The sequence below is a fragment of the Heptranchias perlo genome, chromosome 8, assembly GCF_035084215.1.
Source record: "Heptranchias perlo isolate sHepPer1 chromosome 8, sHepPer1.hap1, whole genome shotgun sequence".
In the NCBI taxonomy this organism is placed as follows: domain Eukaryota; kingdom Metazoa; phylum Chordata; class Chondrichthyes; order Hexanchiformes; family Hexanchidae; genus Heptranchias; species Heptranchias perlo.
In genome coordinates, this window is record NC_090332.1 from 10,285,631 (window position 1) to 10,547,274 (window position 261,644).

At 43.0% G+C, this 261,644-nt stretch overlaps 4 protein-coding genes across 5 annotated transcripts; all 4 read right to left on the reverse strand.

Moving 5' to 3' along the window:
• Nucleotides 1–928: 928 nt before the first annotated feature.
• Nucleotides 929–48,708, reverse strand: kif28 (kinesin family member 28). Its single transcript, XM_067988440.1, has 23 exons — nucleotides 48,655–48,708; nucleotides 44,425–44,616; nucleotides 43,090–43,296; nucleotides 38,950–38,985; nucleotides 36,170–36,394; nucleotides 34,307–34,461; nucleotides 29,409–29,520; nucleotides 27,388–27,455; nucleotides 26,433–26,575; nucleotides 25,281–25,402; nucleotides 24,488–24,578; nucleotides 21,004–21,064; nucleotides 20,618–20,741; nucleotides 19,038–19,182; nucleotides 17,958–18,076; nucleotides 15,609–15,716; nucleotides 13,523–13,797; nucleotides 12,436–12,570; nucleotides 9,612–9,778; nucleotides 7,756–7,955; nucleotides 6,514–6,658; nucleotides 4,344–4,516; nucleotides 929–1,107 (listed from the first exon to the last, which is right to left on the reverse strand). The coding sequence occupies exons 1-23, from the start codon at nucleotides 48,706–48,708 to the stop codon at nucleotides 940–942; spliced, it is 3,225 nt and encodes a 1,074-aa protein (XP_067844541.1). The 3' UTR covers nucleotides 929–939.
• A 4,731-nt stretch (nucleotides 48,709–53,439) lies between these two features.
• ahctf1 (AT hook containing transcription factor 1) lies at nucleotides 53,440–140,291 on the reverse strand. 2 transcript variants are annotated; one of them, XM_067988634.1, is made up of 36 exons: nucleotides 140,063–140,291; nucleotides 128,324–128,452; nucleotides 121,192–121,445; nucleotides 117,619–117,799; nucleotides 115,189–115,396; nucleotides 112,992–113,108; nucleotides 112,190–112,274; nucleotides 111,304–111,454; nucleotides 109,926–110,058; nucleotides 107,580–107,761; nucleotides 105,087–105,148; nucleotides 103,364–103,492; nucleotides 100,567–100,657; nucleotides 96,371–96,460; nucleotides 94,744–94,884; nucleotides 94,279–94,383; nucleotides 94,064–94,163; nucleotides 93,694–93,817; nucleotides 93,552–93,608; nucleotides 92,495–92,641; nucleotides 90,423–90,613; nucleotides 88,661–88,805; nucleotides 87,811–87,939; nucleotides 85,763–85,907; nucleotides 84,875–85,025; nucleotides 82,560–82,667; nucleotides 78,213–78,408; nucleotides 76,968–77,165; nucleotides 74,915–75,428; nucleotides 74,368–74,491; nucleotides 72,668–72,783; nucleotides 69,948–70,126; nucleotides 65,776–67,357; nucleotides 55,604–55,725; nucleotides 55,022–55,155; nucleotides 53,440–54,806 (listed from the first exon to the last, which is right to left on the reverse strand). In XM_067988634.1, exons 2-36 carry the CDS (start codon nucleotides 128,442–128,444, stop codon nucleotides 54,593–54,595), a joined length of 6,726 nt encoding a protein of 2,241 aa, XP_067844735.1. In that variant the 5' UTR covers nucleotides 128,445–128,452; nucleotides 140,063–140,291; the 3' UTR covers nucleotides 53,440–54,592. The 2 variants fall into 2 exon arrangements, with proteins under 2 accessions (XP_067844735.1, XP_067844737.1); XM_067988636.1 differs by having other exon boundaries at nucleotides 140,059–140,291.
• A 30,977-nt stretch (nucleotides 140,292–171,268) lies between these two features.
• Nucleotides 171,269–203,782, reverse strand: LOC137324403 (3-oxo-5-alpha-steroid 4-dehydrogenase 2-like). Its single transcript, XM_067988637.1, has 5 exons — nucleotides 203,251–203,782; nucleotides 192,295–192,458; nucleotides 189,122–189,223; nucleotides 185,182–185,332; nucleotides 171,269–173,506 (listed from the first exon to the last, which is right to left on the reverse strand). Exons 1-5 carry the CDS (start codon nucleotides 203,526–203,528, stop codon nucleotides 173,440–173,442), a joined length of 762 nt encoding a protein of 253 aa, XP_067844738.1. The 5' UTR covers nucleotides 203,529–203,782; the 3' UTR covers nucleotides 171,269–173,439.
• Nucleotides 203,783–234,538: 30,756 nt separating this feature from the next.
• Nucleotides 234,539–247,251, reverse strand: LOC137324299 (3-oxo-5-alpha-steroid 4-dehydrogenase 2-like). Its single transcript, XM_067988441.1, has 5 exons — nucleotides 247,166–247,251; nucleotides 242,552–242,715; nucleotides 240,369–240,470; nucleotides 237,302–237,451; nucleotides 234,539–234,606 (listed from the first exon to the last, which is right to left on the reverse strand). Exons 1-5 carry the CDS (start codon nucleotides 247,249–247,251, stop codon nucleotides 234,539–234,541), a joined length of 570 nt encoding a protein of 189 aa, XP_067844542.1.
• Between the last annotated feature and the right edge of the window lie 14,393 nt (nucleotides 247,252–261,644).

Here is a 261,644-nt window from a genome sequence, read left to right on the forward strand (position 1 = left end):
ATTTGGGTTAAATTTGATCTCCTATGGCATTGCTCAAGCATGGTAGAGATTTTTAGCTGCTAACTGGTCTGTCCCTTTTTAAGGCTGCTGCTCAGATACTTCCTGTGGGGAAGTTGTCTACATAAGTCCTGAGGTCATTTAGAAGCCAAGTATTGTTGGAAGTTTCTTTTGGATTGGCAGCTTCTTGGCTGTATTTTACCTCACTAGTGAACGATCTCTGACCAGCACTGGACACAGAAAGGAAGGGTAAATAGAGAGGGAAGGAAGGCTTCAGAAAATGTAATTAACAAATGTGTGTACATCACCTGACAAATCTTTGTGTACCTCCTAGAGTTTGGGATTTTGCTTGTCGTTCTAAGAACACAAGGGTGAGTTTATGATACTGCACTGCAGGTGAATAGGACTCCCTTGCCAGACACTTAAAATTACCCCCTTTACTACAACAACAACAAAACTACTTGCATTTATATAGCACCTTTAACATAGTGAAACATCCCAAGGCACTTTACAGGAGCTGAATCAGAAAAAATTGACAGAGCCAAAAAAGGAGACATTTAGAACAAGTGGCCAAAAGCTTGGTCAAAGAGGTAGGTTTTAAGGAGTGTCTTAAAGGAGGAGGAGAGAGGTGTAGAGGTTTACGGAGGGGAATTCCAGAGCTTTTCAGCTTAGATAGCTGAAAGCACACCCGCCAATGGTGAGGCGAAGGAAGTTGGAGATGCTAAGAGGCCAGAATTGGAGGAACGCAGAGTTACAGAGATAGGGAGGGGGCCAGGCTCCCTTTACATAGAAAGAAGTGAATATGTAGTTGTTATCATTGAACAGAGAGCTGGACTTTTCCTACCCAGTAAAAGGAAAAACAACTTTGTTTTGGAAAGAGGAGTCAGTTGCTGCCTTGTTCATTTCCCCTAGAGAGGATTCACTGTAGGATAGGTCCTGGATTCACTTAGTCTCAGAGTCCCACAGTGTGTGCTCCTTCTTTTTCTTAACAATGAGGCTGACGTCATTCTTCAGGCTGTTAATGCATGATTCAAGACTATCTCCAAAATCTTTTATCACCTGAGTTTGCTTGCCTAGGTATATTCGCAGTACTTCAACATCATCATCATCCTGCAACATATGTGTTAAAATCTTTGAACTGGAATTGTTGCAGATATGGAAAAATACATGCACTTTGACATGATAATATTGTCCACAGCTCAAGCTAAGCTTAAATAATGAATTCCTTAATAAATGTTAATTGCTGGTAGGAGTACCCCATGTTTGTTCAGCTACAATTAATGCATTCTTTGTAGTAATTACAACATTAAGATCTTTAACTTATAAATGATTTACAAACTGAGAAATGCCAATGCTCAGCAATCTAGTTAAAGGTTATTACCCCATCAGTAGGGTTGCCAACTCTGGTTGGACGTATTCCTGGTGGTTTCATTATACGACCTCCTGTCTCACCCAGTCGAACAGCCTACCCCTACCCCACCCCCTAATATTTTTATAACTAGTAAATAAAAGTGTTCAAAGCAAATGGGAAAAAAAATGTAATGCCCCAATGTTTTTTCTCGCAGCACTGTCAAGGAGATTATAATTCCTGGAGCCTCCGGGACAATCCTGGAGAGTTGGCAACCCATCACCTTGTAATCTTTGATTTCTCCATCCCAATTTCCCGTACTCATTGCCTTTAGACACTAACTCCTGTGTGGGCACAGTTCTTTGCATGCCAGACAACCCTTCACTAAAGCCATTCTACAGGTGTGACCCTGGACAGTAATTGACCATTAGTGCAGTACAGCTGAGCTTAATGCTGCCCTCACTTGATAGCTGTACATTCCAGCAGTGGTCAATGGATAGTGATCAGGAGCAGGATGTATCTGAAATCACTGACTTGAATACTAGCATTTCCATTAACATGGCTTCTGTCCTCCATCAGAAAATTAAAATGGAGTCTTCCTGAAATTTTTTTTTTCTTGGTGATTTAACATTTTAAAAGTTGCTCCAAAGCATTGTTTTACAAAATGGTGCATTAGTGACAAAGTGTACAATAAAGGGAATAGAATTAGCAAAGGGAGTCCCCCAAACAGAGCTGGGAATGACATGATGTGGAGAACCAAATAAAATGTTGGGATGCATAGACAGAAGTCTATGATCAGTTAAATCTACGAAGGCTATACAATGAGGCTTCACAGTGTATTAGGTCAGGCCACATGTGGAGAACTATGTACAAATTTGAGCAACAATGCTTCAAAGGGGATAAGCACTGGAGAGGGTGCTGTGGAGAGCAGTGCAATGATCCCAAGTGGAAAGGGGATGTATTTATCCAAAGAAATATTGGACAAAGATTGAGAGGTATTATTGGCAGGTAGTGAGAATTTAGTGATGATGAAGCTACCATGCAGAAGGGATGTTGGAAAAACGCACTTCCACTCCCGCAACAATTGGTGATGTGCCTTGGGACGTTTCACTACGTTAAAGGCACTCCTATAAATGCAAGTTGTTGTTCCTATGGCTGTAGTGATTATGATAAAAGTAATACAACATTTTTAGGGTAGGTTTTGGAAAGAACTGTGGTGAACAAATGCTAATATTGTTACCAATGTTGCTATGGAAACAAAGGGAAGCACTCCCTTTACTCCCCATCATTTTTTAAGTTTCATACCTTTCAATAGCAACAAAGGAAGTAAATGGGAGCCTGGGGCAGTAGGGAGGGAGACAAAGGGGAACAATTTTCACTGCTCCAGCCAGGCGGGGTCAATTGACTTCAATGGAAAGGTAAATCAGGCAAGGCGGAAAACTTGCTCCTGTCCATTTCCTGCCTGGCGGGAGCAGTGAAAATCGGCCCCCAAAGTAATGGGAGAGCAAAATATTAAATTTTAACATGGAAAAAGGAATTATTCACTTGACTGGAAAAGAGGAAAAAAACACATGGAATTAGGAGTGTTCAAAATGCAGTTAGATGCTGGTAGGACAAGTTGGACTATGAGAGGCGAGTGCCAATTTGCCAAATGGCCTTTTGTTGTCTTTGAATTTTTTTCTGATGATTTTAAGCTGGCTTCCAGCGGTTGGGGATTTGTTTTGGATGTAAAATTTACCAAATCAGCATGGTGCCTTAACTTTTAAAATTGCTCAAAATTGGGAACTGTAAGGTGATAAACTGTGAGGTGATCTTTGACTTGTTCATAGCAAAATTTAAACATGAGGCATTTGTGATCACACTACAAATAGCAAATTATAGGGGGTGGGGGCAATACTCTGTGGCAGCTGTGCCCAACACAAGTGTCAGAATGTGTCAGCCTAGGAGCTATACCACTCAGGCCAAATATTGCGGGTTCAGGGGGAAGACCCTTAATTACCATGCGAATGGCAGGTGCCTACAACACTAGGGGTACGTCTAGGGTGCTCACTTACTCCCAGAGGCTACATACTGCAGTGAGAGTTGTTGGGTCCAATGGGGGGGGGTTGCTTGGTTCATTTCCCCCCCCCCCCCCCCCCCCCATCTCCAGAAAGAAGAGACAAGAGTCTTCTCAGCCTTCTTTGTATGGGAGCTTTTTTTAAAAAAAAATCACCCCTCAGACTTGGAGGGGGGTGGTTCGCAATCCAGCCCTAAACCCCCAGTTGGTCCCCATAATCCTGGTTTCACTTGGCGTACTGGCTGTCGAGGATCTGCTAAGTCTTTCAGAGACTCCCAATGTTGTGGAGTCCCCACCCCCTCTTGTGCTGCCGGCCTCCTTTGGGGCAGGTGAAAACCCTGCAGAATCTCCGGAATAAGGCTAGGACCCTGCATATCTAGGTCTCGGCCTAAATTTGTGGCCCTTCTGATGCAATCCCAACAGACTTACAACAGGAATGTGCTGGAAGAGCTGGAGATTATTGGCCCCAGGAACTCTTTCCTCTCTCTCTCTCACCCCTCCGTCCCTCCCCTCCCCTCCTCCACACCCTCTTTAGGTCTAAATAAATATCCAAGATTATTTGCCCTTTTTTTAACAAAAAATGTCCCTGTTGTTTTGGTCTCCCTGTTCCAGACACAATTATCTGGCCAAGTGGACTGTTCTCCTCGCTCTCTGCCAATGGCATTCTTGAGCAGGCCTCCAATAGTTGTCCCAGTGCTAGTGCCATGTGCCTCCTGTAGGGAGGTGCTTGATGTCTGCTTATCACCTCCCACCACAGCACAGCTAAGATCGGGAACTTGCAACATTGGGCTTGGCAGCCAGCCGCAAACACTCGCACTGTGTCACTGAGCAAAAGGACAATGGTGAATCAAAATGTCCTGCACCACCCACCTCTCATTTACACTCTGCTTCAGTTGATGCAGCCAGATAGGTTTAAGAATTGAACATTGCACCAAAACATACCGGTGGTCGATGCCGTCTCAATCCCAGGAGTTGGCTTTGCACCCTGTTCATCCTTTGGTAAAATGTTTTAAGAGCCTTAGCAAATTCAACTTCATAGCTGGCCTTGGGTGTACCCCTGCAGCCAAAGTCTTGTATGTTTGTTTGGTGGGAGGACTTCTCATCAGGCCTTGAGGCTAGAGAAAAACAAAATGAGACCAAGAAGTAAGACCCCTGGGGAGGGGGCACGATTTTCATGCCACTACTGCTCCGTTTGCACTTAGAAAAGGGACAGTAAGTAGCGCAGTCAAAATCAAGCAGCGGGTGGTCGCGCCAACTTACTGCTGCGTTGATGTCCATCCCAATTTTCTGGGCGAACCTTCATTCTAGCGGCTGAAGCTCCCGTCGGAAACAGGTGGAAGCTTCATACATATATGCAAGTGGGGGAGGGTCAAGGGACAAGAATGAGAGTACCAACCATGCACAGTGCGAGTTAGGGGGCGGTAATTAAGCTGCAATCAGGTGATGCTGGATGGGGCTTTTGGAGACATTTTTCTGGCGGCCGTGTGTGGGTTTTGTACCTAAACGCCTGTGCAATGTTACGCAGTTGCTGCTGCAGGTCCTGTACCCCTTGTTGCCTGCTGCTCCTCAGTACTTGCATTTTTTATTTCTTTTGACGCTAAACACACCTCCCCTTCAAGCTGCCGGCTGTAGACCCTTTACAACCCGCCCGATCTCCTGCTCCAAATTAGCCAGCTGCCTTTTGCGGAGCGTGATTCGCACTGGCAGTTTGCCACCTGCACTATAATAAGGTCCCACTGTGAAAATCAAATGGGTCCCATGCTGACTCCTCTGGATGGTCACCACCCGCCCAATTATTCGCACATGCACCAAAATTGCCCCCACCGTCTTAAGGGTGTATGTTTTTTTTCCCCCGACTCATTAACTTTTTGTTGCCAAGGCCAAAAATATCTCTTCTTTTCGTCCTCTGTGCAGCTCTTGCCAGGTCATGTCCTGAAGCTGAGAGGGTGGGTGAACAAATGCCTTGGTCTCATGAGACCAGCAATGAAGTTGACCATTAGTGGCTACCGACCGTGACAGGTTTATTTCTTATTGAAAAACCGAGGTGAAGGGCCAAGCATTGGATACCAAAGTTTCTATGGCAGGGCGAGCTTCATGAGTAAAATGGCCACTTGGATCTTTACTTATCTTGGTGGAAAAGGTAGGAAATAATGTAATGTAAATTATTAAGTAGTGATTACCAATTACCAAGCTTGTATTTTATGGGCCTCTGGATTGTGGGAGGAAAAAGTGTGAAGTTCTATGGTTTAAAGGTGCTGGGAATGAATCCATTGGATTCTTTTTCTCTCCCTTATGGAAAGATGCTAGACTTTGGTTTGTTTGGTTGGAATTCAAAAGTGAGGAAGTGATTCTTCTGTTGTACAGAGCCTTGGTCACACCCCATCTGGAGTGCTGCGTTCAGTTTTGGGCATCGCACCTCAGGAAAGATATATTGGCCTTGGAAAGGGTACATTGCAGATTCATCAGAATTAGACCATGGCTTAAAGGGTTAAATTGTGAGGACAGATTGCACAAACTTGGCTTGTATTCCCTTGAGTTTAGAAACTTGAGGGGTGATCTAATCGGCGTGTTTAAAATGATAGTGATTCAATAGGGTAGATGCGGAGAACTATTCCCTCTGATGGGGGAAATCCAGAACAAGAGGGCACAGTCTAAATTTAGAGCTCGGCCATTTAGGAGTGAAATCAGGCAGCAATTTTGTCCACACAGTGGAAATCAGGAACCCAGTCCCCCCAAATGGCTGCTGGGTCAATTGAAATTTTCAAGACTGAGATCGATAGACTTTTGTTGGGTAAGGGTATTAAGGGTTATGGAACAAAGGCAGATGAATGGAGATGAGGCACAGATCAGCCATGATCTAATAGAATGGCTGAATAGGCTTGAGAGGCTGAATGGCATAATTCAGTTCATATGTTCCTGCAGATTATTGTGTATGAGAAGGAAACTGCGAAATTGGATTTTAGTCACCATGGTTTATGTTAGGCAGGTCTTGATCTTATGCTTGGTGATGTACATTGTGGTGAATGGAATATCAATACAGGGGGAGTGTCTGCTCTTCAGCCTGAGCTAATTTGCAGCAGGCACCACAATACACCTGGAGTGTTCTTCATACCATCGCTCATCGTTTTCCTTAAGATGCCCTTTAGGGTGACATTATCTTTTCTTAAGGTTCTGTTGACATCTCTCAGAAGTTCAATCTCTTGCTCCAATTTCGATAACTTGATGTAAAGTCCAGAGAGCTGGTCATCGCCCATCTCCTGCAATTGGACAAGAAACTTGATCATGAAATGTTGCACAGAATGTACTATATTTGTATTAGTTTTCCAACCTTTATTAAGTGTCCTGCACCCCACACAAAGTAATGCATGTTACAAACATAATCTGGTCAGACAGCAATTCTTTTCGTAATTTTAATAAAATGTGTAGATTGTCAAAAATAAAATACGGAGATCCAAACCGTCTTTTTTTTGGATGTTTGGCAACAACAGATCAATTTAATCGAATTACAATGTTGTTGAGTTTTAATTGTACAAAGCACTAGAAAATCATTTCTAAGCTGTACCATTATGTGTGGGCCAGCATTTAGAAACACCACCAAAGTCAAACAAGTAGCTGCTTTGGTTCCAAGATGGGCTCTTCTACCTACAGTTGCTACTTGGCTACAAAGCATTTTCCTATCTGTTTAAGATGATAAAAGGATTTGTTAGGGTAGATAGAGTGAAACTATTTCCTCTGGTGGGAGTGTCTAGAACAAGGGGGCAGTAGGGACAATGGATGCATATTCCTTGGACGACCCTCGACTGCAATCTTGAAAATTCCTTTAATGGGGATAAAGAATTAATACAAGATACAGTCCGCTTAATATACATTTTCTCCAGATTTCAAACGCCGTTGCTTTGAGCGAGGACATCGTGTTGGATGACGCTGCATCACAAGCAGATTTAAAGTGTGCCGAGGAATAGAAACACTTCAAATAACAGCAACTGCTGGAGTAAAATGGTGGCAGTTACAGTGGTGAAGACACTACTGGTATTTAACACCATCCTCTGGGTTGACAACAGTGGAAGCACTTTCCACGTTTATTTGCTGCTTTCGCACAATGCTTCCCTTAAGTGACATAGGGTCATGAGCTACTCTAGTTTTCTGAGTTTAAAAACCTTATAAAGTAACTATGCTTGAACCCTGATAAATAGAATGCTCAATACTTCAGTACAAAGTTCTTTTCCCTCCCACCAGCCACTTATGAGGCCACTTTCTAACCTTTTGTTCATGAGTTATGTGGTCAGCTTCAGTCACATTGCAACAGGGATATGTACCTTAGCAAAAAGATATGGAGCAAGTAAGGTGTACTTACCACACTACCGCTGCTGGGCAGTCGTGGTCTCAGATAGTCAATAATGATGCTGCCTTCGTCAGTGACCTCAACATCACCCGAAGAGGATCCCATCTCTGCGCAACCCTCTTTGTAACATGAGAAAAAAAATCTCAGGGTACAGATCAGCATTACGTTATTGACACTCATTTGCAGTCTATCAAAATGCTGACCATACTGCACTGGAGTTAACAATAAAAGAAAAAACAAACTGTTGAATTATTTTGCCGAATTAAATGGATAGGCCTAGCAAGGGGAAGGTGGTCGCCAGTGTTGTTCAACTATATGCACCTGTGTGTTTTGAAATTACTCTGTAACAAACTTAAACAGGTTAAGACCTATATAAGACCCCGATTGCCATTTTAGGACAGTACTTTGTGGAGAGTGCGTCGGGTTCACTCCGCCCATAATCAGCTAGCGATCCAGCCGAAGGGGAACCCAAAGGGTAAGTTTTAATTTTAGAATAACCTGGGGGCCGCTGTCACACTGGGTCTCCTTCCTCCCACCGTGACCTACCTTTCTCCCACATCAATTTCCTACGAACTAACCCTTCACTCCTGTAAAGTGGGACGACTGAGTCTCGCACCTGACCGAATGTTCGTAGCTCGGTATAACACAACAGTCCTCACGGCCTACCTATTTCCGGGCCAAGAGGCAGGCTGGGAAGCCCGATACTACAGCAGGCCGGAGCCGGCGGGCTCTCCCGGGAGGCTTATTTTCCGCCCGCAGCCTGCCGGCCCCACGCTAACGAGGCCAGGCCCTCAAAAAATAGACCTGGCCTCCCATCAGAACTATCAGGTAACTAGTGGGCGCACTCAGAGAAAATCTACCCCAATGTTCGAACACAGCCCTCCCCCCCCACCCGAGTCTTCACTATTGGAAAAGTTCCACTGTTTTATTCCCCAAATGAATCTTCCCTCCACTTTTTGAAGTTGTAATTTTAATTCTCCATCTCTTTTTAACTCTCCCTGGGCAGGGGCACCATACACCAATTGAAAAGGGTTGATAGGATCACCTGCTTCAGCCACTGCTGATGTTGAACCTCGATCATTGGTTTTGGATTCCTGATTAAGTGGGCACCTTAGTAGTTGGTTTTGGCCGAGATTGGAAACTTGGTGTGTGAGGAGTCGCAGGTACAAACCCACTTCCTCCTGTTCCCTGACACTGAAGCACTGTATTACAGTTAAGCTAACGCTCTAGTTGCCAGAGGGGCTGAGCCGCTAATTAATGCTGTTTCTGGCATTTTCTGTTTTTGTTTCTGATTTCCAACATCTGCAATTATTTTTGCAGCTGCTTAACCAGCTGTTTGACGTGCCGGTGAACGCGGAGAGAGTTCAGCAGTACAGAACGCACTGCCGATTCCTACCTTCCGGTATACTGACCGGTCAGTTATACTGACCATTTGGCCAAATCGGACTGTCCTATCTGGGCTCAGACTGATCTGTGTAGGAAGGAGATGAATGTAACTCTGGGCGGGCAGGGAGGGACGGGATACAGCAGTACCATGGTGTGACTTGTACTGTCAATACTGTGGAAGCCTTTTTAGCAAGATGCAAATAAGTGGGATATCTGCCTTATTGAGTCTACCCATCCATAGGAAGCGATTTCCCACAATTTCCTATGGATTAACCCTTCAATCCTACATTACAACGAAGAATGTTAGTGCTTTTGTTCGATTCATTGCTCTTGACCCAAGACCAGCATTCTGAGGGGCGAGGTTTCCGATTTTAACTAGTTCGTTCCCAGGACGTCAAACTGTGCAATGACTCCCCTCCCTCAGTCTTCCCTTTCTCCTATGATATAAGTGTGTCAAATATGTGCAGGTTCTTTATTATTACCTTGTAGACCCCAAAGGTCCAGAACCAGGGCATGGTTTTGTAGATAGTTCAGTAACTCCTGTGACACACTTGTGACGGTGAACTGCGTTACTTGATCTATTCTTGCATTTACAGCGTTCCAGACGGGCTTTGTGTGGAAAGGATGCGGATGGTTCAATACATGATACCTGAAGGGATTAACACACAGTTAAGTATTTTTCATTCCCTTGGGCTACAAGTTCTTCAGTTGTATTTTTCACAGACACTGGTGCATCAACTGTGAAAATATGTTTAGAAACTGGCACTGCCAGTAACAGAATATTTCAGTAATCATACAACAGACTTCATTTTTAAACAGTGTGGCAGCGTACAGTTAGGATAAAGGTTACTCTCAGATAAAGTCTTTGGTGCCCATGTTACACGAGAAAGAGTTTCAGAATTATGGTCAAACTCGTTCAGTACAGGATCATTTATTACAGCCCGAGCTTATTCTGCACAGTTATCCCATAGGCCTCTTTGTTGTAACACTTCTACCCATTCAGTTACACTTCTAATTTCATACTGATTGTCAGAGAAGCTATATTTAGTTAGAGAAGCTATATTATTTTATTCTATATTAAGTGAGGTGGCATTCAGGTTCCATCTTGCGCTGAGGACTCCATTTTGTGATTAAAAGACAATGTCTTCAGAAAACTGCTGAAACAGGCAGTATCCAAGCTTTGGAATTCCCTCCCAAAACCTCTCTACCTCTCTCCTCCTTAAAACCTACCTCTTTGGCCAAGCTTTTGGTCATCTGACCTAATATCTCCTTATGTGGCTCGGTGTCAAATTTTGTTTGATAATGTTGTTTGATAACAACAATAACTTGCATTTCTATAGCACCTTGGGACATTTTACTATATTAAAGGTGCTATAGAAATGCAAGTTATTGTTGTTGTATCTGGAGCATTTCCAGATCAGCTGAGAACCTCACAGTCCCTTCGTGGGTGGTACAAGCTGGTGTCAAAGATAGTTTGTTCTTTGTGTAATTCTGACCTTCTGGTAGATAAGGAGATGCTTTCAACCATTTCCCTAGATGTAATTAGCCAGGCAGCGTATGAGCGAAGGCCATGGACCCCTACTGTTGAGACAGCAAGTCTCTGGAATGCTGAGCTACTGGAAGATAATGAAAACTAAGGGTAAAGGTCATGGACAGTGTAGAATGTAATGGCCTGTAGCTGAGGGTATAGTGACCATACCATTGTAATGCAAAGTTGGGAAGATTGAGAGTTGGCCACCCTACTATGAGTTCAGGAACTGTAACATGAGTTTGCCTGTAGACTTCACATTATCGTGTGTTGTCTGTGAGTGCCATTTCCACCAATAAATCTAGAAGCGAAAGAATCTGCATCTAGAACTTTCATTCCCTGCACAGAGACAATGACACTAAGCTTCTGTCTCCAGCATTTCTAACACTGATTACAATTTTTCCCATGGGTGCCAGTAGTCCTGCAGTACCTCACTCAAATAGCTACTATTTATGGTATGAGCCTTTACAGTGAGTGTCAGACTATTATGAGGGACACGGTGGTGTCCTGGTTATGTCACTTGAAGTAGTATTCCAGAGGCCTGGACTAATAATCCAGAGAACATGAATTCAAATCCAAAGTGATGTTTGAGAATTTGAATTCAGTTTAAAAAAATTGAAAGTTGTATCAGTAAAAGTGACCATGAAGCTGTGGAATTGTCGTAAAAACCCAACTGATTCACTAATGTCCATTAGGGAAGGAAACCTGCTGTCCTTACCCAGTCTAGCCTATATGTGACTCCAGTCCCACACCTACATGGTTGATTCTTAACTGACCTTTGAAGTGGCCTAGCAAGCCACTCAGTTGTATCAAACCACTACATTGTAGCGGTTCAAGAAGAAGGCCCATCACCACCTTCTCAAGGCAACTAGTGATAGGCAATAAATGCCGGCCTTGCCAGCAACGCCTACCATCCTGAGAATGAATTTTTTAAAATGCTACCGTAGAGGGCATCACAGTGGAATTTCAATCTGCCCACATTTCATGTCCTCATATGCACTTTCCAGCAGGGGATCAATGGAAAGCAATCAGGAACAGAAACCCTAGCTGTTTAGTTTCCCTTCTTAGCCTGGAGCACTGAGGCCAATTGTGCCACTCCCACTGGCTCATTGTCTGAGATCAACCAACTCATCGTAGATCAGTGATTGAACATGGGATCTTCCCAGCAGAAACTACAAATGGTGGAAATTTGAAACAGAAATTGAAAATGCCGGTCGCTCAGCAGCTAAGAGCAAAAGATAGTTTAATGTTTCAGGTGGGACTCATCATCGGAATAGGGGATCTTCTAGGCCAGAGGGCAAGGGTCATTGCTGAGTGGAGGGGAGACACTTCCGCAACGGAAGGAGGGAGAATGGGAGGAAATGCATCCAGATCACTCTCCTAGACCTCGTAGCAGCCAGTGAACCCTTATGTCCTGCCTACATTTTTGGCTGTGATATGGTCAGAGGGATCAGAGAATCATAGAAATTTACGGCACAGAAGGAGGCCATTCAGCCCATCGTGTCTGTGCTGGCTGAGAAAGAGCTATCCAGCCTAATCCCACTTTCCAGCACTTGGTCCATAGCCCTGTAGGTTATGGCACTTCAAGTACATATCCAAGTAACGTGCATAACCAAGTAATGGATATAACGTGTCTCAGGAAGTCATAATCACTTCGTACAAGGCACTGGTTCAGCCCCATCTGGAGTACTATGTACAGTTCTGGTCACAATACCCCAGTATGGACATCCTGACATCAGAGAGGGTGCAGTGAAGGTGCTAATAAAGGAGATTCTCACCGAATCTGAATTCCTCGCTTGCTGTTCTGTTTCAACCATTTGATTCCCAGGCACTGAGTGATTTGAACTTGAAAATCCAGCCTCTGGCCCACCAACTCTGTGGGATCGATGAGGATCTCATCTTCTCTCAGAGGTCTGGAGAAAAAGTACAAAATTAATATTCTAAAAACACATTTAATAAGGGCACCGCTATACTACAGCTACCAGTTAGCGATAGGTATCTGCTCACAGCAATGTAGAGCGGCCAGACCTGAGTTATACCACTAGCTTCACAATGCACTCTGGCCAGGCACAGTGCAGTGCTACGCATTCAAAATGTTGATTCCATCTTAATATTGAAAAGTTATTGGGACAATAAACTCATCTTTAACATTAAAAAGGTTCAAAATTAAGTTTGGGATCGCTAAGGAATTTTTAAAAAAAAGATTACTCTGGTCCGGTTGTAGTTATACTGTAGGCAGCGCGAGTGAGGCTAACTCAAGGTGATCTCACCATTTTCTTAAATTCAATTCAAGCAACTTCATATTTGAGTTGTATTAGGCATTTCATGTTGATACAAAGCTGAGGCTACTTTGCATCAATACAAAATGTGTAGTGTAACTGGCCTATAACATCAGTATGCCTCTTAGTTGTTTTAATTTTGGTCCAATATGATCTACACCTGCAGAGGGTTGTTGGAGCATGGAATGCTTTGCCACAGGGAGGCAGAAGTCGTTCTTTCAAGGGAAAAGTGGATAAATATTTGACGTAGAGTGAGATACAGGGCTATGGGAAGAGAGCGGAGCAGTGGGATTAATTTTGAATTGCTCTACCAAAGAGCCGGCACAGCCACGATGGGACGAAAAGCCTCATTTTGTGCTATAAATCTCTTAGGTTCTGTGGTATATATATATATATATATATACTGTAATGGAGTTATTTTATTGTTGGCTATCTTATAGCCTTTCACTTCAGCCTCATTGGTATGGCCCTCCAGACACACTCAAAGTGGATGTGCAAAATATCAGTGCAACTTTTCCAATATATTTTGGTTCTAGATGACATTTTGAAAAGAAAAAACAAACTAAAGGTCCATTCTGAAACTTACTGTCCAGTTGGGGTGCACGGTACCAGCTTCATCTGTAAAATGGCCTCTTCTTTGCCCTGGGAATTGTGAAACTCCACATGTTCCTCCAGTACAATACAGTAGTTAAGAGACTGAAGCCAGATATACGCGGTACCTAAATGTACTGCCTCAACGGGGTCCCAGAACGGATCACTCTCTCTGTCCACAGAAATGTTCTCCCCATCGACAAAATGCTGATACATGTCTTCCATGATGAACTTCCTGTTCACAAACTTGGCCCTTGACCATAGCCACACCTGTTATAAAGGAGAATCACTTGGATCAGACCTTCTAATTCTCTGCTCTAATCTTCGGAAGCTCCTTTGTACAAACGGTGAGTGTGAAAAAGAGTCAAGGAGGTACATTCTTCATATTATACAGCTTTTCTTTAAGGATTTGTACCTTCCCATGTGAGCACATATTCTTCTTTCTCCCTTTGCTGGCTCCCTCCTCCCCTCAGCACACACACACACACACACCTCCTGCATCCAAGAGAGTGGATGGGCGAACCCAACACCAGGGCTGAGCACCTGATCTGAGCTGACACTCTAATGCAGTTTTGAGGGAGCCCTGCATTGTCGGAGGTGCTGCACTTCAGATGAGATGTTGAATCAGGTGGTGGTTAAAGCTGTAATGGGAAGACAGTAGGATTGGTGTCTTGAAAGACTGAGATCAAATCGACCACAAGAGCTTCATTATCCAAACCTAACATAACAAAAATGGAGTATTGTTGCCTCTGGTTTCTTTATGGTATTTCTGAGGCTAAGATAGATTCTCTTAAAAAATATCACACAGGGTCTAGAATCTGAACATTCATTAAGCCAATTCATTTATCTCTAATATCAAATCAACTACAGTCTGCTGCAATAGACAGAGGCTAATATTTTATTTGTGACCTTGTTTGCCTGCTTTGCAATATGAAAATTCACCTGTAGTTCTCTTCAAGAGTGTCTGCTGAAAATTACCCAAAGGGAGCAACTCTGAGATCAAAGCTCCTGGATGGCTGGAGGCAGGATCTGGGATGCCAGCCTTATATCTTTGAACCCCACTATGACTGACAACTTTGTTTAGTCGTGAAAGATATTTTTTGATTTGATTCTCTAAGGGAAGCACTGACAGCTCCTTGCCCAGACAGTTTATTCCTGTGAAGGATTCAAACTCACGTAAATTGTTACGTTTGGAAAGCTGGTCCAGGTTCAGGGTTATTAGGAGAATTAGTGAAATATCCTGCCTTTTATTATTGTGTGTACTGAGGAGCTGTACATTAAATATAACGTAATCAAATCTACCCTGTTGATTTTTTTTTTGCTACTGTTAATTTTTAGATTTGTTCATGGGTTAGAGCCACATGATCTGATATAGTGATTATTCTTCTGATAACTGAAGAACACGAGAGTATGTGTAATTTCCAGTGAGCACATTACAGTAACAAGGGTGCTCTGTTCAAACCTGGGCAACGCTGCAACACCAGATATTGCGCATATAAGGTCGCACTTTGTAACGAGTGAGAATTTGCTTAAAGGGATGGTAGCTCACACAGACGGATATTTGGTGCAGTCCAAAAATCACTTATCTTGTGATGATGAGTAATCTGCTTGCAGGTTTCTGGCTATGCTTCTCTTGCCTAGTCGCTAGAAGATCCACAGAAGTAACTCAGTGAAGATTTGCACCTGATTTTCACTCCGAATGACTGTTTTAGTCCAAATTTTACCCCAGATTTGTATCACATTGAAGCATTTCTGTGCGGTGTACTGGGAACTACTCAAACTCATTTGACCCTTGCAGCCAGACATAAGAGAGGAAACTTTGATCATATTGACTGCACTGGGAACTTATTTCAGAATTCTCTTTTGGGGTAATTTCTGCCACTGCCTTTTCCAATTTAATCTTTCTTTAACCTTACCTACAAAGTACCTGAATCCCTTTAATATCCAGTGGTTCCCAAGGAGGAAAGACATGTTTTAAAATTGGGAGAGGTGGGGAAAAAAGAGGAAAAGGACATAGACAGAATTATTTTCTTATAATGCGACATAACTGGTGCCAAAGACATGAATGCATTCCTTCCTACCTTTTGACTCACTTTGTTTGTCACCTTCACCAACACCTCCTTTGCCAGGTCTTGGCCCCTGGAGTCTGTTAATGCCAAGTTCTTCACTTCCAATTCAAACTTGAGATCCTGTTGTTGTAAAATTAAAATAGTTGTTAAAACATTAGAAAAAAACACTCAAACTTTTCAAAAACTCCAAGACTAACTTTTTAAAAAATTGTTTCTCGGGATGTGAGCATCTCTAGCAAGGCCAAGATTTATTGCCCATTCTTATACAATAACAACAACTTGCATTTATAAAGCGCCTTTAATGTAGTAAAACGTCCCAAGGCACTTCACAGGAACGTTATCAAACAAAAGTTGACACCGATCCACATAAGGAGATATTAGGACAGGTGATCAAAAGCTTGGTCAATGAGGTAGGTTTTAAGGACCATCTTAAAGGAGGAGAGGTAGAGAGGGGGAAGAGGTTTAGGGAGGGAATTCCAGAGCTTAGGGCCTAGGCAGCTGAAGGCACGGCCGCCAATGGTGGTGCAATTAAAATCGGGGATGCGCAAGAGGCAAGAATTGGAGGAGCGTAGAGATCTCGGAGGATTGTAGGGCTGGAGGAGGTTACAGAGATAGGGAGGGGCGAGGCCATGGAGGGATTTGAAAACAAGGATGAGAATTTTAAAATTGAGGCGTTCCCGGACTGGGAGCCAATGTAGGTCAGTGAGCACAGGGGTGATGGGTGAACGGGACTTGGTGCGAGTTAAGATATGGGCAGCAGAGTTTTGGATGGGCTCAAATTTATGGAAGGTGGATGTTGGGACGCAGGCCTGGAGAGCATTGGAAGCAACACAGGCATGGATGAGGGTTTCAGCAGATGAGCTGAGGCAGGGGTGGAGACTGGCAGTGTTACGGTGGTGGATGTAGGCAGTCTTGGTGATGGAGCAGATATGTGGTCGGAAGCTAGCCTCAGGGTCAAATAGGACACCAAGGTTGCGAACGATACATACATATAACTGCTAGACCATTTCAGAAGGCAGTTAAGACTCAGCCACATTGGTGTGGGATTTGAGTCACATATAGGCCAGACCAGGATGGCAAGTTTCCTTCCCTAAAAGACATTAGTGAACCAGCTGGGTTTTTATGACAATCCGACAGATTCATGGTCACTTTTATTGACAGCCAGCTTTTTATTTCCAGACTTCTTAAACTGAATTCAAATTCTCAAACTACCATGTAAGTAAATCCTGTAAATACCCATGTGAACACCATGTACAGAGACCAGACATGTGTTAATGCCTGCAAAAGCTGTGTCTTTTATTTTCTATGTTCTTTTCCATTGTCTGTAATCGCTTTAATTTGGAAAACAATCTAGAAACACACTCAGGGGAATTTTAACAGAACCGTGCAGGCAAACTGTCGATGAGATGCAACAGGAGCTCAGGTCCATGGTAATGGCCAGACCTCATTTAAATGGAGCCGGTAAGCTGCCCGCCCCCAAATGGGCGTCCAGAGGGAGCTCACTGGGTTTGGGCAGGTGCCAATATCGGTTAGTTAAATTACAAAGTGGGGGGCATGGAAATCTGGCAACCATCTCCTGTTACGTGCCCAATCAATTTAACTGCACATTCTTTGTTATGTTCTCGTGTACCTGGTCCCCTTTTCCCAATGCCGCTCTCCCCTGCTCTATTTAAGTACATCTTTAAGAAGAAAGAAACAGTGAGCAAAGGCACTCAACTACAGGGGACCCAACCTTTAAGCAAAAAGAACGATTTTAACCCCCATAACGCCCGGTTTCCGCCAGGTGGAGGGAGTTAAAATTCCCACTATTATGTATCAATTTGACTCAGTTGGTATCACTCTTGCATCTGAGTCAGAAGATCATGGCTTCACACCCAACTGTGAACTTGAGCACATAACCTCAGCTGTCACTTCAATGCAATACTGAGGGAGCGCTTCATTGTTGGAGATGCCGTCTTTTGAATGAGACATTAAACTGAGATGCCACCTGCCTGGTCAGGTGGACATAAAAGATCCCTTGGTACTAATAGAAGAAGAGCAGGCAATTATCCCGGTGGCCTGGACAATATTCCTCCCTTGAGCAACACCATCAAAAACAGATGATCATTCATTGATTTGCTGCTTGTGGGGCCTTGCGATGTGGAAATTGGTTGCTACGAGTCTGCCTTCAAAACAACAGTGACTGCACGTCAAACGTAAGCCATTGGTTGTCAAGTGCATTGGGACGTCCTGAGGACGTGAAAGGTGTTGCAAGCAAATGTAAGTTCTTTCTTCTAGTTTTGCAGTGATGTGTGAGGCACTGCTTGCCTGCCTGGAGGAGGATGATGGGGTACCTGCAAGGGAGAGAAATGGAGAGATTACCTTATTTAACTCTTCGCTGATCTGGTTTGCTTCCGCCACCATAGGCTTCACCCTGATGTAATCATGAAACACAGCAAGCACACTTGGGTCTACTTTCCTGTTATTCCTACATGCAGGACCTGGTCAACAGATGATCAGAAAGTCATTAAAGCCGCAACACTCCTTTTCTAATAATCTTCTTACTGGTGGCCAGGAGTCACTTTCACCAGCCCTAAATCAATGACTTATGTACCCACAAAAAACAATCTATGACCACAGTGCTACCACAAGGAAATGTAAATGTCTAATTCAGTGTTATCCACTAACTTTTAGTCAAGGGCCACATTTCCATCACAGTTTGTACTAAATGTATTAGAAAATGATCAGGAATTACCGTACAGTTACTGATGTTTACATGGATAGGGCAAGTGATTTGGCAGAACATCACATGACAAATCCCTTGAATTTATACACTTACCTTACATATAGGGTTGCCAACTCTCCAGGATTGCCCTGGAGTCTCCAGGAATTCAAGATCTGAAGTTTCTGCACAACCACCAACATCAACACTTCATGTTATTTTTAATCCGAGATTTCATGACATTTTTTTAAAAAAGGAATGTACTTCACTCAATGCCGTCAGCACTTGGCTGCTTTCATTTTCTTTTATTTGCTCGTGGGTGGGTGACTGTGACCAGGGCTGCGTTTATTACACATCCTCAATTACCTGAGAAAGTGTCTTGAGCTAGTAGTGATTGTCTTTACAACTAAGAGGCCACTTCAGAGGGCATTAAGAGTCAGCCACATAGTTTGGGACTGGAGTCATGTGTAGGCCAAATCAGGTAGGTGTGGGAGGTTCCCATCCCTGAGGAACATTAGTGAATTGGTTAGATTTTTATGGCAATCCAACATTCAATGATCATTTTACTGGTGCTAGCCCACAAATTACCAGATTTATTGAATTCAGTTTCACAACTTGCCATGGTGGGATTTGAACTCATGACTTTTGGGTTACTAGTCCAGTACCATATGAAGTTGCCACATATTAGACTCTAATTTAACAAAGATGAATAGACATATATTTCTCCCTTTATTGTTTACCAAGAGCATCTCTGTCAAAACCTTCTACTGCTGCCAGCTCTGACTGGAAGAAATCATAGTCGTATCTGCTCAAGTCCTCACTGTTGCGCTCGCACGGATTTCCCACATAAAGGTAAGTACTGTTGGATCCCAGAATAATTCGGTCCTGAGGCACACAATTACAAAAATTAAAACGACTTGCCATTCCTTAATTGTAAATGTTTTCTGATAACATAAAAATACTCTGAGCAAAATCCAACAATTCACCACTGTCTGGTACTGTGCAGAAAATCCTGTACGTGTACACTCGACATGGATAGGGCAAGTGATTTGGCGGAACATCACATCACAAATCCCTTGAATTTATACACTTACCATACATATAGGGTCGCCAACCCTCCAGGATTGCCCTGGAGTCTCCAGGAATTCAAGATTAATCTCCTGGACACTGCTACGAGCAACTTGGGAGAAAAAATCATTGGGGCGTTAAAAAAATGTTTTTTTCCTCATTTTCTTTGAACACTTTCGTTTATTAGTTACAAAAATATTGGAGATGGGGGAAAAAGGCTCTTTGACCAGGTGGGGGAGGCGGAAGGTCACGCGATGGAACCTCCAGGAATATGTCCAACCAGAGTTGGCAACTCTGTTCAATTTTCCACCTGAGTACTGTAATTTTGTATAAGAAATCCCAAAGCCTGTGAAATTGTCAGTTTGTGAGTACATTTGAGTGATAACAAATCCATTGCTGTAACTAAACACTTGCCCTAACCATGGATTAATTATATTCCTCCCATAGTACTGGAACTGATGTTTGACAGCTGGACTGGCTTTGATGTTGCTGAAGGGGCCAATATTAATTTAACCTCTCTTTGATACATCCATGCCACAGCAACATTCTGGCTCTGCAATTCTCGGTCTCAAGCTTTTGATTCCTATTTATTAAAGAATACACTAAAATTATTTAATTTAAACATTTCCATGCTCGCTGAGAATGTAGCTTTTTCCTAGGGCTAATATCAAGCACTCCCAAGGTCAGGTATACCACATTTAAATGCAGATAAACTCCGGCTATTCTCCAACATTTGCCTTAATTTCAGTGGATTACCTTGTACTTCGCTGTGACATTTCTCTTTCTCACAATGGCCATTCTTGTGTCCCTTCTTGTCAATTTAATGCAATTAGTGCCTAGTTATACTGAGAGCTCGTGCCTATAAGAACTGGGTTGAGCGAGGCCAACATACATTTTACGTAGGACCCATGCAGCCAACAGTCAAAGAAACCTATCATCCTTTCAGTCTGGGCTGATTTTGAACCCAGGTCCCAGGAGTGAAAGGAGGCCTGAAATGGCAGAAGTCTCCGGAAATGGTGTATCTTTGCTGAGCAGGGAATTTGCCTTTTTTCTTCTTTTTAAGCTTTTATTTGAAATGGTCGACTCACTCAATTTAGAAGAAGGGTAACAAATATTTTTACAATACATTTTAACATAAATACTGGCGAAGTACTTTCAACAGAAAGCACTTCCTGTAGACTCCCTTCAGAATGTAACACATCAGTCCGCATGAAGAGCTACATTTTTTTAAAAAAAAGAGCAACAGACTTACCAAATGTCTAAGCTGAACTTTAGTAAGAACGAGGACCCCGTTTAAAGTCACCTTGGCTTGTCCATGTGGCTCCAGAATTACTTTGTTGTCTCGGTATGTGATGGTGGCATGTTTATCAATGATACTATAGAAGAGAAATAACATTCAGTGTGTAAAGTCAGCCACGTTTATTCAAGGAATAAAGACTTCAAGATTTATATGCTACTATATTACAGTTTAACAGACCACAGGACTATAGAACTGTACAGCACGGAAGGAGGCCATATATTGCAACTTCCAATAAACTAATACCCATATTGTAATCACACATAACTTTGTTGAAATTTCCAGTTGAATATCCCACAGCCTGCATGTATTTTTAAAAATTCTGTGAGGTTTCCACATACCCCAAACCTTTAATAACAATGGCCTGTGGGAAACTTGCGGATTGTCCCACGACAGACTCTCCTGAAACAAAACACACACATTCTAAAATATTCACCACATTTGACATATCAATGAAGGCATATCATTCTTTAAAATTGGGCAGACAAATAGCAGGCATAGTGTACATTTGAGTGGAGGGGTCACCCTGCATTCAACCTACCTAATTGTGAAAACCGAATACAACTATTGTATTGAGAGACACTAAAATCTGGATTTTATTGGTTCTGATGAATTGCTTTGCCTGCAATGTTAACCTATCAACCTGATGACTGACAGACTGTGCAACTCCACCATTTTGCTGTTTTTATTTTAGATTGCCAGCAGTTACGGTCTTTGCTTTTAAAATCTAGGCTTCATGGAACCGACTTGCCTCTTCAGTGTCTCTGTGTAGGAGCTTGGTGAGATGGTAGTGGTTTATGACAAAAATCAGACACAAGCCACTCACGATTTTCTGTTTATTCATTTTAATGGGACGGAAAAGGAGCAGCTTGTGTGCAAATTTTGATAAGTGCTTCCTCCCCACCAAGCTCTTACACCTGGGGTGTTAAAGAGGAAAATCTCTCCCTATCTATCTAAAGGAATGAGTTAACCACCTTTTACCAAGTCCAGGGGATGAGCTAGGGTCAGGCAGGGGTAGGGGAGGATTGGTGCTGTGCTGGGATCTTGGCTTGAGTTCTGAGAATTGCTTTACTGACGATGAAATTTCATCAAAAATCTTAATAACCTCAATCACTAACGCCTCCAACTATAACATCGCGAGGCTGAAGTGGGAAAAAAAATGGACTTTTATTTTAAGATAGACCTTTTGGGCTCGATTTTAGGGTCGGGTTACCTGCGGGTTTCCAGCGGGGGGGCCCCGAAAATCCCGATCTCCGATCACGTGACCGGATTCGGACGAAATCCCGGCCACTTCCGGGTACCGCGCTGACGTGCGGGGCTGCGCGCGCAAGCCCCGCTGGTGGGAATCCCGCAGGCAATTAAAGCCAGCGGGGTTCCACTTGAGAGCACTTAACTTGCTCGTTGTGGTCAGTTAATGAGCTGAAGCAGCTGTCAAAAGAGGAAGTGTGGGATTTTACGTTCAAAGCAGTCAGTTTCCCACACTGGGGGAAACAGGACCCTTCAAACCAGGCGTGTTGCAGCCAGCAGCCTGTGGCAGGTGCCAAGGCGCGCTCCACGGGGGAGCGCCCTCACCCATGCAGGAGGCCACCATGTCACATAGGGCAACCCCTGCCCCCCACCACCCCCCGGCCAAGCCAGAGGACAGACCGACACGAAACCGCAGCCCCAGTCCGAGGACCCACACACCTACCCTGCACAACCCCTCAGATCAACACCTGCCAGTTGGGTGGTGTGTGGACACCCTCGGAGGACGAAGAGCATGACCACCACCAGCAGCCTCGCAGTCCACGCCGTCCGCCGCAGAGACGTGGATCCCCCCAACACGGTGTGGTTGCACGCCCACCTGCACAGCAGGAGGGAGGGCTACCGCAGAGAGAGACGCGTCGCAGAGGGCACTACCCTCGCCACAGGGTCCACAGACCGAGGCGCAGCTCCCCGGACCTCTCCGAGCAGCAGTGCACAGGGAGGCGCAGATTCGCTCGACATGTAGTCGTGGAGATCTGCAGCCTCTTTCATGCCGAGCTGCTCCTGGCTGGCCCCAGCACCAACTGCTTACCTGTCGCTGGCAAAGTCACCACTGTCCTCCACACCTTCTCCTCCGCATCCTTCCAGGGTGCAGCCGGCAACACCGCTGATGTCTCTCAGTTGTCTGCGCGGACGAGCCCTGCAAATACACCTGCACCTACTCTGCAGTAACATGATGGGTGGCATCAGTGGTGGATCCTCATAGTCATACCCAGGAGCGGGCATTATTGGACACAATGGACAGGATTCGCGGAGACATGGCAGTGGTGGTGTCAATATAATGTGTGCTGTTTGTGGCTCTGAAATTCAATATGGGTAACACCCATGACAAACCCTCAGACACCCTTGTGCACCCCCTTCATGCTGACGAGACGTTTGCCTTACCCTGCCTACTGCACATATGTGATGCATGCCCTGTGGCTGCAGCACAGGTGGTGGCAGGTTGAGTGAGGCTGGCCGTGAGGGAGATGCACGAGAGGGTGAGTATGGGATGGAGCCATGAGATTGTATGAGGATTGGGTCGCGTGTTAGTGGCAGGATGAGTACTGGCGAGGTGAGTAGGTGGAGGTAAGATGAGGATGGGGTGTGAGTGGTCATGAAGGGTGATGTGACAGAATAGTGTTGGCGGTGCCGAAGGAGATTTGGGGTGGGGGCAGTGTTGTGGCAGACGGAGTGTAGGGGAAAGACTTCGTGTTCTCACTGTGGCTGACCTACTGCGGTCATTGCAGCGCCTCCTGCACTGTATGCAGGTGGGCGATATGTTGGTGGCGCAGGTGACCCCCTCTGCCACCTCGAGCCAGGCCTTCTTGGTGGCAGAGGCAGGCCGCTTCCTCCCGCCCGCCGGGGGGAAGATCTGTGTCCTCCCCCTCCTCCTCACCCCATCTGATGATACCTGGGGTGAGGCATCATTAAACTGGGAGCAGCCTTCCCCCTGGGCTGCTCCATGCTGCAATTTGTCCCATTGGTTGCAGCATCTGTCAGTGGAGGACTGCCCCTTTAACTAGAGAGCCTCCAGCTGACAGATCGTACTGCGCATGCGCAGCCCGCCCGACGCGCAGGCCAGCGCCGTGGACCCCGGAGGAGCAGGTAATTGGATCCTATTAGTGGATTGCCTGCTACGATCGCGTGGGCAACCCACTAATTTCGCCGTTCGCGTTTTCGACGCTCCCGGAGGACCACCCGCTGGGAACCCGCAGGCCTGCTAAATTCGAGCCCTTGGTGTCTGGTTTACTTTTTAGAACTTACTGGACACCTCACTCAAAAATTGAAATAAAAACAGGAAATACAGGAAACACTCAGCAGGTCAAGCAGCACCCGTGGAGAGAGAAACACAGTTACCGTTTCAGGCCGATGGCCTTTCATCAGAGCTGGAAGATGTTAAGGGATGAACAGCTTTTAAGCAAGTGCAGAGCCAGGGAAAAGGGGCAGCAGGAAAAGAACAAAAGGGAGAGGTCTACGATAGGTTGGAGGACAGGAAATGATTAAATGACAGAAGCGATGACAATGCAAGGCAAAGGGAGGTGATTTTAGGAAAGGTGGAACCCAAGGAAAGAGGACTGCTCGTCTGTATAATTCTTAAAGAACGGGACCATAACACCACTTAGAACTGCCCTCCAAATAAAATAGGTTCTCCTTAAGACGAGACAATGTTTCTTTCCAATTCTAAAACACATAGGTGATTTAATTTGAAAAGTGAATTGATTCCAGTCCAGGTGAAGATCCAAAGAACAATCAGAAAGAGCATCAGGGAAAACCTATACTGGGATCTGCGCACAGCAACACAGCGTTAGAGGCTAATACCATCTTTAATGAAGAGCTTGACAAAGGCAGAGAGCTGTGGGTCCACATTGACATTCGATAGATAGGGGAATAACTCAATCATGTGCCGTTCCTAGAAAACAGATTTAAGAAAGATCAGTCAGGTTTTCCATTACACAAGTTATACAAACCAGCTGGGTTAAATTGGCAGCAACAAGTACACTCTTCTGATCAAAATGTCTATAAAAGTAATAAAATGACTACTGAAATGAATACAGATGTTCCATATTATGAGCATTTCTCTTATACTTGGGCTGTCATTTCAGACTTCAGCCTTCTCAGTGTACAGGTAACCTTGGACACAAAGCTCCCACAAATAGCAGAAGCTATTTTATTGATCCGTTGCTCCTTTGGACTTTCGTCACTTGTTCCCCACTAAGCTCTGAGTATCCCGTCTTCCTCCAACCTGCGTCATCTTATTTGTTAAGTGCTCATTTTCATGTCTGGGCCCTAGCAGACTACTTCCCATGGGAGGCAACGCAAAACAACCAGCTTTTTATTGATGAAAGTATATGTATTTTTATGGAAACACTGGAAACATTTTTATGAAGGCACAGCCTCTGACTAATCAAATACTTTAGGTTCCAAATAAAAAGTATGTTGCAATATTTTTTTTAAATGACCACGGGTGTTTTCAGTTAAAACTTTCAGCATCAGTTTGGAAAAAACAGTTGTGCTGGTGACAAATTTGGCCAGGTGGCAGTCCTACCCATATATCGTACACACTGCTGATTGAAGGTGAACACATCGAAGGCAGGAACTGATTCATTCTTACCTGCGTTATGGCTAGGTATTGTTGCTCCCATTCTTTCCTTGCTATCTCTAGTCGTTGCTCCCAAGAAGTCTGGATCTCCTGCATCTGGAGCTCGTTCTCAGCCAGTAAACGTCGTAACTCCTCTAGTGAAGAAAAAAAGAGCAGCATGATTTGAAAATAAATCTTCTAAATGTGGGCTGGAAGCACGAGGCGTACGCAGTGGAGATAGAGGTGTCAGGGATTGGTGGGAGGGTGGAAGAGGAGATTCTTAAGAAGGCCGGGGATGAGAAGAACTAAAGGCTGGCGGTGTGATGAAGCTTACCGAGCATGCAGCAGAGAGGGAATTGGGGGAAGGCGGCTAGCCATCATGTGATCCTGGATTATTTTGACTCTCGTAGTTGACCATTCTCATAGGTTAGTGCCAGCTCCCCAAATCTTCAAAAATGTCTATCCTTGTCTTGAGATCTAGGTATCATGCCAGGGAAATAAACAGCAAACCCTGTCTGGTAGTTGCTTTTAGCTAATGAACTCATGCATCCATAAGATCTCATTTCAGTCTTCAAAAGTGGTATAGAATGGTTACAGAACAGAAGGAGGCCATTCAGCCCATCGAGCCCATGCCTGCTCTCTGCAAGTGCAATCCAGTTAGTCCCACTCCCCCGCTCTTTCCCCATAGCCCTGCAAATTTTTTCCCTTCAAGTACTTATCCAATTCCCTTTTGAAGGCCACGATTGAATCTGCCTCCACCACCCATTCAGGCAGTGCATTCCAGATCCTAACCACTCGCTGCGTAAAAAAGTTTCTCCTCATGTCGTCTTTGGTTCTTTTGCCAATCACCTTAAATCTGTTTCCTCTTGTTCTTGACCCTGCCGCCAATGGGAACAGTTTCTCTCTATCTACTCTGTCCAGATCCCTCATGATTTTGAACAGCTCTATCAAATCTCCTCTCAAACTTCTCTGCGCTAAGGAGAACAACCCCAGCTTCTCCAGTCTATACACGTAACTGAAGCCCCTCATCCCTGGAACCATTGTGGTAAATCTCTTCTGCACACCCTCTAAGGCCTTCACATCCTTCCTAAAGTGCGGTGCGGTAGAGCAATGCATCAGACCTCATTTTAAAATGAATTAAAATTAAAACAATTACATTCTGCTGAACCAGCCACAGACACGTACGTGTTTCTTCCTCGACCCTTTGTCCAGAGTTTCTAATTTTGGTGATCTTTGATCGCAGCTTGGCGTTCTCTGCCTTCAGCTCCCGTATGAGCCGCTCTGTTGGATCTTCATTTATCACCGCCTTGTTCTGGATATTCTTAGTCCTTTAGCCGAGAAGGTGGTAGAGGGGGATGAACGGGAATTACTGTACAGTAATTACAAATCAAAGTTATGCTTACAAATTCCTAATGCACAGATTAAAGCAACAAACAAACACCTGGAAGCAGACTGTGCCCACCACTACCCCCATCCTCCCAGCCAGGAGGGAGTGAGGAAGGAATGGAGGGGGGAAAAAAAGTTACATGGGAAAAGGAAATACGTTTAACCAGAAAAGTATCCTTGGAAAAGTTTTTTTTACTAAAATGACCTGATATTGAGGCACTTTGTGTCGCATTTATATACAAACCACTGATTTATACAAGTGTCAGTCGTGGCTCAGTTGGTAGCAATCTCGCATCTGAGTCAGAAGGTTGTGGGTTCAAGTCCCACTCCAAAGACTTTTCCACAAAATCTAGACTTACACTCCAGTACGGTACGGAGAGAGCGCCGCACTGTCGGAGGTGCCATCTTTCGGGTGAGATGTTAAACCGAGGCCCCGTCTGCCCTCTCAGGTGGGTGTAAAAAATCCCATGAAAATGGAGCAGGGGAGTTCTCCCTGGTGTCCTAGCCAATTTTTACCCCTCAATCTACATCACTAAAAAACAGATGATCTGGTCATTATCACATTGCTGTTTGTGGGACCTTGCTGTGTGCAAATTGGCTGCCGTGTTTCCTACATTACAACAGTGACTACATTTCAAAAGTACTTCAGTGGCTGTAAAGCGCTTTAGGACGGCTTGAGGTCATGAAAGGCGCTAATATAAATGTAAGTGAATTTCCTTTTTTGTCCCCCAAATAAAATACACCTTATTTTTACCTTTCAGCATAACGTAACGTTGATAGCGTTTCCTCGTAGCAGATGTCAGCTGGACTGACTGTTGCAATCTGTAAAACAATTCTTGATTCATTTAGAAAGCTGCATTCTGGCAATTGCACTTACCAAGTTGAGGGATGGCAGTGCTGAGAATGGATCACTATTCAAACATAGTGTCGGCATCAACCACTCCCACGTCTCCTGTCATGGGCTGGATACAGAGTAAAGCTCTCTCTACTCAACAATGGTGGAAGATTTCCACTGTTCACTACTTATAACGTTCCTTATACAGACATTTACAATTTTGCTTTAAATAGCAAATAGCAGAAATTGTTCCCCAATGCATCTTATTCCCAACCTCAGAAGAGCGGCCCACAACGCACCAGTGTGACATTCCCGTTCTTCACATCAGCCATGTTCCTGGTCTCTCTGAATGAGATTGTTAATTTAGTACCTGTTCATCCCAAATTAGAGGTAGTTTTGTGCTATAAGATCATACCTACTTGGCACTAGGTTGAAAGTGCCCATATTCATTTTGTAGCCAGGAGAAAGTGACCTTCGACCCCTCAGACTGACCTGGATTCAAACTCTCAGATCCCAGAGGTGACCCATTGCATCATCCAGTCCCTTCAACACTATTCGTTCTTAATCCAGGTCAAAAGGAGGAAACCTTATTGCCAGTATCATTCAGGCACAGTAATACCACAAAACATTACTCAATTACTGCTCTTTTAGAGGGTCTTGTTTGCCCCCCTTAAGTCACTTCCCCTGTTGCCATCTGATCAAGCAGTAACATCTGTGCCCTCATTCTGGCTGATAAAGTGGTGTTAAGGATGGATGAAAACAGGCAGAAATACATCTTTAAAAAAAATGTAAACAGCCACAAACAGAAATAATGGTGAATTATGATGCAGATTCCCCCATGCACTGAGAGTGCAGTAATTTTGATTGCTGATTGCTGATTGCATACCTAATGACAGTCACTGCATTTCAAACATAATTCATTGCCTGAAGCACTTTGAGTTGTTTTGATGTGATAAGATGCTGTATGAATGTAAGTATCATCATAATAAAAGGAAAATAAAGCATTCTGAAGTACAGGACATAAACTTAAAACAGCAGAAAAGTACTGTTGTAATTAATAAAAGAAAGAATTTCCTTACCCAAAGTAGATGCTTAGAATAATTTGCCTGGCAGTGTAGTGGAGGCAAAAATATTCAGGATGTTTAAACACAATTGGATAATATAATGGTTAGGGTACTAAAATGAAGGTGAGCCGAAAGGTTTCTTCATGTCCTTGATTTTTCTCATGCATTGTGCCTCCTCTTCTATAAGGAGCCTACTGCATTTGATTTTTTTTTCTGTAAGTTAATTGATGATCCCAACTGTTTGTTTTTGCCCCACCTTGAATTTTTGGGATTACTGGAAGCAAAGACGGCCGCCAAGGATCCAAACTGAAGGAATGCCCAACGTGATTATTGACACAGTGTAAATGTGCCATCAGCAGCCTCACCTCCCTGTGTGGACAACTTTATTATATGGTGATCAGTTATTGAGGTGCAACTGGTCAATTGAATAATGATTGATTTTGAAAGCTGACATCTCCTTGACTTTTCCGTCCATCACAGTTTTTGTTGAATTTTTTTTTTGCTTAAATGTGAATACTGATGATATCATTAGAGGGACATGACTTGGTCCTGATTGCACAAAAGACCCAAATCAATAAATATAAAACTGAAATGATACAATCGCTGAAATAGTCTTGATTAATGGCAGCTACCTGGATAATCCTGCCTGGGGGTAATCTTACCATGTGGTTACCAGTAATTGCAGTGCATTACTGCACAAATGAAAGGCACAGTGATGTCAGTGTGACCTACTGTATTAGAAAGTCTAACACAAAATGTAAGGCATAGCCTGGAAGCTGAGAAAAGAGAAAAGACACAGTTAAGGTGGAGAACGAAACTGGAATTAGCCCTTTCAGACTTGCTCGCTAAATAGGTCAGTGCTATTTGAGCAATTACCATCATAGTCTTACTGTTTCCTCCCAGAGCTGACTGTAGTAGTTTGGTGAGCGTGGAGTTTCTATAAGGCACGTGCATCACCTTCTTCCCCATGGCTATTTCTGCTAAGGCACTAGGGAGAAATACAGATTAAATAAAGACGTGGTTAGTTTGGTAAAACATGCTATCGGTACTGATCCATACAAACTAGGAAAAGACATGGCAGCATAGTGGTTATGGTACTGAACTCAGGCCTAGACTAATAATCCAAAGAATGTGACTTGGAGAGTTCAAATCCCACCATAGCAGTTTGAGAATTAGAATTCAGTTAAAAAATGTTGGAAATAAAAAGCTGGTGTCAGGAAAAGTTGCCATGAAGTTGTCAGATTGTTGTAAAAACCCAACTGGTTCACTAATGCCCTTTAGGGAAGGAAACTTGCCGTCCTTATCCGGTCTGGCCTATATATGACTGCAGCCCCATACCAATGTGGTTGACTCTTGACAGTTCTCTGAAGTAGTCCAGCAAGCCACTCAGTTTAGGGATGGGCAATAAATGCTGGCCTTTCTGGCAACACCCACATCCCAAGAATGAACAAAATAAAGGACAGGCCCTCGGTTCGATCCCTGGTCTGGGTTAATTTAGCTCATTTCATGTGTGGCAGTTATAAGGAAGAAGCCCCAAAAATGAAGTTTTCAACAATCCTGCTGAACTCTGGAAGTTAATACTGAGGACCATGGGTATTTCAAGACAGCACTGAGAGAAAAAGAACCTTTCGCTCCCAGAGCTGATAGACCTAGATTGTCAAGGCCACAACGTGTGATACACTTGAACTGCCTTTGTAACTTTAAGTTTATTAATTCCTTCAGTTAGTAACATCTGCTTAAGTATGTCACATATTTCAATATTTAGCATTAAAATGCTGCAAACTGTATAATCATAAGTGTTAATAAAAAAAATGTCTGACTTCATAATTTTTTGAGAAGAAGAGGTTAACTTATTCACTGATTAGTGCGGTGGTCCTCTGAAGGGTTGGCTGGTTGTGTAAAAGTTAATATAATTTGGAGCAGTTAATGTAAAACAGTTATCGTGAGTCAAATTTAGGCATCTAATAATCCCCTCGATGTGGGTGGTATACTCCCAGATGGTTCCCAGCTCCTGTAACATTCCAGTTTAAATGTACCATGGTATTAGAGTAGGCATAGCGTAGGATGAGGCCATTCGGCCCATCGTGCCTGTGCCGCCTCTTTGAAAGAGCTATCCAATTAGTCCCACTCCCCTGCTCTTTCCCCATAGCCCTGTAAATTTTTTCCCTTCAAGTATTTATCCAATTTCCTTTTGAAAGTTACTATTGAATCTGCTTCCACCACCATTTCAGGCAGTGCATTCCAGATCATAACAACTCGCTGCATAAAAAAATGTTTCCCCATGCCACCTCTGTCTCTCTTGCTGATCACCTTAAATTTGTGTCCTCTGGTTACCGACCCTTCTACTACTGGAAACAGTTTCTCCTTATTTACTCTATCAAAACCGTTCATGATCTTGAACACCTCTATCAAATCTCCCCTTAACCTTCTCTGTTCCAAGGAGAACAATCCCAGCTTCTCCAGTCTCTCCACATAACTGAAGTCCCTCATCTTTGATACCATTCTAGTAAATCTCTTCTGCACCCTCTCTAAGGCCTTGACATCCTTCCTAAAGTGTGGTGCCCAGAATTGAACACCATACTCCAGCTGAGGCCTAACCAGTGTTTTATAAAAGTTTAGCATAACTTCCTTGCTTTTGTACTCTATGCCTCTTTTAATATGTATGCTAACTTACTTATTCATTCATACTTACAAACTAACTCAATCCAGTTTTAAATATCCAGATGTGAATAAGATACATACAGATCCAGGGATGTAGTAACAAAAAAAAAATGGACATTTGTTAAATTAAAGCAATGGTTTGTTTTTAACTGTGGGCCTAATAATTACTCTCAAAAGCTGTCTGACTCATCCTGCTTCTATTCTTTTCCATGTCTTTAGTCTTTACTCTAGTGCCTGAGTACTGATGACCTTTGCCTAATATACATGACTTTATCCCTCTTTCTAGCATTTTGAAACATATTACCAGGCTATGAAAAATATTAGCCGCCACATTGTCAAAATTGTCAGCATATTTTAACTCTCCGCCTTTACTTGTTATCTTCCCTCCCTCTTTGCCTTTCCCAATTCGACGGCCCGCACCTGAAATGTTATCTCATCTCTTCTCCCTCCACTGACGCTGGCTGACCTGCTGAGTGTTTCCAGCACTTTCTGTTTTTCTTTCCTATAAAAGGAATTCTCCAGCCTGTCTGTGCCAGTATGGATGGAATCGCACCAGATACATTACCATATCTTCCTCTTTCAGATGTTGACCGACCTGTTATCTTTTTTTTGTTTTTTGCCTGATTTTATCCAGTTGTTGTACTGGAATCCTAATTAATTTACTTAGAGCTACATAGCACCAGAAACAAAGTACAGATCTCATTTTAGCTTTGAACTCTCATTATTGAGAGAGATTTGGTTACCGTTTTATGTCGCAGGAATCACAAGTGACAATGGCTTCCATCTGTTAACTATAGTAGAGATACACTTTGCAGGAAACTCAGAAATAATTAATGCACTGCTGAAGAGTAACAATATACCTGTATAAACATTTAACCGAACAGTGTTTTCCGGAGAGCTCCAGAAAGTGCTCTTCAGAGAAGGCAATGATGAACAAAATTGTGGAATTCCATCAGTCCAGGATTAACGGAGAACACATAATCCATGTGATCTCCTGAGGGGGTTCAGAGATGAGTTTTCCTGTTATTTTTCCCTTATTGGCCCTAGGGTTTTCTCTTTTTTTTGCCTCTCCCAGGAGGAACATAGGACCAGGAGTAGGCCATTCAGCCCCTCGTGCCTGCTCCGCCATTTGATAAGATCATGGCTGATCTGTGATCTAGCTCCATATACCTGCCTTTGGCCCATATCCCTTAATACCTTTGGTTGCCAAAAAGCTATCCATCTCACATTTAAATTTAGCAATTGAGCTAGTATCAATTGCCGTTTGCGGAAGAGAGTTCCAAACTTCTACCACCCTTTGTGTGTAGAAATGTTTTCTAATCTCGCTCCTGAAAGGTCTGGCTCTAATTTTTAGACTGTGCCCCCTACTCCTAGAATCCCCAACCAGCGGAAATAGTTTCTCTCTATCCACCCTATCTGTTCCCCTTAATATCTTATAAACTTCGATCAGATCACCCCTTAACCTTCGAAACTCTAGAGAATACAACCCCAAGATTATATGACTGCTGGAGTTGGTGGGGGTAGTGGGGGGGAAAGAGAATGGGAGAGTTAGGAAATGTCTAGTCATGATGCTCTGGCCATCATGAGGTCTGGGGCAGGCTTGATGGACCAGCTGGTCTTTTCCTGCCCGTCATTTCTGCATGGCGTTTTACAGATTACTAACAGCAAATGTTGACTCATTCATATACCCCGGCAGTGAATTTAGTCGGGATGAGAGAAGCACTTCAAGGAGATGACCACCAACTGTGCAGAACAATTTGCATGAAGAGCTGAAAGAAATTTAAAAATAGACTCCCCCACACCCTCCCGACAGCCATGATGGTAAATGCACCCCCTGGTGTAGTACTGAGACTTATAGACCAGAGATTCCCAGGTTTGATTCTTGGGCTATACTGAGTTAGCTGATTAGTCTCCATACCCCTTGCGCTGGGAAAGGAAGTCAGTGTTCCTGCTCCTCATTTCTATCCATTGACCTGAGTGGAAAATGTGGATGCTGAGTCAGGGTATCATTGAGCTCATGGAGCCATATCCCTACAAGTAGCAGTGCTTTCAGAAGAGGGGAACAAAATGGCACAAACAAAACAAAATTAATCAGTGGTCCATAAGGGCCCTTCATCATCACAACTGGGTCAATAATTGACCTCATTACCTTGGAGTAGAGAGTGGGAAACAAAACAGTCAGGGCTTCTACTCTTGATCGCTTATCGAGCATACAAAATTGACAGGCAGGAAAAGACCAGCTGGTCCATCGAGCCTGCCCCACACTCATGATGTCTGGAGCATCATGACTAAACATTTCCTCCCTCCTTCCCTCCCCCATCTTATCCAGTGATCTCTGCTGGGATTGAGCATGTGTAAGCATCCTGTAAAGGATTGGGCTAAGGTACGATGCCTCCAAAGGTCAAATAGCCTGCTAACACTCATATGAAGAATGGCCAAAGTATTAGTGGGCTTTTGTAGTCAGTGGAACTGTACTGTAGCACACGTCAGCACCTTGAGGTGAAGACGACAGAACAATGGAAAAATTATATTAAGAACACACGATCAGGTTACTGATCCTTTTCAATAATTGAAATGTTAGTTATTTTCAAATAACCTGGAATTCCCCTGTATTTAATGAACTCCAAAAAAATTCAACCATAGTATCCAGCCATTGCTACCTTCATTTTGTTAAGTATTATTGGATGCATTCCATTTGGTCCTCTTATTTAAAATTGAAATAGTGTAGTCATTTCATTACTAATCTGCATTTTCTGCACACACTTGGATGCACCAAGTACAATTCACCCAACGAGCATTTTCTGCAGTGAAATTTTCATTGTATTTTTTTTTATTTTGCCACTCTCTCCGCTGTCTTATCTTTAAGTTGTTCCATTCTATCCATGGCTTTCAACAGAAAGAGAAAATGAGGGAGGCCCCAGACCAGATGGAGAGATAGTCAACAGATATACAAAGAGATGGATATTGAATTCACCGTGACATTTCCAGAAGATGTTTTTTGGAAGCCCAAAACCAACATTTTTGAAGGAGAGAGAAAATTGAACTGGAGATTTAAATTCATCGTATCCTCGACTTTACCCGGTTCTCCACATTCACTTCCCGTGTCGCCTCACCTGATGACATTGCCCAGAGTAGTTAAGCTGAGATTGATGGCTGTTCCCTCTCTCAGACGGTCGCCCTCAGCACCAGAGGACTTCTGCCGCTCGCTGCCGGCCAGATCCACCAGGTTTATGTCAGATTGTTTGGTGAGATGCTCTTTTAAAAATACCTGTGTGAAAGCACATCAAGCAGAAGTAACCATTTGTGTTCCAAAATCTGCATTACTAACCTATCAACTATGCCATTGACTTTTTATTAATAAAAGGACATTGTTCTTCTCCTTAAATTGGCATGAAGTGCAATTTAATGTTTCAGTAAATATGCAATAATGTATTAATGTCATTGGCGATGAGCTCCTCCTCTTCCTTGTGTTGTTATTTTAAAACAGCCCTAATTGAACTAAAATGTTTGACAATCATTTGGAATACAGCAGCTAGAGAATCTATTGGATTGGCCGCTTTCCCAAAAGTTACACTGTAGCTTTGGACAAAAATATCCCTCCCCAGATGACAATATCCAGTTAACATCTATCAACAGTTCTGTCCTGTTTTAAAAAATAATTTCCTTCCCCTCACCACCCACCAGCCTCTGTCATAAAGGAAAGGCAGTCAACCTGTTCCCAGGGCCTTTGCCAATGAAACTTAGCCTTGCACAGCAACAGGCTGGGGTGACTTGGCCACTGATTTTCCCTTTCTCTCTGTGGCAAACACCTGAGTCCCTGATGTAAAGGCTGGTGACTCACCTTGTAGGGAATCGTGGGACTTATACGATGTAAGCTGTCAGCCGTGGCACGGTGGGTACCATTCTCGCCTCTGAGTCAGAAAATTGTTTCAAGACCCACTCCACAGACTTGACCACGTAATCCAGGCTGGCACTCCTGTGCAGGACTGAGGGAGTGCTGCACTGTTGTAGATGCCACCTTTCAGATGAGACGTTAAACCGAACCCCCGTCTGCCCTCTCAGGTGGACGTAAAAGATCCCATGACACTATTTCGAAGAAGAGTCCTGGCCAAGATTTATCCCTCAACCAACATCACTAATACAGATTATCTGGTCATTATCACATTGCTGTTTGTGGGACCTTGCTGTGTGCAAATTGGCTGCTGTGTTTCCTACATTACAACAGTGACTACACTTCAAAAGTACTTTATTGGCTTTGGAACGTCCTGAGGTCATGAAAGGTGCTTTATAAATACAAGTTCTTTCTTTCTTTCCCATTCTACTGCTAGGTGACACAATGCAGCAAGGCACTTCATATGGATTTTTTTTTTACATAAGGAAACAAAAGATACAGGAAACTATTAACTATAACTGGTCACAAAAATAAAGACAATTACCAATAACGACTGCAGTTTGTCGGAAAGATGAACAATGGGTGACTGCATCTGTCCACCACATGTACATCTGCACTAAACTAAAGCAAAGGATCTAACATAATGGCTACGTTTATGGTCAGATTCACAGAGGAGTAAAGATCTGAGGTTGCACACGTAATAGAGTGAAAACAGCAGGTAAAAATAATCCCAGGTAAAGGCATCTTTAACGTTTGATGATGTCCCTAACTTTAAAATAGAAATGGCAGGTGCTCCAATATTCACTGCTACAAGAATGGAGGGGAGATAGAAAACATAATTTGTGCAGTATCGGCAGCCTCTAGACTGGTGGCCCCCACTTATGCTTCCCAAGAGTCAGCACTCTAATTTTTTCTTGAGCTGCATTAGTGTCAAAAGCAGTCCTGAAGTGCATCAGAAATTATAGTAACAATATTAAACTTTGCTCAAGTTATTTCAACGGACAGTGGTTAATGACTAAGAAAACTGCCTGAATTGGTGTCTACACATTCGTTGCCTTGGCCCACTGGCCCGATAGGCTTGTACCTGTTTGAATCGGATGGTGATGATCATGTGTGAACGGCTGCTGGATGTGTTGATATTGGTGGATGCTGTGCTCCTCTTCTTATTTCCTTCCTTCATCAACTGTTCAATCTGCTCGTAGCTTTCACAAGGCACTGACTTTAGATGCTCCACATAGAAACCCCTTTGGGGGCTTTCTCGCACCTTTAGGCCCCCAGGCTGTTTATTCTTAGATAGCAAGTCTATCACCTAGGAAACAGACAGGTTTTAGAGGCAGCAAAAATAACCAGTCCGTACTTCTTTCATTTAACCCTTAGACTGCTGGCGAGTCAGCCAGGTTTTTCTTTTAGTTTTCAGCTCAAACAGTGTGAGACTGAAATGAACCATAAAATTACAGTAATAAAGCTGCACAATTATCAGGGTTACCTTTAATATTGTTATTATGTTATCACAACCAGCTTGTATCATTTTGAAATTGGGGAATGCAGAGCTTCACCCAAGGGTAGTCAAACCATATGAATGAAGCTCTCTGTTCATCAGCCTCCCACTTTCAGTCCATTCTTTAATGGTTGCAAAGAATTGAGGAGTTAGTTAGCTTTGCAAAGATTAGCTCTTTTTGATATGTAAACTGTGAATGGTTGCACAGCCACCAAAGTTTGTTTTTAGCCTCAGATGCTCAAGTTTAGGAACACAAGAAAGTATCAGGCCAGAAGAGACTAGACAGTCCAACTTGCCAATCCCAAAAACAAAAGATCCATTGGCTACGATTGGAAAGGTAACAGTGGAGACAAGTGATGACAGTCCCACTGAGCTGGACAACAGAGGAAAGGTGTTGGAGATGGATTGAGTGGTCGACCCTGTCAAAGTCGGCAGAGAAGTCGAGGAGAACAAGGAGGGAAAATTCACTATGGCCACACTCATAGGATGATTAGGGCAGTTTCAGTGCTGTGGCAGGGGTATAGTCCCGATGGGAGAGATTCAAACATGGTGTTACGAGAAAGGTGGGAACAGATTTGGGAGGTGACAACACATTCAAAGTCATTGGAGAGGAAAGGGAGGTAGGGGATGGGGTGGTAGTTTCCAAGGACAGAGGTTGGGTTTTTTGGGGAGTAAGTTTATGATGGTGGTTTTGAAGGGAGGGGGAACAGTATGTGAGGAGAGGGAACCATTTACAATGTCAGCTAGCATGGGAGCCAGGAAAGGAAGTTGGATGGTCAGCAGTTGAATGGGAATGAAGCTAAGGGAGCAGGACATGGACCTGGACATGGGTGACATGGACCTGGACATGGGTCTCATGGACAACAGGATCTCGGAGAGTGCATGTGGGGAGATAGGAAAGAAACTAGACAAAGATGCAGAATGGGGATAGGGCAGGGGGGAGCTTAGCAGGAAATTTGGCTTGTTAGGCAAGGGTAAGGATGGGAAGCAGCAGTGACAGCTGAACAGATGTTCTCAATCTTAGTTGAAGGTAGCCATGATGTGGAGATGCCGGTGATGGACTGGGGTTGACAAATGTAAGGAATCTTACAACACCAGGTTATAGTCCAACTGTTTTAAACAGTTGGACTATAACCTGGTGTTGTAAGATTCCTTACATTAGTTGAAGGTGACGGTGAAGGGTACAGGGAAGAGGGGTTTAAAGAGACAGTCAGTCGTGGAGAAAAGAAGTCAGGGGTTATCTTTGCTCTCCTAGATTATCCTGGAGTAATGGAAGGTTTGGGCAGAGGAAAGTGAGTCCCAATGGCGCCTGATGTGGTCCAGCCGGATCTGGTGATGGCTATGTCTATAATATATTGAAAATCTTGTGTCTGCATACACTTCCTGTCTACAAGACCTTACTTCAAGTTGTCACATTTTTGTCCGCGATAAATTCTTGCGTCTGTATTTGGAATGGAAACTGTCACCATGTAATTACACCCCCCTGCTTGTGATGGCGCTGTAGCACTTCAGTTTGTATCTCCCAGCTGCTCGACCGCACAGGAACTCCTGTGCTGCAATCACCAAAATTGCTGTAAGTTTTGCAATTTAATAATAAATAATAAAATGTCAAAGTAACTCCATTCTCGACTAGAATAGCAAAGAAATGTAAACCCTTCATCTGCGATCAGTCCTATAGCTTCTTTTCCTCTTATTCTCTCAATCCCCTTTTTTTCTATTTGATTTAGCTTTATGCTTTTCCATCTATTCTAATCTTTTTTTTGCCGGTTATTTTAACTTTAAATCTTTTATTTACTTTTCTTCTTCTGCTTCCCTGCTCCCACCTTCTGTTTTGGTGTTCAGAGCAATATTTGTCTCAAAAAAAGTGTCTATTTGTTGAAAACCACATCTAAAGGCTGGTTTTTCAGCCAATGCAAAACTTAGGTTGTGAAGATTCATATGATCACATCTATGAGGAGTTCAGTCTTCACATATAAGCGTCTATGTGAGCATCTCCAGCCCACCACCACCCTAGATAATGCCGTGTTATGTGTGGGAATCGGAAACTCCCCTTTATAATTAACTGGACTGTTTGTTGACGTGTAATATATTATTTCCTTATTCATTTCACTGGAACCGACTTGATAGGCCGATCTGTACTTATAATGCAAAAATTCTTAGTATAGTAGAATCAAGTTAATAAAATGTGCACTTGTCCAAAAACCATTGGCTCCAACACACTGGAAAGATTTCTGAGCTTATTCCGTTACAACTCGCATCTATCTTATGCCAGTATATCACCTACTTAATGTATACGTTCACTCTGTGACAAGAGTTGTACAATATTGAGATATTTCATGCATATGCCAGTAAAGAGGAAGAATTACCTTTTCATTGTAAATTTCCAACATGCTGAAATAAATCTGTGAAAGTAAAGAAATTCATCTGGAACTTTAGTGCATGTTACTCTCAACAAAATCATCCTACATTCGTAACACTGACATCTCTCTCTTATATCATTAACCTCTCCAAGCAGTCCAGTCATTTCATTGTCTAACACCATTCAGTTAATAACCCATACTCTACCATCAATACAAATAGATAATAATAGGGTGACTCAAACCAATTGCAATCAAAAATCCAACCATGAGAGCAATGAATAAGCAGTTTATGAATGATCCCTGAATCCCAACACTGAATTAATGCCTTGAATTCATTCAGAGATATAGGGTATAGTTCATCATTTATACAAGCTAGTGAATTTCCTCTTAAATTAGTTTTTCTGCTCTTATGGTGCAGTTTGATAAGAATGGTTCCCGATACGATTTATATGTGAAAATAATGGTGTGTGATAGTGGACGTAGGTTTGTACTGATATGTTGAATTTATGAATTGGGTCCTAAAGGCTTACATGACCTGCAAGTTATTTCAGTCACAGAGTAAAGGAAGATTACAATCTATAAATGCTCACAGTTATCAAGCCAGAGTAAAAGAAGAATATATATAATATATACTAACAGATCTCATGGTGTTGCACGCAGTCAGTTGGAGGATACACTCTCTTTCTCTCAACTGTCATATCGCAGCGAATGAACACCTTCAATTTTATCTCTTTCTCTTGTATTCCTCTCCTTTTTTGGTTTTCTATGTGTACGCTGTTCTGTTTTTCGCTCTTTATTTCCACTCCTGTTGTTGTCTCCCTTTCCCACCTTTTTGTTTTGTCGTCTCTGGTTCTGTCCTTTTCTGTCTCGGCTTTGTTTTGGTTGTCTCCTTTTGTGCTTATCTCTCTCTTTGTCTTCTTTCACTCAGCCTCTTATTCCTATTGTCCCCTGTATTGTTCCCAGTCCATCACTCCCTTGTCCGTTTTGCTCCTCCTCATTCCAGATTATCTTCCTGTCTCTCTTGCTTCTCACAAAATGGCTTTGTTTCCTCTATCCCTTCCCACCACCTCACTGCTCCTTTTGACTCCATACAGCTTTTCTGTAATGTCTTACCCCCATATCATCTTGTCACCTTCACTGCCCTGTTGCCTTCCTTCTCCCTCATCCCTTTCCTATTGCTATTCCAATCATGTTGTCCTCATGTTCTCCCCCTCAACCCTATCTGTCCCATCACATTTGCCTCCTATACTAGCACCCTCCGTATCACTTCCTCCATCATACCCTCACACCTATCCCCCTCTCTGATATTGTTGACCCCTACTGCCTCACTGTCTTATCTGTCTTTTTCCCATCCTTGTCTCCCTTATCATTCTCATATGCTTTATCCCCCAATCCCTATTGCCCTCTGACTCACCCATCCCCATTGTTCTCTGTTTCCCTCTCAACTTTCCCTCACCCCTGGCTACAATTATTAGCCTTACATCCCCTATTTCCATCTTTGCCCTCCAATCTGACTCATTCTGCTAATCTCCTTGTCATCCCTTCCCATCACCCTAGCAGAGTGTCCACAGCATCGCTTTGCTGACAAATGCTTATTTTTAATTTAGCCTGGTGAGGGAAGGCTGGGACCTCGCAGCCAGAAAGAAACAATGGGGACAACTTTGCAAGGCAGCTGGAGGGAAGGCCAGGCAGGGTGGCTCAGGTTAATGCTGGGGGCAGCTCGTAGGAAGACCAGGAGAGGCGAGGGGAGCAGACCGGGCTCCACTGAGAAGCCCCAGAGGGAAATGATGGGAGCAGCTTTTCAGGACACTCAAAGAAATGGTGGGGGTGCTCAAGTGAAAGATTGGGTGTCTTTGAGCATGCATTGCAGGTGCTTTAAAAATGCTGCATAAAAATTGTGGCAAATATTAATTTAGAATTTAGCAGGTCACCTGGGAAATTAAATTGCAAGGGAAGAAAACCTACAGGACTGATGCAAGGTGTACAACAGCACCACCTAATGCTAGGAGGACTGAAAAGGTAGTATAAATGAAGGTAATTTAAGCAAGGCATTACCTAGCCATGATAGAGGCACAAGAAAGAGTGATAAAGAAATAACACATACCTGAAAGAAGTATCAGTGTGACGACAGGAAGTAAAAGTGCATGCACTTGTAATGCTGTTTATATATCTACATAATATTAAAAATCTTACTTCCCATTGTCATGATCTTTGGTCACACTTTACTGTCAACATTTCCCATTATAAATTTCCATGACAACATTTCCCATTCAAATCTGCTATGTCAACTGTCACACTGTAGTTGCAGGCTTTCACCACTAGATGGTTCTGTGGAATGAGTTTGTGAAGTCTTTCACCCATCACCATTGTGTGCAAAAATAAAACTTTTATTCATCAACTGACTGTGGGCAACAATGTAGGCCAGTTACTAGTTACAGATAATGTAAACATATATATGTTTGTGGGTGTGTGTATGACATTTTGCATATCGCATACACTTCCTATCCAATTCACACTTAACTTCCTTGGCCACGATTTTATGTTGCACCTACTTCTGTTACAGCTCTTTGCCATGTTTTGAAATGCTTGTTCTCACCATTTTTGATAGCTTCTAAATAGCTTTTTTTTCTATGCCTGTTTCCGATTTGCAGAGTCTGCCCTTATGACTAAAACTGTCTCTCAGTCAGTTCTTCTGCCACCAACTGTAAGTTATTTTGCAATATTTTAAATATTAATCTTTTAATTTTGATCTCTTAAAGATGAATTAATTCACAGCAAAACCCGTTCCGGCTCAAGAGGCTTTCATTTTTTCCACATCGTTCACCTGAGGAAGGAGGTAGCCTCCGAAAGCTTGTGAATTTAAAATAAAATTGCTGGACTATAACTTGGTGTTGTAAAATTGTTTACAAATTCATTTTAATTAACTAATTTGTAGCAAACTTCTTTTTTAAATTAATCTAACTTTGAATTTCTTCTTTCTTTTTGGACCTCCATGAATTTATTTAATTAATCCACTGCAGGATCAATCCTGTTGAAGTCTCATTTATATTTATATAATCAATTTGGGGAAACCCTGTTCTCTGAGGCCAAAGACTGATTTAATGTAATTTATTTATTTGAAAGATGCCTACCAGCTTAATGTGAGAGAAAGCCCTTTGTTTTAATATGAGCCCGCTGAAGCCTGATTTAATTAAATTAATTAACTCGGGGGATGCCTGCTGATTGTATTTAATTAATTTGAAGAATGCCCATTCTCAGGCTGAAGGCTGATTTTATTTAGTTAATTTGGGGAAGCCCCTTCTCTCAGCCTTTCTTCTTAAATTCCCAACCTGCCAACGGCACGTTTTATTTATTTAATTTGGAGACAGGCTGCACCTGAGCTCTTGGTTGTAAATTGATGACTCACCAAAAGCTGTCACTTAATTAATTAACTTGTGTGAAGCCCTTTCTCCAAGACTGAAGATAGCTTTCTACTTCCCTGCCAGTCTGGCTCTGCTTCCCCTCAGCTCCGTCTGTCCACTTCAGCCCCACTACCTCTTCGCATCTCCACATCCTCACGTCCATTTATTTATTTCCATCTGGTTCCCTTTCTTTCTTCTTTTCTTATTTATTTCTGCTTGGCACCATTTATCCCATGTATGTATTTATTTATTTATTTTTGTTCATTCTTGGGACGTTGGCATTGCTGGCAAGACCGGCATTTATTGCCCATCCCTAGTTGCCCTGAGAAGGTGGTGATGGGCTTTCTTCTTGAACCCCTGGTAGCAGTTTGATACGGCTTCAGCCCTGCCCTCTCACCATTCCTCCATGGCCACCTGTGTCCGCTTTGGTCTCACTATTCCTCGGTAGCTCCCTACACTTAGGTCCTGCTCTCTCTGGTCCTCCACATCAATTCCTCCATCTAACTCCACTCCTCTCCATTTATACTTATTTGAAATTGCAGCACCTCCCTGTGTCCCATCTTACAATCTGCCTCTATCAACTCTCCCATTACCCACCAATGCCTACTACCCATCTCTATAGTATCTACTGTGCATCTCAAAACTATTATTTTCCACCAACTACCCACTAAACCTCAATACCCACTAAACCCCAATACCCACTACCCACCTCCAAACATATCACTTGAAGGTAGCTAATACTTACCTGGTACTGTTTATCGTGTTCCTGATTTTGTTTAATTGCTTTGAATAACTCATCACAAGTTAATGGAATAATCCCTCTGTTTGGACCATAACCAATCATGGAGTAGCTCTTTCCTGAGCTGGTCTGACCATAAGCTAACAGTGTAGCGTTGTACCCCTTCCACGCATTATTCAACACTCCTTGTCCAAGGTCACCGAACACCCTTCTCTAAGAAAACAAATTTTAAACAAAATTCAGTGTTTTTCTTTTCTTTTTCCCTCCATTTTCTCCCCCTTCTTTCCTGAGAACAACAGCTGGTGTTAGAATTCCACCGGTGCCCAAAGCCCTTGGGTGCCTTGCCAAAGTGGCCGTTCTTCATGCCAAGGTGAGTGCTGCCAGGTTACTTGACCACGGAGGGCATCACAGCTAAGGCCAATTTTGTTTTCACCCATTGTCCCCTCACACATGCAATTGCAGCAGACGTTACTGTAGTATAACAATCAGGTGTGAGAACCCTACCCAATACTTTCCCCTTTCCTAGCTCAGGTGCACTGAGGCTAATGGCAGTACCTCCTACTGCTGTCCTGGCTGATATCAGGTAACTCCGTAGAGATGAGAGATCAAGTACCACACTGAGCAACACTTCTGCCGATGAGTCATCAGGCAAGCTTCAAGTTCAGCCTTGTGGCATTCCAAATCATCAGAATGGCTCTGGGACAGGATCCTCACCATAAATCTTTAATGCCCCATTCAGCCTGGCCCTTGAAAGTGTTCTTGTTGATGGTGCATTGACTGGGGAGAATAGAGAAAAGAGGAGATACAGCTTGAAAGGGGGATATGTAGTCTTCCAAAAAACACCCCAAAGGCAACAAGGCCAATGTCCTTAAATAGAGAGAGGGGCCAGACCATTTGCTAGTGGTTGTAATGTTGGAAATCACAGGTCCCACTAGTGAAGAGGGAACCTCAGTTTGTTAGACTATCACACCTCATATTTTAATTATATGTCTGTGTCCTATTCTAGCATAAACTATAAAGGAAAAGAAAAAGCCATTCAGCTGAACAACATTATAAGAGAAACCTGTTACTAGAATGTCCTACAGGTTAACCTTGTCCCAAACCTACTATGATAAAATGTCACAAGGGGAATGTATCCTGTCTGGAAGAAAATACTGTCACTTGAAATTGACTTTTCTGTGGCTTTTGTGTCTCATCTGTAGCATGGCACTTGCAGCAACGCAATACTCTTTCAGTACTGATCTGAAGAGTCAGCCTAGATTATGCGCATAAGGTTAGTGTCAACACTAGACTGTATAATAAATGTCTGGTCCTGACCATGGAACAGTGATACCATCCTACCTGGTCTGCGTATCTGCTAGTAGGTCCATCTGGAATAAGAATTCCCTCCTCATTTTTAATAAATCCACTGTGTGACCAGTAGGACAGGTCAAATGTAAAGGTTTTCGTGTTGTTCCGATTTCTGGGATCGTAAATTGTGATGTCGTTTAAAGCCACGGAGATAATGCAACTACTTCCTGCATCCTTCTCCGTCTGTTAAAATTAAAAACAAAGATATGTGGGGTTATGTTATATAAAAAAATTGTTAATCAAACGTAAGTTGACGTGGAAATATTTGGAACAGTGCGTGAGGAACATCCAGGACAACTTTAGGTTAAGGAGATTGAAGATTATTCTCTATATCCAGCTGATGGAAGGTAAGTCTAGATCTCTCATTACACCACCAATGGAGGCCTAATGTACCATAAGCTAAGGAGAGACTAGTGTAGGCAGTAACAATTGGCAGGCTTTGTGGTGGTGGGGGACATCACAGAACATGCTGTGTACAGGAGCCCAAAAGACAGTGAGAAAATGAAGTATATTAAAATAGCAAGGCTGGAAAAAAATTAATAGCACACTCACTAGATCAGTAGAATGAATATCATTGATTCAATGCAGGTGACAGGACAAGAAAGGACAAGAGAATTAGAATAATTATATTCACTGCCAAATAACCTAAATAAGTGAAATAATTTGAATAGTGCGGTACCTTTTATTAGAAAGAAAAGAAAGAACTTATATTTATATAGCACCTTTCACGACCTCCGAATGCCCCAAAGCGCTTTACAGCCAATGAGGTACTTTTGAAATGTAATCATTGTTGTAATGTAGGAAACGTGGCAGCCAATTTGCACACAGCAAGATCCCACAAACAGCAATGTGATAATGGCCAGATCATCTATTTTAGTGATGTTGGTTGAGGAATAAATGTTAGCCAGGACACCGGGGAGAACTCCCCTGCTTTTCTTCAAAATATTGCCATGGGATTTTTTACGTCCACCTGAGGGGTAGGCTTGGTTTAACATCTCATAGGTATTACCAATACTAGAGCTTAATGTGCATGGGATTACATCAGTCAATTAATCGGGCGAAAATGGCAACAAATTATACTTCCTTCTTCACGTTCTTCGGCTGCTGTTTCTCACCCGAAGACACTTTTACATTTTCCTCTGTCCGCTAATGTAAGTGAAAAGGTTGGCAGGAGTGTAAAGTGACTGATGGACTAAATGTGGGGTTTAAAGCTCATATCAAGTTGAACAGATGGCCATTAACAAAACACTAGTTTCCAACTGATAATTTTACAGCTGTAATTTAAAGGCGACATCTTATAATATTTTAATGTTGACTAGGGATTTTTCTTTCCTAAATCAATGCTTATGACTGGGAGTTATAAGAACAAGGCAAAGCTGCTGTTCACTAAATGGACTGGTTCCTAACAAATAGGCAAACCCTCCTATCCAGGATATACCATTGCCCTGGGAACATGGGCCAGCTAACAAGGATATGGCCAGCCTATCAGTGAAAGCACTGGCTTGTAAGCAACAAAGATTTCAGACGAGTGTCATCCTGAAATCCCTGCTTTTGCTGGGTGGATGGATTATGTTTTGAAAATATTTCCAGACAGGGTTAGTTCTTGATAGAAGATTGGGTTGAATAGTGGTGCCAAGCTCCTCTTGGCTGTAACTGGGTTAAAGATGATTTTGGATGTCCTTGAGAGGTACCCTTGTAGAGATCTTGGTGCCAACTCCATTGTTCGATGAAGTCATCTGGCATCAGTACCTCAAATAATTTGATTTTAGATCTAGCTTAAATGGGGGAAGGAAACTTGTACACGCAATACAAAGTCTTTAATCATGAGCATGGGTGATACATGCATTCATGTGCGTGCAGTATTGGCCACTTCCATGACATGTCTCAGAGATCACTCCATCAGGCAACTGTGAAGGTTCCTCTCAAAGGTCTGGCCCTTCTTTCACCACCTGGAATACCAACTTCTTACCTGGTGGTAAGAAGCCCAATGTTTCATTCCTCAGGAATGGATTTGTGTCCTTGCCCTATAGAAAATATGTTGAATAGTCAATTAATGATGCCTCAGGTTCCATGGTTACCAAGTTGTTGAAGGGCTTATGGAGTCAAACAGGGCCTGGGCATGGCTTTGATCACTAACCAGAACCTACTTGCACTGGATCCTGGGGTGTACTTGATTAACTTTATAAGAGCAAAGATACTTTTTGTGAGGTCTATACCTTGGCTTGTGGTATCAATGTACTTTTTCTGCACGGTGCTGAGTGCCAAAGGACTCTCACGATTGCAGATACATCTCTCGATGACTGTCCAGTGCTCCTTATGGTTCATTGTAATATGTCAGGCCTGGATATTCAAAGGTGGCACAAATCCCACCTGCAGTTATGCCCTTTGCTACTTTTCCATGGTTCACCAATTATGCAACACTGCCATGGTTCAGAACAGGGCAGCAATTACTCACCTAGTTGTTAATCGCTTGGCATGTCCTTTGCTTTCCAATTAAATGGCTTGACGTTGCAGGGAAACTTTGGACCATCTTTAGTTACCTTCTTCATCAAGCAGGTAACTGTCTTGGGCAAGAAGCCGGCTTTGCGAAAAAGGGCCACTGCCAGGTCAGAGTGGCTAATGGGCCCGGTATTACGAGTAATCGGGCGAGGGTGCACGGCCATAAGAAGGATATTGCTGACCATGAAGCTGATAGAGCACACGTGAAGACACATGATGAAGCTAATGATCTCCTTGCCTCTGCAACCAAATTCATAAACAAACCAGCCTTCTAGATACACATCCGCTAAACAAGATCCTGTCAAGATAACTGCAAAAGGAAGGATAGCCGTTAGGTGAAAGCAGATGAACTTTAAAGCAGTACTGGAAGCCTCTTCAGAGTAGTGAAGTGCTACTGCAAAGGTAGATTATGATTCTTGAGTCCAGGAGGATCATTGCAGATATTGAGCAGGATCTGTAAGAGTGTACAACTACACAAAAACTCATCCTAAATTGTTTTTCTGATGGTTAAAACTCATTCATGGTTAAAAGGCTCCCCTGGGCTAGTGCCAATGATGGGCAAGTCTGATGCTCTTCAACAAACCCATTGAGGACATCCTTGGTGTCTGGAGAGAGCACTGTACTAAGTTGGCGCCTGGCCCGAGAGATCGTAGTTAGGAATCATTTACGTGGCGGTTGGAAAAACCAGTGATATGTGCTGCTTAGGTGAAAGACCTAAATAAGGTGGAGAGGGGAAGGAATGGACTGCACACTCCATTACCTAACTAACAATAGGCTGACAGGCGTGGACGGTACTCATGTTGAGTTCCCAAAAGGTTGGAGAAGGTGGGGAATGGCCATGCCCATGGCAAACCCTGAGGCAGCCCACTGAGGCGGTGACCAGGGTTCTGTCTGAGATGTGTGTACTCTTGGTGTTCCAGGGTGCAGCTGTGCACAAGAAATAGGATCATAGTGAGACCAAAAACCATCAAGGAATCTTGCGGAAATCAATGTTTCTAAGGTGGTTCTTTGGGCTGTTGGATGCTTTGGAGGTCCGCAGAGAAATCAGCAAGGACAGGCTGGATTTTATTCTTGAGGAATGTGTAGGGCACTCCATGTGAGAGCCTAGACAATGAGCCTCAGAGCGCTATTTAACCATGGAGATCATCACCACCAAGCCCTATCTTGTTCCTAGCTGAGGTCTACACACATGTACTTTCCAGCAGGGGTAACAGCCAGAGAGACTATAACCTGGTTGAGTTTCCCTTTCCCTAATTAAAAAAAATACATATCCGCAGTGGTGTACTCACTGGATCAGTGAGTGCATTACTGATTTAGTTAAGGGTTACAGGACAAGAAAAGACAAGAGAGTTGGTACAATCATATTCAAGGACAAAGAAATTGGGGAAATAATTCAAATAGCGTGGCACCTTTCATTGGACCAATACAAGAGCTAATGTGCATGGGATTACATCAGTCATTTCATTATGGGAAAGCAGCATCAAATTATATTTCTTCATGTTCTTCAGTCACCTGATGAATCGGTCTCATCTGACCGTGTGCATTTAAACTCTTATGCTGCCTGTCTGTAGTGTAAATACAAAATACCTACAGCGATAAAATACACAACTACTATCCACCCAACCTTAGTTTCATTGCTGCCGATGTGTACAGTTTCTTGCATTAATTATTTTACTGTTAATTACTTGAAATATTTAAGATGTATCTATAACTCTCACTCACCTGGTTAAAGGCCCGAACACGGACTGCCACTTTCACGCTGTCTGCACTTGACATTTTTCATCCTTTCTTCATTTCCCTCGCTGGGAAAAAAAAAGATAAATTAATAATTATGTGAGTGGAGCGTCAGCTGCCTTGTTGGGCCTGGCGTTTATTAAATGCTGGTCGTCGCTTTTTAACTGGAAAGCTGTTCACTCGGTGCTCCTTCTACATTACTTTCTCCTCTGAGCTGTGTTGTTATGGGTGGCTGTGCACAGATGGAACAGTATCTGGATGCCAGACTGGTATCAAGTGCAGTAGCTGCACAGGGAGGGGGGAGAGTTACCTGAAATCCTGTTGCCCAGCCAACAATCAGAAAGCGAAGTATCTTCTGTGACATGGTATACACTGAAACCTGCCCCCATAGGTCTCCGTGCTTAAATGGCATCTGTTCAGGGTTTGGGGAAAGAGAAAATGTAAATGGGAAATTTGGTTTTGAGGCAAGTTACTGAATTTAACAAAGCATTTTGAAATGGGTAAAGCACATAATAAAACAGTAAACTTGAATCTGATCTATCACATAAAGAAAAAATAGACAGCATCAGTGGTGGCTAATGCATAGTTGTATGGGATTCTGAAGCTAGTTTAGAGCCAACTCATACATTTTAATATTAAGTGAAATAAAGTGCAATATAAAAAAACAATCTTATTCCTGCCTTGGTCTGTTTGCCTTTAGGAGGTGGTGTTACTCTATTTGTACAAACTCAAGACAACATTTTAAACCATTGTCCCCTTTTAAAAATGACTCATAGTAAAAGATCGAACCTGCAAGATTTTATTTTTGTTTGGATAACCCTGAACTTAATGGAACCTCTATTTTTAATGATTGATTGGCAATCAGCTATACAACAGAAAAACTGTTAAATTTTTGGGGAAATTCTTAAAACTGAGTTTTGATTTAACAAAACATACATACAATTAGATCTGCAGATGAACTTACACCTACAAATAAACTTGTATATCCTTGGTACATTTAACATGGTATTTCCAAACCATTATGTGTGTAAGAGATAACAAAATCAAGTTAAAGGAAAAACTAAACAAAAAAATCCCTCTTTTTCCTTTATATCAAACAAGTATCAGACCAGTCAATGTAATAATACAACTATAACACCCAGTATCTCCCTCCTCTAGGTACCCAGCCCTGCTCACTTAACTCTCGAGTCTCTTGCCTTCTGTGAATTTCTCCCACCCCATGCCGACCTGTCCCGTCCAGTCAGTGGCCCAGCCACCTTGCCCACACATCCTAGAATGGTTTTCCCAAACCCTTGCTGCGTGACTTCAACGCCTCTTGAAAACCCAGCCCTTCGACTGTGCCTTTGCCCACCCCACCCCCCTAATGTTGCTTCCTACTGGTGCTGAGGTCTAACTCCCACCCACTTTGTGAAGCAATTTGGGGATCATGTTAAAGGTATCCCGGAAGTGCAAGTTATAATCAGCTCAGGTGTTAAATGAAACCTCTTAGCCTCTAGCTTTAAGTGACGTCTGTAAAGTCGTTCCCCAACTATTTTGACCCCTCTAACGTTGACAGAACACTCTGATCTTGCTGGCCTATCTTGGGATGCCCTGAATTTCTATGCATCCCTAGATAAGGGTATATCCAGCCTGACTGTCATTTTTGAGGAGTAACATCGGAACATCAACCTTTCCTTCTCTTTCAAATGTTGAGCAATCTGCTGTACTTTCCATTATTTTCTGTTTTTATTGGTGGTATCCTTAATATCTGGTAGAGATAGGCAAAAATCTACTGGGGCCATGCAAGGGGAGAGGTTAAAATAATTAGTCAGGGGTATTTCTAAAGCGGTGAGTTCATTTAGTTTAAAAGAAATACTGTAAATGGATACATAGAGGACTAATTGGTGTGTAAATTTGGTGGAAATAGAGAGGGATTAAGATGGAGACTATTGTTTAAAAAAAAACTTTTTTACTAGAGGGGTGAATGTTCCCTTATTTACCGTTACCATAGCACTGACCTCCCCCATTTATTTGTAAGGATGTAATAGTAATGGCCATGAACTGTTTTAAGGCATCTGATTAACCATCGTTAATTGATGATTGGATGTATTGTCATCCCCTACTTTTGTGTTGTCAGGTAATTCAAGAATGTGCTTCTTATGCCCAAGTCCAAATTATATATTTGAGAAAAGTGGACCCCAGCACTGACTCGAGGTACATCACTTCCAACTCTTCTCCAATGCAAGTTGGGCACACTTCCTCTAAACCTTTGTTTTCAGTCCATCAGCCAACCTTCTATATATATGCCGCTACATTTCCTCTTGTATCATATGCTTGAATTTTCCTACTCATTGGAAATGTGTTGCCCCTGGATACATTGAGAATCAATCAATGATGGCCCACATATTGCAATCTACACACATCATGAAGGTTTGCTGCACTTCCATTCCTGTGTCTAACTTAGCAATGTAGATGTTAGCCTGAATTCCCATTAGCACCAAACTTGCAAGAATCAAACTCCGCTTACACCCTTCTCACAATTATTAGTTATATTAAAAAAAAGTCCTGCCCAACTGCACCTCAAGACTGAACCCACACTGAGGCTGCACTCCACACTCTACTGACCTCTTGCAGCTCAAAACATATGGAGAACAAGTCTCAAATTCAGACACTGGGGGATATTTTAACTTCCTCTGCCCTGTGGAAAGGGGGCGGTAAAGGAGCTAAAAAGGTAGTCGACCTACCCTCCATCGCCATTTTTCCTGTCATCTGTTGACGGCCGAGATGCCCGCATTAATCTTTGCGAATCTGGGCCCTCTTAGGTACATAGGATCCCGATACCATTTTAACTGCCTACTGGGTGGACGCTCAGTAAAACTTGGCGGACACTCAGTAAAACTTGGCGGAACAGCAGACGAGGCTTGAAAAGGTGTTGAAATAAATTTTGTGGGGCCTGGAATAGCAGGAACATCTGTCCAGGCTTCACAAAAATAGGCCGGCTGCAGCCATCGTCCCAGGACCCCCTCCGCAATCGCAACCCCACCCCTCCCCAAACCTACCTTTTTCCTCGGCTAGATTGGCTTCCAGGCTGCCCGATATTGCAGCGGCCCATAGCCAACAAACTGCATCGGACTGTGCCTCTTGCCGGCACTATTGGGCAGTTGGTCGGCGCACTAAGCCAGTCGGCCGCCTGATAGTTAAAATCTACCCCACTGTTTTGATGTAACCCTTGAGCCCAGCAACACAATGTTCAAGTGTCTATATATAGCTTGAGTTAAGATGCAATATTGAGTGCCATAGCAGAAGGCTTTGAAACCCAACATCAATGTTGTTTGGTCAGGACTATGTGGGGAGTTTGTATATCTTGGCAAAGTAATTAGGCAGCTTTGAGCGTTGTTCCAGTTTTGGTCCCCTCCAACTAAGGAAGGACATTGCAATTCTGGCGAAGATGCAGAGAAGGGTTATAAGGATGATCCCCAGCCCAAGATCGTTGATAGACTTGATGACTTGGGTTTCTATTCACTGTTGAGATGGTAATTTAAAGGTGGTCTGATCCAGGTATTTAAGATTATTAAAGTCATGGACATCATGCAAGTAGATAGTGTGTTTAAGGTAATGGGGTCAGGTAGAATTAGGTATCACACAGAAAAATTGAGGAAGCTATGGATGAAGTTGTTTTACTTTACCCAGAATTGTAAACAATTTTACAACACCAAGTTATAGTCCAGCAATTTTATTTTAAATTCACAAGCTTTCGGAGATTTTCTCCTTCCTCAGGCAAATGTTCCATGTGCCTCCTCTGGAATCCTGTTCCATGTGTTAATCCCCTTCTGGGGATTAACACATGGAACAGGATTCCAGAGGAGGCACTGATTCCTTATAATCCTTCCAGAAAATGTTAAATGGATTTCTGGAAGATGAGAATAAATTATTCTGGAAAGTAACTACTGGCTTTGGGATCTCCTTAAACTTGTTTGATTGTCCATGAGAGAGGGATTTTTTAAACTCGACCCCTGAATTGGCCATAGGTCAATTTTTTTCTTGTCCCTCCCAGGAGATAGGAGAAGGGATTTGGCTCTTGCAGGGGGATGAAAGCGGCTGAAGGATGAGGGCGAGCCCGTTTGGCCTGGTTCACCCTTTCTCATCCTAGATACACAAACATGAAGGTTGCTGCACAGTGGAAATGGTCAAAGTTATGTCTGAGATCGAGAGAAAAGCACAAGAAGATGTGCAATATTCACAGTTAATTGGGAGGCACCATGTTTTGAGAAGGACTAGAATCTCATCGCAGAGGTAGCCATTCTGTGTGAATCTATAAAGGATCAACTTGAATTACATAGAGTCAAGCCTAGTGTTTAAATTGAAGTGTGGCTAAACATGTTTTAGGCACTTCAATGGTCTTCTTTGGCTCAGACTGGAGCTTACAGCAGTAAAAGAAAAATTGATCAGGGTAATTATGAAGCTACACGGCAGAGTTTGTTTATTTGTAACATGTATGAGAGTGATACAGCTGGTACAAGTCTTTAAAAAATATTTTCCCAGTCTCTAGTTGCATAAATGAGGAAGTGGTTCAATAATTATAAGCAGATGATGTGTGAAAATAGAGGTGCAAAATTACAATGGAGATTGTAATTTGGAAAAGGGAAGAGCAGATGGAGCCCTTCTTATGTATAAAATTAAAATAGGGTGCAAAATTGAAAGGGAAAATTCAGTTAAAACAAATGGGAATCTACTATACGGAACTGGTGATTATATCGGTGACAATAAACAAACACAAAGAATAAAAGGAATCCGTTGTGTAGAGAAATTTCGGCAATCTTTTTATTTTTAAAATTTGCCTGACTTACCAGTATTTGCTGAGCTGTCTCAGTTTGTTGTGTGATTTGTAGCAGCACGCCAAGCATATCTTGATGAAAACCAAAAACATGATACAAGCATTGTGACAAAAGTAAATAACGTGATGCAGCATCACGTGACATAAAATTAGTATGTTACAAGGTTCAGTGAGATACCTGGGCTAGATTTCAAAATCGGTGCTTGGCTGTCTTAAAGAAGCAGAAAAGGCTGGGTTGCAGGGGGAAAGGGAGAAAGTATTTTCAGTACAAAATATTTCCCACCCCTCATTTAAAATAATTGAAGATGGAATCTCCTGATTCTTCTCCCATGGAGACCGCACTTTTCTGAATCCAACTGAAACGAGTAGAGTTTCCAATAGATGAATATTGTAAACCCTATAATACATTCCACATGAATAGCATTGGATGTGAGCAAAGACATGAAATGACAAGTATCCATGGAATGAGAAAATAGCTTACTAAATTGGAGGCATTTCCTGACAAAGAGGAAACACTGCCTTCATATATTTAGTAGAGAGGTGGGATACAAGTACTATACACCAATTATAACCTATTCTCCTTTAACCAAAACTGAATGATGTATGATAGCTTAAGATAGCTAAGCACCACTCTGAACTGTGCCTCAGATTGCTGACAATCTTATCATGTCTCTAAAATGACCATAAAAACAAACTTTAGAGATGTACAACTGCATATACTGTACCATTTACCCCATTGGCAAAATGTTCCATCACAAAAATGCAAAAAACATATCAAACTGCCAAGTATACATTTTATTTATAACTTCCCTAAAATGTCAAAAATATTTACATTTAATCATTTTATATACGTTAATAAAATGTATGAAGATTCATTACAAAATTAAAATGAGAAACATTTGCCTAAAAACAAAAAAAAGCAGTTACAATACTCCATATGGAGCTACAGTTCCCCTTACAGACCATTTGTTCATGAAATGTTAAAATAATTTATATAAATTATTTTCCGAAAATTAGATGAACTTCAGAAATTCGCTCAGTTCTGTATACTGTATAACTCTTATATATAAACTGCATCCAAGTATTAAATTGATAAAACAGTAAAACTTCTCATTATTTGTGTCTGTTTACTTTTCTGCGCGTGACTGGCTTTCGAAACATTGGGATCAGTTTTTTCCTCTTATATCTTAGTGTCATCTTGTGTTCTACGGACCCATCATCCTCTGCTTCTCCTCTTTTACTGGACAGTGCATCCAAAGGACTTGCTAAAGGAGAAAGAAATTCAATTTCCACTGGTGCAGGTGACCATGAAGTCTTCTTGCTTACTCTGTCAAGGCAGAAGCAATCATTGTGTTAAAATTTATTAAAAGTTTCACATTAAGGGTACGTGTTTTCAATAAAAGATAGCAGTCAATAAAAACTCTTCGGACACAGCTTAAATTTTCAGTGTCTTTCCTTTGGGCAACACAGAACTGCAAATTACGACCACTGTTTTACTATGCCCCCTGCAATAGTTACTTTTGAAGAATGATATAATGTTACCTGGGACTCTTTTTCACTCGGAGTCTTGTAGTTCTGCTTCTGGTACTTTTTTTCTCTTGTTTTTTACTTTTCTCCTCTTCCAGTTTTCTAATCTCCATTACTTTGGGGACATCATCCTCCATAACATGCAAGTCCTGAAGTGCACAAAAGTGAACACTTGCTTTTATAAAATACTTTTTCCACAAAAAATACATTATAATCTAGCCAACTTGTGTAGCCAACTACCCTCTAGACTGCTACTACTAAATATGAAAAGTACATTAACCAATGTCAATAATTGTTTATTTCTGGGTACAAAGGTTTGGCAGTTAAAATTAAAAAGGAAATGAGGGCAACCTAATAACTAAAGGTCAAACACAAGATGCCTTGTCCAGAAGTTAGAACATAAGTGAGGAATGAAAAAAAAAGACATTCAGCCCATCAAAGCTAATTCCTTTATTACATGAACTCTCCCAACGTGCACATTCACATTCCACAAATTTAACTTGCTAGCCCTCATTAGGTTCTCTGAAGTAGTTTTATTTTGAATGCCAAGTTTAATTTAGTTTTAAAAGAAAGAACCCTAAAATGCAGTTCATTTACCTCCTCTTTCACTATCTGCAAGGCTGCATTGCCAGTTCTTCTTCTGGACCTTGTTAGAGGAGTAGAGAAAGCAAACTCTGGTGGCTGCTGCACAGACGACTCCTGCAACATGGTTTTTCCAACTATTAAAAAATAAAATTGGAAATCTGTTAAGAATGACTTCATAGAATTCAATAATGTGAAGTCTCAAACACATTTAACAGTAAATACTTCACAAACTTCAAAAAAATGTCAAAGTAATCAATGCATACAAAAACAAAAGTTTTATCAAAGTCCCATTGCAGTATGGTGTAGAATTCTTCACACATCTATAATGTGTTACCCAAAGAATTCAACATCTTACTGCAATGGGACTTTGAGAAAAGTTTTGTTTTTGTTATGGGACTTGGATAAATTAAGACTTGCCAATTAGTACTGTATTATAGCCTCATTCATTTATGTGGATAAATGTTGCTCGTGTTCATTTAAAACAATCACAATTTAATTAGAGGTACTGGCCACAGAGTACGAATATTGTAATTTTAATGGTGGAGGGCAGATTGTTTTGGTAGAATTACAAGTGGCCCACACCTCCCAGAATCCTAAGAGGGCCGCTTTTTTAAAGCTATTCATTTTACTGGATGTCCCAAAGCTCATCACAGCCAATGAAGTACTTTTGAAGTGTAGACATGTTGAAATGTAGGGAAATGTGACAGCCAATTTGCACATATCAAGGTTCCACAAAGAGCAGGAAGATAAATGACCTGATAATCTATTTTAGTGATGATGGTTGTGGGATAGATATTGGCCAGGACACCAGAAGAGCTACTCTAGATACGGTCTCCCACCATTTATGACTGTGTAGTTCTATATAAAATGAATACTCTACTACACAGTGGGGAATAGCAGCTAGGAAGAAGGTATCCTAAACAGATTCACATTATTCTGAATGCATCTTGACTGGTGCTCTTCCCCATCATATATGAGGCCTTGATCTAAGCCTGGAGGAAATGCATTCTACAAGTCAATTTACCAATTTCTGGTTAACAACATGATGATACAATTTAGAGCACATAAGGAGACCATTATGTAAAGTTAATTGCAGTTAAGAAACATTTGTCTGGACTTTTGAATGCCTATTATTCTCCCTTTGTAGAACGCTAAAGGTATTTCCTTTCAATGGAAGAGGAATGTAATGGCAAACAAAATTTCAGCATTGTTATTTTCTGAGATAAATAAAATTCCAATGCACAGAGAAAAACTGTGGGGAGATTTTCCTGTGGGAATCCTGCTGCATTCCCTAAGTGCATATCAGAAACTGCATACCCAGTCCGTGAATTTCCATCTATTAAAAGTAATGCGTGAAGAGTCACATGCTGGGGATGTGCAATTTCCTAATATACACTCTTAGCATGCACCAGAAGCACTGAAGCAGAAAATCTCCCCTATAGTCTTACAAGAGCCATAAACAGGTGCCAAATAAGATAATGTGGACCAACTATCAAGGAATGAAGTTTACTGTGTTGAAATAAGAGGAAACAAGACAACCTTAAATGTCTTTAGACTGAACTTGTATGTTTTTATTTACTTAACCATCATGTAGTGAATCTATGTTCCACCTTTGCCATGGCTCCAATATCATTTCTATAATGGGGTGCCCAAAACTGCACACAACTTCTAAATCAGAAGAACTGATTTGTGCCTGTTATGGCTTTTCCCACCAGTAATTTTGTTGTTAAAGACCTCTGTATCTGCACCCCTAGATCACCCTGTTCCTTATCCCCACTGAACTTTTACCAGATAGAGTATATTGTCATTCGCTGTTCTTTTTCCCCAAAGATCTACTGCTACACATTCATCAATGCTGAACTGCGTTTGCCATATATTTCCAGATATTGTTTGATAAGGCACCACATTTGTCGCACATATGGTGCTAAAGGGATTGCAGCCACATGAATAGAGATGGCAGGGGAACAAGCAGAGAGATGGGGTAATTGGATGTTTTTCAGATTGGTGGGATATCTCTAGGAATCTGTGCTGGAACTTTTGTTTTCCATTTAAATGAAGTGTTTGGACATAGGTGTAAGAGGAATGGATAGAAGTTTGGAAGTACAGTACCATCAAACTAGGGACACAGCAAACTGAAGAAAATTCAGGAGGACAGATAGATTAGTGGAATGGGTAGATCGGTGGCAGATGCAGTTCAGTATAGAGAAATGTGAATTAGAACATTTTGGGAAAAGAACAATAAAAGGAAGCATACCTTAAACGATGTTACTAAGAGTGTGGAGGAATACAGAGTTAGTCATTCAGCTACATATATCTTTAAAGATGGAGTGCAGGAGATGGAGTGCAGGCAGAAAAGGCTATTAAAAAAGCCAAATGTAATTCTGGGTTTTATATAAAGGGGCAACGAATACAAAAGTAGAGAGATAACCTTGAATCTGTAGGAAATTGGTTAGGGTTTTCTGGACAACCCATTTTAGGAAGGATATAGAGCTGTGAAATGGCAAATCAAAACGGTACAGCTAGAATTCACTAGAATACTAGGAATGAGCGGTCATAGTTTTGAAGAAAGGCTTGAAAAATTATTTCCCCATTGAAACACAGAAGGTGGGGGGGGGGGGGGGTGGGAAGAATCTGAGATTTTCAAAATTATGAAAGGTTTTGAGAGGTTAAATAATGAAAGATTTGCAAATCTGTAATAAGGCATGAAATTAGGAATACAACTAGAAGTCTGATGGGGGAAGTTAGGAAATCCTAAGTGCTCAATGTTACAGTCACAAGCAGTTCTCCTATTACTGATGTGAGCCTACCCGCCAATCCTTTGGTCAATGGGAGAGTCTGTTGGCAGGCAAAGGGACGTCTGGTAAGTGGGAGGCTTTCAAAAGTGTGTTAACCAGGGTTCAGGGTAAGCACATTCCTTATAAAGTGAAGGGCAAGGCTGGTAGAAGTAGGGAACCTTGGATGACTCGGGAGATTGAGGCACTAGTCAAAAAGAAGAAGGAGGCATATGACATGCATAGGCAGCTGGGATCAAGTGGATCCCTTGAAGAGTATAGAGATTGCCGGAGTAGAGTTAAGAGAGAAATCAGGAGGGCAAAAAGGGGATATGAGATTGCTTTGGCAGATCAGGCAAAGGTGAATCCAAAGAGCTTCTACAAATACATAAAGGGCAAAAGGGTAACTAGGGAGAGAGTAGGGCCTCTTAAGGATCAACAAGGTCATCTATGTGGGGAACCACAAGAGATGGGTGAGATCCTGAATGAATATTTCACATCGGTATTTACGGTTGAGAAAGGCATGGATGTTAGGGAACTTGGGGAAATAAATAGTGATGTCTTGAGGAGTGTACATATTACAGAGAGGGAGGTGCTGGAAGTCTTAACGCGCATCAAGGTAGATAAATCTCCGGGACCTGATGAAATGTATCCCAGTACGTTATGGGAGGTTAGGGAGGAAATTGCGGGTCCCCTAGCAGAGATATTTGAATCATCCACCGCTACAGGTGAGGTGCCTGAAGATTGGAGGGTAGCAAATGTTGTGCCTTTGTTTAAGAAGGGCGGCAGGGAAAAGCCTGGGAACTACAGACCAGTGAGCCTGACATCTGTAGTGGGTAAGTTGTTAGAGGGTATTCTGAGGGACAGGATCTACAGGCATTTGGAGAGGCAGGGACTAATTAGGAACAGTCAGCATGGTTTTGTGAGAGGAAAATCATGTCTCACGAATTTGATTGAGTTTTTTGAAGGGGTAACCAAGAAGATAGATGAGGGCTGTGCAGTAGACGTGGTCTACATGGACTTCAGCAAAGCATTTGACAAGGTACCGCATGGTAGGTTGTTACATAAGGTTAAATCTCATGGGATCCAAGGTGAGGTAGCCAATTGGATACAAAATTGGCTTGACGACAGAAGACAGAGGGTGGTTGTAGAGGGTTGTTTTTCAAACTGGATGCCTGTGTCCAGCGGTGTGCCTCAGGGATCGGTGCTGGGTCCGCTGTTATTTGTTATTTATATTAATGATTTGGATGAGAATTTAGGAGGCATGGTTAGTAAGTTTGCAGATGACACCAAGATTGGTGGCATTGTGGACAGTGAAGAAGGTTATCTAGGATTGCAACGGGATCTTGATAAATTGGGCCAGTGGGCCGATGAATGGCAGATGGAGTTTAATTTAGATAAATGTGAGGTGATGCATTTTGGTAGATCGAATCGGGCCAGGACCTACTCCGTTAATGGTAGGGCGTTGGGGAGAGTTATAGAACAAAGAGATCTGGGAGTACAGATTCATAGCTCCTTGAAAGTGGAGTCACAGGTGGATAGGGTGGTGAAGAAGGCATTCAGCATGCTTGGTTTCATTGGTCAGAACATTGAATGCAGGAGTTGGGATGTCTTGTTGAAGTTGTACAGGGCATTGGTGAGGCCACACTTGGAGTACTGTGTACAGTTCTGGTCACCCTATTATAGAAAGGATATTATTAAACTAGAAAGAGTGCAGAAAAGATTTACGAGGATGCTACCGGGACTTGATGGTTTGACTTACAGGGAGAGGTTAGACAGACTGGGACTTTTTTCCCTGGAGAGTAGGAGGTTAAGGGGAGATCTTATAGAAGTCTATAAAATAATGAGGGGCATAGATAAGGTCGATAGTCAAAATCTTTTCCCAAAGGTAGGGGAGTCTATAACGAGGGGGCACAGATTTAAGGTGAGAGGGGAGAGATACAAAAGGGTCCAGAGGGGCAATTTTTTCACTCAAAGGGTGGTGAGTGTCTGGAACGAGCTGCCAGAGGCAGTAGTAGAGGCAGGTACAATTTTGTCTTTTAAAAAGCATTTGGACAGTTACATGGGTAAGATGGGTATCGAGGGATATGGGCCAAGTGCAGGCAATTGGGACTAGCTTAGTGGTATAAACTGGGCGACATGGACATGTTGGGCCGAAGGGCCTGTTTCCATGTTGTAACTTCTATGATTCTATGATTCTATGCTGGTTTCCAAAAAAAAACCTATTACAGTTAGTACCTCTGCTATCTCATCACTAATCTTCCTCAGTATTTGTTATCAACTTTAAGACTCATTAACTCTTTTAATACAGTTCCCTTTCTTAATATTTATATTTACATCCATTAGTGGTTCCACCACATCTTCCATTGGTACTCCATCTTCCTATCTAAATAGAGGCAAATTACTTGCTAAGGAGTCCTGCCATTTCTTATTGTCTACAAGAGTTCCTTGGATGTCCCGCCTCTTGCTAATGTAGTAAACTTTAGGCAATTGCTTGAAGATTCTGTATATGTTCCAGAACTTTCCAGTATTAACAACACCTGCTCTTGACAAGTTTCCCTGAGCAGAGGTGACCGCTTTGCTCAGGTTCAAGAGTCATTTGAAATTGTAGGCCAGTTGTGTCTTGTGGAATGAGATTCCCTGTCCTGCAGATTACACCGCTACAGCAAGGATATCTACTGTAAACTGCTTCAAAAGTTTTGCCGTATGGTGTAGATGATAGGATCAGGTGTCTAGCCCTGTACCATCTGCTTGTACACAAACAACCCAAAGGACTTAATAAGCTACAATATACATTTAGTGCACACCCTGAGTATACAGTCTCTTTCCAAATCCCACTTACTGGAATTCTCTTTCTGGGGACATGTGTTTCGGAATCTAGGACCATAGGAACAGAAGTAGGCCATTCAGCCCCTCGAGCCTGTTCCACCATTAATTTAGATAATGGCTGATTTGTAACTTAACTCCATTTACCCGCCTTGGTTCCGTAACCCTTAATACACTTACCTAACAAAAATAAATCACTGAGAAATCTGCAATCCGCGAAGCTGTCATCTTTTGGCTCCAACATAAACTCTGCTCCCTTGCCACTCTCTAGGGTTGAACCAGACTATCTGCAACCTTGGCACGCTGTTCAACTCTGAGCTGAGTTTCTGACCCCATATTTTCTTTGTTACAAACTCCAAAACTCTCTATAAACTCCAACTTGCCCCAAACTGCCCTGTTGCATGCACCCTGCCTCATACTAAGTCTTGAACACCCATCAGCTCTGTACTTACTGACCTTCACTGGCTACCAGCCATCAACACCTTAAATTTAAAATCCTCATCCTAGTCTTTAAATCCGTGGTCTTGCTCCATCCTACCTCTAATCTCCTCCAGTCCTATATCATTGCCCTCTGCAAATGTCCTGTTCCTCTGACTCCAACCTTTTGTGCATTCCCTCTCCCTCCGCCCCAGCATTAGTAGCAAAGCCTTCAGCCAGCTTGGTCCAACTGTCTAGAATTCACTTCCTAAATACTCCACATCACTCTTGCTTCCTTTAAATACCCCTTTAAACCCCATTTCCTCACACCTCTTAATCTCTTCTTTCCTGGCTCAGCTTCCATTTTCCATTTGCCTTATCTGTGAAGTGCCTTCGATCATTCTTTATGTTACGTGCACTATATATTGCAAGTAGAATAATATTTTCCTTCGGTGACGAATGTAACCCCATATAGTTCTAACAGGCCTAGGTAGTACTAAGTTAAGTTGAGCGTTGTTCTCCAGACACTATGATGGATATCCAGAAGATGCAGTGAGCCAGCATACCATCCCTTTACCTCTGGAAATGTTGGGATGATAGTCTCCTCTTTCCTCTTTTTACTGAATGTAAAGGACAGTCTTGATATCGATCTTCTTCGGGTGGGCACCTGGTTAAAAACCTGACTAATTTGGTACTAAATTGAAAATCTTATTCAAGGCCAGCAGGACCGTTAAATGTGGGAAATGGTATAGCAAGAGGTGATATTCTCAGGATGAAGCCAAAGCACACTGTTGGGACAGAATGAGATCATTTTGCTTCTAACCCATGCTACACGTGACACGATGATGCTTGATGTGGGTGAGGGCACCTACAGCCCGTACCTTGGTGAGCACAAAACAAACACCCTCCGAAACACAATGCAAAACCTGGACATTCACCGGAACCTCAAAAGTCAGCAGGCCACCATAAATGTGACGGCTATTGTAATCATTAAGATGTTTCTCAATGATTTCAGACTCATAGCTACCACTTCATAGTAGGTACAACACAGGAAGAGGCCATTCAGCCCATCGTGCCTGTGCCGGCTCTTTGAAAGAGCTATCCAATTTGTCCCGTTCACCTGCTCTTTCCCCATAGCCCTGCAAATTTCTCCTTTTCAAGTATATATCTAATTCCCTTTTGAAAGTTACCTATTAAATTTGCTTCCATCACCTTTTCAGGTAATGCATTCCAGATCATCATAACTTGCTGTGTAAAATGAAACAGTGACATTCCATGTCAGAAAGGCAGCAGGGCCTCCTTTATGTAGAAGTGCACTCCACAGAGGGACTATCCTCCCCCCCGCCCCCACCACCATCTCAGAAGTTCACAAAAGCAGTCTTCTCAGATTTGACCCTCACTGGTGTTTATCTGATGCCACTACTTCATTGAGAGACGATATCGGTTTCTACTGCACTCTGTGAGCAGGAATTCCCAGAACTGGTAAAAACTATATCAAAATCAGGAATTCCCACCCACAGAATGCAGCAGAGTCTGATCCCGGAACAAAGCAGCAGCATCAAGTAGGAGCCAGTAACTGGAAATGAGGAAGTGAAACGGTTAGTGGAGCAGATTGTTTTTAACAAAGGGGACGGACTTTCAACTGTGGGGGAGGAGAAAAAGGAAAGAAGTGACCTTTGCGGCAGTGGGAGTTCTGTGAAAAATTACTCTTAATTTTCTTGTGGCCGTGCTCATCATCTGCGCTCACACAAGAATGGCCACTTGGGCGTGATACTCAAGGGTGATCAACACCAACGGAACCATACCCCACCCCAGCAAGCAATCAATGCTTTCAGAAAGGGGAAAGAAAATTGGTGCGAAAGGGAAAAAAAAAGTTTCCCAAAAAATATAATTAACACAAATTTACTTCCAAAAAAGTGATGATACACTTCACCCTGCTATGCTAACACAAAAGTGATAAATACTTCTGCAACAAGTTCTACATAGACAACAGGTGAAAAAAAAATCACATGACTGAATGTTCTACCGCAATGCCCGAGTGGTTCTGTCCAACAGCCTCACCCGGCCCCTGAGTTTAGTTGCTAGCCTATTCATTTGTTTGTGAAAGTTAAGCAAATCATAGAATCTTACAGCACAAAAGGAGACCATTCGGCCAGTCATGCCGGCTCTTTGAAAGAGCTGTCCAATTTAGTCCCACACCCCAGCCTTTTCCCCATAACCCTGCAAATTAGTCCTCTTCAACTAAAGTAGTGGACAGGGGAATGTCAATGGATGTTATTTATATGGACTTCCAGAAGGCATTTGATAAGGTTCCCCATAAGAGACTGTTAGCTAAGATAGAAGCCCATGGAATCGAGGGAAAAGTATGGACTTGGTTAGGAAGTTGGCTGAGCGAAAGGCGACAGGGAGTAGGGATAATGGGAAGGTACTCACATTGGCAGGATGTGACTAGTGGAGTCCCGCAGGGATCTGTCTTGGGGCCTCAATTATTCACAATATTTATTAACAATATTTATTAGATGAAGGCATAGAAAGTCTCATATCTAAGTTTGCCGATGACACAAAGATTGGTGGCATTGTAAGCAGTGTAGATGAAAACATAAAATTACAAAGCGATATTGATAGATTAGGTGAATGGGGAAAACTGTGGCAAATGGAATTCAATGTAGACAAATGTGAGGTCATCCACTTTGGATCAAAAAAGGATAGAACAGGGTACTTTCTAAATGGTAAAAAGTTAAAAACAGTGGATGTCCAAAGGTACTTAGGGGTTCAGGTACACAGATCACTGAAGTGTCATGAACAGGTGCAGAAAATAATCAAGAAGGCAAATGGAATGTTGGCCTTTATATCTAGAGGACTAGAGTACAAGGGGGCAGAAGTTATGCTGCAGCTATACAAAACCCTGGTTAGACCGCACCTGGAGTACTGTGAGCAGTTCTGGGCACCGCACCTTCGGAAGGACATATTGGCCTTGGAGGGAGCGCAGCGTAGCTTTACTAGAATGATACCCGGACTTCAAGGGTTAAGTTACGAGGAGAGATTACACAAACTGGGGTTGTATTCTCTAGAATTTCGAAGGTTAAGGGGTGATCTGATCGAAGTTTATAAGATATTAAGGGGAACAGATAGGGTGGATAGAGAGAAACTATTTCCGCTGGTTGGGGATTTTAGGAGTAGGGGGCACAGTCTAAAAATTAGAGCCAGACCTTTCAGGAGCGAGATTAGAAAACATTTCTACACACAAAGGGTTGTAGAAGTTTTGAACTCTCTTCTGCAAACGGCAATTGATACTAGCTCAATTGCTAAATTTAAATCTGAGATAGATAGCTTTTTGGCAACCAAAGGTATTAAGGGATATGGGCCAAAGGCAGGTATATGGAGTCAGATCACAGATCAGCCATGATCTTATCAAATGGCGGAGCAGGCACGAGGGGCTGAATGGCCTACTCCTGCTCCTATGTTCCTAAGTACTTGGCCAATTTCCTTTTGAAAGTTCCTGTGGAATCTGCTTCCACCACCTTTTCAGGTAGTGCGTTTTCAGAGCTTAACAACCCTCTGTGGGAAAGAATTTCGCCTCATTTCCTTTTGCCAATTATTTTAAATTTATGACCTCTATGATCTCTGGTTACTGACCCATTTGCCAGTGGAAACAGTTTCTCCCTACTTGCTCTATCAAAACCCTTCATACTGATGCCCCGTGCCCTAAGACATCACTTTCAGGATCTTCATCCACTGTTTTATTCCACATTACCTCAGCATTATTTTCTGGCATCCATTCCTCCAGCTCCAGATCATTATTGGCCCCTGCTCTTTCTCTATCACCATTCGAATCCCATGGTTCAGCCATTTGTCCCTGCTCTTTGGAACTATTTCCCAAAACCATTTGTCTTGCTGAAGAATGAGGAATGTTTTATAACAGAGGTAAAAGTATTGGCCAGTGTACAAACATATTAACTCTAAATGTTTATGTTTCAGGCTAACAGTAAAACATTCCACATTTGTACAAATTGAGTGCTAATTGGACTATAGCCTTCATTTCAATTTTTGGATGTAATGCCTATTTGGTTGAGTAAAATAAAACAAAATAGCCTGGCTAACTTAGTGCCTACAAAAAAGGTTCAAAATACATTTGAACAAGCACAATTTAAGGGCTCTGGACAAAATTACCGTTTGACTTTCTCGATGACCTCGTGAGAGGAGGAGAGAAAGCATAAGGATCCTCTTCTGCTAAGATTATTGCCTGTGATTCAGAGCCTTTACCAGTTCTCCTCCTAGTTGGTTTGTGGGTAAAAGTCACTGTAAGCTGTTCCTCTTGCCTACCATCCTCAATATCATCTTTAACAGGCTTTGGTGTTTCCGTGCTTGCGACAGGCTGTCCCCTCTTTGTTGTCTGAGAATTAGCAGGTAAGGTTATCTCTACATTTGAAGTCAGTTCAGCGATGTTTTCTAGTGCCACAAGGTGGGCATCTTTGGCCCTACTTCTTGTAAGTCTGCTGGGTGTAGTTGGCACAGGCACTTGCTCATCAATCTCCAATGCTGAAAGTGGGTGGTTTAGTAGAGCCTCAACTTCAGAAAGTTTCCTATTTTTCCTTCTAGCAGACCGCTGAGAAATAGGAATGACTTCAGCTTGCTGACTTAGTGGTGTTTTCAAAGGACCATGCAAAATGTGTTCTGTATCTGCTTTAATAGCAACACTTCTCCTTGTGGATCTTAAAGCAGGAACAGTTTCAGTAAGCTGAGCAAGTGGCATTTTGGCAACAGGCAAACTACTTTCAATGACATTTGTTCTACTAGTAATAGTTTTTCTGGCAGACCTTAAAGTAGGATGAACCGAGCCAGTTTTTTGATCAAGTGGTACATCCTCAGGTTCAGTCAAGTTATTTTTCAGGATCTCAACTACACCTGTAACAGCTCGCCTCGTACTCCTCCTTCGTGTTGCAGCTATTTCCATTTTAGGTTTAACTTCCTGTATTTCCACTAATACTAACTCCTCGTTATCCAGAGTATTGACATCAGTCACTGTATTACCTTTTCTTCTTAAGGACCTTGGAGCCTCCACTTGCTTCGTCTGTATAACTTTGCCAACCACTTCTTCAGACTCATCTGTTTGTGCATTCTTTACTGCCTTGCTCTTACACAAGCCACCCCTCTGACCTGTTATTGGGGTATCTACCTGAACAGGTAGGGAGATCATTTCAGACAGTTCTTCTACATTTGATTTTTCTCCTTTAAGAACCTCTATTGAATTATCTGTTATGGCCACGTTAATTGGTTCAGTCACATAAGGCAATGCTTCAGCCAGGTTGTGTTGGTCTTCCAATGGTTCTTGACCACCAAGAACCGAAGAATTATTTTTTATACATGTCTTCTCTTCACTTTCAACAGCATTATCCTCTGGAGTCTCTTTATTGGGTTCGCTAGTTATAGTTTCCATTGATTCAAATGGAATTGCTTTTTCATTCTCGACTAAAGCAGGCCGTTGATTTGCCTCTGTAGATGTTAACACTTCTACAGCCTCATCACCATCTAACATTAAAGTGAAGCTTTCTTGAATATTATGGTGCTCTGCAACCTCAACTTCATAATCTTCGGCTTCGCTCACAGCTCTAACTGTACTACAGGACTGCTCAGCAAGTTCAAAGTCATACGTTCCAGCAAATTCAACTGGGTCAGGCTGCTTCAGCTCCACAGAACTTACAGGCCAAGATTCTTCCCTTGGGAGTTGCACTGCAAATCCATCATCAACACCCTGTAATCAGATGGCAAGAGTTTTGAGAGAAAAAAAAAATATTTTCTACAAGTCATTCCACAAATCATACATTAAAGCACACGTATTATTTTTGACACCCTTCTCGTACATCAGAATGTAAAGAGACCATCAACCACACGGTTTGTTTTAATACACTTATGCTTTGATCACAGTTAAAGGAGAAAAGAATGTTAAAGGCAAGCATTTTAATGTTATATTACCTTTTCTAGGTTCATCTTTCTCATTGAGTATAGTTTGCAGCCTTCACAAACAAATAAATAGGTTTTCATCCAAACAGGGGAAACCACTGGGGCATTGTGTTTGGTCCCCTACAAGAGTCATGCACACCTGTATTCTCTCAGTCCCACTGCTTAGAAAGCTTCATTTTGGTACTGCACTGCAATTGTTTTGAATGAGATGACGACAGATTGCAAGAGAGAATGAAAATAGATAAGATGAATACTTACAGACCTCAGGAGGTAGAGGTACTTTGTGTGTGAAAGTTTATAGACAGTGCCAGATTTTGACACTTGGGATGAGCATTGGAGCAGTCAGTCAACTTCTGTTTCAACCATGATGTGAAGTTGCTGGGTCAATATTTTGGACTTCCCGACCTAATACTATCTGGATGGGAACACCATCAGCACAAGGATTGCAGCAGTTCAAGGAAAAGGCCCATCAGCACCTTCTCATGGCAAGAAGGAATTTGCAATAAACACGGTCTTGTCAGTGTCACCCACATCCAGAGAACAAATTTAAAGTGAGCAATAATTGGACAACAGAAAAGGTCCATGGGCAGGACAAAAACTTGTCCATTAACCAATCTCAGTCACATGTGTGCAGCCAGACGGGGAGGTGGGGATTGGGGTGACCCAGGGATGGATGTGGGAGCACCGATGGTTTCTAATTTACATTAGTGACTTGGATTCAAAAACTATGACAAAATAGGAGCTAATACCAGACTAGGGCAGGCAGTTGATTTGGAGGAGAAACGCAGGAACCACAAAATAAGTTGAGCAAAATATGTAACAGAGCAGAACAACGGCAAATTAAATTTAATATAGACAAGTGTAAAGCATTGCACATTGGAAGGGGTGAAGGTACTCCATTAAATGGTGTTGAAAAAGCTACGTGTGAAGTTGAAAGAGATCTGGGGTTTAAGTAGACTTTATACTCAACATGTCCAACTACTGTGCAGCAGCAATCAACAAAGCAAATAGAATTCTGAATTAAATAGCAAAAGAATAGAGTATAAATCAGACAAAGTCATACTCAAACTGGATAGTGTTCTGGTCAGACCACATCTTGAGTGCCGAGCCCTGTTGTGGTCTCTGACATGCGAAGGGAACAGGCCCTCGAGATAGTTCAGAGAAGAGCCACATGGCCAAAACCTAGCGGCAGGGGACTAAGTTATGAGAGGAGATTGGAGAAACATGAGCTTTTCAAGTTGAAGGTAGGTGACCTCGTAGTGACATATAAGATCGTAAACAGTATGCAAAAGGGAGGTTCAGAAAATTACTTCAAGCCAAACTTTGAATTTAGGTCAAAGTGACACAAGTACAAACTAGTAAAAGGCAAATTTAGAACTGATGTCGGGAAATTCTTTGCACAAAAAGCGATCAACACATGGAACAGACTTCTGGATAGGGCAGTGGAGGCAAAAATCCTAGAATCATTTAAAAAACAATTCTATGCCATGATTGGTGGTGGGGGGCAGGGGCAAGATAAGTGAAGGGTCTTTCTGGATGGATGGGATGAATAGCCTTACTCAGCCATATTTATCTTGTGAAATTTGAGCTTATGATTGTTGTAAAAAGTTTGTGCAAGAAAATCAAGAAAAGTCAATGACATTTATGTCTTGACTTCTATTAAAACCCTGGTGCCTCAAAAACCATACAGACTGTGGTAGTCAATCATAGGGGTATGTGGACCCCTGAATGTATATAATTGGAAATCTGAGGCTCTACTTCTTTGGAAAGAAAGTGGTGATGGATCAAATTTTGTCAGGATGATTTTCTCAGAAGGATAAAACTTAGTTACAATTTTTAGCAAAAACTTCAGATGGTGTCTGAAGAGTGCCATATCATACAAGGTGGACCCACAATCAGAGTTCATTGGTTACTACCAAATGAAAACCTAAGCAGAGTTGAAGGCCAAGTGATGGGAGGTTTTCAAAGAACGTACTGCACAAAATGAGTAGTTTGTATGGTATCTGACCATTTCAGCCTATCAGGTTTCCAGGCACCTGGTTCTTATCAGATATTCAATCAAACAAATTTTCCATCAAAGTTGTGCAATTGGCTGCAGTGGCTGTTATGTCAACCCTCAACAATCTGGATTGACAGATTTTGAGACAACAAAAAATTGGAGAAACGATACCAAGACATTTCATGCCTTGAAAAGGATGGAAAGATACATGTGTGGCTACCAAGGGGTCCTATAGTTTTCCCCCTAATGTGGAGAGCAATCATTTCATCTGTATGAAGAAGCTGAATGAATGAGGAACAGCTTGTATAATTATACAAACTGGAACGTGTGGAGAATACATAGATATAGTCTGACTATAAATGGAGAACACTGTTTCGTTTACCTGCAAATGCTGAGTGTTTACAGGAAGCAAAACTGCAAGCGGTTCATCCTGTGTACACACAGCGTTGTCGTCCATCATTTCAAAATCACTTTCATCGTATCCTGATAACGCAGACCCATTTTCTTTATTTCCTGACTGTGTACCGGGAATGTCCTCATTCTCAACTACAATCACCACAGCTGGAAAACAAACGGAATGTAAAATTTAAAGAGAACTCCATTGCCTTTTCTTCTACTTAATTACAAAGTAAACAAAACTAAATATTTAATATCCATCATGGCTTTATAAAGGGCATTAGATGTTGATGAATCAAATTGTTTCTGTTTCCACTTTCTTCCTGTAAAGGTCACACTCCATTTACTCAAGTCTTGAGAGAGATTAGGTGTGGGGGATTAACCAACTAAAATTCTGCAGCATTCCAGCAGAGCACTGGCAAGCTTCTTGCTGCCTGTCAACCCATGACCACCTTACCCCTTATGGCACTGGCATGCATATATTTCTACTGATTAAATTAGTGGTGAGTAATGGCATTGAACCTGGGAAGTGGGGAAGAAATGAGGAAAAGAATAGGGAGCAGAACCAAATTGGGCCTTTTAAAGATATTGTCTGCAGGCTTTCCTGATACTGCTGGAGGCTTTACAGCACTACCTCAACTTGTTGCCTGATCATCTACTATTGCAGGTCAGGTGGAAAACCCTGGATTCTCAAAGTGGCTATAACAATGCCCTAAGCTGCTGTGCTGGCACTTGCATTTAGCACATCCAGTGAGTACTGACTGGAGCAGCGACTTTTATGGATGGCCAATTTTAGTCTTGGTTCCTAGCCATAGCTAGAACTTTGGTTCATCATGGGCATAATACATGGGGAAAATGTAGTAGATCCTGTTTGGCTGGGACATCACTTCAGTTGTCTGGAGCAAGTTTTATCAGAAAATGTGCGGTGCAGGCCGGAGGCGACTTGGCAACAACACAGGTAATAAACTGACTAAGTAGCACAATGAGTTAGCATGTTCTCCTTTTACCCCAAGAACTTGAGCTCAAACATTAGGCACTTTTACACCGATGCTTCTTTATATCAAATTCCAGGAAACTGTCATCTGTGAGCCAGTTCCCTGCATCTACACTGTTAAATCTGTCTCCCTTACCCTGGTGAAAGAATTGCAGACCCATGATAAACAGTCCACAACTCTGCCACCAGACTAGGAGAACAGTGTAAATGTGGGAAGCCACGCACGGATGCCACTCTCTCAGTATTTGAACTAAAGTGCCAGTATAAAAACATCTATTGATGATATGAACAATTTCCCCCTCTCTCTCCTGACCCCTACGTGAAAGGAGTTTGAAAAGTTTGCATCCAATTCCAACTGCACACTAGCTCACAGTGCAGAATTGCATGTAATTCAATACAAAATTGCAATCTCACTCATCAAATTTAAGAACAGTTGGTGCAGAAAGTGGTAAAATTAAATACTAACCTAGGACAGACCACTCTTCCGAATCTGAGTTTATAACAAGTTGTTGCGGCAGAGCAAAGGGACCTAGATTCTACATTTGGCCATCCTTTATCTGATCTGGGGTTGCAGAGATTGTTCAAGTGGGAGTTTTCCCTAACACAAACATTCCTTATTTGGATGAGTGTGAAAATTTATTTATTTAAGAAAAGGTAACTCCTTGTCTTTCAGTAATGAGGGTGATACAATACTGGGACTATCTCCACTGCAGCAGAGGAGGCTAAGAGAAGATTTAATAAAGGTTTTCAAAATTATGAAGGGTTTTGATAGTATGAATAATAAAAGACTATTACCTCTAGATGGGGAGTCAACGCCTAGAGGTCATCAATTTAAGATTGTTAGTAGGAGAGTGAGGAAAGAGGTTAGGAGAAATTTCCTTATGCAGAGGATTATTGGAGCATCCGATGCTTTACACAAGTGGTTGAGGCAGACAGCATTGCATCTTTTAGGGAAGAATAGATAAACAGGGGTTTGGGATTAGTTTTGGATTGCTCTAGCAATGAGCCGGCACGGACACGATGGGTCAAGTGGCCTCCTCCTGTGCTACAAATGGCTTCCGTCTGTGCTGTAAACTCCTTTGGTTCCAGGTTTCGAACCATAACAGCGAATGTTTGTCTTCTTAATTTAATGCAAAACCAGATAGTTAAAGACTTGTAAAGTTCTTTTTATCCTTCTAATTATTAACATGCATACTACACATTATAGGAAGAAATAATTTGGACTTGGTGTAGGAAGCTTATCAGCATATTATTTACCTACGTAATACTTACTGCATTTCAGAATAATTAATTATAAGTGAAGTGCTTTAAAGTATCTCAGAGATGTGATAAAGTGCTATATGAATGCAAGTCTTTCTTTCATGTTAACATAAACCATGATCTCCCAAGGAGATGTTTGTAGAATCTATATTTGTATGTAACTTCACAATACCGGTGTTGCACAAATAAACTCAAAGACGGTAAATCGGGCGGTTTTATTTATTAGACAGTCATTTTTACACACATTTAAGTTCAGAAGGTATCTCGCTGACTTGGATTTCACAGAAAAAGTCACTCCAGTTGTTTTCAATTGTTTCTTGGCAAACAAACCTGTTGACTGTAGATGCTGCATTGAAAAAAATTTGAAAGAAAAGCTCACCCGCAATAGTAAGCTAGTTTATTTAAATTAGATGGTAATTTTACACACAATTAATAAATGGAATTATACATACGTTCAGCATCTGCAGTGACTGGATAGAAAACGTCCTCACTCTGGAATACTTCTTCCTTTTCCTGTGGTACATGAAATAGCTGTTGTTCCTCAGGCATTTCTGGATGCATGCCTTCACTATATAGTCAAACAAACATAGAATTACATAGAATTTACAGCACAGAAACAAGCCACAAGGCTCAACTTGTCTATACCGGTGTTTTTATGCTCCACACAAGCCTCCTCCCACCCTACTTTATCTAATCCTATCAGCATTTCCTTCTATTCCTTTCTCCCTCATGTACTTATCTAGCTTTCTCTTAATTGCCTCTATGCTATTCGCCTCAACTACTCCCTGTGGTAGCAAGTTCCACATTCTAACCACTCTCTGGGTAAAGAAGTTTCTCCTGAATTTCCTATTGGATTTATTGATGACTATCTTATATTTATGGTCCCTAGTTTTGGACTCCCCCACAAGTGGAAATATCTTCTCTACTTCCACCCTAGCAAACCCCTTCATAATATTAAAGGCCTCTATTAAGTCACCCCACAGCCTTCTAACAGTGCAATTAACAGAGTTTATGCTGAAAAGTGCTGCCACAATAGAACATCATACTTCTAATCTAAAAACCTTAGGATTAGTATAAGCATTTTCCTACAGCTGAATAGAACATTACGGCCTGGATGATGTATAGAGAAAATACTGACTGGGAATGGAATTTCCTCCTCCCCTAATTGGCATCAAGCACTCAAGTCAGATAACCACCTGAATGATTCAGCTCAGAGATCCTTCCAGGCGGAGAAGAGCATCCCTTAATATATCAACAGCTGCATTTCCCAGATCTACTGTTGTTTAAGGTCTCGCTGAACGAGATGGCCATGTTAATGTTAAATTATTGGCAGTTATGTGGCACATACTAGTGGCTACTAGGTGAGTTAGGAGTATCTGATTTAAAAAAAAAGAGATTCTTACAGCCAGAGAGGAGAGTTTAATCTTATTCATCTAAGCTGAATTCATATCCAAATTCTGATAGAAATAGGATGACTAATCCATTATTGAACACAATATGTTGACAAAAAGAGGTCAAATGCCAATTAGTGCATCTGGTTATGTAAAACCTATGAGCACTACGAGGGCAGCTTCATGGGAACATTTGGTTCACCGTGTAGACATATCCCTTTCAGAAAGTGTATAATAGTTATGTGTAAACCATGGAGGTTTCTTGAAAGTGGAATAGAGTTGCCAAAGTGACAATTTTATTCTCTTCCTCTCCTCTCCACCCATTCCCCTCCTCCCATGTTATCATTACTTTATATCCTTATGGCTATTTCTCCCTCACACAACAGTTCAAAAGTGCGATCTGCTCTCAGGCCTTGGGTTAATCATGTGCTGTGGTCAGCCTCTAGGGGGTGTGCAAGACTGGCAGATAAGTTCATTCAACAGACGAAAAATGCTTTCCAAGCCTGTTCATTTGTGCAGTAAAAGCAACACAGTAATCTAACAAAAAAAAGTTTGCCAAATGCTTATAAACACATTGATTTACCAACATACCAAGACTCAGCAAACCTATTTGCACAAAAGAACCAAGAGGAATGGAAAATACTTAGCAAATTTGGTTCAAAAAAAGAGTTGAGCAAATCTTGTGGGATGTAAAGTATACAGACAATAGTATAAGGGAATGCTGACAAAGAATTTATAGGGGAAAAATATTGCAGGCTTACCCCTCGTGAGCAGATTCAAGGTTATACTTCGACAGGGCTGCTTCTTCGTTATTTGAGCTAATGAATGCTGTGGGAACGTTTACTGATAGTGAAGTACTTCCAGTCTTGACATCAATATCCAAAACTATCAACAGAAAGTATAAACTGGTTACTGGTTTTGTTTAACAAACAAAACCAGTTAAAACTAAAGCCATTCCAAGGATTTCATAGCGCACTCTGCAATTCCCTGATCAACACTAAAGGTAGTTAACTCCTTCAGTGTACACAGCAACGGTTGTAAAGTTAACCAGCAAGAACAGTAAAAATGTCCAAATATATTGCTCCTTACCAACCTTTACATGACTTAGTAGGATCCAAGTAATCTACTCCAAGATCTATGCAATGAAGCTCTTAAGTGGATGCGAGGGAGTGCTCGAGACATTTGGCACACCACTGTGCCACCCGATTTTAAATTGTACTATATAGTTTGTGTGCATGGCTGACTTAACTGCCCAATTATTGTATAAAACACAAAATATATAAATCTATTAAGTTTGGCAAAACATACCTTCTTCACACGCAGAAGTTTGCTCATTATCTGACTCAATAAACGGATGTTTATTTTCAGGCACATCCTCATTTTCAGTCTTAGGCACCTCAACTGCTTGGTCACTTGTAGCATGTTCCTCCACAATCTGTCCCTCCACATGAGTAGAACCACCACTTAAGATGTTCTCTTCCCTATTTAGGATGAATATATCTGCAGAAACCACTTTGCTCATATCCTTGGAAGTGTCCCCTCTATCCAGAGACTCGGCAGCATCTACATATTCTTCCATAGACCATTCTTCCGTTCTTCCAGAACTATCAACGTCGTCTTTTGGGACTTCAATTTTGTCATTGCCTTTGTCAGTGCCAGAAAGATCAACCATCTCTACTTGCTCGGACAGTACTTCATTGTCTGGAGTTACCTCACATGTGGCCAGGTTTTCTGTAGTTGAAGGCCATGACTCAATAGATGGCGTTCGTGGAATCCGTTTGGTTGATGAAGGCAGTAGTTGTAATTCATTAGCAGCTGCAACCTTGAATTAAGAGAGATATATAAATTTGCAACCAGCTGTAAATTTAACCATTAACCTTGTACTCGTGAATTCTGAGGTTTCAATAGGTTAAGGGTTAAAAGTCCTATTCCTCTTGCTTAGCATATTATGATTATTACACAATACTAGTCATTCTTTGAAAGCTACTCCACCTACAATTGATAAAATAGCTACCCAATTGGCAAAGGAGAAAAAAATTAGATGGGCAAGCATCCCTTCAAAGACTTTCATTGGCCAGAATTTCATTAAGCTGTATTTTTTTTGCACTCAATAAGACCACTTCTAATAACGACAGGCATCTTAGTACAAAGCTCAATAAGACTGCCCAGGAAAAAAAAATTAAAACATGTTCATATAGTTACCATGGAAATCATTTCATTTTCCCCCTCTCCCCAACCAAAAGACAGTTCTAGAGAGGATGAGGATGGGAAGGAAGACATAGAGCACACGGTCAAAGGGCAATGTGTTCATCACCCTTGAAATCCTCTTCCACCGCCTCCTTGAGTATACTATTCCACAAATTCCCCACTCTCTGCATGAAGTTATATATTAACTGCACATTCACCTTTTTCTAGTCTAACCTAGATCCATGTCCCCTGTCCTACAACTTGTATTAATAATGAACATCACTCTGGGATCCAGTTGATCTAATCCCTTTAAGATTTTAAATCACTCAATAAAATCACCTCTAAGCTGTCTCCCCCACCCACTATAAATATCCCAGAATCTGCATTCTCTCACCACAACACGGATGCCCAATCTCATTTATCAAATTTATACCCCACCAAGACCAGAATGTCACCCACGTGGTACAGTGCCCAGAAATGTACAATACACTCAAGGTGGGGGTCAGACCAGTGCATTGTAGGAACTAAATCACTTTCTGGGACGTGCTCTATGCCCCACGATCCTGTTGCCTTTTTCACCACTGCTGACGCATTGGGCTAATGGTTTAAAGGAATTTTCGTTTCAAAAACCAGCAATTTTTTTGTTTAAAAATATCCTCAGAAGGAAATTCTGAGAAACCTACCATAAAAGCTTTATGACAGTTTGCCGGCTCACCACTACCAGCCCAGGGTGATAACTTCTAAATGAGTTTATTAACAGTATTTGAAAGTCAGTCTCAGCATTAAACCCATGCATTTGTGACACGACAAGGCTTTGAACATTCATCTTATGCTTCTTAAAAATGCAGATAAATAAATTTAGTATGAATTAGATAAATGCTCGTGATTTGACAGGCTTGATGAAATCCTTGATGTAAACTTCAATTCAAAAACTTGCACGGAATGTTCCCCACTCTTATCTGGTCATAAATACACTGTCATCCTGCTTATCCCACAGTTTTATAAAATAAATATCTTATAGTCAAAGCTTATTACGTGTTAACATTTTGAGTTGAGAAGACAGCTAATGACCACGACGTTACAGTTAGCAAAGGGGATTATAATTCCCTTCAATAAAGCAGAGTAACAGTCAAACACCTGAACACATGCTAATTCAAAATGATAAAATACATACCCCATTAGTCCATCGAATAGTTAGTTTCTCCTCCATGAAAGAAATTTTGGTCTCTTTAGCACGTAGTGGAGGAGTTGGAGACCTACTCGGTGAGGCACATGGTGATGCCAAGGGCGTAGGGCGAAGGTTGGATCTTAAAATAGACTGAGGTGTAAAATTGCCAAAAGTGGTTTCTGAAGAGGTAAATGCTCTTACCCTCTAAAAAGGAAAAAAACATTATTTTTTAAAACCTTGCAGCTTAATCAATTAGTCATTGAAAATGAGTTTGGTAAGTTGAAAACTACCAGTATTTTAACTATATTGTTATTGATTATTGAGGGCTGAATTTAAATCAACCAAGAGGTCTGCTTGAGATAGTAGAGAGAGATCGGTCTATAACTGTTTAAATCTCGCCCCCATTTTTGGAAAGTTGAGTGTATAAAGCAGCCTGATATTATAGGATAACATTACAGCTGCAATATACCATATATAAATGTTAGTATTAAAACATTATATGGTTACAAACTTTGGTGTTAATCCATTTTTTTTTTCTTTAAAATATTTCATTCACTTAAGCCATCTGAAATTGTTCAAGCCTTCAGTTTGCAACTAGGCAGCAATGTTAATTCATCTATCACAAAGGCAATTTTATGACATCATCTAAATGGGTTTTTCTGTGGTAGTGATTGAGTGTTGCCAAATATTCATTTTGATAGCTATTTTAAAATAGCTAATATTTTATTTGACCATTATTTATTGCTCATTATATGCAGCCAGCATTTATTGTGTAAGGTTGGCACATGGTGATGCCAAGGGTGTAGGGTGAAGGTTGGATCTTAAGATAGACTGAAGAATAAAATTGCCAAAAGTGGTTTCGGAAGTTGTAAATGCTCTTGCCCTCTAAAAAGGAAAAACAAAACCATTTTTTTTTAAAACCACTGCACACCAGTCCTGATTACATTGCCTTTCCCATTAAAAATAACTTAATACCAGAAACATGGGGAAACTGTAAGACTGCTCATCATGGCAATACTGAGCACACACAGTGCACTGATACTATCTAATAACCCAGTTCAAGTAGATTTGACTTAATCAGGCGGCTGAGAACTTAATTCTTGTGTTTTTTTCCCCCATTACATAATTTTTTCACGGTGGTGGTGTAACATTGAGTACAGTATAGTTCCTTTGCTTAGGAATTATTTAATAAGAGTTTCATAAAATATAACATACTCAGTTCAAAAAAATGGATAGAAATAAATTACGTACCTTCACCACAGGAGGTGTTTGCAAAAGTTTTAGTTCCGATGCCTTAGAAATGTCTCTAAGGTAGCCTGTATTAATAGTGTATGATTGCAATGGGTTGGGTGTCACCAAAGAAGGACTAGCCTTACTCTGTATAGACGGAGTAGTCTCTGCTTTCAAGGTCGAATGGGTCTTCAGCTGCCGCACAGAATCCAATAACCTAATCAAAGAAAATAATTCTGTTGGAAATGCAGTCTCTCCGGATGCCTCCCTCTTTCCCAACAGAAGTAATAGTGAACAATTTGCGCAAGATCTAATGAAAAAGAATTTGTTTGAGAGAGCTAGTCACTACTACTTAATTTGCAGTCCTCTAGAAACAATACCCAAGTAGACTGAGCTTGATTATACTTTTCAGATTATAATATTGGTATTTATGTTTAACCTGTAAATGTTAAAGAAAGATGAAAGCTTCAGCATCAAGACATAAAACCTACTACTATATTAGTACAGGAAGTTATGCAATTTAAGTATCAGTTATATAGTTAAAAGTGAGCAGAGTTTCTCCTTTTAGCAAGTCAAAACGTCCTTTCATCACAGGGGCCACACCCAAATTAATATTCTATATCCTACATAAGCTGTCCAAAGATGTTTTTATGACTAGGGTAGGGAAAAATATAGATTCTGAAAATAAACAAAGTTAATCTAAGCTGTTTGCCCAATCTCCCAGGAAATGGTACATGGCATGCAAAAGGAGAAAGGAATTCAAGGAGTCTAAATAATGCTCCCCCTTCAAGTGAAAGAGTTATAGTGAGGCAATTTTTCCATAATATGCTGCAGTTAAGCTGGATTTCTCAATGTAATGGCATATGACTCAGAAGGTATGGCAGCAGATTCTGTTGGCGAAGAACTTTAGTTGAAAAAAACGTTAAATCAAGTAGTGGATCAAGTTTGAAGTTAAAGCTCATTTGTAGGATGATTATAAAACCTTCACCACATCCACAATTATAATTAGGGGAGTCTAATTAGTAGAGTCCAACTGCATGGCACAGACTCTGCTCTCTGCCAGCCATAGCAGAGCTATATTGATGTGTTTCAGCAGTCAACCCAGTGGAAGAAAGCCCACAGCACAAGTTGCCAATAGCTCAGCACTAATCAGCAGTCTTAGTTGGACAAAAATGAGAGGCACAAGTGGAAAGAAAACACATTGTTGTACCTCAATCAGCCTCCACTGACCAAAGGGAGTTTCACTTTGTATCTGGTCTCTGCTAAATCTGACCTGGGAGTGCTTAGGAAAAAAAGTTCCATTTCCTAGCAGATGTCTTTCACTCTGATGAGTACAAAATATAATACTTACAGGCATTCTGGGCATGATTTTTTACTTGGAGCTGGGAACTTAGCGCGTGGGTAGATTTTTGCATGGGCAACCGGAAGTGAAGTGAGTGCGTTGGAATCTATGATCGCAACACAATTGAAGGCAATTATTTTTGCTTCCAGGTTTCCCACACACACCCAGCCAGATTGACAGGCTGGCTGCCTGTCGGGAGGGAAAGCAGCCGGGGAGCAGATGCCAAGTAAGCCTGAGATCGGGGTTGGTCTTGGCTGTTGGTAGGGGTGTGTGGTGGTCAAGGCCATCAGGGACGGGACGGGGGTGGGGGGGTCTTGGCCATTGGGTGGGGTCTCAGCCAGTGCTGGTGGGGAGGTGAGTCTCGGCCACCAGGAATGAGGTGGGGCCTCACCATCTGTGCCCTCACCATCTGTGCCCGGGGTGGGGGGGCATGGCCTCAAAGTGGGGTTGGGGTCAGCCATCAGCCATAGAGATGGGGGTGGGTCATGGAAAGTGGGGCGGGGGGTTCGGGCATCAGGGGAGGGTGTGCGCTAGTCAGCCATCCGGGGGGGGGAAGGGGGCGGCTGGCTCTCGGGATGAATGTTGGTTTAAATCCTCACCAGCAATTTCTGAGATGGGGGTGAATGAGAGTTTGGGCATCTGTGCTTATGGCCATTTTTTGGGAGGTTGTTCTCGGATATAAACTCATTGGCTTGGTTCTCAGTGGGTGGGGTATGATTTGTTTTTTTTTGCTCAGTTAAGTGGGGGCCATGTTTATTATTCTACCGGGGGTCGTAGAGAGTGATGCAGTGGTGGTGCTGCAGGGGAGATTTTTTTTTCATTGGTTTCAGTTTTTGCCTCTTAATCTCTCATGGCAATGCACATGGAGAGGCAAAACCAATGAAACTTTTCAGGTCAACCAAGGGAAATAATTGAACCAAGGCAGGGAGGAGAGGGGTGAGAGGGTGAGAAGTGAGGGTGAGAAGTGAGGGGGAGAGGCAGGGTAGGGAAGGGAAAGGCAGCGAGGGTGACAAATGAGGAGGGGAGAGAGGGCGGATAGAGAGTGAGGGCAGGGGTGGGGTGGGGTGAGGGGAGAAAAGAGAAGAGGACGGTAAGGGAGAGGAGAGAGGGAAAATGAAAGCGGGGAGGAAGAGAGAGGGAGAAGGTGGCGAGATGGAAGAGGAGAAAAGCAGGTGAAGGGGAGAGAGGGAGGTGTGGGGGAAGGGACAAGGAGCTTGAGATTTATCCGATTTCTGGATGGGGTGTCTTGGTGCTGCCCAAGAACTCAGCAACAAGTGCGATTGCTAGTTTCCTCGGCAGGTTAGAAGTTTGCCGAGGTATTTGCAGGACATGTACACCCTTCGCCAGCCACAAGTGTAATTCAAGTAGATTTGTTAAAGAACTTTTTCAATCATTTTTGGTTGGCTTCTGGGTTTCATGATATTTTGGATTCATTCTTTGGGGTTGCCTATTGCTCTGAGGATTCTATTGTTGATTATGTGTGTGTTTCCACCGTCCTGGATTTCCACGGACACTGACTCTTTGCAGATTACACATCTTGCGGTATTTTTACTCTACACTTTATGTTTACAAATGACTAAGTTTTTTTTTATTACTGACTGTATTTTGGGGGGTGGGGGCAGGGGAGGGAAGAGAGAAGCCAGTAGACAACATATACCAATATTAAACAAGGAAAGATCTGCAGCCAACATACTGAAGTTGAGCAGGGAGTCAATGGGAGCTACCAGCATCGCGTACCCACTGCACAACATGCATTGAGGCTGCACAGGGAGGAGGGCATGAAGAGCTGGCTCCAAATTCAGGCCAGGAACAAATACCCGGGTGAGCAGGAGAGAAGCGATTTGATCAGTGCAATATAAATAACATTCATATTTTGAATTTCCTAACTGCACCAGCTTGAGCATTAGCATCAAAAGATGAAATGCATAATGGATGTCCCTGGCAGTTATCTTCTGCTGCATATGGGAAATGTGGTGGATTCAACCAAAGGGCCTGTCAACCACTGCTGAGGGAAGACTCAGCTGAGGAAAAAGGACCTTTAGGAACTCTGGTGTGGAAAGCAGGTTTGTTAGAGCAGATATGACAGAGAAGGAGAAAATGAGAGAAAGGAATGAAGTATTTACTGAAAGTGGGGTGGGAAGAAACACAATCCAAATAGTCGTGGGAGGTCGAGCTTGTAATAAAATCCATGGAAAGCCTATTCCCAAAGATGGAGAGAGAGAAAGCCAGAAAAGGAAGGGAAGTGCTGTCATTATATTAGCAAAACAGCCAAGTTCTTATAAAATTCCTTCAAGTAACTTGACTGCAGAATATTCCAGTATTTCAGATTTTGTCATCAGTCTTCAAAATATAAGCTTGTGCACACACTCAAGATTGATTCAGGATGTTTAACAGTTGATTATTTTCTGAATATTTAATTTAATTGAGTGATGGATGGAAGAGTGAATAGAGATCCAACACAAAGTACTCACAGCCAAATGTTTGCCTGAGAGCCCAGCTGCAATACCTGAGCTTTTATCGATGTGTGTCAAAAAAGGTTTAAAGGGTCAAATCAACTTCGGTTGCATCTCGCCTCCGTTCCAATGCCGAGATTCAGGAGTCATGGGAAACCCGTGCAGGTGAAGTAATATTCGTTTCAAGTTCAGAATCAACAAAAAATAACCCACCTCAAGTATTTCAAGTAGGTAAATTGCCCCTTTAACGATCCGCCCATTCACATTAATTGGGGACGCGACAAATCCGGGTTTCGGGTGCTGCACACATCTAAACCGGCCCACGTTTAATCTGGAAGTTGGCGCCGGGTTGCAGTCGTGCTGGGAAAAGCTGTTATTTTTACCTCCCAGCCGCACCCAATGCACCCGTTCTTTGGGGTTAAAATCACCCCCTCTGTTTCTGGCTTAAAACTCATTTTTAAAATGGATTCTTATAAGGAATAACATTCTAAATATAGGGAGAATCAGCAAGAACAAAAAAGAGCACACATGAGAGAGAGAGCGAAAGGATTTATTAAATAAAACAATCTCTACCTGGAAAGTCTTCTAGAGTGTCTGCTGATTGGTGTGCCAACAAATGCATCAGACACTTCAGTAGATTTGATAGCTGGAGTAACTGTAGGTGGTTCACTGTTCCTTGGACTGAAATTTCCAAAAAAAAGTTTTAGTGCAAAGATCAACATGGACGTGTTTTTTTTCTTACATTTACAAATTCATTTTCACCTCATCTTTAACACACATACACAGGTTATTACAGAAAGATTGCACTGCACTGAACTTAGTTTGCAAAATTCCTGGATAAAGAGCTTAAATTTACTTTAAACTGTCATTAATGTCAATGTCCATGTTTATCATTCTGCAAAAGGGGTGGCTTAAAATTCTGCTCGTTAAACTTATAAGATCTCCACGTGATGCTTAACTGGTGGAATTTAAGCTCGTTGGCCTACTGACTGAAGGCCAAGAATATTGCCTGAAAAGAGAAAAGTAAGCCTTTCAGAAAATAATCCTGCATTTAAAGATTGAATCCGAAAACATAATTAGCACAGTGCAAGAAAATATTCATTGAATATTTTTAAGACAGAGTTAGATAAATTCCTGATTAACAAGGGAGTCAAAGGTTATAGTAGGTAGATGGGAAAGTAGGGTTGAGGTCACAATCAGATCAGTCATGATCTTATCAAATGGAAGAGCAGGCTCGAGGGGCCGAATGGCCTACTCCTGCTCTTAATTCGTATGTTCATATGTTTGCACTGGCAACTTCCAGAGCACAAAAATCAGCCACAACAATCTTTAAGGGTGACTCACTTCCTTTCAATCAACTGAGGAGTGAGTACATAAACTTTCCTTGTACTGCAATGTTGAATTGACAAATTTCTTCCACACCCTTCCGTGGGGCAATTAATATTTGAATTTTTCCAATTCTTTGAAGACAGATTCTTCATGTTTCTTGTAAACCCAACCAGCTGTCTCCCTATTCCCTTTAAAGGGTCCACTCTTGGTTTTCATCAATTGACAGTTATTGACAATTGACAGGGTTGGAGTACAAGAGTAAGGAAGTCTTACTACAGTTGTACAGGGCTTTAGTGAGACCTCACCTGGAGTACTGCGTATAGTCTTGACATCTTATCTAACGAAGGATATACTTGTCTTGGAGGCAGTACAAAGAAGGTTCACTAGATTAATTCCTGGGATGAGAGGGTTGTCCTATGAGGAAAGGTTGAGTAGAATGGGCCTATTCTCTCTGGCGTTTAGAAGAATGAGAGGTGATCTCATTGAAACGTAAGATTATTAGGGGGCTTGACTGGGTAGATGCTGAGAGATTGTTTCCCGGCTAGAGAGTCTAGAACTAGAGGGCATATTCGCAGGATATGGGGTCGGCCATTCAAGACTGAGATGAGGAGGAATTTCTTCACGGAGAGGGTTGTGAATCTTTGGAATTCTCTACCCCAAAATGCTGGGGATGCTGAGTTATTGAGTATATTCAAGGTTGAGATGAATAGATTTTTGGACTCTAATGGAATCAAGTGATATGGGGATCGGGCGGGAAAGTGGAGTTGAGGTCGAAGATCAGCCATGGTCTGACTGAATGACGGAGCAGGCTCAAGGGGCGGTATGGCCTACTCCTGCTCCTATTTCTTATGTGGAACTCCCACATCTCTTCCATTGCTAAAGGTATTATCAAAAAGCTTGATTTCCTTTTTTGTGCCAAAGCTCATCTTCCCCTCAACAACTCTTCTTTCTCTCTAAAAGCCATGTCTGATCAAAGCTTCAATACTATTCCAGTATCTAGAGAGACTAACACCTCTTGCTGCTGGACAGGAAGGGCTGATGGGCAATCCTTCTCTCACGTCCAGCGTCAAACTTTTTCTTCCATGTCACAAACTTTCTTAATTTTATTTTACCAATACTACTGTAGTTATTCATCTCATCCTTCTAATTTACAAATTAGCCATCCCACTGTGCTGGAACCAAGACTCATTGCACCATTTTCTATTTGAATTAATCTTTTAATTAGCTCAAAACTAGACATCCTTAACTCACTCAGTCCCACCATCGTCCTACAATCTACAAGCTTGGAAACCCAAGTTTGCCATCACATACTACTTTTTAATCATCTCATCTTCTGTCATACATTTTTTAACCTTAATGTCTTGCACAATCAGTCCAGGCTCCTTACCTAGGATGAATAGTTTTCAAAAAAAAAATAAAGCACTGCTCATCTCTCCCACAGTGATACTTTTATGTTCTGACTTTGCATGGCAGAGACATACAGAAGGGAACCATCCTCAGTCATTGTCTGGACACAGCAGATTAGGCAAGACCATCATTGCAGAACTAGAACTGATTACCTGTTGTAAGGAGATTGAGTCACTTCTTGCTTGTTTTTTAGCCACACCTCGTTAACCTTCGAAAGCACTGAATTGATGAATGTTGCACGTGTAAATACACCCCCCGAAGCAGTCCGCCTCGCCACAGTAGATAATGGTTTGGGCCGTGTAACTGTTTATACAAAAAAACATTTTTTTTTAAGTGGGTGAAGTTGAAAACGATCTAAGGGCTTTAGCAGACTCAACATATCAAAGCACAGTGTAGCAGCCATCAACAAAGCTAATGGAATGATGCACCAAATAGACAAAACAGCATAGTACAAGTTCAAGGAAGTCATGCTCAAACTGTATATTGCTTTGGTCAGACCACACCTGTGTCCAGTTGTGGTCAATGAGACACAAGTCAGACATTCAAGCACTGGTCATAGTTCAGAGAAGAACCACAAAGCTGATCCCTAGTATCAGAACTGAGTTACAAGGAAAGACCAGAAATATTTGGACTTTTCAGCCTTGAAAAGAAGCAACCGAGTGGTGACCTCAGAAAATTATATAGGACAGTAAACAATACAGAAAAGGCAAATCCAGAATATTATTTCAAATGCAACTATGCAAAGGAGCATAGGTTCAATTTAAAAGCCAAACTTCGGTCCGGTTTCAACAAGCAGCTCTCTACATGGAGAGATAGCATGGATTGGAAGTCCGGGTAGGAAACAAAAAACACCAGTATCATTTAAGAAACAGGTCAATGTTGTGACAGTAGGAAATTCTAGGACCTTTTTGGATAGATGGGCTGAACAACCTTCTTCATTTGTGTCGATCTTGTGAAAAAAAATTATAGATTGATTTAAAGGTCATAAATTTCAAAATTTGCAAGAAGAAAAAGAAATAGATCTTGAATCATGATCTCACCTTCGCGTAAAATTGTTAAATGATGATAAGGTTTTGCACGTTCAGTGGCTAGTCTTCTCTGTACCCTTGGAAGAACTTTCCCATACTGCTCCAGGATGGAATTCCTAGCAGCTGTTCTTTCTCGAATTTGAGGATCACGATCATTCTGATAACATTTTAAAAAAATTATTCCTGTAATTTTCCCTTTTCATATCCTCATAGCTTATGTCTTACTTTCCATACCTTTCTTCCTCCAGAGCTAGATCCTTTTCATCTCACAGACATCCCATGCAGTCAACGCTAGTTTGCATTAGCTTATTTGATGCAAGATGTACTATGTGACACAGGTCTCCTGCCTTTATAACTAGTCTTGGCCAAATTTAATATAACCAACACAGGTAGATTTACTCTTGCTTATCGTTGAAGTATAGCAAATTGTTGAAGGAAAACTCAGTGCTACGGTTTCAAAATTCAACTGTAAATGATTTACAAGTACATGATCAACTGTTTCCCGTATCTCTGACTTGCAGGAAAGCAACTAAAAACTGCTGGCACACTGTCCAAGAGCTATTTTGAACATAACAGCTGGGGTAGACATAATGGCTGAGTCAATTGTAGACACGGCCTAAATGAAAAGTAGCTCAAAACAAAGTAAGCTTAATTAGGGGTTGGGTAGGGGAGAATTCACCATATTCCTTTCAAATCTTACAAAAACGTCTCCAGTTCTGGTACCTTCTCAGGTTCAGTGGCATCTGTCACTCCCATGAGCAATCTGAGCGTCTTACTTTCATAGGCGGTGACTCACCACCCTATATCTATTTGTACAATAGTATAACCCAGGGATACAACAATAGCTTGTGAACTGGACAACGATTCTCGGGGGACTCCAGAGGTAATGGTGTGGGGGTGGGAACGGAAGCCATTGCTGGGGATACTCTGGCTCCGATCGGATAGGCATGAGTGGGACCAAGTGAAGGCACTTCCACTGACCTGGACATCGAAGGAAAAGCTTTGTTGGAGGATGTTGCCAAAGGCTGCAGACAGATCGAGGAGGATGAGGAGGAAAAATGCACCACACTCACAATGACAGAAGATGTGGTAGGGGAAGAAACCTGATCGGAGGGATTCAAACATGTAAGTGTGGAAAAGTTGTGCATGGATTTAGAAGACGACAACACATTCAAGAACTTGAGGAAAAAAAGGGACATTGGCAATGAGGTGTCTCTTTGCAAGGACAGAGGCGACAAAGGTGTTTTTATTGAGCAGGGGTTGGTGAAGTTGGTTTTGAAAGGACGGGAGACAGTACCCGAGGAGAGGGAACTGTTTACAACAACAGCTAGCTTGGTGGTCATGAAGGGAAGTTAGATGGTTAGCAGTTTGGTGGGAACGAATTCAAGGGAGCAGAAGGTGGGTCTTGTGGACGAGATGAACTTGGAGAGGGCATGAGGGGAGATGGAAGGGCAACTAGAAAGATATTCAGGGCAATGGCAGGGGAGAGCCAGAGGTTTGGCTCGGTAGGAAAGGGGAGTGAGGGAAAACAGCAAAGAAAACTGAAACAATGGTTTCAACCTTACACAATAAATGCTGGCTACTATAATGAGCAGTAAGTAATGGTCAAATAAAATCTTTGCTATTTAAAAAAAAATCAAAATAAATATTTGGGAACATTATATATACACACACTCAATCACTGCCACAGAAAAATCCATTTAGATAATGTCATAAATTTGCCTTTGTGATGGGTGAATTAACATTGCTGCTTAGTTGCAAACAGGAGGCCTCAAAAATTTCAGATGGCTTAAGTGAATAAATTATTTTAAAGAAAAAAAATGGATTAACACCAAAATTTGTAACCATATAATGTTTTAATACTAACATTTATATATGGTATATTGCAGCTCTAATGCTATAATATCAGGCTGCTTTCCAAAAATGGGGGCGAGATTTAATCAGTTTCAGACCGATCTCTTTCTCCACTAACTCAAGCACACCTCTTGGCTGATTTAAATTCAGTCCCCAATAATTAAAAAAATAAATAAATAGTCAAATACAGGTAGTTTTCAACTTACCAAACTCATTTTCAGTGACTGATTAAGCTGCAAGGCAGGCACATAGTTGGCACGTTGAAGGTGATGAACTAAAAGAAATTCATGGTTTTGAAGACTTCCACTGTTTTTCAAAAACTTCTCCAAACACTCCTGTGAATAGATGATAAACCTAATTCTCAAAAGCATCAATTTCTGCATGTCCTTTTCCAAGAAAGGCAGCATAAAAATATAGCACACTTTAAAAGGTAATCATTAAAGACTTCCTTTTGATATTAGTTCATCCATGTTGCCAACACTATGTAGCCAAATACATGCTTACGATATAATCTACAAAAAAAATTCTAGTATGAACAGATGTATTAAAACACGGTTACTGTAATTATAAAACTGGCTTCCTTGATGGCTCAGCTGGCAAGTTAGTAGCTGAGCCTGGGAAAGGGGCGGGGAGAGGGTCATGATTTCTGCCCCTGAACGCTAGGACCACGTGCGTGCGGACATCAGGTGACAAAATCATCAAACTTGCTTATGATGCCCCCCCCCCGCCCCCTCCACCGCCGGGGCTCACACATGAAGAACTGTTACTTGGGCGAGGTGCTGGAAAGAGCCTACCACCTACAAAACAGTGCCCAGTAACGAGTCCACAGTGCAGGAGAGGAGAAAGTCATTGAAGAAAAAAAAAGTAGAAAACTATACAAATATTGCAGGATACTGTGGTCATGTGGATTTTATATTAACCCTGCTATAACAGTGAACATATGTCTACTAAAATACCATTTGAACAGAAAATATTGTTTTCAAATTATACCTAAAAAGGAACTCCATTTTCCTGACTACAGGTGTCTTAAAAATTGGTGCTTCATGGGTACCTTACCTGTTCAGTAGCAGTAAAAGGAAGTTTAAGAAGCTCCTCCATCAGCCCATTCTCCTGACATAACTCATACATGTGCTTTAGCAGGTCCTCTACATTTATTCTGTTGGCATTTAGTCGAAGTAGATGCCAAGCCTCCACCATGCACCTGAAAGTTTTATATTACAAAAGAAACTTTTCACATCTTTAGCTTCAATGTCAATTTTCACGCTATGGCTAAAACTTTAAACTCGCACAATCTAACCGTTCAGACGCTATAACAACACAATGGCGCATGGGAACATAAATGCTTTTCTCCTAAAGAACTTGTAAAGAAATGGTCCTCAAAATAAGCGAAAATGACTGATCAAAAAAAGCTGACCCGCAAGGCCTTCCTTTTGGAACGCAGGAACAGGAGCAGGCCATTCAGTCCCTTGAGCCCGTTCCGCCATTCAAGTAGATCATGGCTGACCTGTATTTTAACTCCATCTGCCTGCCTTGGTTCTGTAACCCTTAATACTCTTGCCTAACAAAAAGCTATCAATCTCGGTTTTGAAATTTTCAATTGACCCCTAGCCTCAACAGGGCTAGCTTTTTGGGGGAGAGAGTTCCAAATTTCCACTACTGTGGAAATTTCACACTGTGTGTGAAGAAGTTCTTCCTGACATCACCCTTGAACTGCCTAGCTCTATTTTTAAGGTTATACCCCCTTGTTCTGGACTCCCCCACCTTGGTTTCTTCAGTACCTATAAGACAGGTTTTCAACCATTGTCTAAAAGTCAATTTCAAAAGTATAGCTTTAATTGCCCAGTCCTTGCACCCCTCTGGTGTCAGGTACATGCACACATGATAACAAGGCAATTTACTTAGTCCCTGTATCAGAAGTTGCAATAGAAAACAAAAACAGGGAGTGTGAATATACAGCTGTAGCTTTTCATATAGGTCAGGGTCAAGATGGTGGACTTAATCTATGTGGGGCCTGTTGGATAATATATTTGGGTGAGCGTATGTAGTTTTAAACCATAATATTTTTAAATAGGCAATCGATGTTAACAGATAGTCCTGTTTGAGAGTAGCCTGCAGAAACAAAGATAGTGTGGAAATGCCCTTGGGAAATGGCTGAGGTTGGATGCATGACCTGTAAGAGAATGACTCCTAAAGTTGAATAGCCTGCAGAAAGGGAAAGAATATGCTGAGTGAAAGGTAACTGATTGTAAGGACACTAGCAGCAGCCTAGTGCAATAATGTTCATGTGAAAGCTGAGAAACAAAAGGGAGCTACAGCAGAGTTATCACATAGTAGTGATAAAGGTATAAAGGGGGAGAGACCACAACTAAACGGGGAGCTACAGCAAATCCTCCACAGAAGAAGGAAGTCACGGTGTGTTGGCAGAGATAATCAGTGTTCCATTGGTACGGTTGGTCCATAGCATAAATGTGGCACAGTGTTCTCTTACTGCAATGGTCATGTTGCTGCCATAAAGATTAAATCGATTAAAAAAATATACACATAGTTGTGGCTGAATCGACAGGCCTGAACCCAATAAACATTTAGAAACATGGTAAATATAATTTTGGCTAACTGGCCTGAGAGTACCCACCGCCCACCACTCCCAAAAAAAGAGCACAGTGCTGTTCATATTCGCAAAATGGTTGCCAGAGTTGCTGTATTATAGCAACTGTACTTGTAAATAAATCTACCTCCAATAGCTGAATGAATAAAGTGACTACCCTACCAGCGGGGAGAAGAACTACACAAATAAACCACTGACAATCAATTCAGTTACCTGTTAAACAGTAGCACAGTAAGGTGAAGTTTAACTTCACTGCTGCTAGACATTGAAGGTTTCATTGCCTGCATGTATCGAAGGGCCTTCCTATGCTCCCCTTGGCACATCAAGGCCTGTATGATCCGGACATGCTGCCACGAGGACAGTGATCTGCTGGTAGCTGGGTGTAGAATACGATCCAAAGCATTCTTGGAAAATGGGGAAGGAATAAAAGAGAGAAAATCAAAATGCAATATCTTCCAACTTAAGATCACTACCACGAAATATTTAATTAGTTTACACTCGTTAGACCGTACTCCAATGATTTTCGTAGCTATTCTTGCTGCACAATATACTGAATAATCCTACTGCCTTAGGGACTCTTGTATCACAGTCATATCTTATGCCCGGGGTCAATCATTAGATAAGACATACCACACTGTATAACATGCTTCTCAACGTCCTGGGCACATTCTTTAATACTGGGCTTTCTCAACTAATAACATACTAACCAATGGTTTGAGATAGATATTGACTTCTAGTGCCAATGCAATTGTGTATAAATTGCAACATGGTGTTGTAATAGCTCCCTTGTTGAAACTCAAAGGCTGTTATCTTCTACAGACAGTAACTGCCCAAGCAGCGCAGGAATCATACCATGGAGTACTTGATCATCTCAGCATGTGCCTGGTTCTATATCATCCAATCCTGTTCCAGACATAATTTCTTCTAATCTCTAGCCTTATTTGAAGCTCCTTATTTTGAAACCCATGTCTTCAAGATTTGTCTTCACACTCTAGGTCAAATATCCTGCCTGTATCCACATCTTGTGTGCCTCATCATTTTAAAGACCTTTCCTCTTCCTTCTGGACCTGCCCAAGTCTGGCATGAACAGATCCAGGATGTGAAAGTCTCCCCTCACTTTTTTCCAACAAAAAAATACAGTTGTGCAAGTCCATCTTTACAGCTGTTACTTGCTTTTTCCTGATCCTTCTTCAATGCAGCAACATCCTTATCGTGGGTAAGTTACCCAAAACTGCACACAACATTCCAAAAACCGTGGCTGTACCAGTGATCTATACAAGGTAAATGCCCTTGAGATGTAACTTAGTGTACAATTAACTTTGTTGACAACAACTTTAAATTTGTTCAAAACTTTCAGTAACTGATTAGTATCATATCTGAATTTTTTTCCTTCTCTTTTTGCAGAAATGAATTTAACAAACAGGCACGATAGGAAGGACTGAAGACTCTTTCTGGGTGGGTCAAATGGCCTCTTTCATCCATATCTATCTTGTGGTAGTCATAAACCACTACTTTAGTTGGCTCATCAAAGCACTCCAGCAGATTGGTGAGGCATGGCATACTGCTTCTAAACCCATGCTGATTCCTCCTTATGGATTCTGCTTGCTTTGGATGAGCATACTAGCCTTCTGTATAATGCCATCAAGTGTTTTTAACTCATAGATTTTTGGTAATTTGGTATCTAATTTACAAGCCATGCATCTTCTTTTTCTTTTTAATATTGGGATGATAATTTATCATCTTCCAATCCTTGTTCCAGTAACTATGGCACTCTTAAAATATTTAATGGGGCGTTGCCCATTTCCTCCCTGATTTCCTTGATAATTCTAGGGTATATTGCATCTCGTCCAGATTTCTTGTAGACGTGTAATTTTCCAACCTTCTTCACAACACATGCTTCACTGATATCTACTTGTGTTGCAGATTTCTGAGCCCAAGAAACTGGGTTTGGAATTTGACCACAATTGTCTTCATTTGTAAAGACTGACGAATGTATTCAAAACATCTAATTCCTGAACATAAGGAGTTTGAATGAATGAGGAGTTTAAATTTTCCTATACAGCTCAGAATTTTGAGCCATGTGATAACCATCTTTAGACACACTACCATGGCTAGTGTAGCCATTCTTAAAGTTTGCAAGTTATCTTATACAATTTTAACTGGGTGAACAGGTCAATTTTCAATACGCAAGTAATCCAGCTGTACAGATTATAATTTCAACAGAAAATCAAAAATGAGTTTCAATTGAGGGGAAAGCAGAGGTTATTTCTGGTGTGTGTACTTACCTCATGGTCACTGTGATCCAAAAGCCAAAAACCTTGGATAAGGTTCACCAGACCCACAGGTATGGCAAAAGCAGGTGGAAAGGATTCAATTGAAGACTCATTCTTGTTAGGAATAGAAGAAAGAACATCCAGTAGCAGGTAAATGGCCTGGAAATCATAGGTTAAGGTTCCAAAACACAAGCACAATGACTCAAATTATAAGTAATTACCTATATAATTAAAATCACAACAAGAGGACAGGCATTTGCAAATCAGCCAGTTGGCTGAACTTCAATTGCTTTCCCAAAAAAGAATGCAATATGCTTATGATTATTGTTTCATTCGACACTTTCTCTAGAAGGATTTTCTTCACCCAGAGAGTGGTAAGTATGTGGAACTCGCTACCACAAGGAGTAGTTGAGGCAACTAGCATAGATGAATTTAAGGGGAAGCTAGATAAACACAAGGGAGAAGGGAATAGAAGGATATGTTGATAGGGTTAGATGAAGAAGGGTGGGAGGAGGCTCACGTGGAGCATAAACACCAGCATGGACCCGATAGGTGAATGGCCCATTTCTGTGCTGTACGTTTTTTGTAATCTTTGTAAACACTTGGCAAAGACCAAGAATTCTAGTAACCGCATCTACTAGCACCATGGCTCAAGATACAGGTAATAAGAGCGATCAGTAACATTCTCTGATCCTAACTCATCTAGTTTAAGGGTGCCCGAAAGTAGTCATTACTCAAAATTGCTCCCCTCCCCCACCACCCCATATAGGTAACCCCAGCTTGACCAATTATCTTCCAACCAAGCACATTATTATTTGCATTTTCTCTCTAGATTGGATATAGTTTACCAGTTAGCTCAATTATCTAAATTGCTCCAAGCACTGTTCACCAGACAAATTCTGTATAGTTCTTCATTACTGCAGTTTGCTCATCTTAAGTATTTTCAAGTAGTACATTAACATGGTGTGCATTGCATGAATTGAGCATAATCTTACTTTTCATGCGCAAGTTACTTGCAGAATCAGTAAGCCAGAAAGGCTGCGTGCACACGCACACCCCCGAAGGATACAATGGCATGCTTTGTCGTTTCATCTACATTCTCCAGTAAATACACATCAAGAAGAGCCTGTTATTAAAAATAAAGATGATTAGAAATATTGCAAATGTTAAACTAATGAACAAAATTTACCACTCATGAATCACAATCTTACGTGAAGAGTTGATGGTGGATATTTTCCTGTTCCTCCTTCATCCCTCTTCCACAACTGCTCTATGTGATCCCCAGTCTCTGATACCATCCCATCAATCAACAGGCAGTCTGAACACCATTTGCCTCTGGGTAAAGTACAGTCACAATAGGAATGTGAAATATTATGAGTCATCTTGTGACTATTCAATGTTTCTTTTCTAAAACCTCTTAAAAAAAACCAAACATTTTCCAGGCAAAACCTAGGTTCAAAACCAGAAATTATGAACTAGGAGGATATAAAAAGCAAAAGAGAGGTGGGCTGTACATTTATTTAGCAACTTTGAGGATCACAGTACATTTAATTCCCAAAAAATAATCTATTAGGCACACACCTTGATAAGCGCTCCAACTTGTGCCTTCTGTTCGTATAATAATTTTGTATAACGGGATAGTTGTAGATGGGCCTGGATAACTGTAATATATCAGCATCATCTAAGAGAAAAGTAAATAGCATTTATACAGACAGTACAGGCTGACAAAAGTACAGCATAAAACATGTTACTCTTGCTTAGCTGATAAGCATTTTAAAAAAAAATCGTGATTTTACCTGAACCCTCTGGGAGTAGGCCGGCACGACAGAACCACAACACAACCTGAGCGTATTGAGAAATCAGAGTGCCTACAATGCGCTTGTTCATTAAATCAACCAGTCCTGTTGGAAAAGCATTTTACATTAATATGCTAACCAAAAGGTGTTCTACAATTTTAAAAAAATGACTAATGTTAATCGAACAATGTACTAAAGCTAAATATTTAGCTAAAGACTCTTTTTTTCAACACCCTCAATAGTGTGAAAAACAGCAGTTAAAATATCTGGATAAACTACCTCAAAATGTTTGTTTGTAAGTTACTGCCACATAACTTTACACAAAATATTTGGTGGTTATTTGTTAGTATGATTAAGGAAACATAATTGGCACAAGATTAAAAATATTGCTGCACACAAAATAAAATGGCACATTAGTAACAATCTGCACAAAGGAATGGTAGCTATAACACTTATTACACACACCTCGCTCAGTTAGCTCCTGGGCCTCAGTAAGGAAACAGCTAACAATGGTGGTGAGGTTGCTAAGTAACATCTGGCAGTGCTGCAGGGACTGGAGTGTGTGTGGGTCAATGAAGTGACACGATCCATCAAAAAGTGGAACACCTAGTGGTTAAAGGATAAAGCGAACACACTAGAGTTAAGCACGTGGCAACCGTTCAAAACAATCTTGAATATCTTTCACAGTTGTTAACCCTCACTTGTAGACGTTTACCACTATCTGCATCAACAGTCAGCATCTTAATGAGAATGAACGCACCTGTAATGCAAGTTTCTTTGCAATTGAGCGTGTAATTTATCTATTTCCATTATTAGATGGGGTGATTCACCTGGCTCTTACCTACAGTACTATACATGCAACGTTAATGATGTCAGCCACACTATCATAGGGAGTTACTGAGCAGACACCAGCTATTTCCACAAGGTACCAAACCCTGCCCTGCCATCCCCCCCAACCCTGTCCCGGCCAAGACATATAGATTCGCTCCAGGTTGATTTGCATCTATCCCAGAGGTGGGTCACCAGCAAAACGTCTCAGTTAGAAGATGACAACACAGCAAGACCACACAAAGGATAAATAAATGTTTTCTTTTATTTTTAGGAAGCTGGTTATGGGTTGAAAATATGTAACAACTAACTAAGTTAAAAAAATGTCTTTTTAAAAATGAAACAAAGATTTGTGAGCATTAATGCTCACGGTTTGGCCATAAGGTAAATGGCTTAATCCAATAGTAAAATGTTAATTTGATTCTGTGTTAGTCTAACATACCTAGATAATTGACCGCGGTGAAAAGGTTACAGCTCACATTTCAAATTAAATTGATCCAGCAGCAGTGCATGATAGCAGGATCGGTGCTATAGCTATATTTTTAATAGTAGCGTGCTGCACCGTAGAAGTGTACATCACCTTTTTCTGAACAACTTAAATGACTCTCATACTGATCAGGTCAAATATCCCACTGACTGGTTTTAATGATGAACCAACCAAAAAATAATACCATTAACTAGGAAAGGCTACCAACCATCAAATTGCTCAAAATTGTTCCCAAGCTACTAATTCAGGTACTGGCAATGACCACAAAAGCAATCAAATGCTTGAAAAAAAAATCTTCCCATATGTTGTGGGTGGTCAACTTGGCTTCCTACAAAGCCCACACTATACAGACAAAAATAATTAAAGATAATATATAGAACAATAAGTTGCATTTATTTATACAGCATCTTCAGATGAGGCGTTAAACCGAGGCCCCGTGTGCCCTCTCAGGTGGACAATATCAAAGACATAAACCACGCCAAAGCAAGGAAAACATTTTTAATTTTGTGGGTATGAACAGATATTAAATTGAAGAAAAATACAGCCTAGAAACACTCAACATGTGAATCTGCACCCCAGGTAAGTCACCACTTCCAGAAGAGAACAGAAAACTGGAAAGGAAAAAGGCTGGGTATATTTTTATACCATCTCTCCCTCTCCCTCCCCACCCCCCGTGCGTTCTAAAGAAAATATAACCTCTTATATTAAACTATGTATCTTAAAAGCTGAGAGAACTACTGGCAAAAAAAAATCCATGTTCACAAGCTGTGGACTTACAGATGTTGTCAAGTTCCTCTTTGGTACGAGTTATTTTTTTCCAGGTCCACTCAAGTACAAAGCGCAAACTGGCAGCTGACCTGGGTTGTTCTTGCGGTGAAGAGTTAAAAAGAAAAAAGCATCACAATTTATATATATATGTGTAGCAGAACCACAAATTAAAACAGCTATCTGAAAATAAAATCTTATGGTTAGAGCACAAGATTTTTTAACATGCTCAAATTTTACATATTTCACCATTAATTGAGTTGAAATGCCAAGTATTTTTAAGGTAGTTCACAGCATTCTGTTGGCTTTCAATTCTGTAACAATCAGCTGTAGTTTGCTCAAATGATGGAAATAATGGGGGGGCGGGGAAAAGAAAAATCAGCATTGTAGGAAAATAAAACACTAATTCATCATGAGGTGTTCTTTCATTCCTTCATGAAGTACGTCCAAGGTCAAAAAAATAAGTTTCATGGGATTTAATTTTATTTGTGACATTTTCTTTAAAAACTGCAGAACCTCAATCCTTCACATAGCTATAAAATGTCCCATCACCTGTTCTGTTATTTTTGAACAGATAGGGTGGTACGTACAAAAAGATTAAGGACGCTGAAAGAAATTTACAATTCTTAAAGTTTATTGATCAAGTTTTTAAAGATGAAAAATTTAACCTCATTAACTACAACTTTTACACCAAGTATACGCTGTTGAATTGTTGTATTCATTTTAAATCACCTCCACATATTAAATGTGCAATTTGTGGTATTCAGACTTATAGTGAAAATATATTAAAAGCAAACATAGCTTTGTGACACTAGGTGGCACAGTAAGTTAGCACACTATTCTTTCAAATCAGTTCTTTCAACTTTGGATCTGAATGCAGTCCAGAATGTGTTTTTGCCATCTCCAAGGGTGGCGAGTTCGAGGTGCATCGTTTGGCTCAATACAGAACATCCTAGATGTGTGTTATACATGCTGTGGCCTGGTTAATGCAGAGATTGGGTGCAAAAAGTAGGAAAATTAATCATTTCCTAGGGTTTGCAAACATTAGTTGAGACTGACCTACATTTTTTTAAAAATAATTTTTTAACATGACATATTTACACAATTATACAAGTGTAAGTGCTGAATACAACATTTAGCCAGAGTAGTGGGGGGTGAGAGGGAAGTGAAGTGGAGGGATGCCAGAGTTATCGTTTTTTAAAAATTCGTTCATGAGATGTGGGCGTCGCTGGCGAGGCCAGCATTTATTGCCCATCCGGAATTGCCCTTGAGAAGGTGGTGGTGAGCCGCCTTCTTGAACCGCTGCAGTCCGCGTGGTGAAGGTTCTCCCACAGTGCTGTTAGGAAGGGAGTTCCAGGATTTTGACCCAGCAACGATGAAGGAACGGCGATATATTTCCAAGTCGGGATGGTGTGACTTGGAGGGGAACGTGCAGGTGGTGTTGTTCCCATGTGCCTGCTGCCCATGTCCTTCTAGGTGGTAGAGGTCGCGGGTTTGGGAGGTGCTGTCCAAGAAGCCTTGGCGAGTTGCTGCAATGCATCCTGTGGATGGTACACACTGCAGCCACGGTGGTGAAGGGAGTGGGTGTTTAGGGTGACAGATGGGGTGCCAATCAAGCGGGCTGCTTTGTCCTGGATGGTGTCAAGCTTCTTGTGTTGTTGGAGCTGCACTCATCCAAGCAAGTGGAGAGTATTCCATCACACTCCTGACTTGTGCCTTGTAAATGGAGGAAAGGCTTTGGGGAGTCAGGAGGTGAGTCACTCGCCGTAGAATACCCAGCCTCTGACCTGCTCTTGTAGCCACAGTATTTATGTGGCTGGTCCAGTTAAGTTTCTGGTCAATGGTGACCGCCAGGATGTTAATGGTGGGAGATTCGGCGATGGTAATGCTGTTGAATGTCATGGGGAGGTGGTTAGACTTTCTCTTGTTGGAGATGGTCATTGCCTGGCACTTGTCTGGCCACGAATGTTACTTGTCACTTATCAGCCCAAGCCTGGATGTTGTCCAGGTCTTGCTGCATGCGGGCATGGACTGCTTCATTATCGGAGGGATCGCGAATGGAACTGAACACTGTGCAATCGTCAGCGAGCATCCCCATTTCTGACCTTATTATGGAGAGAAAGCCATTGATGAAGCAGTTGAAGATGGTTGGGCCTAGGACACGGCCCTGAGGAACTCCTGCAGCAATGTCCTGGGGCTGAGATGATTGGCCTCCAACAACCATGACCATCTTCCTTTGTGTTATGTATGACTCCAGCCACTGGAGAGTTTTCCCCGATTCCCATTGATCTTCAGTTTTACTAGGGCTCCTTGGTGCCTCACTCGGTCAAATACTGCCTTGATGTCAAGGGCAGTCTCTCTCACCTCACCTCTGGAATTCAGCTCTTTTGTCCATGTTTGGACCAAGGCTGTAATGAGGTCTGGAGCCGAGTGGTCATGGCGGAACCCAAACTGAGCATCGGTGAGCAGGTTATTGGTGAGTAAGTGCCGCTTGAAAGCGCTGTCGACGCCACATTCCATCACTTTGCTGATGATTGAGAGTAGACTGCTGGGGCGGTAATTGGCCGGATTGGATTTGTCCTGCTTTTTGTGGACAGGACATACCTAGGCAATTTTCCACATTGTCGGGTAGATGCCAGTGTTGTAGCTGTACTGGAACAGTTTGGCTAGAGGCGCAGCTAGTTATGAAGCACAAATCTTCATCACTACAGCTGGGGTGTTGTCGGAGCCCATAGCCTTTGTTGTATCCAGTGCACTTAGCCGTTTCTTGATATCACGTGGAGTGAATCGAATCGAATTGGCTGAAGATTGGCTTCTGTGATGGTGGGGATATCAGGAGGAGGCAGAGATGGATCATCTACTTGGCACTTCTGGCTGAAGATGGTTGCAAACGCTTCAGCCTTGTCTTTTGCACTCACGTGCTGGACTCTGCCATCATCGAGGATGTTCACAGTATCTCCACCTCCCGTTAGTTGTTTAATTGTCAACCACCATTCACGACTGGAATGTGGCAGGACTGCACAGCTTTGATTTGGTCTGTTGGTGTGGAATCGCTTAGCTCTGTCTATAGCATGTTGCTTCCGCTGTTTTGCATGCATGTAAGTCCTGCGTTGTAGCTTCACCATGTTGGCACCTCATTTTTAGGTAAGCCCGGTGCTGCTCCTGGCATGCTCTTCTACTCTCCTCATTGAACCAGGGTTGATCCCCTGGCTTATTGGTAATGGTAGAGTGAGGAATATGCCAGGCCATGAGGTTACAGATTGTGCTGGAATACAATTCTGCTGCTGCTGATGGCTCACAGCACTTCATAGTCAGTTCCTGACTACTGTTTAACAATTTTTGCTAGATGAGACAAGAATGTATATGCTGATCGAGGACAGGAATAGGTTCGGCTGAAATTTCGCCACATGGTCAACATTTGGTGTCCAGGCCAATACAAAAAGTTGACACCTGGATGAGATACTGGAGGACTGTTGGCATTCTTGAATATGCATCCTAGGCAGGTCACCACCTTCAGTAGAGGCCAGAAAACTGGAAAGAAGAAAAGCTGGGTATACTTTTATACCATTACACTCCACTATTGGACCCGGTGCTATGTGCTGGCCTCCCTCCAGAGTGCAGCAAAGCATTTGGTGCAGGACTGATGCCAGTTGGGCTATTGCTTGCATTTTTTTCATCTTGGCTTCCTACTTTGCCCAGTGCAATATCCTAGCATATATTACATTTTCAGAAGCTATAGGAACAGGAGTAGGCCATTCAGCCCCTTGAGCCTGTTCCACCATTGAGCCTTTTACTACCACTCTATTTTCTTCCCACCAGAAGACTCAGCTGTCCCATCAGCTGTTTTTGATGAGAAACTAGAGGGACAACACTGAAACCGGCACGCTTTGCTATCCACAGAAGTGTGCCTTCTTGGGGCTCTGTAAACTTCCTGCCACAGTGGTGTCAGTGACTGTCGGAACAAGTCCAGGACTACAAAAATGGAACGAGTACAATATTGACAAGGCCAGAAGCCCAAGCCACGACTGGGAACAGAAGATGAAAATGTAACATTTCCAAAATACATGTTATTATTTGGCCCATGACCTCAAATCAAAGTAGAAATTCAATAATCAAACTTTGAAATGGACATAGGAGTAACCAGGTTAAACCAAATAACTGATTTGTTTTTTTTTTTAAACAGACTGAGGTGGTTTCATGATGCTTACCTTCTGCTGTCCATTGTTTGATGCACCCAGTTATTAACCCCAAGGAGCTAGACTCCACAGCTGCTGACAAAATTGCTTCAAGTTGCTCTTCCTTTAAAAAAAAGGAAAGTAGTGTTATAATTGGGTTTGCACTCCAGATACTATTTCTCATCCCCAACCTAAAGGTCTGCTTCCACAGGTATGCCCACTGTCCCTATGAAATGAGCAGGACCTCATGTATAAAGTAACCTGGCACAGTGAGCCGCAAAGTGAGTAATGATTCCTTTTACTGAGGAGGTGCACGCTGGAAATGATATGGTTTACCACCATAAGTTCAAGAAGCCCTCTTTTTAAAGACTCAAATCACTGCAAACTCATTAATGTGCCAAAAAAGAAAGGTTAATAGCCCTCATATAAGAAATCTATTTAGCAACCTGATGAAGTCTTAGAGCCAGTCAATGGGACAATCACAAAGTAAACTACTATTGGTTAAGTGGCAGAAAAATAAGTTCTACGTCAACTTTGCCATCTTCATATCATTACAGCAAAACCCTGCAAAGCACTGTTGAAGCTTCTCAAAGAAATCAAGTTACAACACCGTATCAAATAGTTACAAGACTTAGAGATAATAAATTTAGGTAGAGAATAAACTGGGGCTGAATTAGTCAATCATTGCTGCCTATGTGTTCATGGTTTAGTCATCTGACTGCAACAGAATTGACAAAGATAGCTGATTCATGAGCTTGTTTCTGGAGAAAAGGTCATCAATGATGTATCCACCAACTACTTTGTGCCGCTCAATACATTTATCTGTTTAGTTCTGAATAGCTCATTTCTGCTCAATATTCTTTAATGTGTGAAAAAATACATTGAGTTACTGCACTAAAAATTAATAAACAAACTACAATTTCATAAGTTCAAAGCTATTCACTAAGAACATCGCACACTAAATTATTTATGTAAGTGTATCCGCTTGCCTCAGTTGGCAGCATGCTCGACCCTGCCTAGGCTGTTCATGGTATGATTGTAGTAGATGGTTCCACTATGTCCAGAACTGAAGTCCTGAGGCAGTCAGAACACATATTAAAAAGTAGAAGGCTATGCAAGAATTAGAGTAATAAGCAACATTATTAGATTCTATTAAAAATTAATGTTTAAACAGTTCCCTATAAATGTTACTTAAGGTAAAAAGATAGAGCATTTTTCTTTGCCATTACACTGTCTCCTCCCCTGTCAATAAAGTGTTGGTCCCTTGTAAAAAGGCCCAGTAAGGATCTCTCTTCTCGTCTGGTGTGTATTTTGTATGAACGTAGAGGAAAGCATAAGCTGTAAGATTAAAAACTAAAACATTTGACTATAACCTTTAAGCTTCTTAAACTTTCAAAGCTATACAATTTAAGGATATACCCAAGAACTACAAGTAGGTATGAGCTAAACAAGCAGTGCCCAAGATGAATAAGGAAACAAAAGTAGTTTTAAGGGGAAAGAAGCAGTTTATACACACAGGGGGGAAACAAGAGTGGGGGAGGGGGAAGGAGAGGAGGGAGAGAAAACTTTAGGAGAAAGAAATAACTTTAATTTATATAGTACCTTGCTTGTCCTCAAGATAACCCAAAGCACTTCAAAGACAATAAGTTACTTAGCAGCCAATTTGGACACAGCAAAATCCCCAAGACAATTGACATGAATGAACAGTCAATTGATTTTTTTAAATTCTATTGATTAAGGGAAGAATGTTGGCTAGGAAACCAAGAGAATTCCCTGCTCTTCTCTGAATAGAATCATTTGCATCTACCTGAACAGGCAAGACACCTGGTTTAACACCTCATCCAAAAGACAGCACCTCAGTACTACACTGAAGTGTCAGCTTAAATTATATGCTCAAATCTTAGTGTGGAGCTTGAACCTACAACCCTGTGACGCAAAGGCAAGAATACTTCCAACTAAGACCAGCTGACACTGAGCATTATAGGATTATGTTAAAACAGGTTAGGAAGCACATAATGTACAAAAGGGGACCTAAAGAGGCAAAACATGCTAAGCATAATATTAAAATAGTTGTTTGAGCAAAAGTTAGAGCTCTAAAACATAAGAGGTAGCAGTTGAAGAGAAATTAGTCTAAAAACTTGATTATTTTTAAGAAATATTTATTAAACAGGATAATACTAATTTGTTATGCATTTCTTGTAGTACATTGAATTCTGAAAGATTCTGAAATCAGTCAGGCGGAGGTTCTAGATAGGTAAAGGGAATGGAAGGCTACCAGGCTGCCAAATCACTTGGGCCTGTTGGTATATATCCTGCTGAGGATGATGAAAGAGGCTAGGCAGTAAATTTGTGAAATATTGGTTATTATCAGAAAGGCATCATGCTCTCATGAGGCTCTACAGAAAGTGAAGCAAGAAAACAGTATCTATATTTTAATAGACCCAACCCAAGCAGTTATAGGTCCATTGCCTTATCAGCAACAGGTAAAATAATGGAAACCACTCTACAGGGTAGGCTGAAGGAGTACTTACATATGGGTAATTCAATCCTGCCCAACTTCATTCAGAATATTACTAATAAAATAGATATTGAAGTGTCATATGATGTCATTAATTATTTCAGAAACCTTTTAACAGAGCTACAGATGAAAAAAATGCTAATTAAAGTGAAATCCATGGAATTTAGGGTAGAACGTGGATGACAGACCACAAGAGCTGCAGTACAAGATTGATAAGCTTTGATGGGCCAAATGGCCCTTTCTTCTCCTTCAATGTTCCTTTGTACCCATCATTAGAAGATTTCACATAACTAGAAACACTTAGAAACTTACTTGTGTGAGGCAAGAAGGCTGCACATCTGCAAGTCTTGGAGACAGAAGGCCAGCCATCAGGCAACGATTATAACCATCAGGTATAGCTTCACTGAGAAAAGGGCCAGTTTTCTTCAAATAATTCAATGTCTAGAAAACAAATTAGATGTCAGTAGTGTGGTGCTCAACAGTTTTTCAACAAAGTTCGAAGTGTGGAAAGGACTAACCGATTATCAGTATAGTAAATGTAAGCAACATTAGGATAAAAATTACCACATTAAGGTAATAGAGCATTTTCTTGTAGATTGGGCAAAGCTGATTAAGACAAGTTGAACATATAGCAAAGATAGTTGGTTCTCAGTCTCCAGTTTTCTTCTAGAAGCTGAGAGATTATGGATCATAGGTACTAATAAATAGAGGGATTTAAAATTAGTTCTTACAACACAACAATGTATATAGTTTCTTTCAGAACTTGCACGGTACCAGTTTTGAAATGAAAGCTTTTTGGGATGTGAGTACTGCAACTGAGCGACTATATTAAATTGAGTGTTTCCAAACAGAAAACCTGGTGCCAAATAGCAGTCTGGGGAAGTGACATGATAGTGAATTGTAGATTTAAAAAAAATAAGTGATGGCAAAGGGGAGTAGAGGAGGAAATAAAGCCAAGATCCAGTTGAGTAAATCTTAAAAATTAATGCCAGTCCCATGGCTACAATGTTAGAGTAGTCAGAGCCTCGACTGGGAAGCTGGAGTTCAAATCATCACAAATCAATTACACTCAAGACCCACAGCACAGGTTAATTATTGCATTCCAAATGACTTCCTGACAGGTTAATCATAAGTTATCAAAATATTCAGATACATAAAAAGAACTTGCACTTATATAGCGCCTTTCACACCCCAAAGCGCTTTACAACCAATGAACTACTTTTGAAGTGCAGTTACTGTTGCAGGAAACACGTGCACTGCAAGGTCCAACAAACAGAAATAAGATAATGACCAGACAATCTGGGTTTTTTTTAATATAAAGTGCTGTCGTTTGAGGGATTAAATATTGGCCAGGACACCGGGAGAACTGCTCTGCTCTTCTTCGAAAAACGCCACCTCAGGTGGATGTAAAAGGATTCTTTTACATCCACCTGAGAAACCAGGTGGGGGGGCTCTCTTTAAACGTCTCATCCAAAAAACTAACTTTATGCCGCGGACCGTTCCCTTGGGCCCCCGGGTCCTTGGGCGCCCCAAACTGATTCCCTCACCCGCTGATTTCGGGTGGCTGCCCAGGCTTCACGCTGAGTATCACATGGCAATTACCCTCCAGCCCCAGACCCCAGCCTGCCCTGAACACGCCGCAAGTTAAAATCGACACCTATCACAGTGAAGGCCGCATCACAGACCATAAGCAGTGCATTCAAGGTTACAGATGCTGTAATTTTAAACATCCACAGATACAGTCAAGACAATAAAAATATTTTTTTATCAAGGACAAATGGATTTAGTTCACAAGGATTGAAGAGACTAGCCTAATATCCGGCTTAAGTACCAATGGGTTAGCTTAAATCTGACGTAGCATTTTGAAATGGTTAAACCTGCAAAGTAGTATTTATAGCTTATTCAGTTGTTTTTTTAAATTTAAAATTGCCTGAAGTAAATGAAGTGACATTGATGTACTGCTGTATTAAATACTATTCCGGCATGAACATGAGAGTGCCTTGTTAATTTTCACACATGAACATTAAAAACTCACCTCTTTTTGAAACCCAGAACACGTTATATGCACAAGTCCTGAATTTATCAAACAGGTTGCATCTGTAAAAATAAAAAAAAATGTCCATTTGGAACACAGAAGAAGTTTATTATCTTTAGTTCTACCATAGTGTCTTAAATTTAATACTGCCCCCCCCCACCCAAATTAAAAATAAACAAACCAATATGTATACACTTTCAGCAATGCAGGCAGATTAGTTAAAATCCCACATCACCAATTTCAGTTTGTGCTATTCATATTTTAGCATTCAACATTTCATTCCATAAAGTAAAACCTACAAAAGTGATCAATACTGAACACTACTGGTGTACCAGAATAGATTGAAATATGTGGAGAACAATGCAGAGGCACCAGGGAGAGAAAGCAACAACTAGTTCTCTCAACTTTTCTTGAGCTAGATAAACCACAAAAGTACATCTTCGCCACCCCACCCTCACCCAAGTCTTTTCATTGCAAACAACAACTTGCATTTATATAGTGTGTTTAACTTAGTAATACATCTCAAGGAGCATTATCAGACAAAATTTGACACCGAGCCATATAAGGAGATATTGGGGCAGTTGACCAAAAGCTTGGTCAAAAGAGGTAGGTTTTAAGGAATGTCTTAAGAGGGTAAAAACACAAGAAATAGGAGGATTAGGCCATTTGGCCCCACGAGGCTGCTCTGCCATTCAATAAGATCATGGCTGATCTTCTACCTCAACTCCACTCTCCCGCTCTATCCCATATCCCTGGATTCATTAGTGTCCAAAAATCTATCCATCTCAGTCTTGAATATACTCAATGACTGAGCATCCACAGCCCTCTTGGGTAGAGAATTCCAAAGATTCACAACCCTCCGAGTGAAGAAATTCCTCCTCATCTCAGTCTTAAATGGCTGACCCCTTATCTTGGAACTATGACCCCTAGCTCTAGACTCTAGAGAATTCTGGAAGATCAAAACCAATGCATCTACTATCTCTGCAACCACCCCTTTTAAAACCTTAGGATGTAGGCCATCAGGTCTGGGGATTTGTCAGCTTTCAGTCCCATTAATTTCTCCAGTACTTTTTCTTTACTAATCTTAATTACTTTAAGTTTCTCACTCTCACTAGACCCTTGGTTCCCCTGTATCTCCGGTATGTTTTTTTGTGTCTTCCACTGTGAAGACAGATACAAAATATTTGTTTAACATCTCTGCCATTTCCTTATTCCCTATTATAATTTCTCCTGTCTCAGCCTCTAAGGGACCCACGTTTACTTTCGCTACTCTCTTCATTTTTAACTACTTGTAGAAGCTCTTACAATCTGTTTTTATATTTCTTGCTAGTTTACTCTCCTATTCAATTTTCTCCCTTTATCAATTTCTTGGTCATCCTTTGTTGATTTCTAAAACTCACTCAATCCTCAGGCTTACTACTCTTTCTAGCAACATTGTAAACATCTTCTTTTAATCTAATACTAACCTTAACTTCTCTAGTTAGCCACGGTTGGATCACTTCCTGTGGAGTTTTTATTCCTCAAGAGAATGTATATTCGTTGAGAATAATGAATTATGTCTTTAAATGTTCACCATTGATTATCTACAGTCATATCTTTTAATCCAATTTCCCAATCTACCTTAGCCAACTCGCCCCTCATACCTACGTAATTGGATTTATTTAGATTTAAGACCCTAGTTTTGGACTGAACTACATCACTCTCAAACTCAATATGAAATTCTATTATATTATGATCACTCTGCCCCAGAGGATCCTTAACTATAAGATTACTAATTAACCCTGTCTCATTACACAATGCTAGATCTAAAATAGCTTGTTCCCTAGTTGGCTCCTCGCCATATTGTTCTAGAAAACTGTCTCGAATGCATTCCATGAACTCTTCCTCCAAACTACTTTTGCCAATTTGGTTTGCTCAGTCTATATGAAGATAGAGAGGCAGAGAGGGAATTCCAGAGCTTAGGCCCAGACAGCTGAAGGCATGGCCGCCAATGGTGGGAGAAATATAATATAAATAAATATTACAAATTGGACAGGTTTCAGACCAGCAACACACCATAAACAAATGAGGTTCAGTGAATAACTTACAAAATACAAAGCTGCAAGTTTATACCTTAAACGGTTGGCTCCTTAATGGCCATTACACAAGCGTGAACCTTGAAAATGAGTATCAGCAGGCTGCTTGATCATGAACGATGGAGAGCAGCTCCCCTACTGTTGTCCCAGCTGAGAGCAGCTAATTCAACTAAAAGCTAACATCAAACATTGACCTCTATAGTTTAGCTACTTGTTGGATAAACGTGATATATTTTACCTCTGGTCCCAACATCCTATTTGTACTTGGATTAGGCTTTCAACCAAAAATTAGTAGCTTTTGGATACAAATCAGATCGGCAATGTTCAATCAATTTTTATTTCTGCTGCCATTTCACCACATGAATGTTACATTCTACTATAGCGCTATAAAAGACTTCAGCCACTTGAGTACACTCACCAAAATTGTAGGTACTAGGATTAAAAAACTGCTCTGGCGGTGGATACGATGGAGGAACTCCGCGGCTAAGGCTTCTTTCGTGTACCAAGACGTCCAGCAGATAATATGGAAAAGTCATGCCCACCACAGCATCGAGGGACCACAATGCAAAGTAGGGGCAGTTACGAAGCTGCTCTCCCACTCTGTAATTAAGAAATCATGAAATTAAATCATAATTATAACGAGTCGCAATTATAATTTGCAAATTCCTTTCTACACTTTGAAATAGACGTATTCACATCACTGTACATCACTGAAATTGTTACATTTTGGCCTTTACAAAAAGTATACACTGCTGAGAAAGTAGCTCAGGAGCTAAATTGTTAATCATTTGGAAGCTGGATGGTTTACTACAATAGATTAGAACTTGAACTTCTGAAGGTTGATATTTTGTTTGTTGTATCAGATTTCTGAATAGCCAGTGTGCATTTCTCATTTTCCTATAGAGCATCATTACAACCACACTGCTAAGAAATATACATTTTAATCTTTGAAACTAAAATTTGTGACAATGTAGTCCAAAATCAGTTTACCATACTTTGTGCATTCAACAAGCTCCAATGTTAATTGAGGATCTCCTAACCTAGCCTATGGCATTTTCCCTGCTCACCCACTCCAAGCCACCCGTTTAAGCTCTTGCTGAGGTAGTCACACAATCTCAGTCAATTAGGTGCCACACTACCTTGGAAGCTGCATTACACTGCCCTTTCTATGATGTTACAATAGGAGGAAGAATGAAGAATGACCTTTTGTAGAAAGGTTTAATTGGGTTGCTAGCTACAAAACAAAGGGTTTGATGCTACCAACTTTTCTGCTGATTTTCTGAGCTCAAAGTGAGGGACTTCAGTGCTAGGAAGTGGAACACTCCTTCCCTCTGTATGCTCACTATTGGGCAACAGACAGATGCACAAGAGCTACCTTTACTCTTACACCCATTGTCAGAATAGCACCCCCTCCCAGCCATATCCTTACATCCTCTGAATTAGCCTGCCAACTTAACGCGAGACTGATATTACAGCTCGGTGAGAGTGCGAAGCACTTCCATCTCAATATTTTACGCTGTACCCGCAGAGTTGAAGGCCAGTGCATAAACCTCTGCATTACCTAATCCCTAAACTATCCCTATATCCAATGCGCAGATCAACTAACCCAGCAGAGACAAGGGACCAAACCTGTGACTGAGCTTTCTTTGTTAGCCTCAGTACCACATTGTGCAGTACATTTAGCCACTAAGTCATCAGGGCAGTCCATCTGATTTCTGAATGAAATCTCAGAATCAAAAAAGCAACTGTCTGGACAAAGAATCCCCCAAAAATGTTTTGTACCACAAAGTGAATCCATTAGAGGATATACATGGAGTAAAATATCGCAATCCAAGTCATTTAGTTTGGCAAACAAACCTGCTGCAGCACACATGCTCCCACTCATAACTCCACTTACAATGTCACCCTAACATTTCTGCTTCAGTAGGATCTCCAACATAATCCTTTCGCAGAGTCCATTGCAAGTGCAAAATTTACCTTAGTTTGGTGCCATCTGCAAACCTGACCAATTTGCATTGAGTTTCCAAATGCAAGTTGTCGATACAAATGAGAAACAGCGGTTATATCAATACTGATCCTTGGGCACTCCCTCCTTCCGCCCCCCCCCCCCTTGCCTTAACCCCAACCAAAATAACTCAAACAAGTACCTGTTGTTTTCTACCCGTCAGCCAGTATTTTTATTCATTCACCCCAAATCCCCATTGCTTTGATTGTAGATAGTGCCTTTTATGCAGAACTTTGCAAATTTAGGTACACTCTATCATTGAGGTTATCACAGTCCATTTGGGGTGTCACTTCCTCAAAAAAGTAAAGGAGGTTGGTTAGATAGAATCTTCCCTTTCTCAATCCATGTTGGATAGTGTTTACTGGGTTACTGTACAGATAAACCTCAAGTTTACTCCTGACAATCTATTCCATTATTTTAGCCAGTACTGAAATGGATCTGCAGTTGCCAGTGTCTGCTTTGTTGCCCTTTTTGAAAACCTTAGCCTGTTTCCAACTGATATACTCTCCATATTCAACTCCCCAATAACGAGGCCCACCATAATGTGAACCTCATAAATCTCCTCCCTTGTTTCTTAAATTCAAGGATAAATACCATCTAACCCTGGTGATCCATTTATTTTGAGCACTTTAAGCCTGTCTAACAGTGCCACCTCTGACTGTTTTCATTAACACTGAATGCTTTATGGTTGTTCTGTATGTTAGTTTTATCATAAATAGTTATGAAAAGAAGATAAGAAGCAAAATGCAGATCTCTTACCTTAATGAATCAGGCATCTGTGCATGATACCAGCGATTGATATCAAAAATGCCCAGAAAGGTAGAGGGCTTGCGTTGTCCATATGTGTTCACCTGCCAACTGAAAATAGACACACTGGTGTCTGGCGAGGTGGCTGTAAACAAAAATATCTCACTAAGCTTCTCGCAAACACTTCAGCATAAAAAATATGCTCAATCAATTAACTTTACAATGTATTCAATTATTTTTGCACCTTGCGTAGTGAGACAGGGTTGAAAACATGGGCAACTGTAAGAAAACAGTTTGATCGTGGTCACTGCAAGGTGCAGAGATTTAGAAACTGGACTGAACTATAGATCAGATGTTCCCATTGCCTTATGAATGCTCCAGAAACCCCAGTTCAGCAAGTGGTGATTAATCTTATCTTTAAGCTCATGCATACAAAGGAATGGAGAGCCAAACAACGCTTGGAAATTTGTATCCTCTGAGGAAGATGCCTACCCAATTCAGCAGTGCACTAGGTATTCCACAAGAGACCAGAATTCAACAACATATCAAAAGCTCAAAAAACTTTGAAGAGTACTGCTCAATTTATTGGAGTTGAACTATTGTGCTATGGGGACAATTTTAGACCTACCTTTCCAGCAAAAAAAACAGGCAGGAGGGCAGTTAAAATCACCCAGATTACTTACCTTACCTCAAGCTGCCCGAGTCCAGCAAGCTTCTGGACAGGTGACTAAGCCAGCCAGCCAAAGATGGCACAATCCTTCTTTAAATATGCATATCGACGACATAATTGGACCCCGACTGCAATTGTAACTCAGGCCTGAGCGAGGAAGCCGCTGTGGCTTTCCCGCCAGTGTGAAGAGAGTCGGGACCTGCTGGGAAGATGGTGCCTTTTTTTTTTACGAGCAGGAATACTCCACTGGGCTCCATGAGGCAAGTTTAGGCCTCTCCTATCCTGGACTTTCCTCCCCTCTCCTGCCGGATCTTCCTGAAACTCTGTTGCTGCTGCAGGTGGGAAGTGGACGGGTGGCATGTTAATGAGGCCGAAGAGTTAAATAGCCCAGGCCTGAATTCTGCAGCAATGGGTGAGTTCACCTCACCACCCACCCCCTCAAAACCCACCGGAGTTAAAATCAGGGCCTACATTTTGTAAAATGCAATTCATAAGCAACAACACTACTTATGTTTTAAGAACAGAAAATTTAACCCACGTTAGGAAATTCCATGTACTTTCTCAATTAAGTGAGCGTTGAGCACCTGAAGCTTCCAATCTCTCCTGCAGGCAGGCAGTGATGGACAGCTCTGGACATAAGCAGTAACACTCCCCGTTGGCCTTCAAAAATGATCAAAATAGAATTTTGTCTTGTCTATATAAAGAACACTTTAAACTCACCCTCAGTCACACTTTCTTCTCTATCACCATGATTCCGAAATTTTTCTATGGTCTGGCAGCCCAGCAGTCGAGCATTGGTACTCCTAGTCCTTGAAGAAAATACTTCATAGGTGAGATCTTGAGTATAACGCTCTTCACAATATTCCAAGCCCTTCAAAACAACAGAAAGACCATTTAGAAACTCTGAATACAAATTGTAACCCATCTTTTCTTCTTCCTCTCCCTTACACATGCCACTAACCTCTAAGGCATGTGCTCCCATGTCCCAGAACCTAGATGCTGGCAAGATCACTTTTGGTATTTGTTGACTGAACACATTTTTATAGCTCTATTTTATATCGTAGCATCTACATATCTATAGATAATCTTTGTTTGAAAACCATGGACTTGGAGAAAGCAATGGTACTACAAACCACAGGACTCCTCCTGCAGGACCACTGTCAACAGCTTCATATTATCCATAAGTCTTTCATTCTCCTCTTCCTCACATTCCCTCTCTCTTCACAAGAGCAAACCTAGGCCACAAGTCTATAAATCAGGTACATGTGTGAACATACTTTACATGTGTGAATATACTTTGCATGTGCGACACTGAGATATGACGGATGCGCCAGATGTGAAACACTCATGCAATGTATAAATTGCCAGGAACCATGCATCATATCAGAGGATTCATTCATTAACAAGGCAACACTGCAATCACCAACAGGATTAGACTTCTATTAATTCTTCGGACTGCGAATACTTTTCAAAAGCATTAGCACCTAAATCTTTTACAATTAATCTCCTCCCCATTTAGACTCTCATTTGTTCAACACCAACTTGGGTTACTTTTTGTTTGTGTGACAAAACATATGATTCCATAGGAGGAAAAAAAAATCTGTACCTCATAAAGGATTTGTCCTGAAGTTAAACACTTCCGGTCACCAAATGCCAACTGCAGCAGGTGCAGGCTTACCACGTCCCCTTCGCTATAAACAAAGACAAACAAGTAGTACACTAAAACTGTACACAGCTCCCATCCCTTTCCAATGTTTCTTGACCATAAAAACTACCCCAGCACTGTGCACACATGGTTTTAAACTACACACTTAGTGTACTTTAAAATGATCAGAATATAAAATGGATGAACAAACCTAAATATGAATTTTCTTCTGGGATATAAAATGTTGGAGGAATGGGGTGGTGCAGTGGATTAGATGCTGCCCTTTTACTTCTGAGATCTGAATTCCAATACTATGCACACTAATGAGATAAAAGTCTAATGCTTACTGCTGTAATAATTCTGTGTGATAAAGTTTGGGTACTCTCGATTTCATTTTCACTTAGCATGGTCTCACAGCAGAAAACTTTCCCTAATTCAGGACTAATTGAATTCTCTTGCAGGCCACAGAATAGCTACTGTGGAAAAAAGGCTCAGTGAAGCAGTAGGGGTTGCCTTCCTGTGGTTGGGGCTGAGAAACATTGTTACAGCAAAGTAGCATGAGCTTAACGCTGCATCTAATTGGGAGCCCTATATTTAATATATATATATATATATATATATTTCTCTCTCTCTATGTATAGCACCAACATCCCTTGCCTTGATGAGCAAAAATTTACACAAAACATGAAGTGCTCTCTTAATGACCATCTTGCAAACTTTTATTTGTATTATTTTGCACATGTAATTACAGGCATTCACTCACCCGTCCTGAGCAGACTGTACAGCCCAAAGGTAACAGCAGTTCCGAGGGTCGTTCTCAGGTTCTTGAAAGGTGAAAGCATGGACAGGCACTTTCCCTCCTTCCAACTGCGAGTAGTATCTACACCAAGAAAAATGTTTCATCATAGAAGTTTACAACATGGAAACAGGCCCTTCGGCCCAACATGTCCATGTCGCCCAGTTTATACCACTAAGCTAGTCCCAATTGCCTGCACTTGGCCCATATCCCTCTATACCCATCTTACCCATGTAACTGTCCAAATGCTTTTTAAAAGACAAAATTGTACCCGCCTCTACTACTGCCTCTGGCAGCTCGTTCCAGACACTCACCACCCTTTGAGTGAAAAAATTGCCCCTCTGGACCCTTTTGTATCTCTCCCCTCTCACCTTAAATCTATGCCCCCTCGTTATAGACTCCCCTACCTTTGGGAAAAGATTTTGACTATCTACCTTATCTATGCCCCTCATTATTTTATAGACTTCTATAAGATCCCCCCGAAACCTCCTACTCTCCAGGGAAAAAAGTCTCAGCCTATCCAACCATCAAACCATCAAGTCCCAGTAGCATCCTAGTAAATCTTTTCTGCACTCTTTCTAGTTTAATAATATCCTTTCTATAATAGGGTGACCAGAACTGTACACAGTATTCCAAGTGTGGCCTTATTAATGTCTTGTACAACTTCAACAAGACATCCCAACTCCTGTATTCAATGTTCTGACCAATGAAACCAAGCATGCTGAATGCCTTCTTCACTACCCTATCCACCTGTGACTCCACTTTCAAGGAGCTATGAACCTGTACTCCCAGATCTCTTTGTTCTATAACTCTCCCCAACGCCCTACCATTAACAGAGTAGGTCCTGGCCCGATTTGATCTACCAAAATGCATCACCTCACATTTATCTAAATTAAACTCCATCTGCCATTCATCGGCCCACTGGCCCAATTTATCAAGATCCCGTTGCAATCCTAGATAACCTTCTTCACTGTCCACAACGCCACCAATCTTGGTGTCATCTGCAAACTTACTAACCATGCCTCCTAAATTCTCATCCAAATCATTAATATAAATAACAAATAACAGCGGACCCAGCACCGATCCCTGAGGCACACCGCTGGTCACAGGCCTCCAGTCTGAAAAACAACCCTCTACAACCACCCTCTGTCTTCTGTCGTCAAGCCAATTTTGTATCCAATTGGCTACCCCACCTTGGATCCCATGAGATTTAACCTTATGTAACAACCTACCATGCGGTACCTTGTCAAAGGCTTTGCTAAAGTCCATGTAGACCACGTCTACTGCACAGCCCTCATCTCTCTTCTTGGTTACCCCTTCAAAAAACTCAATCAAATTCGTGAGACATGATTTTCCTCTCACAAAACCATGCTGACTGTTCCTAATCAGTCCCTGCCTCTCCAAATGCCTGTAGATCCTGTCTCTCAGAATACCCTCTAACAACTTACCCACTACAGATGTCAGGCTCACCGGTCTGTAGTTCCCAGGCTTTTCCCTGCCGCCCTTCTTAAACAAAGGCACAACATTTGCTACCCTCCAATCTTCAGGCACCTCACCTGTAGCTGTCGATGATTCAAATATCTCTGCTAGGGGACCCGCAATTTCCTCCCTAACCTCCCATAACGTCCTGGGATACATTTCATCAGGCCCCGGAGATTTATCTACCTTGATGCGCGTTAAGACTTCCAGCACCTCCCTCTCTGTAATATGTACACTCCTCAAGACATCACTATTTATTTCCCCAAGTTCCCCAACATCCATGCCTTTCTCAACCGTAAATACCGATGCGAAATAGTCATTTAGGATCTCACCCATCTCTTGTGGTTCCGCACATAGATGACCTTGTTGATCCTTAAGTGGCCCTACTCTCTCCCTAGTTACTCTTTTGCCCTTTATGTATTTGTAGAAGCTCTTCTCAAATGAACTATTTTACAGAAGTCCACTAGAATGTGGCATCTGTTGTTTCTATTATGTGGACTTGCTGCTTCAGAATCCCTGTCTTAGTTACACTAGTCAGTGAAACTGAATATGGTCAATTTTAGGGAATGCTGGGGATCTATGTGAATCACATCAAAGAGCTAGAAAACTTCAGATAGCACTGCAGCTGGTTAATGAGACAATCATGCAGAGTAAGAAAGTAAAATCTCAACTTCCTATTACTTACTCCTTTTTCAAAGTCTTCAGGTTCCAGAGTTGAACGTAACCATTAGCAAAGCCAACTACCAGTTGGTTTGTTCTGGGGACATAGCTCATTGCAGTGGCTGCTATCGCTGATGGACTCTGCAACTGGAAGCAGAGGTGCCGTCCTTCCCTCATCACAGTTTCCCTCATTCGAGGGATTTCCGCAGGGGATCTATTGACCACTTCAAGGTCTGAAAGAAGATTAGTTAGAATAACGCAACCAAAAATACTCCTAAACCAATGTTTTAACACAGCAGAAACTAAGTGAAAGGCCTAGGTGGATGATCAGCTAATCACACAGAAGCCTACATTCAACGTTTTATAATAGGTATTCCTACAGTAATATTTCCAAATATAAAAAACATTTTTACTTGTAGAACTCAGTTGACCACAATTTTTCTATTTGAATATGAACATACACAAATAAATGCTAAAATAGATCGTGCATAGTCTTGCAATGAAAGCTTTGAATTTCCCCATTTGTACTGGGAACAATTCTGAAAATGAACACTACCATTACTTAATTCTCTTAATTTCATCAAGGCATTTAGCTAGTAACAGCCGTGCAGACCAGGCAGAGCTCAGATTCAATGCCTGCTCTGTGCTAAATTAGCTGATCTCAGTCAAGGCAGTAGTAAGGTTGCTACAATTGGCCTCAGCACCTCTTGAGTTACAGAATGGAAAATCAGCCAGGATTCTTGCTCCCAATTGCTATCCAATGATTCTTGTGGACATTGGGCGATGACTGCATCCGACTCAGCCATAAGACTCCAGTCAAACAGTCTGCTTACACCATCAAGGTTCATACATGAATAATAGGGCTGTCAAGCGATTAAAAATTTAAATCTCAGTTATTCTGGGTTTTAATTGTATATTTAATTATACAATTGCTGCATCTGTCTCTTTCAAGTTTTATTACTGGTGGTGTTATCATCAAAAATCCCAGCATTAAAAACCCTATTTTCCTACTTCTGGATTCATACAAATCTACTGGACTTCTAACATAGCTAAGTGTATTATACTTGTATACTGGTGACACATAATGCTCCTGAGACAGAGCCATGTGATCATATGGCCCAACTGCACTGAAGATGGACAAAAGAGCTCTGCTCTGCAGTGTTCTTGGGGACCTCAGTTGGTTTGCGCTAGTCAGGCACACATTAAGGCACAGATCCACTCCCCCTCCGTCTTCCTACCACCGTTCCGGTGACAGCAGTAGCAGCATCAGCAGCCCAAGCGTGGGAGACAAGAATCTTAAGAAAAAAAAACCCATTGAGCGAGGGCCGCAAGTGGAGAGCAGGGAAACACGGATTCCCACATCCACTCTACCCGCCAAAGCCTCTCTGCCTGCCACTTACCCCACCAGTCGTCATCGTCATGGTAGGGGGGAGAGAAGCAAGGCTGAGATAATAATTGTTACCTGACAATACATGTTACATTGTGAGAATGCCTCTGAGAATTGATACAAAGAAGCTGGCAACAAGAAACATGAAAGGCTTGCAGGGCTGTGGGATCTACAGAGCTGGGAGCAGTGTTTTAACAGATTGGAATGGGGCTAAAATTTTTGCTCATCCAGGACTGGATGTTGGACAAGCAGTCTGGCCACATAGTGGTAGTGTAGGGGTTGACAGTGGTGGTGGGGAGGTAGAGCTGGGTATCGTCAGTGTACACGTGGAACCTGACGTGTTTTCGGATGATGTCGCCAAGGGGAAGGGTGTAGATGAGAAATAGGAAGGGGGCCAAGGATGGATCCTTAGGGGACTCCAGAGGAAACGGTGCTGGGATAGGAAGAAAAACCATTGCATAACATTCTCTGGCTACCACTGGATAGGTAAAAGTAAAACAACATACTAAATCTAATTGTAGCACCACAGATAATTGTAATGGCTCAAGTCCAATCTAACCCAGAGTTAAGTTGTACTGAGTGGGGAGGGGAAGCAAAATAATATTAAAGGAGAGAATATTTATCCTGGGGAAGAGGTTGAAAATATCTTGGGTGTTTCAGATCAAGGACATTTGCTCTGTGAAGGTCAATTTCATCACTACTTACAAGTACAGTCAGTGTTAAACAAGCACCTATAGCAACAGTTGATCTTTTCAGGGGGTGGGAAAGAGTGATGAGGATATGTATTTGTAGATATGTAGACTTGGAAATTATGTATTTTTTGTTTGGAAATGGAAAAGAAAACAACCATCTGTGTAATGGATATAGTTATTTGCCGCAATTTTTCCATACCACGGTGACAGCGGCAAAGTAAATGGATTAGCGGCAAGGAAAGTGTCATCCATGCATCAGGCCTCTGCTGCCAACTAGTAATAAATGCATCACAAATTTCACGTTAAAATTCAGAGCACAGAGGAGAACCAGAATTATTATTTTTATTCCCAGGCACAGTTGTGCAGTTCAATTTACCTGCTGGCTCCTGCTCACTTTGACTGCATGAGAAGTCATCCAAGCACAGATCGATGAGCAGAACATGTCCTGTGTCAGTTACAACAGCTACTACGCCAAAAAACCACCGCAGACTCTGGTTCAAGCGCTGTGTGCTGGCTGTGGCACCTCCATGGTTAACTATAGGCTCAATGGCGGTCACCTGAGTTTTAAAAAACAAACACCTAATTGTGCACAATTTTATTTTAAAATACTATATAACATTTGAAATCTTACATCAAAATGTTGAAAGAAACCAATAAACTTAAGCAAATAGCGTTAATAGATGCTACTTTTTAAACCCTTTCCATAGAATCATAGAAAATTTACGGCACAGAAAGAGGCCATTCAGCCCACCATGTCCGTGCTGGCCGAAAATGAGCCATGCGGCCTAATCCCACTTTCCAGCACTTGGTCCATTGCTATGTAGGTTACGGCACTTCAGGTGCACATCCAGGTACTTTTTAAATGAGTTCAGGGTTTCTGCCTCTACCATCCTTTCAAGCAGTGAGTTCCAGACCCCTACCACCCTCTGGGTGAAAACCTTTTCCCTCAGCTCCCCTCTAATCCTTCTCCCAATCACTTTAAATCTATGCCCCCTGTTTATTGACCTCTCTGCTAAGGGAAATAGGTCCTTCCTATCCATTCTATCTGGGCCCCTCATAATTTTGTACATTTCAATTAAACCCACTAGAATGATTCCAGGGATGAGGGGCTTTAGTTATGTGCATAGACTGGAGAAGCTGGCGTCGTTCTCCTTGGAACAGAGATGGTTGCGAGAAGATTTGATAGAAGTATTCAAAATCATGAAGGGTCCAGACAGAATAGATAGAAACTGTTCCCTTTGGCGGAAGGGCCATGAACCAGAGGATTTAGATTTAAGGTGATTGGCAAAAGAACCAAAGGTGACATGAGGAAAAACTTTTTTACACAGTGAGTGGTTAGGATCTGGAATGTACTGCCCGATGGGGTGGCGGAGGCAGATTCAATCATGGTCTTCAAAAGGGAACTGGATAAGTACTTGAAAGGAAAAAATTTGCAGGGCTACGGGGCTAGGGTGGGGGAGTGGGACTAGCTGGACTGCTCTTACATAGATCCAGTGCAGACTCGATGGGCCGAATGGTCTCCTTCCATGCTGTAACCTGTCTATGATTCTAAATCACCCCTCAATCTCCTCTGTTCCAAGGAAAACAACCCCTGCCTATCCAATCTTTCCTCATAGCTAACATTCTCCAGTCCTGGCATCATCCTCGTAAATCTCCTCTGTATCCTCTCTAGTGCAATCACATCTTTCCTGTAATGTGGTGACCAGAGCTGTACGCAATACTCAAGCTGTAGCCTAACTAGTGTTTTATACGGTTCCAGCATAACCTCCCTGCTCTTATATTCTATGCATCAGCTAATAAAGGAAAGTATCCCATATGCCTTCTTAACCACCTTATCTACCTATCCTGCTACCTTCAAGGATCTGTGGACATGCACTCCAAGGTCCCTCACTTCCTCTACACCTCTCAGTATCCTCCCATTTATTGTGTATTTCCTTGCCTCGTTTGCCCTTCCCTGATGCATTATCTCACATGGACTGAATTCCATTTGCCACTTTTCTGCCCACCTGACCAGACCATTGATATCTCCCTGCAGTCTATAGCTTTCTTCCTCACTATCAACCACACGGCCAATTTTTGTATCATCTGCAAACTTCTTAATCGTGCCCCCTACATTCAAATCATTGATACATACCACAAAAAGCAAGGGACCTAGTACTGAGCCCTGCGGAACCCCTTTGGAAACATCCTTCCAGTCACAAAAACACCCATCGACCATTACCCTTTGCTTCCTGCCACTGAGCCAATTTTGGAACCAACTTGCCACTTTCCCTTGGAGCCTATGGGCTTGTACTTTTTTGACCAGTCTGTCATGTGGGACCTTGTCAAATCCATGTAGGCTACATCAAATGCACTACCCTCATCTACCCTCCTTGTTACCGCCTCAAAAAATCCAATCAAGTTAGTCAGATACGACCTTCCCTTAACAAACCCATGCTGACTGTCCTTGATTACTCCGTACCTTTGTGCGTGACTGCTTATCCTGTCCCTCAGAATTGATCCCAATAATTTGCCCACCACCGATGTTAGACTGACTGGTCTGTAATTACTCGGTTTATCCCTCGCTCCCTTTTTAAACAACATAATACTGTAGTTTCTCAACATCATATGTCTTGCATCATAGCGCCGTATGCTAATTTTCAGCTACTTCTCATTTGGTTCTAAGAGGCGATTTTTGTGTGTGGTGGTTGTGGTGGGGGGGGGGGGGGGGGGGGGAGGGGAGGAAAGAGGGGGAATGTGGGAACGGTATTGTTGCGGGTAGCAAGTGAGGCGAATCCATCCCTCCACAATCCAGTGGTACTTGGCAGCTGATCTATGAAGCGCCACAACATTATAATCAATAATATTCACCTCCCTTGCACAGAGGGAACCACACATTCAAACTAAATTTCTCTAAATCAGGGATAAAATAAAATAAAGTTACAAAAACTTAAAACATCTATTTTACAAATTGGAGAATCCAGCATACGCCACAGGGAGAATCGTGTGCAATATCACTAAGTAATCTGATGCTGGGTATTGACAATATGCCTTTCCTACACCCTATGTAAAAAGGTAATTTTCCCAGTAATGACCAAGTCCTTTCCTCAGAGACAACACTATGTATATACAGTAGGAATTGAATTCCAAGAAGGCACAGAATGGGACTCACAGAGTCAGGGTACAAAATGTAACATTGGAATATTAAGATTATTTATCTTTTAGAATTAAACTTTCTAATCCGCACGCAATCATTGTCCTGACTAAGATCAAAATGGAACTTTTCAACAAGATTAAAGCACATATTTGAGACATATCCACCAAAAGTACACATACTCTTTAGCAGAAGGGCTCAAACATCAATATCTTGTGTAAGTATTATTTCAAATGGCATCTTTGCATCAGCGTCTATTAAAATGAACCTTGAGGTAAACCAGAAATTAAGTTGAACAACACTCAATTCCTGACTAGATGCTGGCAGCATGAGGCACTTCACAAATCATGCTGAAGTTTCACATGTGGAATATGAACTGGTTTTATTATCTTTCTTAGTTCAATGGATGAAAAGGTAAAAGGACGAGGTCCATATGGCATCTATGTGCTGAAAATCTTCCACTTTCCAAGCAAACACAGGTTTATGGAAAGGAACAAAACATGCAATGGTCCTCTCTCAGGTAAAGTACAGCTGATTGATGATTAAATAGAAAACAAAGGCACTTTCACTTTTCCTCGCAGTCTTGTCAAAGGATGGAAATTGCTTAGCGTCCATAGGGCTGAGAATGTGAAAATTGACATGACAAATTTCAAACACACCCTTTTGGAAAAACAGATTGATAAATGCACATTTTTTCTTAACTATGAGTAGCACAAACATTATTAAAATAGATTAAAGACCACCATTATGCATGTGCCTAATCAATGTATGCATTTGTTAAAGGGAGGGGAGGATAAAAGGATTATAAAAATGTACCTTTCCAGGGAGGAACACTGCTTTAACCACTCTGGATACTGCAAGATCATAGAGGCAGAGGATGCTGCCTTCAGATTCTTTTAATCCTATCAATAGTCCAGTTCTTTTCAGCCAGCAAAATTCTTTTACAGCCAAAATGGTGGGGGGCTGTTCTCCAATTCCACGGAATCGATAGGCAGACAGTCGTTCACCTGTGACTGAGTTAAGCAGCTCCAAATGAGCACCGCAAGCTAGCCAGGACAATCCATTTCTCCCTGAAAGAGAAACACAACACACTAACTACTTTTCTGTTGGCAAATATGAATTTTCCTCAACACTTTACTTAGGTTTTTCATGATCCAAAAAAGGGGTATAAAAGCAAGAAAACCAGATTTCTAATGTCCTTTAAGGAAGGAAACCTGCTGTCCTTACCAGATCTGGCCCAGATGTGACTCAAGTCCCACACCAACATGGTTGACTCTTAACTGCCCGCTGAAGTGGCCCACCAAGCCACTCAGTTTTATCAAAATTGCTACAAAGAAAAAGGCCAACCACCACCTCCTCAGGACAACTAGGGACGAGCAATATATGCCAGCTTTGCCACTGACGCCTCACATCCTGAGAATGATTTTTTTTTGTTTTTAAAAAGCATAACCAAGGGGGTGGCCAGGGCTGCGGTGTGAAAATGGAGGAGGGATGTACATAGAATTTAGAAAGAAGTTTCTTTTAGTGGGTAAGAGATCACCTCAGAAATAGTGCATCACTCTTAATTGTTTTTGGGAAATAAATCGTATTTCCCTTACCTGCTGCAGGTAGATAATAAATAACTTTATTTCCCTTACATATCGGTAACATAAATCTTTGCATATTCCCTGGGGATGTAGCTCTTTACTTTTATTGTCCATCTGTTTAGGGTATGGGAAATATATAAACTGAAAAGACTAAACTAATTTGCAACTATCCTTCTTTAACAAATAGCCACAACAGCAGTCAGTGTTAACTAAACGATTCTGCCCAAATAAACATGCTTAAATTGATTTCTTTAGAACCTTCTTCCAAACTTCAACAATGCTTCAGTCCTTCCAGAATTTCTGTTGATTACATTAATTAATTTTTCTACCTTGGATTTTCTTTTGTTTTTCTGAGACAAAAATAAATAAACGAGCTGCTGTAACCATTTCAAATACATTCCAAAACAAGATTTAAGAGTGCCAAATTTCAAAGTGACAAGTTCTATGTGTCACACGTGTAACATGCTATATTTTTTAACTAAATAACCACTTGAATGTAATAATCTATATTGTCTTTTCTTCCCTGAAAGTCACCTCAGGAAAGGTTGGGAGTTCAAACTTCATCTTGTCTTGGTATTTTACACAAAAAAGTAAATTGCAGTTACTTTCACTGTTTCTAAAAAATTTATCTTGGCTGGGGTGGGGGGAGGAGGGGGGAGAGAAAAGAGAGGAAAAGAAAAGCTGTCTTCAGTAATTGTCACTCAATACATTGGAGTGGAGGATTGTATGGAGCTTCCAAATAAGTCCTTCACGCTCTGAATGATCAGTATTCCTGCCAGTCAGAGATCTACCATGTCAAGTTTCTCCAGCTAACAGTGATAGCTGGGGCAAGCATATAAAATGTTAGACATATTCCAATGATTAAAAAAATGCTATTGTATAGGTAAGTTCAATTATTTGCTAGTAAACACTGCATTTTTAAAAAAAATGACAAACTATTTCCACACTGTTTCTCTAGCTAATGAGAATGCAAAATGGCATCTGAAATTATCTCCAAATTTTTTTTTGAGGGGGGGGAAATCTCATTGCATTCCCTTCTTTTTAAAATTGGTGCCTGTTGCTGACTGTTCATTGTTGCTTGGGTTGCTTTCCTATATGCAAAGTTTAGATACCTCTTTTGATTGGCAGATTCCCGATGTTTAGTTGCTGTTTTATGAATAGAAAATTTCAAATAGGAGCAAGTGCGATGCAAAGTCTATAAACTGAAAAAGTGTTAACAGTCTAAGTTTGATAAAACAAAACACACACTGGACACAAAAGATAGAGCTTTAAAACAAAAGACTAACAGCAGCATTTATATTTAGGTCTAATGTGTCAGGCAATAAGACATTTACAGATGCATCAGTGTAGTCACCATGATTATAATTTCATATTCACTGGGTAAAAAGGTAGAATAATAGCATGAGATACTTTGATGTTGGATTTGGAAGGTAGGGGATTGATAAGACATCTAAAAGATGCAACAGTGTCCAGGCCAAACCCTAGGAGGTGGTGACTGTCTATCTCAGCTATTCAAGGTCATATCAAGGGAGTTCTGAATGATGAAATAGAAACTACAAAAACTTATCTTCATACAGTGCCTTTAATGTAAAGAAACATCCCAAAGCCCTTTATAGATGGGAGTAATGAAAGGGATACCAAGGAGAGGAAAGGAGAGAGAGAAAAGTGAAAGTGAACGAGAGCGAGAAAGAGAGTAACTGAAAGCTTAAGGTGATAGGTTTTGAAAAAGATTCGGAGGTGGAGAGACAGAGGGGCTCAGGGAGGGAGTTCAAGAGAATGGAATTGAGGAGGCTGAAGGCACTTCTACCAATGACCAGGAAGGGGAGTGGGTGTATAGAGGGCTACAGGTGGGGTAGGAGAGCAAGAGAAGAGATAAAGAGGATGGACGGTCAAACAATGTGACTACTCCTGTTCCCTAATCTCCCATCAAGGTAGTTCTTAGTAACCACCCCATGAAACATTTGAGAAAGATCTGAATAATTACAGCCATCTGAGCACCCCAACCCACCGTTGCTGTTCACCATGTTAAGTGGATTGACAGATTGCTGTAACTAATTCCTTCAAAAGGCCGTAATCCAAATCTCCCTTCTATATCGTTTGAAACTGACCAGGTTCACAAAAAAATTAAATAGAATAGTAGAAGAGACTAGATTTGTAAGTGGGCATTTTAATTGTTGAAGACAATCTTAAGACCTTATTTCTAAACTTCAATTCAAATGTGTTGGAAATTCCAAAATGTTTTTGGACAAAAACATTTGCATTATGTTGATCAAAAGCCTAACACTAAAATAGCAGAATTCAAACAGACATTAGCTATTCTCTCAAAGAAATGCTTTGAGAATGTTGCACATAGATCTGACAACAGGTGGCTCAGTAGCTACAATGCTGGTGTGTTCAACTCCTAACTTGTGCCCTTGTTATATAATCTTTCGCTATATTTACACTCAGTGGCATAAAACTGGCAGAAGTAGTATAGATCCAGTAAATCCCAAACAGCTGTAAAGCATTCACTAATGTCCCTCATCCCCCGCACTCCAAGCAGACAACGTGTTGTCTCTAAAAGCAACAGCTGGAGCAGAGAACTGGCTGAAATGCATCACACTATAACGCGACAACTCTAGTCCCTTACGTCAATAGCCTCTTGCCAGCACAGATAACGTGCAGATAAGAGAGGAGGCTATACTAACTGTGCAAAAAAAAAGACACTTCGACTTCATCTAAAATGCAGAGTTGATGCAAGGCTATCGTCAACTCTTCCTTCCCCTCTCCCCTGTTGCACACATCCCAGTGGGGAAGAATCTGCTCAAAGCTTCTTTACAGCAACACGCAGAACTGTATGAAGTAAAATTCCAGATGCAAAGCAGCAACCGACTACTGTGTGACAGCTCACATCAGAACTCCACCTCTAGCAGACAAGTGTTGTCAATAGCCTTATAGTATTGATACCAGCAAGCAATATCAATTTGTTTTTTTGTAGAAAAATTGACAAATTTGTGGAATATCCAAATACTGATGAAATTTCACGAAATGGAAACAGAATGTGTGTAGCTTGGTCACCATATTGACTTAACGGCACGTAAGCCAATATACTTCTTAGTTCATCTTAATTCATCTCTTTGCTCCCACCATGAGCACTTCATCCTAGTGCTGTACAGCTCAAAATGCTTTCTGCAGATATAACTTTAATGTGTAAGGACAGAATCTATAATTGTACCCTTAAGATGTTGTTCATTGTTCAATTGGACAGTGTGAAAATTTCACATACCCCTTATACTTAAATTCTAGTCATAAAACTATGGAAATCTGTACAACTTAACTACAACTATGGTCTGGCATGGAATAATTATGCACTAAGATCTAATTTCCAAAATTATACTTCTGCCTCAAGAACACAAAAGAAAGTGCACAAGATCACTGAAACAAATGCCAGCTCTTACCCCATTCTTCACAAACTCTCATCTAATAATCTCAGATATATACACACTCTTGCATATGGCTTGCATTTCCTGTGCATATTAACCTTATTTCCTATATCATGCTTTTATAATGTAAAACCCATATGTCAACATGTCACAACAGAAAAACCCCAGGGCAACATTTTATAATTGGTAAATCATGTGTTGACTTTTTAATGAAAGTTTGTTAATGAAGCAAACTGCATCATTCAAATGTTTTTTGGAAAAAAAAATCAGCTGCCATTTTCCCCCCCATTAGTAACTGAAATTTCTAATGCCCAAAATAAGGTTATAAATGAAATTTTAAATAAAAATTTACATTCTTTTTTAAACTTGAAGAGCTCAGCTTCTCAAAAACCTAGGCTTCAACTGTATATTTTTACCTCAAACGTTGGGAGTGCTTTCGACTACATCTGTGCATTCTAAGCATTTGCAGAATTTCCTGGAATACAATCTGTGCATCAAAGGGAATAGAAAGAGGTGTACTCCATATTGTCTTTAATAAAACCAATATGAAAAATTAGCACTCAAAAAGGTTAAAAATCAGGAATGCATATACCGTCAAATTTTGCAAAAAAGGTTGCTCGTTTCCCAACTGAAATTGTGTGTATGCTATTAATTACCTCTTCATATTAAGAGTTAGGAATGTAATCTAAATGTCAGCTGATATTGTAATGCAGCCAAATTTTTAGTAACATCTGGAACTGTAGATTCATGATAGTAAGTTTTTAATCATTGGTACATATTTGCTTCCTTTTGTAGAATTGTTACCTAGCATAATCATTGAGTTAAATTCCACCCAGTATGTGGATGGTTTATTCAGCCTAGCTCAGTTATGAGTTATGATTAAGGGTCTGGCTAGTTATAATAAATCTGGAAACAGGACACAGAAGACAGATAAAATCCTTTATAGCTGACCCAAATACTACACGCCAACACTTCACTTTAAATGCAGGTTCTAGAATGGAGATTAATACAGGTGTCCTGGCCATAATAAAAAAGTTTAATGAATTCCAAAATGTAGTTATATAGTGTTACAATGGCAAGAATGGCCACTTCTGGAAGGAATGAATGATTCTGCAGGTATATAGGGAACTTCTGAATAAAACTCCTGAATTTAAAAGTTTACATCTGCAAGATCTATTAGTAACACTAAATACTGTACCAGAAATATTTAGTAATCAAGGAAAGAAGTACAATTTCTATGAGGTGCATGTTAGGTTAAGCTTTGATTCCATTTAAAAAATGTTGGTTTACATTATAAAGCTCACATCCTCAACCAATGGGACAGCTTGCCTACTCTATATGGGTCAGCTTTTCTACTCAATATTGTAAGGACTGTTTCTGAAAGGAATTCTAATTTGTAATAACTGAGTATAAAGTATATATTTTATAACCTTAACCACAAAGGAAATATAGGAGAAACTGCAAGGCAAAATATTGTTTAAAGCAATGTAGTCTAGTTTGTGTACTTGGGGTTTATGTAATACTTTTACTGATTTGATATTGTAGCTGGCAGTGCTGACTGGCCTCAGTGAAACCACCTCTGTGGCTGAACAACAATATTTATTTTACCCTGACTTAACTAGTGTACCTAATTACGGGAGAAGAGGGTGTTTGCCAATGAAGATCTGGTTTTTAATTAAATAAAAAGCAGCAATTTCGATGAGAATTAAAACAGAGCACTGTATAGAACTTCAGCACTTTAGTTGTCAAACACTCTAGATTTTGTACGTTATCTTTACATGAAGGCTGGAATACAAAGCAGATAAAGTTATGTTACTGCTATACAGAGCTCTGGTTAAACCCCATTTGGAGTACTGCATTCAGTTCTGGGCACTGCACCTCCAGAAGGATATAATGACCTTGGAGGGGGTGCATTGCATATTCACCAGAATAATACTGGGGTTAAAAGGGTTAAATTATGAGGATAGGTTATGTGGACTAGGCTTGTATTCCCTTGAATATAGAAGATTAAGGGGGTGATCTAATTTGAGGTATTTAAGATGATCAAAAGGAGTTGATATGGTAGATAGAGAGAAACTGTTTCCTCTGGTAGGGGAGTCCAGAAGGGGGCATTGCCTTACAATTAGAGCTAGGCCGTTCAGGGGTGATTTAGTGGAAATCTGGAACACTCTCCCCCAAAAAGCAGTTGAGTCAAAACTGAGATTGATCGATTTTTGTGTTATGGAACTAAGGCAGGTAGATGGGAGTTAAGATGCAGATCAGCCATGATCAAACTGAATGGCGGAACAAGCTCCAGGGGCTGAACAGCCTATGTTCCTAAGAAATTATCCAATCATGTAGAGAAATCCTGAAAAACATTTTAGTACAAAATGGAGCATTTCTTTGCATACTTGATACTCAAAGATTCCTTCTCCTGGGTTTTGACTTGACCTGAAATTCTATTTCAATGAGCTAGAGCCTAAAATCTCTTTGCACGGGACAGTTAGTGGCACCGTCCTATCCTGGAATATCTTTCCAGCAAATCAAAACACTTTCACTGATCTTTATATCTGCAACAGGTTTCTGGGTAGCAAGAACTGATGAATTATGCAATAAAAGTTTTGTTTCATTCCTGAAAAGCTGTAGCAAAACACACATTATCTTGAAACCAGATGCCATCATTGAACTCTACCAAGGACAAATTGACCAGAATTAAATCAATTAACTTTAAACAAAAATGTTCAAAGCCAGAAGACAAATATGAATGAGGAAAAACACCATAATGTACAAGCAGTGCTGCATTTTCAAAATAAGCACTGGTCAATAAGCACATTACCCAGAAATACACTATAAACACTTTGTAGTCAAAGCACACTGACGTTCAGTGATTTCTAAGTTACAGGCTAGGAAAAAGAGCAACAAAATAAGCTTATGTTTTGATCGAACACGGTTATGCCTTACCTGTGGCAATTTTCCCATATAGCACTTCATCTTGTGTAGATTCATCATCACCAAGAGCTTCTATGGTCACTTCTGGAAATTGTAGTAGACTGCTGGTGACTTGTGCAGTTAGTTCACACATACTTCACTCTGAAACAGAATAAGACAAAATATATGGGGTGCTACAGAACGATTACACAGCCATTTTAGCATTTATAATTTTAAACATTAGCTCATCTCCCGTGGTGCTGCTCATGGCGAGTTGCAGGATACACTTTCATAATTATGTTCAGGATAACATTAGGACCACAGATTTACAGTGACAAGGTTAAATTCTATTTTTATTAAGAGCATATTTTGGGATTCTTACTGGTGCTTTGGGGATTGAATTCCATGACTGTCCATTATTCTGTGAAAACCATAAATGAATGGCTTTTATATTATACATTGCTTTATGTATGTTCTAAATTTTTAATCACTTTCTGGTTTTAAAGTTGAAAATGTACAGCAAGATGGTATGCAAAGCTGGTGTTAGATATCTGGTATTTAGCAGCACTGAATAGGGGAGTGGGGTTTAGCTGCACTGGGGGCAATCCTATGATCTGGTAGCGCTGGGGGTGACTGTAGGCTTTTAGCTGCACTGGGATGGGGCTGCTGGGGTTCAGCAGCATGGGCGGATTTTATGGTCTAGCATCGCTGTAGAGTGGGAACTTCTGGGTTTGGCAGATCGCAGGTGTGTTGGAATGTGGGGTTTCGCACACTAGTAGATTTTTGGTGTTGATCAGTAGCGAGGGTCTCACTGGGATGGGGGTGGGGAAGAATGGAAAGCCCCAAGAATGGCAGCACCGGTTGGAACTTTCTAGGCGGTCTCTACAAACATTATATTTGGTTTTATAACTAGTTCCCTAGAAGTCTCGCTCTCCTCCCCCTCCCTCCCCAAAAGGTGTCAATAATTAGAATGGTTACATTTTCTAAATACAGTCCCCACCGTTTAGAGCAGGCACATTAATGTTAATACGATTTGCCTACTGTACATGGTGAACAGCGTAACCAGGAAATTTCAAAAGAGTACTTTTTAAAAAAAAAAACATACGTTGTCAGAACACCACTAGTTTTGGCTGAATCCCTTACTGGTTGTTTTATTTTAATGTGTACACACAGCACATTATAAACAGATACCCATCTGTGCTGTGGTGCACAAGAGTACTCGCCTCCTTCCAAAGGTGAAGCCCGAGCGAAAGCATCAGGGCCCCAGTCTAGTTGTGTGCCGTCCTCGGGTACCCGACTGCCGAGATCCTGGAGCTGGCGGACAACAGGGCACAAGACAAGAAGAATTCATGTATTGTCCCCTGCCTGCAAGTCCCCTGCCACTTGCAGCTTGCCATCCAAACTGCCTCAAATAGCCACGTTTTAATGGCCACCTTTGTAACCGATGCCTGCAGTGATGCCAAATGGTTAATGCCATTTGCCCGATATAGGTGGCTGTCCGTGATAAGTGTGGACAGTGTAAGTGTTGGGGACTGTATTTAAAAAATGATAATTAGGCATGGACCAGTTGGGCCGAATGGCCTGTTCCTGTGCTGAACATTCTATGTAATTCTATTTAATAATTAGAGCCTTTCGAAATACAACTCAATTGTTTTTTAAAGAACTCAATTAAAGAGACAGAGACACAAACCATTGATAGGCTATCAATCTCTCTCACCTTAATACACTTTCTGAAGTACTTATATTTCGAAACCAACAAAAGCTTTAAATCGATACATTCTGAAGTTCTATCTTTCTCTCTCACTCAAACAGCCTCTGTTTTTAAAAAAAAAGATTAGCTGAATAAAACTTTAAAAAATTGTCTACTAGCTTTTCTTCAAATATTTTTAAAAAGAACCAAATAGATTTGGTGAGAAACGCATTCTAATCACTTGGCTAGCTTAAATGCTACTGATGCATCCTGGAAAATTGTGCACACTGCACATCCTCAGACCGCAGGATCTGCCTTCAGCCCATAGTTTTACCACTCTGGACAAAAATATCAAGTACAAACCAGACTTTTGGGAGACAATGATGCCCTCAAGCAAAAACTTTTAAGACGTAAAAAAAAATTCAGTTGGTAAATTTAACTGTTACTGTATAATATTTGTAAACAATTTTACAACACCAAGTTATAGTCCAGCAATTTTATTTTAAATTCACAAGCTTTATAATATGTATAATATGTAATTTGCTAATTTTAAAAAAATGTTAAAACCTTATTTTGGACAATAAAATAAAGTTACTGAAGAAAAAAATGTTTGAAAAGTTTTTTTTTAAAAAGTGTTTTGATTGGTTCACCAACAAATGATGATATGTTTTTATTTTAGATGTTTACATACAGATTTCCAATATTAATGACTCAAAATTGTGACACAGGAATTGCATGTCATACATTTGAGAGAGAGACACACACACACAGAAATAATCTTACAGATTAATTGCTCTCCAAAACTTTCAAGGGATAAAGCTTTCGAGGGACATTTTGTTCCTGACTAGTTCAAACTTCTTTTATATGCCAAAAAGCAACTGTTTATCCATCCCACTGAACAAAGAATTTTATTGCACCTTACAAATCAAGTGAAATTGTTCTTGCTGGAAGCAGAGCTAGAAAAGGAAATAGTATGTAAAGAGATGTAATCAGATTAATCCAAGTATGCACTTAAACTGGTTCTACCAATAGGTTGCTGAGAACAGGAAGGGATGTACAACTTCTGCTATTTATCAAATTATTTTATGAAATGCTTTGGATACTTCAGTTTTGTAGCAAGGATACTCAAAAATACTAGCTACTGTCCCCTTCCTCCCACATCTTTTCTTTTTAAGGTCTATTTTGTTCTTTACAGAGTTACCAAGATTTATGCTAGTTTCGCATTATATTGATAGTATGTACATTCTGCTCAGACTTAGATACATCGTAAAACTATTTCCATACTGTTTCAAACGAACAACATGCTTTAACCCAAACCCCAGGAAATAACGATAATCTCCACTGATGGCAATATAGTTTGCAACATAATAAAGATACAAAATAGTAACAGAATTGAAAGGAAATAAAAATAATTATATAAAAGCACTTTTATTTGAAATACTTAACATTTTCCTTCAGAGGATTGTGGCTCCCTGACAAATCCAAGCTTCAGGTCCTAGGACTTTCCAGAACTAACACTGTTAGCTGAAGAGACGCAACAAAGTACCTGTTCACAACTCCCAGTATGCAACTGTACTTACAACTCCTAGAATTCTTATTATTATCAGGAAGACTCATCATTTACAGAGCATGTAAGCCCCACCTCATCCTCAGCTCCTGTGATTCAGTGAAAAGTTACTATGGGTAAAACCCTGGGGAAACTATTTTAAGAAGCAGTGAAAGTAACTGGAATCTGTTTGAATAAAACATCAAAACAGGTAAAGCACAAACTCCAACCTTTGATAATTTTGATAAAAAAAGATTCTATATTCAAGAAATTGTTTTAGAAACACGTGTTGTATGTGACAAATGAAACTTTGCACTTTGAAATTGTGCCAGTTTAATTTTTATTTATATATTGTAATACATTCTAAGTAATTATAAAAGCTGCATTTCTTTTATTTCTGTGTGTTTGAGAAAGGTCTAAAAGCAATAAAAAACAATAAATGTAGCAAGTTCTGGAAGGACTGTACCATTATTCACATTTGCAGGAAGGCACTGAATAAAAGTATTGAATTTAAACATTTGTTCCAGCAGAATCTTTTAATCTGAATCTATTGAAAATGACTCCAACAATTGATCTATAAATGGAATCAGATTAAATTATAATTTGTGAGAGCCTAGTAAAATTTAATAAAAACAAACTAGCCAGGCCCAGGATCAAGTTATTTTCTTGAACAGGCATAGCTTTATTTGACTGGAGAAAGGGGAAAGTGGAGAAAAGGAGGGTGGTTTTGGGGAAAAGAAGGAAGAACTGCAAAATTACTCCACAACACTTGCATAATTTTAGGAAATACTGAAGGCCATTTTACAATGGAATACACTGTTGAATGTTTTCTTGCCTCATGTTCACAAGCAAGACAGTTAATGGGAACGTAAGATACACAATTGATGAGGGGTGTGAAGAGGAGAAGAAATAAAAAAAAACAAGCAAACCTTGCTTTAATTGACCAAATTGTGTTCTTTGTTTAGCTGCAATTACCCTGATATTTACAATTACCCACACAATTCTACGTCAATATCAGTGATTATCCCTGGTTACTGGTCAGTTCACATCTGACAGCACACAAACAATTTTATGGACTAAAAAGGAATAGTCACGCTCTCAAAGTGATGCAACTCTTAAATGACAAATTGGAATACTTACTTAAAATAACAAGCCATGCTAAAATCAACCTACCTTCTCTTTTATCACCCCCCACCCCAAAAAATAAAATTGGAGTCAAGTAAAATCAAGCCTCATGTGGGATAAAAATGACATCAGTTTAGTTCAGCATCTGCAATGTCCATCTTACTGATCACATTCTACTTCATCCTATCACATTAAGCCGCCGAGGTTGAGATATTACCAGAAGGAAAGGGCAAACAAACAAAATTTGGATATAAGCACTGATGGTCAGAATAGCAAAATAAGTCTCTCTTCCTCACAAAGGTGGACATGGTTTATGAAGTCTACCTCCATTAACTGTTGCTGCAAGCTTTATAAATAGTGTGTTTAAAGTTAAAGTTAAAAGTTTTCTAGTTAAATGCTAGAAACAGCACAACTATCCCAATGGCTCACTTGGTTAAAAGGACTGAGTAACTGAACCATAGAGAAAACATTCTCAAGATTAATCCCCTGACGGTGCAGTGTTAGCTGGTCCCAATCGGGATGGCATTAACGGCAGTACAACTGGCCTCAGCACCCATTGGTCAGGGAAAGGAAAAAAAAATCCAGGCATCCTGCTCCTTCTAAGTACTTAGTGGCTCTTGCTGGAAGTGTATGGATGTTGGGTGAGAACAGAATCAAGCATGGCTGTGATGCCCCCAAACACTCACTGGCAAGGCTCACGTGAATAAAGGCTATGATACAAGTGCTGGAGAGTGACTGTTTCCTGAGGAACAGTTCTATGAGTGGCAATCAACGTATTTGACAGGGAATGGGAGAAAACTGGCAACAACAAAAAAAGTGGAAGAAAAATGTATCTAAGATGTCTGATTGTGTATAACCACCAGGAATGTAGATTGAGGGATGAAACAAACAGTGCTGGTTTAACTACAGTAAGAATTCAGATTCTACCCAGCCGCATAGGTCATGCCAGTCCAAGATCAAGCAAAACAGCTATCTTCATGGACTTTTTCTGCTTTGAGTAGTGGACAAGTCATATGCAATTTGAATGTAATTGCAAGTAAGAGCAATGTGGATAATACAGCTTAAAAATGTCCATAAATTTAACACAAGTTATACGGACTTGCAGAAGAGACTGCAAATTGTGTTTGATAGAACAAAGCTTTCCTATACATGAAACAATATTTGGGACTCCAAATGTTCCAAGGCATACGTTTTAATATTACACATGGACTGAGTTATCGATGATTTACTTCTAAGGTCAGCACTTCTGGCACTTGGTAGTATGCAAATATATCATATAATGAGTGCACATACCCAGCATTTTAAACTGTGTTCCACCACACCAGACAATATACTGACATACTCCATACAATGCAGCGAAAGTTCTCATCGTGCATATACCCCAGTTCTGCAACATAAGATGGCTATTCACCCCAACATTCAGGGCAATCCAAAACTAAACCTGCTACCCACTGCTCTCCCATAGCACTGTATCTTCCTCTGCTTCAAATGTTTATCCACATTTCTCTTAAAAGATGCAAAAGTGTCTGCCTCAACTATGCTGGGGCAAAGCATTTCCTGCTCCAACAACTCTGTGTAAAAGACATTTCTCCCACCCTCTCTCTCCTTACTTTCTTAATAACAATATTAAATTAAGGACTCCTTGCCACTAACTCCCCTATTCACCTATCAGAACCTTTCATAATTTTAATTTTCTTAGCTTTCTCTGTTCCAGGGAAATAGACCCAATAATTCAGGTATCTCCTCACTACGGCAGTTTTGCATCCCTGCTGAATCAACACTGTATACTAAGAATATTTAAGTAATTCTATAATGGGATGCCCAAAACTGAACATGGTAAATTTATCATTGCCATTTTACTATTGTACTTTATTTACATAAAACCTAAAATGCTATTAGCCTTATGATAATACGATCTACAGTCACACTTTCAGGAATTATGTATTTGAATCCTGAGGTCTCCTCTTTAACGACTACACATTGGGCATTTTATCCTTCCATTAAATTACATCTGCTATTTGTCTTCTCTTTCCACTAAAATGTATATATTAGCCTCCTCTCCCTTCTTGAGCAGAAGTGTTACCCTCCATTGCCCCAGCACAATTTGTATATTTATGAAGAATTGAAAAACCGTGGTCTAAGTCTGTGCCTCTGCTATCTCCTCTCTGCCTTGCTTCAAAGCCTAGGGTGCATGCCATCAGAGCTCAAGTGACTTATCCACCTTGAGTTCCGCTAATTTTAAAAGAACAAATTCCTTTTCTACAGTTAGCTTTAACAATTCTTCCACAACCTCCTCTATTATACCTAGATTCTCATTTCCACCATCATTTGTAAAAACAGATGCAAATTATATATAAATGTTTTTATTATCCCTTTACCCTCCTAAACTAGATCACCCCCTTTATTCTTGAGCTGTCCTAATCTATTCTTTTACTATAATTTATAAAAGCTCTTACTATTTTCCTTTATTTGCTAGTCTTTCTCCTATTCACTTTTAGCCCCTCCTTTTCAACTCCTCACTACATTTTCTATACCTTTAGTATTGATAGCCGATAGTTTTATTATATGCCACAATTTTACATTTCAGCAGTTTCAATCTCCATTTATCCACAGAACTCTATGCTCTGATATACTCCCTTTTTCGCCATATAAGAATAAATGCATTTTTCACTTATCCAGCTCATATTGAAAATTCCTTATTGCTAATCCATCATCCTGGTTGCTAGCTTTTCTGCCCATTTAATTTGGGCCAGATCCCTTATCTCACTGAACTGTGCCTTTACCTTTGTCTCCTTTTCTGGTTTCACATTGAACCTTTGTGCCGACTATCTCCCAATTGCTCACCGACTCTCATAATAGATACTGTCCTCACTTCATTTCACAGAACTAAGTACTGCTTCTTTCTTTGTTGGACTAGGAAGCAGCCTTGGATGCACTATAAAAGGGGTTCCTCATTTTGACCACATATTTTACCTTTATCCTAGTCTATCTTGAGATACTTAAGATCACCCAATTTTATTGCCCTGCTGTTTTAACGTAACTCGCTGCACTTTCTATAAATTTCCCCAGCCACCATTCATGTAATGCATAGTAAGAAATGCACCATTTACCTTACTATTTATTAATATTTCACATAATACAGTGTATCTTTAACATAATGAGGCAACACCAAGGTGTCTAGAGGTAGATACCTTACAAGGTAGATTTTCTCCCTGCCTGCTAGAACAAAGTACCAATGACAGCTTGTCAATTTTGGTCATTTTATTTTGATCGCAGGTAAGTTGAGCTCCCAGCCCATATAGGCCAACAATCTACTGTGATGATATGTTTTCAAGCTATGAAGTAACTTTGAAAGATTAAACATAATTAACTCCTAATGGTCAACAGAATTTGCTTTACATAAAAATAAACTAACAGTGATTCAGGCCTAAGTAAACTTTTGTCAAGAGTCAACTGATGTCAACTCAAAAATTACTCTCAGAAATGCTGTAAGGAGCTGCATTAATGATTGGACACGGCTCTGCGCTTGCGATTTCCCGAAGTGAACAACTGATTTCAATCATGCTTCTGTGGGCAGTAGCCAAGTGGTCTCCAGGTGCTACCCTGAGGGGGCAGCAGCGGGAAGCTATGGGGCAAATAATTCTATTAAGTCATTCTTTTTTAAAAGAGGGTCCCTCCAATTTCTGTAAGGAAGTTGGAAAAAGCACCTACTAGCAATCCCTTGCCTTTATTGCTGAAAACCAAGAAAAGGATGAGAAAGTGTTGAATCCCAATTCATTCATCGTCAGGCAGATCATAAACGGAGGCAATGCACTAGAAAGACTGCTAAGGACCAAAAATGAGAGAATGTGGCTCACAAATTGCCCCTAGCCCATCGTCTTATTACCTGATCTAATCAGTGTGACAGAACTGATTTAATTTACATTTCTTTGTTTCTCACATTTGGCCTTCTCTCTTTTATTCAAAATAAGCAGGCATGACATGTATCAATTAGAAATTATGAGTTCTCAATTGTTTAAAAGATAAAGTTTGACACTTCAATAAGTTAAATCTAGCAAAGAATAACAAACTTCTGAGAATAGTGAACTTAATAGGGCAGAGTTTAATACAAACTTTACCAAATAAATTTTGACGTTACTAAAAAGGAGCAATCCTACCAATATCTAAATCAATAGCAGAATCTATAAATTATACAATTCTACTGCTAACAATGGGCAGATGCATTATACAGACGAGATAATGCATCTGGCCATGGAGCACTAAGACTATTAAATGTGTTCACCCTAATAAGAACATAAGAAATAGGAGCAGGAGCAGGAGATACGGCCCCTCGACCCTGCTCCACAATTCAATCAGATCATGGCTGATCTTTGACCTCAACTCCAATTTCCTGCCCGATCCCCATATCCCTTGATTCCCCTAGTGTCCAAAAATATATCTATCTCAGCCTTGAATACACTCAACGACTCAGCATCCACAGCCCTCTGGGGTAGAGAATTCCAAAGAATCACAAACCTCTCAGTGAAGAAATTCCTCCCCATCTCAATCCCAAATGGCCAACCCCCCCATCCTGCAACTATGCCCCCCAGCTCCAGACTCTCCAGCCAGGGGAAACAACCTCCCAGCATCCATCCTGTCAAGCCCCCTCAGAATCCCAATGAGATCACCTTTCATTCCCCCAAATTCCAGAAAGTACAGGCCCATTCCACTCAACCTCCCCTCACAAGACAACCCTCTCATCCCAGGAATCAACCCAGTGAACCTTCATTGCACCGCCTCCAATGCAAGTACATCCTTCCCTAGGTAAGGAGACCAAAACCGTAAGTTATATGTTTCAATGAGATCCAACAAGTATAGACCCATTCTACTCAATCTTTCCTCATAGGACAACCCTCTCATTCCAGGAATCAATCTAGTGAACCTTCGAATAAGTAATTTTTGCTAAAATCCAGAAACTTGCTTCGAGCTACTTAAGGTAAAGGCAACTATTGAGTTAAGAAACTGACACAAAGTAACCAGCCTACTGTAAAGAGTTATAGACCCCATAAGATACAACCTAGGTGTTTCACAGTAGCAGACCTTGGCCTGATAATAGTATTACCCTGACTGTTGGTACACAAAAGCATAACCAAGCTACCTTTATCAGTGCCGAAAAAAACATTTCAAAAGGTGGCTAGTGTAGTTTTCCAGTTCTGACATGAACACCAGTATGAGAAAATGTTCTCACATGAGGTCCCAATAGTACAATCAGTTTGCTTAAAAACTGTTAAATCTTGAACTTCTTCCAGTTCTGACGAAAGGCCATCGACCTGAAACGTTGACTCTGTTTCCTTCTACACAGATGCTGGCTGACTTGCTGAATATTTCCAGCATTTTCTGTTTTTATTTCTGATTTCCAGGATCCGCAGTATTTTGCTTTTGACCACAATCAGTTTGTTTTGAGAAACCACTGTGAGTATACATTAGGAGGTAGAACGGGACCCTTCAACAAAGCACTGCATGAGAATCACATAAGACATCATTCCAACTGCTTCCAAGCCACAAACTTAATACTTTCTGGACTCTTCCCTGTTATTCAACCTGTGTTGACTGATCATGGTTCCAAGATGACCCACTACAAAAGATCAGTAAGACAAATTCAGGGATTTTTCATGAGTTGAACCTAGTTTTAATCAAGTGTGCAGGCCAGGCTTAGTTCAAAACCTCTTTATAGGTGCCAAATGACCTGTTGTGCATTTCCAGCATATTCTGTTTCTATTTCAGATTTCCAACATATACAGTTTTTCCTTTTGATTTTCTTTGCTCACATCATGTTCTCTCCCCCTTACACAATATTAAATTTCAATGCTCATGTTCATGCTCAACAAAGTCCAAAATCAACAATGCTGTCAATGAGGAACCTAAGGTGTGCTCTTTAATGCTTTCACATTTGTGTGTTGAAATATATATACCTGTACCAAATAAACACAGATCAGATTTCAAACAGCTTCAGTACAAAATATACCTGGTCGGAATACAAAACTGACTGCATTCAATGGGAACCAAGTCAAAATAAAGTTTCTTCTTCCAAAATACAGGGTTTTCTACTCAATATAAAATTGCCACAACTATGACAAGCACTTATTCAGTAAAATACAAAGAACCTAATCTGGGCTAACTCTCCAGTGCAGTACTGGGAGAATGCTGCATTTCAACTTTCAGATGAGATGTTAAACCAAGATGAGATGTTACCTGATCAGATGGATGTAAAAAATCCCATGGTACGACTAACAACAGTGGAGAATTCATTCATTTGCAGTTTGTGGGACCTTGCCTACATAACAGTACTGCTGCACTTCAACAGTAATTCATTGGTCGAGGACATAAAAAGCATTCAATAAATGCAAGTTCATTCATTTCAAAACAGAAACCATATTGTCTTACAAGACAACTTCTAGTGTAAATTCAATAAACCTTTACATAGATCAATCTCTACCATCAAATTTTCCCCACATACGGCAAGATACAAAATGTCAAAACACTTAAGATCAAGCGTACTCTCCTTTTTTTGGGGAGTTCTCTTAAAAACTAAAATATACTTAGCCATACAGAACAAATGAAAGTTGCAACCCATTCTTGCATCAGAGGATTCACTGCTATTAATTTCCTACACATTATAGATTCATATTAAAATTAAACTGCGGTATACCAATGTGGTGCTATCCACACCATTCCCTGAGACCAGCACGGATTAGTTCTACGCAGGCGTTTCGGCTCCCTGTGCATCCAATCATCGCCCTAGATACCGTTCAACTGGTGCCCCTGGCTTAACGTGGATCTGGTTTCTTCTTGTTCAAGATCACAACGTGCGGATTTCATCCACCAAACTACGAATCCTAGCATAGCGTTTACAAATGCGGCGAAGGAGGCTAGGTGGGTTCAACTCCCTCTGGACTTTGGCACCATTAAGATTTATGGATCTTTAGCAGTGCAGCAGAAGACTTCGATTATCTGATACATTTGAACTACACGAAGCATTTAGAGTGGTGGGAGAATGGGAATGCCTCCACCTCGTTTACAGCTAGTGGATTAAATCAACCGGATAGGATTGTTTGGAAATTCTGCAAATAGCTCCTTCCCCTCTCCTTAGACCACCGCAATTTTCCCCTAAGATCAGTGACCACGCTCCCATTGATGCAGCGGACATTCTCTGAGCAGCATAGAGCCGCGCGCGCCGGGGCCTACACGGCAGTGAATCACCGCCACACGCCGCTCAACCCTCTCGCCACCGTCTGCCAGCTTTGCGGTCTCAAAGTAACCCCAGAGCGGGAGTGTCGACCTCGCCCAGCCTGCCCTCCTCCTCCTCCTCACCGGATCGGGGTTTGGTTAGACCTTGTCCCGAGAGGGTGGAGAGTATACAAACGGTACCTGCCTGCGATCGGATGCACTGCTGCTGCTGCTGCGTGAAGCCGGTGGTCCTGTCATTAACTCGGGGCACTGGCCCCCGTTTCTCGGCTCTTCTCCTTTCAGTGCGCGGCGGTTGTCTGTGCCGATTTTCCCGGCGGTTCTCCCTTTCTCTCGCTCGCTTCGCTTCGCTCTCTCTCTCTCCCGCTCCTTTTACTTTAACGTCAGCGCCATTTCCCAGCTGGGGCTGCGCACTACTCTCCGCTCCAATTCCCGTCTCGGGCCAAGCTCTCGCGAGAGCCACGCGCCGAGAGCGGGAATCCCGACCGCTTTCAAAACTACTTGCGGTTTGTTCCCCCCCCCCCCCCCCCCCCCAGTAAACTTTATTTAAACTCGGGGGCGGAAGGTGACGACGGATAAAAGGCCTTCTTGTAGAAGCGGAGAGCGTAAGTTCTCGGTTTTTGCGCTCCGTCTATTTTTAAAAATTGTTTCTTACACAGAATGGTTTATTAGTTTTTTAAAGAAAATATTCATTCTCGAGATCTAGGCGTTCATGGACATTTATTGTCCATCTCTAATTGCCCTGAGAAAGTGGCCCCCTTCTAGCGGTTTGATTCAACTGAATGGTTTGCTAGGCTACTTCAGAGTCAACTAAGTTGGTGTGGGACTGGAGTCATGTATGGGTCAGATTGGGTAAGAATGGAAAGTTTCCTTCCCTAAAGGACATCAGTGAACCAGTTGGATTTTTACGACAATCCTACTGCTTCATGGTCATTTTTACTGATACCAGCTCTTCATTTTCAAATTTTGAAAAAATGAACACATGTTCTCTGGATTATTAGTCCAGTAACATAACCACAACATTCCTAAAGGAGGAACTAAGTGATCGAACAGAAAACTGTTGAAAATCTAAAATAAAGATGAATTGCTGGCAATGCACAGGTAGGTAAGTCAGCATTTGGAAAGAGGAACAGATTCTGATGGAGCCACTGCTTGTTTCAAGCATTTTCTGCTTTTGTTTCATTGGAAATTTGGTTTGAAAAGAAGGAAGAACTTTCATGCCCTTAGAGTGTCCCTAAGTGCTTGGCAATCAATTAATTACTTTTTGAAACGTGGTTAGGATCTGGAATGCACTGCTCGAGGGGATGGTGGAGGCAAATTCAATCATGGCCTTCAAAGGGGAATTGGATAAGTACTTGAAAGGAAAAGATTTGCAGGGCTACAGAGAAAGGGCAGGGGAGTGGGACTAGCCGGAATGCTCTTGTATAGAGCCGGCGCGGACTCGATGGGCTGAATGGCCTCCTTCCGTGCTGTAACCTTTCTATGATTCTATGTTAGGGAAACGGGGCAGCCAATTTTCACACAGCAAGGTGCCACAAACACAAATGAGATGAATAAAAATGCAAGTTGTTTCTATTGTCATAGTACCTTTTAAAGTAAGAAATACCCCAAGGTATTTCATAGAAAACATGCTGAGTTAGGAAAGGAGAGATTAGGAGAGGGTGACAAAAGTCTTGGTCAGAGAGAGAGAGTTTTTAACGAATTGCCCAAAATACTGGAGTCAGGGGATACCTGGAGGAGTTTACGGAGGTAGGGTGGGATGGAGCCATCTAAAGAATAGGATTTTAAATTTGAAGTTTTGGGGTGTGGAACCAAAGTAGGTCAGTTGAGGATAGGGTGATGGTCAAGCAGGACTTAGTGGAAGGCAGGCTACATGAAGGAGAATTTTGGACAAGTTACAGTTTATGGAAGGATGGCAAGCAGAGCATTGGGGGAGCTGTATTCAGGTTGCATACAGCCAGGTTCAGCTTGTGAGAGGTTGGGGAGGGGGCTGGAATCAGTGGCAAGATAATGGGGCCAAAACAATGGCTTTGATCTTCCCAATGTTGAGCTGGAGAAAGTTAAGACTCATCCAAGACTGGATGTCTAATAGCATGGAGGGAGTCGAGGTAGAGTTGGGTGTCTTTGGTGTATATGTGAAAATTGATCCTATGTTTGTAGATGATGAAGCCAAGGATAGATCCTTGAGTGACTCCAAAGGTGATGGTGTGGGTGTGGGAAGTGAAGCCATTGCTGGAAATGTGCTGGCCACATTTGGATAGGTAGCAGTGGAAGCAGTTGGGGGAGGAGTGATCAAAAGCAATATGGGGAGACATTTCAGAGATAGAGGTTCAGGGAATCGGGAGGATGCAGCAGATGGTCTGGAACCTGGTGATGAAGAAATCCATGAATTACTTACGCTCTTGTTGCCTGCAAGATCTTATTTTTTAAAAATTAGGTAAATGACCAGTAATCTGGTTTGGTGGTATAGGAGGAAAGGGAGGCTGGAGATGAGCGGGAGTGGCTGGGGATAATTTTTTTTGAGGAGGGTGTGACAGTGGTGGTTTGAAGGCAAGAGAGATTGTACCTAAGGAGAAGGAAACATTTACCATTTCAGCTAGCATAGGAGCCAGGAAGGGAAGTTGGGTGAACAGGGATTGAGGGAGCAGGGGGTGGGACTCATGAACAACAGGAACTTGGAGAGAGCAAAGAGAAGATGGGGAGAAACTGCGAGGATTGTTCAGGGAATGGGGAGTATGCAGTGGATGGTCTCAAACTTGGTGATGAAGAAATCCATGAGTTCCTTACGCTCTTGTTGCGTGCTAACGGGAGGAGGAGGCCCCGTGAACATCCCCATCCTCAATGATGGCAGAGTCCAGCAAGTGAGTGCAAAAGACAAGGCTGAAGCATTTGCAACCATCTTCAGCCAGAAGTGCCAAGTGGATGATCCATCTCGGTCTTCTCCTGATATCCCCACCATCACAGAAGCCAGTCTTCAGCCAACTCGATTCACTCCACGTGATATCAAGAAACGTCTGAGTGTACTGGATACAGTAAAGGCTATGGGCCCCAACAACATCCCGGCTGTAGTGGTGAAGACTTGTGCTCCAGAACTAGCCACGCCTCTAGCCAAGCAGTTCCAGTACTGCTTTTTGTGGGCAGGACATACCTGGCATCCACCCGACAATGTGGAAAATTGCCCAGGTATGTCCTGTCCACAAAAATCAGAACAAATCCAATCCAGCCAATTACCACCCCATCAGTCTACTCTCAATCATCAGCAAAGTGATGGACGGTGTCGTTAACAGTGCTATCAAACGGCACTTACTCACCAATAACCTGCTCACCAATGCTCAGTTTGGGTTCTGCCAGGACCACTTGGCTCCAGACCTCATTACAGCCTTGGTCCAAACATGGACAAAAGAGCTGAATTCCAGAGGTGAGGTGAGATGAGAGTGACTGCCCTTGACATCAAGGCAGCATTTGACCGAGTGTGGCACCAAGGAGCCCTAGTAAAATTGAAATCAATTGGAATCATGGGGAAAACTCTCCAGTGGCTGGAGTCATACTTAACTCAAAGGAAGATGGTAGTGGTTGTTGGAGGCCAATCATCTCAGCTCCAGGACATTGTTGCAGGAGTTCCTCAGGGCCGTGTTCTAAGCCCAACCATCTTCAGCTGCTTCATCAATGACTTTCTCTCCATCATAAGGTCAGAAATGGGGATGTTCGCTGACGATTGCACAGTGTTCAGTTCCATTCTCAACCCCTCAGATAATGAAGCAGTCCGTGCCTGCATGCAGCAAGACCTGGACAACATCCAGGCTTGGGCTGATAAGTGGCAAGTAACTTTCGTGCCAGGCAATGACCATCTCCGACAAGAGTGAGTAACCACCTCCCCTTGACATTCAACGGCATTACCATCACCGAATCCCCCACCATCAACATCCTGGGGGTCACCATTGACCAGAAACTTAACTGGACCAGCCACATAAATACTGTGGCTACAAGAGCAGGTCAGAGGCTGGGTATTCTGTGGCGAGTGACTCACCTCCTGACTCCCCAAAGCCTTTCCACCATTTACAAGGCACAAGTCAGGAGTGTGATGGAATACTCTCCACTTGCCTGGATGAGTGCAGCTCCAACAACACTCAAGAAGCTCGACACCATCCAGGACAAAGCAGCCTGCTTGATTGGCACCCCATCCACCACCCTAAACATTCACTCCCTTCACCACCGGCGCACCGTGGCTGCAGTGTGTACCATCTACAGGATGCACTGCAGCAACTTGCCAAGGCTTCTTTGACAGCACTTCCCAAACCCGTGACCTCTACCACCTAGAAGGACAAGGGCTACAGGCTCATGGGAACAACACCACCTGCACGTTCCCCTCCAAGTCACACACCATCCCAACTTGAAAATATATCACCGTTCCTTCATTGTCGCTGGGTCAAAATCCTGGAACTCCCTCCCTAACAGCACTGTGGGAGAACCTTCACCACACGGACTGCAGCGGTTCAAGAAGGTGGCTCACTACCACCTTCTCAAGGGCAATTAGGGATGGGCAATAAATGCTGGCCTTGCCGGTGACGCCCACATCCCATGAATGAATTCAAAAAAAAGGTCCCACAAACAGCAAATTAACTAAATGACCAGATAATCTAGTTTGGCGGTGGAGGTTGAGGGATGAATGCTGGCCAGAACACCAGAAGAGTTCTTCATATTGTGACACTGGGTCTTTTACATCCATGTGAACAGGCAGACACGGCCTTGGTCTAACCTCATTCCAAAGACAATACAGTAATAGCCTGGACTACGTGACGAGGCGAGAGTGCTACCATTGAGCCAATGTGCCACTAGAAGATTTTTTTCACACAAAGAATTATTAGAACATGAAATGATTTTCCATGTGACTATTGAGACAGACTATAACATAGTTTAAAAGGGAATTGGATAAGTATTTGAAAAGAATGCCCTAGTAAAAGCAAAATAAAACGTTCTTATGGCACAAATCCAAAATGTGGAGTATGCTTCTCATATTGCTAGTTCTCCAGCATTCATGGATAGTTTTGTTCATTCCAATTACTTTGCTCTTAAGTATATTTTTAAAATATGCTTAATCTGTAGATCCAGACTTCACAGATTGATCCACTGATTAGTAAGTAAAAGAACTTGCTCTCTCCTGCCACTCCCAGGATGATTTGATACATACCACAGCAGCAGTAAAATCATGGCATCTATTGAAATGTTTCATGGAACAATTCAACCATAATGTATCCATAATATTTAAATGTGTATCCTTATTAGTATCAGAATCCAAATAGCATTATAATATAAACAGAAAATGCTGGAGACACTCAACAGCTCAGGTAGCATCTGTGGAGAGAGAAACAGAGTTAATAGCAGAACAGCAGAGGAGGGGGGAAGCTTGGAAAATGGCCCAGGAATGTGGTGAAGAAAGGCAGGTAGATGCCAGGGGTGCAGACCATCCCGCCGTGCGTGTAGCGAAATGGCATACTCACACTTGGGACGCGGCTGGGTTCGGATGTTCTCCTAAAGTGAGATTTCAAGAGCTTTTTCCCCTCTTTAAAGAGGCAATGAAATGACTATATAGTCATTTCATTGCCCATATATGGTCACATTTGTGACTTTTCCAATTTACTTTGTCATCAGGTTTTAGCTTGTGACCCTTGTGTCATTGAATTTAACTTTGTTGGGCACCTCATGAGCTTTAGGACATCGAACAGATTGCTGAACAGGCACAACCATAGGGGCCTTGTCATTCTTATCAAGATCCTGTTCCATTGTCTAAAGTTATCAACCTTTCATCGCATTGTGTGGCTTCTCCCATCTGCTGGGTGTCTGGAATGCACCTGCAACTGATATATCAACGGTTCTTGATGGAGAAATGCCCTAAGAATTGTGTTAAATGTGTCCTCAAAATGGACTGGAGGAGGAGGCCTTTGTCAGAATATCCCACACATACACGATGGACATGCTCTCCAAAATTGTTTTTGGGGAGGGAATCTGCGATTAGATCCAACTGCTCTACGCGGACATCCGTAGCGCAGTCCTAATCAATCGATGGGAGTCAGAGAGCTTTCCGATCACATCTGGAGTCAGGCAGGGCTGTCCTCTCTCCGCGGTCTTGCTCATATGTTGTATCGAGTCATTTGCCACGTCCATCAGGAAGGACGCAGGTATCGGGGGGGGGGGGGGGGGGGTGACGATCCCAGGCAGCAGAGGCTCTCAGGTTAAGGCCTCCCTGTACATGGACAACGTCACTATCTTCTGCTCCGATCAGCTATCAGTCCACACACTGATGGGCATCTGTGACCGTTTTGAGCTGGCTTCGGGGGCCAGAGTGAACCGAAGCAAAAGCGAGGCCATGCTCTTTGGCAGGTGGGAGGCCCGGTCCTTTCTCCCCTTCACCATCTGGCCCGACTACCTGAAGGTGCTGGGGATCTGGTTCGGGGGGCCCCTGGCCTGCATAAAGAATTGAGAGGAGCAGATCGCCAAGGCCAAACAGAAGCTTCGTATGTGGGTGGGGCGATCCCTCTCCATAACCGGCAGAAACCTGGTGTTAAGGTGTGAGGTACTCGCAGTGTTGCTCTACGTGGCAAGGATCTGGCCCATTCCCCACAACTCCGTCGTCACAGTCACCCGAGCTATCTTCCAGTTTGCCTGGAGGATCAAGGTAGAACGCGTCTGCAGGGCCACCATGTACAAGCCCCCAGACAAAGGTGTTTGGCTGCCTCAGGGTATGTGTAGAGCCCCAGTACGCGAACACCAAGTGTCACTACGTGCTGAGTTTCTATCTGTCCAACACACTGAGAAGGCTGACGCTGGCCAAGCAGGCGCAGGGCGTCGTGTCCAGTTGGACTGTTTTCCCCCCCCCCCCATCCCCCACCTGTCCCAGATGGTGATGTTCCTATGGAGGAACCTCTTTGACCACAAGGCCGTCAGACAGTGGTCGACATGAAACGTTCTCAGAGTCCTGCAAGGAACAGAGAGGGTGGACTTGATTGGTTTCTTCCTGACCAGACGGTTGATGCCGTTTGGCAGAACGTCTCGTCGCCGGAACTGATCAACAGGCACCAGGATGTAGCCTGGATGGTGGTGAGAAAGGCCCTCCCAGTGTGGTCCTTCCAACACGCACAGAACCTCAGCACCACCGCGAGCTGCCCTCGAGGCTGCGGTGAGGAGGAGACCATCGTCCACCTCCTGATGGGCTGCCCCTTTGCGCGGAGGGTGTGGAGAGGGATGCGTTGGTATCTGTCCCGGTTCATCCCAAACAGTTCGGTTACACACGCTGTGCTATATGGGCTGTTCCCCGGGATGCACACCGAGACAGCTATCACCTGCAGCTGGAAGACCATCAACTCGTTGAAGGAGGCCCTTTGGTCTGCCCAAAACATGCTGATCTTCCAGCTGAAGGAGCCGTTCGTGACCAAGTGTTGCCGACTGGCACACTCCAAGGTTCAGGAGTACATGCTGCGGGACACACAGAGGCGAGGTGCGATCTACGCAAAGGCTCTAGGGGAAAGGCCACGGTGTAGGGCCACCCCACCTAGTATTGTACACCATGAGTCATAAGAAATACTGTGTTTGAATTGTAATATCACTGTGTACGATCTGTAGTGTTTTGGTTTGAACTGTACTGGTTTTGAATTGTGATATTTACATTGAACTGTGTGTACCTTTAAATTCTATGAAATAATGTATATTTTGAAATAAAGAACTATTTTTCCAGTTCAGTTGTTTTGAGAACCAAAGTTTCTCGAGCATCATTGTTGTTGTGAAAACCAAAATTGTTTTGAGTATCAAAGTTGTTTGAACCTTCTGGAAGCTTCTAGAAGGATCTTAAGGGTTCTGTCCTTCGTCCTTATCAATTGTTGTTGAAAACCACAGCTTGTTGAAGTTTCTGCACAGTTGCGGTTTCAAATTGATGTCTGAATGTCCAAAGGAGCAAGTTCAATTCACAACTGCTGTCTTTGCGGCTTTCACTTCCAATCTCCAAATGCAATGTCTAAAAAAGGGCACAATTAACCCTTTCCTTCAAATGTAATGTCCAGATACTGTGAATTCACAATGTTCAAGGGGTTTTCACCTCTGCTCTACACCTTTAACAAAGTTCCTCCCTTAGATAAAGTCACCTTAAACTTAACCCAGGAAGTTTTTATTTTGAAATAAAGTCGCTGTGGGGCGCTCACATGGGTTATGGTGGAGGGATAAACAAATTGCTCCAAACTGTCAGAAAAATAATGCACTGTAAATGGTGGTAATCCCAAAATAAAAACAGGGAAAAAAGTTGCACTCAGCCGGTCAGGCGGCATCCGTGGAAAAACAGCAGTGAACGTTTCAGGCCCTTCCACAAATGTTGCCTGACCCGCTTGAGTGTTTCCTGCTTTTCCGGCACTATTAGCTGCACTACCCGAAGGTAATGAAACGGAAAACCTCTCTACTGGCTGATACCCACCCGCCTGCTGCTCTCCTGCTTCATTCGGGACCTGCCTCAGCAACCCAGGACACTGCAGAAAGAGAAGACCGGTGGGCGGCCGTCAGGAGCCCAGCAGCGCCCTCTGTCCCTACTATCCGGGCCGTTAAATTAGTAGGAAGCGGGCCAGTGCTTGAACCCACTGCTGTATAACACGTGTTTAGCGTAAAAAAAGCAGGAAATACCGTAACAATGCCAAAAGCAGCATCAGTAAGAGCCAATCGTTCTGCTGTATACAAGATTTGAAATGTGTACCTCGTCCACACCTCTGTTAATCCGCTTTAATAGAAACAGAATTTGATAATTTTCTCTCGTTGAAAGACTGTCCCACTTAATTTGCACAATGCTTAATCAAGTAACCCATTTACCCTTGAGTTTAAAGTTTGTTTTCCTCTTTCCCATTATTTCCGATATAACTTGCTTAATTTACATGTTTATGTTTAAAAACTCTTCATTTTCACAATATTTTGACCTCTTCGCCTTCCTAATCTTCCTTCTATACTTTTTATATTTCCCGTTGTTATTTTCTGTATTGTTCCCACTATATCATATGCCTCTTTCTTAGACCTTTATTTTGCTCCAACCTCTATTTCATGTAACCCAGCTTTTGGCACACCTTCTTTACTCCTAGTCAGAATATATTTAACCTGTACCTTCTCCGTCTCGTATTTAGTATACCCCACAGTTGATTTCCAACCAGTTAAACTGGAGCACTAAAATGAGCCAATTTCTAATTAAAATCCTTTATCTTTGACTCCTCTTTTTCATTATCTATTTTCAATGTGAACATAATTAGTTTATGGTCACTACTTCCTAAAGTGTTGTAAACAATTTTACAACACCAAGTTATAGTCCAGCAATTTTATTTTAAAATAAAATTGCTGGACTATAACTTGGTGTTGTAAAATTGTTTACAATTGTCAACCCCAGTCCATCACCGGCATCTCCACATCCTAAAGTGTTCTCTTACCTTCTGGTCACTTACTTATACTTTGTGCCTTGCTCACTACCAGCCATCCAGTACACTGCTCCAAAGCGTTGGGACTGATGATTTTTAAAAAATAATGTATACAATAAGCTGTTTTATTCAAGACATTCTGTGTGCCTTTTTGCTCTTTGTGCCGTTTTATTGACTCACTGTTATATTTTATTGTTGATGAACAATCACTAATGTAAGAGTGATGTGAAAATAAAAGGAAAAGTAGCATAGTGTCATTTGACAATACTAAAATATCATGATTTTTAAAATTCTTTCCATTAAGGATGGCAGGATACAGCTTTCTGACTTGTCACCTTGTGAATCATGACCATCCTTATAAAATGAGGAGCTCATCATTGATCGATGGCTTGAGTCAGATGCCAACAGAGAACATTATCTTCTTAGTTTCTGTTCCAGGTGCTACAGGAGATCTCAAGATTTTTGATATTGTTAGAGGATGCTGCTCATTAACCTGGGATGGACTTCCGAAATCGTAAAAAGGGTCCCCTCCCTCATCCTGGGATCTCCCGGCCTGGTTGGTTGAGCAGAACCTGTGTGAAAAATCCATGAGGCTCCAATCCTAACCATTCCTTCCTCACTAAAATATTGTCCCCGTGTCATTCTTCAGCCTGGGTGACTTCAGTCTCCACCTTGGCCCACCCTCTACTTCTTCCAACTTTCTTGCTTCCCAATCTCTCCAATCATATTGACTCGCACAATGTGGTCAGTCTTTTGACCTTGTCATTGCTCATGGCCATGAGACCGTCCGTCATCAGGGATAGGACCGTCTCCGATCATTTCCTCATGTATTTCCTTCAACACACCTCCATGTTCACTTTCTACCATGGAAAAAAAAATCTACTTTGCAATGTTCTCAACAGGGCCATCAAATTTTAACCTCACTCTCCTCTGGCCCTGAACCTTCTATGACATCAACATCTCCATCGATCATGTCCACAATTGTCTCACCTCCCCTTCGACATCCTCGTCCCCACCAGATACTAGTGTCTCAACCCTTTTGCTCTCTCTGGTACAACAGCTACCTCCATGCCCTTAAACCTGAACACAAGCTTGAACACACACACATTCACTGCCGTCTTTAGATCAGCCAGCTGATATTGTATTGTCACACCCTCTCCAGGAAAGACTAAACAGGTTAGGACTCTTTCCTCTAAAAAAAGAGAAGGCTGAGGGGTGACTTGATAGAGGTCTTTAATGAAGGGGTTTGATAGGGTAGACATAGAGAAAATGTTTTCACTTGTGGGGGAGATCAAAACTAGAGGTCATCAATATAAGAGAGTCACTAATTTATAAATCCAGTAGGGAATTTAGGAGAAACTTCTTTACCCAACGTGTGGTAAGAATGTGGAACACGCTACCACAAGGAACAGTTGAGGCAAATAGCATAGATGCATTTAAGAGGAAGCTAGATAAGCACATGAAGGAGAAAGGAATAGAAGGGTATGCTGATAGGGGTAGATGAAGTAGGGAGGGAGGTGGCTCGTGTGGAGCATAAACGCCGGCATAGACCAGTTGGGCCGAATGGCCTAATTCTGTGCTGTAGACTCAACATAATTCTCTGTGACAAAATCTGCATTCTACTTCAATATCATCCTGGAGACCAGGATCAACTCCAAATTTACTACCATGTCTTAAGTTTTTCCTGAGTGGGATCGAATGCTGTTGGATGGTATGGGCCTCAAAGAATAGAGCTGACCTTGATTGTTGCTATACCTGGATCCAGCAGAGGGGCATTCTGGGAGAAGTCGGCTCAGTCAACTCCACTGAACAGTGGGTAGGAGAAGAACAGGTGTCGAGGAGCAGTTAAATCAGCTGAGAGGAGCCGAGCCGAGCGGAGGGAGCGTCCGATAAAAGGCGGGATTTCAGAGCGCTGAGAACAGCTGAGAGGAGCCGAGCCGAGCGGAGGGAGCGTCCGATAAAAGGCGGGATTTCAGAGCGCTGAGAGGAGCCGAGCCGAGCGGAGGGAGCGTCCGATAAAAGGCGGGATTTCAGAGCGCTGAGAACAGCTGAGAGGAGCCGAGCGGAGGGAGCGTCCGATAAAAGGCGGGATTTCAGAGCGCTGAGAACAGCTGAGAGGAGCCGAGCCGAGCGGAGGGAGCGTCCGATAAAAGGCGGGATTTCAGAGCGCTGAGAGGAGCCGAGCCGAGCGGAGGGAGCGTCCGATAAAAGGCGGGATTTCAGAGCGCTGAGAACAGCTGAGAGGAGCCGAGCCGAGCGGAGGGAGCGTCCGATAAAAGGCGGGATTTCAGAGCGCTGAGAACAGCTGAGAGGAGCCGAGCCGAGCGGAGGGAGCGTCCGATAAAAGGCGGGATTTCAGAGCGCTGAGAGGAGCCGAGCCGAGCGGAGGGAGCGTCCGATAAAAGGCGGGATTTCAGAGCGCTGAGAACAGCTGAGAGGAGCGGAGCCGAGCGGAGGGAGCGTCCGATAAAAGGCGGGATTTCAGAGCGCTGAGAACAGCTGAGAGGAGCCGAGCCGAGCGGAGCTGCGACCGAGTTTGAAGTGACGTCAGGAATCAGATCGGGACGCGACACAGGGGAGGCACCTGATTGGTGAGTAGGTTCAGGTGAGTATTTCTCCTTATCTACAGTAACTGAAGTAAAAGGAAAGGGAAGGTCTGCAGGTCTTATAGGAAGTAGCGTTTATTTTTTAGTGAATCAAGGTCCCTAGTGTAGTTAACATTCTCTAAATTGAGAACAATTTAAAGGAGTAAACTCCTTAAAGGGAGTGGTAAGTAGTTTTTCTTTCCTTTTTTTTTCTCTTGACATTGTAGTTGTTCTTAAGCTAATTTAAGGGTTAAGTCATGGCAGGAGATCCCAGCGCCGTGTCATGTTCCTCTTGTGGGATGTGGGAATTCAGGGCTCCTTCCTGTATCCCTGATTCCTTCACCTGCGGGAAGTGTGTCCAGCTGCAGCTATTGTTTGACCGCTTGACGGCTCTGGAGCTGCGGATGGACTCACTTTGGAGCATCCGCGATGCTGAGAAAGTCGTGGATAGCACGTTCAGTGAGTTGGTCACACCGCAGATAAAAATTACTGAGGGAGATAGTGAATGGGTGACCAACAGACAGAGGAAGAGTAGGAAGGCAGTGCAGGGGTCCCCTGCGGTCATCTCCCTCCAAAACAGGTATACCGTTTTGGATACTGTTGGCGGAGATGGCTCACCAGGGGAAGGTGGCAGTGGCCAGGTTCATGGCACCGTGGCTGGCTCTGCTGCACAGGAGGGCAGGAAAAAGAGTGGCAGAGCTATAGTGATAGGGGACTCGATTGTAAGGGGAATAGACAGGTGTTTCTGCGGACGCAACCGAGACTCCAGGATGGTATGTTGCCTCCCTGGTGCAAGGGTCAAGGATGTCTCGGAGCGGCTGCAGGACATTCTGGAGGGGGAGGGTGAACAGCCAGTTGTCGTGGTGCATATAGGCACCAACGATATAGGTAAAAAACAGGATGAGGTCCTACAAGCTGAATTTAGGGAGTTAGGAGTTAAACTAAAGAGTAGGACCTCAAAGGTAGTAATCTCAGGATTGCTACCAGTGCCACGGGTTAGTCAGAGTAGGAATGACAGGATAGCTAAGATGAATACGTGGCTTGAGAGATGGTGCAAGCTGGAGGGATTCAAATTCCTGGGCCATTGGAACCGGTTCTGGGGGAGGTGGGACCAGTACAAATTGGACGGTCTGCATCTGGGCAGGACTGGAACCAATGTCCTAGGGGGAGTGTTTGCCAGTGCTGTTGGGGAGGGTTTAAACTAATGTGGCAGGGGGATGGGAACCGATGCAGGAAGTCAGTGGGAAATAAAGTGGTGACAGAAACAAAAGGCAGTAAGGGAGAGTGTACAGAACATGACCGGACAGATGGTCTGAGAAAGCAGGGCAAAGACCAAGGGAAGTCTAGATTAAACTGCATTTATTTCAATGCAAGAAGTCTGATGGGCAAGGCAGATGAACTCAGGGCATGGATGGGTACATGGGACTGGGATGTTATAGCTATTACTGAAACATGGCTAAGGGAGGGGCAGGACTGGCAGCTCAATGTTCCAGGGTACAGATGCTATAGGAAAGATAGAGCAGGAGGTAAGAGAGGAGGGGGAGTTGCGTTCTTGATTAGGGAGAACATCACGGCAGTAGTGAGAGGGGATATATCCGAGGGTTCGCCCACTGAGTCCATATGGGTAGAACTGAAAAATAAGAAGGGAGAGATCACTTTGATAGGATTGTACTACAGACCCCCAAATAGTCAACGGGAAATTGAGGAGCAAATATGTAAGGAGATTACAGACAGCTGCAAGAAAAATAGGGTGGTAATAGTAGGGGACTTTAACTTTCCCAACATTGACTGGGACAGCCATAGCATTAGGGGCTTGGATGGAGAGAAATTTGTTGAGTGTATTCAGGAGGAATTTCTCATTCAGTATGTGGATGGCCCGACTAGAGAGGGGGCAAAACTTGACCTCCTCTTGGGAAATAAGGAAGGGCAGGTGACAGAAGTGTTAGTGAGGGATCACTTTGGGACCAGTGATCATAATTCCATTAGTTTTAAGATAGCTATGGAGAAGGATAGGTCTGGCCCAAAAGTTAAAATTCTAAATTGGGGAAAGGCCAATTTTGATGGTATTAGACAGGAACTTTCAGAAGTTGATTGGGAGAGTCTGTTGGCAGGCAAAGGGACGTCTGGTAAGTGGGAGGCTTTCAAAAGTGTGTTAACCAGGGTTCAGGGTAAGCACATTCCTTATAAAGTGAAGGGCAAGGCTGGTAGAAGTAGGGAACCTTGGATGACTCGGGAGATTGAGGCACTAGTCAAAAATAAGAAGGAGGCATATGACATGCATAGGCAGCTGGGATCAAGTGGATCCCTTGAAGAGTATAGAGATTGCCGGAGTAGAGTTAAGAGAGAAATCAGGAGGGCAAAAAGGGGATATGAGATTGCTTTGGCAGATCAGGCAAAGGTGAATCCAAAGAGCTTCTACAAATACATAAAGGGCAAAAGGGTAACTAGGGAGAGAGTAGGGCCTCTTAAGGATCAACAAGGTCATCTATGTGCGGAACCACAAGAGATGGGTGAGATCCTGAATGAATATTTCACATCGGTATTTACGGTTGAGAAAGGCATGGATGTTAGGGAACTTGGGGAAATAAATAGTGATGTCTTGAGGAGTGTACATATTACAGAGAGGGAGGTGCTGGAAGTCTTAACACGCATCAAGGTAGATAAATCTCCGGGACCTGATGAAATGTATCCCAGGACGTTATGGGAGGTTAGGGAGGAAATTGCGGGTCCCCTAGCAGAGATATTTGAATCATCCACCGCTACAGGTGAGGTGCCTGAAGATTGGAGGGTAGCAAATGTTGTGCCTTTGTTTAAGAAGGGCGGCAGGGAAAAGCCTGGGAACTACAGACCAGTGAGCCTGACATCTGTAGTGGGTAAGTTGTTAGAGGGTATTCTGAGGGACAGAATCTACAGGCATTTGGAGAGGCAGGGACTAATTAGGAACAGTCAGCATGGTTTTGTGAGAGGAAAATCATGTCTCACGAATTTGATTGAGTTTTTTGAAGGGGTAACCAAGAAGATAGATGAGGGCTGTGCAGTAGACGTGGTCTACATGGACTTCAGCAAAGCATTTGACAAGGTACCGCATGGTAGGTTGTTACATAGGGTTAAATCTCATGGGATCCAAGGTGAGGTAGCCAATTGGATACAAAATTGGCTTGACGACAGAAGACAGAGGGTGGTTGTCGAGGGTTGTTTTTCAAACTGGATGCCTGTGTCCAGCGGTGTGCCTCAGGGATCGGTGCTGGGTCCGCTGTTATTTGTTATTTATATTAATGATTTGGATGAGAATTTAGGAGGCATGGTTAGTAAGTTTGCAGATGACACCAAGATTGGTGGCATTGTGGACAGTGAAGAAGGTTATCTAGGATTGCAACGGGATCTTGATAAATTGGGCCAGTGGGCCGATGAATGGCAGATGGAGTTTAATTTAGATAAATGTGAGGTGATGCATTTTGGTAGATCGAATCGGGCCAGGACCTACTCCGTTAATGGTAGGGCGTTGGGGAGAGTTATAGAACAAAGAGATCTAGGAGTACAGATTCATAGCTCCTTGAAAGTGGAGTCACAGGTGGATAGGGTGGTGAAGAAGGCATTCAGCATGCTTGGTTTCATTGGTCAGAACATTGAATGCAGGAGTTGGGATGTCTTGTTGAAGTTGTACAGGGCATTGGTGAGGCCACACTTGGAGTACTGTGTACAGTTCTGGTCACCCTATTATAGAAAGGATATTATTAAACTAGAAAGAGTGCAGAAAAGATTTACGAGGATGCTACCGGGACTTGATGGTTTGACTTACAGGGAGAGGTTAGACAGACTGGGACTTTATTCCCTGGAGAGTAGGAGGTTAAGGGGTGATCTTATAGAAGTCTATAAAATAATGAGGGGCATAGATAAGGTCGATAGTCAAAATCTTTTCCCAAAGGTAGGGGAGTCTATAACGAGGGGGCACAGATTTAAGGTGAGAGGGGAGAGATACAAAAGGATCCAGAGGGGCAATTTTTTCACTCAAAGGGTGGTGAGTGTCTGGAACGAGCTGCCAGAGGCAGTAGTAGAGGCGGGTACAATTTTGTCTTTTAAAAAGCATTTGGACAGTTACATGGGGAAGATGGGTATCGAGGGATATGGGCCAAGTGCAGGCAATTGGGACTAGCTTAGTGGTATAAACTGGGCGACATGGACATGTTGGGCCGAAGGGCCTGTTTCCATGTTGTAACTTCTATGATTCTATGATTCTATGCCTGAGAAGGCAGTGGCTGCCATCAACTGCCCACTAATTGGCAGTTCTTCAGTCCTTTGTAGGGGCTGATGGTTTGTATGGATGCACGGTCATCCTGAGAGGATGTGGAGATGCCGGTGATGGACTGGGGTTGACAATTGTAAACAATTTTACAACACTATAACTTGGTGTTGTAAAATTGTTTACAATCCTGAGAGGAAGCAGCTTTGATTGTTACTTATACTATGTCCCACATTACTTTGCCTTTTTATTCTTCTTTTGTAAAAACAATGAGCATATCTGCTTAGAGACGGTGCCTTTATATAGCCTGGAGTGTTGCACGGTCCTTGCATGACGTGAAATGTATTAAAGGAACTGCATCTGTGTTGATCCTCTTTTTTAGGAACCTTGGGCTTATTCCTGCAGTAAGTGGAGAACGTGTTAATTTGAGAAATGACAAAGACATAGCTAGGTAGGCAATTCACCATACAACTCTGCCCAAGCAAATGGGAGCTGTTTTAACTTACATTAAATAATTTCAAGGATCTAGGTTTCTGTTTTTGACAGCAGCTGTCGAAAATATATTCTTTCTGCCACTTGGGGGCATTAGTGATTTAAAAACCAAAAACTTGTTTTGTCATTCTCAGTGTTAAGTATCCAGCCTAGTCATTCAGATGAGGGCATTAATGGATTAGCAATTAGGATTGTTAACAATGTTCTCAGGTTCATTATGCTAGAAGCAGACTCATTATAGTCATTTTAGTTTAATAAAGAGATTTCATACTTCTACACTAGGAAAAGCCAGAGTGCGTGAATCTTGGGCAGTGGTACTATGACGACAAAGTGAAACTATAGGAACAAGAGTGAGAGATTATGGATCTCAAGCAGAAGTTGCAAGAAATAGACAAGCAAGCACGGGAAGAAATTGAGGGTCTAAGATGTCAAGTAAGATAGGATGAAAGTAAGATTGCAGTTGACAAACAGATGGAGCAGATAGCTGCCATTTTGCCCAAAAGACAGAAGAAGATAGGACAGGGGTCGGAGTTGGGACTGCTATTATTTAGAATTTCTGTAAATGATTTGAAGGATGGAATTATATCTAAAGTGTCTAAATTTGCAAATGACACCAAACAGTGGCAAAGAATTATCGATGCGCAAAAATCCAGAAGGATTTAAAGGGGCTCTGTCTGTGGGCAGTGGCGTGGCAGATACAATCATAGAATTTTACAGCACCGAAGGAGGCCATTTGGCCCATCATACCCGTGCCGGCTCTTCAAAAGAGCTGTTCTATTTAGCCCCACACCCCAGCTTCTTCCCCATAACCCTGCAAATTAGTCCCCTTCAAGTACATATCCAACTGCCTTTTGAAACTTCCTGCTTCCACCACACTTTCAGGTAGTGCGTTCCAGATCCTAACAACCCTTTGTGTGAATAAATGCCTCATCATTTCCTCTCTAGTTCTCTTGCCAATTATTTTAAATCTGTCACCTCTGGTTACCGACCCACTTGCCAGAGGAAACAGTTTCTCTCAATTACTCTATCAAAACCCCTCATAATTTTGAATACCTCTATTAGGTCTCTCCTTAACCTTCTCTGCCCTAAGGAGAACAATCCCAACCTCTCCAATCTCTCCACATAACTGAAGTCCCTCATCCCTGGTATCATCCTGGTAAACCTCCTCTGTACCCTCTCCAAAGCCTTGACATCCTTCCTAAAGTGATGCCCAGAATTGTACACAATACTCCAACTAAGGCCTAATCAGTGATTTGTAAAGATTTAGCATGAGTTCCTTGTTTTTCTATTCAATGCCCTTATTTACAAAGCCAAGTATCCCATACGCTTTCTTAACTGGCTTATCAACTTGCCCTGCCACCAATGTTCCCTCTAATTTTTTCCGGCCATGTGTAGAATGAATTTGGGTTTGTGCCACCGTAAAAAAAAATCACAACTTTGAATGGAACATTTTTTTTAGAAAACATTATTCAGGGTATATAACAAACAGAACAAATCTACAAAATAATGGATAATTGTAACAAGGCAAGCTGTCAAGAATTTTTAATTAAATAAAACAGGTTTTTAGTAATTTCAGAAGAAAACACTGTCACCAGAGGAATGGGGACATCCTGATTGAGACCCAGAGTCTGTAGACAACAGGCCAGATGATGGAGAAGAGGGTGACTGTCTCTAGTTCGGATATTTTTTTCTGCTGTCTCTCCAGTGTTTATATATTTTGTCCAGGTTTACTTCTCTACCACTTGACAGATGAGATTTGATTTGCATAAGTGTATCAAGGTGATTTTCTTTCAAACCATTTTGTGATTTCATAGACTCATAGAAAGGTTACAGCACGGAAGGAGGCCATCGGCCCATCGAGTCTGCGCCTGCTCTATGCAAGAGCAATCCAGCTAGTCCCACTCCCCCGCCCTATCCCAGTAGCCCTGCAAATTTTTTCCTTTCAAGTGCTTATCCAGTTCCCCTTTGAAGGCCATGATTGAATCTGCCTCCGCCACCCTCTCAGGCAGTCCATTCCAGATCCTAACCACTTGCTATGTAAAAAAATTTTTCCTCATGTCCCCTTTGGTTCTTCTGCCAATCACCTGAAATCTATATCCTCTGGTTCTTGACCCTTCCGCCAATGGGAACAGTTTCTCTTTATCTATTCTGTCTAGACCCTTCATGATTTTGAATACCTCTATTAAATTTCCTCGCAACCGACTCTGTTCCAAGGAGAACAACCCCAACTTCTCCAGTATATCCACGGAACTAAAGTCCCTTATCCCTGGAATCATTCTAGTAAATCTCTTCTGCACCCTCTCTAAGGCCTTCACATCTTTTCTAAAGTGCATTGCCCAGAACTGGACACAATACTCTAGTTGTGGCTGAACCAGTGTTTTATAAAGGTTCATCATGACTTCCATGCTTTTGTACTCTATGCCTCTATTTCATTTTGATATTATTCATAAGACTGAAGCCACGCTCACAATCAGCACTTGAAGCTTGAAACGTTGTGAAACCACATTGTATCGCTCTGAATTTTGTAGAGTAAAGTCACCATGTCCTGAAATGTTTTCAATGACTTTGTTTCAATCTTCTCTGCAATTAAGTATTTGCAGTCGTTGTATTGGCTCATAATGAGCTCCTTCTCATCCATGATGTTTTGCCCAGGAGACCTTACTTGAAGCAAAATCGAAAGCGGACCTTTCATTGAGTTCATTTTCTGGGAACCTTTTTCCCAGATGATCACTTAGTGGGGATATGAATGTCAGAATGGAATCTCCCTTGAATGGTTCATCTCTTGTGCATGATGCAATTAGATTTTTCACTGTGTTGCACCAGAAGACTGTCTCGCCGAGATACTGTCCTCTGATCCTGCGGACCTTGGCCCTCGTTAACTGTACAGCTTCGATTGTTGTTAAACAGCTCTTCTGAAAGCATTTGCCCAATTCTGCTAGCTCAAACAGAATATCATTCAACGCCACTATGGTGATACGGTAAATAGAGTCTGAGAGCTTCTGCAGGCAATACTTGACAACTGGGTTATTGTTTTCTGTTTCTTCAAGCTCAAAGTATGGAAGAAGAGCATCGTAATTGCGCATCAGAGCACTAACAGCAAAATGTCTCGATAGCCACCTCACTTCATTTAGAGGTCGAAAGGACACAGCTTCACATTCTGTGACATTTGCAATTTCCTCAACTTGTCCTTTTCAAACTGAAGATCTGCAGAAGACTGTATAAATGGTTCTCAGCAATGTCTCTATTTCCTTTATCATTGGTACTTTGTTCCAGGCATTAACTATTCCCAAATCTTCTCGATGGGCCACACAGTGTTGCTCTACTAAATGTGGAATGGACTGCTTAAGCCGTGTGGTAACACCGTTGTTTTTTCCCAGCATGGCAGAAGCACCATCTGAAGTGAACATCACCATTTTCATCATGTCCAGCTGATTCAGAGTGTAGAACTCTTTGGTAGCCATTGTAATAGCCGGTGCATTGCAAGTGCGCGGTCACGTACGCACGTAGCTTACAGGGAACGGTGTTTGCCACCTTCAAAGATTTGTGAATGCACCCCAGGTCCCTCTGCTCTTGCACCCTCCTCAAAATAGTACTATTTAGATTACACTGCCTCTCCATGTTGGTCCTCCCAAAGTACATCACTTCACACTTATGCAGTTTAATACAGAGAAGTGTGCAACTTTGAGTGTTAATAGAGGAAAGGATAGTGTGGAAATATGCTTGCAGTGTTGTAACAGTAAAGGGTCTTAGGATTTGGGTGAACATCTCATGAAAACTGTCAGTACAATGTCCATAGCAGTAAGGAAAATGAATACAATGTTGGGATGTGTAGCTAGGGTGTAACTTAGAAATTGAGAGAAGTAATTCTAAAATTATATCTGGCCTTGATGAGACCATATCTAGAGTGTTGTGAGCAGTTTTGGTTCTCCCTATTTTAAAATAGATATTAAGTTAGTGAAGGGAGTGCAAAGGAGGGTTACTAAATTCATTCCAGAAGTAAGGGGACAGAGCCATGAGGTAGGGTAGCCACCCTGGGTATTTTCTCTTTTGAAAAGAGAACACGGAGGAGTGATCTGATAGAAGTATTTAAGATTATGCAGGGTTTGGAGAATATGGATTCATAAATGTTTTCTGTTGTGTCTGAAATTCAGCAACAGGGGATCATAATTTCAAATTAGGGACAACAAAATAAAATGGAAAATTCAGGCATTTTTTCTCAGTGAAGGAGTGATAACATATGGAACAAACTACCAGCATAGATGATGGAGCAAGAAGCCATGACTGGATTTGAAAGAAGACTGGACAAGTTCCAGTCAGCAAATGGAATTCAAATTTATTACATTTAGGAACGCATCAAGGCAATCTTGTAGGAAGTTGAATGGGTAGGCCAGATGGACCAGTGTCTACTCTTGTCGAAATATGTTCATATGTCTCTTACCAAGTAATATGAATACAATGGACAATTCCTATGCATTTGGAAGATGAACTTCTGTCATTAAATGTGGGTTGCTCTATGCTTTTCATTGTTATTTTAATGTCTGTTTTTATTCATCTATCTTAGGGTTGAAACTGCAACATGTTAATTTCAGAGTTCTTACAATGGGTGTGGGAATATGAAAAAGAGGAGTGATTAGGGTATCCAAAGTTAGTCTATGGCTATTCAGAGGCATAATTGAACTTAAATTCAATTTTTAAAAAAAATTTGGAAATAAAGAGCTTGTGTCAGTAAAAATGACCATGTAACTGTCGCATTTTCAGCAGTGCAGTGTTTTCTGTTTGATCATTTAGTTCCTCCTTTTAATATTAGGGGCAGTAGTGGTGTTGTGGTTATGTTACTGGACTAGTAATCCAGAGAAGGTGAGTTTAAATTCCACCTTGGCAGTTTGAGAATTTGAATTCAGTTTTTAAAAATCTTGAAATAAAGAGCTGGTTATCAGTAAAAGTGGCCATGAAGCAGTCGGATTGTCATAAAAACCCAACTAGTTCACTAATGTCATTTAGGGAAGGAAACCTGCCGTCTTTACCTGGTCTGGCCTATATGTGACTCCAGTGCCACACCAATGTAGTTAACTCTTAACTGCCCTCTGAAGTGTCCTAGCAAGCCACTCAGTTGTATCAAACCGCTACCAGCATTTCAAGAAGGCCCACCACCACCGTCTCAGGGCAACTAGGGATAGATGATAAATACCAGCCTTTATCCAGTCATTTCATCTTCAAAATTATCTTGAATGTTAGCCTTGGCTCAGTAGTAGCACACACGCCTCTGAGTCATAAAGTCATGGGTTCATGCCCCACTCCAGAGACTTGAGCACATGATATAGGCTGACACTTCAATGCAGTACTGAGGGAATTTGTGTCTCTTGGATGAAACATTAATCCGAGACCCCATTTGCCTTCTCTGGTATATGTAAACGATCCCACGGCACTATTCGAAGAAGAGAAAGGGAGGTGTTCTGGTGAATATTTATCCCTCAACCAATACCACTAAAACAGATGATGTGGTCATTTGCTCCAAGTATGACCTTGCTGTGTGCAAATTGGCTGCCGTGTTTGCCTACATTACAACCATGACTACACTTCAAAAGTACTTCACTGGTTGTGAAGTGCTTTGAGTCGTCCTGAAGACATGGAAGACTCTATATAAATGCAAGTCCTTTTAATGCTGGGTTCTCCTGATAAGAACATAAGAAATAGGAGCAGGAGTAGGCCACATGACCCCTCGATCCTGCTCCGCCATTGAATCAGATCATGGCTGATCTTCGACCTCAACTCCACTTTCCTGCCCGATTCCCAAATCCCTTGATTCCCTTCGAGTCCAGAAATCTGTCTATCTCAGCCTTCAATATATTCAACGACTCAGCATCCACATTCCTCTGGAGTAAAGAATTCCAAAGATTCACAACCCTCCAAGTGAAGAAATTCCTCCTCATATCAGTCTTAAATGGCCGACCCCTTATCCTGTGACTATGACCCCTAGTTCTAGACTCTCCAGCCATGGGAAACAACCTCTCACCTCTACCCTGTCAAGCCCCCTCACAATCTTATGTTTCAAGTAGATCACCTTTCATTCTTATAAACTCCATAGAGTATAGGCCCATCCTACTCAACCTCGCCTCATAGGGCAATCCTCTCATCCCAGGAATTAATCTGGTGAACCATCGCTGCACAGTCTCTAAGGCAAGTATATACTTCCTTAGATAATGAGACCAAAACTGTACCCAGTACTCCAGGTGAGGTCTCACCAAAGCCCTGTAAAATTGTAGTAAGACTTCCTTACTCTTGTACTCCAAACCCATTGCATTAAAGGCCAACATTCCATTTACTTTCTTAATTGCTTGCTGCACCTGCATGCTAACCTTTTGTGTGTCTTGTACAAGGACACCCAAGTCTCTCTGAACAACAACATTTAATAGTTTCTCACCATTTAAAAAATATTCTGTTTTTCTAGTCTTCCTACCAAAGTGAATAACTTCACATTTCCCCACATTATACTCCATCTGCCACCTTCTTGCCCACCTTCTATATCCCTTTGCAGACTCTGTCCTCCTCACAGCTTACTTTCCCACCTAGTTTTGTATCATCAGCAAACTTGGATACATTACACTCGGTCCCTTCATCAAAGTCATTAATTTGGATTGTAAATAGCTGAGGCTGTTTATCCAATGATGGCTCAGGTTATTTATCCAATGAGTATCTGAACCGTTCAGACGAGGCAGCTCCGAGGTTTGATCCACAATCTGTGCTGAGTTAGCTGATCTTTTCAGGGCAGTGGAAGAGATGCTATAATTGACCTCGGCGCTTTGGGATTGGGACAGGACCATCAGCTAGTGTTCCTGATCACTATACAGAGGCCCCTGCTGGAGGCGTGCATGCATAGATGCCACGTGAGGGCAGAATCCAGCTTAGCAATGAAACACACTGTGATAGAACAGCCTGCTGATACCCACTGTTAAGGCTCACTATCGGGTGACGTACCAGAGAGTGACCAACACATGTAGAACCATACCTCACTAAGGAATCAATGCCTTCATGAGGAGGGAAGAAAAGTGGTAAAGAAAAAAATCTATCCCTGAGCTTTTATGCAGCTGTTAGATGTAAGCTGAATGCTGGTTAATGAGGTCAGACTCAGTCAGTGACTGAGCCAAACAACTGAACATCTATTCCTCTCGGGCACCATATGATCGCCTGCTAGACAATTTAAATGAATACAAGTTTGTCCATTCCATCATGTTTGTATATGGATTACATGCCAACTTCATCGCTCCTGTCACCACTGACAAGCCGCTTGAAGGTACAAACTGCATGTATCTTATGGAAATTCTATTTTGTGCCAAGCCACGTTTGTGCGTCAAACTGAGTGCCATTGATGGTTCAGACGAGGTTTGTAAAATAGAAGAGAAGACATTTTTCAAGATATCGTGTGTCTGAAAACCCATATTTTTCAGTTTTTATTTTCAGCATCAAAAACCTGGGGGCGGGGTGGGGAGTTAGAGTCCAAAGAACTAGGGTAAATTCAGAGAAAATCAGTAAAAATCTGTTTATCTTTTGAATATCACCAAATCTCAAGAAAACAAGCCAGAGACTACCATGCATGCATTATACCATTAAGGAAAAATAATGCATGCTGATCCATACCCACCTAGTCACAGATATTACCACACGGACTGCAGTGGTTCAAGAAGGCACCTCACCACCACCTTCTCAAGGACAATTAGGGATGGGCAATAAATGCTGGCCTTGCCAGCGATGCCCACATCCCATGAACGAATAAAAAAAATGAATCGATTCCTGGTGCAAATCCGGAAATCGGGCACATACTCACTACTGAATTTCCACAATTGATTAATAAAGGTGGAGCATCAATCAGGTGAAAAAACATTTTAACATGAATTTAAAGAAAAACTTTTTCAATAAGTATCTGTGTCATGGTTCCAGCTACCTGCGGTATTATGTAGGTATGATGGTGATATACCCGCAGTGATGGTACAAGCCAATGCCAATCACCCATAATGGGCAAATTTTATGTTCAAAAAATGAAGCTAAATTGATTCAACTTGACTCATTCTTTGGATTAGGAATTAAGGTTTCATGCTCACACTTGGTTCTTAGACTTAGAGACCAAATAAAATGACCTCAAATTGCTTCCCTCGCAGAATGTGACACTGAAAGTTGGGTCACAGAATGTGTGCACATGACATTAGTGAAGTCTTTGTGCACATAGGGCTCAATTTTGCTGTGAGCGGCGAACGAATGGTGTCTGCCATTTGTTAGAATTGTACTTGCCCATAGACTTTCAATGAGCTTTTGCACGGCTAGTTCCTGTGAATTAGAGATCCAAAAAAGCACGGCACCCTCTACAGGGCATCTGGGACCTGTGTGAACAGGGCAAGCAGGGTATCTTCTTAACCAATCAGATTGAAGCATTGTTAATAACAGTGCAGTGAGAAGCAGGAAGTTAAGTTAGAACAGTAAATTTAATGTCAAATCAGGTACAGTAAGTGAAATAAAGAGAGGATAAGAAAGATTAAACTTTGCGTCAGTATTTACAGTCAAAAAAGAGGATAGCATGCCGGAAATCTCAAGAAAACTTGTATTGAATCGGGGACAGGGACTCGATAAAATTAACATAAGTAAAGCAACAGTAATGAAGAAATAATAGCACTAAAGAGTGACAAATCCCCAGGACCAGATGGTTTCCATCCCAGGGTTTTAAAGGAAGTAGGTGAGCACATTGCGGATGCCCTAACTATAATCTTTCAAAGTTCTCTAGATTCAGGAACTGTCCCTCTAGATTGGAAAATTGCACATATCACTCCGCTTTTTAAGAAAGGAGAGAGAGGGAAACCGGGGAATTATAGACCAGTTAGCCTAACATCTGTTGTGGGGAAAATGCTGGAGTCTATAATTAAGGATAGGGTGACTGAACACCTCGAGAATTTTCAGTTAATCAGAGAGAGCCAGCATGGATTTGTGAAAGGTAGGTCGTGCCTGACCATCCTGATTGAATTTTTTGAAGAGGTGACTAAAGTAGTGGACAGGGGAATGTCAATGGATGTTATTTATATGGACTACCAGAAGGCATTTGATAAGGTCCCACATAAGAGACTGTTAGCTAAGATAGAAGCCCATGGAATCGAGGGAAAAGTACGGACTTGGTTAGGAAGTTGGCTGAGCGAAAGGCGACAGAGAGTAGGGATAATGGGTAGGTACTCACATTGGCAAGATGTGACTAGTGGAGTCCCGCAGGGATCTGTCTTGGGGCCTCAATTATTCACAATATTTGTTAACGACTTAGATGAAGGCATAGAAAGTCTCATATCTAAGTTTGCCGATGACACAAAGATTGGTGGCATTGTAAGCAGTGTGGATGAAAACATAAAATTACAAAGCGATATTGATAGATTAGGTGAATGGGCAAAATTGTGGCAAATGGAATTCAATGTAGACAAATGTGAGGTCATCCATTTTGGATCAAAAAAGGATAGAACAGGGTACTTTCTAAATGGTAAACAGTTAAAAACAGTGGATGTCCAAAGGGACTTAGGGGTTCAGGTACATAGATCATTGAAGTGTCATGAACAGGTGCAGAAAATAATCAAGAAGGCAAATGGAATGTTGGCCTTTATATCTAGAGGACTAGAGTACAAGGGGGCAGAAGTTATGCTGCAGCTATACAAAACCCTGGTTAGACCGCACCTGGAGTACTGTGAGCAGTTCTGGGCACCGCACCTTCGGAAGGACATATTGGCCTTGGAGGGAGTGCAGCATAGGTTTACTAGAATGATACCAGGACTTCAAGGGTTAAGTTACGAGGATAGATTACACAAATTGGGGTTGTATTCTCAAGAGTTTCGAAGGTTAAGGGGTGATCTGATCGAAGTTTATAAGATATTAAGAGGAACAGATAGGGTGGATAGAGAGAAACTATTTCTGCTGGTTGGGGATTTTAGGAGTAGGGGGCACAGTCTAAAAATTAGAGCCAGACCTTTCAGGAGCGAGATTAGAAAACATTTCTACACATAAAGGGTGGTAGAAGTTTTGAACTCTCTTCCGCAAACGGCAATTGATACTAGCTCAATTGCTAAATTTAAATCTGAGATAGATAGCTTTTTGGCAACCAAAGGTATTAAGGGATATGGGCCAAAGGCAGGTATATGGAGTTAGATCACAGATCAGCCATGATCTTATCAAATGGCGGAGCAGGCATGAAGGGCTGAATGGCCTACTCCTGTTCCTATGTTCCTGAGAGACAGAGATGAGACAAAGAAAAAGTTTAAAAAAATGTCCAACAATAATTGGAATGAGACTCTATACTTGTAAAAGTTAATTTTCAGTGCCAGAGAGGTTGATTGGCAGTAATTACGACTTGCCACGCCTTTAAAAGGGTACTTGCACTTGAAATGACTCGACAACTTTTTTTTTGGCGAGTTTAGTCCCTTTCCGTCAGGTAAGTACAGGAACTTCATGGGAGCCAGCTGTTGAGATGCCATTTTCACACAACTTTTGGAGGAGCATCTCATCTTGGCCAGCAACTTCTGGATTTCCACATTTAACTGCAAATGTGCATTTGCCAGAAGTTACTGTCTGATTTGCACGTGAATAACAGTGAACACTGTTAGCCTCACCGTTATTTTTACAGCAAAATCTGGCCCATTGTGTACATACATTACTCAACGTGCGTGATGATATCAGTAACGCGACATGTGTGCATCTTGGGTCCACCAAGAGCAGGGAGAATTCCTCTTTTTAAGTATTTTTCTTTAAAGAAATAAGCTATCAATAGCATGCGTATGTAAATAAGGAACACTGCAGATGTAAGTTACGTGGGTCCTCCACCAGGAATGCTTTTTTAAAAAAGTGTAATACTCTTAAACTTTTCTTATGTAACATTATTTCTGTTACAAGAAGCTTGCACGTGCCTCTCAATTTATAAATGCTCTGGCTGCAACATAACTTTCACAACCAAAAGGCAATTCCTGTGACAGATATTTGGAGGGGGGGCAGAAACAGATTCTCCTCTTTGAGGCAGACCTCAGCCCTCTTCCATTCTCCTGGGTCAGGATTCATGGTATATGCATAATGGGCTCCAGGTGGGACCCCTGCCATCAAGGAGGAACCTGCCAATGAAACCCAGAGACTCTGGTGCAAGAGACTCTGGTGGTGCTGCAGCAGTTACAGTCACCACTGAAATATGGTTTCCCCCTGGTAGGGGTAATAAGCTGGTTTGAATGTTATAATTGTATTCTGGCGGTTTTCAGATGTTTTAAAGCCTGAAATCTGCATTACCATACAGATCAGTTTAAAACAATATATAATCTGACATTCTCATATGAACATACAAAAAGAAGGGCCAGAAAATACCATCAGTCCCATCAAGGTCACCAAATCCAGCAACAGTGCATCCTCGTAGACTGTTCACTAAAGCTCTGGTCCCGCTATCTTATCTGGGAGAGGCAAAAAATATCCCACCTAATTCAAGAAAAACTCTAGGGAGTTCCCCTCTTTCTCTCTGAGGCATTCAAGCACATGGCAGGAAACTGAAGTTGCCCATATCTCATCACAACCACAATTATCAAACAACGTTGCTCACTATAACAGGAAATTACTTCTTCTCCCAGGAACTTGTCAAGTTCCCTTTTAAAGAAATGTGTCCTTTATCATTGCAATTTCACATACGTGAGAGGAGAACCGTGTATGATTTATTTTTTATAAACTTAGATTGGTGATGGGAATAGCTTTCATTTATCGTGATCAATCCCGTGATCAATATGATTTGTTGAGTATTTTCCAATCCCCTCTTGAGCAAAAACTGATTGGGTACTACGTGAAATGTTTGATTTCATTCTATTTGCACATGAAGGAAGCTTCAATCTCAATTTTTTGGTCCATAGACTATTTAGTTCTCAGTTCCTGAAGTAGGTTACCTGCTTTTCCAGCAGAAAGGTTAGCAACCATCTCCCATTGTTGCACCCATACCAGCAAAATTAATCGCATACGATCTTACTAATAAAAGTTTTATCTGGATGCTTCTAGAGGTTCTGCTAGCTTTCTGATTGATCCAGGTTAACTGCATAGTGTTACCCATAATGTGCTTAGCAAGGGCCTATCAAATCTCAGAACCACGAGAAAGCATACAAGAAAGGTAACAAAATCAAATGACTTCCTCCAGCTACCTTACCAGAGTCTGAATCTTCCTGCAAGGATCAGAACACACTTACTGTTCCCACTGCAGAAGCACAGCTGCTACTGCAAGCAACAAGCCTGAAGGATGGTACTTATTCACACTCACTTAAGCTTGCTGGCCATCAGTCTTACAAATGCCTACTGAAGCTTGAACATTAACTCCCAAGTCATTCAACATGGCTCAGCAGTTCTCTTGCAATTGCTTTCTGGGCTCCCTGCCAATATCCATACTACTCATTAGATGCTGTAGGCAAGAGGACAGTTTATTTTATTTGCCCACAGAGGGCCTCTGCCTGGTGAACACTAAAACCCGCACGATTTGACTCCTGTTTGTCTCTAAAATGTACAAATTTAAAATAATCAACTTAAAGGAAGACCCCCTTCCTAAGTGGGTTTCTAAAAGTCAAAGGGTTATAAATTAGTTATAGCCCACTTTTCGGTCCATAGCCAGCGGCATGCCGACAGCACGCACCAAGACCGGGAGGTCCACAGCCAGCCTGAAATTAGTCCTTGGACCTCATTAATATTTTCTAAATGACTCAGAGCTGCCGGCGCCTGTCGTGCCTCCACAGGCAGCTCGTGTATTTCGTTCAATATTGGGCTATTGCTTTATTTTAAAAACATAAACATATCTCTTGGTGGCAATCGTTGCTTAGGCCATAGCGACTATTTAGGAATCCCAAGTGAGGAAGGCCTGGCTCCTACTCTGCTCAATCCAAACCAATTTCTGCAAGGGTGCCGAAGACAAATGTTAGGCTTGGGGCCTAAGGGGCCTACTGCCTGTTTTAGGTGGTCGTCCAAACACCTGCAAAGCCACTTTTACTAATATGGCAGCACCTAGAATACAGGAGTAGCCCTGAAATTGTCCTTTTTACACCCATTTTCTGCCTAGAAAACAGGCGCAACAAGGACCAACGTCTACCCCAAAAAGTGCAAATTAGTCTTTTAACTACCTCATTACAACAAACTGTGTGTCAGCTGACTGTCCAACACTCTTGCTCCTGCTTGTACTGTTATTGCAGTGGTTTACCAGCACTTACTGGTTCCTCTATCGCTGTTAAAAAAGTGACACCATTCAAAAATTGCAAAAGTTCTGAAGACATGAAAGGTGATATATAACCGCAAGTTCTTTCTTTAGTAGCCAATATGGGTTCATGAAGGGGAGGTCTTGCCAAACTAACTTACTGGTTTTCTTTGACAGTGTGACAAGAGCATGACAGAGGTAAGTGGATGCAGTGTATTTGGAAATGTAGACCTTGATAATCTGTTTCACTTTGTCCAAAACAGTAGACTGAAAGGACATGACCTGTACTTGAAGGGGAATAAATTCAAAACTAATCTGCGTAAACATTATTTCAGTGAGCGAGCGGTCAATCTAACAGTGACTTTTAAAAAATTATTAAAAAGTACTTAATTGGCTGTAAAGCACTGAGGTCATGATAGGGACTACATAAATGTAAGTATTTTCTTTCAAGGTGCTTCACATATGGTGGTATTACTTGTTTCCTTAATCTGCCCCCATCCTCAAGCAGATAGGAATTGGCACACTGCTCCATAAGAAGCTCCTTTTTTTAAGGTGAGGGGGTGCTGTCTGATGATTAGGAATATTAGGCAGCAGTTTCAACTTTAGATTGTGGATTCTATATGTTACAATTCAGTCTCTCTCAACTTGGGCTAATAGTAAAAAGGCAATGTCCATAACCAAACCCACAACTCATGAACTGAAACATGTTCACTTGTGCTGGATGTGAATGGGAATAGCATGCTGCAAGACTAACAATACCCCTTTTACTTTGGCATTTCATGTTATCTGCTTTATTCTAAAAATTAGAAAAGACCACAGGGTTAATTTCTAGAGGACTAGAAATGAAAAGCAGAGAAGTTATGTTAAACTTGTATAGAACCTTGATTAGACCACACTTGGAGTTCTGTGAACAGTTCTGGTCTCCATATTACAGGAAGGACTGAAATATGGCACTGAAAGTGCAAAAAAAATTTACAAGGATGATACCAGAACAGAGATTATACCCATCAGGAAAGATTGAACAGGCTGAGGGTCCTTCTCTAGAAAAGAGATGGCTGAGGGGTGACCTAATGGAGGTCTTTAAAATTAAGGGGTTTGATAGGGTAGATGTGGAGAAAATGATTCCGCTTGTGGGGGAATCCAAAACCAGGGGACATAAATATAAGATAGTCACTAATAAATCCAATAAGGAATTCAGGAGAAACTTCTTTATCCAGAGAGTGGTTAGAACATGGAACTTGCTACCACATGGAGTTTTTGAGGCGACTAGCATCGTTGCATTTAAGGAGAAGCTGGGTAAGTACATGAGGAAGAAAGGAATAGCTAATAGGGTAGATGAAGTAGGGTAGGAGGAGGCTTGTGTGGAGCATAAACCAGTTGGACCTAATGGCCCATTTCTGTGTTGTAAATTCTATGTACCACACTATCAGGCCATATCTTCCAGGTGAAACCAACAGTTGAATTTATTTGCAAGGAGTAAAATTATACAAGTAATAAGCATTACATTATTTAATTTACACACTTAAACTGCTCTGAAACAATTAGAAAGCTTAAGTCTGAAGAATAATCAAGCTCTGCATACGACATTTTTTTTTTATTCGTTCATGGGATATGGGCGTCGCTGGCAAGGCCGGCATTTATTGCCCATCTCTAATTGCCCTTGAGAAGGTGGTGGTGAGCTGCCTTCTTGAACCGCTGCAGTCCGTGTGGTGAAGGTTCTCCCACAGTGCTGTTAGGAAGGGAGTTCCAGGATTTTGACCCAGCGACGATGAAGGAACGGCGATATATTTCCAAGTCGGGATGGTGTGTGACTTGGAGGGGAACGTGCAGGTGGTGTTGTTCCCATGTGCCTGCTGCTCTTGTCCTTCTAGGTGGTAGAGGTCACGGGTTTGGGAGGTACAGTCGAAGAAGCCTTGGCGAGTTGCTGCAGTGCATCCTGTAGATAGTACACACTGCAGCCACTGTGTGCCGGTGGTGAAGGGAGTGAATGTTTAGGGTGGTGGATGGGGTGCCAATTAAGCGGACTGCTGTGTCCTGAATGGTGTCGAGCTTCTTGAGTGTTGTTGGAGCTGCATTCATCCAGGCAAGTGGAGAGTGTTCCATCACACTCCTGACTTGTGCCTTGTAGATGGTGGAAAGGCTTTGGGGAGTCAGGTGAGTCACTCGCCGCAGAATACCCAGCCTCTGACCTGCTCTTGTAGCCACAATATTTAGATGGCTGGTCTAGTTAAGTTTCTGGTCAGTGGTAACCCCCAGGATGTTGATGGTGGGGGAATTCGGCGATGGTAACGCCGTTGAATGTCAATGGGTGGTGGTTAGACTTTCTTGTTGGAGATGGTCATTGCCTGGCACTTATCTGGCGCGAATGTTACTTGCCACTTTTGAGCCCAAGCCTGGATGTTGTCCAGGTCTTGCTGCATGCGGGCTCGGACTGCTTCATTATTTGAGGGGTTGCGAATGGAACTGAACACCGTGCAATCATCAGCGAACATCCCCATTTCTGACCTTATGATGGAGGGAAGGTCATTGATGAAGCAGCTGAAGATGGCTGGGTCTAGGAAACTGCCCTGAGGAACTCCTGCAGCAATACTACCCCTTTCAACAAGCAGGTGGTCATTAGGTCTGGTTTAAGAGTTGGATTCTTAGCTTAATCACTATAGCACTGAAAATTGTAGTCTTTGATGTGCAAGATGGGCATTTTATTTTAAATTACCAGTTCCAATCAAACCATTCCTGATATTCCATAGAGGGTCTGATAAGTTTCAACCGTTCATTGTAATCGTTCTTTTTAAGCAAAGACCAGCAGCTATAAATCAATTTCCAAATCAAAGGCTTGTTTGTGTTTCTAACATACACAAGAATTAAATATGGATTTACTTTCATTTTGTTTTAATAGAAAAACATCTTATTTTCATATAATTTCAATTACAAAGCTCTCGTGAAAACTACCTTTTGTCCCTTCAAACCGCAGTCTAATGCATAAAAAGTTGTAATGAAATGATTATTCAGTTTACAATTTGTCAAGAACCTTGCTACAACGATCAAGTCATTTTTCTTCCTTAACATGTGCTTGTTGAAATAGTAAACAATTTTACAACACCAAGTTATAGTCCAGCAATTTTATTTTAAATTCACAAGCTTTCGGAGGCTTCCTCCTTAGTCAGGTGAACGATGTGAAGGAGCATGCCTGAACGATGTGAAGGCACCTGACGAAGGAGGAAGGGAAAAAGAATCAGTACTTTTGAATCGCTGTTGAAATGATGCATGCTGTGAAGGCACCTGACGAAGGAGTAAGCCTCCGAAAGCCTGTGAATTTAAAATAAAATTGCTGGACTATAACTTGGTGTTGTAAAATTGTTTACAATTGTCAACCCCAGTCCATCACCGGCATCTCCACAACATTGTTGAAATAGGAAAGAGCTCAGTAATAGTCTTTTAAAAATATAAAGTGAACAGTTTAAATTAGGTCATAGTAAAGGCACAAACAATGCTTTCTTTTAGCCTAGCTTACATTAGATTCAAAATATGATCTAAAGCTGATTTAAGCATACAAAATTTGAATATTTCAACATTGAGAAATGAGATGAATCAGAGCTTTCAATGGTTATTTCAAAGTAAAAAAGGAATTAAAGCTTTTCTAGACTTTGGGTAGTCTTGGAACTTCTCCACATAAAACCTGGAAAAACAAAAAATACAAATTTTTTAAAAAATTGTCCAGTTAAACCTTTACATTGATATTTTCTGGAAGGGAAAAAGAATCAGTACTTTTGAATCGCTGTTGAAATGATGCATGCTGAAAATAGTTATTTCTGCTGTGTACACTTATTCATTTTGAATTTAGTGTTCTGTGAACATCTTTGGATTTAAAACGAAGGCATGTTGGCTGCACTGGTCACAGGAATTTTGAGAACTTTCTAAAGACAGACTTGGTTATATAACACCTTTCACAACCTCAGGACGTCCTAAAGCACTTTACAGCCAATTAAGTACTTTTGAAGTGTAGTCACTGTTGTACTATAGGAAATGTGGCAGCCAATTTGCACACAGCAGGGTCCCACAAACAGTAATGAAATAAATGATCTGATCATCTGTTTTAGGTGTTGGTTGAGGGATGAATGTTCGTTAGGATATCGAATAGTGTCGTGGGATCTTTTACGTCCACCTGAGGGCACTTCGGTTTAACGGCTCATCTGAAAGATGGCACCCGAGAGTGCAGCACTCCCTCAGTACTGCAGAGCGTCAGCCTAGATTTTGTGCTCAAGTCTCTAGAGTGGGACTTGAACTCAACCTTCTGACTCAGGAGAAAATGCTACCAACTGAGCCACAGCTGATACAGGAGGAGTTATCTTCTCCCTCCCCAATTTTATATGTTTCCAAAAGCATAACTTCTTTCTGGGTATGCACAGGCACCAGGAACCATGTGATCCCTTGCTCAAGTGGCCATTCTTTCATGCATGAGCCCTGACAGAGTGTTGGTTGGCTATTTCATCACTGCGGCATTATAATGGGGCCTTTATGTCCCCACCCAACACACAACAGGAAAGACAGATCAGAAGCTCTAGTTGATTTTCCTCTTCCCTAACCCAGTGGTGCTGATGCTAATTTCAGCAGCTCCTATTGACACCATGGCTGAAACCAGCAAACTTAGCATAGACCAAAGATCAAACTTGGCATTTTCCTGGTCCGTATGGGCCAGCTACTCACTGGATAAGTGCGCTCAGCTATTGGAATAACCCCAGAAAACAGTATTAACTATTGGTAAAATGGAATTTTAGAAGCCAGTGATCTAATGGAGTGTACGTACATTGGAGCTTTTAACCATATAAAACTAAACACTAGAAACCCCTTTGTGCCCAAGTGAGTACACCGTTTAATCACTGCAAGTTGAGGTACAGTGAACCACCCCTCAGGTGTCCTGCCAGTCTTTTTCATATCCCCGTCAGTGTCCAGTCTCTGGGAAAGTTATTAAAGATTATTGAGTACGGCTGTAATGGGAGTACAATCACCTATTTTGTTAATGGTCACCTAGTGTTTTATCTTCATGAAATGAGGAACCTGTACAACATGTAAATCAAGGCAACCTATAGCTGCAAGGACTTGATCAAATTACCAGGGTAGAATTTGGTTGCCTGTGGTTGTTTATGCATATCAGTTAGTGCTTGGACATTGCAGATTTACCACCAAAAACAGTGTCTGCATTCCCACATCTTAAAATTACCATTGGATAATAAGTTAAAAGTAGCAAGCTTGTTTCAATATTTCCCCCACCATGCACTTAATTCAAAAAATTGTCCCCTGAGGTTAACAATGAACAATTACAGAAAATGGGTAAAGAAGTAGATGCAGGATGCCTAGATTCACTGAACAAGTGAATGTCCAGCATGGCGAAATGTTCACAGCAAGGTCGATATCTGGGATGACAAAACCCGCTCAGTCCCAGTCCCCAGCTCTAAACATGGGGATGCCATTGCTTTCAAAACCCCATTGCAGACCAACTTTAGATCCTTAGCATGTACACAAGTTGATCAATTCACAGGTTGAGGGGGAGTTGGTAATGCATATGTGGGCATTGCTAAAATGAAGAGATCATAAGACATGAACTTTAACAATGTTCCAAAAAAAAACATTACAGGATTGGGTTGCTTTATTTGGACTCATGCTGCCAGCTCCCAGTGAAGTGAAGGGAACTAATGCAGGATGTACAAGAAATCTGCTCCCCTTAACCCTACAGCAGAGAGGAAGGGCAGGTCTCAGAGCCTGGGGCCCCCGGGCAGAAGCGGGTGGACTATATACTGGAGCCGCATTTAGACAGAAAACAGGGTTTTCTGGGCAGGGATGGGTGGAAGGTATATTAAAAAAGGGAGAAGGAAAAGCAAGGGTTAGAAACAGAAGTACCTACTCTAAAGAGAGAACTGCAAAAGATAAAAAAGGAACAATTGGGAAAGACTGTATGGGGCTTGCACAGATAGCTTGATTTTTATTTTCATGATCTAACCACAACAATTTTAGCACACTTGATAGTGTGCTAAAATTGTTGTGGTTAGATCATGACTCCAGCTGCAGTGTTTTTGCCAAGAGCATCTAATAAGTATGGTTTCATAATGTTGGCCTCAACGCAGGAGTGAATTTGCATAGAAATGAAGCAAAGGAAGGGTTGTTGGCACTTAGCTTGATTTTTATTTTCTCAAAAATTGAACAAAGTGCCAACAACCCTTCCCTTGCTTCATTTCTATGCAAATTCACTCCTGCGTTGAGGCCAACATTATGAAACCATACTTATTAGATGCTCTTGGCAAAAACACTGCAGCTGGAGTCATGATCTAACCACAACAATTTTAGCACACTATCAAGTGTGCTAAAATTGTTGTGGTTAGATCATGAAAATAAAAATCAAGCTATCTGTGCAAGCCCCATACAGTTTTTTTTTTAAATTAGAATTTGTACAACATTTTCTTTAGCACTATACATCCAGCCATCCCTTAAAATGCCTAAATTGTTTGACTTAAAGTTGAAATATGGTTTGAATTGAAATAGATCCTTTCAATAGAATGGCATGGATTGAGAATAGTCTTCACTCACTGTTTGCATTTTTTGCCATAAAGAAGTAATATGACGTGAAGTTCGTCAACAAGGAGAGGCAATATAAACTAGAGGGCACAACTCTAAAAGGGGTACAGGAACAGAGAGATCTGGGGGGTGCACATGCACAAATCATTGAAGGTGGCAGGGCAGGTTGAGAAAGCAGTTAAAGCATATGGGATCCTGGGCTTTATAAATAGAGGCATAGAGTACAAAAAGCAAGGAAGTTATGAAGAACCTTTATAAAACACGGGTTTGGCCACAACTGGTGTATTGTGTCCAGTTCTGGGCACTGCACTTCAGGAAAGATGTAAAAGCCTTAGAAAGGGTGCAGAGGAGATTTACTAGAATGATTCCAGGGATGAGGGACTTCTGTTATGTGGATAGACTGGAGATGTTGGGATTGTTCTTCTTGGAACAGAGACGGTTGGGAGGAGATTTGATAGAGGTATTCAAAACCATGAAGGGTCTAGGCAGAGTAGATAGAGATAAACTGTTCCCATTGGCGGAAGGGTCAAGCACCAGAAGACATAGATTTAACACGATTGGCTAAAGTGCCAAAAAGTGACATGAGGAAAAACTTTTTTTAAAAAAAACACAGCAAGTGGTTAGGATCTGGAATGCACTGCCTGTAGGGGTGGTGGAGGCAGATTCAATCATGGCCTTCAAAAGGGAACTGGATAAGTACTTGAAAGGAAAAAAAAAAATCAGGGCTATGGGGAAAGGGTGGGGGAGTGGGACTAGCTGGATTGCTCTTGCATAGAGCTGGCGCAGACTCGATGGGCCGAATGGCCTCCTTGCGTGCTGTAACCTTTCAATGATTCTATGTTCAGCAAAAAGGAAAAAAAAATGTAAACATGCTCTAAAAGGGATGCAGAATGGAAGTTGAGACTAGAGAGAAGCAACTGGTTCCTCCAGTGCCCCCTTCACTGTTATTGCACCTCTCCCATATACCAAAAAAAGAGGGAAAGAAATTGTGAAGGAGGATGAGGAGTTAAACATGAGTCCTTTGACAGCAGACAGGATATAACGGACTCATGTAAAATCAAATGTAATGTATATCTAGGAGAATATAGAACTTGTACTTTATAAGTTAAAATCTGTCAGACTTTGTGTGAGGTGGAAACCAAGATGAAGAAACTAGTAAAAAGAGAAGAAAATTTAAGAGAAGGATTGCGAAGCAGGAGTCTTGTTTCAGCCACAAGAGTTAGGGAGGTTGAGAGAGGAAGTTAAAATTTGGACAGATGGGATGAAAGATAAACAAAAAGATGGAGGGACTTACACCACACCAGGCTTGGGTGAGGACACAGACTGAGCTTGAAATGAATCAGAACAGATTGGGGTTATGTCACAAACATCAGAAATTGAAATTTGGTTTAAGTAAAAAAAGGGTAGTCTATGATGGAATCAAGAAGGAGAAGGGGGGGGGCAGGAAATCACAAGCTACAGAATGTGTTCTTTTGTTTTCAGTGTACTGTCTCTAGAAAGCACTGAGGATAGGCTTTTTTTTGCTGTTGCAGGTTACAGCCCCTTTTTAATGCTTGTTATGTGTTTTCCTTTTGTGTAATGTTACAAAGATTTTGTTTAGCTGTGAAAGCAATTATTTCCATTATTTTTACAGTTTTTGGAAAGGCGTGCCTGAAGAACAAAATGAAAGACAATGTAATTTACTGGATTTTAGTAAGAACGTGCTACAATGATAATTTTATCTGCTCTGTCTTGTGTTTAATTTTGATATTGCTGAATTAAAGTTGGAGTTATTGAAGTTAACTAACCTATCAAATTGTTGAAACCAGACTTTTATAGTGGCCACAGTAAAATTCTGGTTCTTATTTTTAAAAAGTCTCAAATTCCAGACATGAGATTATGATGTATGAAAATTAATGTGATTGAAGCTGTATTGAGTATTGGTGAGTGTGAATTGATATGTAAGGAGTTAATGTGTGTAACTGAAATCAAAGAACAATATCTTGTTATCTAGTACAGGGCATCAATTTTGAAAATTGAGATAAGCATCTTGGTTGTACTGAAATGTGATAGCTGTCAGCACTCCTTTTATCTTGTGATTGGCTGTAGTCAGGAAAAAAAAGGTGACCAAAACAGAAAAGATTAAATAAAAGGATATCGTATCTCTATGACAAGAATTGGGAAATGTTGTGTCATTGGACTAAGTTAATAAATCTCCTTGATAGAAAGCACAAAACCTAGAACAGCTAGGAGAGTTGGTTAAGACACTAACCAAAGAAAATTGAAAAGTTATTGTCATGTTATGGCAAGGACAGGAAATTATAAAACTTAAACAATTAAAACCCAAGAGCGACCTCAACAAAAATTAGAGGTGGAAAATCAATAGCTCATACAACTGCGTCAAACTGAAGGTGCAAATAGGGCCAGAAAATTAGCACATAATGCCATGATAGGAAGTTCAGGATAAAATGTGGAAGGTAGATGAGTTAAGTAGTGCCCTACGAGGAGTTCCAAGCCAAAAACAGGACAACCAGTGTAGTGTAGTAGGAGCAGATCATACCAATTGTCAAAAGAAGATACAGGAACTGGAGGAAAAATTAAAGTCAGAGATAGGCACAGAGACAGGAGAGAATTCTTGAAGTTCACCCCAATCCTACTCTTCCCCAGCATTTCCCTCCCCCCCCCCCCCGTGTGGAAGCATAAACAGCTCAGCACCACCCCGTGAAAGTCAGGGACAGATGAAATGATGGTATGAGTCCTCTCCAGTCAAGGGAACCTTGCGTGCATTGCACCAGGACCCTCATGGAAGACCCCACTCCAAAGCACCCAAAAATATTGCTAGTAGTTACTGGCACGTCACATACTGTGGAATGAGGCACACTGTACCAACGATTTGAACTTCAAGGCACAATAGAGCTAGGGTGATTTGGAGGAGGAGATACGGGGAAGATGGTAGAGATAGTAGTCACAGTAGGGGATGTAAACACTCGCCACTCAGTAGTGTGGACTCAAACAAAAGGAGATAGGATGGTATCTTAGGAGTAGATTGGTTGGGGAAAAAGCAATGTGTTTGTGGCAAATAGAAGCAGACTCTCCACAAGGAGGGCTGCTGAAAGACCAGACAAATTCAATAGGGATATAAGGTCAATATAACCTAGCAGTATGCCTCAGACAGAGAATTTGATCAACTGTTAAAAACCTGTTGGACACAACACAGGAATGAATGCAACAGACCTGACCCACCCTGAATCCAAGATATTTATGGTCTTGGGCATTTCAAATGGATTCTGGTCCAGTCCTTTGACCAGTCAGTGCCAGTATAAATTTGCTTTCACCCTACGGGAGCAACAGTATATCTGGACCTTTTTACTGCAGGGATTTCACAACTCCCCTCCATTTTTCATTAGATGTTGAAGGACATCTTGAAGAAATTTTCTGACAAATTGGCAATAGTGCAGTACGTGGATGATATTTTGTTACATACCGAGACTACAGAACAACATTATGATCTGTTAAAAAGAAAAGATAGAAATGATTAGTGAGTGGATTAAAATTATTCCCAGAAAGGCACAAATCACCTGTGATCAGGTAGACTATCTAGGAGTGAGTAACTCTGGGGTTTAGAAAGATTACAACCTATAAAGTAGCTGCAACAGGACAGCTACTTGTTGGTCACTGAATGATTATTTATCTACCTGGGAGAAACAAGGGCTCACCTCAGAGGATGGAAAGCCATTACCCACTGCTGACCTCTTACAAGAAAAACTTTGGAACTGGCCCATATTTAAAAACATTTGGTAGCTATTGTAAAAGTAAAAGGCACATTCTAAAAACACACCATGGACGGCAGAAAATGGAAAAGCTGATTTATTGGCTAGAGCTTTCCAGCAGTGTGACGAGTGGTGGACCCCGCCCATTAGCGAGTGACTTCGGATGGCTCCTGTCCAAGTGGCTTGCGAACAGTTAAATTTGACAGATTTGCAAAGCTAGGATCCCTGGATCCAGCAGCTACAGGCTGTTGTACAGGCCTCAGGAATGTCTTAAAAACGGGGAGGACATCAGCCCTAGATGCTGATGAATTGGTACGTTATCAGAACTGAATGATCATCCCAACAGAACTCAAAAGAGATTGTCCGATGTAGACTCATCTTCCGCCAGACATCAGAGGGGAGAATGCTTGGTCCAACGACCGCTTGAATAAGAATTATCTTAAATAAATGCTTTAACAATTTGAATTTAATCTGCAACATTTGAAGACAAAAAAGGCCAGGCTCAAGTACTTTTCGATGAACAAAGGGAAATGCTATCACCCAACACGAATGTTTTTAAAAAAAACTTAAGTCATAGCTATGTTGACGCACACTGCGAGTTTTTTTTGAATCCCGTTTATTTTTCTGCAAAGAAGTTAACCCCTTCCAAGGGCATGGACATCTGTTTAATTCACCAAACAACAACCTTTGCATTTATTTAAAATAATTGGATATTTCCCCATGGTGACAGAATGAAATAATGAACTGACACATTAACCCCTTGGGCTCTCAAGAGCCACATGGATTTTCTGTGCTTTTTAAAAACAGGGGATCATGGTTTTCAGGACCACATGAGTGTTGATGGTGCAGGATTACCAAGAGTAATTCTTTGACATAAAAATGGCTTCACAAAGTTACAGAGCAACCTTTGCTGGAGAGGTGTTGGTGCAGGAAACATCCATTGGTGTTAAGAATTTAAGATCTTATCTGCAGACATCAAATATCACAGCATAGTGACATTTTGAACTGAGATTTAAAGACTTGGATTTTGAAAATTCAAAATTAGAGAAAGAAAAGCAATCAGCCTTGATCAAAACTCTTCTATACTTAAAGAATAAACCAAGTTGCTTGTCCTCTTGAAAACATTTTGATTTGTTTTGCTTTAACCCATTTATTTTCTGAGACAAAGTGCTTAGAGGGAGGGGGAAGATATATCCAAAAGTAATTACAAGCACTTCTGTGTCTACTATAAAACCACAAAGCCAGGACATAATGTGTTTCTGAAATTGGAATTGATAAGATAAATTGATATGAGTTGCAGTTCAAGCACTCAAATTGGGATAATTTACCTGTAGTTTAAAATGGGATAATCGAATTATATTTTAAAATAAGAGTCCAGGCTAAATGGTTCCTGTCCAATGCTGTGTATCAAGAAAGTATTTTGGGTGGGAATAAAATTGTACATTGACAAATCCTGTCAGTCCAACAATACTGCTGTCTGGAATTGGGGTAACTTTGAAATGATGGCATTGGACTCAGGCATAATGTGGCAGGATATTTTGGGAAACGAAAAGCAGTCCAAGAAGAATTTAAGTAAAACAAAAAGTATTGATATTGGACCAGACTGTAAATATTGCATTGGACAATAAAGTTCCTCCAGGGTTCATGAATGAGATGAAATGGTAATATAATGGGATGCGTTTTCAAAAACTTAACTTGTTGGCTGCAGCCTAACTGGTGGTCCCTTTAAGAGCTGCATGTAAGCCTGGTTTTACCCCGAGTGCAGCTGGCATATGCAAAGGGCCTAATGTCCGTTTCAGGTATAGGCACTGCACACCAATTTTTTGGCCTTAAAATGCACCTATGGTATTCACCTCAACTACTCCATTTGATAGTGAGTTTCACGTTCTAATCACTCTGGGTAAAGGAGTTTCTCCTGAGCTCCTTATTGGATTTATGTGTGACTATCTTATATTTATGACCTAGTTTTGGATCCCCCATGAGTGGAAAAATTCTCTCTACAACTACCCTATCAAATCCCTTCATAACTTTAAAAAGAACTCAACCTTCTCTTTTCTATAAAAGGAGGAGCCATAGTCATACAGAACAGAACGGACTATTGCAAAGAAGCATACCGACAACTGGACAACCAGGAACACTACAGACGGTTACCCGCAGATCCGACCAAAGAACACACCCACCAGCTCAACAAACTGATCAAGACCTTCGATCCAGACCTTCAAAGCATCCTACGCACTCTCATCCCACGTACTCCCCGCGTGGGAGACTTCTACTGCCTCCCAAAGATACACAAAGCCAACACACCCGGACGTCCCATCGTATCAGGCAACGGAACCCTGTGTGAGAACCTCTCTGGATACATCGAGGGCATCCTGAAACCCATCGTACAGGGAACCCCCAGCTTCTGTCGCGACACTACAGACTTCCTACAAAAACTCAGTACCCACGGACCAGTTGAACCAGGAACACTTCTCACCACGATGGACGTCTCGGCACTATACACCAGTATCCCCCACGATGACGGCATCGCTGCGACAGCATCAATACTCAACACCAACAACAGCCAATCTCCGGACGCCATCCTACAACTCATCCGCTTCATCCTGGATCACAATGTCTTCACCTTCGATAACCAGTTCTTTACCCAAACACACGGAACAGCCATGGGGGCCAAATTCGCACCCCAATACGCCAACATTTTCATGCACAAGTTCGAGCAGGACTTCTTCACTGCACAAGACCTCCAACCAACACTATACACCAGATACATCGACGACATTTTCTTTCTATGGACCCACGGCAAGGAATCACTAAAGAGACTACACGATAACATCAACAAGTTCCATCCCACCATCAAGCTCACCACGGACTACTCCTCAGAATCAGTTTCTTTCTTGGACACACTAATCTCCATCAAAGACGGGCACCTCAGCACCTCACTCTACCGCAAGCCCACGGACAACCTCACGATGCTCCACTTTTCCAGCTTCCACCCTAACCACGTCAAAGAGGCCATCCCCTATGGACAGGCCCTGCGAATACACAGGGTCTGCTCAGACGAGGAGGAACGCGATGGACACCTACAGACGCTGAAAGACACCCTAGTAAGAACGGGATATGACGCTCGACTCATCGATCGACAGTTCCGACGGGCCACAGCAAAAAATCGCATAGACCTCCTCAGGAGACTAACACGGGACGCAACCAACAGAGTACCCTTTGTCGTCCAGCACTTCCCCGGAGCGGAGAAACTACACCATGTTCTCCGCAGCCTTCAACATGTCATCAATGAGGACAAACACCTCGCTATGGCCATCCCCACACCTCCACTACTCGCCTTTAAACAGCCACCCAACCTCAAACAGACCATCGTTCGCAGCAAATTACCTAGCTTTCAAGAGAACAGCGTCCACGACACCACACAACCCTGCCACGGTAACCTCTGCAAGACGTGCCAGATCATCGACACAGATACCACCATCACACAAGAGGACACCACCCACCAGGTGCATGGTTCATACTCCTGTGACTCGGCCAACGTTGTCTACCTCATACGTTGCAGGAAAGGATGCCCCAGAGCATGGTACATTGGCGAGACCATGCAGACGCTGCGACAACGGATGAACGGACACCGCGCAACAATCGCCAAACAGGAGGGTTCCCTCCCAGTCGGGGAACACTTCAGCAGTCATGGACATTCATCCACCGACCTTCGGGTAAGCGTACTCCAAGGCGGCCTTCGAGACACACGACAACGCAAAATCGTTGAGCAGAAATTGATAGCCAAGTTCCGCACCCATGAGGACGGCCTCAACCGGGATCTTGGGTTCATGTCACGCTACACGTTACCCCACCAGCGAACAAATGTTATCTGTTTTTAATATAATGGGTCAGTTGCTGTCTTTTCTATGTTTCTACCTCTCTATCTCTGTTTTTTTTTGGTGATTTGTATATTCTGTGAGACCTGGCAGGTAACACCTGTCTGTCTGCACACTGATTGCCTTGGCAACGGGCAGTTGAAAAAACTGTCTGTTATCACCAAGCATTGTTCTGTGAATTATGAATGCGATTTCATTTCGAGGATTTCATTTTCACATCGTTCACTTGACGAAGGAGGAAGCCTCCGAAAGCTTGTGAATTTAAAATAAAATTGCTGGACTATAACTTGGTGTTGTAAAATGGTTTACAATTCTCTTTTCTAGTGAGGAGCCCCAGCCTGTTCAGTAAAAGATATGGTGCTCTAAATGCAGGCAAGACTGACTCGGTCAAAAGATGCAGAAGTCATATCTGCAGTCACTGCAGTGAGGAGGAGAACAATGATAGCATGTACAAACTGGTCCTGACATTCAAGTGAGCATGTAGCAATGGTGAACAAATTGCCCAGATTTCCCCCTGGTAAATCAGGTCAATGTCCATATGTGCCTCAGTGCACACCATACACTGCAAAGAAATAAATGATGAGAAGGCAAGCAAAGATGGACTTTGAGTCAAGACTCATCTGTTGCAAGACTGTAAATATTTAAACTTTTAATATCTGTGTATAACAATATTTGGATAAACTAGTTAATCTATTACAGTATTATACATTAAACCAACTGCAAAAATACAGCATTAGTAATTTCTTGATAACACACAAAATTTGATGGGCAATTTTTTTGTTCCTAAGCCTGGTGCTACTAGATCACCTGGGCACAGCAAATACAGGTAAGTTAGGCAGAAAGCAACACAAGACCCCAATTGATATTTATTTTGATCCATCACTTTAAATGATGGAAAATTGGGAGAGATAACCTGTGCAATCCTCCCCACCTGTTTTCCCTTTTTTTTGTTTTCTTCTCCACCCCCATATTCACTTGCCCATGAAATCCAATAGCCCCACATGCAACAGCAAAAATCTGCCTCAATATATTGAATATCCAATTGTATGATCAAGACTTTGTTTAAAAGGAAATAGCTTAAAAGTACTTTCACCTTGTGTTACAGCTAGTTTAATGTACATTACTGTACTCTGTGAAATAAGAAACAGAAGAGTTACCTGTGATGACGCAAAGCACGAGATCCTAAATAAAGGGTTGAGAAAATGGCAAAGGCAAAGGCTGGGAAGGTCCAAGTTGCTATGGAATAACCTAACCACTCCACGATCTCACCAAAGTAGTTTGCTACAGAGACATATTCAAATAATCCTCCTGAAAAAACAATTAGGATGGTTATAGCAGATCATTGCAGAAACATAACTGCCTGTATAATTTCTACCGTCACTGTCTCTTACAATGCATGGCGAATGGTGCAAATCAATTGGTGCCATTAGAGTCCAAGAGTCAGATGCCTTATTAGTTATTTTACACAGCAAAAAACAAGTTTGCCTTCACTTCTCTGATGGGAGATTAGATCTTTCAATTTAAAAAAAACTAATACTTGGTACCACCTCCTTCCAGATCAACAGAGGTGACAAAGCAGGTTGGTGCATCAAGCAAGGCATTTATCACCGCTCCACTCACCGTTGATTGTCTAGGTTCACTTTGAAGCCGGGCAAAGTGGCAGCAGCAAAAATCAGTTAGGCTGACTAAATGGAATCAGTCTTGATGTTTGAAAGAAAAGATGAGTGATTGATTAGTACTAAAGTAGTTTCTCCCATTTAAAAAAATCAGCATTAGGCACTCCCAGGCAAAATACAGCACAGCCAGCTGCCAAGCTCTCTTAACTCTGCCAAAAGAATTGCAGTGAAATCAAGCCGTACCATTAACGTGCTTTATGAATTTCTCTTGGCTGCTACATGAATGAAAGCAGGTTAATGCTTCTGTTGAAATAGCAAAGGAATTTTATACAAGTGGGCTGGTTAACCAGAGTGTAATTTAACCCAATTCATAAATGCACCTTCTACTGCACCATTGTGAAGGTTTTTCACTTCCCACAGCAGCCAACCTTTAGCACCTCTAAAATGTTGTTAATTTTAGTGCCAAATTATGAACAATTTTGTACTAGAACTGGATTTAGGCTGCCCAAATTCATTTCCTGTAGGCCCCTTTTAGCCTGGTCTGTAATCTCTGCCAAAGTTGGATTCAAACCCATGTACCAGAGATAAGGAATCTTACAACACCAGGTTATTTTATTTTAAAATCACAAGCTTTCGGAGATTATCCCCTTCAGTGATTTTAAAATAAATTTGTTGGACTATAACCTGGTGTAAGATTCCTTACATTTGTCCACCCCAGTCCATCACCGGCATCTCCACATCATGTACCAGAGATGAAAGAGATAAAAACAAAGTTGGCAGATTGCAGGTGTTAATGTTAGATGCTACAGTTATTATGCTAAGCCATGCGTAAAGCTTCTTATGTTTGAGTTGCCAACTTTCTAGATTTAGTACTAAGGGCTCGATTTTAGGGTCGGGTTTCCTGCGGGTTTCCAGCGGGGGGGCCCCGAAAATCCCGATATGAGGTCACGTGACCAGATCGCGCCGCGATCCCGACCACTTCCGGGTTCCCCGATGACGTGCGGGGCTGCGTGCGTGGCCCCCGCTGGTGGGAATCCCGCAGGCAATTAAAGCCAGCGGGGTTCCACTTGAGAGTACTTACCTTGCTTGTTGAGGTCAGTTAATGAGCTGAATCAGCTGTCAAAAGAGGAAGTGTGGGATTTCACCTGCATCGCAGCGTGTTTCCCACACTGGGGGAAACAGTCTCTCCAACCAGGCGTGTTGCAGCCAGCAGCCTGTGGCAGGTGCCAAGGTGCACCCCACGGGGGAGAGCCCTCACCCACGCAGGAGGCCACCGCGTCACAAAGCAACCCCTGCCCCCCACCACCCCCCGCCAAGCCAGAGGACAGACCGACACGAAACTGCAGCCCCAGTCCGAGGAACCACCCACCTACCCTGCACAACCCCTCAGACCAACACCTGCCAGATGGGTGGTGCGTGGACACCCTCGGAGGACGAACAGCATGACCAGCCCCAGCAGCCTCGCAGTCCACCGCAGAGACGTGGAGCCCCCCAACACGGGGTTGTTGCACGCCCACCTGCACAGCAGGAGGGAGGGCTACCGCAGAGAGCGACGCATCGCAGAGGGCACTACCCTCGCCACAGGGTCCACAGACCGAGGCGCAGCTCCCCAGACCTCTCCGAGCAGCAGTGCACACGGAAGCGCAGATTCGCTCGACATGTAGTCGTGGAGATCTGCAGGCTCTTTCATGCCGAGCGGTGGGTCCTCATAGTGATACCCAGGAGCGGGCATTATTGGACACAACAGACAGGATTCGCGGAGACATGGCAGTGGTGGTGCCAATATAATGTGTGCTGTTTGTTGCTGTGAAATTCAATATAGGTAACACCCATGGCAAACCCTCTGACACCCTTGTGCACCCCCTTCATGCTCACGAAACATTTGCCTTACGCTGCCTACTGCACATATGTGATGCATGCCCTGTGGCTGCAGCACAGGTGGTGGCAGGTTGAGTGAGGCTGGCCGTGAGGGAGATGCACGAGAGGGTGAGTATGGGATAGAGCCATGAGATTGTATGAGGATTGGGTCGCGTGTTAGTGGCAGGATGAGTACTGGCGAGGTGAGTAGGTGGAGGTAAGATGAGGATGGGGTTTGAGTGGGTGTGAGGGGTGATGTGACAGAGTAGTGTTGGCGGTGCCGAAGGAGATGTGGGGTTGGGGCAGTGTTGTGGCAGATGGAGTGTAGGGGATAGACTTCGTGTTCTCACTGTGGCTGACCTACTGAGGTCATTGCAGCGCCTCCTGCACTGTATGCAGGTGGGCGATATGTTGGTGGTGCAGGTGACCCCCTCTGCCACCTCGAGCCAGGCCTTCTTGGTGGCAGAGGCTGGCCGCTTCCTCCCGCCCGCCGGGTGGAAGATCTCTGTCTTCGCCCTCCTCCTCACCCCATCTGATGATACCTGGGGTGAGGCATCATTAAACTGGGAGCAGCCTTCCCCCTGGGCTGCTCCATGCTGTAATTTGTTCCATTGGTTGCAGCATCTGTCAGTGGAGGACTGCCCCTTTAACTAGAGAGCCTCCAGCTGACAGATCGTACTGCGCATGCGCAGCCCGCCCGACGCGCAGACCAGCAGTGTGGACCCCGGAGGAGCAGGTAATTGATTCCTATTAGTGTGTTGCCTGCTACGATCGCGCGGGCAACCCACTAATTTCACCGAGCATGTTGACCATGCTCCCGAAACCCAACCCGCCGGAAACCCGCAGGCCTGGTAAAATCGAGCCCTAAGACTCAGCTTAAGTGAGCTAACAGATTTCAAGTTTGAATTTCTCCCTGATTTAAGACCTTGTGCATCAGAGAGAGATTTGAAACGTGCAACGTCATGCCTGATAGTTAAAGTCTCAGTAAATTTAAAGTCAGTGGTGAGTAGCGTCAACATGGATCTGGACTTGCAGTTTCATTGGAGAGAATTGCACAATGCTCATCAATAAGTAATATCGAAGATTTACCAAGTCAGTTGACTGAAATTGTTATTGAAGGGAAAGCAACTATAATCTCAAGTTTTAGAACGGAAGTACAAGTCTTATCCCTTATCCTTAAGAAACACCAACATGATCAATATTTCATCTAACCTCCATGGCAGAATAGCACAAATGCACACTTACAACATTTAACCACTAAGATTTAAAATGGCAAGTGTTTCCAAATCATAAATCAACTGCACAGATTTTTTTAAAAACTTGACTGCAAGACAGAACCTTTGAATTTGGCATGGGGTTAGAAGAACACTTAATTTCACAACAAAATAAAAGTTTTCTTTTTGTGGGGGGGCGGAGGGGGGGGGGGTGGAGAACGGGGGACGGTCAGTGAGATGTCTAAAAAGCATTAGTACCCATCAAGGACCATGCCACCAAAGGGTTTAGACAATTTGTTGAGGAGTTGACCACAAGATCAACAGAATGCCCAGGCTGTATATTTGTCATACACTCAAAAGTTTAACAATTACCCCTCTAAGAAAAAAGGTGAAGGGGAAAAAAAAGTTACCTGTAGGAATTTTGTAAGTTGCATCTCCGGGTTCTCTCAACTTCCGCAACAAATGATCACTATGGATATTGAAGGCTGTTCCCAGTAAGAATAGCATCAGCCCTAAAATATCAGAAAGATTCTTCATTCCTTTGAGCACAATTGAAAAACATGTGGCTCTGAACAATGTTCTGCCCACCACTTCAGTGCTATATCAGCATCAGTCTTCACTTCTAAAGTTTATAAACTTGGCATCCAGTACTACACGCCTTCACTCACCCAGATTGCTCAAGGGAGCTGGAGGTGTCAGGAGCCTAATAAGTGAATGGTATTGATGTTTCCAGATTTACCCAAGGCTGTCAGATGAAACTTTCAACCCCATCTCCCCTTTTTAAACTCCACATTCACACACAAGGATTCGATTGAAGATTTACCATTCACATCCAATATTGGCAAGATGCCAACTAGCTCTCCTAGCCCCATCGAAATTGTATTAGGTTTCACATGCCCATCACAACTGGAGTGGAGTGCAACACTCCTACATGTCAGAGTTGAACCCATACAGATGTGTTAACTAACAATTTTATTGACATCATCTAGAACTAATATTGTTGTTAGTCATCAAGAATTGCAATAAACATTTTGTCCTACAATTTACATGTAGTCATAATCTAAATGACAATAGCCTTAGCTGGGTTTTGCTTAAGTATGGTAGAACTACATTCAACGTCCAAAATGGAGGAGTAGTTAAGGTTAAGTTTACAATTCATTTTCAGTAAGTCACTGATAAGTTTCAGCATTTCAGCTATCCCTCTGAAAAAGGAACATAAAGCATAAAAACTATTCCTTTTAGTAGGCTGGCTGCTATAGCATTGCCTTCATCTGGGAAGGTTCAGCTTCTCCTCAGGAGGTTGCCCTAGAATAAAGCCACCCATGATCCGTCACTACCCACTGCCTTCCTTATTTGGTAGTCCTCACGTTCTCCTGCATTGCATAGTTGCTTTAAGTCTCTGAACCCAGAGAGTACTCTATTTACTAAAAGCTGCAGTGCACTTTACAAGTCTGTTCGAAGAAACTCAACATTTCTTAAATCTCCCAACTTTTCACAGAACTGCTTCAACTACAGCTTTTTAAAAATCTATCCTCATTCGAAGGCTTTCCAATACTTTCTTGTAAAGTTTCTCTGCTCTAAATTGGGGATGGGGAAAAGTTTTTTCTAAAAAAATTTAAAACAAGCCCATTTACAGGACCGAAAAATTAGTGACCAAAATCAAGAGGATTTAACTTGATCAAATGATGCTTCCCAAGATGTCATTTAACTGGACAAACATGCATCAGAAACTACAATTGCCAAATGTCAACTGGTTTGATGAAGTGAGATGCTACACTTCTCTTTCATGACCAGGATACCAAGATTCTGACCAACTATTCCAAGGCTTTTCTGGTTGTTTGTTTAGAGACACATAACTTGAGGTCTCATTTGGTCCCAGCCAAGCAGGCACCATCACCATTGATCATCTCATAACAAACAGGTTATCAGTCTTTTGAATTTGTTTTGCACGATTCAACAATTTGCCCTTTGTTTTTACTGAATTTCTGTAGTGTGGTTTAGAATGTCCAGCTTTCCTACGATGATATTAAACCAGTATATTAAGAGCTGGTGCCACCATTGGTAATTATTTTGTTTTAAAAGGATCTCATTAACATCTTTAGTTTTTCTGTCTCTGATTTAAAAACAGCATTGATGCCATTGTTCATACAATGGCGCTTCAACGGTTTGGGAAACCTTATAGTGAAGGTAGTATTGCTGACCTATTGAGCAAAGGCCATAAGTAATTCTAGTTTGTATAGTTTTACACCTTTGGCAGATGGAACCGAGCTCTTTTTGGCCTGTCCTAATCCCTATATCATTGTGGGGTCACCAAAAGGTGTCAGCCACGCACACACACACACAGTGTGTGTATAAAAATGTGGATGTTGTTATTAAGCTACAAGGATCCTCTTCCTTCCCACCACCCCCATGATAAAAAAAAAGCAACTGCCAGGACAGAATATCCACAAAGTCCTCATTCCCAATTCAGTTAAAACAGATTAACATCTTACCAGCACCTCAACCATCAAATGCATTCCTGACATCCACACAAAAACTTCCACACCACCTCTTCATCCTTAACCAAAGTGCACTGTTCTGGTCTTTAGAGTCGGGGTGGGGGAGGTGGTAAGAAACAGGAAACCAGACACTGAAAATATATACACTTCAAGAAAATAGAAATAGTGGCTCTCTTACTCTGCTGTGAATCATTCAGCTATAGATAAGCATCTGGCTGATGCCTACAGACAAGTCATAACCACTCCAATTACATTTTGGTCTCAACAAGTAGATAATTAATGAAAAGCACCAGGCTAATTAACCTGCTAAAGTTGTCTGTTAGCCCCTGGTAGATTGCCAATTTACTACACTCAGACACTGTACATAATTATACATCTAATGGCATTTACCTTGCAGGAGCCAGCTAAATAGTCCCCAAATATTTGCAGTGCATTCATGATTATTCTTGGAGCCCAGATTGTAGAGGCACCAATCTTTTATTTAGTTTGCTTAGCCAGAAACCCTGAAATGTATTTAGTAACTGGAGGCTAACAGTAATTGCCACCCCCGATCTAAAAAAAAGCAAAATGCCTATTTCCCCTTTGTAATCTGAACTGTTCAGGAAATTGTGGGAGTGACTGAAACAATGCACCTGGAGAATGTTAAAATTGTAAAAAGCTGTCTACGTCATTAAATTGTGTGACTGATTATATATTTTTTAAAAATACTAAGAGAGCATCACTCCTTATTTTGGATGAGTGACTGGATGATTAGTTGATTTCCTGTTATAACACCCCCTAAACATACTGAAATCAAATTTAAATAAATTACATTCATAGCAAAAAGGAAATAAATGTAAAGCATGTGGGAGTACAGTTTAAAAAAAAGGAAAGAAAGCCTGTTGGCATGGTGGGAATTTTATTTTTTATTCATTCATGGGGTGTGGGCGTCGCAGGCGAGGCCAGCATTTATTGCCCATCCCTAATTGCCCTAGAGAAGGTGGTGGTGAGCTGCCTTCTTGAACCGCTGCAGTCTGTAATTAAAATTACAGACAGGAATGGTGCTTCACAAACATTAGGCATGATCCATTATCATGGCGACTTACCGATCAAAAATCTGAAGTCAGTTGTCCAGCTATCATCATACTTAGTACAGAAGATCATGTTGTGTCCCTGAAGGTACCCATTGCAGGTGCAAAATATAAAAGATTTCAAAACAAAGGTGATTTCAACATCTTGTCCTCTGGTGAGACATCCATAAATCAATGTCCTAAAATACAGAAAGATTGAAAGTTATGATTACAGTTCTGGCCCTTTTCTGTCCTTACTTGAACTACATTGAACTTGAACTTCTTGGGTTTTAATATGAAGTTCAATCATATAACTCACTGGCCAAGAAATTCCTCTGGTCTGTCCTCACATCACTGGCATTTGTCAAAGAGTTTGACGGAAACTCCGTTTACATGGCGTTTCCACTGCACTTCTGGCAAAGTAACGCCAGCGATGTGAGGACCAGAGGAATTTCCAAGTCCACTATGACTGTGTAAGCAACTTCACTGATGAGAATAGTGAAGCTCGCAGTTTTCCTCAGGTTGGGGATGCAATCTGGGTACAGGATGAACAATCCTCTGCAGATGGAACTAGCATGGGTCTGTGGTCAGGTACTTTGAACTAGGAGTAATAGGAGCAGGAATAGGCCATACCACCCCTCGAGCCTGCTCCGCCATTCAATAAGATAATGGCTGATTTTTAGCCTCAACTTCACTTTCTTGTCCGATCCCCATATCCCTTGATTCCCCTAGAGTCCAAAAATCTATCTATCTCAGCCTTGTATATACTCAATGACTCAGCATCCACAGCCCTATAGGGTGGAGAATTCCAAAGATTCACAACCCTCTGAAGAAATTCCTCCTCATCTCAGTCCTAAATGGCCAACCCCTTATCCTGAGACTATGCCCCCTAGTTCTAGACTCACCAGCCAGGGGAAACAACCTCTCAGCATCTACCCCATCAAGACCCCTCTGAAACTTATATCTTTCAATGAGATCACCTCTCATTCTTCTAAATGCCAGAGAGTATAGGCCCATTCTACTTAATCTCTTCTCATAGGACAACCCTCTCATCCCAGGAATCAATCTAGTGAACTTTCGTTGCACCGTCTCCAAGGCAAGTATATCCTTCCTTAAATAAGACAACCAAAACTGTACACAGTACTCCAGATGTGGTCTCACCAAAGCCCTGTACAATTGTAGTAAGACTTCCTTACTCTTGTACTCCAAACCCCTTGCAATAAAGGCCAACATGCCATTTGCCTTCCTAATTGCTTGCTATACCTGCATGCTATCTTTGTGTTACTTGTAAAAGGACACCCAGATCTGTCTTTGGGGCTTGGGGAGGGGTGGGGGGGGGGGGGGGGGGGAAAGAGATTTAGGAGAGGATAGCATTGCTTTGGAAGAGTTAAAATACAAGTTACATTTTTTTTAAAAAAACATCAAGGATGCCAGTATTAACTTGTTTCTCAATTTATGATGTCAAGCAAACAGCAACATGAAATCCAAATGGCAAAATAAGCTTTCTAGAAAGGTGCAAAACACTAATAAAGTAAGTTTTGAGGCCAAGTTTTTTTAAAAAAAGGATGGTTATTTATCTATTTCCTCTCAACATCATGAGGACATCGATACAGGGACAAAAAAGAAAGGACGCTCCATAGAGCTGCAGAACTTGGTGAAAATAACAACAGATTTTTGAAGCAGAGTTGGGGATGGGAGGGGGGCACAGATTTGCTGCTATTTATCTATTTCTTTAAGACAGCAGTAGCCCCAAGGCTCACGTGCACTTCCAAAAAAATGCTGTACAGTGATATAGAACAGAAGACAAAGAACTTTTTCTGGTACTGAAGGAAACGCATTTAAATTGAGTATTGAAAATACCTGTAAGCTGGAACTGTTTGCAAGAGATGCCAGAGTTCGGGAGAGCACCCATTTGGAATTGGGGTGGGGGGGGAAAGCGGGGGGGAGCGGCTCCCCTGATTTGGGACCTCTGGCCTACACAATCTCTGAAAGAAAAAAGGTTTTCAATCTATGCTAAATTATTTTAAAGTTAACCTTTAAATGTGAAGTTATTCTTTTCTTCTGATCGTCTTACTAAACATGGTAGCCAACTAGCCTGACTGATCTCTGAAAATTCTAAACTGATTCAATGATTTGAATAGCCCAAGCTCAAATACTTCAACAGTTATGGATTTGGATAAATCAGCTCAATTCAAAAAGTAAATAACATTCATACACTTAATCTGAGCAAAACACCAATACATTTTTGTTTGAACGTGCACATGTTCAACAGTTTAGTATTACACAGAATGTTCAGCACAGCAACAGGCCACTCAGCCCAACTGGTCTTTGCCTGTGTTTATGCTCCATAGGAGCCTCCTCCCACCCCTCTTCATCTAACCCTATCAGCATATCCTTCTTCCCTCACGTTTATCTAGCTGCCCCTTAAATGCATCTATGCTATTGGCCTCAAATACTCCATGTGGTAGTGAATACCACATTCTAACCACACTCTGGGTAAAGAAGTTTCCCTTGAATTCCCCATTGGATTTATTAGTGACTCTTATTTATGACCCCTGGTTCTGATCTCCCCCACAAGTGGAAACATCATCTCTACATCTACCTTATCAAACCCTTTCATTATCTTAAAGACCTTCATTAGGTCAACTCTCAGCCTTCTCCTTTCTAGAGAAAAGAGCCCCAGCCTGTTCTATCTTTACCAATAGGTATGACCGCTCAGTTCTGGTATCATCCTTGTAAATCTTTTTGTAAACCTTCAGTGCCTCTATATCCTTTTTGTAATATGGAGCCCAGAACTGTGCACAGTACTCCAAGTGTGGTCTAACCAAGGTTCTATACAAGTTTAACATAACTTCTGCTTTTCAAATTCTATCCCTCTAGAACTTCTAGGAGTACACCAATCTAACATTGGTAATCAGAATGTTCTTTAAAATATTTATAACTTACTTTTCATGGTAATGTAAATTTCACCAGCTGTGCTAATCCAATTTCTCAAAGTTATTTCTTTAAAAAGTTAGTAAAACAGCTATGCTAAAAATGTCTCATTTTCATATTAGAGATTTTTCTGTAACTCACTCTTTCCAGAAAATCAATTCCATTTACCTCCCAGTTGTTTCCTGACATATGCCTACACCTATTGTTCCTTATTTTATTCATCCCCCACCCCCCCCAACCACCCTGCAAAAAACAGGACCAACGTTCAAACGAAGAGGTAACTTTAGGCTTCTTCATGCATAAAGTAAATGCAGAATAAAGCATAGTGATGAGGCAAAAACTCTGGAATCATTTAAGAAACAACTAGATACAGCAATGGGGTGGGGAGGATATGTAGGGCTGTTCTGCATGGATGAATTAAGATGGGTCAAAAAACTGTTCTCATCTGTAAGTATCTTGTGATAGCAAATATTTTTAAGCCCACTATGGATATGGAATTAGGCTCCTTTCTTAAATGGAGGCAAGGAAACAAAAGCAAATGCTATAAATTTTGTGTAGCCACTTTTCACAAATTGGCTTTTGGAATATGACAGGAGATAGGATATGGCAGAATAGGCAACTGAAGGTTTGTATATGGAATATAAAGACACCTAACAACCCACACCACTGGAAGGAAGCAAGCTTTCCAGCCTGGTGAAATTTGTGTTTCTTGGATAAATCATTACACAAAATGCTACAGAAAAAATTCCTAATACAAGAGAATATTATGCTGCCCAGCTCAATGCAACAAATTGCACCGAGCTGAAGTTTGAATTTCATCAAATGCCTCCTTCTTTAGGTTTTTAAGTTTGTAGCACCCAACCAACCAGTTCCTCTGGCAGCCAAGTTAGTTTGTATTGGATCATGGGGAGGAAAGAGACTAAGCTCTCCCTACTTGCACACGATCTGATTACAGTCCATTGGAGTGAATTGAGATTTTTTGTTATTTGACTTGACAATCTTATGATGAAGCAAATAATTCCCATTCACAGGTCAATTCTGCATCCCAGTCACAACTGACACTCCTACTTAACCAGTAGATGCCAGATCAGTTACTAAATAAGTAAAAAATAAGTAGTGTGTGTTGTGCTAAAGCGGTACAACACTCTGGTTAGAGCACACCTCAAGTAGTGTGCTCAGTTTTGTTCACTAAGGCACAAGGGAGATATTCAAGCCTTGGAGTCAATGCAGCAGAGAGCCAGTAAGCTGCTCCTGAGTCAGGACTGGACTGCCTCAATTCCACAGTCTATGTCTGGACTTGCCCTTATACATTTTCATTCCCAATGTCATCAGCACATATCCTGCAATGGCTTCTTCTCCTGTATCCATGTGATCACTTCTAATGTTCCATTCTTGGCCCCATATATATTTATGAAGTGCAGAACAGGTGGTATTGCATGGGCCGCCTGACATTCAGACCCATTGAAGTCAATGGAAATATGGTAGGGTGCATAATAGGCAGTGGGCCCAGGTAACTTTAAACTTGCAGCTTGAGCTTGTACTTGTAGTTGTAGTTGGGGCTAAAATGTACCCACTATTTGAGCCAGGGGAACTTAAACGGCGGAAGAGAGGAGATGGGGGGAGAAAGGGCAAAGGATGGCAATGGATAGAGTTGCACAGCAAACAAGCTCCCTAGGGAGCAGCCAGCCCAGAAGCCATCTTGAAACACAAAGTTTAAGGCACTTTTGTCAGGAACCAAACGAGACGTATGATGGCTTCTGTCTTGCCAATGTTGAACTGCAGAAGTTTGGAGTCACTCATAACTTTATTTACTGAACAGTCATATAGCACAGCAGAAGTTGTAGGTGTAGAAATTTGTGAAATGGGTGGTTTCGTAACCCATCAGCTGCCTATTACCTCTCTTCCTCTCCCTGGTATGGCCCTTATCTCCGCTCCCTTAAATCCAAGGGACACAGACTTGAATGTTTATGACAGACAGCTGGTTTAACCATTCATCGCCAGATCTGGCTACACCACAAAGCACTCTCAAGTCCTGCTCTCTTCTGCCAAAACTCTGCTACCTGTATCCTAACTCCCACCAAGTCCTGTTCTCCCATCACTCCTGTGCTTCTTGACCTACATTGGCTCCCAGTCCGGGAACGCCTCGATTTTAAAATTCTCATCCTTGTTTTCAAATCCCTCCATGGCCTCACCCCACCCTAGCTCTAATCTTCTCCAGCACGACAACCCTCCTCCAATTCTTGCCTCTTGCGCATCCCCGATTTTAATTGCTCCACCATTGCCGGTCGTGCCTTCAGCTGCCTAGGCTCTAAGCTCTGGAATTCCCTCCCTAAACTTCTCCACCTGTCTCCTCTAAGATGCTCCTTAGAACCTACCTCATGACTAACCTGTCCTAATGCCTCCTTATGTGGCTTGGTGTCAACTTTTGATTGATATCATTCCTGTGAAGCACCTTGGGACGTTTTACTACGTTAAAAGGTGCTATGTAAATAAAAGTTGTTGTTGTTACCGTCCCCTAGACCATGCCCTTCCCAGCTGCTTGCTCAGGCTGAACCCGCACATCCTTGTTCCAGTTTGGCCCCAAGCTTCAAACCCCACATCCTGTGGAGACATCTTGCTTCAACTGCTATATCACTCCCACCGTCTCTGCTCCACTTCTGCTCAGGTGATTGAGTGTTGAAGATTGGGGTTCCTGAGCCTTGAAAAGATGATGGCAAGGAGACCTCATACAAGACAGTAAAACAGTATAGCATGATAAAACCTGGAACACTACTTCAAATTAAACCTCGACAGGTCAAAAGGCCTTGGGTTCAAACTGGCAAAAGGTACATTTAAAATAGATCAGAAAATTCCACAGAATGGGCTTCTGAATAATAGAGGCAAAAATCTTGGAATCATTAAGAGTTAGGAGTCTGTGATGGCAGCCAAGCAATGCCCAAAGGGCAATTTTGCAAAATTCCACTGGCTGCAGAATTGGCCGTACCTCCAAGCCCCAGGCCAAGAACAGAGCCTTGCAAAACAGACAAAAAGAGACATTCAAGCTCTGGTAGTGTCTAAGAACAGCCACAAGTCTAATTCCAAGCATTAGTAGACAGAGTTATGAAGATTACAGAAACTTGATTTTTCAGCCTTGAAAAATATGGTAATAAAAGGTGAACAGGGGTAGAAGGAATGGTAAATAAAACAAGGTAGATTCGAACACTACAAACTAAACAGTTTAAAAGCAGACAGATTGAAACTAGTAGAGGCAGTTTTAGGACCAATATCAGGAAATCCTCCTTCAAACAAAATGATCAACTCTCTGGAATGGACTTCTGGATAGGGTAGTAGAGGTAAAAATCATGTAATCATTGTTGGCTCATTTGGATGCCATGAGAGGGGGGTTCTTTCTGGATGAAAGAGCCAAGATGCATTGACTGGCCTTCCTGATCTGCATTTCCCTTGTGAAAAGTAAAATGCTCAAGGTAATAGTTGTAGTGGGAAAGCATCTATTAGATAAGTCTCCACATGCCGTGGGGAAGCACTTAACAGGAAAGAATTTATTAATGTTTAAGGAAGTTGACTTCAGAACACCACAGCACCAGCCACAAGCATTTATCTCGTGCTTTTTAATAGGGTTTAGGGAGGGAATTCTAAAGCTTAGGGCCTAGATGGCTGATGGCACGGATGCACAACAGTCCAGAGTTGGAGGAATGCAGGGCCGGAGAAAGTTACAAAGACAAGGAGGGGGAGGCCATGAAAGGATTTAAACTCAAGGATGCGAATGTGAAACTTGAGATGTTCAGTTGACACGTTCTTGAAACTCTCAACCAAACGAGGTACTAGACCTAGACCACCACCACTTGTAACATGCCCAGTATGAACGAAAAACCCAATGCTTTACATAGAATGTACAGCATAGAAACAGGCCATTCAGCCCAACTAGTCCATACCGGTGTTTATGGTCCACATACGCCTCTTCCCTCCCTACTTCATCTAACCCAATACTTCGTTACTAGAATTAACCTATGCCTTCAAATAATTAATCACTCGTCTTTAATAAGCACCGGAGTAGCACACAAAACCTCACGTTTTCAATAAATTCACTTAATCGATTAAACCAAGTTCCAGCTCCTTGAAAAGAAAAAGTTCACAATCCCCATTTTAAACATACTATTCTTTTGAATATTTTAGATTATTTTCTTTCAATTCTCACCACAACAGAAGCTGAACTAGCCTGGCTTGAAATTCCAAGCAGATTTGCTAAACTAAGGCACACAGACCTTCCCTCCCAAACACAGTTGTGGATTTGAATAACCCAACATCTGGTTCAAAAATAAGTGCTAATCATACAATTGACTAAGCTGAGTAACTAAAAGTGCAACGTTTTATTTCATGGAGGTATTGCTAAGTTATAGCTATGCCTTTGACATAGGCTCACATCTTGAGGTGTATGACAGGAATGAGCCATTTTTGTTTAGTTTTGGGTTTGTGGTTGTCCTTCTCTTAAATCAAGACTCTTATTGCTCACCCCTGGTTGTTCTGAAGACATTAAGTACTGCTTTATCAATGTTACCTACATCCCAAGAACAAAAAAAGTGGTCAATACATGGACTGGATGGACTCCCAGAGAGGAGTAAGAGAGGCAAGACCTTGGAATCATTTGCGAGCCAGCTGTATGCTACAGAAGGAGACAACTGGGTTATATCTGAATGAATTAACTAAGATAGGACAAATAGCCTTTTTTCATTGATAATTATCTTGTATTATCCTACCTGTAATCAAGTCTATTAGTTATGGCCTGTATGACACTAAGTTAGGCAGCACAGTAAGTAGTGCAGATGAGAGCAGAGAGTTGCAAAGGGACATTGATAGATTAAGTGAGCAGCCAAAACTGTGGCAGATGGTGTTCAATGTGGAGCAGTGTGAGGTCATCCATTTGGATCAAAGAAAGAGATTAGGGTATTTTCTAAGTGGGAGAAGCTAGGAATTGTGGAGGAGCTGAAAGATTTAAGGGTCTATGTACAGAAATCAATAATCTCATGAGCTTTTATGCTACAGTTGTATGAAGCTCTGGTCAGACCATATCTGAAGTACAGCATTCAGTTCTGGGCACCACACCTCAGGAAGGATATATTGGTTTTGAGAGTGCGCAACACAGATTCATCAGAATGATACCAGGGCTAAGAGGGTTAAATTATGAAGACAGTTTTTCTTTTAAAATTCGTTCATGGGATGTGAGCATCGCTGGCAAGGCCAGCATTTATTGCCCATCCCTAATTGCCCTTGAGCTGCCTTCTTGAACAGCTGCAGTTCATGTGGTGAAGGTTCTCCCAGTGCTGCTCAGTAGGGAGTTTGTCTGGTTCCTAGTGGTCCAACTGATTTTCTTCTTATGACTTTTTGTAGCACGATTGTACAACTGAGTTGCTTGCTAGGCCATTTCAGAGGGCAATTAAGAATCAACCACATTGCTGTGGGTCTGGAGTCACATCGGCCAGACTGGGTAGTAAGGACATCAGATTTCCTTCTCTAAAGGACATTAGTGAAACAGATGGGTTTTTAGTGACAAACAATAGTTTCATGGCCACCATTACTGATAAAATCTTTTATTTAAAAAAAAACTAGTATTTAAATTCCCCAGCTGCCACGGCAGGATTTGAACTCATGACTCCAGATTATTAGTCCAGGCCCCTGGGTTACTAGTCCAGTAACATAACCACTATGCTATTGTACCCTGTCTACGGTTGCATAGACTAGGTTTTTTTTTGTGTTTCAGGCCCCCCTTTTATAAGGGGGGGGGCAGGCAGTTAGGGTGTGTTCACATGCAGTAAACCAACAAACCAAAAATAAGTGTCAAATTATAATTTTATTATATCAGTCCAGGATGCACTCCAGTCCCTGCGGTGCCCACCGGTCGCGGAAAGCCTCAAGCGTGCCGGCAGGCACCGCATGCTCCCTCTCCAGGGCCACCCGGGCGCAGAGAATGCCGCGAAAGAGAGGCAGACAGTCGGAGCAACCGCCCCCCCCCCCCCGGGCCGCGTCTAACCCGGACCTGTGGATAGCCACCTTGGACAGGCCCAGAAGCAGGCCCACGAGGACGTCCACCGACCTGCCTGCCCCCCCTACCCCCCTCCACCGGGCGGCCAAAGATCAGGAGCGTGGGACTGAAGTGTAGCCAGAACTTGAGGAGCAGCCCCCTTAAATAGTGGAACAGGGGCTGCAGCCTCCCACACCCTCTAAATAAATGAAACACTGACTCATCCAGGCTGCAGAAATTGCAGGTGGCCTGGGAGTCCGTGAAACAGCGTAAACACCTGCTAGTTGCGACTGCTCCATGTAACACTCTCCAACCCAGATCCCCAATGGCACACAGGAGGATCCCCGAGTAGAGAGCCCTCCACTGGGGTCCCCCGCCTCCGCCAGGATAGTACGCCAGGGCGTGTTCGGGCGAGAGACAAGGGCGAGGAAGTGGAGAGTGTGCAGGAGCAGCCCGTACAGGAAATCCCTCCGCGCAGAGTGAAATGTCATGGAGGGAATTTCCGAGAGACTGCTCAAGTTGTAAGGCACAGCCCTCAGAGGGAGGTTTCGGGGCCTGACGCCGATGAGGAATTCTGTCCGCATGTGGGTCAGATCGGACGGGATGGCTCCACACGCTTGAGCCACCTCCACACACCCAGTGGAGTCAGGGCCGAGTGCCACTTTCAACGCCCGGATGGCGGTGGCCGCGTCCCAGACATGGCGCAAGGACATCCGTGCAGCCAGTGTCCCTGGCGCCATCCAGCCCGCCCGCTCCTCCGCCATCCTGGACGTCCCTGACTCTGGTTACTTTACCGGCCAGGGCCCTCTCCTCCGTCAGCCGCGTGCCGCCGAAGCCAACACCGCAGAGGAACGGCTTTCCTGAGCAGCGGCTCCTGCAGGACAGCTGCCACCCCCGACGGGGGAAGAGCACCGGCAGGAGGCAACCATGTTTCAGACCCTGATCAGAACCTGGTAAAAGACAGACAGCTCCTGCAAAGACGTGCAGCCGCCCGGCAACATGATAAACAGGAGCTGCGTGTCGTAGTTCAGGCCGTGCAGCTGGCGAAAGAAATAAGTTGCCAGCGCACACCACCTAGGAGGATCCTCAATGTACAGGTATCGCTGCAGGGTCCTAAGGCGGAAAGTCACCACCTAGGTGCGGACGCACAACAGCCCCTGACCGCCCTCCCTAATCGGGAGACTCAGGACCACAGCAGTGACCCAGTGCATCTTTTTGGCCCATAAATCAACGAGCTTCTTCTGAATTTTGGCGACAAACTCAGGAGGAGGGATCAAAGTGACCAACTGGATAGACTAGACTTGAATTCCCTTGAGTATAGAAAATTAAGGGTTGATCTAATTGAGGTGTTTAAGATGATTAGAAAGGAGTTGATAAAGGAAGAGAGAGAAACTATTTCCTTTGGTGGGAGAGTCCAGAACAAGGGGGCAGAACCTTAATTAGAGCTAGGCCATTCAGTGATGTCAAGAAACTCTTCACACAAAGGGTAGTGCAAATCTGAAACTCTTTCCTCCACCAAAAAAAAAGCTGGGCTGGGGGGGGGGCAATTGAAAATTTCAAAACTGAGTGAGAGATTTTGATAAGGCAAGGGTATTATAGGATACAGAACCACAGCAGGTAGATAGTTAAAATACAGATCAGCCATGATCTAACTGAATGGCAGAACAGGCTCAAAGGGCTGAATGACCTACACCTGTTCCTATGTTTAACAACTTTAACAGTCCCCTCAAAAAAGGAGCACAGAGTAACAAGCATTTGTATTGCACCTTCAAACGTGGGAAAATGTCCCACAGAACACAATGGGCATCTCACAAAAGGGAAATTGTAAATTCTGGGCATGCTATCTGACACTCGTGTATAAAGACGGATTTCTGCCCATAATAGATTGGGTCCACTTATGAAAACCAAAATTATATATGGCTGTGAACACCGGCACCTCGTCACCAAGTTCCTATAACAGGTGCCATGGTGAGCGGCAGTTTAAACGCTAGCACTTTGTACACAAGGACAACCCCAACCAATAATTAACAAAGTGCATTTACCTGTGACAGTAGTGTCCACAGAACAGGAAGAGCAGGAGTTTGCTCCCCAAGCTCTCCAGTCTGCCCGACTGGTAAATTAACAGAATGGGCACCACAAATGATGGCAACTCCTGAAGGAACCAGCCCACTTTAGACGGGATCAGGATTTTAGACGATTGCAGCCTGTACCGCCCGTAGAGGATGGCTTTATTTCCCCGTTTCAGGCAGCAGTAAAATCCTAGTAAAATGATGGTACTGGAAAGGAAAATCACGGCATTTTCATTGCAATGCGAGCCCATCGCTCAAAGACGAGACAGCAATTTCTTCCGCCAAGCTGCAGTTTTTTTCTTTTTTTCTTCCGTTGATTCGCGCTTAACTTCTGAGCAGCTCCAAGCAATGAAAAGGGGAAACGAATAAATAACCCTCCAGAACTTCTGCCCTCGACTGTAGAATTGAGCAAGCTTTAAAACAATTATTAGAGCGGCCAAAAAAAAAATCCCCTCTCCACCCTTTCTGTTCTACTCCTGTGAATTGCAGAAAGAGCAAATAACCTTTAAAGAAATTCTTCCCAAGATATAGATCAAGATTGTGCCGTTTCGACCAATCAAATGCGAGGAAACGCGACTTCCAGCCGACAATATTTTTTTGTTCAGTGACTAATTGATGATGCTTGTTTTCTTTAAAAAATGTTTTTTCCTTTTTTTGTGTTTTAGACCCCCTTTTATAAGAAGGGGGGCGTTACGGTGTGTTCATGTGCAGTAAATAAAAAAAACCCCAAAAAATAAGTGTCATATTATAATTTTATTATCTCAGTCCAGGATGCACTCCCACCCCTGCGGTGCCCACTGGTCGTGGAAAGCCTCAAGCGTGCCGGCAGGCACCGCGTGCTCCCTCTCCAGGGCCACCCGGGCGCAGAGAATGCAGGGCAAGAGAGGCAGACAGTCGGAGCAACCGCCCCCACGGGCCGCGTCTAGCCTGGACCCTGTAGATGGCCACTTTGGACAGACCCACGAGGATGCCCTCCCCGACTTGCCCACCCTCCCTCCTCGCGGGTGGCCAAAGATCAGGAGCATGAGACTGAACTTGAGGAGCAGCCCCTTTAAATAGTGGGACAGGGGCTGCAGCCTCCCATACCCTGTGAATAAATGGAACACTGACTCATCCAGGCCACAGTAATTGCAGGCAGCCTGTATGAGTCCGTGTCTCATGTATATATGGGTTGTGTGAGGTTGCAGTCCCTGTTTTGTTTTCTGAGGGGGCTGCTCCTCAAGTTCTGGTTGCACTTCAGTCCCACGCTCCTGATCTTTGGCTGCCTGGTTTGGCGGGGGGGGGGGGGCAAGTCCTCATGGGTCTGCTCCTGGTCCAGGCTAGACGCGGCCCGTGAGGACAGTTGCTCGACTGTCTGCCTCTCTTCCACGGCATTCTTCACGCCCGGTTAGCCCTGGAGAGGGAGCACGCAGTGCCTGCCGGCACGCTTGAGGCTTTCCGCGACCGGTGGGCACCGCAGGGACTGAAGTACATCCTTGATCAGAATAATAAAATTATTATTTGACTCTGTTTATTTTCTTTTTTTTTGATCTGTGTTAAAAATAAAAGATGACACCCTAACCACCACCCCCCTTATAAAAGTGGCTTAAATCAGAGAAAAAAGTTTTTAAAAAAATAACACTTTGATTTAATTTGGTTTCATTTGATTTATTATTGATCAGTCAAGATGACATGGGTTAAAGCCCAATATTATTGACGGAGGGGCACGTTGGTGCCCGCTCTTTCCCCATAGCCTTGCTAATTTTTTCTTTTCAAGTATATATCCAATTCCCTTTTGAAAGTTACTATTGAATCTGCTTACACCATTTGGAGTCTATTTGACTCTCTTCAATTGTTCGAGACTGACTCCATAATGGTTAGTAGCCATATGACTTTATTTAGCACAAGTAAGAATCAATATCTTACAGTATTGAAGCAGTACAAAGTACAATTGAGAATTATATCACCCAGTTGTCCTTTGGGTAGAAGCCGCGACTCCATTCCACGTTCCCTCATACACATACTCTCGTTCTCGTTTATCCGCTAGGTACCTCCTTTTCTGTCCTCTACAACCTGTCTCTAGCAAGGGGTCTCTCTTTTATGCTAATTTTGGGGGCAGGCATAGGGGCTGTTACTGCCATAGGTGTTTACCCTATCGGGGTCTTTCTAAAGGGCGAGGTGGCCAATGAAGTATCGTGTACTATTTACAATCTATATCAATGACTTGGATGAAGGGACCGAATGTATGGTTGCTAAATTTGCTGATGACACAAAGGTAGGTAGGAAAGTAAGTTGTGAAGAGGACATAAGGAGTCTGCAAAGGGATATAGATAGGTTAAGTGAGTGGGCAAAAATTTAGCAGATGGAGTATAATGTGGGAAAATGTGAACTTGTCCACTTCGGCAGGAGGAATAGAAAAGCAGTATATTATTTAAGTGGAGAGAGATTGCAGAGGGATCTGGGTGTCCTAGAACATGAATCACAAAAAGTTAGCATGCTAGTACAGCAAGGAACAGTGTGGTACAGGCAAATGAAATGTTGTTATTTATTGCAGGGGAATGTAATGTAAAAGTAGAGATGTTTTGATACAGTTGTACAGGGCGTTGGTGAGACCACTAGAATATTGTGTGCAGTTTTGGTTTCCTTATTTAAGAAAGGACATAATTGCTTTAGAGGAGGTTCAGAGAAGGTTCACTTGACTGATTCACGGGATGAGGGTGTTATTTTATGAGGAAAGATTGGGCAAGCTGGGCCTGTATACACTGGAGTTTAGAAGAGAGGTGATTTTATTGAAACATATAAGATCCTGAGGGGACTTGAAGGGGTAGATGCTGAGAGGATGTTTCCCCTTGTGGGAGAGACTAGAACCAGGGGCCACAGTTTAAAAATAAGGGGTCTCCCATTTAAGACGGAGATGAGGAGAATTTTTTTCTCTCAGAGGGTCGTGAGTCTGCAGAGCTCCCTTCCCCAGAGAGCGGTCCTCTCCAACTTATCTTGTCCTATCTTCTCTTTAAGGCCAAAGCTGGTGGCTTGGATCTGTTGTCTTTTCACTCCCTGGGGGGAAAAAATTGGATTGGGCGCGAGTAGAGTGACCTGCTATTAACCCGCACCCAATGGCCCTTGCGCAGGCACCAGCAGGGGGAGCCCCAATCTCTTAAACCAAAAGCAAAATACTACGGATGCTGGAAATCTGAAATGAAAACAGAAAATGCTGGAGAAGCTCAGCAAGTCGGGCAGCATCAGTGGAGAAAGAAACAGAGTTAACGTTTCAGGTCAAAGACCTTTCGTCAGAACTGGAAGATGTTAAAAGAGTTAAAGTTTTTGAGCAAGTACCGAGCCAGGAAAAGTGGGGGGGGAGGGAGGGGAGGGAGGAAAGAACAAAATGGAAGGTCTGTGATAGGGTAGAGGGCATGACTGATTAAATGACAAAAGGGATCTGGGTGTCCTAGTACACGAATCACAAAAAGTTAGTATGCTGGTACAGCAAGGACCAATAGACCAGTTAGCCTAACATCTGTCATTGGGAAAATGCTAGAATCCATTATTAAGAAAGTAGTAGCAGGATATTTGGAGACTCATAATACAATCAAGGAGAGTCAACATGGTTTTATGAAGGGGAAATCGTGTCTGCCAAATTTATTAGAGGTCATTGAGGAAGTAACGGGCGGGGTGGATAAAGGGGAACCAATGGATGCAGTGTATTTGGATTTCCAAAAGGCATTCAATAAGGTGCCACATAAAAGATTACTGCACAAGATAAGAGCTCATGGTGTTGGGGGTAATATACTGGCACGGATAGAGGATTGGCTAACTAACAGAAAACAAAGAGTCGGGATAAAGGGGTCATTTTCAAAATGGCAATCAGTAACTAGTGGGGTGCCGCAGAGGCCTCAACTATTTACAATATATATCAATGACTTGGATGAAGGAACAGAGTGTCTTGTGGCCAAATTTGCTGATGATACAAAGATAGGTAGAAAAGCAAGTTGCGATGAGGACAAAGTGTCTGCAAAGGGATATTGACAGGTATAAGTGAATAGGCAAAAATTTGGCAGATGGTATATAATGTGGGAAAATGTGAAGTCATCCACTTGGGAGGAAAAATAAAAAAGCAAAATATTATTTGAATGGAGAAAAACTACAAAATCATGCCCACAGAGGGATCTGGGTGCCCTCGTACATGAAACACAAAAAGTCAATGTACATGTGCAGCAGGTAATCCGGAAGGCAAACGGAATATTGGCCTTTATTTCTAGGGGAATGGAGTATAAAAGCAGTAAACTGGGCAAATCTGTTAATGGGTAAAACGACTGATGATCAATGGGAAGTGTTTAAAGAAACATTTAACATGATACAGAATCGGTTTATACCCCTGAGGGGCAACAACTCTACTTGCCAAAAAAAACAGCCATGGACAACTAAAGAGGTAAGGGACAGTATAAGACATAAGGAAAGGGCATACAAAAAGGCAAAAAATGGCACAGATCCTGGTGAATGGGAAAGATACAAAGATCAACAAAGGGTCACAAAACAGATAGTAAGAGCTACAAAAAGAGAGTATGAAAAGAAACTTGCAAAGGATATCAAAACCAATACGAAGAACTTTTATAGTTATATTAGGTAAAAGAGGGTAGTCAGGAGCAGTGTTGGCCCCTTAAAAACTGAAAGTGGGGATATTGTCATTGACAATGGGGAAATGGCGGACATGTTGAACAATTACTTTGCATCAGTATTTACAGTAGAAAAAGAGGATAGCATGCCGGAAATCCCAAGAAAACTTATATTGAATTGGGGACAGGGACTCAATAAAATTAACATAAGTAAAGCAACAGTAATGAAGAAAATAATAGCTCTAAAGAGTGACAAATCCCCAGGACCAGATGGTTTCCATCCCAGGGTTTTAAAGGAAGTAGGTGAGCACATTGCAGATGCCCTAACTATAATCTTTCAAAGTTCTCTAGATTCAGGAACCATCCCTCTAGATTGGAAAATTGCACATGTCACTCCGCTTTTTAAGAAAGGAGAAAGAGGGAAACCGGGGAATTATAGACCAGTTAGCCTAACATCTGTTGTGGGGAAAATGCTGGAGTCTATAATTAAGGATAGGGTGACTGAACACCTCGAGAATTTTCAGTTAATCAGAGAGAGCCAGCATGGATTTGTGAAAGGTAGGTCGTGCCTGACCATCCTGATTGAATTTTTTGAAGGGGTGACTAAAGTAGTGGACAGGGGAATGTCAATGGATGTTATTTATATGGACTTCCAGAAGGCATTTGATAACGTCCCGCATAAGAGACTGTTAGCTAAGATAGAAGCCCATGGAATCGAGGGAAAAGTACGGACTTGGTTAGGAAGTTGGCTGAGCGAAAGGCGACAGAGAGTAGGGATAATGGGTAGGTACTCACATTGGCAGGATGTGACTAGTGGTGTCCCACAGGGATCTGTCTTGGGACCTCAATTATTCACAATATTTATTAACGACTTAGATGAAGGCATAGAAAGTCTCATATCTAAGTTTGCCGATGACACAAAGATTGGTGGCATTGTAAGTAGTGTAGATGAAAACATAAAATTACAAAGCGATATTGATAGATTAGGTGAATGGGCAAAACTGTGGCAAATGGAATTCAATGTAGACAAATGTGAGGTCATCCACTTTGGATCAAAAAAGGATAGAACAGGATACTTTCTAAATGGTAAACAGTTAAAAACAGTGGATGTCCAAAGGGACTTAGGGGTTCAGGTACATAGATCATTGAAGTGTCATGAACAGGTGCAGAAAATAATCAAGAAAGCAAATGGAATGCTGGCCTTTATATCTGAAGGACCAGAGTACAAGGGGGCAGAAGTTATGCTGCAGCTATACAAAACCCTGGTTAGACCGCACCTGGAGTACTGTGAGCAGTTCTGGGCACCGCACCTTCGGAAGGACGTATTGGCCTTGGAGGGAGTGCAGCATAGGTTTACTAGAATAATACCCGGACTTCAAGTGTTAAGTTACGAGGAGAGATTACACAAATTGGGGTTGTATTCTCTAGAGTTTTGAAGGTTAAGGGGTGATCTTGAAGGGATTCGCAAAATTTCACATGTTCCCCCCACCCCGAAGATTTATTGGAGTTATTAAAGAAACCCTGGTGTGACTGTTTTAAAAAATCCAAGGTCTCTCAAAATGGCTGCAGTCAGACACATGGCCGAGGACCGGAAGATTTGAAATTGCATTCTCAACAACTTGGCAGGTTTTCGTGTCTAGACAGGTTTCTTTAAACAATGCAGCTGCATTCTAGCCCTGAGGCAAGCTATCAACATGGCCGGCCAACACATCAAAATTCGAGCAGGAAGTGATCGCAGGAAAAAAGGTGAACCATCAAGGTACATTCGGAACAATGGTAAAGCAGTTAGAATACAGATCGATACAGGAAACGGCCATAATGTAAATGGGCCAGAGATGGGGTCCTTTGTCTTACGTTTCGTGCTTAAATCAAACAATGAAGCAAGCTGATAAGGTATGAAAAAACCTGTTACCAAGAGGGTATAACTGAAGCTGCCCAGTATATTTCTGGGGGGAGTAGCTGCTCTCTTCGCCTCTTGGCCCGGTGTCCTGTCTGTCTGCTAGCAACTAAGAAGGAAGCCATCCAGTAAACCTCGCAACCACATGTCGACGGCAGCAGCAGGCACAGGGGCCAGGCCTTTTCATCTGTTTTCACCGGTGAGCATTAATTTTCTGGCTGCCACAAGACAACCTAGCATAAGTGTAAGGTTGGGGGTTAAGGGATATTGCTAAACTTGTGATTTTAGAATTTTCCCTCGATGTGTCTGTTTCTTTCAACCCGATAAGTGTAAGACTGTATTACATCCATAGCGATTTCTTTATCTTCTGTATTATACTGTTTACCTTGTAGTTTTAGTTTTCTTATTAATAAACATTGGTTTCCCTTGTACCAATCCACTGGTCTGTTTGTCTGTCTTTGTTACCACTCGATAAGTCCTCAGCTCAGAATCAGGAAGGGGTAAGCGATTCGCAACCGCACTGTGGGCAGGGCAGCTCAGGAAAAACATAACTGGCTGACCTATTATAAGCCCGAGAAACAGTAAAAAAGAAACCCCTAACAATCTGATCGAAGTTTATAAGATATTAAGGGGAACAGATAGTGTGGATAGAGAGAAACTATTTCCGCTGGTTGGGGATTCTAGGAGTAGGGGGCACAGTCTAAATATTAGAGCCAGACCTTTCAGGAGTGAGATTAGAAAACATTTCTACACATAAAGGGTGGTAGAAGTTTGGAACTCTCTTCCGCAAACGGCAATTGATACTAGCTCAATTGCTAAATTTAAATCTGAGATAGATAGCTTTTTGGCAACCAAAGGTATTAAGGGATATGGGCCAAAGGCAGGTATATGGAGTTAGATCACAGATCAGCCATGATCTTATCAAATGGCGGAGCAGGCTTGAGGGGCTGAATGGCTTACTCCTGATCTTATGTTCCTAAGGGAGTCAAAGGATATGGGGAAAAGGCGGGAAAGTGGAGTTGAGGTAAAAATCAGATCAGCCATGATCTCATTATATGGCATGGCAGAGCAGGCTTGAGGGGCCGAATGGCCTACTCCTGCTCCTATCTCTTATGGTCTTATGGATGATGGTGCAAGGCAAGGAGGGTGGTAATGGGACAGGTTAAGAAACAAAAGATTGATCAGGAGTAGCTGTAAATGGCAGCAGCAGAACCATTACCAGCACTAGCTGACCGAAGAAATGGGAGCAGTGGTTATGATCTGAAGTTATTGAAATCAGTGTTGAGTCCGGAAGGTTGTAAAGTGCCTAATCGAAAGATGATGTGCTGTTCCTCGAGCTTACGTTGAGCTTCATTGGAACAGTGTAAGGGGCCGAGAACAGAGGGGTCAGAGTAGGAGTAGGAAGGAGAATTAAAATGGCAAGCGACCGGCAGGTCAGGGTCATACTTGTGGACAGAGCGGAGGTGTTCAGCAAAGCGATCACCCAGTCTGCGTTTGGTCTCTCCCATGTAGAGGAGACCGCATTGTGTGCAGCGGATATAGTACGCCAAATTGAAAGAAGTACAAGTAAACCACTGTTTCACTTGGAAGGAGTTTTTGGGGCCCTGGATGGTGGGAAGGGAGGAGATGAAAGGGGCAGATGTTGCATCTCCTGCGCTCGCACGGGAAGGTGCCATGGGGAGGAGAGCGGGCCAAGCCCTTGTATGAACTTTTGAAAGGGGATCAGGATGAGGTGAAGTTAAAATGGACAGAAACGCATACCACCGCGGTATCCCAACTCAAGGCAGCCGTCATGCAGGCTACATGCTTGATAGCACCTGACCCAAATCAGGCATTCCACCTAGAAATAGGGGCAACAGACCAAAGCTTGGCGGCGGTCCTGTGTCAGGAGGTGCAGGGAAAAATGCTACCCAATGCATATGCCTCGCGGATTTTAGACAGAGTATAGGCGAAATACAGCATCTGGGAGAGACGTTTATTAGCAACATTCTGGGCTGTCAAGCATTTTATGTACATTACGTGATTACAATCAACAATACTGCATTCTCCACATACGCCACTCAATTCGCTACTTAAACCTGGGGATGCTTTAGTGTCATCTGCTCGGTTGAGCCAATGAACATTGTTGCTGACGCAGCGGGCTTTAGAGGTCACCCCAAAACAGATCACTCTCCTTCCTCAACTGCTATTGTACAAGGGTGAACCACATGAATGCCCTGTGCCCTTTTTGGATTTTATGGAACATCCAGTTCTCAAACAGCCAGTGCCAGACGCACCAGATGTATGTATCTTCGGCTCGTCATTCCACCACAAAGGCACAGCATGTACTGGTTTTGCAGTGTTACTTCCCGATAGAATGATCCAGCACCAGTGTGTGCCCCACTCGGCCCAATAAGCCGAGGTGACAGCCCTCTTGACCACTGTAAATGAAACCTCTGACCAAGCCATTAATGTCTGGTCTGCCAGTGCCTATGCTATTAACACCATGCTGTTCCTGCCTCTGTATTCTAAAAGCAATTTTTGTACGTCTGATGGGAAACTTCTAGTACATGGGAAATTATTTTGACTGCTGTGGGACGCACTGATAGGTAGGCAACAGCCGCGTTTTATCGGTAAGGTGAGGGCCCATACCAAGGACACAGACCCAACTCAAAGGGTAACTCCCTGCGGATCGGGCCGCCAAGGAAGCCGCAACGGATGACTCACTTTTTACCCTTCCGCCTGGGGCGTCCGAGTCAGTCCTTGCCGACACGTCTCCTAAACAATCAACCATTGACTTACATGCCCTTCGGTCATCTGTGGAATCCTACTAACAGGTGATAGAGCGGCACTTGCAGTCTAAGCCTCTACCTCAGCCCACTTCTTGGGCCCATCTGACCTCCCTCAAGACGGGAGAGGCAGCCACTCTCTCGGCTGAACCCCTCCTGGTGTATCAGCCTGCCCCAGATTTCTTTCCGGTCGTATGTGTGCCCCCAATGCTAAGCGAGGAACTCTGACATATTCCACACACATCCAGCAGGGGGGCCATTGCTCGGCTGAGAGCAAGATCCGCGAAATAAAAAAGGCGGGATGGTGGCCGGGGATGGATGAGGACCTCCGCCAACAGGTGGCGAGATGCCTCTCCTGTTCACTACACAACACTGCAATGCACACAAATTGGGCCTTCCTCCAGAATGCTCCTCCTCCACGGGGACCCACCTCCAAATTGATTTAATTGGGCCTCCACCTAAAGCACCAACCGGACGCACCTATGGCTTAGTAATTGTGGACTGCTTCACTAAATGTACTGAAGCGTTCCCCTGCAGGAGCAACACTGCTCTCACAGCAGCGTGCATGTTATTGAGCGAAGTGATCTATAGGTGGGGAGTGCCAGTACAGGTAGATAGTAACCAGAGACCACACTTCACTGGCAAAATCTTGACCGAATTGCAGAAACTCATGGGAATCACCCACAAGCTGCATAAATCTCACCACCCCCAGTCATCGGGAATCATAGAAAGGGGAAATCGGACTTTAAAAACAATGCTTGAAAAGTTCTGTGCGGATCTTCCTGCCCAATGGGCAAACAGGCTATCTATGTGCTTGATGGCTCTTAGATCGCCTACTAATAGCACTACGGGCATATCACCATACCAGGCAATGACAGGGAGGCTAAGGCGAACCCCTGGGCACCTATTATGGCCCATGGCAGCACCACTGCAGATGGGAACAGTGGGATACCAATGGCTAGAGAAAATGGTAGATCATGTCAATAAAACCAATGAGTTTGTGGCTACAAGAATGGGAAAGAGCAGGAGCCAGAGGAAACGCTACTTTGACAAAAAGGTTAGACCATTTGAATATCAGGACGGAGATGTGGTAATGGTCCTGAATTAGGGGAAAAATGAACACACCTTTGAAGCTAAGTGGAAAGGACCATTCCCGATTGTAAACCGCATTAGCCCAGCGGAATACTTGGTGCAGCTTCCCGAAAAGGGAGGGAAAAATAGCACTAAATAGTACCACATCAATCAGTTGAAATTGGGAAAAGCTGAATAAATTTATATGGAAACTGGCATCACTGTAGTGTTACTGTGGTTGTGGGGAACAATAGGTGGGAAGCATTAAAGACAGGGCCCAAAGAGACCTTGGAAGCAGGGGTGCTTAAGGGATCAGTGTGACAAATGCAAAGAGATCCCGAAAATAGGAGTATGAGGAATTGGTACATTATATGATGAAAAGGGAACTGCTTAGACAGCCCCAACCTACACTGCTGGAGATGTGCTGCTTCCACAGTCGAATAGTCACTAATGGATAACCAAATGATTATGCTAAATGCTTTCTTAAATGTAAATATGCAATGCTTATTATGCAAATGTAATCTTGCATATGGTATTTTATGTTTTGTAGATGTATGACGTGGAGAGAGGCCAATACGGACCCACACGGAGGTGGTCATGGTGGTTCATTCTGATTGGAATAGGACACCAAAGAAGAAGAAGGGGACTGATACAAGACAAGGGATACTGGCAGGAGTAGGAGGCCTAGCAGGGATCAACACACTAGACATGGCAAACACAGAAGACAGCATGTAGACACTGAGGTACAAACTGCAGGAGGTTATGAGAAGGGAGGGTGATGTCCGGGGAGGTACCCTCCATGAGGGAACCGACACCCAGGTTAATATACTTGACCTGTTAGAGCACTCAAGGCAGGCCGCCCATACCATTAATGCCCTTATAAAGGAAACCCAAAACGCCTCAGCTGAGACATCTATGGGGATCATCTGCACCGCATACAGAGCATGGATAATCGAACAGGCCAGGGAAAACCTCCGCTTGATCAGACTAGGACTCCTGCCCCATTGGGTAACCAATAAAGACTTCAAAAAATGGAACATAAGACAAGATTCCCCAATTCCCCAAATGTGGCAGGTGAGAAGACTCACTAAGGTGCACCTGGGACCCCACGTATGTGACATCCATTCCGAATATGCATTCAGGGGACAGTCCTACATGGGACTTGTTCTTCGGGTCCCCCTCATTAGGCAAGAAAAGCCTGCCAGCCCGGTGTTCAGGGTAGAGAACATGGGGTAATGCAGGGACGAGTGCTAATAAAACATGAACATTCACCCTCTTTCATAACGGACATTGACAACTACACCTGGATAGCCCCTGACCTACCGGGGTGTACCTGGGCGCAGGACGTCTGGTTGTGTCCATATGCATCACTACGCACTACGTACCTGCATGCGGGTTCAGATGGGACCCTGATAGCACCAATTGCTCCATGTCCACCCAGGCAGGATGGCAGTACCCCTTGCGTTACAGTCACCAGGGTAAGGGCGGGTATTGTGTAACCACCCCAGCCAGTAGTATGCTTTATGGGGGCAATTTAATTTGCTCCATCACTAGCTCCAGCTTCTGTTTCAAACCCCACTTGCCCTCCAAGTTCGGACAACAGGTGCTGCTGAACACTGAAGACCACGCACAAATCAAAGTAACTGTAAGTGACTCCCTTAGAATCCAGCTATACACCTACATAGCCAGATTCAGATATGACATTCCCCCAATAACGGAGGACTTCAAAGACTTAGTGACACAACTCAATACCTCCCTAAAACACTTTTATCTACTCCAACAGGACAATGCACTGAGACACGAGGACATTGAGGACCTTGAGGAGGAATCCCATTGATGTATCATTCCATCCTTGGGTGCGAATTGCCTTTCACCTCCTTGTAGTTTTGCAGTTTCTAATAAGTATCTATCTGATATATGTTACTCATCTTGTTAACAAATAATTGCTAAATTAAGACGTCGTACTGAGCATCCGGAAACAACTCAGTTTATGAGGGAACTAAACTGAGGGGTCGGAGAGGACTCCTCCCCCTCAAGGTGGGGAATGTAAGATTATATCATCACCTGTGAAATTTGTATCAAACATGTAGTTCGTTTTGTATTAATCAAACATATATCTGATGATTGTTAACCAATGTATTGCTGTAATCACATATGTACTTGACTCATTGTACCACATGTATTTGGGACATGTACCTTTTGCTATCCTTATATGAACACATTTTTCTCTTTAATACTAACTAAGCAAGTACATAGTAATTAACCACACAACTTAGAATCCGTCAAGCTTTGCAAAAACCCTTCAAAATCTTTTATTAAAACTAATAAAAGTATGAAAGTTGCCAGCACAGCACATACACTATAACCATAGCTATGCAGACGTGCTCATGAGATAACTGTCTGTATGAGACAATAGAGTCTTAGAGTTTCAAGCCTGAGACCCAGACAGGACCATCAGATAATAGACCTAGAAGTTGCCAAAGATGGCCTTGAGAAGAATACTATAGGATGAGATGAGGAGCTAGTCCCGTGGGAATGGTGGTAACTGGTAATCGGTCAATCCCTGGGGTATGGCATTGGGGGGACCATTCCATCACCCCCTGTCCATCAAAGAAAGAGATAAGGAGTAGGCCGACTCATTTTCCTTTGTCCTGAAAGATGCTCGACACCCAATTGGCCACCCCACCTTTTGGCAAGATCCCCATAGGTCAAACACCTGTGTCAATAATAGCCCTTGACACCAACCCCAAAAGTGGCATAAAAGAAGCACTCCTCACCGGCGTAAGGTTGTAGAGACTTAGCAGGAGTAATGTAACTAAGACTGACTTTGGAGGCCCACCAAACAGCTATTTGACGAATGATCTGGATCGACAGAAGTAGGGCTGAGGACAGGGAGTCCAACAGGTCAACCCCGGCCAGAACAAAGGACGCGTGAGATGTCTAACAGAAGTGGTTCCAGGTGGAGCAAGACTGAGGACAAAGAGTCCAACAGGTCACCCCTGACGGGGCTAAAGAGACGTGAGAATCGAAGTGGATGAGGGACTCCAGGCGGGGGTTGAAAGCGCTTTCTTCTAGACTCCTGAGGTGGACATAATTCTACCCAGTGCGGAACGAGCGATATGATCTCTTGCTCTGTGCTGCAAACTACAGCCCCAAAGCTACTTGTGTTGGTTCTTGTGTGAAATCTAATAAAGTACCTTTTTACCAAATTGGAGTGTCACGTCAATCATCGGCAACAGGGAATAAATAAAAATCCCTACAACCTACCAACAAACTCTTTCCATCAGTACTCAACTCTGCCAATCAGATGCTTCCTCTCACCCTTACACATTACCACTGTTCCAAGCCGCCCACCCACAACTCACGGGCCACCCACACTGGCAGCTATTCAATCATGACCCATACACACATCCTGCTTTCTTGCAGGAGAAGGTGGTGCATATCAGGAGGCAGCAAGTGGCAGTGGCATATAGCTCCTCGAGCCATTCAATGAGATCATGGTGGATCCGTGACCTAACTCCATATACCCGCCTTAGCCCAAATCCCTAAATACAAGGGCAGAAGGCACATAGGAGCAACACCACCTGCATGTTCCCCTCCAAGTGACACACCATCCTGACTTGGAAATATATTTCCGTTCCTTCATCATCGCTGGGTCAAAATCCTGAAACTCCCTACTTAACAGCAAGGTGGGAGAATCTTCACCACATAGACTGCAGCGGCTCACCACCACCTTCTCAAGGGCAATTAGGGATGGGCAATAAATGCGATGCCCACATCCCATGAACAAATTAAAAAAAAACCTTGGTTCACAGAAATCTATCAATCTCAGATTTAGAATTCACAATTGAGCTAGCATCAGCTGCCGTTTGCAGAAGAGGGTTCCAAACTTCTCCGACTCTTTGCGTGTAGCAGCATTTCCTAACTTCACTTCTGCACTTCCTGGCTCTAAATGTTAGGCGATGTCCCTTAGTCCTAGTATTCAAGTATAAGAGACCTCCAAAAACAGTTACAAATGTATCGGCAGCCAGAAGCAATAATCCAGCCACTGACCTGTAAATCCTGCATGTTCCCTTTAAATACCACTGGTGGGGGGTCCTCCAGGCACTCTAAGTCTGGTTCAGATGGTCTTGGTTAAGACTGTGCATTGAGTTGAGCGTTAAGTTCCAAAATGGTGTCTATTACTTTAAATCAGCGTTGCACACTGATTGTATCCATTTTCTCCTTATTTTACATGCTGCTGGTGTTCGGTATCTGCGCCTGTGCTAATACCTATACCAAGATGGCGTCCGGCGCACGTCACGTTGGAAAAATGCAAACCGCCGAAACAACAGGCGCTACACGGCCCAATTTCTAGCCTCCTGTCTTGTCCCAGGCTGTTAGCTCTAAGACTTCAATGTCTCATATGGATAGCTAGCGCTTTACCTCATAGACATGACTGAGTAACTTGCTAAAGTAGCGATGGTTACTGCTTATGTGCCTTAGAGAGGGTGCAGAAGAGATTTACGAGAATGATTCCAGGGATGAGGGACTTTAGTTACGTGGATATACTGGAGAAGTTGGGGTTGTTCTCCTTGGAACAGAGACGGTTGCGAGGAAATTTAATAGAGGTATTCAAAATCATGAAGGGTCTAGACAGAATAGATAAAGAGAAACTGTTCCCATTGGCGGAAGGGTCAAGAACCAGAGGATATAGATTTCAGGTGATTGGCAGAAGAACCAAAGGGGACATGAGGAAAAACTTTTTTTACATAGTAAGTGGTTAGGATCTGGAATGGACTGCCCGAGAGGGTGGAGGAAGCAGATTCAATCATGGCCTTCAAAGGGGAACTGGATAAGCACTTGAAAGGAAAAAATTTGCAGGGCTACGGGGATAGGGCGGGGGAGTGGGACTAGCTGGATTGCTCTTGCATAGAGCCGGCGCAGACTCGATGGGCCGATGGCCTCCTTCCGTGCTGTAACCAGAGGCAGTAGTAGAGGCGGGTACAATTTTGTCTTTTAAAAAGCATTTGGACAGTTACATGGATAAGATGGGTATAGAGGGATATGGGCCAAGTGCAGGCAACTGGGACTAGCTTAGTGGTATAAACTGGGCGACATGGACATGTTGGGCCGAAGGGCCTGTTTCCATGTTGTAAACTCCTATGATTCTATGATTCTAACCTTTCTATGAGTCTATGAAATCACAAAATGGTTTGAAAGAAAATCACCTTGATACACTTATGCGAATCAAATCTCATCTGTCAAGTGGTAGAGAAATAAACCTGGACAAGATATATAAACACCGGAAGACAGGGAGAGACAGCAGAAAAAAATATCCGAACCAGAGACAGTCACCCTCTTCTCCATCATCTGGCCTGTCGTCTACAGACTCTGGGTCTCAATCAGGATGTCCCCATTCCTCTGGTGACAGTGTTTTCTTCTGAAATTACTAAAAACCTGTTTTATTTAATTAAAAATCCTTGACAGCTTGCCTTGTTACAATTATCCATTATTTTGTAGATTTGTTCTGAATAATGTTTTCTAAAAAAAATGTTCCATTCAAAGTTGTGATTTTTTTTTACGGTGGCACAAACCCAAATTCATTCCACACATGGCCGGAAAAAATTAGAGGGAACATTGGTGGCAGGGCAAGTTGATAAGCCAGTTAAGAAAGCGTATGGGATACTTGGCTTTGTAAATAAGGGCATTGAATAGAAAAACAAGGAACTCATGCTAAATCTTTACAAATCACTGATTAGGCCTCAGCTGGAGTATTGTGTACAATTCTGGGCATCACACTTTAGGAAGGATGTCAAGGCCTTGGAGAGGGTACAGAGGAGGTTTACCAGGATGATACCAGGGATGAGGGATTTCAATTATGTGGAGAGATTGGAGATGTTGGGATTGTTCTCCTTAGGGCAGAGAAGGTTAAGGAGAGACCTAATAGAGGTATTCAAAATTATGAGGGGTTTTGATAGTGTAAATGAGAGAAACTGTTTCCTCTGGCAAGTGGGTCGGTAACCAGAGGTGACAGATTTAAAATAATTGGCAAAAGAACTAGAGAGGAAATGATGAGGCATTTATTCACACAAAGGGTTGTTAGGATCTGGAACGCACTACCTGAAAGTGTGGTGGAAGCAGGAAGTTTCAAAAGGCAATTGGATATGTACTTGAAGGGGACTAATTTGCAGGGTTATGGGGAAAAAGCTGGGGTGTGAGGCTAAATAGGACAGCTCTTTCGAAGAGCCGGCACGGGCATGATGGGCCGAATGGCCTCCTTCGGTGCTGTAAAATTCTATGATTGTATCTGCCACTCTACTGCCCACAGACCGAGCCCCTTTAAATCCTTCTGGATTTTTGCGCATCGATAATTCTTTGCCACTGTTTGGTGTCATTTGCAAATTTAGACACTTTAGATATAATTCCATCCTCCAAATCATTTACAAAAATTCTAAATAATAGCAGTCCCAACTCCGACCCCTGTCCTATCTTCTTCTGTCTTACTTTCACCCTATCTTACTTGACATCTTAGACCCTCAATTTCTTCCCGTGCTTGATTGTCTATTTCTTGCAACTTCTGCTTGAGATCCATAATCTCTCACTCTTGTTCCTATAGTTTCACTTTGTCGTCATAGTACCACTGCCCAAGATTCACGCACTCTGGCTTTTCCTAGTGTAGAAGTAGGAAATCTCTTTATTAAACTAAAATGACTATAATGAGTCTGCTTCTAGCATAATGAACCTGAGAACATTGTTAACAATCCTAATTGCTAATCCATTGATGCCCTCATCTGAATGACTAGGCTGGATACTTAACACTGAGAATGACAAAACAAGTTTTTGGTTTTTAAATCACTAATGCCCCCAAGTGGCAGAAAGAATATATTTTCGACAGCTGCTGTCAAAAACAGAAACCTTGATCCTTGAAATTATTTAATGTAAGTTAAAACAGCTCCCATTTGCTTGGGCAGAGTTGTATGGTGAATTGCCTACCTAGCTATGTCTTTGTCATTTCTCAAATTAACACGTTCTCCACGTACTGCAGGAATAAGCCCAAGGTTCCTAAAAAAGAGGATCAACACAGATGCAGTTCCTTTAATACATTTCACGTCATGCAAGGACCGTGCAACACTCCAGGCTATATAATGGCACCCTCTCTAAGCATATATGCTCATTGTTCTTACAAAAGAGGAATATAAAGGCACAATAATGTGGGACATAGTATAAGTAACAATCAAAGCTGCTTCCTCTCAGGATGACCGTGATCCATACAAACCATCAGCCCCTACAAAGGACTGAAGAACTGCCAATTAGTGGGCAGGTAATGGCAGCCACTGCCTTCTCAGGCATGGCTCCAGGTATAGCAACAATCAAGGTCAGCTCTATTCTTTGAGGCCCATACCATCCAACAGCAGTCTATCCCACTCAGGAAAAACTTAAGACATGGTAGTAAATTTGGAGTTGATTCTGGTCTCCAGGATGATATTGAAGTAGAATGCAGATTTTGTCACAGAGAATTATGTTGAGTCTACAGCACAGAATTAGGCCATTCGGCCCAACTGGTCTATGCCGGCGTTTATGCTCCACACGAGCCGCCTCCCTCCCTACTTCATCTACGCCTATCAGCATACCCTTCTATTCTTTTCTCCTTTGTGTGCTTATCTAGCTTCCTCTTAAATGCATCTATGCTACTTGCCTCAACTGTTCCTTGTGGTAGCGTGTTCCACATTCTTACCACAAGTTGGGTAAAGAAGTTTCTCCTAAGTTCCCGACTGGATTTATAAATTAGTGACCATCTTATATTGATGACCTCTAGTTTTGATCTCCCCGCACATGGCCGGAAAAAATTAGAGGAAACATTGCTCCTGACTTGTGCTTTGTAGATGGTAGTGAGAGTTTGGGGAGTCAGGATGTGAGTCAATCATCGCAGAATACCCACCCTCTGACCTGCACAAGTAGCCACGGCATTTATGTGGCTGGTCCAGTTAAGTTTCTGGTCAATGGTGTGGGTCTGGGCAGTGGCAATGCCATTGTATGTCATGGGGAGGTGGTTAGACTCTCTCCTGTTGGAGATGGTCATTGCCTGGCACTTGTGTGGTGCAAATGTTACTTGCCACTTATCAGCTCAAGCCTGGATGTTGTCCAAGTCTTGCTGCATATGGGCACGGACTGCTTCATTATCTGAGAAATTGCCAATAGAGCTAAACATTGCAATTATCAATGAATATCACCACTTCTGGACCAGTATGATGGAGGGAAGGTAATTGTTGAAGCAGCTGAAGATGGTTGGGCCTAGTACGTTGCCTTGAGGAATACCTGCAGCAATGTCCTGGGGCTGAGATGATTGGCCTCCAATAACCACAAATATTTTCTTTTGTGCAAGGTATGAATCCAGCCACTGGAAAGTTTTCCCCCTGATCCCCATTGATATCAGTTTTACTAGAGTTCCTTAGTTCGACCAAGGCTGTAATGCGATCAGGAGCCATGTGGTCCTGGTGGACCCCAAACTGGACATCGGTGAGCAGGTTATTGGTGAGTAAGTGCAGCTTGATAGAACTGTTGACAACCTTCTAATCTGTGTAGCTCGGATCCACATTCAGAAATCTAGCTGTTTGTATTCTTTGGCCATCCAGCAGATGGAATGTGCCTCTGTTGACTCCTGGCCTCGGAAGGCTTACACGCTAGCCTCAGAACCTATTTTTAGTTTGAATGTTATACCAAGCAGTGGCTAAGCCAAAAAGAGCATCAATGTCTCCTCCTGTTTAACCCCTAAGCGTTAAGTGCTGCTCCAAGCCACAGAAATGTTGTCTAAAAACTAGGGCCTTTATTCAGACTATTGATAACCTATCTTCCCAATTACCACTGAAGTAGAAAATTATATTTTCATGGGCATGGGGTTCTTTTACTGGTTAAATAAGAATAGGCAAATGTCCAAGATAGAAACATAAGAACTGGAGTAAACCATTCAGTCCCTTGAGCCTGATCCGCCATTCAATTAGACCATGGCTACCAGGCCCAAGTTACTTTAACTCAGCCTCTTCCGGATGGTCTTACTTTACAAACTCACCTTTTCCTTTACTTACTCCTCCAAATGGTAGTGGTTGTTGGAGGCCAATCATCTCAGCCCCAGGACATTGCTGCAGGAGTTCCTCAGGGCAGTGTCCTAGGCCCAACCATCTTCAGCTGCTTCATCAATGACCTTCCCTCCATCATAAGGTCAGAAATGGGGATGTTCGCTGATGATTGCACAGTGTTCAGTTTCATTCGCAACCCCTCAAATAATGAAGCAGCCCAAGCCCGCATGCAGCAAAACCTGGACAACATCCAGGCTTGGGCTGATAAGTGGCAAGTAACATTCGCACCAGATAAGTGCCAGGCAATGACCATCTCCAACAAGAGAGAATCTAACCACCTCCCCTTGACATTCAACGGCATTTCGATCGCCGAATCCCCCACCATCAACATCCTGGGGGTCACAATTGACCAGAAACTTAACTGGACCAGCCATATAAATACTGTGGCTACAAGAGCAGGTCAGAGGCTGGCTATTCTGATGCGAGTGACTCACCTCCTGACTCCCCAAAGCCTTTCCACCATCTACAAGGCACAAGTCAGGAGTGTGATGGAATACTCTCCACTTGCTTGGATGAGTGCAGCTCCAACAACACTCAAGAAGCTCGACACCATCCAAGATAAAGCAGCCCGCTTGATTGGCACCCCATCCACCACCCTAAACATTCACTCCCTTCACCACCGGCGCACCGTGGCTGCAGTGTGTACCATCTACAGGATGCACTGCAGCAACTTGCCAAGGCTTCTTTGACAGCACTTCCCAAACCCGTGACCTCTACCACCTAGAAGGACAAGAGCAGCAGGCACATGGGAACAACACCACCTGCACGTTCCCCTCCAAGTCACACACCATCCCGACTTGGAAATATATCGCCGTTCCTTCATCATCGCTGGGTCAAAATCCTGGAACTCCCTCCATAATAGCACTGCAGGAGAACCGTCACCACACGGACTGCAGCGGTTCAAGAAGGCGGCTCACCACCACCTTCTCAAGGGCAATTAGGGATGGGCAATAAATGCCGGCCTCGCCGGCGACGCCCACATCCCATGAACGAATAAAAAAAAATGAAACGGAGGGAAGTGCATGGGAGTGTAGTGTGCTGCTGCTCTGACATAGTGTACGATACCTTGCTACCTTACTATACTGTGGGATTCAGATTTTTATCACTTACTCAAAAAACAATTTGCACCTGGACCTGAAAAGACAACAACCCAGAACCGAGGCTAATTTGACTATGCAGGATACTCAAAAGATAAAAAACAAATCCATTCAGCACATTGGGCGCTAAATTGTGCCATGTAGCGTCCGTTGTTTCAGCGCTACACAGCCTCTCTGACATCCAAGATGCATGTTTCCAGTGTGATGTGCGCCGGACGCCATCTTGGTATAGGAGTTAGCGCATGTGCAAATACCGAACACAGGAAACATGTAAAGTAGAGAGAAAATGCGTGCAATCTTTGTGCAACGCTGATTTAAAGTGATAGACACCATTTTCGACCTTAACGCTCAACTCAACGCACAGTCTTATCCCCGACCATCTGAACGTGTCTTACAGTGCCTGAAAGACCCCCCACCAGCGCCATGCAGGTGTTGCAGGTTAGTTGCTGTATTATTGCTTCTGGCTGCTGGAGGAGTAGGAAGTGTTTTTTGAAGCTCCCTATTCTTACTGAGAGTTCTTGGACTACATTTGAGAGTGGTTTGGCAGGTACTGTCTTACGGGTCGGAAAGTTACAACCATGGTTGAACAACATTCCTGCCAACCATGGGTGGTCTGCTAGGGCTCCCGTTGGACATTGAGCATGACTGGGAGCATGCAGAGAGGCCAAGCATAGCAGGTCAAGCTGCGAGGAGACGGAGGACGAGGAGGCGCAGGGCACTGAGCAGGAGGCCCTACCCAATGAGGGCCTTCTGGGACCAATTCTCTTACCTCAACATGACCGAGGAGGATTGCAGCCGAAGCCTGAGGTTCACCAAGGAAGCCGTGACCGAGATCTGTCAACTGGTGCGGCCACAACTGCAGCCTCAGAGCAGGGCGAAAACAGCATTGCCTGTGGCTGTGAAGGTCACCGTGGCATTGAATTTCTACGGCTCAGGAGCATTTCAGGCCTCTGCTGGTGACATGTGCATTGCTGCATAAGGGAAGTCACAGACGCACTGTACCACATGAGGAACAGGTTCATCACCTTCCCTCTCCACAGAGACAAGCAGAACGAGCGAGCACAGGGGTTCGCTCGCATTGCTGGCTTCCCCATGGTACAGGGTGCCATTGACTGCACGCATATTGCCCTGCATGCCCCGCACATCAACTCAGCCGTCTTCATCAACTGAAAGGGCTTCCACTCCCTCAATGTGCAGCTGGTGTGTGACCACACGGATTGAATCATGGAGGTCGATGCCTGCTACCCTGGGAGCAGTCACAACGCCTTCGTCACGCAGCAGTCCAACGTGCCAGCTATCTTTCACCCAACTCGGCAAGTCAAAGACTGGCTACTGGGCGACAACGGCTATCCCCTCACGCAGTGGCTCATGGCACCGGACAGGAACCCATGCACACGTGCACAGCAGGCCTATAACGAGAGCCATGCTGCCACATGAAACATCGTGAAGCACACCATAGGCCTCCTCAAACAACGCTTCCACCGCCTGGACTGGTGTGGAGGAGCCCTGCGGTACTCCCCTGAGTGGGTGGGCAGATTTGTGGTGGTCTGCTGCATGCTGCACAACCTCGCCATCATGAGGGACCAGCCTTTGCCACCAATGATTGGAGAAGACCCTGAGCCAGAGGTGGAGGAGGAGGCTGAGGAGGAAGAGGCTGAGGAGGAGGAGGAGGAGGAGGAGGAGGGTGTGGAGCCGGAAGAGGAAGTGGAGGAAGATGCAAGGATGCAACGGGAACCACACGCCTTGTCTGGAAGGGCTCTGCGTGCTCGCCTGATCTGTGCCCACTATCAATAATTGGAACTACATCCCCCAACTCACCAACAGTCCTACATTCCCCACCTTTCTACTCCCACAAGACAATCAAATCACCCTCCATCTGATTATACATCGGTGTCCCTCTCAGCTCATTGCATAAATAAAAACCACCACTGAATGCAAAATCAAAGTCTCATTTATCAATCAATAAATGAAATTATACAAACATAACAGAACTATTCACCCTTGTCCTTTTCCTTAGTGCCTTTTGTTCGTGTGCCTTTACCTATCCTAGTGCTCCTACAAGGTGCTTCCTCAGTGGCTGGATCATGGGTGGTGGGAGGCTGCTGGCCTTCAATGGAGGAGCGTGCAGATGGCCTTGGGGGACGACCTCGAGCAGCTCTAGACCGGGAGGGCCCAGCTTCAGACTGCACCATCGCAGCAAGGGTTGCAGCAGTCTGGCCTGGCTGGCCGATAAGCCACAAAAGGGGCACTGGCAGAGTGGCAGGGGTGGGAGCAGGAAGGCTGTTGTCCTGAGAGACGACAGCAGGTCCGACTGCCATGGCGCCACTGCCACTCTCCCGGGGCGGTGCCTCAGCAATCCTGGTGATCAGCTGGAGAACGGATTGCTGGAATGCTGTGACACCCTGGAAGCCCCGTTCCACTGTGGTCCCTAGACCCATGATAACAGCAGTCTGAGCGACAGATAGATTGGTGAGGACGAGGTCAAGTAGGTTTTTCCCTCGTGTTGGTTCGCTCACCACCTGCTACAGGCCCAGACTGGCAGCTATGTCCTTCAGGACTCGGCCAGCTCGGCCAGTAGTGGTGCTACTGAGCCACTCTTGGTGATGGACATTGAATTCCCTCACCCAGAGTACATTCTGTGCCCTTGCTACCCTCAGTGCTTCTTCCAAGTGCTGCTCAACATGGAGGAGGACTGATTCATCAGCTGAGGGAGGGCGGTAGGTGGTAATCAGCGGGAGGTTTCCTTGCCCTATTTGACCTGATTTCATGGGATCCGGAGTCAATGTCGAGGACTCCCAGGGCCACTTCCTTTGAAAGAGTGCTGAGGTATTAGAATAGTGAAAAACAGTAAGATTCACGAGACAAGGCGTCCTATCCTAGTATGAACATACGAAGAACTGATAACGGTAAAAGGCTACATAAACACTAAGATATTAAACAATCCTTGGTGGTTTCTGAGTCAGCAAAGTAGGAACAGGAGATAAGACCATGCTTACATGCAGAACAACGCAGCCAAATAGTATAAAGATATGACATGCTCCCTCCCAAAAGATAGAGCTCTCAAGAGGGGATGGTGGGAAGTCCATTGGCACAGGCGGCTTGTATTGATTGTTTGTATTGATTGCTTGTCATTAATGTAGTCAGTTGTATTATAACTAAAATATTGTTAAATGCAATGTTGAAGACAGCTGTAGTACGTCAATCTATCAAACTTGCTATTTTATAACACGAGCTAGAATCAAGTGGAGGTTATTGTTGATGGATTGGCAACCCATAGTTGCGACGGTAATGGAAGAAATCCGCTTACAGCAGATTGCTCATGTTTTCCCTTGTGGATACTTGGAGGAACTGGTCATTCAGAATATTTACTATTTCTTGGAAGATCAGCCAAAGTGCCTGCTCTTTAATACCATCCAGTGGCCCCTGCTGGAAAGTGTTTGTGCGCAGCTATTAGGTAAGGGTATGGTCAGGCTTGGCTGTGGTACCCCCCACACCACCCCACCATCCCCACCCGCCCACAGTAGGAGAACCTGCTAACATACAATGTCTAGTGAAGAGTGGGAGAGTGCTGCATTGACAGAGGTACCATCATTCAGATCAGACATCAAACTGAGGCCTTGACTGCCTGTTCAGGTGGACGCAAAAGATCCCATTTGAATAAGAGCTGGGGAGTTCTCCGGGGTCCTGGCTAATATGTACCCCCCAACCAACACCAACAAAAACAGATTAACTGGTCATTCCTCTCACTGCTGTTTGCAAATTGGAAGTTGTGTTACGTACGTAACAACAGTGACTGCATTTCATAAGCAATTCACTGGCTGATATTGAAGCCTGAAACTGTGCCAGTTTTGTACCTCCATCGTTGTTTCCCAATCATTGTTTTCCTGTCTTTAATGAATCCAGCTCTGTTATCTTCAGGATATGGTTTTATCATCCCAGCTCAAAAAGAACAGTCCTGTTATTTCTGACCACCCCCCCACCCCTAATTTCCCAGCTTCCCACTAAAAACTGCCTAAAACCCAATCAACGATGTCTTTCCCCCTGGGAAACCCATTAACCTTGGCTTATATGGAGGACGAGGAGGAACAGAATTTGAGGGAGAAGGCATGGGTGCCTTAGCAATGCTTGAAGAGACTGAGGTTCCTCAAGGAAGCCACTCAGGAAATTTATAGAATGCCCGATGTGGATCTGCGACCTCTCTCAAGAAACCCAACTTCCCTCTCAGTTGAGGTGAAGGTCACATTAGCCCTCCACTTCTATGTATCTGGATCCTTTCAGGCTGTAAGTACAAACATTAGCAATGTGTCAAGCTGAGCAGTACAAAGGTGTCTAAGGAAAGTAACTGATGCATTATTCAAAAGAGCCTCAACTAAAGATGTCAACGGACTTACAATCATAATGTGAAAGGGCTTCTACAGGATGACGGGTTTTTCCCAGAGTACAGGGTGCCATCAATGGAATCTACTTTGCTTTAAGAGCTTGTTCATTGATACAGCTTCATATCCACTCCCTCAATTTTCAACTTGTTTGTGACCACCAGCTCTGCATCATGTGTGTCAATGTCCATTACCCTGGGAGCTCCCACATTGCCTTCAGTCTAACGCAGTTGAACGTGCCAGCTATATTTCAGGATCCTGACTATACGCCTGCCTGGTGCTTAGGAGTCCAAGAATACCCTCTCCAACTGTGGTTGATTACCCCTGTGCACTTAACAAGGGGCAATGTTGGGGAGAATAACAACCAAGCCCATTCATAGACCCGGAGGCATAATTGACCATAACGATTCTGAAATCATGGCTTCAGGTGCATGGACCAATCAGGAAGAGCCTTCCAGTACTCCACTTCTAGGGTCTCTCGGATAGTTGTGGTGTGCTGCATTCTCCATAATCTGGCACTGGCGAGAGGGATAGACATATAAGAGTATCAAGAAGAGATGCTCCAGGTGATAATCGGGAAGTTGGCCACCCCCCTCCAGTTGCCAGAATCATTAGAAATAATCTAATCCAGGAGCACTTCAACTGGTGAGAAACGTTACATATAATAAAGTCTATGCAAAGCAACTCAAAAGTACCTTCATTAAGTTGCATGGAATTAACAGCACAGAAACAGGCCATTTGGCCCAACTAGTCTATGACCACGTTCATGCTCCACACGAGCCTCCTCCCACCCTACTTCATCTCACCCTATCAGCATATCCTTCTATCTCTTTCTCCCTCATGTACTTATCTAGTTCCCCTTAAAGGCATCTATGCTATTTGCCTCAACTATTCCTTGTGGTAGCAAGTTCCACATTCTAACAACTAAATATATACTAAATATATGCGAACCTCAACCACATGACCCACTGCTCCATCATTCCACCGAGATGGCTAACCAATCACAGTAAGAAATTGGCATGGTTCTGGCATACAAATATGATGCCACATTTATTAGTGCAGACAACTGTTACATCTCTACTGTTAATATCCACCATGGTGCTTTCCTCTTGTGCATTTAGCACAAAAGTGGACCCTCCCACTTCCCTGTCATCAACTCTTCCTGCAAAGGTCTCTCCAGGATCAGTGATTATGACTTGGATTCCTGACTAATTCATTTCCTCACCCTAACCCAGAGGCGACAAGGCCATTTGTAACAACCCAAGAGCTGCCACAGCTGAGATCACAAGATGATTACGAATGGGGAAGGCCATTTGTCCATCTTGACTCATCCATCCAGAAAGACCCCTAAGTTCCCCTCCCTTCTCCCCAGTATTGTATAAATTGTGTTGAAAATGAATCACCACATTATTTTTGCATCATTGGAAAATTGACACTTATCATCCTGCTCTTCTCCGTTCAAAATGAAGAAAATGCCCCTTCTAAAACTGCATAACTGGGGAAATGCTTTGTTTGGGTCCAGGTTTTACATTTTTGTGTTATGCTTGTGTTAACGAATCTCTGTGGCAGAGATATGCACAAGTTGTCATTTATGGAGCGCAGAGGATGAGAGGCCAGGGAGGATAGCATCAGTGTAGAGTCTGGAGGTGACAGAGGCATGTATTCTGAGAGAGCTCAGAAATGTATGTATCATCTGTTCTAAACATACCATCTTGTTAAATCTTGTATTACTTAGCTTTTTGTTCTATACAACTATGTCATGTTTCTTCTACTGTATTTGTAAAATAATTCTTACAGGATAAATTAAGCTACACTCCGTTGAGCCAGAGCTCCATTGAGATGCTGGGGAGGGTCCTTCAAGCGATGGGTTCTTTCAAAGTTCTGCAGACAGCAAGTTGTAAATTCTAGACACGGAAAATGTGTTTTTATTTAAGAAATTTACAGTCTGAAATTCCTGGTCTCCGGGAGGGCTAAATGGTTGATTTTTGCTTGGGGAGGGGGGCAGGTATTTGTGGCGGAACCCTGTTAGAATCATAGAATGACATAACACAGGAGGCCATTCGGCCCATCGTGCCTGTGCCGGTTTTTTGAAAGAGCTATCCAATTAGTCCCATTCCCCTGCTCTTTCCCCATTGCCCGCAAATCTTTCCCCTACAACTCACTGGGTAATTTTTTTTTCCTCATGTCGCCTCTGGTTCTTTTGCCAATTACGTTAAATCTGTGTCCTCTGGGGTTACTAACCCTTCTGCCACAGGAAACTGTTACTCTTAATTTACTCTATCAAAACTGTCCGTGATTTTGAACGCCTCTATCAAATCTCTCCTTAACCTTCTCTACTCTTAGGAGAAGAACCCCAGTTTCTCCAGTCTCTCCACAAAGCTGAAGTCTTTCATCCCTGGTACCATTCTTGTAAATCTCCTCTGCACCCTCTCTAAGGCTTTGACATACTTCCTAAAGTGTGGTTCCCAGAATTGGCCACAATACTCTAGCTGGGGCCGAACCAGTGTTTTAGAAAAGGTTTAGCATAACTTTTTTGCTTTTGCACTCTATGCCTCCATTTATAAAGCCAAGGATCCCGTATGCCTTTTCAGCACCCTTTTCAACGTGTCCTGCTACCTTTAAAGACTTGTGCACGTGAACCCCCAGGTCTCTCTGTTCCTGCATCCCCTTTAAAATTGTACCATTTAGTTTATTTTGCCTCTCCTCATTCTTCCTACCAAAATGAATCACTTCACACTTCTGTGCGTTAAATTTAATCTGCCATATATCTGCCCATTTCAGCAGTCTGTTAGTCAGGATTCTGCCCTGTTTGCACTGGATCTTTAAATTCTATTAGGGGTGGAGGGGCATGGATGGGTCTTTCATCCACCATCCCCACTTCAGGGAGGAGTGTGTCTGAGGGATTTCCCATGCTAGCCCAGGAATTCCACCCTTTATGCACTTGAAAGGCTTCAACAGAACTCCCACCAGCTTAGAGCTGGCAATAACCCTACTGAGGGCCTCAAGAGGCCCCAAACCGGGAGGGGAACAGTTACGTTCCTCAAGGGGCAGATCTCAGAAGCTGTCTCTTTGCTCGAGCAATCCAAAACTAGCTAAAACTAATACCCCACTGCTGCGCTCTCCCTATAGCCTTGTATCTTCCTCTGCTTCAAATACTTATTCATAAGGGGGAAGGTTTTGGCCACTCAGTATCAATATCAACCACTGCAATGACTCAAGTCGGGTACAGGCTTGATGCCGAGCAAACTGCATGGTATAGACAGTGAGTCAATAAAGTGAACAATAAAAAGAAATAAATGAAAGTAAAATAGATTAACTTGTACACAGATATTATATAAGAATTGAATCTAAGTTAATTTAATTCGAAAATTAAATGAAAGCTTCTATAAAAAGTTTTTTTTTACATACATTACAGCTTTAGGAATAAGCTTTAAGAATAAAGGGAATGTCTGTTAAAATTAAATTATTTAATGTGTTCTGAATATCTTACTTTTATGTGAATTGACTGTTCTATATCATTTTGTACAATAGCATAATCCAGGGGCATAACAATAGCATCCCCTTGTGAACTGAATTGACCAGTCATGTCTTTCACATGGGTGCTTTGTCAATCCCTCTGAAGGCAGATCAAGGAAACACAAGGCTTGATATGGATCGATAAGTTGTTTTATTTCACAGTGAGTGAACATACAGGGCAACAGTTATGATTAAGAACATAGGATCATAGGAACAGGAGTAGGCCATTCAGCCCCTCATGGGGGAGGGGGTCGGTCATCGGAGGGGGGTTGGAGATTATGGGGGGGGTTGGAGATCTTAAGGGGGTCGGAGATTGTGGGGGGGCATTGGACATGGGATTGGGGGTCGGAGATCGCGTGTGTGCCATTTGATAAAATCATGGCTGATCTGTGATCTAGCTCCATATACCTGCCTTTGGCCCATATCCCTTAATACTTTTGGTTGCCAAAATTAGATTCACTTAGTTCAATTAGTACAACTTGTCTTCACATAATAATCCAAAAACAATGGGCTTTAAATTGGGCCGCGTAGCGTCTGTTGTATAGGCGCTATGTGGAATCCTAAGGATCCAAAATGGCGTCCAGAATGCACGCACACACTTCTAGCATGACACGCGCCAGACGCCATCTTGGTAAAGGCGTTCACGCACGTGCAGATAATGAATGCCGGCACCATGTAAAGTAGAGAGAATATGCGGTAGATCAATGTGCAATGCTGATTTAAAGGGACATGTGGGATTTTGGAACTCAATGCTCCAGCCAACATACTGTCTTAACCTCGCACAGCTGAACAGGGTCGTAAACAGCATGCGGGCCCCCCAGTCAGTGCTATTTAAAGGGATCATGCAGGAGTTACAGGTTAGTTGCTGGGTTATTGCTTCTGGCTGCTGATGCATTTGTACCTGTTTTTGGAGGTCTCCTATCCTTGAATACTTGAACTAGGGGACATAGCCTAAAAATTAGAGCCAAGACTTTCAGGAGTGAAGTTAGGAAACCCTTCTACAAGCAAAGAGTGGTAGAAGTTTGGAATGCTCTTCGGCAAACGGCAGTTGATGCTAGCTCAATTGTTAATTTTAAATCTGAGATGGATAGATTTTTGAAAACCAGAGGTTTTAAGGGATATGGGGCTAAGGCGGGTATATGGAGTTAGGTCACAGATCGGCCATGATCTCATTGAATGGCTTACTCCTGTTCCTATCTTCCTATGTTCCTATAATAAAGTTTCAACACTCTACAGGGAGTGGGCTGGCTAGCTGACTGGCAACAGCAAGGGCACTGGCAGAGTAGCAAGGGTGGAAGGTCGGAGATCAGTGCGGGGGGTCGGGGATCGTGGGGGAGGGGTCGGTCATCGGAGGGGGGTTGGAGATCGCGTGTGTACCATCGTGGCAGATAAGCTTGTTGGGCCTGGAGGAAACACTCCTGCTCCTCGTGGCCCACAAGCAGTGCAATAAAGCAGTTCCCTGTTGATCTGAGCCTTCTCGCCTCCTCTTACATGGTGTGAGGCAGAAGGCCCGGGAATCCCGGACTTCACGAGTTAAAAATAAAAAACCCATTAAAATGGAGGGCCGCAGCCTCCTTGAGAGCTTTCACTGACCAACCCGCCTCCTGAGAGCGGGTTGGTCACCCGCCCCTCGACCTGCCCCTGTTAAAACCGTAAGTGGGTGGGTTAGGGTCGGGTTTTAGGGTGGAAAGGTAGGTTGATTTTGTGTTTTAACTTTGCGCAATGGTTTGTTATTTAATTTATTTCATTTCTTTTTGCCTGATCTGGCCCTTCACACCTGGTTTCACCAAGATTGAAACAGAAGCCGTGGAAAAGCCGCCCAGGTAAGTTAAAAATCGTTCTAATCCCTTCATCTGTCACAGGTAAAGTGCCTTAAGTACCTCAATGAGGTACATTTGGTTCTTTAATTATAATCCCGCCGGCTTTAATTGCTGGCGGGACTTCCAGATTCGGGATGCCCGCGCGCACATAGGTGCGTCTGTGGGAAACTCGGAAGTCGGCGGGTTGGAGCCAGTTTCCGAACCCGGTCTGCATTTCTGCAATTTTCACAGCCCCCCGCCACCAACGCACCCGCAATTTAAGTTTAAAACTGAGCCCCAGGAGTTCATGCTCCTCAGGCTCCAGTGGGACCCGGCATATCAGTGGTGCCTGGGTTACCTCCACTCATTTAGCTTACTTACAAGTAAAAAAAAACAACAGACTTGCATTGATATAGTGCCTTTCATGACCTCAGGACGTCCCAAAGCTCTTTACAGCCAATGAAGTAACTTTTGAAGTGTAGTCGCTGTCGTAATGTAAGAAACATGGCAGCCAATTTGCACACAGCAAGCTCCCACAAACAGCAATGTGATAATGACCAGATAATCTTTCTTTTAAATGACGTTGGTTGATGGACAGGACACCAGGAATGGGAGTTGTCACCCATGACCTTCATGACTCAGAGGCGAGAGTGAGCCACAGCAGACAGCTGTGTAGGCCCCACCAATGGGATCCAGGCCAGACAAGTAGCCTGGATTGCCAAAGAGAGGATTTAAAACTAAAATTTAAAGACAAGCCATTTATGCCGTTTCTCCCGGGGTTCCTTCAATCTCCCTCCGAGAGCCCCAGGAGAAATTCAGTGTCAAGTACTTAATTGGTATTATGATTCCTGAAAACTGACAAAATCTAGCACTTGAATGTATATGGACAGAAAAATAATTGTACACATCAGTTAGAATATATATAAAACAAATATCCTCTGTAAAATGTAAAAAATCTTCTTGATTTTTAATATGTCAGGTTTGATTTGAGAATTGCGTCCTGAACTCGACGCTGTATCTCCCAGATGTGTTTCAAAATATAAGAGGAATGATAGCTTTCCTTGATTTTGGGTAGTCATCAAACTTTTCCAGATAATATCCAAATGTCAGGAAAATAAAATCAATCAGTACAATGCAGAACAGAAGATAGTGAGGCATCAACAGTTTAAAAATAACAGGGAAGAAAACGGAGTGCCATTGAAATGTTGGCAGTGCGGCAGGATGGAACTCCCACCTGCCGCTCTGACCTGGCAGTGACCCCGTCCTAAATTAAGTCTTTTTTTAATAAAAGGGCGGTGGAAGCAGATTCAATAATAACTTTCAAAAGGGAATTGGATGAATACTTGAAGGGGAAAAAATGTACCGGGCTATAGGAAGTGGGACTGATTGGGTAGCTCTTTCAAAGAGCCGGCACAGGCACGATGGGCTGAATGGCCTCCGTCAGTGCTGTATCATTCTGTGATTCTATGGAAGGGAAAGGCTCTTGCACCTATAGTAGGGTAACAGGGTCACCTGCCCCGTGTGGAGGCATCAGAATCTGTGAGTGGCACCCTGCTGCTCCGAGAGGGGGAACCAGACCAACCTGAAGATAAAGGCAAGGCCGTGTTTCAGCATTTGTTCCCAGGGCAGCAGTGTCAATAACAGTAATCCGTTCCTGTGTTGGAGGCTCTCAGCAGACATGGGTATCACTGGGCGTATCAGGAAGCATCTGGCAGGATTTCTGGCCATAGCCCCGGAACTCTCCCAGACACGCCCCAAACTGCTAGCAAAACGTAAGCAGGGTCGGCAGAAGAAGCACACTCCCCCTCCTTCCCCCCCCCCCCCCCCAACATCTGGATTTCCCAATTTCTGTGATTGTTCGAAACCTTCCTTCCTCCCTGTTTTCTGACAATCCCTCTCCCCTCCTCCCATCGGAATGATCTTGGAATTGTACTCCCCAGGATTATGCAATTGCTGGGCTTCTTTCTTCAAGTAGGGTACAGCGCTAAATCCTGATAAATCATAACTAGTTTACATTTAATCATTAGACTCCTGGCAGGCTTGGGAACCAGACAGTTTTACAAGTGGCAGCTCATACACCGTATTACTGAAATAAACTTACTCAGAGAGTGGTGAAAATGTGGAATTCACTGCCACATGGAGTGGTTGAGGCAAATAGCATAGATGCATTTAAGGGGAAGCTGGATAAACACATGAAGGAGAAAGGAATAGAAGGATATGCTGATCAGGTGAGATGAAGTGAGGTGGGAGGAAACTCGTTTAGAGCGTAAACACTAGCATAGACCTGTTGGGCCGAATGGCCTGTTTCTGTAAAAAAATCTATGTAATTCTATGTAAAACTGTGGAGGCTCCAAAGGGGATAAATCAGAACTTCAACACTTCAGATAAAAGTGACAAATGTGCAACTCTTTGTACAGAAGCCCATTTGGTCATTCATTCAATAATTCAATATATGATTAAATAATAGAAGACAAGAATAAAAATATGTAATTTTAGATTAATTAGGTTTCCAAATTGTTCCCCGGTCTGTAAGTGCCCTCGTTAGTGAGAATTAAAACGAAATTTTTCAAATATGGCTCCATCCTGCCCTCTTCCACTCTACACTCGTGCAATATCCAGCAGAGCTCACCAGATAGTGATCAAAAGTAGTAACCTTGGCTGATTTTTCTCCCTGGAACCCAAGGCACCAAGACCAATACTTGTGCTTCAGCTTCTACCCCATCTAATATAGGAACATAGGTACAGGAGTAGGCCATTCAGCCCCTCGAGCCTGTTTCGCTGTTCAAATAGATCATGGCTGATCTGTATCGTAACTCCATTTACCCACCTGGATTCCATTTGCCTTAATACCCTTGCCTAACAAAAATATCACCTACCCATCAGTCTTATTTCAATCCCATGTAAAATAATGGAATCACTTATCAGATTATCTATACAATAAAAGTTTAGCAAATAGCAGTCAACATCTTCAGAAGGGGATGATTCTGTCTGATCAACTCCTCTGACTACCCCTAGTGGACTGTGGTAAGCCTTATGATGGTTGTAACTGAATTTCCAGAAGGCATTTCACAAAGATCCACAGAAAAGGCTTTGGGGCTGATTTTCATTTCCCACAACTGCCTCTTTTTGCGGTAGCTGGATAAAAATTTCAACAAAAAAAAATCACTTGAGGCACACCCGTTGTAATTTTCGGACAGGCCTTGATTTAGGGCAGCCAGCCTTCCCACCCGAAACCAGCAGGGGCCTAATTAATATATTAAAATGAGGGTCCTAAGAAATCATTAGGACCAAAACGACACTTTTATGTCAATCAGCACTGCCCTAAATCAATAGGTCAGGAGGCAGCCATTTGCAATTTTACTTAAAGGGATCATAAGCTGCTGTCGGCTAAAGCTGGAAACACGTCTAGAAATTATATTTTCTTAATTATTTTGGGGATTTTTAAGCCTTAAAGGCACCCCTAATTTGAACTCCTCGCTCCTAGGTGTGTTCTTTGTGTTTCCCTGCCACTTCAATCTGCTGCTCCATCGCTATCCTTCAAGGCTGGGATTTAAACTCGGAGTTCGCTGCCCTTGGCACAGCTCACAAACACATTGGGAGTCATTTTAACCTCACTCACCAGGCTTCACTGACTTCAGTGGAGAGTAAAATCGGGCGGAGTTTAAAACCGGCATTGCACCCGATCCAGTCAGTTTCCCGATGGGCGAGCTAGGTTAAAATTGCCCCCATTGTGCCACTGAGTTCGCTCTCGAGACTGATATTATGAACACATAAGATGCAAGCTCACAAATTACCTGTGATAGTGCCAAGCACGAGTTCCCGAATAAGAGGCAGTGAAAATGGCAAAAGCAAAGGCTGGCAAAGTAGAAGTTGCAACGGCATAACCAAACCACGCCACTATTTCACCAAAGTAATTGGCTCCCGAGACACATTCAAATAACCCACCTGCAAAACAGAGGATCACCGGTCATCAAAAGTTCTGTCAGCTGCTTATTGATTATTTTAAACAACAACTTGCCTTTAACGTAATAAAACGTCTCAGGGTGCTTTTCATTACAGTTTAGACTTATTGAATGCAACCCAGCAGGTTAGATGCAAGGTGATATTTACGGTTTACAAATCCAGTGCTTCAACATTCTAGTAATACAGCATCAATCACTATCTGGATATCACCCAGGTTGAGAAGAGTCAGAGAATAGATGAGGTAAATGAAGAATTAGTAGATAGATGATACCAAGCTTAGTTGTATAAAACATTGGTTAGGCCACAGCTTAAGTACTGTGTACAGTTCTGGTCACCACATTACATGAAGGATGTAATTGCACTAGAGAGGGTACAGAGGAGATTTACGAGGATGTTGCCAGGGCTGGAGAATTTTAGCTATGAAGAAAGAGTGGACAGGCTGAGGTTGTTCTCTTTGGAACAGAGAGGTGATTTAATTGAGGTGTACAAAATTATGAGGGGCCTAGATAGAATGAATGGGAAGGACCTATTTCCCTTAGCAGAGAGGTCAATAACCAGGGGGGGGGGATAGATTTAAAGTGATAGGTAGAAGGATTAGAGGGGAGCTGAGGAGAAATTTTTTCACCCAGAGGATGGCGGGGTCTGGAACTCACTGCCTGAAAGGGTGGTAGAGGCAGAAACCCTCAACTCATTTAAAAAGTACTTGGATATTCATTTGAAGTGCCGTAACCTACAGGGCTACAGACCAAGTGCCCAAGTGCTGGAAAGTGGGATTAAGCTGGATAGCTCTTTTTCGACCAGCACAGATACAATGGGCCAAATGGCCTCCTTCTCTGCTGTAACTTTTTCCATGTTTCTATGATGAATATTGTAGATTGTAGAAGAAGGTAGACACTAAAGGAGGTAAGGAGTTCCACAATTTTGAGGACCCAGAAATGAATGAGTTGGATAGAATAACAAGCCTTAGAGTGCAACTGCACCCAGAAAACCATAGGGCCCATTTCCACTTATTTTTGCCCGATTTCATGTGGATGAGAGATGGGTAGGGGTGGAACATTTGCCAGGCATTATCACTTTCCACCAACAGTGCTAGTGGTTGTTGAATATATCCACATAAATATGGACGGTGTATTCAAAGTAAGTGGCAATGGTGGGATGACATTGATCCACGATAACAACACTGGGTGCAAGGGATTGTTACTGGTGTCCAGCAATGCTACAGTGGGCGGGAGGAACTTACAAGTTCCAAACACCCGACTTCTCTCCAGTTGCCCTGAAGGCAGCCAAGCCTGCTCTGCCGTTGAGAGAGCCTCAGACCTGCAGCAGCAGATTTTCCTCCTCCTGCAGCTCAGGCTCTGCAACATAGGTAGGAGCCCTGCTGGGATCCCGTTCAAACGGTTGTGATTAGGCTGGCCCTGGGAAATTGGCCAGAGTGACAAAGGGGCGGGCAGACGTCTGAACCTGCAGCAGATACAACGAGATTCCGTCAAAACGGGAAATCCCACTCGTAAGTCTAATGTTCAGTGTAGCAAATTACAAACATTAGGAATCGCTACACAGGTCCAGAATCTAGCACTGCAGAAGTACAGGTCTAAGTCGGTTGCTCTTTTCTTTTTGGGAACCAGGCAGTACTCGGTGTTATTCTGTTCTTCTCCATTGCAGCTTTCAAATAAAACTTAGTTTCTCTCCAAATTTAGATCCCCACAAAAAAAATTAAAATCAATTCTGATTTGGTCGATATGTGCCAAACTATAAGAAAATGGCTGAGCGTTTCCTCAGGATTGCGGCGGAGAATGACAGAAAATGCAGGCGTAAGGCCTATCACGTCCATCACGTCCCAAGGCCTCCTTGGGAAAAATGGCAGTAAGCTCCAGGAAGCAGTGATAACGGCCCTGGGCCTTGTAATGACCTCCTCTCCCTCCATTTCAGCCGCCCTGTGCCTTCTTGTACAGGCCTCAGGCCTAGGGTTGTCAGCTCTGGTTGGACATATTCCTGGAGGTGTCATCACATGATCTCCTGCCTCTAACCGCCCTGCCCCCACACTCCTGCCATTGGTCGACCAACATGCCCATACTCGTGGCTCACCGCCTTCCCACAATAGACTCTTCATTACCCGATTGGATGATTCTTGACTGTCAGTCAAACAGCCTTTTCCCCATGTCCAATATTTTTATAGTTAGTAAACAAGGTGTTCAAAGAAAATTTTTAAAAACCACAGTTTTTTAATGCCCCTATGATTTTTCTCCTGGGTTTCTTGCAGCAGTGTCCTGGAGATTAGTCCTTAATTCCTGGAGACTCCAGGGCAATCCTGGAGGGTTGGCAACCCTAAGCTGGGAGGATAACCTAGCAAATGTGTTCAGTAGATCTGTGGGCACGTTCTGATAAGCATCGAGGTAAAGTTCAACACTGTCAAGGTAAAGTATAAGACAAAGTGGAAAAACATTAAGCAGATTTGGACAAAAATAAAAACAAGAAAAGTTATGGCACAGAAAATGAGGGAAACATGAGCTAATTTTTTTAAAAGAAATTTCCAGAAGGAAAGAAACAAAAATTAGGGGAAACAAATTTATCAAAGAGCACTTGGACAAAGAAAGCAAAGGGAAATAAATTAAGTGGAAGATGGAGGCAAAAATTAAGGAAGTAAATAGAAAGGATTCTAACGCTGAGGGTAGAAGGAGATCTGCAGTTTGGAGAGGGGTGGACAGAGGGTCCTGGGATACTCTGTGTGGCACAGCCATATCATTTCTAACACACCGGCAGGCTTACTTTCAGTGTTCAACAATACGCAAACATTCTACATCAAATAATACCACTTTGGAGAAATTGCATTATTTGATACTGAATCCTAAAATGTTTATTATCTTTGTTCCCTGCGTTTCAAAATTGTGGAAGGTGTTACCTTGAGGAATATAATATCCCACGTCAACAGCTTTCCTTAGGTTCAGTATTATGTTGTCACTGTGAATGTTAATTGTTATTCCCAACAAAAATAGCATAATACCTAAAATACAGCAAGACAAAAATGGCTAATTTATCATAGTCCGAAAATTAACAGGAACAAACATAAAAACATAGAAAATAGGAGCAAGTGTAGGCCATTCGGCCCTTTGGGCCCGCTCCGCCATTCAAAATAATCATGGCTGATCGTCTAACTCAGTTCCCTGTTCCTGCATTTTCCCCAGATCCCTTGATCCCTTTAGCATTAAGAAATATATCTGTCTCCTTCTTGAATACATCTAATGACTTGGCCTCCACTGCTTTCTGTGGTAGAGAATTCCACAGGTTCACCACCCTCTGAGTGAAGAAATTTCTCCTCATCTCGGTTCTAAATGGCATACCCCGTATCCTGAGACTGTGACCCCTGGTTCTGGACTCCCCAATGTGTTTGTGTTCTGAATTAAATGACCAAGAATGAAGCATTTATCAACATGTAAAGCCAAAATGAAGTCCATTTTTGTTCTGTCATATAGAAACATTACACAAGGTGAATTCTTTCAGTTCAATCATTTATCCTATGTGACCCTATGATCTTAGAAGTGCCTTGATTGAAGCAAAAGAAATCTGGTTTTGTCAAAATCCACCGTACAAGGGCTCCTTTCTGCCTGTAGGGGAGCATGTTTAGCAATAGCAAAGATGGCAGAGAAAAGATGACATGCAACATACTTTTAAAACAAATATCCACATCCACATCTACCTAGAAAAAGCTGACCAACAGCTTTAAACTACCTGACACAGCCCCAAAAAGCTATCAGCTCCCAAGCACCACTAAATATAAACTTATGATGTGTGAAAACAAATAATTACACTGAGATTGCAACAGGACAAATGTCCTTAATTGGGTTTGTACCTTAAGCTGTGGGTATGCCCATGATTTTTTCATTCATATTGGAAGAGATAGACTAAAGGAGTAATTCTTCCAGGTCCCATGCCCAGAGTGGAGGTTTTCTAGATAGGGTAGGGATTGGGCTATAACACTGTAGGGCCAATTCTACAGTCCCATCTAGCATTTCTATGTAGGTCCATGGGATACCTCCCTAGAACATTAAAAATGTTATGTTCAAAGTGGTTAATTGTAAATATTTTTTTATTTTGCAATTGATACACTTTTAATCTAAAAAAATAGAAAAAACATGACATTTGGGTTTTCAACAGATTGACCAGACCATCACATCCCCAAAACCTACTATACTAATCACTCCCCTCTCTCACAGAGGCACTCTGCCATCCAACTTTCCCCAACTCACAGATCTATCCTGTAACCCTCACCCAGTTCACACACGTCTCTGCCTCCAGCAACCCCAATTGACAGATACATCCTCCCCCCTCCAACACTTCCACCTGCCCACAAAGGCACTTTTCACTCCAACTTCTCCCCCAATCACAAAGGCACTGCCCTCTCCAACACCCGCCCCCCCCACTGCTCCAACTCCTCTGAGGTCATAGGGGCACTGGTTTGGATCCTGCTCTGCATTGCTGCATTTGTGCATCAAGCTTTTCCAAACCTATCATTGATGTAACGACAACTTGTTTGGTCAGTTACTTTCTCCCCTCCTCAGTTCCCTCATTGGTCCTCTTGCTGAACTTCCCACCTCCTCTAGCCCATGCTATCTATTTCAAAGTCCTGAATTTCCCCTCCCCAAACTTATTAATTTTAATCCTCCCTCCCCTGTTGTATTCACTCTCTCTGTAAGGATAGCGGTGCCAATTCAGTTTAGATGAAAGCTGCCCCAAAATTTGGTCCAATGCCCATGGCCCTTGATATCACGGGTTTATTGGTCAATTGTCTGGTCCCAATGTTTTTTGCCAACTTTTGGAATATTCTCACCCTCCAACCTACTCTCACCAAAAGGTGGCACCCAAATTAAAATTTGATACCAATGGAGGGATCAGGGTGCTGGCATGATTGGGGTGATCGGGAGATCAAGGTCAGAGGTGGGATCATTAGGATATGCAGGACTAGACTGCATTTAGTTTGAGGGCTGCAACATTAGCTCACAAGAACGATAGTTGGTCTTAAGCCATAATAATGAGTACTCATGCCCTATATTTTGAATGTAGAACATTTACAGGGTTTAGATTTACCTGAGATAAATTTGAAGTCAGTATGCCATTTGTCATCATAATGAGTGCAGTAGATCATGGTGTATCCCTGAAGGTAGCCATTAAGAGTACAGAATATACAAGCGAGGATAACCACTTTGAGAGGTGAAGGACGTCCAGTGTTGCAAGTTGCATAGATAAATATCCTTAAAAGTAGAATTAACAAAATATCTTCTCAGGAAGATTGCAATAAAGAAAACACATAGAAGAAACAAACTCCTCTGAGTGCAGAAAGCCACTTAATTTGCAACATCTGGTGAGTCTGCTTTTTTTCCTTCAAATTTTATCATAGAATCATAGAAAGTTATGGCACAGAAGGAGGCCATTCATCCCATCATGTCCGTGCCGGCCAAAAAAGAGCTATCCAGCTTAATCCCACTTTCCAGCATTTGGTCTGTAGCCCTGTAGGTTATGGCACTTCAAGTGACCATCCAAGTATTTTTTAAATGCATTGAGGGTTTCTGCCTCTACCAACCTTTCATGCAGTGAGTTCCAGACTCCCACTACCCTCTGGGTGAAACAATTTCTCCTCAGCTCCCATCTAATCCTTCTAACAATTACTTTAAATCTATGCCCCCGGTCATTGACCCCTCTGCTAAGGGAAATAGGTCCACTCTATCTAGTCCCATCATAATTTTATATTCCTCAATTAAATCTAGCGCTGATCCCGCGCTCCTCTCTCTCCTCTCTCGCCCCTCCTTTTATCGCTGATCCTGCGCTCCGCTCTCTCCTCTCTCGCCCCTCCTTTTATCGCTGATCCCGTGCTCCGCTCTCTCCTCTCTCGCCCCTCCTTTTATCGCTGATCCCGTGCTCCTCTCTCCCCCTCTCGCTCCTCCTTTTATCGCTGATCCCGCGCTCCTCTCTCTCCTCTCTCGCCCCTCCTTTTATCGCTGATCCCGCGCTCCTCTCTCCCCCTCTCGCTCCTCCTTTTATCGCTGATCCCGCGCTCCTCTCTCTCCTCTCTCGCCCCTCCTTTTATCGCTGATCCTGCGCTCCTCTCTCTCCCCTCTCGCTCCTCCTTTTATCGCTGATCCCGCGCTCCGCTCTCTCCTCTCTCACTCCTCCTTTTATCGCTGACCCCGCGCTCCGCTCTCTCCTCTCTCGCTCCTCCTTTTATCGCTGATCCTGCGCTCCTCTCTCCTCTCTCGCTCCTCCTTTTATCGCTGATCCCGCGCTCCGCTCTCTCCTCTCTCGCTCCTCTTATCGCTGATCCCGCGCTCCGCTCTCTCCTCTCTCGCTCCTCCTTTTATCGCTGATCCCGCGCTCCGCTCTCTCCTCTCTCGCTCCTCCTTTTATCGCTGATCCCGCGCTCCTCTCTCTCCTCTCTCGCCCCTCCTTTTATCGCTGATCCCGCGCTCCGCTCTCCCTCTCTCGCTCCTCCTTTTATCGCTGACCCCGCGCTCCTCTCTCTCCTCTCTCGCTCCTCCTTTTATCGCTGATCCCGCGCTCCGCTCTCTCCTCTCTCGCTCCTCCTTTTATCGCTGATCCCGCGCTCCTCTCTCTCCTCTCTCGCTCCTCCTTTTATCGCTGACCCCGCGCTCCGCTCTCTCCTCTCTCGCTCCTCCTTTTATCGCTGATCCCGCGCTCCTCTCTCTCCTCTCTCGCTCCTCCTTTTATCGCTGATCCCGCGCTCCGCTCTCTCCTCTCTCGCTCCTCCTTTTATCGCTGATCCCGCGCTCCGCTCTCCCTCTCTCGCTCCTCCTTTTATCGCTGACCCCGCGCTCCGCTCTCTCCTCTCTCGCTCCTCCTTTTATCGCTGATCCCGTGCTCCTCTCTCTCCTCTCTCGCTCTTCCTTTTATCGCTGATCCCGTGCTCCGCTCTCTCCTCTCTCGCTCCTCCTTTTATCGCTGATCCCACGCTCCTCTCTCTCCTCTCTCGCTCCTCCTTTTATCGCTGATCCCGCGCTCCTCTCTCTCCTCTCTTGCTCCTCCTTTTATCGCTGATCCCGTGCTCCTCTCTCTCCTCTCTCGCTCCTCCTTTTATCGCTGATCCCGCGCTCCTCTCTCTCCTCTCTCGCTCCTCCTTTTATCGCTGATCCCGTGCTCCTCTCTCTCCTCTCTCGCTCCTCCTTTTATCGCTGATCCCGTGCTCCTCTCTCTCCTCTCTCGCTCCTCCTTTTATCGCTGATCCCGTGCTCCTCTCTCTCCTCTCTCGCTCCTCCTTTTATCGCTGATCCCGTGCTCCTCTCTCTCCCCTCTCGCTCCTCCTTTTATCGCTGACCCCGCGCTCCGCTCTCTCCTCTCTCGCTCCTCCTTTTATCGCTGATCCTGCGCTCCTCTCTCCTCTCTCGCTCCTCCTTTTATCGCTGATCCCGCGCTCCTCTCTCCTCTCTCGCTCCTCCTTTTATCGCTGATCCCGCGCTCCGCTCTCTCCTCTCTCGCTCCTCCTTTTATCGCTGATCCCGCGCTCCGCTCTCCCTCTCTCGCTCCTCCTTTTATCGCTGACCCCGCGCTCCGCTCTCTCCTCTCTCGCTCCTCCTTTTATCGCTGATCCCGTGCTCCTCTCTCTCCTCTCTCGCTCTTCCTTTTATCGCTGATCCCGTGCTCCTCTCTCTCCTCTCTCGCTCCTCCTTTTATCGCTGATCCCGCGCTCCTCTCTCTCCTCTCTCGCCCCTCCTTTTATCGCTGATCCCGCGCTCCGCTCTCTCCTCTCTCGCTCCTCCTCTTATCGCTGATCCCGCGCTCCGCTCTCTCCTCTCTCGCTCCTCCTTTTATCGCTGATCCCACGCTCCGCTCTCTCCTCTCTCGCTCCTCCTTTTATCGCTGATCCCGCGCTCCGCTCTCTCCTCTCTCGCTCCTCCTTTTATCGCTGATCCCATTTTCTTTGCCATTCTGCCACAGAGTGGTTGGATATGAATTAACACCCTTAATTCTCTATGTGGTAAGTTTTCAATCTTGACCACACAAACTAGGTACCAATTGTGAAGGAAAATCATTGATTTTTCTGTTGAACTACATCGGCTCCCCTTTCCCAACACATCAAATTCAGTATCCACCTCCTTGATTACAATTCTTTCCATGCCCTCAATCTAAACGATCCTTGCGACGCCCTCCAGTCCTGCATGCCAGTCTGTGCCCTGGCTGCTTATGCATTCCCTCTCCCTTCACTCCACCATCATTGGCAAAATCTCCAGTTGTTTCAGACCTGCTCTCTAATGTTCCATCTCCCTAAACCCTCCCACCTTTCTACATCTCTCCACCTTTAAATGTTCTCCTCAAAGCCTTTTTAACCATACTTTTGGTCATGTCTCCTAATTCTAAATCAATGCTTGACAGTTACTCCTTGAGATATTTGTTATATGGCAGGGGAAATGTTCTGTGTGTCTGCTGGCAACAGACCACGTCATCCATTGCCAGCGAATATTAGAAAATCACAGTTGTGTTGTCCCCAGCTTTCTATCTCTGCCACCACTTGGAAAATTCTACAGGTCCAAGTTATTTCTAAATGGTTCAGAACTGATGCAAATCCTGCCTGACATGTCAGGGGTTAATAGTACTCAGTTCTCTGGTATGAGCTCAGTTGCATCACTATTCAAAGCACCTAGCCTTGGCAGGAGATTTCGGGCTTGATTTTCCTATTAATTGCTGTCCAATTTACATAAGAAATAGGAGCAGGAGTAGGCCAATCGGCCCCTCGAGCCTGCTCCGCCATTCAATAAGATCATGGCTGATCTGATCCTGACCTCAAATCTAAAGAACACAAGAAGTAGGAACAGGACCCGGCCACTCAGCTCCTGGGGCAGTAAATGGAGTAAAATGGGGCAGTGATGCCTACCACCTCAAAAATGCCAGTTGAACATTGTGTCAAAATGAACCTTCCAAAAAAAAATCGCCAGCCCGCTTTACGACCCACTGGAAGTCTGCTCCGCCACATTTAAATGGGTTAGCCTTCAATTCCTAGAGACTCCAGGGCAATCCTGGAGGGTTGGCAACCCTCGTTACCCTTACCACTCGCTGAATGTGCAAATTGTCGACAATGCCCAACTGAGGATCCTGCATGTACATTCAGCGCATCGGGGAAGAGCTCACAATGCCTTTGTCCTTCGCCACTCCACCATCCCTGACTTAGGTGCAAACACTGGAAATTACTCTTAACAGTGTTTTACAATGTTTTTTTATAAAGCTGTAATTAACTTTTTTAAAGTTGATTTAAGGTTTGTTTCAGAAGTTGCGACTCACTTATCTCTCAGTGCCGAGCCTCGCTCTGAGACATGGGGCGGAATTTTAATTAGCTGGTGGGTTGTCAGCGGGGGGTGGGGGGGTGCGGGGAGTGCGGAGGGGTCAATGGGTGCGTGGGAAACCCAGAAAAAAACCCACTACCTTTCTCCACACGATCGCGATCTAATTGATGGCCCTTAACATGGCTTCCGGGTTTGCCGTCTGAAAGCCGCACAGCGGGCGGTCTGCGCACTCGCATGAAGTGCTGTCAGCGTGAGTGTCTGTATTTACAGGGCCAATGATGCAATGGCTTTTGTTGGAGAAACGAGCAAATCTGAAGACAATGAAGCAGGCGAGGAGCAATCCTGCCTCAAAGTTTAGTGGTGCCTCACTTGAGGTGTTATTGGCTGGGTGAGGAGGAGGAGGGAAATATTCTACCCGGCCGACAGGAGGAAGCGCCCTGCCTCTGCCACCAAGAAGGCCTGGCTCGAGGTGGCAAAGTAGATGACCAGCAGGAGCAACATCTCCCATACTTGGGTCCAGTGTAGGAAACGCTTCAGTGGCCTAACCAGGTCAGGAAAAGTGAATACACTTATTGAGTCACCTACATACTTTTTTTTTATTCGTTCACGGGATGTGGGCGTCGCTGGCAAGGCCAGCATTTATTGCCCATCCCTAATTGCCCTCGAGAAGGTGGCGGTGAGCTGCCCTCTTGAACCGCTGCAGTCCGAGTGGTGAAGGTTCTCCCACAGTGCTGTTCAGTAGGGTGTTCCAGGATTTTGACCCTGCGACGATGAAGGAACGGCAATATATTTCTAAGTCGAGATGGTGTGCGACTTAGAGGAGAACGTGCAGGTGGTGTTGTTCCCATGTACCTGCTGCCCTTGTCTTCTAGGTGGTAGAGGTCGCAGGTTTGGGAGTTGCTGTCGAAGAAGCCTTGGCGAGTTGCTGCAGTGCATCCTGTAGATGGTACACCAGGGTGCGCCGATTGTGAAGGGAGTGAATATTTAGGGTGGTGGATGGGGTGCCAATCAAGTGGGCTGCTTTGTCCTGGATGGGAGTCGAGCTTCTTGAGTGCTGTTGGAGCTACATTCATCCAGGCAAGTGGAGAGTAGTCCATCACACTCCTGACTTGTGCCTTGTAGATGGTGGAAAGGCTTTGGGGAGTCAGGAGGTGAGTTACTCACTGCAGAATACCCAGCCTCTGACCTGCTCTTGCAGCCACAGTATTTATGTGGCTGGTCCAGTTAAGTTTCTGGTCAATGGTGACCCCCCAGGATGTTGATGGTGGGGGATTCGACGATGGTAATGCCATTGAATGTCAAGGGGAGGTGGTTAGACTCTCTCTTGTTGGAGATGGTCATTGCCTGGCACTTGTCTGGCGCGAATGTTACTTGCCACTTATCAGCCCAAGCCTGGATGTTGTCCAGGTCTTGCTGCATGCGGGCACGGACTGCTTCATTATTGGAGGGGTTGCGGATGGAACTGAACACTGTGCAGTCATCAGCGAACATCCCCATTTCTGACCTTATGATGGAGGGAAGGTCATTGATGAAGCAGCTGAAGATGGTTGGGCCGAGGGCACTGCCCTGAGGAACTCCTGCAGCAATGTCCTGGGGCTGAGATGATTGGCCTCCAACAACCACGACCATCTTCCTTTGTGCTAGGTATGACTCCAGCCACTGGAGAATATTCCCCCTGATTCCCATTGACTTCAATTTACTAGGGCTCCTTGGTTCCACACTCGGTCAAATGCTGCCTTGATGTCAAGGGCAGTCACTCTCCCCTCACCTCTGGAATTCAGCTCTTTTATCCATGTTTGGACCAAGGCTGTAATGAGGTCTGGAGCCAAGTGGTCCTGGCGGAACCCAAACTGAGCATCGGTGAGCAGGTTATTGGTGAGTAAGTGCCGCTTGATAGCACTGTCGACGACACCTTCCATCACTTTGCTGATGATTGAGAGTAGACTGATGGGGCGGTAATTGGCCTGATTGGATTTGTCCTGCTCTTTGTGGACAGGACATACCTGGGCAATTTTCCACATTGTCGGGTAGATGCCAGTGTTGTAGCTGTACTGGAACAGCTTGGCTAGAGGCGCGGCTAGTTCTGGAGCACAAGTCTTCAGCACTACAGCTGGGATGTTGTCGGGGCCCACAGCCTTTGCTGTATCCAGTGCACTCAGCCGTTTCTTGATATCACGTGGAGTGAATCGAATTGGCCGAAGACTGGCTTCCGTGATGGTGGGGATATCGGGAGGAGGCTGAGATGGATCATCCACTCGGCACTTCTGGCTGAAGATGGTTGCAAACGCTTCAGCCTTGTCTTTTGCACTCACATGTTGGACTCAGCCATTATTGAGGATGAGGAAGTTTACAGAGCCTCCTCCTCCCGTTCGTTGTTTAATTGTCCACCACCATTCATGACTGGATGTGGCAGGACTGCAGAGCTTTGATCTGATCTGTTGGTTGTGGAATCGCTTAGCTCTGTCTGTAGCATGTTGCTTCTGCTGTTTAGCCTGCATGTAGTCCTGTGTTGTAGCTTCACCAGGTTGGCACCTCATTTTTAGGTACGCCTGGTGCTGCTCCTGGCATGCTCTTCTACACTCCTCATTGAGCCAGGGTTGATCCCCTGGCTTGTTGGTAATGGTAGAGTGAGGAATATGCCGAGCCATGAGGTTACAGATTTTGCTGGAATACAATTCTGCTGCTGCTGATGGTCCACAGCGCCTCATGGATGCCCAGTTTTGAGCTGCTAGATCTGATCTGAATCTATCCCATTTAGCACGGTGATAGTGCCACACAACACGTTGGATGGTGTCCTCAGTGTGAAGACGGGACTTCGTCTCCACAAGGACTGTGCGATGGTCACTCCTACCAATACTACCATGGGCAGATGCATTTGCGACAGATAGATTGGTGAGGATGAGGTCAAGTAAGTTTTTCCCCTCGTGTTGGTTCGTTCACCACCTGCCGCAGGCCCAGTCTGGCAGCTATGTCCTTCAGGACTCGGCCAGCTCGGTCAGTAGTGGTGCTACCGAGCCACTCTTGGTGATGGACATTGAAGTTCCCCATCCAGAGTACATTCTGTGCCCGTGCTACCCTCAGTGCTTCCTCCAGGTGGTGTTCAACATGGAGGAGGACTGATTCGTCAGCTGAGGGAGGGCGGTAGGTGGTAATCAGCAGGAGGTTTCTTTGCCCATGTTTGACCTGATGCCATGAGATTTCATGGGGTCCGGAGTCAATTTTGAGAACTCCCAGGGCCACTCCCTCCTGTCTCTATATCACTGTACCGCCAACTCTGGTGGGCCTGTCCTGCCGGTGGGACAGGACATACCCAGGGATGGTGATGGAAGAGTCTGGGACGTTGGCTGAAAGGTATGATTCTGTGAGTATGGCTATGTCAGGCTGTTGCTTGACTAGTCTGTAGGACAGCTCTCCCAATTTTGGCACAAGTCCCCAGATGTTAGTGAGGAGGACTTTGCAGGGGCAACTGGGCTTGGTTTGCCTTTGTCGTGTCCGGTGCCTAGTGGTCCAATACCAGGTGGTCCGTCCGGTTTTATTCTTATTATGACTTTTCGTAGCGAGATTTTACAACTGAGTGGCTTGCTAGGCCATTTCAGAGGGTGATTAAGAATCAACCAGATTGCTGTGGGTCTGGAGTCACATATAGGCCAGACCTGGTAAAGATGGCAGGTTTCCTTCCCTAAAGGACATTAGTGAACCAGATGGGTTTTTAGGGTAATCCGGTAGTTTCATGGCCACCTTTGCTTAAAGCTGCAGGTGCACATTTCAAATGGCAGGTACACAGGAGGGAAAGATGGCCACGAGGACAGCAGGACCGGCACGAGAGAGAGCTCCACGCTTCTCTGATGATGCTCTAGTGGCCCTGGTGGAAGGCGTGGACGAAAGGAGGGATCTGCACGTGATGAGACACCGAGCACAAGTGTGCAGGATCCGGGGCGGGGGGAACGGATACCACAGGTGCCAGCTCACCGGAGGGCGAGGTCGCTCACTAGTTCTGCTGCAGTGGAGTCAGATGAGGACTTCGATGGGCCAGGCTAAAGAAGACGGCTGATGGGCGTACACCAACAAATGCTTGGGGCACTGGAAAACCTGCCAGAAAGCCTGCGCATAATGAGAAGGAGATTGAGGAGTCCAGCTCCAACTTGGCACAGGGCTTTGCGCAGAGCTTGGAGCCCATCCTTTCCAACATGGAACGGGTGGTCACCTCCATCAGCACACCGGTGGAACCCACCATGATGCAGCTTCTGATGACTGATGTCACAGCTTCCATTGCAGCACAAATCTGCCATCCAAGGTCTGACTGCTGCATTTGGAGCTCAGACTGCTGCCCTGGAAGCTCAGACCGCTGTTATCGTGGGTCTAGGGACCACTGTGGAACGGGGCTTCCAGGGTGTCACAGCATTCCAGCAATCCGTTCTCCAGCCGATCACCAGGATTTCTGAGGCACCGCCCCGGGAGAGTGGCAGTGGCGCCATGGCAGTCGGACCTGCTGTCCTCTCTCAAGACGACAGCCTTCCTGCTCCCACCCCCGCCACTCTGCCAGTGCCCCTGTTGTGGCTTATCGGCCAGCCAAGCCAGACTGCTGCAACCCTTGATGCGATGGTGCAGTCTGAAGCCGGGCCCTCCCGGTCCAGAGCTGCTCGAGGTCGTCCCCCAAAGCCATCTGCACACTCCTCCATTGAAGGTCAGCAGCCTCCCACCACCCATGCTCCAGCCACTGGGGAAGCACCTCGTAGGAGCACTAGGATAGGTAAAGGCACACGAACAAAAGGCACTAAGGGAATGCACAAGGGTGAATAGTTCTATCATGTTGGCATAATTTCATTTATTCATTGATAAATGAGACTTTGATTTTGCGTTTGGTGGTGGTTTTTATTTATGCAATGAGCTGAGAGGGACACCGATGTGTAATCAGATGGAGGGTGATTTGATTGTCTTGTGGGAGTAGAAAGGTGGGGAAAGTAGGACTGTTGGTGAGTTGGGAGATGTAGTTATAATTATTGATAGCGGGCACGGATCAGGCGAGCACGCAGAGCCCTTGCAGGCAAGGCGTGTGGTTCCTGTTGCAAACTTGCGTCTTCCTCCACCTCCTCTTCTGGCTCCACCCCCTCCTCCTGCTCCCCCTCAGCCTCTTCCTCCCCCTGTTCCTTCGCCTCTTCCTCCTCAGCCTCCTCCTCCTCCACCTCTGGTTCAGGATCTTCTCCAATCATTGGTGGCAAAGGCTGGTACCTCATGATGGTGAGGTTGTGCAGCATGCAGCAGACCACCACGAATCTGCCCACCCACTCAGGGGAGTACCGCAGGGCTCCTCCAGACCAGTCCAGGCAGCGGAAGCGTTGTTTGTGGAGGCCTATGGTGTGCTCCACGATGTTGCGTGTGGCAGGATGGCTCTCATTATAGGCCTGCTGTGCACGTGTGCGTGGCTTCCTGACCGGTGTCATGACCCACGTCGTGAGGGGATAGCCCTTGTCGCCCAGTAGCCAGCCTCATATGGTACAGTGCGTCTGTGACCTCCCTTATGCAGCAGTGCACTGCATACTGTGAGATGTTGCACATGTCGCCAGCAGAGGCCTGAAATGCTCCTGAGCCGTAGAAATTCAATGCCACGGTGACCTTCACAGCCACAGGCAATGCTGTCCTTGCCCTGTTCTGGGGCTGCAGCTGTGGCCACATCAGTTGACAGATCTCGGTCACGGCTTCCTTGGTGAACCTCAGGCGTCGGATGCAATCCTCCTCGGTCATGTTGAGGTAAGAGAATTAATCCCTGAAGGTCTTCATTGGGTCGGGCCTCCTGCTCAGTGCCCTGCGCCTCCTCGTCCTCCGTCTCCTCGCAGCTTGACCTGCTGGGCGTGGCCTCTCTGCATGCTCCCAGTCGTGTTCAATGCCCAACGGGAGCCCTAGCAGACCGCCCATGGTTGGCAGGAATGTTGTTCCACCAGAGTTGTAACTTTCCGACCCGTAAGACAGTACCTGCCAAACCACTCTCAAAAGTAGTGTAGGAACTCTCAATAAGAATAGGAAGCTTCAAAAAACACTTCCTACTCCTCCAGCAGCCAGATAGAATCATAGAACAATACAGCACAGAAGGAGGCCATTCAGCCCATCGTGCCTGTCCTGGCTCTTTGAAAGAGCTATCCAATTAGTCCCACTCCCCTGCTCTTTCGCTCCAAATTTCTCCTTTCCAAATATTTATCCAATTCCCTTTTGAAAGTTACTAATGAATCTGCTCCCAATGCCCTTTCAGGCAGTGCATTCCAGATCATAACAATTCACTGTGTAAAAAAATTCTCGTCTCGCCTCTGGTTCTTTTGCCAATTACCTTGGGGTAAATTTTAATGTTGATCCGGGAAGAGAGCGGCGGCGGGGGAGGAGGATGGGGGGATTTCTGGACAGGAAACCCAGAAGTTTGTGTTTCCCGGACGACCGTACGATTTTGATGTTAGGACGTCATTTAATTTTTTTCAATAGGTTTCCCACCCGACAGCCATCCAGATTGACAGGCTGGCTGTTAGTCAGATGGGAGGACAGCTAAGGAGCGGATGCCAGCAGGTGAATCTTAGATCGGGGTCAGGAGAGGTTGGTCATCGGTGAGGGGGTGCCAGTCATTGGGGGGGGGGGGGGGGTCGGTCATCGGGGGCTGGACATCGGGGTGGGGGGGGTGGGGTCGGTCATCAGGGGAGTCGGACATGGGGGTCGGCAGTCATCGAGGGGAGTCATCATGGGTGTTATCGGGGGGGTCGGAGCCTGTGGGGGGGTCGGAGCTAGCAGGGGATGTCGGAGATCATGAGGGGGGTCAGAGAACGGTGGGGGGGGGATCGGACATAGGGGAGAGGGGGGGCAGCCAATCGCGTGTGGTTGGATCGCGGCAAGTAGGCTTGTTGGGCCTGGAGGAAACACTCCTGCTCCTCCTGGCCCACAAGCAGTGCAACAAAGGCACTTACCTGAGCCTTCTTGCCTCCTCTTACGTGGCGTGAAGCAGAAGGCCCGAGAATCCCGATCCCCAGGAGTTAAAAATAAAAATGCTGTTAAAATGGAGGCCCACAGCCTCCTTAAAAGATTTTACTGACTGACCTGCTTCCTGAGAGTGGTCGCCCTCCCCTCGACCTGCCTCCGTTAAAACTGGAAGCGGGCGGGTTGGGATCGGGGTTTTCTTTTTTTTTACAATTTTTACCTTCCCACCTCCCCCCCAATCCACCCGTTCTTGGGGTTAAAATTTACCCCCTTCAAATCTGTGTCCCCTGGTTACCAACACTTCTGCCACTGGAAACAGTTTCTCCTTATTTACTTTAGCAAAACCCTTCATGATTTTGAACACCTCTATCAAATCTCCCCTTAACCTTCTCTGCTCTCAGGAGAACAACCCCAGTTTCTCCAGTCTTTCCATGTAACTGATTTAATGGAGCAGGCTCGAGGGGCCGAATGGCCTACTCCTGCTCCTATCTCTAATGGTCTTATGGTCCTGCATCCTTGGTATCGTTCTAGTAAATCTCCTCTGCACCCACTCTAAGGCCTTGACATCCTTCCTAAAGTGTGGTGCCCAGAATTGGGGACACAATATTTCAGCTGAGGCCTAACCAGTGATTTAAAAAGGACTCACTTTTTAAGCTCAACTCATTACTTTCTCCATGACCTTCACTCTTGGTTTTACAGCTAACTTACATCAACTCAGCATGCCAGAGAGTGGGTCTCATAACAAAACTATCCTTACAAGTATAGAAAAGTTAAGGATACTGTCGCCAAACAGTTGGATGCATCTATTAAAAGATTAGAACTACCCAAGGCTACCTTGTATTACATCAGCCCGGTACAGCCTTCGAGATTTGAGGTGATTTATTGACATTCTAGAGATATCGCCTGCTTCAACAGATTACATCAGAATATAAGAACTTAGGAGATAGGAGCAGGAGTAGGCCATATGGCCCCTCGAGCTTGCTCCGCCATTCAATCAGATCATGGCTGATCTTCAACCTCAATTCCTCTTTCCTGCCCTATCCCCATATCCCTTGACTCCCTTAGAGTCCAAAAATCTATCCATCTCAGCCTTGAATATACTTAACGACTCAGATTCTACAAATTGTCTTTTAACTACAAATGCAGTCCTGAACATAAGATTAATTCTTTAATAAAACCTAGTGTTCCCAACGAGGATAAAGAATATGATAGTTCCCAAGTTGGACAAGGAAGAAAATGAAGAGTGTCCAGTGTGTTACCTTGCCTGCCCTGGTGAGGTCACTGAATTTCTTGCAGCCCTGCAAGGTCTGCAATCCTGAGGGTGAGAGCTACCACTCAGTTCCAGTTACCACCTCCTTCTAGGTGGCACAAGTGACATTCCTGGCAGGACACCCAGGTGTCTATGCCTCCTTAAGTCAACTTCCTCTTTGAAGGAGAGCTTGGAGATCAGAAAAGTTCTGTGTTCTTCTTCTGTGATTGGGTGCCCCGGCCCTACTCCCTTATTTTGGCTGTTTGCTGCAGAGGGTCCTGCTGTAGTCATTCTTATAAAGTATGGTAAAGAGATTGATAAGACGTTTAAGTGAAGTTATCCGAGAGTCAAGTGAGTGAGCCAAGCCATGTTTCTTACTTACCCGACGGTCCCCCAAGCTGCCACTGAAGTGCATAGGTACAACCCTCTTTTTAAAGGCTGCACTCCAGTTTCCGTGCACTCCAGTTTCCGTACACTCCAGCAGCTTTATATGGGATTTACGCCAATGACTACTCCAATGAGTTGACCCAGGAATACATATCCAGGCACCAGCAGGCACGAATCTTTCTTCATCCTCCATCTCGTTGCCATCACCCAATGAACACAACAGTCTGTCAGACTCTGAAAGCATTTTTCCTTTGAATGCAGGGTCATGGATTTAAGAACATAAGAACATAACTAGTGGGGTGCTGTAAGGATCAGTGCTTGGGCCTCAGCTGTTTACAATATATATCAATGACTTAGATGAGGGGACCGAGTGTAACGTATCCAAGTTTGCTGACGATACAAAGCTAGGTGGGAAAGTAAGCTGTGAGGAGAGCACAAAGAGGCTGCAAAGGGATATAGACAGGTTAAGTGAGTGGGCGAGAAAGTGACAGATGGAGTATAATGTGGGAGGTTATTCACTTTGGTAGGAAGAATAGAAAAGCAGAATATTTTTTAAAAAGTAAGAGACTATGAAATGTTGGTAGTCAGAGGGACTTGGGTGTCCTTGTACGTGAATCACAGATAGTTAACATGCAGGTACAGCAAGCAATTAGGAAAGCAAATGAAAGTTAGCCTTTATTGCAAGGGGCTTGGGGAGGTCAGCCACGCTGCCTGTTTCTCCTGGCCTGGACACACTGCCGCTGCAATTCCTCCCCCAGTGTAATGGCACAGAGCGGGAGGCCCATGTGGAAAGTCGTCTCTTGTCCGAAGTCAATTCCGGAGTGTGGGTTTACGGATGTCGAGGGTCCCAAAAAAAATTTCTGGGAAGAGAGTAAAGTACTACGGTAAAATACAAAAGAATGGCTGTTAAAATTGGATCGAATATTAGAACACACACACAACACCCTAGATAACCTCTCCTATAAAAAGGATACAAGAGTCCCCAGTTGATACCCACCACCCAAATACAATTAACACTCATTGATATAAATCATACAGTTAACAATGAGTAAAACAAAAGTTCCTTGGAAGCCTGTAATCAGTAAGTGAAGTTGGTGCTCACCAACTTCTCACTTACACTGGTCTGAATTGACAGGGAGAGCTGTTAGACCATTTTTCAGATGAGAGGCAGCCGGGGTACTGTTAGACTGTGTGGAGTTTAGGGTATGGGTCATGCCCATCACAGCTGAAACAACGAGAGATGTGAATGGAGTTCCTACCTTGGCATACCTGGTGAGATCATTGAACTTTTTGCCACACCGTAGCCAGGCACCCCCTAATCAAGCATCTTGCCCAAATCTCCGTGGAACTTGGCAACTATCCCCAGGGAAAAGGTTGTCCTTCCTCAACTCAAAAACCCCCTTAGAAAAACAAGATACCCTGCCATTCCCTTGACTGCTGGATGAGTGTCAGCAAAACTCCTGCAAGTTCTTTTCCCTTTTTTGGTAAGAAAAAATCTGAATGTCCCATTAAAGTGTAAGGGCCTGCAGCAGCATGCAATTTCCAACCCTTTAGAGGGCTAGTTGACAATCACTGCCATAACTCATGCCTGTAGCTTGTCCACATTATGATAATTAAACTGATCTCGGAAACTTGACCAGGTTCAGCACTTATTGTCTCAGGAAAGCCATCATTGCTGCCATAACCGTCTCCCACTGGTTCAAACACTGGACACTAAACTAAAGGGTCTCTTCTTAGTATTGCGATCAACTAGCCCCAGCGTGAGCATAGTCTCAATGTGCTGACAGTACATGGGACCCATGCTATAGGGCGCTGTGTGCAGCATGCGCTAACTAGGCCATAGGCCTCAAGTACCTGTTAATGGATGGCACCCATGTCCAATAATCAGCTGTGCACCATGGGTCTCAATATTGGCCCCAATGTTCCCATCTCTCTGACACCTCTCACCATTCTGTCTCTGGTTGGTTACTTTAACTGCTCTGTCACTGATGTATTTGCATCAATTCATGAAAGTAGATGCTGGAAACTAACTTTTAACGGAAAATTTCAGTTATGTCCCGTGCCAATCAAACGATATGTATGCGTACTATTATACACATTACTAATGTGACCCCCTCCACTTTTGTGCTTGACTGAAGAATGCATTCAATCTGTCTGCCACTATCTGATTTAAAAATAGGAACAACCTATTCTGTTAGCAATAATATATTTGAAATGTTATTTGAAGTCGTTCTATTTATATTGTGTCTGCTATCAGAACAAATTAGTTTTGATAGCGGACATGATTTGTATCTTGTCTCTCTAAGTACAACATTTTCTATAATACAACAGGCTACAAGATCATAAGATAAATATGTACAAAGAAGGACATTTGGTACATTCTAGCTCAACCAACCAGAACAAACCCATCATGGCACCTACACTATCTCAGAGATTCCCTCCCGTACCTGTGCCACCATTCCACTCATGCAGGAGTTGGACTCCACCATCCTCTGCGCTATTGTGGAGAGTGCGCGTGGCACCTGTTCCAGCACCTCGCAAATGTGCTGCTACCCCTCGATCATTCTCCTTTTAAAGGATGGCCCCCAGGGTTCAGCATCTGTGTCCAGCTGAGCAGAGCCTGGAGAGGAGTGCTCCCACCGACGCAGACTCTCCACAGCTGCCCCTGCCACCAGTGTCTGCTCGTGCTCACGTGTGTGTGGTAACTCACCATATGCGATCCCAACTAACTGCGAACTGGGACCCACCGAAGCATGTGTATCTGCGTTGGTGGATGGCTCGCTCAGATGTGACAGTGCACCTACAGAGGCCGGCAGGTCCTCTGAGGAATCGCCCTCTGCCGTCACAGCGGTCGCTGAAGGCCCTGTAAGGGAACAGAAGGCAATGTTAAGCATGATGACAGATGTGTCATGTTGCGATGAGCATACTGGGGTGCTGAAGATGGCAAGGCATGTTAACATCAGTTCATATTGTGTGTGCTGAATGTTAAAGTTCTGTCACCAGACGTTTGTCAGGTGCCAGTCTCGGCATCCCCGCCGGACAGGCACTCGAGGGTGCGGCTCAGCTCGAATGCCTCCTGCTCCACGTCTGTGAGGATGATGATCTGTTGAGGCCCCCCTCCGGTCCTCTCCCTCTCCAGTGCATTCTGGGCTGTCTTCTACTTTAAGGGGAGAAAGTACAGACCCGTGAGCGAGTGATGGTGACGTGGCCAACCGATGAATGCATTGGTTTAGGTGCGGCTGACCGTGAAAGAGATGCATCAGAGGGTGAGTATGAGACAGAGCCATGACATTGGATGAGGATTGGGTTGAGTGGTAGTGGTGGGGTGAGTAATGGGGAGGTGAGGTAGTGCTGAGGAAGTGCAGGTAAGTTGGGATGTCTTGTTGAAGTTGTACAGGACATTGGTAAGGCCACACTTGGAATACTGTGTACAGTTCTGGTCACCCTATTATAGAAAGGATATTATTAAACTAGAAAGAGTGCAGAAAAGATTTACTAGGATGCTATTGGAACTTGATGGTTTGACTTATAGGGAGAGGTTAGATAGACTGGGACTTTTTTCCCTGGAGAGTAGGAGGTTAAGGGGTGATCTTATAGAAGTCTATAAAATAATGAGGGGCATAGATAAGGTAGATAGTCAAAATCTTTTCCCAAAGGTAGGGGAGTCTATAACGAGGGGACATAGATTTAAGGTGAGAGGGGAGAGATACAAAAGGGTCCAGAGGGGCAATTTTTTCACTCAAAGGGTGGTGAGTGTCTGGAACGAGCTGCCAGAGGCAGTAGTAGAGGCGGGTACAATTTTGTCTTTTAAAAAGCATTTGGACAGTTACATGGGTAAGATGGGTATAGAGGGATATGGGCCAAGTGCAGGCAATTGGGACTAGCTTAGTGGTATAAACTGGGCGACATGGACATGTTGGGCCGAAGGGCCTGTTTCCATGTTGTAAACATCTATGACTCTAAGTTGAGGATGAGCTTTCAGTGGGTGTGAGGAGTGATGTGACAGAGTAGTGTTGGCAGTGCAGGATGAGTTGGGGGGTGGGGGCGATGATGTGGAAGACGGTGTGTAGGAGAATGAGTAAGTGAATTCGCTTTGGCTGACCAAGTTAGGTCATCGTAGCGCTTCCTGCACTGGATCCAGGTGCGGGAGATGTTGCTGCTGCCGGTGACCTCCTCTGCCACCTCAAGCCAGGCCTTCTTGGTGGCAGAGGCAGGCCGCTTCCTCCCATCCACCGGGTAGAAGACATCCCTCCTCCTCCTCACCCCATGCAGTAGCACCTGGAGTGAGGCATCACTAATTCTAGGAGCAGCCTTTCCCCTGTGTTGCTCCATTGTGCTATGTGGGTGTTTGCTCCAGGAGCAGCCATTGGAGGACTGCCCCTTTAAGTAGAGCTCCTCCAGCTGACAGCCTATGATGCGGGTGCGCAGTCCGCCCGCTGGGCAGCTTTCGGACGGCAAACCCGGAAGCCACGTTAAGAGGCTCCAATTGACCCGCGATCACGTGGGGAACGGACAGATTTTATTGGGCGGGTTACCCACGCGCCTATACGCGCCTCGATGATAGAATTATCAGCATGCGTCCCGCCTTATGCGAGCGCAAATAATACACAAAGCCTCCATGTTAGTGCAGGTTCTGGGCGGGCCTTTCAACATTTGAATGTTACAGTGTAAGCTGTGCAAAGATTGTGGAACTCGCTACCACAAGAAGTAGTTGAGGTGAATAGAATTGATGCATTTAAGGGGAAACTAGATAGAGGGAGAAAGGAATGGTAGGATTTGCTGATAGGGTTAAAAGATGTGATAACAGAACACTTGGAGGGCATTAACAGGATTGGACAAAGTCAGCATGGGTTTATGAAAGGGAAATCTACTGGAGTTTTTTAAGGATGTAACTAATGGAATAGATAGGGGAGAACCAGTGGATGCGGTGAACTTGGATTTTCAGAAGGCTTTTGATAAGGTCCCACACAAGAGGTTAGTGTGCAAAATTAAAGCACATGGGATTGGGGGGAATATACTGGCATGGATTGAGAATTAGTTGACAGACAGGAAACAGAGAGTCAGAATAAACGGGTCTTTTTCCGGGTGGCAGGCAGTGACTAGTGGGGTACCGCAGGGATCAGTGCTTGGGCCCCAGCTATTCACAATATATATCAATGATTTGGATGAGAGAACTAAATGTAACATTTCCAGGTTTGCAGACAACACAAAGCTGGGGTGGAATGTGAGCTGTGAGGAGGATGCAAAGGGGCTCCAATGTGATTTAGACAAGTTGGGTGAGTGGGCAAGAACATGGCAGATGCAGTATAATGTGGATAAATGTGAGGTTATCCACTTTGGTTGTAAAAACAGAAAGGCAGATTATTATCTGAATGGTGGTAAATTGGGAAAAGGGGAGGTGCAACGAGACCTGGGTGTCCTTGTACACCAGTCACTGAAAGCGAGCATTCAGGTGCAGCAAGCAGTTAGGAAGGCGAATGGTATGTTGGCCTTCATTGCAAGAGGATTTGAGCACAGGACCAGGGATGTCTTACTGCAGTTATACAGGACCTTGACTGAAGAATGGTATTCAATCTGTTTGTCACTATCTGATTTAAAAATAGGAACAACCTGTTCTGTTAGCAATAATATATTTGAAATGTTATTTGAAGTCGTTCTATTTATATCGTGTCTGCTATCAGAACAAATTAGTTTTGATAGCGGACATGATTTGTACCTTGTCTCTCTAAGTACAACATTTGCTATAATACAACAGGTTACAAGATCATAAGATAAATATGTACAAAGAAGGACATTTGGTACATTCTAGCTCAACCAACCAGAACAAACCCATCACGACATCCTATTATTGCTTAAATAATTCCGGTGTTTTTCCCCACACTTCTATGGTCTATTCCACCTGTTGCTTCCCTCTGTTCCCCTTTCCCATCAAGCCAAACCTGCCCCCAGGCTCCCCCCTGCCCAGCCCTGAACCCACATCTCTCTCTTGTTTCTGTCTGATCTCCCCTCATGCCCTCTCTGAGCTCATTTTGTCCACATGACCCACCTCCTGCTGCCCTGACCCCATTCCCACTAAATTGCTGACCACCCAATTTCCCTTACTGGCCTCCTTGCTAGCTGACGTGGTTCCCTCTTCGCAGGTACTATCAACCTCCTCTTCAAAACCTTAATCATCAGCACCCCCCTCAAAAATTCACCCTCAACCCCTTTGTCCTGGCAAAGTACTGCCCCTTCTCTAATCTCCCTTTTCTCTCCTAAGCCCTTGAATGTGTTATCACCGCCCAAATCCATCCCAATCTTTCCCACC

Bases quoted from the DNA above. Each gene is read 5' to 3' on its own strand.
- kif28 (XM_067988440.1), bottom strand. From the start codon at position 48,708: ATGTCAAGTGCAGACAGCGTGAAAGTGGCAGTCCGTGTTCGGGCCTTT. The intron at 21,065-24,487 runs GTATTAGCCTCT...GTTTTGTTTCAG, and splicing joins CAAGCTCTTCATTAAAGATG to GAGAGTCTGTCGTGGGACAA. The intron at 15,717-17,957 runs GTAATCTCTCCA...TTACAACAACAG, and splicing joins TCAGCGAAGAGTTAAATAAG to GATCTCAAGTTTGAATTGGA.
- LOC137324403 (XM_067988637.1), bottom strand. From the start codon at position 203,528: ATGGGCTCGCATTGCAATGAAAATGCCGTGATTTTCCTTTCCAGTACC. The intron at 192,459-203,250 runs GTAAATGCACTT...TCTGTATTTTAG, and splicing joins TGTGGACACTACTGTCACAG to GACATTGATTTATGGATGTC. The intron at 189,224-192,294 runs GTAAGTCGCCAT...CTGATATTTTAG, and splicing joins TGACTTCAGATTTTTGATCG to GGCTGATGCTATTCTTACTG.
- LOC137324299 (XM_067988441.1), bottom strand. From the start codon at position 247,251: ATGTTGCTCCTGCTGGTCATCTACTTTGCCACCTCGAGCCAGGCCTTC. The intron at 242,716-247,165 runs GTAGAATATTTC...TCTACTTTTAAG, and splicing joins CGCTTCCTCCTGTCGGCCGG to GATATTTATCTATGCAACTT. The intron at 240,471-242,551 runs GTAAATCTAAAC...GCTGTATTTTAG, and splicing joins TGACTTCAAATTTATCTCAG to GTATTATGCTATTTTTGTTG.
- ahctf1 (XM_067988634.1), bottom strand. From the start codon at position 128,444: ATGTGTGAACTAACTGCACAAGTCACCAGCAGTCTACTACAATTTCCA. The intron at 96,461-100,566 runs GTAAGCATCATG...CTTCACCGCAAG, and splicing joins CAAACAATGGACAGCAGAAG to AACAACCCAGGTCAGCTGCC. The intron at 88,806-90,422 runs GTAACTGAATTG...TAAAACTTTCAG, and splicing joins ACTGTGCTACTGTTTAACAG to GTGCATGGTGGAGGCTTGGC.